The sequence below is a fragment of the Heliconius melpomene genome, chromosome 19, assembly GCF_056956725.1.
Source record: "Heliconius melpomene rosina isolate 202511_hmr_F chromosome 19, ASM5695672v1, whole genome shotgun sequence".
Classification (NCBI taxonomy): Eukaryota; Metazoa; Arthropoda; class Insecta; order Lepidoptera; family Nymphalidae; genus Heliconius; species Heliconius melpomene.
The window spans coordinates 14,474,033-14,705,683 of NC_140407.1; the positions used below are offsets into that span (position 1 = coordinate 14,474,033).

General features: G+C 32.5%; 17 protein-coding genes and 1 pseudogene across 22 annotated transcripts in view; 14 read left to right on the top strand and 4 right to left on the bottom strand.

Moving 5' to 3' along the window:
* LOC146528972 (uncharacterized) overlaps positions 1-2,144 on the top strand; it is a 2,661-nt gene extending 517 nt beyond the window's left edge. The window contains exons 2-3 of the mRNA XM_085203778.1: positions 108-240; positions 682-2,144. Of these exons, the coding sequence (XP_085059904.1) occupies positions 108-240; positions 682-2,000 (1,452 nt within the window). The 3' untranslated portion in view covers positions 2,001-2,144. The remainder of the gene's footprint in view (positions 1-107; positions 241-681) is intronic.
* Positions 2,145-3,608: 1,464 nt separating this feature from the next.
* On the top strand, positions 3,609-5,793 carry LOC146528973 (uncharacterized). Its single transcript, XM_085202941.1, has 3 exons — positions 3,609-3,635; positions 4,000-4,132; positions 4,295-5,793. Exons 1-3 carry the CDS (start codon positions 3,609-3,611, stop codon positions 5,605-5,607), a joined length of 1,473 nt encoding a protein of 490 aa, XP_085059067.1. The 3' UTR covers positions 5,608-5,793.
* A 5,825-nt stretch (positions 5,794-11,618) lies between these two features.
* LOC146528974 (uncharacterized) lies at positions 11,619-16,651 on the top strand. Its single transcript, XM_085203668.1, has 4 exons — positions 11,619-11,754; positions 13,908-14,025; positions 14,600-14,735; positions 15,265-16,651. The coding sequence occupies exons 2-4, from the start codon at positions 13,996-13,998 to the stop codon at positions 16,554-16,556; spliced, it is 1,458 nt and encodes a 485-aa protein (XP_085059794.1). The 5' UTR covers positions 11,619-11,754; positions 13,908-13,995; the 3' UTR covers positions 16,557-16,651.
* A 1,916-nt stretch (positions 16,652-18,567) lies between these two features.
* On the top strand, positions 18,568-20,668 carry LOC146528975 (uncharacterized). The gene is made up of 3 exons (XM_085202945.1): positions 18,568-18,597; positions 18,709-18,844; positions 19,309-20,668. The coding sequence occupies exons 1-3, from the start codon at positions 18,568-18,570 to the stop codon at positions 20,598-20,600; spliced, it is 1,458 nt and encodes a 485-aa protein (XP_085059071.1). The 3' UTR covers positions 20,601-20,668.
* A 2,896-nt stretch (positions 20,669-23,564) lies between these two features.
* LOC146528976 (facilitated trehalose transporter Tret1-like) lies at positions 23,565-26,547 on the top strand. The gene is made up of 3 exons (XM_085203760.1): positions 23,565-23,944; positions 24,068-24,200; positions 24,513-26,547. Exons 1-3 carry the CDS (start codon positions 23,918-23,920, stop codon positions 25,838-25,840), a joined length of 1,488 nt encoding a protein of 495 aa, XP_085059886.1. The 5' UTR covers positions 23,565-23,917; the 3' UTR covers positions 25,841-26,547.
* A 4,535-nt stretch (positions 26,548-31,082) lies between these two features.
* On the top strand, positions 31,083-39,458 carry LOC146528977 (cytochrome P450 4c3-like). The gene is made up of 9 exons (XM_085203269.1): positions 31,083-31,433; positions 32,192-32,301; positions 33,153-33,243; positions 33,503-33,688; positions 34,277-34,650; positions 36,281-36,349; positions 37,208-37,376; positions 37,927-38,106; positions 39,198-39,458. The coding sequence occupies exons 1-9, from the start codon at positions 31,280-31,282 to the stop codon at positions 39,356-39,358; spliced, it is 1,494 nt and encodes a 497-aa protein (XP_085059395.1). The 5' UTR covers positions 31,083-31,279; the 3' UTR covers positions 39,359-39,458.
* A 1,535-nt stretch (positions 39,459-40,993) lies between these two features.
* On the top strand, positions 40,994-46,205 carry LOC146528978 (uncharacterized). The gene is made up of 5 exons (XM_085202951.1): positions 40,994-41,754; positions 42,461-42,560; positions 42,928-43,032; positions 43,440-43,595; positions 43,962-46,205. Exons 1-5 carry the CDS (start codon positions 41,000-41,002, stop codon positions 44,013-44,015), a joined length of 1,170 nt encoding a protein of 389 aa, XP_085059077.1. The 5' UTR covers positions 40,994-40,999; the 3' UTR covers positions 44,016-46,205.
* Ent1 (Equilibrative nucleoside transporter 1) lies at positions 44,465-53,757 on the bottom strand. The gene is made up of 7 exons (XM_085202950.1): positions 53,326-53,757; positions 52,442-52,590; positions 51,935-52,080; positions 48,357-48,791; positions 47,745-47,830; positions 47,396-47,592; positions 44,465-47,049 (listed from the first exon to the last, which is right to left on the bottom strand). The coding sequence occupies exons 1-7, from the start codon at positions 53,557-53,559 to the stop codon at positions 46,938-46,940; spliced, it is 1,359 nt and encodes a 452-aa protein (XP_085059076.1). The 5' UTR covers positions 53,560-53,757; the 3' UTR covers positions 44,465-46,937.
* Positions 53,758-54,709: 952 nt separating this feature from the next.
* On the bottom strand, positions 54,710-89,855 carry bark (C-type lectin domain-containing protein bark beetle). 2 transcript variants are annotated; one of them, XM_085202700.1, is made up of 15 exons: positions 89,230-89,855; positions 69,318-69,481; positions 63,025-69,239; positions 62,253-62,464; positions 61,946-62,081; positions 61,437-61,656; positions 61,016-61,141; positions 60,127-60,156; positions 59,508-59,636; positions 58,830-58,962; positions 58,462-58,660; positions 58,134-58,266; positions 57,621-57,741; positions 56,874-57,456; positions 54,710-56,362 (listed from the first exon to the last, which is right to left on the bottom strand). In XM_085202700.1, exons 1-15 carry the CDS (start codon positions 89,572-89,574, stop codon positions 56,097-56,099), a joined length of 9,012 nt encoding a protein of 3,003 aa, XP_085058826.1. In that variant the 5' UTR covers positions 89,575-89,855; the 3' UTR covers positions 54,710-56,096. The 2 variants fall into 2 exon arrangements, with proteins under 2 accessions (XP_085058826.1, XP_085058827.1); XM_085202701.1 differs by lacking the exon at positions 60,127-60,156.
* A 385-nt stretch (positions 89,856-90,240) lies between these two features.
* Positions 90,241-93,050, top strand: LOC146528981 (RNA-binding protein Rsf1-like). Its single transcript, XM_085202735.1, has 3 exons — positions 90,241-90,380; positions 90,542-91,126; positions 92,912-93,050. Exon 2 carries the CDS (start codon positions 90,550-90,552, stop codon positions 90,988-90,990), a length of 441 nt encoding a protein of 146 aa, XP_085058861.1. The 5' UTR covers positions 90,241-90,380; positions 90,542-90,549; the 3' UTR covers positions 90,991-91,126; positions 92,912-93,050.
* MED17 (mediator complex subunit 17) lies at positions 93,045-98,146 on the bottom strand. Its single transcript, XM_085202734.1, has 12 exons — positions 97,813-98,146; positions 97,446-97,698; positions 96,724-97,005; positions 96,315-96,450; positions 95,849-96,066; positions 95,572-95,649; positions 95,330-95,483; positions 94,914-95,050; positions 94,654-94,739; positions 94,115-94,247; positions 93,684-93,825; positions 93,045-93,353 (listed from the first exon to the last, which is right to left on the bottom strand). Exons 1-12 carry the CDS (start codon positions 97,899-97,901, stop codon positions 93,133-93,135), a joined length of 1,929 nt encoding a protein of 642 aa, XP_085058860.1. The 5' UTR covers positions 97,902-98,146; the 3' UTR covers positions 93,045-93,132.
* Positions 98,147-98,548: 402 nt separating this feature from the next.
* On the top strand, positions 98,549-177,052 carry Plc21C (Phospholipase C at 21C). 2 transcript variants are annotated; one of them, XM_085202964.1, is made up of 22 exons: positions 98,549-98,951; positions 99,788-99,934; positions 117,758-117,895; positions 123,888-124,021; positions 137,705-137,890; positions 140,693-140,884; positions 143,277-143,459; positions 152,805-153,067; positions 157,706-157,860; positions 160,015-160,204; positions 160,875-161,032; positions 161,573-161,710; positions 162,812-163,045; positions 165,686-165,862; positions 166,727-166,897; positions 168,154-168,265; positions 168,692-168,899; positions 169,368-169,457; positions 169,946-170,021; positions 170,147-170,284; positions 170,508-170,627; positions 171,039-177,052. In XM_085202964.1, the coding sequence occupies exons 1-22, from the start codon at positions 98,856-98,858 to the stop codon at positions 171,084-171,086; spliced, it is 3,354 nt and encodes a 1,117-aa protein (XP_085059090.1). In that variant the 5' UTR covers positions 98,549-98,855; the 3' UTR covers positions 171,087-177,052. The 2 variants fall into 2 exon arrangements, with proteins under 2 accessions (XP_085059090.1, XP_085059091.1); XM_085202965.1 differs by having other exon boundaries at positions 168,695-168,899.
* Positions 177,053-177,354: 302 nt separating this feature from the next.
* Positions 177,355-180,856, top strand: LOC146528984 (malate dehydrogenase, mitochondrial-like). The gene is made up of 7 exons (XM_085203274.1): positions 177,355-177,649; positions 177,753-177,953; positions 178,410-178,604; positions 178,795-178,992; positions 179,750-179,882; positions 179,957-180,131; positions 180,443-180,856. Exons 1-7 carry the CDS (start codon positions 177,500-177,502, stop codon positions 180,573-180,575), a joined length of 1,185 nt encoding a protein of 394 aa, XP_085059400.1. The 5' UTR covers positions 177,355-177,499; the 3' UTR covers positions 180,576-180,856.
* Positions 180,857-185,421: 4,565 nt separating this feature from the next.
* ninaB (neither inactivation nor afterpotential B) lies at positions 185,422-192,130 on the top strand. The gene is made up of 14 exons (XM_085203824.1): positions 185,422-185,535; positions 186,045-186,152; positions 186,496-186,607; positions 186,960-187,106; positions 187,524-187,634; positions 187,900-187,997; positions 188,469-188,549; positions 188,710-188,790; positions 189,022-189,146; positions 189,496-189,672; positions 189,992-190,148; positions 190,547-190,608; positions 191,064-191,162; positions 191,362-192,130. The coding sequence occupies exons 2-14, from the start codon at positions 186,050-186,052 to the stop codon at positions 191,533-191,535; spliced, it is 1,527 nt and encodes a 508-aa protein (XP_085059950.1). The 5' UTR covers positions 185,422-185,535; positions 186,045-186,049; the 3' UTR covers positions 191,536-192,130.
* Positions 192,131-192,999: 869 nt separating this feature from the next.
* On the bottom strand, positions 193,000-196,446 carry LOC146528986 (4-vinylanisole receptor-like). The gene is made up of 5 exons (XM_085203823.1): positions 195,621-196,446; positions 195,019-195,118; positions 194,241-194,345; positions 193,702-193,857; positions 193,000-193,145 (listed from the first exon to the last, which is right to left on the bottom strand). Exons 1-5 carry the CDS (start codon positions 196,385-196,387, stop codon positions 193,092-193,094), a joined length of 1,182 nt encoding a protein of 393 aa, XP_085059949.1. The 5' UTR covers positions 196,388-196,446; the 3' UTR covers positions 193,000-193,091.
* A 3,073-nt stretch (positions 196,447-199,519) lies between these two features.
* LOC146528987 (carotenoid isomerooxygenase-like) lies at positions 199,520-213,301 on the top strand. The gene is made up of 14 exons (XM_085203830.1): positions 199,520-199,534; positions 201,312-201,468; positions 202,755-202,866; positions 203,084-203,230; positions 203,549-203,659; positions 204,255-204,349; positions 206,092-206,172; positions 206,415-206,495; positions 206,805-206,929; positions 207,273-207,446; positions 211,335-211,491; positions 211,968-212,029; positions 212,250-212,348; positions 212,995-213,301. Exons 2-14 carry the CDS (start codon positions 201,369-201,371, stop codon positions 213,160-213,162), a joined length of 1,512 nt encoding a protein of 503 aa, XP_085059956.1. The 5' UTR covers positions 199,520-199,534; positions 201,312-201,368; the 3' UTR covers positions 213,163-213,301.
* Positions 213,302-214,924: 1,623 nt separating this feature from the next.
* LOC146528988 (retinol dehydrogenase 14 pseudogene) lies at positions 214,925-217,559 on the top strand (annotated as a pseudogene).
* On the top strand, positions 217,361-227,658 carry LOC146528989 (carotenoid isomerooxygenase-like). Of its 4 annotated transcripts, none has more exons than XM_085203826.1 (14): positions 217,361-217,497; positions 218,278-218,437; positions 218,558-218,669; positions 218,897-219,043; positions 219,597-219,707; positions 220,158-220,252; positions 220,625-220,705; positions 221,307-221,387; positions 223,937-224,061; positions 224,688-224,861; positions 225,253-225,409; positions 226,017-226,078; positions 226,257-226,355; positions 227,201-227,658. In XM_085203826.1, exons 2-14 carry the CDS (start codon positions 218,320-218,322, stop codon positions 227,366-227,368), a joined length of 1,530 nt encoding a protein of 509 aa, XP_085059952.1. In that variant the 5' UTR covers positions 217,361-217,497; positions 218,278-218,319; the 3' UTR covers positions 227,369-227,658. The 4 variants fall into 4 exon arrangements, with proteins under 4 accessions (XP_085059952.1, XP_085059954.1, XP_085059955.1 ...); XM_085203828.1 differs by having other exon boundaries at positions 217,389-217,497; positions 218,290-218,437; XM_085203825.1 differs by lacking the exon at positions 217,361-217,497 and having other exon boundaries at positions 217,506-218,437.
* The last annotated feature ends 3,993 nt before the right edge of the window (positions 227,659-231,651 follow it).

Genomic DNA, 231,651 nt, shown 5'->3' on the forward strand with positions numbered 1-231,651 from the left:
TTCTAAATGTATTATTAATTATGTATGAATTTGGTGAAATAAAGGATTTAAATACATTTTTATTATAAAAAGATCTAAAAAATAGTTTTTGTGTATGTAAATTACAGATCTTAGTAATCATTGGACTATCCCTGTGTAGTATATCAGACGGGTACGTATACGGGCATATGTCAGGTATGATCAACGCTCTTCGTCATGACGAGACAATGGGGCTTTCTGAAGAGGATATTTCTTTAATAGGTATAATAATATAAAACAGAAACAAAATCACATTAATTTGTTTGTGGAAAATATCAACATTCTTAAAAAAACTATAGTGTGTATTATTTCCTTTTTTCAAATTCATTCTGTTTTCCCGCATATAGCATAGCAGGCACGGGAAACTTAGAGTTAAGACACTCCTTTACCCACTTTCCGCCGATTGTTTCGAGCCATTGCGTGTTGAGTGGCGGAACCCAACGCCGCACTATAGGTACGTTTGTACCAGAGAGGAAAAAATTAAAATATTAATAAATAATAATTAATTTACCCGAGTAGGAATCAATCCAACAATCGTCACTCTCACAGTCACACTTGTGCCTCTACACCACGACGGCCTCACGGCAATATAAAATACTGTTTTGTATAAACTAACCCAATTTTTGCAAAGCTTTCAAAAATTTCAAAAGAACTTTGTTTCAGCTTCCATTATCCATATAACAATGTTCATTGGTGTCGCCTTTTTAGGATTTTTCACTGAGAAATATGGACGAAAAAAAAATTTGTTATACTTATCTATACTAATAATAATACAGTGGCTACTGGTCTATTTTGCGAAGGATAAAATTACTATTTTGATATCTAGAGTAATAGTTGGACTACCTTTCGGAGGACTATTGGTATTGACATTTGTAAATATAAGTGAGTACATGTCTCCCAATATTAGACCTTTAGCTTCAAATTTAATAATAAATGTTGGACTCTCATTGGGCACTGCAGCTGGACATATTTTATGCACTTTTTTGCACTGGAGAACTGTTGCTTTATTCGGTATCATCCCAACTCTCATATCAGCAATTTTACCAATATTTTGGGTAGAAAGTCCACATTGGTTAGCCACTAAAAAGAGATTTGAGGAATGTAAAAAAGCATTTAGAGCATTACATGTTCCAACTGAAGCTTCTGAAAGAGAACTGACACAATTAATAGAAATGCACAACACAAATAATAATGAACAGTACAACGACTTTGTAGAACCAGTGATAAAATATATGAGATTAATTAAAACAAAACGGTTTTGGAGAATGACGATTTTACTATTGGTTATTGGAATATATAGAATTGTTGGTGGAAAAACTTTGATTAATACTTTGGCGTTGTCTATGCTGCAAGATATCACAGGGAATACCAATATTTTAAAGTATGCTCTCGTAGTAGATGGGTTTATGATATTGGGGTCAAGTTTGTGCTGTCTATTAGTTAGTAGATTTAAAATGAGGCCGCTGTTGTTTACATCTGGACTTATATCCAACTCTATTCAAATGATATTAGCAGCTTGTATTTACTTTTGGCCTGATAATAATAATCTCTTGGCTTGGATAAAAACTTTAATATTTGCTTTGTATTTTATAACTATTATAGCAGGTCCCTATGCAGTGCTTGAGTCTGTTATACTGGAATTATTTCCTTCAGATGGTAAAAATATTCATATTTTGATATTAGCCTTCATTTTGAGTGGACTTCAATTTTACCATATAAAAGTATCAATGAAAATGTTCCCACTTATAGGATATCATGGAGTCTTCTTCACTAACGGAATGATAACTTTCCTCTGTCTCATATATTGTTATTTTTGTTTACCTGAAACAAAAAATAGAACTTTGCAAGAAATAGAATTTTATTTTGTAAACAATTGCTTTGAAAGTCATACAAATGAGAATATAGCTGAAAGAGAAAACTTATATAAAGGAGATGGAGAAAATGTAATAGCCATAACTAAGTTTGAACAAATAACTGTATGACGAAAACTTTTCAATATTACCAGAAAAATAAATAAATTAAAAATAATAATAGAGTTATTGTTTTTTTTAAATTAAATTCTAAATTGTATATTGTTACATAATAAATATTTTTTTTGTATATAAAAAATAAGTATATTTTTTACACGTACATATATCCACCGCCGCCCACGACCCCGTGTAACACCAGCGACCTAGGTACATGTGCGTTGCCGGTCCTTGAGGTGGAGACAGATGTACTTTTTGAAAGTACCTTCAAAAAGTGCTTTCAAAAATAATTTATTTCCCCGAGAGTTGTTCGTTCCACAGCTGGGTAGCGGTTTCGTGAGAAACAAGTTCCTACAAAACTGCATAATAGTGGAGTACCATGTATCCAAATGGTGTGGATTGTATTTGAATTTGACATACTATACGGTTACAAAATTGGGTGCAGGTAACAGGTTAAGCAATTCCCCAGAAAAAGCTCTTCGTTGTACGCGATCAAATGGTTCAAGCTGAAATTGGGAAGCACCAGCCCAGAGATGACATGGATAAGTATATAGAGAAGCAAAATTCCACTCAGCAATTTTTTTATCTATATATCTATCTATCTATCTATTAGTTTGTTTACGAATCATGCTGAAACTGCTCGACAGAAATGAATGAGTTTTTGTCTGGTAATACCTTAATGCCGAAACCAACATAAAAGATTGTTTTCATCCTACTATTAAGTGCAGTGTTCGTAATAAAATCTCATACAGTCAAATTATACCAATAGTTTATAAGTGATGCCAAATTATATAATCATAACACTTGTACAAAAAAATACCAACTTTACGGTGTATTCCGCACATAGTGCGTATATTAATGTTACTTATTCAAATAGCAAAGTACTCGTTTCAAACTAATAAAAATAAATAATAGATGAGGCCACCGCACATGAGACAACATATTGTAATGCAAATTTTAAAAGAATTAAAGTATGTAATGGGATTCTTGTTTTTGTCTACATTTGTCTATTTAGCTTCGTTCATGGCGGTGGTTTATTGTAATATAATTCTCAAAAATAAACTTTCTTGGTCACGATAAGGTAAATTTACCGAACTGTTTTCATATTTATAACATGTAAACTAAACTTTAATAGAAGTTAGCTAACGCTTATTGTGAAAGTCAAAATAAACGAAATTAATAAATAGTCTAGCGAAATTGTGAGAATTAAAAATTAATTACATGTAAACAAAAAACCCGACTGCATAATAGAAAAAAAAAGAAGAAGCCCAATAATTTATTAGGATTAACAGTCGGGACCCATTTTAATTTTGCTTGGCTCCTTGTGAAGATATAATTGATATAAGAATAGGTCCCAACTATTAATCCTAATAAATTATTGGGCTTGCTTTGTTAATTTTTAGTGTTATGCAATCGGGTTAGCGTCCATTTTGAATTAGGTTGTTTTTTTTATATTTATATTTATAACTGAAGGTGATTACTTCGATATGTTAATATTATTTGTTATTTATTTTTTCAATGAAAAATTATGTCCACAGATATATTTGTTTTGTATATATAGATACGCAAATCACTATTGTATAAAAATACTGATGTATGAAGTCATTAGAGGTATTACATAAAATGATTCCAGTACAAACACTTCGACAGGTAATGTCAATATTTATTTGTATTAATATTTTCATATATTTTATATCTTATTTTATGCAACTTATTACTGCCCCGTAGGGCATGTATATATAAAAAAGTTGATAACAGTGGACGAGGCGAAGACCGAAGGTAGAGACCGTAGCTTTTAGTGCTCCAATGTCTCTGACTACCCCGCTAAGGGTACAGTGTAAAGCTAAGTTAAATTAAAGAAGTTATATTCAATCTTTGTATGAATATAGCGAAAGTATAGTAAGAATTAAAATATTAAATATTTCATTTCCGCGAATGAAGTCTGAACTTACAACCCTTCGCATTTACAGCCACACACATAATATTTTATTTCATTTATCTTTATAAATTTCAGATTTCAATAATCACGGGACTCACAATGTGTAGTGTATCAGATGGCTACATATTTGGTCAGATGTCAGGCATGATCAACGCTCTTCGTCAAGACGAGACGATAGGGATAACTGAAGATGATATTTCCTTGATGGGTAAAGTTTAACTTGTTTTTGGAAAACAGTTCATAGAGATATCTTTAAATGTTATTTAGTAATATATAAACTGTTACTTTAATATGGCGTCCATTTTGAATGAAGTAATTTAAATAAAGCTCTTTTAACATTTTCATACTAAAAATATTTTTCTTGTTTCAGCTTCCATTATTCACATAACTATCTTCATAGGCGTCGCAACTATTGGGTTTGTCACAGAAAAATATGGCCGAAAAAAACTTATATTTCTTTTATCTGTATTTGTTATAATACATTGGCTACTGGTTTACTACGCGGAAGACAAAACAACTATTTTGATATCTAGAATAATAGGTGGATTACCTTTTGGAGGAATATTGGTCATAACGTATATAAATGTGAGTGAGTACATATCTCCCAATATAAGAGCCCTGGTTTTAAATTTCATGTCCAGTGTAGGACAGTCATTTGGCACCGCAGTTGGACATATCTTATGCACTATTTTGCACTGGAAAACTGTTGCTTTACTTGGTATCGTTCCTACTGTGATGTCAGCAATTTTACCATTTTTTTGGGTAGAAAGTCCATATTGGTTAGCAACTAAAAAGAGATTTGAGGAATGCAAAAAAGCATTTAGAGCATTACATATTTCCACTGAAACTTCTGAAAAAGAATTAAAAATGTTAATAGAAAACCAAATGCATGATACAAATAATAATTGTAAAAGCAGCGAGTTCATAGAACCCTTAATAAAATATATAAGATTAGCTAAAACAAAACGCTTCTGGAGAATGACGGCCTTAATAATGGTTATTGCAACGTACAGAGTAGTTGGAGGAAGAGTTCTGATGAACACTTTGGCACTATCCATGTTGCAAGATATCACAGGAACTAACAATATTTTACATTATACTCTTGTCGTAGATGGGTTTGTGATATTGGGTTCAAGTTTATCCTGTTTATTAATTAGCAGATTTAAAATGAGACCACTGCTATTTACATCTTCACTTTTATCAAATTGTTTTCTAATTTTACTAGCGATTTGTATTTATATATGGCCTGTCAATGATTTTATCATGGCATGGATAAAGACTCTACTGTTTGCATTATATTTTATAACTGTCTTAGCAGGCCCTTATGCTGTGCTCGAGCCTGTGATGCTGGAACTAATGCCTTTAGATGGTAAAACTATTCATATTTTTGTCATAAGTGGTCTTTTTAGTGTCGTCCAATTTTATCACATTCAAATCTCAATCAAACTGTTCACACTAATCGGCTATCACGGATTTTTCTTTATTAGTGCTTTTTTATCTTTCCTTTGTCTTGTATACTGTTATTTTTACTTACCTGAGACAAAATATAGGACATTACAAGAAATTGAATTGTATTTTATAAACAATCGTTTTGATTGTGGTATTGATAATAATATAGGGGAAGAGGAAAATTTATTTAATGAAAATGTTGAGTGTGTTATAGTAACAACTAAGCACGAGTAAAGTAAATATATTTACTTTACTCACTCTTAATGGACGCTAGAATACCGTCTATATCTACATTTTTTCTGTAAATAATATCAATAAATGCATTTTTTAAAATCAATATTTCATATAATATGTAAGATTGGATTACTTCGATCAATTATACATTAATTATCAATTAACTATAGTATATAGTTAATCGAAGCTGGATTAACATAAAATGTTACATACAAGTTATTTTATAGTCTTCTTATTTTTATTCTTTTAGCTTTATATTGTATTTCGCATATAGCAAGGTAGTCAGAGGAAATGCGTTGCGTGTTAAGTTAACACCAGAGCGAATAAATGAACATATTAAATATTAATTTCCTCGTGTGGGTATCGAATTCACAACCTTTCGTTACAGTCACACGCTTTTGCCCCTACGCCACAACTGCCCTCTTGACGCTAAATAAAATAGTAGTAGTAGTATATAACAAAAATTGCGCTTGAATTGTTTATAATATAGGCGAGTTATATGCGCCTCCTAGTACATAGTGTCAAGAAAACTGACGAAATAACAACATGTTTTCGTAAAAGTCGAAAATACTAAATAATATTAAGTTTATTATGATTTATTATTAAGTTTATTATATATATATATTAAATATAATAAAAAATAATCAGTTGATGATTATTGCATAGCTGTTTTACAATTTATATTTTAATAAATTAGATGAGATTGAATAGGATTAAAATGTGTCATGTGCTTAAAAGTAGTACAACTTTCATGAACCTATTATTGTTATAGTCATGTAGCTTTAGAGTATAAAACTTGATAATCTATACTAATACTATAAAGAGAAAGAGTTTTTCTGCTTTAACGCTCTAATCTCAGAAACTTCTAGTTCACCGCACTGATTATCCTTTTTGTAGGAGATTTGTCAAAAATGTCACGTAGAATTAATTGAATAAAAATAATTATTGGATAAGAATTTTTGTAATTTACATTTCGTACTAAATCATGTTGTTTTAAAAAAAATATTTCTTCTCTACTTTCTTTTTAGTTTTATTTTCTTTATTTAATTTATATAAAAAAAATTGACTTCCTTCCTATTTAGAGACATAACATGTTGGGCTAAACCCAGCGTTAATTTTGTTTATAAGATTGAGGAAATCAGTTTAAAATTACTGATTTCCCTATAGCTAATCGATGATTGACGTCAATCAATTAAATAATTATTCATTTTAATAAATATCCATATAAATATCATAAATTTATTAAATAATTACAAGTAATATTTATTGTGGCTTTGAGTTACGCACGCAATGCATCCAGAATTCTGAAAGTGAGAAACGGAAGTGTCTTAATGGACAGAAGTGTCTAAACAGAGATCTTAACAGTTTCCAGGTTCCCTTTGCTTACACTGCTACTGCTTCTACTATATGCGGGGTACAGCATGAACCTAAATGAATATATAAGACTTATATATTAACATCACTTCAACAATAAACTAACTTATAAGGCTTATAAGGCGTCGTAAGTGTTATTTATATAGTTGATTGATCTATGTAGGTACAGATCGAATATCACGGTAGGTTACTTAATACCTTGAGCTTTGTTATCACAAAATAATATCAATAGCGAGCAGTTTCATCTCGACAATAGTAAATCATTTACTCGTGCCCAGATGGGCCCCATATGCCCATACAGGGCCCATCTGGGCACGGACGGTAATCTTCTATTTGTCCATCTTCTTTGGTGTGATCTGTTAACAACTAGAACGTAATAATTTGTTACTTATTGCTATCCAATTAGGCTCTATAACCCAGCACTGATAACAGGAAGAAAGGACTTGCCCTCGGCTATTCTTCGGAAGTACCAAGGAAAATATCAATGGAAAGATTGTAACCTGCTATTATTATAATACAGTCTGATGAAATTAATACTTTTTTTATGATAATTTTGTAATTAAAAAATAAGTACTAGGTAGTAAGAGCTGGCGGTTAGCTTACAAAATAAATTAATTGTAATACTAATTTTGTTAAGTCAATTTATTTTTTATCCTTCGATGTTTTATAATTTTGATTTAAATGATTATTATTGACTAGTGGACCCGGACGCGGCTACGCCTGCTAAGAATATTTTCGCGTCGGTCATACTGTGCCGCCCGTAGGCTAGGTCATTTCGAATCAGTGACATCTCCTTAATTATTTATTAGTATGTTATACAGTAAACTATAATTTCAATCTAGATAAAATGCTAAAAGTCACTATTATATTTATTTTCATAAGGATGGATATCAAAATGTCGCGGTGACGGTTGCGTAGCGACGCGACGGTTGTTATTAACATGGCAGAATAAATTGCATGTCAAATTAGAAAGTACTTTAAAATATATTAGTTTATATGTGTAATGTAATGTTATATAGCCTATAGCATTTCTGAAGAATGCAGCTTTCATACAAAACAAAAACATAGTAAATCGGACCAGTAGATCCAGAGATCTTAGCGTTCAAACAAACAAACAAACAAACAAACCCTCCCGCTTTATTATATTAGTACTAGCGGACCCGGACGCGGCTACGCCTGCTTGAAATATAAGAGTATAATTTCTATAGAAATATACTATTATATTTATTTTCATAAGGATGAATATCAAAATGACGCGGTAACGAACGCAGTCGCGTAGCGACGACGGTTGTTATTAACATGGCAGAATAAATTGCATGTCAAATTAGAAAGTATTTTAATTTATTGGTATATATGTGTAATGTAATGTTATATAGCCTATAGCACTTCTGAAGAATGCAGCTTTCATACAAAACAAAAACAAAGTAAATCGATCCAGTAGATCCAGAGATCTTAGCGTTCAAACAAACAAACAAACAAACAAACAAACAAACTCCTCCGCTTTATTATATTAGTATAGAAGTATAGATAGAGTATAGATATATAGAGGCCATTGTGGCGCAATTGCACAAGCGTTAAACTGTAAAGGCTACGATTATGAACTCGGGGAACTAATTTTATATTTCTATTTCATCCCTCTGGTAAGCCACTCAATACGCTATGTCTCAAAAATTCGGCGGTAAGCGGGAAACTTCTGCTTTATGCGACGTACAGCGTGAATTTAAAAAATATATAAAGATTCGCTTCGATTTACCATTTGTGGTAGGGAACCCTAAAAAGGAATTTTATAATTTAGGAAATCGATTATTTATAACACAAAACCAATAATATGCACTAATTTAATATTTTCCGCTTTAAAAACTCGTCTATTTTAATAAAATTTGAAAGATGCCTAAAAATTTAAGATGATGCCGAAATAGCATGATGGTAAATATAGTAACTTACCTTTTACGTTTACAAAGACAGCTGTATAAATTTACTTAAACGTTTTGTATAAATTAACATTAAATTATTTTATTTCCTTTTGCCCTTTGAGTCTTTAATAAAAATCTCATTTCATTAAATATTAATACAAAATTTAACAACGTAGTTTAACACAAAACTTAACATCGGGGAAGTTAAGTTAACTTATTCCTTATGGTGAAGTATTAGTTTCAATGACATCATCATTTATAATGTTCTCCAACTGGATAATTTTGAAATACTTTGTTAATAAAATACAAACGAGTTGGAATTACACACCGACGTTTCTGTACTTAATTATATAATAATTATAGGAAAATAACAGTTGACAGACTTATATTTGCTGGCGCATGCCACTCATTTTCTATTAAAATAACTGCAGATAAAAGTTTGCAATTGTTTTTATTTCCGTGATTTACATAAATAGACAATATCAATTTACGTTTTGTCTTTTTATTGACTTCGGTTTCATGTATTTGTGTACACTTTGAACGACCTGTGTTCTGAAGGACGTGTTTTTTTTATATATATTTCATATATTTTTATGTATTATGACAGATAGATACACAGACAACTAAACGATCCTATAAAGATTATAGATTTTGTTTTGAGTAGGTAAGGCTTGTTAAGTTATTTTTAGGGTTTCTATCAGGCCCCCACAGCAACTACCTCCTGACAGAGGACTTCAACCGTGTGAAAATCGCCGGAGATTGCTGGATGCGCATAGCGCAAGGCCGATAATCAGAAACGACGACAACCTCCCAACGATGATCGAATTACCAATAATTATTTGCTTTGTTTTAGATATATTTACATATAAAAATTCAAAACAAAAGGACAAGCGCGACTCGGACTCGTATTATTCAAATTTAATTAATAATATCACTAATATTTGGCCAAAAAAATATTTTGTTTTTCATAGTGTTCATATTTATTGGACAAAATTATATTCGCAATATATAGAACATTTTCAATGTTCTATATCTTAAAATTGACTATTGTTTATTATAAGGTAAGTCAGTCGTGGTGCAAAGTGGCACAAACCTACCCTGCTATGCGTAGGATGCAGCGTGAATATAAAAAAAATGTAGTGTATGTAGTGTTTGTTTTATTAATTTTATGGATTATTTAAAAAATTATTGGTATTCTGTACTCCTTCTGTACCTATAAAAAAAAATTCTCTGACTAGATATATATTAGAACTTCGTAACGTCAAAGTAAGTTTTTGTTAAAGAAAATCATAGGATACTCAGTAAGAATATAAAGAGAGAAGACTGTCAAAATTCTTAAACATTTTTTTATGGAAGAAGTGGTGGTGCAAGTTCACCTCACAAAACAATACGAAAAATTTTTGTAACAACACTTTAAATGTTAACGCAGATATAGCAAGGACAAAAATATTTTATTTTTTGTATGTTCGTTTGTAATATTGCATTTGCATACTGCGTTGCGTGTTGAGCGGCGGAATTCAATGCTGCCCTTTGCTTCGTAACTAGAGCGAAGAAATTTAATATTTTCAATATTGATTTACTCGAATGGGAATCGAATTCATGCCCCTGCACTACGAGTGACCTATGAATTTTATAGTATATTTATTTAATTTCATTTAAGGTAATAGTAAAAATATAAATAAGTAGGTACATGAATAGAGAAGAATGAGGTACGTAATAAGATAACATGGCACAGTGGTAGCGTCCGACTGTAAATCTGATGATTGTGGATTCGATACTCTTCTTCTTCTTCTCTGTCGTAACACTCTTGTCAGAGCGGTCGTGGTCATCACAAAGGGACATTAGCGGCAGATGTTACACGTCTCGCAAGCATTCGCCACTTATCTCTACTGGCTGAGAGCCTGGTACATTCATGTAAGAGTTCCCCTACTGCAGCCTTAATCTGGTCGGTCCAACGCATGGTAGATCTTCCTCGCCCTCCAGTGCCTTGCACTCTACCACTTCCGTCCTTCCGTTTCGTCAATGGAGCCACTTCCCCTTCGGGAGACATGTCCAAAGAACTTTAGTATGCGACCTTATACTAACGTCGACAGACGTTGTTTAGTGCCGATTTCTTGGAGAATAGAGACGTTGGTGCGAAACTCGGTCCATGATACACTCAGCATTCGTCTCCAGCACTACATCTCCAGAGCATCAATTTTTTTCTTCTCGGCCGGTTGCAAGGTCTATGTCTCCGCAGCATAAAGAAAAATTGGAAAAACAAGCATCTGCACAAGCCGGATCTTAGTGGTTTTTGTAATTAGTTTTTATTTCTCCATATTTTCTTGAGAACTGCAATGGAGAGCCATTGCAGTTCTAGCCATCACCATACGTCTCTTTACCTCTTCCACGCAACCTCCACTGTTTGTGATTAAAGTTCCCAGATAGATGTACGATTGGACTGTATCGCAGCTCGCGATCTATGTGACTTCGGGCGAGTTATTATTTGGTCGGTCTATAATCATAATTTATATTCGATACACATTCGAGGATTCGATACACATTCAAGGAAAACATTTTATACTCATATGTAACACTATTAGGAAAAGACGTGAGCTTGTTGATTTTTTTTAAATGGCTCCAATAGCATATCATACTAATATTTTCAAAGTATTTCCCGGTGTAAAATTACAATAGCAAATACAATTACAATTTATACTCATACGAATACCTGAGGAAAATAACGAAAGTTTTAAAACGACTCAACTCGAGCCACTCTATTGGTAGTGTACATAGAGAGAAGCACGCAACTACAGTTCAGTGTGATATGTGAGAAAATAATTATAATAATATTTGTCTCCGTTATATTATATTAAATACAGTAAGTGGTTTTATTTTATTTTATTTAATTAGTGGTAGGCCCTGCGCGGCCTCGCCCGCTTCTTTTTTATTATATTTATTTAAATATATTTTTGGACATTTATTGGTTATTTAAGTATTTTATCTATATATAGATAACCTGACTATTTTTCGATCGGCTAAAGTTAAACATTTTTGAGTGGCTTTCGTTTTTTTAAAAATCGTGCTTTCGTTCTTTTAAGATAGCTTTCGTTTTTCTAGGCGTCTGATGGTGTTCAATTTCTTTTATTTCTTTTTATAATAAATAATTTAATTTATTTTTAAAATATTCCCTTATTCAGTTTTCTATATTCGCCTAACCAAATTTACGTGCCATTTCCAAAAACGAAACATTTGTACGTCCCGCTGACATGTTTCGGGACACTGGGACTCACCAACGAAAAAAGGGACAGTCTCGTTCAAAACGGGACGTTATATATAAGGTCACTTCATAATTCATAAATAAAATCTTTTGGAATTTTGTTTGATTTCCTCGCTCGCTAAAATTGTTGCATTTCATAGAACAATATTTAATTATTTCATACGTACCTAGGACCTCGCGCACGACAAACGCTGTTTATCCAGTGATAATCTATATCAATCTTTAGGGAATTTCGGGACGATAAATACTTGTATATATATATTGCTCTACAACCTCATAAAAATTAATTGAGTTGAATTAAGCAGAAAGATATACAGACAGACAAACACTTTAAAATGGTTTATTTGTTTTTTAGTATCATGTTAATAACTATATGCTCCTGAGAAATGCCAGGTAGACCCTTCAGTTTTATTTATATGTACTATTAATTCAGTGTATTTAAAAAAAATGTTTGGTATTTTTTTTTATTATTATCTATACTGTACACTTAATAAACCGTAATTATATTTTTAAAGTTTTTGTTTTCATTTTGCTCGCGAAGATAATGATATTTAATAGTAAAATGTTTAATTATTTCATATCTATGAACAAGGCAAACGTAGTTTTTCCTACGTAAATCCCTACCTCGCGGAAATTCCTAAATAAAAGTAGGCTATATGTTGCTGCTCATCGGACTGTGAAAATTCAAATTAAATTGTTTTGTGTTTTAGTGTTTTGTTATGAATGCACTTAAAAATCAATATTTTGAAAACACCGATAGACTAGAATATACACCCTGTATATTCATATGTATATGTAAAGATAAAAATTGTCAACTACACTGAAAATGCTTTTTGCTAAGGCATTTTATGAATTATAATTAATTTAGTTAAGCCATTACCACCATTATGTTCTTATTTAAACTTTCCAGGTCGTCAATTTAGCTGCTTCTATCCTTATAGAGGCTTAGTTCTTACAATGTAGCTGGACTGCTACGATTATTTATCATATGTCCCAGATTTTCAATTTATATATGTTAAAAGAAAATTCTGATCACGCTCAAAAATCTTCGTTATGGACATATTTCATGATTTTTTTAATTGTTTAGCTGGATTGTTATGGTTATTCGATACTAGTGGCAAAACTCAACGCCGCGGTTCGCGTCCTGACTTTGTAACCATTTTATTTTTTAATGGTCTAAATTTGTACAAACCTATATTAGAGAAGATCTCAGGGCCCCCAAACCTACGTCACTTTAGTAACACTGAAGACGGTATGCGTACTTACTAACATTAAAGTAGGGCCCTTTTAGAGGTAACGCCAACTGATTGAGATGAGATTGTTTAAAATAGCAGGCTTCAATTTTATATATACTCGTATTATTTGCGGGACTAACCAACACCCCTTATAATCAGGCACCCAGACAAATCTAATGACTCAGTCGTTCTCCAAAACTAATATGTATGTACCTTTGCTCGCGCTACCTCTTAAAGGGCTACCTCACTATCAATACGCATACCGTCTTAATTACACATTAGACTAATAATCCTCGAATTTTCAGCTAAACAGACGTAGGTCTGGGGGCCCTGGCATCTTCGGTTATATGTCTTTCATCTACTCGTAAATGCCTGTCTTTAAAAGATATCTAACTGAGATTGCTATTAGCAAAGTTTTTATTTTATATTTTCCTCCGCATCTGCTTTGTGTATATAAGGTATTTCTGTCTATAGATAGGTATTAAAATTATAACTATAATATGTTTTATTTGTTTACAGAAAACATTTATGTGACTGGTATTTTATGATGACAAGAGGAAGATAAAAAATTGTGGACAGAGTAGTATTTTTTTTCCTTATCAACAACATGGCACCTAATATACAAACTCTACGACAGGTTCGTTTAATTTTTGGCATTTAATAATATGATTTGGACATACACACAATTTTAAGTAACTATGTTGAATTTCTGGCACCACAAAATGTATAGCTGCCAGTAGTAATAATATCCACCTGTCTCGATCGACCCTGTGGGTTCGACGCCCACTCGAGAAATGAATTAATATTTATTAATATTTTCATATCTTCGGTCTGCCAAAAGCCCGGTCCCGTTGACTTGACTCAAGTCGGAATGCCTCGAATGCGGAATTGAGCGGAAAGTGGAGAACGGAGTGTCTTAACACTAGGTTTACTCTGCCTATCATACTATACTCTGAAGCTGACTAAATTGTAACATGGATATTGAAAAGACCGAATGTTGAGTTGCTTACTGGTTGTTGGAATACCTGCTCTAGAATTCAGCGGAAATTTAGGGACGGAGTGTATTTAACATTCGATTTGCCTACTCTTCTGTGTGCCGGTTACAGCTGGAAAAACATTCTAAACAATAAACATAAGAAAATTATGTTATACAGTAGTTTAATTGACTTTTCTTTAGATATAGAAATTTAATAATTTTAATTATTATTTAGGTTTTCGTTGTGAGTGGACTGACACTATGCAGTATATCCGATGGCTTTATATTTGGTCAGATGTCGGGCATGATAGATGCATTGCAGAAGGGAAGCAGTCTTATCGAATTGTCTGAAGACGACATATCTGCTATTGGTAAATATGTAATTATATTGTTTTGTAATATATAATACATTTAATTCTATTACTAATTAACTTCAGTAATATCTTACAACGGCTTCTGGGAAGATAACTAATAATCGAGACCATCGTGACGCCGAGACCTAAGCATATGACTGTAAATGCGACTGCTGTGGCATCCCCACCTAGGAGTAAGAAAGGAGGAGGATTAATGCTTAGGAGTATTAATGTTTTCATTTGCTCACTCTGATAACAAGGCAAATCGCGTCGTTGAGTTCCGCCACGCAACACGCAATGCTTCGAAAATTCGGCGGAAAGTTGGGAACGGAAGTATCTTAATAGGAACAGTATCCTAACGTTGGGTTAAGATACTGTTTCCTAGTATCCCTCTATATGCGGTATACAGCATGGAACTATAAAAAAGAATAATAATTAATAAATTTATCGAGGAAAAATTAAAACATTGAACTACTATTAATCATACCAATTAAAAGATTAATTTTAATGAAATTAGAAGAATTTAAGTTGAATTTAATTATTCCAGCCGCAACAATTAATATTACCTGCTTTTGGGGCTTTGCATCTATGGCAGGACTGACTGAAGCTTTTGGTAGAAGAATATCTCTTATTATTCTATCAATTCCCGTATTAATATGTTGGATAATGGTATACTTTGCGCAAGATAAAACAGTGCTAATAGCGAGCAGAGCCATAGTTGGACTATCGTTCGGAGGTATTACTGTGATGACGTATATAAATATTGGAGAATATGTGGCACCGCACATGAGATCACTTTGCTTAAATATAATGTACAGTATCGGGACGACGTTAGGAACCATGCTTGGACATGTGCTAAGTCTCTTCTTGCATTGGAGAAATGTAGCCCTTGTCGGTCTAATACCAACAGCATTGTCTGCAATTATTCCACTATTTTGGGTGGAAAGTCCGACATGGCTGGCGACACATAATAGACTCGAAGAATGTAAACAAGCGTTCTATTCTCTTCACCCTCATAGTGAGGCAGCGGAGAAAGAATTGAAAATGTTAATAGAATATCAAATTAATAATGCAAAAGATTCTAAAAAAACATCTAGCAATTTTATGATACTTTTGAGAAAATATAAAGAAGCATGGAAACATCCTTATTATTGGAAAATTGTTATAATAACGAATATTGTCTGCCTGTACAGAGTGGCGGCCGGTAGAATTTTATTAATTACTTTGATTATAACAATTATACAAGATATAACAGGCACAAGTGATATTTTAGTATACACGTTGGTGGTTGACGGATTCGCTCTTATAGGAGCAGGACTGTCTTGTATATTTGTAACAAAATTTAACATGAGGCCATTGCTATTTTGTTCTGGCATCATTTCTAACACAATACAAACGATATTTGCAGCAAGTCTTTATTTTTGGCAAGATGGAGAGATGGCGTGGGTCAAGATCTCGTTATTGACTTTGTATTACATCACTGTCACTGCAGGCCCCTATTCAGTACTTGAGACTTTGTTGACAGAGTTAAGTCCTTTAGAAATAAAAACCATGAACTGTATGTTGTTGGGTGTTATTTCTAGTGTCATACAATTTATTAGTATTCAATTTGCTACAAAAATGTTCACCAAAATCGGTTATCATGGAGTATTTTTTGTAAATTCTGCCATCGTATTTTTATGTTTACTTTACCTTTATTTTCAATTACCAGAAACAAAAGGTCGCACTCTGCAAGAAATAGAATATTATTTTAAGAATAACACATTTAGAGAAGACAAAAATGAAGTTGATGAACATGAACGATTAAATAAAGCACATGATTTAGAAAACAAAGCTTAAATTAAAAACTAAATATTAATATAGTAATTTAGAAATATGTACTTTTTTTGTATAAGAGGAAAATATTTGTATATAGTTGAGTTTTATATTTTAATAACAGCAATTTACAATTATATCTACTGTATTAAGTTTAAATCTTATTATAAGTTTCTTGATTATTATCAAATATGTTAAATTTGCAAAATGTGTAAGAAATAGAGGACGCGTATTATAAGAACTGTATTAATAAACTGAATGATTTGTTTCATTTGTCACATTTGTGAACAAAAACAATACGAAAGTGTAAATATCAAATTAATAATATTAACAAGTTATATAAATATGTAGATGAATAAAAGCTTGTCTAAAATATTTTCTTTTAGTCTTAACGAGGCTTTAAATACAATAATTATATTTTATAATAAAAAATGGTTTTTTTTATATATTTGACTGCTTGTTGATCCTAAATAAATTGATTTTTGTTTCTTGTCGCTTATCTGACACTGAATCCCACATAAAGCGGAGTAGGAAGAGTTACGTTACGACTGCTTAGGATGTGAATTAATCTTACTCGTATGTTCTTTCACAGTCCTAGAGTCACTCAGTTAAAGAAAATGAAATTATGTAACTCTATAAAGTGTTATAACCTTTAAAAATACATGTGTATAAATATATTTTTCTGGATATATTGTAGTATATATTTGTATTGTAGGTGTTCTTTGAGAATCGAAAAATATAGCAACTTCAAATGTGTAGCTGTAAAAGAGTTTTTATTTATATTTTGTATTTTGTTACCACAAAATAATATTGATAGCAAGGGGTTCCGTCTCGGTAATGGTAAACAACTAAAATGTCTAATGATATGTATGTAACTTATTAGTTCCAAATGATGCCCAAGTGCTCGACGTACCCTGAACCGGCACTCATAACATGTAGAAAAAAAAATGTACGAAAAAATCTACGAGACACATTGGAGGAAATAACATTTGTACTTTTTTTTCAACTTCTCGCTGTATCCCGTGCACAGCAGGGTATGCAGAGGGAACCTAGTGGTAAGACACTCTTTTCTCCACTTTCCGCCGAATTCTGGAGAGACTGTGTGTTGAGTAACGGAATTCAACGTCGCCCTTAGTCTCTACACCAGAACGAAGAAATGAAAATATAAATTTAAATAAATATTTTATTTCCTCGAATGGTGATCGAACCCACAACCAGTCGCGTTTACAGTCACACTTTGTGCCCATGCTTCACGACTGGCCTCTATATTCTAATCATTTATACTTAAATTGTTTTCATTTCCCCACTCTATTAGGAAAAGCCAACGTTGAGTTGTGAGATATTTTTTTTAATTGGCATCATTAACATATTACAATAATATTTTTAACGTATTTGCCGGTATAAAATGACAATACCAAAGACAATTACAATTTGTGTTTATTCCAGAGGAAAATAATGAAAGTTTTAAAGAAATCGACTCTTGCCACTCAATAGGTTGTGTACATTGTGAGAAGCACGCAGCTTCTGATTTATTGTGATATTATAACAAAATAATTATAACAAAATAATTATAACAAAATTACATTTTTATACCTTATTATTATATTAAACACAGTAAGTCGTTGTATTTTATTAGATTATTGCTTTTAAGCCATTTTTTCTTTTTTGCCACTTTCCACCGTATTCTCAACGCATTACGTGTTGAGTGGCGTTAACATTCTAAATTTGCACACGCCCGTATCTCTTACAACTAAATACCTCTCTTCAGAAGATACCTATCTTTCAGAGATAACTACTAGCAATAATACCGCTCAGTATTTATATTCAAGTTTTGTTTTGTATTTTCCTCTGTTTTCATTTCAAGTTTTTATTTTATACTTTCCTTTGTGTGCAGTAAAGAATTTCTATCTATAGGTTAAGTAACTATACATTATATTTATTTACAGAAAAGATTAATGAAAATCAGGCTGTTTTTTTTATTATGCTAGTAAGACGATAAAACATAGTGCACAAAAGACATAATCCTTCTAACAACATGACGTATAATATACAAACTCTACGGCAGGTTGGTTTACTTTTGTCAGATCATTTAACATTTAACTTTTTTATATTTGTTACCTCAAAACTTTTAACTAACTTTTAATATGGAAACTTAATAATTTAAATTATTATTTAGGTTTTCGTTGTGAGTGGACTGACACTATGTAGTATATCCGATGGCTTTATATTTGGTCAGATGTCGGGCATGATTGATGCATTGCAGAAGGGAAGCAGTCTTATCGAATTGTCTGAAGATGACATATCTGCTATTGGTAAACAGAATATGTTTTTTTAATATATGTAATATAATTAATTCTATTATTACTTAACTATTCAACCAGTCAGTAGTGTCCTACAACGGCTTTTTGGATGATAACTAATAATGGAGACCATCGTGACGCAGGGGCTTAAGCATTTCTCCTTAGGTGAAAGAAATATTTATGTTTTTATTTCCTAACTCTGGTAACAGGCAAAGCGCGTCGTTCAGTTCCGCAACTCAACACGCAATTCTTTGAAAATTCGGCGGAAAGTGAGGAACGGAAGTATCTTAATGGGAACAGTGTCTTAATCCAAGGTTTCCAGGATCCGAGTATCCAACTACTGTAGTAGTACGTGCGCGATACAGCATGAAGCTATAAAAAATAATAATGAAATAAATTTATCGACGAAAAATTTAAACATTGAACTACTATTGACCATAATAATTAAAACGTTAATTTTAATTTAATTATTCCAGCTGCAACAGTTAATATTACCTGCTTTTGGGGCTTTGCATCTATGGTAGGACTGACTGAAGCTTTTGGCAGAAGAAAATCCCTTACAATTCTATCAATTCCCGTATTAATATGTTGGATAATGGTATACTTTGCGCAAGATAAAACAGTGCTAATAGCGAGCAGAGCTATAGTGGGACTATCATTTGGAGGCATTCTTGTAATGACTTGTATAAATATTGGAGAATATGTGGCACCTCATAAGAGATCACTTTGCTTAAATATAATGTACAGTATCGGGACGACGTTAGGAACCATGCTTGGACATGTGCTAAGTCTCTTCTTGCATTGGAGAAATGTAGCCCTTGTCGGTCTAATACCAACAGCATTGTCTGCAATTATTCCACTATTTTGGGTGGAAAGTCCGACATGGCTGGCGACACATAATAGACTCGAAGAATGTAAACAAGCGTTCTATTCTCTTCACCCTCATAGCGAGGCAGCGGAGAAAGAATTGAAAATGTTGTTAGAATATCAAATTAACAATGCAAAAGTTTCTAAAAAAACATCTAGTAATTTTGTAATACTTATGAGAAAATATAAAGAAGCATGGAAACATCCTTATTACTGGAAAATTGTTATATTAACGAATATTGTCTGCTTGTACAGAGTGGTAGCCGGGAGAATTTTATTGAGTACCATGGCTATAACGATTATAGAAGATATAACAGGTACAAGTGATATTTTAGTATACACGGTAGTGGTTGACGGATTCGCTCTTATGGGAGCAGGATTATCTTGTATATTAGTATCAAAATTTAACATGAGGCCATTGCTATTTTGTTCTGGCATCATTTCTAATACTATACTAATGATATTTGCAGCAAGTCTTTATTTTTGGCAAGATGGAGAGATGGCGTGGGTCAAGATCTCGTTATTAGCTCTCTATTACGTGACTGTCACTGCAGGCCCGTATTCAGTACTTGAGACTTTGCTGTCAGAGTTACATCCTTTGGAGATAAAAACCATGAACTGTTTGTTATTGGGCGCTATTTCTAGTGTCGTACAATTTATTAGTATTCAGTTTGCTACAAAAATGTTCACTCATATCGGTTATCATGGAGTATTTTTTTTGAACTCTGTTATCGTATTTTTATGTTTACTTTACCTGTATATCCAATTACCAGAAACAAAAGGTCGCACACTACAAGAAATAGAATATTATTTTAAGAATAACACATTTGGGGATGACAAAAACCAAGTTAACGAAAGCGAACGATTAAATAAAGCAGATGATTCAGAAAACAAAGCTTAAATTAAATTTCGAAAAAGTTAAAATTAAATCAAAATAAATCAGCTTCACGCTTCCCGCACACAGGAGGGTAGGCAGGGTAAACCTAGTATTAAAACACTCCGTTCCCCACTTTACGCTGAATTCTGGAGGCATTGCGTGTTGACTGGCGGAATTCAACGCCGCTGTTTGCCTCGATATCAGAGCGAAAAAATGAAAATGCAATACGTGTAACAGAAATGGGGAACAGCATCATAATAACTGTGCTTAATTGAATCATTCTTTTCCACTTGTTACATAATATTTATGAACAAAAACAATTAGAAATCTGAAGGTATATAATTATAATTAAAAATGTATCTTTTAACGTATTTGCCAGTTCGCAGATTTTAAATAAATTTTTTTTTTTATTTTTTAGTAGTTTATCTTCAAGCTAATATATATATATATGTTAAAAGTTACAACTGCTTAGTGTTATTAATTATTCATTATGTTCTGTCCTGGAGTCATTACTGTTAAAAAAGATGAAATTATGTATTCTCTACAAAATTCCTTATATTATTATCCTGTATATATAGTAGTGTCTATTTATACTAACGGTACTATTTGAACATGTAAGGAACAGGCCTTTAAACCAATTCTTTCATACTCAGCTATAATATAAACTAATAAACAGACAAAAAAACAGTGTTTTGGGTTCCATTGATTTAATAAATGTCCGCAGAAAGAGATTTTCTCTATAGAAAATATACCTATCATTCATGTAAATACTCAGACAAGTTACAATTTTATTATATGTATAATTTTATAGTTTTTCTTATACACTAATAATTCTGACTTGTTTTGTTAGAAATAGGGATGTTTGAATAGCTTGTGAATCTAGAGTCATTGTGGTATTAGTATTGAGTTGATGTTGTCATGGTCAGATATTCGAGTGCGAATATTTAAGAGAAAAAAAAGTGTACGAGAAAGTTATGTATACATAAGAAAGTAATTTGCTAATTATTAATTTTCAGTCGATCATTTATTTCAGATTTTTTTGAGTCTCAATGGTGTGGTTGTGCATCCTTTTCCTTGCATATTGTATATATACAATTCAACACGTAATCAATGTGTGACGTAATAAGTATGTGAAATTTGGCAAGAACTCACTTCTTTGGCAAAAACTAATAATACAAATAAAGTAAAAATTCCGAAAAATCGAAATTTATATTATAGAAAAACATAATTACAAACTAATATTTGTAGTATATTTCATACCAAAACAATGCACATACCTGCAATTGTTAACTTTTAAAAATTGTACGTTCCGTTGACCTACAATCATGAAACTGATACGGAATCCACAGTAGGCGAGTCCGACTCGCTCTTAACCAATTTTTTTATAAAATATGATGTATTATTATAATTTTACCTTACACAAAAATATGTTTTATGTAAAAGAATTAATTATGCTGTACATTTGGCGAAACTGTTTATATTATATTATATTATGTAAGTATATCTATCTACTCGGGTTATAGTAAAACACTCTTGTCTGCTTGGCTTTATAACTAGAGACATAGACCACGACAGTCTTCTCAATACTGTTTCTTTTTTCCCTCATAAAACAGGTAAGAATAAATAATGAAACTTTTTTAATTTTATTATATGGTAATTTTTAAAATACGTATATATTATATTTTTTGTTTCGACCATATTTCTTTCGTTACATCATTTAAGTTTCATATATTCCTTGAGGCCAGTCGTGCCGCTTTTAAAAGGCACGTTAAGCCATTAAAACGGTTATAATACTATAAAATTAAACTTTAATAATATAAAAGTGAAAAATTTTACGTATATTTATTTGTTTTTTTATTGCGTAAGTTAACAATTTTTATTGTTATATAAATTTTTAACAATTAAAGTTTTATTCAAAGTTGATTAAAAGCATTTCTTATATGTTTATGTATTGTGCATAGAAGCTTTAGTCCCTGTCACTTTATTCCCAAATGGTCTAGCCCGATAAGCATGAGAAAACTGCGCTGGCTTCTAATCAATTATTTTTATTATGATGATTATATTGCTTTATATTTATTTTATTTTTATTATATTTTGAGATGTCTTAAGTGCGAGTGAAAGATGTGTCATTAATTTAGCATGATAATAATGTTTACTGCTGAGAATTGTAGTAGATCAAGAGTAGACCAGTCAAATATAATTTCTTTAAAATTATATTTTGTTTATTCCATTGCTCCTTCAAAGTTGACATAATAAATAATATTGCAATCTTGTAAAACACTGCAACTCGTGTTTTTACACTGTTTTGCCATATGACATAATTATGTAAAATACTGAACTGCTGAAGTGTTAAAAGATCGTATTTGTGATGAGTTAGAGTTAGATGTCTATATAAGTTTGTTACGCGCGTGCACGGAGGTTTTTTTTTTATTTTTATATGAATGTAATAATAATTCATGAAAATATAATTTAACTTTAAGGGTTATTAACACCCTTACTGTAAGGGTTGGAGACAAAAAAAATGGTGTGTCGCTAGTTCAGATAAAAAGCTATAATAATAATAAAATAATTTATTTCTCCACACAATGTAAAATCTCCAAAAAAAAAGAATTTAGGTACATAAAATATTATTTACAATCATATGTGAGACTAACGATTGTAGGTACTAAGTTCTAAGCTGGTTTTCTAGGCAACAGGTTCTCTTCTGATAAATATGCAGGTATGCACAGGCTATTATTGCAGTATAGGCTATTATTATATATAGGCTATTATTTCAGTATAACCATATTAAAAATAATTAATTAAAAGCCACTTTAGTCCCCTTGCCTATGGGAGTCTAGACCCTTTTGGTTCCATTGTCTTAACTTCTCTGGCTAGGTTGAATGGAACCCATAGTGGTTCGAAAACATGCTGAGATGTTTTAGTAAACCTTATAGAGGCCTTCTACTTCTACTCTACTTTAATATTTTTAAGTATTACAAAAAAAATCATTAATTATGTAATATTTCAAATGAAAAACGGCCATTAAAATATAACAGAACACACACACGTACGTTTTCTATGTTGTGCGATTCATTTTCTGCTCAATTTCTAGAGAATTACGTGTTCTTATTATCGTATCGGTCGCGGAAGAACTAGGTAGTTCTTTGCTGTTTTCTACTACGAACGGAAATATCGCATAGATACTTCAAATTCTGCAATGAAGTTTCTCTTTTTAATATTTTTCTATGATTAAGTAACAGTGTCCTTTAATTATTTTTAATGCATTTCAGTCACTTAAGTTGATAATATAAGACACTTATGTTACTTGCAATAACATCAATTGTTGAAGTAATCAAAATATGATTCCCGTCCAAACGCTTCGACAGGTAACTGTTTTTATTTTAGACATATCCTTTTATAAAAATAAATTTTGTCAAATAATAATTGTTATTATTAAAGAACCCGCTGATGCTTACTAGATCTAACTAGATGTTTTGTTTCAATTTCAGATTTCAATAATCACGGGGCTAACATTATGTAGCTTTTCAGACGGCTTCATATTTGGTCAGATGTCAGGGATGATCAATGCTCTTCGTCACGACACTACAATAGGGATAACTGAAGATGATATTTCTTTGATAGGTAAATATGACTTCGTGAAATGCTTAATTTGTTGGCATAAATAATTCATTTGAAAGTTCGCCGTAGGATAGTCTCTATATCAGCCATCTTCGTATTTTTTCTTAAATTGACTCTGGAAAATACGGAATAATGTTTTTATTTTTCAATAAAAATTGTAACAATTTCTAAAAAATCTAAGCTTTGTAGAATGTAAGCTTTTGATTGTTTTTAGAAATTATCTTACTTCAATAAAGTTTATTACGATAATATATCGTTTAAATACATAATAGCAACAAGTTATGTACTAATATTATTCTTCTCTTTCTGTTTTAGCTTCCATAATAAACATAACAATATTCATGGGCATCGCCTCATTATCGTTTTTGACAGAGAAATATGGCCGGAAAAAGTTGATAAATTTTTTATCCGTATTTATAACAATTCATTGGTTGGTGGTGTACTTTGCACAGGATAAAACTACTATTTTGTTATCTAGAATAATAGGTGGACTACCTTATGGGGGGATATTATTCGTGACGTACGTAAGCGTGGGCGAGTACGTGTCTCCTAATCTCAGGCCTATAGCTATGAACGTGATGGCCAGCGTTGGACAGTCTTTGGGCACGGCTATTGGCCATATTTTATGCACTATTTTGCACTGGAAAACTGTTGCATTACTTGGTATTATTCCTACTATAGTATCAGCAATCCTCCCATATTTTTGGGTAGAAAGTCCATTTTGGTTAGCTACTAAACGGAGATTTGAAGAATGTGAGCAAGCGTTTAGGGCTTTACGTGTTACAACGGAAGCTTCTGAAAAAGAATTGAAAGCGTTAGTGGAAAGTCAGACGCAAAATTTAGCCAACAATGGAAAATACAACGGATTCGTAGAAGCTATAGTAAAATACTTAAGATTATGTAAACAAAAACGCTTTTGGAGAATGACGGCCTTGTTACTGGTTATTGGAATATACAGAGTGTTTGCAGGAAAGATTCTTATAAACACTTTGGCACTGTCCATGCTGGAAGATATCACAGGAACTGAAAACATTTTACAATACACTCTTGTAGTAGATGGATTTGTTATTTTGGGTTCAAGTATGTCCTGCCTGTTAGTAAGTAGATTTAAAATAAGACCACTACTTTTGATTTCTGGAGTCACATCGAACTGTTTTCAAATTATTCTTGCAGCTTGTTTTTATTTATGGCCTGTAAATGATAATTTGATAGCTTGGGTTAAAACTTTATTACTTGCGTTATATTTTATAACCGTCATAGCAGGCCCCTATGCAGTACTCGAGCTAGTCATGTTAGAAACTATGCCTTTGGATGGTAAATCCATTCAAATTAGTATAACAAGTGGCCTTTTTGGTGTTTTACAATTCTATCACATACAAATTTCTATGAAAATGTTACCAGTTATAGGATACCATGGAGTCTTCTTTTTTGATGGGATAGTAGTTTTTTTCTGCCTCTTATACTGTTACTTTTATTTACCTGAAACCAGGAATAGAACTTTGCAAGAAATCGAATTATATTTTATAAACAATACTTTCGCAACCGACGCTCCCAAGAATGTGGCTGAAGAAGAACAATTGTTTAAAGGAGATGAAGAAAATGTAGCGGGAAATATAAGCTTGAGTACAATAAATGAGAAATAGAATTTTAATATATTAATAGTAAATGAACCCAAACCGAGTGTCCGGGTATAAGCAGGACAATGCAGTACATTTTTTACAATTAAAGTATACTTGTGCTACAATTACTACAAATAATGTGATCTCAAGTGCCAAGTCTTTGGTTAAAGAAACTAACTAAAGATAAACAATGAAATATAAACGAAGCTATATTCTATTGTGCCTTGGCGTCAGTTCATTCAACCAATGAGGCCAGGTCTTGACGCAGGGGCACAAAGTGTGACTGTCAACCGATTGGTCGTAGGTTCGGTCCCCACTAGAAAAATGTGTCGAGGCAAAGGGCAGCGTTGGGTTCCGCCAATCAATATGCAACGCCTCCAGAATTCGGCGGAAAGTGAGTGAGTAAGTGTCTTAACACTAGGTTTCATCTGCCTATCCTGATGTGTGCGGGATACCGCGTGAAGCTGGTTTATTTTATTTATTTTTAACCTTCATATTTTAATAGATGTAATTAGACCATGTAGGCATTATGACATCAACGATCGTTGTTGTCGACAAATGTAAACCTTATTTGATTCTAACTTTCTAGTTAGAGAAACTTCTTTCTTTCTAGAAATATTTAAAACGTGAAAATAAAGACATGAATGTAAAGTCTTGACAAATGTGTCTAGAAAATAAGTAAATGCAAATGTAAATATAATTTTAAGTTTATTTAAATCGTATATAATAAATGATAATTGATGTACAAGAAACATTATATAATTTATTAAAATATTTTTAAAATAAAGACGTATTTATTTTTCTTATGTTTTATTATAAAGTTTTGAAGAAGCACGAAATTTACAGAAAAAGATAATAATCATCAAGTCGTACGTATGGTAAAATATATTTTGTTAATATTAAATCCATCTTGTCTTGTAGAAATGAGCGACTCTCGCAATAAAAACATTTGTCCGTAGAAGTTCCTGAAGGCAAAAAATTAAAGAAATTAACATATTGACTTGACATGACTTGAAATTAACATTGATTGACTATAAGCGCGACAGATTGTTGGTTCGATTCTTTCTCCAGTAAATGGAATGTTCATATTTTCATTTTCTTTATTCCTTCCAGTGTACGTATCACTGCTAAGAGGCCTGATTATCAAAGCGAGGGAATGAAAATCCCCCGAGCGGGAATCTAACCTGCAATCGTCGTTTACAGTGTTATCTCTTGTGTTTATACCATATGTTCTACAATAGACACTTTTGTATAAAATAACATAAACATTGTGATGGAACGTGTATCATAAGTGCAGCTAATTTATTCAATTTTTTACAAGACTTTTTTCCATGTTTATAATTATATTGTTTATTACTATAATTATAAGAGTTTGTTTGGGTAAATGTGTTCAGAGACCAATGGTTCGAATTGAGCAATTATTTTTGGATATTTATATTATATCTTTTATCAACGAGAAAGGCTAGTTTTTTAAAACTTCACGCCTTATATCCTTTACGCACTTAGCAAGGTAGGCAGAGAGAACTGGGAATCTGGTAAGTTAAGTTAAGAACTTCCGTTCCACAATAACACAAACACTTCCATTCATTCCTTCCATTGCAATGTTATTTAAATGCTAGTTTAATATATAAAGCGATAGTTGTATTACGTACTCGTATGAATATACGAGTTCTGAAGCCAGTGAGGCCACAATAAAAGTGTGACTGTAAAAACGACTGGTTGTGGGATCGATCCCCATCAGAATAGAAAGAGTTAGTGTAGTGTTAAAACACTCCGCTCCACATAGTTTTACAATAATGCGGCTATTATCATACAAATGTTTTTTTTTTTATTAATTTCATTTAGTCTTTTAAGTAAGTATGTAAACAAGTCTTTTAAAATAGAAAGTAGTATCGAATTTGATTTGATTTGAATTGATAGAAATTAAGATAAAATGGACGATTTTATAATTATTTAGCGTTTTAAGTCCTTTAAAAATCCAAGTAGTCTTTTGAGTTACGCGCGGCCGCTAACGTTACAAATTACTGCAAATGCCCTGGTTACGTAATTATTCAAATTTGCCGTTAAAATATTCAAAGTTGTGTTGTTCTTTGTGCTCATGTATATCTAACTATACAGTGTACATACAGGTGTTTGTACATGTAATTGAACATGAAAACATAAAAAAAACCTGCCAAGAGCGAGTCGTACTCGCCTATGAAAGTGTCCGTAGGAGTCGGTAACAATAAACAAAAAAATATTACCACCACCTCCATTACTTCGAAAAGCTGGGGTCCCAACTTGGCCGAAAGATATTTTCTTCGAAATTATCTCTAACTCACGAAATCCATTGTGTGTTAGAAGCAAATATTTCACAGGATATTTATTGGCTCAATTATTTCTCGGTGAAATGTCTATATATTTAATATAACCCAAGTTCATATTAACCAGACTGGTTAAATTATGGTGTGGAATTGAAAACCAAAAATCCAGTAAAAAATAGTAAAGAAAGAAGCTGGAAAATATTGTTATAATTTATATTTTTAAATATTACATTTAAAAAAAATCGACATCAAAACTGTATTTCGCTAAGTTGTTTAGAATAATGTTTTAAGAAAATTGAAAAATAACATGTGAAATTATTAATACTATACCTATTTTAAAGTCGTTTTTTACTTTTAAGTAAAGTAAAAATAATTGAGCATTTTTTTAAAATATAAAATATATTATTGATTAAAATGTTTATCATACTATGTTTTATGATATATCCCACCAACCACAATAATGTGAAACGAGAGCCAAGTTAAATGTTAAATGCGTTTTTCTCGATTGGAGATGGAGATCTATATGAGTGCCAAATTGTGTTCACTCGGAATAATCTTCACCCGAAAATTTCTGATATTTGGTTTGGTGCCTAGTGTTAAAAAATAGCCAAGTCATTATTATGCTTAAAAGTTATATAAAACACACACACAGAACAGTACGTACCTATAGAATTTAAATACTCGAATTTCATGGAGTTCCAAATACTGATTTGGTGGCAATAGAAGTACGCTCTTTCAATAAAAAACAATTGATCCATAAATGACGGAGAAATAAATGGAAACATATAATAAAAAAAATTAACTTGTCGAAGATAAAACTGCCTTCTCTTTGCCAATCTTTCTTTTTGAAAAATAAGCACAAACTATTTGGGTAGATTCAATGTGATGATGATGACTGATAATTATTTATTGTCATTTCCAACTATGAAAACGTAAAAGTTTTATAAGCTGTAGGTAATTTTCATTTGGTGTTTGCTCAAAATTTTATACGTAAAATAATTTGGTCCCATTTTAAAAACATTTTGAGTTTGTTTTCTTCCGATTGACATTATTTAAGATAAAACGTAACTAATTAATAAAATATCGCTTATTATAATTTAATAATAAAAGAAAGGTTTAAGGAGCGGTTTTATTGCTGGCTGATAAAGCTGATAGCAGTATAAATGTCGTTTAAGGTATCAGTTGATACAACCCGCGTATATGGTCGTTATCTAGGAATTTTAGAGTATAAATACGTATTTTCATAAAGTTTTTTTCTATATGAAAATACGTATTTATATTATTTATTATATTTATATCTACTTACTTGTCAATCATTTAAATACAATTTTATGTCGCTATTTTGATTAAATGATTGAAAAGAATTAAGTCAATGAAAAAAATCTATAAAATTACGGATTTAAAAAAAATAATAAAAATTAAATAGCGTCTAACGCAAAACATTTTTATTGATATTTAGTTCTTTAATTATAGAGTTTCGAGCTCGCCAGTTTAGCAAAAAATCACTTTGCCAATGTCACGTTGCATGAAGAATACCCGCCAAAGGTTGTATGGTAAAAAAATATCACTCTATAGAAGTGTTTGCTTTGCCTAATATATATACATAAAAATTTACAAAGATATAACATATGTAACATTCACCCTCAAATCGAACGGGATAGGAATTATCGTCAGATAGGAAGAGAAGGATCAACACATCCTTTCTGTGCGTTAGCGGGGTTAGACCTCATTGCTCCTAGAATGATGCAGTGCGTTAGCGGGGGTAGACCTCATTGCGCCTAGAATGATTGGTAGACAATAACAAACGGACGAAAATTTAGAAAAATCAGTAACAGTTTTTCTGATATAATCGTCCATTTACAGAAGCCAATCAATTACGATGTTATTATAAGTATACATTAATTTACATTCGGATCACACATCATGTGCTTATCGAAGGTCAAAAAGTTCTGGCAAAAACGTGATATGTTGAAAAACGTGATAGTGATAGTCTGGGTAGCTAATATAAGATAAATGTTTTTTAATATTTTATAGCGTAAATAAAAATTTATATGTATTATCCTAGTTATTAAAAAAAATTATATATATATTTTAATGTGTCTAATGGAAAAATGATAATTGTTGGTTCGTTCAATTTTTGATGACTTGAGCATAAAATAATTAATCATAAAGCCAATAGTTATTTATGCCTATTATAAAATTTATATTTTTGTTTATAAACATGACATAATATACATATGATACCTTGAAGTCTTTTTAGGGTTCCGTATTTTTAAGGAAAAAAGGAACCCATATAAGATCACTTTGTTGTCCGTCTGTCTGTCTATTTGTCTCTCTGTCTATCAAGAACCCTTATCTCAAGGCTTGGAGATATCGAGTCGAAATTCAAACCATGTGCTCAAATGTACGGTCCCTTGATTTGGTGAGTGAACCTGACTTGCGCTTGTTCAGGTTCTTTTTACGAGATGTCGTCGATCTTATCAACATTCTATGTGATGAAATTAATAATAAATATATATATATATATATATATATATATATATATATATATAATTAAACATACTAGGAACAAGATACATTTGTAGTTTCAAGTGTTTCTAACTTTTATTATCCAGTTTAGAGTAGATTTTATTGTTTTTGGTATTTTACGGTCATAAATATAACAAAAAGATATATAATAAAAAAGATAGGTAGAATGCGGCAGCGATCTCGCGCTCGTAAAAAATATAAATTGAAATAAAAATGTCTATAGTTAAATTAAACATATTCTTAAATAATATCTGAGCTAAAAACTTGACTATTATATAACTTGACTATAAATTAAAAAAAAATTAAAACGGTAAACAACAGAAAACCTTTTATATTTACAGCGGTGCATAAATAAGTACCTATATACTTATACAGTCTACTCAAGTCCTATAAGAGTAAATCGTACACATCCAGACCCAGTCTCTACAGATATTCCTTCAATCGTTCACGCTTGCAAAATGATATAACACTTAAATGTTATATTTATTTAATAGGAATATCTTTTGACAGTGAAAAAAAATATTGTGATAGTAACTGATAAAATAATATCTTTAGTCTGAGTTAATTATCAAACAAATCTAGATATAAATACAATTAAATTTTCAGTTGAGTGCGCAAATCTCGGACCACCATGTATTTACAATTGTTTATTTATTTCCTTTTGCCTCTCATATCGATTGTTCTATATTTTCGGTTTAATAGAAAAACTAGATTAATCAATGAAATACCTGGACCGAAGTCATGGCCGGTTATTGGAAATTTTTTGGGATTCATGCTACCAACAGGTTAGTGGTTTTACTTTATTTTTTACTTTTCGTAGACAGAGAAACCGAAAACTTTTATGTCCACTTTTCATTCCATATCATCAAAAAGTATTTTTATAGCCATAAAAAAAATTAGAATTGGCAACTGCCGCGTAATCTTTATCATTTACTAACTACATTACAGTGGTATCAAGGTGAAGGAATTTGAATACCTCCGAGTGATAATAATAACAGTAAATGTAAAACAAATAAGATACATATAAACTATCAATAGTGAAGAAAAAATAAGGAAAAACTTTCAACAAGGAATTACTTAAGTAAAAAAATCAAAATGATCATTTATTGGAAATTGGCATTGATAATTTCAAATTAAATTCTACCCAGAATCTCTCTCATTTTTAGTAATCCTTAGTATGTTTTACTAAACGATATCTTAAAATTTTCTTTTATACACATATGTAAAAACTTACATATGTATAATCTATATTACTTAAAATATTGATATATAGAATGATTGGTAGAGCGATAGACAAGTTGATGCACGTTATAGAAGACTAATTTCCAACTATTTTATTTAATGGTCCTTTTCTATTTTTTAGAGCTAAGTTTACGCACGAAAATCACCCGCTCACAACAGGGTGAACAAAAGGGGCCTTATGCTTAAACACTCCGTTCAACACTTTCCACCGAATTTTTCGAGTTTTTTTTACATTTGGCTAGATTATCTGAAAATGTAAATATTTTGTCACCAGCCTTAATTTTTATTGTATTTTTTGCAGATGAACTTTTTAAATATCAGAGACATTTACCAAAGCAATATGGTCCAATTAACCAAATCCATGGATTGAATGTCCGTATGGTAAATCTTAGTGAACCTGCCGATATTGAGGTAATTATAATATCATAATACTTCTCATTTTCTATAACCATTCGCTTTTGTAGTATAAATGTTAAAGACATGGCACATTGCATGATGCAAACAGGAAAATATACTCTATAAGATATTATAAGATTTAAGATGTAGTTTTGGTCATAAATGCAAGAAACAATCAGTTTTTTAATGAAACAATAAAATCTTCAACAATCTATCCATAAATGTGTTCTTTTAAAAAGGTCTTAGGCATGGAATATTTGCAGTAATTAATGAATGTCAATCGATAAAGAATAACAAAAATAATATTCAAATTTCTTTCGAATCAATGCAACTCAATTTAGTCTTAAGTAAACAAAAGGAGTAAATAATGTGGTAATCCAATTCTACCCGATTCCTTATGTCTCTATTCATCTTAATATGTCAACAAAAATAATGAAGTAATAAGAAGTAGTAGAATGAAGAAATTTAGTAATTAATGTACGATGCAATATCTTAGCCGCCGCAACGCCAGCAACGCCACGTTTTGCCTCGACATTAGAGCCACGAAACGGAAATATAAATTTAAATAAATATTTCATTTCCTCAAATAGAAATCGAACCCCTAACCAAGTCGCGTTTACAGTACGAATTATCTTATAAGGGCTACCTGGTTGCGATTTTAAATTAAAATGTCTGCGTATAGGCGATCCATAATACGTCTAGACAAGATTCTCCAAAATGCATTAGTTAGGAAGAGTTTAGTTAGGAGGTCCCTAGTTGACTCGATTTTCAACTCGAGTCTTAATGAATTCTTCTCTTCGTATTAAATGAATTGAAAACTAGTAACACAATTAATTTGCATTCCTTATTTCCCCTTATTGTTGCAGAAACTTTTAGCTACAAACGAGTACAATTATAAAGAACATCCATACACATATCTTACTAAATGGCTCGGACAAGGATTACTAGTGAGCAACGGTCAGTACTTAATATGAAAATAATAAAAATATAAGTCCCTAGAGAGTTCCACCAATTTTATTCCTTATTTTATTTGATAATTGACAGACAATTAAATAAAAAAACACTTGTCGCACAAGTTAGACTAACGAAAATATTATAAATATGCTTCAAAGTGGGAATCAAAACTACAATTACCATCACCCTGAAACGTCACAATTACATGGCCTCATTGTTAAATATTTATAGTAATTTCCCTTAAAAAATAATTTTTTTACAGGCAATACATGGTTTGGAAGACGAAAAATGTTAACTAAAGCATTTCACTTCAACATCTTGAAGAAATTCTTCAATTCATTTGTGGAACAGACGGAAAATTTTAATAAGACTTTGGTAAAAGAAGCTGATAACAAACAGTCAGATTTGCTAACGCTAATTAGCAACGTCACATTGCGGATTATGTGCGGTGAGTATTACTAAGATGATATCATTTATCTTATCAGTTTTTTATTGATATTTAACAACCTGTTTTCGATTTGTACCTATATAATTGTAATGCTTTTAGCAACACGCTTTGTCTTTTTAAAAAACCCTCATGTCAAAAATAATCCATGCCTGAACGTAGGCTCAGATTTTAATTTAAATTATAATCCACATAATGTTATTTAAATGTCTCTTTACATCATAAGGGACCTTAAAATGTCTTAGGCTCGTATTAATAAACTCTTCTAAAGTCTGAGCTCGATCTTGAGAAGCCGTTTTCTTCCATAAATTACATATCCATAAAAGAAAACTTATCTTTTTCTTTAGATGCAGTTTCTCTTTTTTTCTTTTACTATTTAAATATAATATATTTGCATTGTGTTCAATGCAAATTTGAAGCAACCCCTACATGGGCGTTGACGACGACGTTGTAGCTTTAGCCGTTATCAACATATTCTTTGTTTATATGCTACCTTCTATTTTTGTTTCGAATAATTTTTATGTTATTTTATAAAATTTCGCTGAACTGCGCTCAGATAATGCTGTTTATTTATACCTTGTTTACTTACAGACACATCAATGGGCATCTCCGTACAAGATGACATGAAGTCTATAGTGGATTCATATTTCAAATCGCTTCATGATATGGGACAATGTTTCAGTACAAGATTTTGTAAATTGTGGATGAATAATGAACGAATATATAAACTGACTGAGACTGGAAAAATAGAAGATGAAGCAGTCAAAAATTTACATAACTTAACGGGTACTGTGGTAAAAAATCGAAGAGAATTTTATAAAAATAATAATATAGAAGTTGATGAGAGTGAGGATAATGAAGGTAGTCGGAAGTATGCAATGTTGGATTTACTTTTAAGGAATGAAAAAGAAGGACTTATTGACAACGATGGCGTGAGAGAGGAAGTTGACTCGTTCATGTTTGCGGTAAGTGTTGCTTATTACTGGTATTATATATAACTAGTGGACCCGGACGCGGCTACGCCTGCTTCAACTATAAGAATATTTATTAAATATATTCATGAAATTATTTTCAATTCTCAATAGAATTAGTAAGAAAATATAAGGTCAAATAATCAAAAAGAATAATAAGTAGATACACATTATTAGAAAAAAATATCTGAGTTATCGAAATGAACTAACAAAAGGATTAAAAGTAACTAAAGGATAGGTATTCTTAATATTAGAAAAAGTACCTAAAGTTTTCCGTACGTGCGTACATAGATATCGACTCTACGAAATAACTAAACATTTCTCTCTATTAAGTAGGATAATTTTAGCGGGCAATATCAAATAAAATAAGAAGAGAATCAAAGTGTATTTTAAATTAATTATAAACAAAAAATAAAGTTCGAAAATGTATGAAAATTTATAAAACCATCAACGTCATCTGCCCGTTCGCGTCGGTCATACTGTGCCGCCCGTAGGCTAGTCATTTCGAATCAGTGACATCTCCTTAATTATTTATTAGTATGTTATACAGTAAACTATAATTTCAATCTAGATAAAATGCTAAAAGTGACTCTTATATTTATTTTCATAAGGATGAATATCAAAACGTCGCGGTAGCGGTCGCGTAGCAACGACGGTTGTTATTAACATGGCAGAATAAATTGCATGTCAAATTAGAATGTACTTTAAAATATATTAGTATATATGTGTAATGTAATGTTATATAGCCTATAGCACTTCTGAAGAATGCAGCTTTCATACAAAACAAAAACAATGAAAATCGGACCAGTAGATCCAGAGATCTTAGCGTTCAAACAAACAAACAAACAAACAAACAAACAAACAAACAAACAAAAAAACAAACAAACAAACAAACAAACTCTTCCGCTTTATTATATTAGTATAGATTGTTATGTAAAATATTGTTATTATTATGTACTGTTATGTAATAACTTATTATACTGGTTATTTGTTGGTATATGTGATAAAGTGATAGAGGAGGTCATTTCCAACTATTTTTATCACTTTTAGAATGAACCAAGATTTTTCCATTGGCGAAATATTGAACATTCAAAAAATATGCCATTACCACCACCACCACCACCACTTTTTTGTCTGATGTATGCCTCGTTTAATCGTGAAGCCGCGTGATTGTCATTTCTTTATATATTAGGAATCTGAGTAATTTTGTCAGAATAATTGATCCAAACATTTTAAGAATCATTCTTCTCAAAATATTACTAATGTAAGGTTTAAATATAAGGAGTATATACCAGAGATGCTAAGAGATTATAAGAAATATGTATTTTGGCAGCTTCCTAAATGAGAATATTAGTATTGTCATTTAGATATTAATTAACGTTTCGTTTGTATTTACTAATAGTATTTAATCCGTCCATATATTATCTTATCTCATATTACAGTTGTTTCATATGGCCTCACAGTTTCTAGTTTCAATATTTCTTCAAATTACTTTACATTTTTTTTTATTATTTCATGGTAATACAACTACGCTCTCATTCACAATTTCTGTTTATTGTTTTTCTCCGAAATATATTTGATTACCATTTAAAGTTTTTTTATTAAAATATTTTATCAATTTTAGGGTCACGACACAACTGCCATAGCAACAACGTTTATGCTAATGACCTTAGCTAACGAAGAAGTTGTACAAGTAAGGAAAAAAGTTTCTTTTTAGCTTCTCGCTGTATCTCGCACTTAGTAGAGTAGGCGGAGGGAACCTGGGAACTAAATGTTAAAACACTCCATTCCCATTAAGAAACTTGTATTTCTCAGTTTTCGCCGAATTCTGGAAGCATTAAGTGTTGAGTGGCGGAAATAACGCTGCGTTATTACTTCGTTACCAGACCAAGGAAATGAAAATATTAAATATTTCAGAAAATAATTATTAATTCTTAGAGAATAGAGATATTATGAGATATTTTCTTATTCAGAGAATTTTATACTCATTTTCCTACTTATCTAAATTAAAACGTGGAATTAAGCTCCGCCACTAAACAAGCAGTATCCCGAATATGGGCGGTAAGTCCAAAACGAGTGAAGTGTCTTCACTCTACGTTTCATCTTCCTACCCTGTTTGCAGAAGATGCTTGAAAATAAAACAAAATAGATAAATAAAAAAAACATTTAGTCCCTATTGTGTTTCTTGCGAATAAAAACATTTGTAAATATACGTAACGATAGCTTTGTAAAGTTGTTAGTAATTGCGACTTAAATTACATAATATTGTTTAGTCTATTAACATAATTATATATCTCTTTATCTTCAATAAAAGTAAACAACAACATATTATTAATAGTTATAACTATTAATTATCTATAATTAATAGTTATAACTATTAATAATAAAGAATAGATAAATATCGTTTTAAACACTTTTGAAAGTGTTATTGCATACTTAGGAAAAGAAAAATATTTATTAAGAAAACAGTTTCCAATGGGGTGCGGGTTCAAATCCCGCTACGTTAAAATTTTTATACGTTCACTTATAAATAATAATTATCTTATTCTAGAACAAAGTTTATGATGAGATACGACAAGTGTTTGGCGATAGTGATCGTGCGCCCACAATGGATGATGTAAACAAGATGAAGTATTTAGATTGCTGCATAAAGGAATTATTGCGGATGTATCCCAGCGCTCCTATGATTGCTAGATGCTTGACAAAAGAAACTGTATTCAGTAAGATTCATATCGTAATTTTTATTTACTAAACAAAAAAATGACTGTACACGCGAGAATTGCGGGTTCGATTCGCACTCGCTTGAATGATATGTTTAGTTTTTTTTATTTTATTTTTATTCTCTTATTATTTTATTTTTTTTTTTCATTTCATCGCTCTGGTTACAAAGCAAATCGTGGGATTGAGTTTCGCCACTCAACACGTAGTGCCGAAATTCGGCGGAAAGTGAGAAACGGAGGTCTTAATGGAAATGGATTGTCTTAACACCAGATTCTTAGGTTCCTTCTGCTTACCCTAAAATATTAAAGAAAATAATGATTGTAGGTTCGATTATTTCTCCACTCTAGTATACAAAGCTCAACGTTTTGTAGCAGTTAGCAGTAACAAATGCGTGAAGATGCAAAAATAAGCTATATATTAAACATTAGTGGGGAAATTTGCATAGGATCTAATTCTCCGCTCTCATAAGACTCTCCTACCTTGTTAAGATAAACAACGCAATGTCTCAAATTCGACCGTTGACTATAATTTTTTTTTAAATATTTCCAGGTGGTTACACAGTACCGGCCGGTACTTCCTGTTGTATTGGTATATATGACATGCACCATCGCGCTGACTTGTATCCGGAACCAGAGCGCTTCATACCTGAACGGTTTCTACCAGAAAATTGTGTAAAGAGACATCCTTATTCATATATTCCATTCAGTGCTGGACCACGAAATTGCATAGGTAATTAAATGGTTTTTTTTACCAACCATAGTACCTGTTACCATAAAAAAAAACAATAGTATTAAATTATTATTTTAGGTTTTAAAAATAATACTGATTAGAGGCCCCGGTGGGCGCAGGTTCTAAGTTCTAACCGCCTTAGGGGGATATAATATTTAATATTTTTATTTCCTAGCTCTTGTTATAAGGCAAAGTGTGGCGTTGATTTCTCCTACTCAACACGCGATGCCTCGGGAATTCGTTGAAAAATGGGAAACGGGAGAGTCTTAATGGGAACAGAGTGTCTTAACACTAGATCCTGGATCGCCTCTGCCTACTCTGCTATATGCGGAATAAGCGAAGCTAAAAAACACTACCCTTTTCGAATAACGAAATGATTTCTTTTATTAAATAACACTCAAATCTAATAAAGTATGATGTTTATTACTTATATAATTATTTTAAATGCAGGCTATAGAAATATTATAATTAACGAATATTGAAAAAAAAATAATTCAAATTTAATAAGGAAATAATAAAATACCACACGGAAATTAAATGTCAACTAGTCTAGTCTGTTATTATATAATGTAATATTCTTTAGCAGGTATTTATTTTATAGTAAATAGTAAAAATACAAGGCAAGTCCCAGATTCACAAGCGTGCGGCTGAAAAAAAGATTTAAATAAGAAACTTAATCTATTTATGTTACTATCTTTTTATTTGTCCTTGATAAACTTTATATATAAAGCTTCTTATAATATATGGCATATGAAAACAATTCATTTTGCATATGAGAGTCGAACTCACGACCATCATGTAAAAAATAATTATGCTAAAATCATATGAGTATTTTTTTTTATATTAAGTAAAGTATAAGCAAATATATAGTCTTTCAATAAAGTTTATACTATTCTTTGCCATTTTTCGCTATTTAAATGATGTGCGAGGATAAGAGGACCTTTGGCAGGGTAGCAAGACAGGACGAAGCGCTTAACGTACGGCCTCTACCTCTCAGCTAGCAGTATATAGTTTTCTAACTGAGGACAGAGCTACACTATTTGTAGCATGGAGACATAGCAATGTAAAATATTGTATATCTTTGTTTTCAGGTCAAAAATTCGCTTTATTACAATTGAAAGTTGTTATATCGGGCCTTCTTCGTAAATTCCGATTGGAACCTGTGACCAAGCCCTCAGATTTGGAGTTCCTGACCGATATGGTATTGCGCACCAAAAAACCAGTGTATGTTAAATTTTGCTTGAGGAAATAATAATTTCAATAATCATAAGAACTTTAATGGAGAAAGGTGGTAATGAAATAAGAATATACCTATTGTATGATAATGTAATTAAATAGTTTTAAGGAAAAAAGTTTTTTATTTTTACCTAAGTGCCTGACCCAAGTCGTGGCTCAGGGGTAAAAGCATGCGACTGCAAGCCCGATTTGCAGGTTGTGGGTTTCATTCCCACTCGAAGAAATGTTTTAATATTTTCATTTCCTCGCGCTGATTTCCGCCATGCAATACGCAATGCCTTCAGAATTTGTCGGAAAGTAGGAAACGGAAGTGTTTTAATGGGAACGACGTGTCTTTACGTTCCCAAATTCTGCAATGCGAGGCTACAGAAAGGCAAGCCGGTTAGTTCAAAGTCAGTCCTTGCATATTAGTTAAAATATCGAAAATATAAGCGATTTCCTTAATATTCAATGCTTTTGTTCAATACCATTCAAAGTATAAACGGAATATTTTATATCATAATGTTAGAAAACGGAAGCGGTTAACGTTTTTAAAATAAACACGAAAAAACACATACTGTCTATGTTTTTCCAACATACTCGGATAGAGGTTCCACGTAATTACAATAAGTGACATGTATCACTCAATAACAACACTACACACTAGATACCTTCCAATCAGGGCTTCCGCCTTCAAGCAACTGTGTAGTTTTGACACAATTCCACTGATTTTATTGTCTTTTCACCTAAATCTACCCATATTTACACTTGTACGCTAACAATATAGTAAAGAATACAAATTGTACCTATATTAAGAACACAGTTTGTCACTGTCAACCCTGCAAAGTAAACATATTGACATACTTATTTTCAATTGCAATTTACTGATTGAAAATTAAATAATTTGAAAGACAAATTTGTAGAGGATCCACAATCAAATGTATAATTATGAAATTATATTAAAGTGAACGGTGCGGTTGTTTGTGCAACCTGACGATTTCGTACGAAACAGCAATTTTAAGTAGAAAACAACTTTCCTTAACCTTTTATTAGAATCAACTAGTATACTATCTGGATATGCTCACGATTATGTTATAAATAGGTTTAATAAGGAAGAAGCTTAGTTTAAGTCAAGAAGACTTAGCTGGCTGTATGACAAAGTATACCTGTACACTGTAAATGAAATGTTAATATTTCCTTTGAGAAGACAAATCTTGTCTTCGTGTTCCACCAGTTACAAGGCAATGTCTGGAATTCAGTCGAATAGTGGAGAATGGAATGTCTTGACAATAATTTCTCTCTGCCTACCCTTCACATATAGCTAATATGAAAAGCGTGAAGCTAAGATAAACATATCTAAAAAATGTCCTTCTTTCGATTTGCAAGCATTTAGTCATGTATTTTCAAAGTGAGGAAAACACTCTGTGCTTTTTAAAACTAGATTTCTTCTGTGTAGATACAGGACGATATTGTGCTGTGGGTGAAACTGATAAGCTATTCTATTGCAGTTCAGCAGTTTAATATAATAGCAGACAGACAAAATAAATATCGGATTTACGATACGAATATAGATGATAATAGGCCAATTATAATTCGACTGTCATATCCAGACTTACTGTCTCGTAGAGACATTAGTTGAGCGACTTCGCAAAAATTGGACGCTACTTCAACTAAAAAGATGCATAAATTTGAAGATGTTTTCAAAATATCAACACTTGCTTTACACTTCAACGGTTCGCATCCGCAAGCCACCCGAAAACTTAGACTGTTCAGAATCATTTACGAACATTTAATATCATTTTTCTGCTTCGTATCTCTGCTGTATTCTATATTTTTTTACGATATGAAGAATGAAGTATACACAGAAGTTATCAAAAACGGTGTTATGGTCATAGTTTGTGTGACAGTAACTTTTAAATTTAAAATACTTTTACAAAATAGGGATGATATTCAAAGATTGATCGATTCTATTAATCACGATTACGATTTAGCTAAGAATTTATCAGAAGAAGAACAACTAATTGTTTCAAAGTACGCAAATATGGGAGTAATAGTATGTAAATGTTGGGTCACTGCAGCATTGGCTACAGGATTCATGTTTCCCGTGAAAGCTTTTATATTAATGGGCTATAAGTATAGCAAGGACGAATGGGAGTTGATCCAAATGTTTGATTTACACTGGCCGTTAATTAATGGAATCAAGGATAATCTCTTTATTTTTACCTTCATATTCGTCAGTTGTTTCTCATTCGACGCCTTTTCGGTCTCCATGTACATAGGGTTCGATCCACTTGGTCCTATTTTTTTGTTACACGCTTGTGGCCAATTAGATTTGATATGTAATAGACTAAAGACACTGTTCTCTGAAGGAACCACAGCAGACGCCAAAGAAAATTTGAAATTAATTAATTTGAAACTTATAGAAATATATAGGTACGGTATTCATCATTTTTAGGGTCCGTATCTCTAAAGGTCAAAATGGAACCTTTATAGCATCACTTTTTTGTTTGTCTTTCTGTCAAGATCATTTCTCTTGAGATTGCGTGGAGATAACAAGTTGAAATTAACATAAAAAAATTAAGATCTAAGGTCTCCTGGAGACTTATGAAATTTGGCACTAAGTGAGAACTATCAATATAAATAAAGAAAAACATCTGAATAGTGAAAATATCTAGATACTTCATACAAGAAAACAATAACAAACTAATTTTTGTAGTTCATTTTATGATAAATGTGTGGATAATCCGCAAACCAGTGGCGTAGCTAGGGTATTTGCTGTCCGGTGCGGCTTGGGGGACTTGATGCCCCTTTCCTGTTGATGAGTTCTAAAAAAAACAAAGTGATGGTCGACGATGAGTTCTAAAAAAACACAAAGTGATTGTCGACGATGAGTTCTAAAAAAAAAAAACTTATCGTCGACTTTGATGCCCCTTTCCTTTTGATGCCCGGTGCGACCTCCCCGCTCGCACACCCCTAGCTAACTGCACCACTGCCGCAAACTCAAGATTGTTAATTTTTATAAGTTGTAGGTACTTCCCATTTGAATGTCGTACAATCCTCGCACATACTTTATATTTAGTTATTTTTTCCTACCTAACTAAACCCATATTATTAATATAAAATACTTAATCTCTTGCAGGTACGTGAAAACAATACAGGATATTTTTGTTGTTTTGTATGAATTCAATATGAAAACGACAACATTTCTCATTCCGTTTTCTACTTTTCAATTTGTGCACGTAAGTCCAAAATCTCATTTTTTTGTCACATCATATATGGCATACTGTGACGATGGTCAGATAATGTGTGAGGTGTCTTGCGCAACGCGTCACCCAGACAGCACACGGATAAATCCACAATAGATTTCCCCTGCCAGCTCATGCTGGTACTCTCCTCGCCTTAGTAAAGGAGTCGGAAGTCCTAGACGGCTAACCACTCGAGAAGCGTTAGGCTATTTGGAGTCTTTAGAACTTCTCCAAGCCCTAACATGAACATAGGACAATCAACTGTTTGTGAGAGTATTTGCGAATACACTTACCTAGACGATCCAGATACTTTATTCTGCGATAGATCTGTTGAAGATATGTACGTACTTTTCTTTTCCAGTCGTTGCGCGAAAAGGATATATCTTTGGAATTTGCGTTTTTCACCGTCTGTGCCATATTTCATTTCTATATGCCTTGTTTTTATGGTAGTAAATTAGTGGATATGGTAATTACATTTTTATTTAACATTTTTTATATACATATATATTTATTTCACGTTGTTTGTCACACATAGCAGTGTAGACAAAGATCTAAGACTCTGATCCTATTAAGACACTTCCGTTCCCCACTTCCCGCCAAATCTGGTATCACTGCATGTTAAATTGCGGGACTGAGTGGTGCACTTTGCCTCGTTACCAGAACTAGGAAATTAAAACATTAAATAATATAATCATTTAAATAATATAGGATTCTCGAATGGGGTTCGAACCCACAACCACTCAACCAGTTTATAATCACACTTTGTGCCCCTACGCCACGACTGGCTTCATAAGAAGTTAATATATGAAGCCAGCTATATATAACTTCACCTTATTATTTTAAGCTAGTTACTTAACTGTATAATATTTATAGGGTGAAAAACTACGTCAAAGTATATACGCTTGCGGTTGGGAAATGGAACGAAATATCGAAATTCGTAAAACTATTTTATTTATGATGACCAGAACCACTTTGCCTCTAGTCATTAAAACTATTTTCAATTCAATATCTTTGGATGCGTTTGGAGAGGTATGACGTAATAATTTATTTTTATTTCTTTTTATTCTGTAAACGGATATCATTGAGTAGAGAAGAAACTAGTAGTTGTTCCATGAATTCTCCGTGCGGGTGTCGGGCCCATAGCATTCCAGGGATAGAAGCTTAAAGCTCAAATCACTACTTGTAAGTCTCAAGTAGTGACTTGAGCTCTAAGCTTCTTGAGATGCGCTTTGCGTCTACGACCAGAGGCAAAAAATAAAAAATATTTAATATTTCATCGCCTCGAGTGAAAATCGAATTCACAACCTTTCGCGCATACAGTCCCGACTAACTGACGACTATAAACTTATTTAGTTTATTTAATACATAGTTGTACAAAATATGTTATTTTTTTAGATGGCGCGCCAAGCCTATGGAATTTACAATATTATGAATGCTGCTTGGGGATAAATTACAAACATTATTTTTGGACAATATTTTTCACAATCATATATTTTTCAATTTAATTCTTAAATTACAGCATTTTTACTTAACCACTTTTTGCTCACTTTAAAAAGAAGAGAGATTTTATACATATAAGGATGACGTAAAATACCTTTTTCTGCTTATAAATAAAAAAGGGCTTTCCAGCAAATTTGTGAATTTTCCCACTAGGTATAATATTTTATGTTTTACATTTATGTTTTGGTTACTAAGACTTTTCGTTCCACATTCATGTTTTCGTATTCTGCTGAATTGGAATCGAACCGAACAAAACAGAACCGAACCGAACAAAACAGTCGCAACCACAGTTCGTTGCTGTGCTTTAATAAATAATTATTAATAAGTTTTAACTATAAGCACTATCATACACGCACCCAATATACAATAGTATTTAAGAGATTAAAATAAAAAAATAGTAACATATAACATCTTTATTTGAGACACGATAAGATATGTTACATTTATAACATAAATACATTGAGATATAAAAATTATAAATTAAAAAAAAGTACAAAAAACAATCAAAATTATATGAAATGAAAAAATATCTACAAACCGTATTAATAAATTGTTTGGTTAACCTTAAGTTAAATATTAAAGTAAGAAATCACAAAATTTATTTTTTAATACTAGTGAGGTAACTAAAAACGATTGTTGTTCAACAAAATATTCAAAGATAGCTTAAACAGGAATTTAAAAAAAAAATATAAATTAAAAGTAATAGAATATAGAATTTATAATATATAATTAAAAAAATTGTAATAGAATTATTTATAAATAAATTTATAAATAATATATATTAAGCGACATATTTGCGATAAAAATACAAATATATATTTTTAATCAAAATATATCCAACATGGAATGTTTAACAAAATTGGTGAAAATATGTCTAAATCTACATAATATGTATGTATATACGTGTACTACATAACATATATGTATAATATAAGCAATAATAAAATATTATAAATTCTAGAATATTCTTTAGAGACATGTAATCGTAGTGACCAAAGGGGACGACGTCGTTTCAATTTCCTATAGTTTTAATATTTAAACGATATCACAGTACGGTCGACGAGTCGTAGCCTAAAGTTATGCTTTCAGAACTCATATACTAGAGAAGAAAATAATCAAGCATACAAAAAACCCTGAAATCAAATATATCACATATTTGATTAGATCTAAGCTCAGGGTGGCCAATACTAGTCGACCGTACTGTATATAAAAATATATATAAATAATCTACATATTCAGTATAAAGCTGCACTTTGATAAAGCGAGCGCAAAAGTATACAAGTATATTTAAATTAAATATAATTGTATCTTTCTGTATGTATTTGTCAAAAATTAATGACATATTTACATTGGCTATGATTATTACTAACAGTGCAAGTTACAATGCATGCAAATTGAAAGAAATCTATTGGATATATGCTTTATTTAATATATATACGTATATATTTAATATATACATATTATGAATCTAATGGAAAGTAGAGATTATAATATGTTATTCTATTTTTTTAGCTTTACATTACATCCCGCATATAGCAGGGTAGGCAGAACAAACACGATGACTTAATGTTGAGACACTCCGTGCCCTATAATGGAGGTGCCATTTCCCATTTTCCGCCAAATTCTCGAGGCATTGAGAGTTGAATGGCGAAACCGAACGCCGCACATTGCCACAGCGAGAAAATTCAAAACATTTAATATTTCGTTCCCCAGATAGAATTATAATAGAAAAGACAACTGAATATGGATTTTTTACATTTTTTATTAGATTATACTAATTATATATGAGATCATTTACTATGAATATAATATATGCACTATGAGTTATAATTCATAAAATACATATAAAAGATTGTATATCATACTGATGTTCTACAACTAAAACTTTATATTTAAAAGAAAAATACACTAAGTTCTATATATTAGAGAATCACGTGTCTTATAAAAGAACTACATACATTTATTTTAAAGATTGACATAATCTTATTGAATTATTTATAAAGAAATTTTATTTCATATTTTTTATTGCAGAGTACACAATATCTTATCATTTATTAAGACAAATGCAACTTTGCAAAAATAAAAAAAGTTCAAAATCTCAGTGTAGACACACACAAAACTGATTTTTTAATTTAAAATCTTAAATTGAAATAATTTGAAATTTAAAAAAAAATTATTTTTTAGGGAGGGAGGGGGAGGGAACCTTGTTTTAAAACACTCGGCTCCCCACTTTCCGCCTAAATCTCGAGGCATTGCATGTTGAGTGGCGAAACTCAAACTCAGCGCTTTGCATTATTACTGGAGCGTGGAAATAAATGATCCATTTCCCCGAGCGGGAATCAAACCCACAACGCGGCCGGATCCTGCGCCGCGATGACCTCTAAGTACAAACAATTTCGTCGAAGTAATGTATAAAATACAATACAATATGCAATATATAAAAAACATTATATTAACTTATTACGCCGTTTTAAGTGAAATCAATAATTTAAAACGATAAAAATTAATTAAGACAATTGCTTCCCTGCATAATTAACTTACACTTACATTTTTTTTATAATTAAATTGATTTATAAGTTAAAGTTAAAATTATTTAGTTAATTATTTATCTATATAAAAATTACAGTACATTAGTTTTGTATAGAGCAACAAAATAAACCATATTTATAGTTTTCCTAGACATAATTATGTATAATTGCATGCTAGAAAATGGTAACATTCATTAATTGTCAAAATTAATTTAAAGATAATACTCTACTGAGTATATTTTTTTACTCAAAATGTAATTTGTATAAAACTCAAAATCACAAATTATACAATAATATCAATATTATTACTCAACATATATTTTTTTATCTAATTTACGTTATTTTAAAGTAACCTCACTAACAGCATACCGACAGCAGCCCCCACAGTGAGACCTACGCTCAACATGGTAGCTATTACTGACGACGCCTTTTCCCTTTCGTGCATCTCTACCACTCTGTAATCGTAAAAAACTATACTAATATACATAAAAATTATGACATGTTGTTTTGTTTTATTTTAAGGTCACTCTGTATCCTTTAAATCAGCTTCACGCTGTGTCCCGCACACAGCAAGGTAGGCAGAGGGAACCTAGTGTTAAGACACTCCGTTCCTCACTTTCCGCCGAATTCTGCAGGTATTGCGTGTTGGGTAGCAGAACTCAACGCCGCGCTTTACCTCGACACCAGAGCGAAGAAATGGAAATAGAAATATTGCATGTCCTCTAAGCGGAATCGAACCCACAATCAGTCGGTTTTATAGTCTTACTTTGTGCCTCTTTTTAATTACATATAACCACTGACCTAGTAGAATTTATCATGACGATGTTGGTCAGGTAGCCGTTGGTGAACGCAAACACAATCATGATCATTATATACTCGTAGTCCCACAGGAACACGACGGGCAGATGCTTGCGGGGCTGCGCGTTGCACAGCATCAGCATGGGGACACCGAATACCCTGAGCACGCTGGCAGCGGCTATTAGCCACTGGTTGTTTGGCTTAATGGGGAAAAATAATAAAAAATAATATTTAAAATAATGGTTTAAGACTATTTTTCTTAATATATCTTAATACAAGGTTCTTTTTGTCTACGTTCCTATATACGAGATAAAGCGTAAAGATGAAAAGAAAAATAATGGCTAACACTTACTCGTAACAAAAATCCAGCCACGAGTCTCCCAGCATAGTCACCACAATTGAAAATTAAATAGTTGACGACTGGCACGAAAAATATATCTGAAAAGAAAGAAAGAGTTTATTATTTGAATGAAATTCTTAAAATAATTCTTCATACAATCAAGATTGAAGCTAGTCGTGGGGCAGGGGCACAAGCGTGCGACTGTAAACGCGATAAGATGAGGGTTCGAGTCCCACTTGGGGAAATGAAATATAATAGTTTCATTTGCTCGCTTTGTGAAAGTGGGGAACGGAGTGTCTTAACACTAGGTTCCCTCTGCCTACACTGCTGTGTGCGGGATACAGCGTGAAGCTTGATTTTTTTATTACTCAAGCGGGTGGGTGGCTACTACCTAGCCTAGCCTGCTACATACGTGAAGCTAAAAAGAGAACTTCACGTTAAGACACGAAGTGACTGACAGTTCAACAGTTGCCATCAACCTTCGAAAACATTAGGCGTGGATTTGCGTAACTCAATGCCGCATTTCATCATACCAGACCAGAAAAAAAATAACATTACAACAATAAAACATAATTTCTTATCGTTATTTAAAAAATATTAAGTTAAATTCATAAAAATACTTACTATTCCAATCAGTGCCCGACGTGATAGGATGAGATTCGACCAGAACCGTAACAGCCGGATACACGGCCATGGAAATGCCGAAAACAGCGAAAATACTGAAGGCGTAAACCCATATCTTCTTCAGGATCAATATCATGGAGACTTCCCTGTGTCGATTGGTGGCCATACCGCTACCTCTCAAAATGTGATAAGTAAAAAAATCTATTTTAAACAGAAGAATATAAGAAATCAATGACAATATGACCATGATGTCGGCTATGCAGAAATATATGAGAGCGCTGTGTAAAGGTGAGATTTTGAAAGCGAGTGATATTATTTGGGCTATGGCCGCGATTATACCGCCTAAAGATTGCCCACTTATCACAGCTGCCATGTATTCTTTGGAAAACCGACTCGCTATGCCGACGAGGCCACCGATGAAAACTGCACTGGCCGCTGCAAAAAGAGAAAATATTGATGTAAGTATTAACATTTGAAATGTAAAGTATTGAACATTTAAATTTTCCTTGGATAGTATTAAGGAAACTACAAAAAAAGTACTAACATTAAAAAACAAACATTTGTTATCATAAGGAAAATAATTATTCCTTATTACCACTATTATTGTAGTTTGCACTTTAGCACATTCTTTTTTAGCTTCATACTGAAAACCTAGTGTTAAGACTCTCCATTCCCCATTTGCCGCTAAATTCTGGAGGCATCAACACGTAGTTGAGTGACGGAAATTAACGCCGGACTTCGCCTTGCTAAAAAAATTCGCTGAGTCGAACCCACTACATCGTGAAGCTGATTAATTTTTTTATTACTCAAGCGGGTAGCTACTACCTACGAAATATACACGATAAATCTGGTTAACGAGTTTTTAAATAAAATGCAACAAAACCTTTATTTTTGCATTATGCTAAACTAAAAGCAAATATGGATACATAAATAAGCCCGTTAACGTTAGATTTAATCGCGTTCGACCTACATTGGACCCCGCAAATGTTTTGCATAAGGGGTCAGATTACAAATGCATATATGACGTGTTTATCTGCAGGCTTTAGAAAATATATATGCGAAGTTTTATATAATCAACAATACGTTTTGTATGAAATCTTTTAGATTTTTTTTAGCTATAGGTACTCTGTATCCCGCACGTAGTGGAGTAGCCAGGGGGAACCTGGGAACTTCTCTTCGCTCTGTAAGATAATGTTTAATAACTTTTTATTAATATTTTTGTCACCCAATTTGAAATTAGGTAAAGCTAGGTACAAAGAAACGAATGAGTTATAAACGAAACAAACGAAGTCTTTATCAAAATCCGTTTACTGTTTTAACAGTTAGAAGAGAACACAGGAAGAGATATACATACAATATATTATACGCGCTAAAAACATAACCCTCCTTTTGGGCTTCGTCGCAGTCGAATAAACAGAAAGAATTTAGTGACAAATTTCTGTATTTAATTGCTATTCCTTATTAAATATAAAAAGTCCATATTATATTTAATTATTTTTAAAAGGCAATTATTACCTTTATATTTACGTTGAGAAGAATTATAAATTTTATACTTCATTTGTTAATGTCATTTATAAAGAAAGGTCAATAATATAATAAAACTTAAGTCATCTCAGCCTTATTTTTTATAATGCTAAAATTATACGGTTTTATAAATAGATTATCTCACTCATCCTTGAATGTTTGATTTAGAATTAAATTTTATATATCTTATCTCAATATTTTTCTTATTTTTTTCATAGTAACTAATTTTATTTTTTTCTAATTTTTTTTAGCTTCATGCTATATTCCGAACATAGCAGAGTAGACAAAGGAAATATGAGAACGTAGTGTTAAGACACTCCGTTCCTCATTCAGACGCTTCCGTTCTCTACTTTCCGCCGAATTCTGGAGGCATGCTAGTTGAGTGGTGGAACTCAACGCCACGCTTTTGCCTCCTTATCCGAGAAAATGAAAATATTAAATATTTAATTTCCTCGAGTGCAAATCTAACCCACAATCTTTCGCGTTTATAGTCGCACGCTTGTGCCCCTGCGCCACGGTTGCTCTTCTTTTTTACCTATCTTTTACTATAATTATAATAAAGTAATTATAATAAAAGAGAAGTAAAAAAGTAATTAATATTTAATTTACTTATTGTATTGTCTATAGGTACAATTATTTATTATTTAATAACAAATTGTAAACAACAATTATGTAACACCTTTGTTCTTTGATAAACTATCGAAATCAAAGGTCAATTAATTAACATCTGTCGCGTAATAAATTTAATTCTATTGCTCATCATTATAACATTGCAGTGTAAACAACCAAACATTTTTTTCAGCTTCCCACGCAGGCAGAGAACCAGACGTGTTAAGACACTCCGTTCCCAGCTTTCCGTTGAACTTTATAAAGAATTACGTGTTGAGTGGCGAAACGGAATGGGGATCGAACCCCCAGGCCACCACCATGACATTTACAATCTGGCTTTGACCCACTACTATGAAGACCCTTCCCCACTTTCCGCCAGTACTTTTCACCAGTCACTAGTTTTTGAGCTGGCACACTGGCAGCACTGGATTATTGTAACCTGCATATAGGTACTCCTTTTAAAAACAAACATTTATATTTATGCATATTTTTTTTGTTTGTTTTAACATAAAATTAAAGCGACATTTGTGATATACGTCGTCGAACCTCTATTATAAAACCAATTCGCAACCTTTTTCTCGGTATAATGAACGCATTGCTTGAAGGCTTTTAATTTATTTTGTTGTATTTTTATATTTAAATATAAACATGTCTTTACCTTTTTAATAGGTGCTTTGTCGTGGCGCAGTGGCACAAGGGTGTGACTGTAAATGTGACAGGTTTTGTGTTCGATTCCCACTCGAGATAAAACGCGGCGTTGAGTTCCGCCACTCAACACGCAATGCCTGAAGAATTTGGCGCAAAAAAGCAACAAGCATATAAGAATATCGACTTAGTTTGATGAGAACGTATGGCTTAGTGGTCAGAGGGTTTGGACCGTTAAAAAGAAGCGCAGCTTCAAATTCCGTTACGTTTAATTTTTTATACGTTTTCTATATAAGTCATAAAACTCGTGTTTTACCTATATACAACACATTGAAGTATACACGTGAGCACATATGTTACAATGGTTGTATAGCGATAAAACGAAATAATTATAGTCAAGATGAGAGAGCAGAATAACAAGGAAAATAGTAAAAACTTTGATACTGACTACTTGAATGTACTTAAGTAGGTATTTCGTAATATCCTTTAATAAAAATTTGTTATAATTTCAATTCAATATAACCAAGATCGCCAATTTTTTTTAAATAGTGTGTCAAGCGTATGATTGTGAACGCCACGGTTGCGGGTTCGATTCCCGCTCGGGGAAATTAATAATTTAATATTTTCGTTTCTTTACTCTGGTAAGCGGCGTTGCTTTCGGCGTTTTTAACAGGCGACGCCTTGTGATTTTGGCGGGTAATGGAGAACGAAGTGTCTTAACTTAACTCAATCGGGAATTGAACCTATAACCACCAATAATAGCAATGATCAGATCAACAAAATATATTACAAAAACTCACCAGTCATTATAACGACGCTAATCATGGTTATAATAAAGAAAGTGTTCTGCCACTTGTCTGTGTCAACTTGAACGAATGCCGTGGTCACTAGAAAACATATTGTCACCACCAGTAGGGACCCTTGTAGTCGACTTTTGACTGATACCCTAAAATTATGACAATATTTACAAAAACGTAAATAATTATTTGTAATTATTAAATAGAAAAAAAAATTGAGGCCTGGCTGGCAGGTCTTGGCCTAAGGGGAATTTGAATTGTCTCAGAGGACAAACCATGTGTCCTAATAAATTATGCAACATAATATTTAATAAAAAAACATTATCAATGAACTATTAGGAGTTTACTACTGACCTTAACTTAATTTAGTTTACATTTGAAGGTAAATATGTTCAATTACTTTTAACAGACTTTTAGTTATATTTAATAGTTTTTGTTATGTAATGTAAAAAATTGAAGTCCATCAATGTTCTTTAATTTAATTATATATATTATGAATTTTATACTTACAGATGTCCATATAAAGAGTTCAAAATTAAAAATATCAAGTTGGGTATAGCTGTTGCAACATTAAGGTATGATGTGAATTCAGCTTGAAATTGAGTTTTCCGAACATAAACTGTAACATTTGATACATCACGAAATTTATACATCCAATACTAAAACAACAAAATTGTATATAAATTCAGGGATAGATAATAAATATTGGTTATTCACATTTCTACTATCTAATTATATCATACACTCAACGAAGGTACCTCCATAATCAATTATATAAAGTATTACATTTTTATATATTTTTTTTTATTTATTATACCTTCTAAATCTATAATCATAACTATAATCATAATAGACATTGATGTAATAACATAGTATACAATACCTGCAATAAAAGTTATATCATATATATAAAATGTATATAAGATGATTTACAGAGACACATCTCTTAAGAAACTATGAAGAAGAAATTTTCAATTTACTATGCAAATAATTAGTAATAATTATAGTCATCGCGACAGGTTATGGGTTCTATTCCCTGGTTTCCTCCGACCCTACTATGTGCAGGATAGTGTGAAGTTAAAAAAATATTATTATGTGAATTTATATTAAACCAAATTAATGGCATACATTTTATGCTTAACTTGTAGTAGTGGCTTCAATAATTTAAAAACTGATAAGTATAGAAACAATATGAACTCTTATCTTATTAAATCACTGGTCTATATTTAAAGTAGGGTATAGATAAAGTTCGGATATTGTATCTACACCTATTGTCCTGTATATTTTATTCTAAGTGTACCCAAAATATTAGCATTAATTAATGTAAACACTCATAATTTTTTGATAAAGATTTTTTTAAATATTCTTAATAATTATATTAAATATATACTTACATCATTTGCAGTAATCAAAAAGTTCCAAGGCACAAGCGAAGTTATTCCAAATAAGTAAAACAAAATGTAAACAATATAATAACTGTCGCGAGGAGATTCAGTCGTATCCAAAACTTTAGTAGAACAAGAATCATTTACTAATTCCCTTTCTTCTGAATAATCCACATCTTCTTCGTTTTCAATACTTTCTATACATTCGTTCTCTTCATTGTTAATCGATCCCGTCGTATCCATTTTATTGAATTTAAGTTATTTTCGACCTTAAAACTAGTTATAGAAAAATTCAACCGTCACTTTATGTAATTGGGCATTAATTGAGGTGTAAATCTCATATTAATTTACACATAAAAAAGAGTAAATTTGAAATGAATCATTATTTGGATGAAAACGACACAACTTCGTTCACAAGTCAACTTCTTTAATATCAATCAATCGACATTTATTTGACATTTCGGCTCAGAGTTGCCATTAGAGAAACCATTACAAGTACATAATTATGAATTTACTAATCTGCATTATTGACTAAGATCCCAGGGCCCCGGTGTCATTTAAGCAAAGTTGAAATTTTGAGGATCAAGAGCCTAAGATGAACGGTTAGAATAATCTGATCTTTTTCTTTTGTTAAATGATGTTGGCTTCACTTAAAAAACATACGATTGCAATTTTTCACAATCTTTTGACTGGTGCAATCTATTCTACTATAATTATCATTCTTAAAAATAAGTTTCATTAAAAAACCAGATACCTGCAAATTTATGATTGGGATCTCGATCTTAAATAATCTTCGTTGTTTTATGCGACTGTTTTAGTATAACAATGTATATGTTGACGGCCAAGCAATACAACATTGAATATTATAAATTGGAAGGGCACTACTTGTTCGAATTGAAAAAATATTTTTATATTGAATTGTCCGATTATCGAGAAAGACTAAATTATAATATAATATCAGCTGACCAAAAAGTTCTGAAACCACAGGTGGATTGGTAGGCATATACAAATAAATCATTTTTTAAATTATAAAGTTATATTGTATTAGTTTGACATAAATAACTTTTCAGAAAATATATTGAACTAGTAACCCAGACGCGGCTTCGTCCGCTTAAGTTCAATAGTTTTTGCGTGGAAGTGGAACAAACATCCATCATCCTCACAAACTTTCACATTTCTAATATATAAAATTATGAACCGCCATTTCTTTTACTGTTTTATTATATTTTTTATTAAAAAAATAGTTTTTTAATTATTAGTTAATAATTTAAAAAAATAGTTTTTTAATTTTAATTATTAGTTTTATTAAAAAAGAAAATACATTTTTATTTATTTTCAGCATAGGGTGTCAAGGTATAGGAGAAAATAAAAATCGTCAAATAAAAATATTAAATATTTATCCAGTTAATTAAATTTATTATTTTTGTACGTTTAATAATTAAAGCGTTATTTAAATAATATAAATCATTACAAGAATATGATAAATGTAGAAATAGATTTTATATTAATATAATAAAGAATAAAATATATAAACATAAATTTTAAAAAATGTGAACCAAAAAAGACAATTTGTATTTAGTTCTTTATAAATGTATACCTTATAATATATCTAAACTTAAATATCTATAATACAAAAGGACGGACATACAAAGTTACTTAATTTTTAAAATTACAGTTTTTCTTAAACTTAATTGTGAAAAATTAAACTAAAAAGCAGGCAGACATTCATTTGTCAAAATGTCGTGTTATCATATAATGTTTTGTATGATAACCAAATATTTAAAAGTAAGAAATATGTTTCATGGTAACAATATAATTACAAAACAGTAATTTAATAAATGTTTAATCTAATATTAATGTTACCGTTAAAAAGCACTATTTGAAAATATGAGATCGTGTCATTTACATTAAGTCCTATTTAATAAAATGCCAAAAAGAAGCTACACTCAAAGGCGTCATTTAGTTTTTAACTAACACTCAATTTGTATTGATATTATTAATTAAATTTAATGATAATTAAATATTAATTGACCTCTCTAAGTGAAGCAATTAATAATATATCGATTATTAGTAAAAAAAAGGAAAATAAAGTATAAATTATTAGCATAGAGTAAAAAATGGCGATAAGATGAAGAAATACAGATAAAGTAAATGCAAAAGCTATGAAGACATCAGTCTTATTTATTTTATTTACATTTTTCTAAGGTATGAAGACATAAGAAAATTTTTTTATTAATAAACTTGTAATACATTGAAAAATACCAATAGTCTCTTATTAAGGCCACTGGTGGACGGCTATTTGATAATGCATTACAATATATTGTTATTGATAAATATTAAATACATAATGTATTTAGCACAAATGGAATGTATATGAGCAATAAATTAAAGTTATCTTCTTTTATTTACATCAAAATATTCTAAATATTTTTTATTAATTAAATTTATTTAATATTGATTAATGACTATTAATATTGGTCATAATTATTTTCAAGCAGTCATTATAAAAAACGGTTCAGACACTTTTGTCATATTTTTATTTCAAAATGATGATTTTTATGATAATATAACTTAATTTATTTTAATATAATGCAAATTCTCATTTCTATACTTTGTATTTTGTAATACATAAAAGTCAAGAAGTATTCAATTTTATTGCACAATAATTTGTATAGTTCTAAATCTTCATAAGTCGTTTTGAATTTTAAAAAAAATATTATACATAATATTGCCCAAAATTTTCTATTGAACAGGTTATAATCTGTATATTTATTGTTAATCTACATAGCGGTTTCCAATGGCTGACTGTACGATCTGCTGTCCTCAGACAAAGTGTTCATTTGTGAGTCTTCAAAGTCGAAGTCTGTTTCGAGAAGCGTCTCAGATCTAGATCTAGAGTGTAGGTCTGGAGAGAAGTGGGGAGATGGGGAAATGGGAGATGGGGTGTGGGGAGATGGGGAGTGGGGAGATGGGGAGTGGGGAGAATTGAGGTAAGCCGGGGGGTTAGGCGGACTGGGGAGACGGTCGTCATAATCATATTGGTCATCTGGAAAAAAGATTCGCACTTAATAAAATTAACTGAAATCGTTGTATTCATCATTGGTCATCTAGACAAAGTAGTCATATACTTTATTTATCTGATTACAGCAAGTGAGATTAATAGAGACGAAAAGGTTTTTTGTTAATTAACTCTTACTTATTTCAAAGAGAACGTAATGATATCTAATTGTCGTAATTTTCCTTTTGAGGGTAAAAAAATCCCCTAATTTTACTAAGTTTAGAACCACTACAATCACAACTACCATAAATATGAAACAACTAAAAAAATGATAAAGCTGTTGAGATCGTCGTAGCGCAGCGGCATAGCATCTGAGTATAAGCGTGACGGTTGCAGGTTCGCTTCCCACTAGGGGGAACGAATTATATTAATTTCCTCACACAGCGAATATTGTTGAATATTTTGAAAACCTAGCGTTTCGTGGGTAATGGAGTGTCCAAACACTAGGATCCCTCTACCTAATAAAGGTTTTATTTTAATAAAAAATCTTAAATCTTACCAGGAACACGTCTCTGACCAAACGTAGAAGTCGAAACTTGCGGTTGTTCCGGCATTTTCGATCTCAACTCCATCAAAAACGACAATTTCGGTTGTCCGCCATTCTCTTGACCACCGTAGTGGCCATATTTGTTTTCATTTTCTAAATCATTCTTAAATATAGGCTCGTCTTTATTCATTCCGCGCAAAGGTAAAGTATCAGATGAATAATATTGTGTTTCGTTGTGCGGAGACATTATGTCTAACGGTTGACCGTTGGGGTGATGTATAATCGGAAGTTCCTCTAACGTATTAAAAGATGGCGTCATATTTCCAGAATTTTCTCGAAAACCCTCATTTTTGTATGACAAATCGTAATTATTTTGCGGCACGCTGTATTCGGGTGAGGAGGTTTTCTTGTTGAAAGTGCTATGTTTCAATTGTATCACGTTATTGGGGTTGTGCGCTTCGTAAATGTCGAAACTTTGCGTGTCTTCTATGGAGGAATTGAACTGACTCTTCTCCATGGACTCCATTGATGTCGTTGACGCGAGCATTTTGCGGTAATCTGAGCCTTTTGTTAATGTGTCTGTTGATCTTGTACTCTGGAATGGAAGGAATAGTTACAAACGAGTAATAAAATTCGAGATAAGCAAATACTTCAAAATAAAGCCAAATTTAAAATTCTTCATTCGGTAGAAATGTATTTTGTATATATACTGTAATAGAAAATATAATCAGAATTTTCTACATTATTCAAATATATTACCATTTGAGCCATTTTCCTTCTATATGGGGTATCAGGAAAGCCGCCATTAATACTTCCTATAGACCGTACTGAATGCAAGGACTGCCTTATTGAATTACGACGCTCCAGCCTTTGAAGATGTCTGGAATTTATTTGCAAAGTCATAATATATTGAAAATATAATAAAATAGATATAAGCGATTAAATAATACTTTATTTTGGAATAACAATTTTATTTTTTTTAATAAAATTGCAAGCGATGTTTGATGTTTCTGCATGGATTGAGGAGTATAATATGTTTTAAACTAAGAACATATACATGGCGGCCATCATGGTTGTGGATTCAATTTCGCTTATGAAGGCAAGCCTAAAAATATTATTTATAAGCGATATATAGTCATGATTGTGGATTTAATGCGTGTAGAAACGGAACGTGTAGTGTCCCAATACAAGGTTCCCCCCCACCATGCTACTAGGGGTACGGTGTGAAATTTAAAAAGTGTTCATATTAAAAAGTAATAATATAAATCTCACCTATGCTTAGACTTAGTATACCAGCAAATTAAAGCCGCGCCAACTAAAACAAATGCTGCTACCAAAGCCCCGACAAAACCTACAGCCAAGGCATCGCCTTGCCACGACATCGGGTCGATTGATATTTTTGGATCTGAAATTATAAATAGATAAAAGATAGATAGAAACATATTTTATAACTTTAATAAAAATTGAATGTAACTAGACTCCAACCCGCTCCGCTTGGAAGCCGTTAAATCGTTTAAACTACTAAGTTGTAGACACTTGTTCGCACGCTCGCAAATACTCGTATTTGCTCATTCACTTACTCACTCGTTCACTCACTCACCTATTTCGCACACGAAGGCGTTCCTCTGCGCACAATCAGTCTGCTCGACGGCGGAGAATGCGAAGGAGGTGCACTGTCGGTAGTCCAGGTGGTTGACCCACACGCGGTCGCCATACTGGAACCACTGGTTCTGACGTTTTATGAACTCGTACAGGTCTTGGAGGTTGTTGGTTATGTACGGCATTGACGCGTTGTCCGACTGTGAAACAAAAAAAAAACTTTGAATTACTGCTACTGCTAAACCTAAAACGCGGGCCGCGCGTAGTGATAAGTTTATATAAAAAAAAAAACAAATAAAAATAATTTCATAATAAACAAAAACTATTTTTTTTTACTTATTTAATTTTTTTAGATCTATTCGTACTCACCGAACAAAATTTCCTCGCTTCGCTGTAAGTCATGGGCGCACCCACGTACATATAACATGTGCCGGACACGGGGTCCCACCCCGGAGGACACTTCCCGCCACCGAGCACTGATGCGTTGTTCATGTAATATGGCCTGGGAATAGGGAAATACAATAGAAATTGTACAAACTTTCATTCGAATTTTATTTTCTGTATTATTTCAGTAAGACATATTTAATATTTTTTATTCCTTAAAATATTACCCATAAGTTTTAATAGTAACATTGCAGTATTGTATTACTATTAAAGCATTGTGCTTTGGAAATAGCAATACAGGCCAGGCATGGTATGACATGATAAGACAACCGGCGTCGTCGCAGGTCTCATTTCAACAGTCACTTTCAGCCCGTCGGGGCTCAGCGGCACTGGGTTCGATTTCTACTCGACGAATTAACTATTTTCATTTACTAGCTCGGGTAACAAGACCACGGGGTCGAGTTCCGCTACTCAACACGCAGTGTCAAAGTGCGGAACAGACTGTGTGCCTATATTACTATACTAAAAAACACCTAAAACTGCTAAACAAACACTAAATAACGCTAAAAAGGAACATTTATATTTCAAAACAAAAAAAAATATAAAACACACCAAAAAATATAATTATATAGGTACGTATATTTTTTAAGTATAAATATCCACCTATAATCAACTTCCAGCAACAAAGGGTTGTCCGACTGATCACGTATACGACCCGCCACGGCCAAACTCTCGTTGTAACTCCAGTAATTATGTTTCGCGTCTATACGAGTACGCCATAGATCCAGAGAACTAGAAATAAAAATAGAATATTATACAGCTGTTTTTGGTATAGATTCACGCTGTATTCCGCACATAGTCGAGAAGAGAGGAGAAAACTGGGAACCTAATTGAGACATTCTGTTCTCATTGGGACACTTCCGTTCCTTATTTTCCGCCGAATTTTAGAAGCACTGCGTTTTAAGTGCCGGTATTCAGCGCCGCGCTTTGTCTCGTTATTAGAACAAGCAAGTGTTGGCGAGCAAGTTACGCCACTAAACACGCAATAGCTTCAAAATTCGGCTGAAAGTGGGGAACGGGGTGCCTTTATGGGAACAGAATGTTCTGTCTATAAAACTATGATATACTGCTGGCTTAAAGCTAAAAAGAAAATTCAAAAATAACCTCACCACAGATTATATTTAGGAATTAAAACTGAAATGAGTATTTAACATGAAAAATTATAAAATGAGTTATTTTATATAAATAATAATTACCAATAACGTAACAGAAATGAACTTACCCCATATATTTTGGATTAAAATCGATAAAGCTATGGTCCCGGCAGCCATGCAACAAAAACATGCAAATAATATATATTGTCTTAATATTAACTAAAATAACAGGGGTAATGACATAATAAAAAGTTACTGAAAACATAACGAAAGTGACAATCGACATCAACAAGCCTTGTTGATCAGAAAATGTAAATATAAACTCAAAATCATTTAAATGAGTGTGTTTATAATTTAAGTCAATATAATATTAAGTTATTTATGTCACTATCCCTCTTATAATATAGGCAGATTTTTACTTTTCACCCAACATTAAATATAATAATAAATACATTACTTAATATAAACATGATATTTGCTAAATTTACTTAATTCCGTATAAAATATATATTTCCATATTTATTCATGCTTCTTGTTTTAAAACTATGATTATAAACAATTATCTAGTACATGCAAATTAAAATATACCAATTTAATTTCTTTTTTTATCAAAAAAGAGTATCAAAATAAAATTATGAGGTGGTCGTGGAGCAACAGCACAAGGGTGCGACTGTAAATGCAACGGTTGCAGGTTCGATTCCTACTTAGAGCAAAAAAATATTTAATATTTTTAATTCCTCGCTCTGTCAACGAGGCAAAGCCACATTCAGTTGCGCCACTCAACACGCAATGCCACAAGAATTCTTAAGTTTAAAAAATAAGCTTATCTCATATTCTATTTGACAGACGTATTTTTTCTAATGTAATAATTACACAGATACAATATAAGTTTACTTTTGAAGAAATAATAATTTAAATTTTATGTTATTTAAGTTTATGATTAAGCTTATTATATATATTAATCATAAATATTTAATTTAAATTCCCACATATGTTAAAATAAAATAAAAAACTTACATAGATCGATTAACTGTTATCATTTCGTAATCATTATCGGGATTAAAGAATATATTGTCGACGTAATGTTGTCCCGCTGTACCTGCTACTATGGTGGCGCGGCCTTCTCTATCTAAAGCGAAGTTCCTAAAAGAATCATAAGAAAAATTAGTATTTAAAATTTGATCAGAAAATTAAATTTTCGCTAACGTGAATATACCTAAAAGTTAAAGTCCTAAATTCCTTAAGATTCTTTAAGACTTAATAAAATACATTTTGCATATTACATGTGGGAAAAATAGCCTATATGAAATATACTGCAATCTCGAGTAATAAACACATACTTTACTTTTACATTTTGTTTAGTGTAAAAAAAATACACTAAAACAGATTTTCTATGATTATTGCTAATAAAAAATCTATCTTAAAAGATTCAACTCACTTATAAAACCCATTGTGCGACGTCGTCTGATATATAGGTAGGCGAACTTTATCAAAGCCAGAAACTTCTAGAATCCTCAACCCAGTGTTGTGGTGGACATAATTGTGTGTAAAATTAGAAACTACTTGACGTAAAACAATGACATCTGTGTATAGAGCTCGGTTACGCGTGAAATAGTTACGGTAGATCGTAACTTCTTGGTATGGCGATGATTGTCGACCTGGAATATTAATATTATATTTTAATTTTACAGTCCTTTTAGCCATCGTAAGGTAGTGGGATGACCATGACCATGTCTGACCTATTCGGAGGAATAATTTTTAAATAAATATTTAAATAATTTTCATTTGGTAGACATAATTCAGCGTTGGGTTCCGCCACTCAACAGGCAACGTCTCCAAAAGTAGGCTGAACATGAAGTACACAGTGCCTAAACACTGGATTCCCTCTGTCTACTCTGCTATATGCAGGGTACAGAGTGAAGCTAAAAAAGTAACAATATGAATTACCTTCAACTTGAAGGCATGGTAAGTCATGGTTCTCGAAGAACAAGTTGTTGTGTATCCAGCCCCGTAACGAAGTTGCTGAGCCCCTCGAATCAGCTCTTACTAGAAGACCTCCGACGTTATTACGCACTAAGTTATTCTGGAAATAATTGTAAGAATTATAGTAGTTGTTATAATGAGACATGTAAAACAGTGAAAGATATTATAGATTCAAATTATAATAACAATTTTAATTCTCATAGAACTATTTTTTCAATTTTAATTCTTTCTTTTCATGTATATTATTTCATTAGATTTTAAAACAAGTTACCCTGAAAACTAGAGTTTGGGTGTTCTGAACATCGACTCTCACAGCAGCTTGACAAGTAGTGAAATTTCCATATAATTTCAAGCAGTTATTTGTGATTTCGTTCCTCGTGATAGCGACTAGAGGGTTAACCTCACCAACTGATTGGTATGTTATAGCACCATCACGATTGTTAGTAAATTCACTGTTTGATATATTATGTTGGACGTCTCGATCTGAAATGTAGATAAAAAATATTTTAATTTTTGTAACTTCCATTCATGATTCAGTGAAAATTTAACAACAAATGTGCCATATTATCTATATATATAAAATCGAAAGGTCACTCACTCATCACGAAATCTCAGAAACTACAAGTGCTAGGAATCTCAAATTTTGCATAGGAGTTACTTATAGGACGTAGGTGCTCGCTAAGACGGGAATTTGCAATATTCGACTTCTAAGGGGTTGTTTTTGGGGTCGAAAGTTTGTATGAAACTTCGTTACTAGAAATGCTAGGAGTCTCAAATTTTGCATAGACGTCACTAGGACGTAGCCATGGAGACAGAAATTAATAATAACATAGTTCACGCGGTGAAACCGCGAGCGGGCCGCTAGTACCTAATATAACGTGTATTTTTTAAGGTTGTCCATTATATAGAAAACTTCGCCAAAGAAAATTAATTAAAATAAACAGAGCTCACATAAAAGTAGAATTATATTTTCTAATTGTGTACATACTAATAAATAAACTAATAAATGATTTATTTCCAAAAACAAAAACTGAGCAACTTACTAAATCCAATTGCAGATATCGGGAGTGTTACTATTTCAGCAATGAATCCATGTACAGAGGCCGCACCATTTGCGAATAGTTTGACACTCAGGCTTGCCCCTTCAGTCCTGAATAACTTCTTCTCATCAGGCGATCCATTCTCCAAATATCCTATTTGAGGCGCGGTTATATTGTAAATATCCCCATCGTATAAAGTCAATGAATCGCGCTTGCCATAGTTCAAAGTATGGTTAAACAAGTTAAACTGCAAAAGTCTGAACCCAAAAGGCTTAACTCTGAACATACTCTTGAATATCTTCACGCAATTGACAGGATTGTTATCGTATTTGTAATACAACAGCACTCGCTCTTCAACTGTTATTACTTTAGTGCTGTCACAAATATCTATTAAGGAAAATAAATGATAAGGCAAATTAAGATCTTTTAAGGGTGTGAAACTTGATTCTTCTGATTCTCTTCCTTCTCCATTTAAAGATATAGCGTTGATACCTTCTCCTAAAGTGTCACTGATTGTGTTAAACATCATATTTATGGTATCCGTTGGGGATATTGTATTAATGCCATGATATGCGCATTTAGATATATTAATATTCTCAATAACTGGATTTTTTATAATGCTTTGAACCGCCGGTGATTTTTCGTTATGTAATATACCAGCGCCGATGATTTGTACATGTTGTAACCGGCTCTCAACCTTTTTTAAAGTTTCATGCGTGTGATGATCATGTATTCTGTGTTCATAAAGAGAATATTCAAACTCTGGATTAGTAAATCTTATTCCGCCCCAGTAATCAACATTTTCCTCTAAATTTCTAGAACCACAATGTATAAACACAAATTCAGAATTCCACTTGCATTCATGCCTATGGCCGTAGAGTTGACCATTTAGTCGAATAGGACAATCGTCGTAGCGTTCTTCGATTCCCACACATTGCAAAGGCTCCGGCCAGGACCATATTCGTGAGAGTGAATTGCTATGATATTCTACTCGTCGGTCGTGGGCAAAAAACACATTTATAGGATCAAATCCTAATTCTCGGCATACAACTTGGGCGTTTCTCTCTGTGAAACGATTATCGCACATAGGTACCCACTGCAACGTAGTTTTGTTATAATATTCTAAAAAGCCTTCATTATTTCTTTCAAAATTGTTGTCATTAATTGAACAATTTCTGCCAGTGCAAAGCCGAATAGAATCTTGCACTATCAATGTTTCTAATTGTCGTCTGCGCTTGTGATGATTAGAAGAATACTGTCCGATTGCTCGCTTCTCAAGTCTATTTGTTTCCATATTAATTATAGAAGCTGTTGGCCTCATTAAAATAGGTAATTGGCTATGTCCGATTGCATTTAATGTACCCATGACTAATATACCGACATTAGGAGCAAACTCTAGCACCACGCCCGGATTTATCGTGAGTGTAACATCTGGCATGACTGTAATATCAGATTTTACAATATAAGAGGCAATTCGCGCTTCTAAAGTAAGATCTGAAGTTAAGCGTCCACCAAGTTCATCTAAGTTTACTGCAATCTCAGGACTAAATGTTACGGATACGCTTGATTCAAAATTATCTTCGAGTAAATATGGTAAATAGGTTGCGATAGCGTGATTGTTCCAATCATCAAAATCAAATATTTGTTTTCGTATTTCCTTTTCATCAGCACTACCCCACCAATTTTCTGTGACATCTAGCAAATTATTTGTTTTCGCAGTTTTAATACCAGCTAATAGTGTGTATTGTAACGCATTATTACCGAAAAGGTTCCGACTAACCTTTACTTTTTGTATTCCTTTGAATCCCAAGGCGTATGTGGGATCAACACTTCGCATAAGAGCACCACGATTTATTTTTGCAGAAAATCTGTTATCTTTAATTTCGTTAAGCACGAACACAGCATACACAAAGCCCATAATTTCACTTTGACTGTCCATCACAAACTGTACCATATATTGGCCATTATTTCGTTGTATAACATTTCCGTCAATTTTCATTTTCTTTTCCATTCCCCTGATTGACATTAAACCGAATTTACAATTATTATCAGTGTATACGTTTTTGGTTATATTCACTTCAGCAAAATGTCCATCTATAACAAATCCAAAATTGTTATTATTTCGCCAAGTGTTGTTATGCATGAAAACTGAATGAGTAAAATTCTCATTATATTGCCAAACATATGGCAAGCTAATGTCAAATCCTCCATATTTATTTCTTTCTATTGTATTATCTTGAAGTACATAATGATATAAGTTGTTGGAACTCCTTAAGTCCCTTGCAAAATGGTAAATGCCTTTACCATTATCAGTAATCGATGTGCCATTGACCATTATCGTTATCTCAGTAATATTGCTCTCATGAATGTCCCAAAATGGTGTATTAACATATATGGCTTCCTCGGTATTATGTGCAATTTCGCAATTTATTATCTTAAGGGTTTCATTAGCCTTTCGAAGAAAATGATCACCAATTTCATTCAAATAACGATTGTAATACAAAGCTCGTATACCTTTTGTATTGCCTTTTATTTTTGTGTTATAAACTTGTAATGTTGGTACTGGACCTTTAATTATTTTATTACGTATATTCTGCACCGGAGCAATAATAGTGCTTACCACCAAAACAACACCTCCTAGAGCTCGCAGACCACTTTCATATTTTAACACGACACCAAAAGTATTACTAGTTGTGGGGAATACAGCTAGATCACGGTCGAGGCACCACACTGTGCTGGCTTCGTTTATGTTTTGTGAGTCGTATATACATATACTCTCAGTAGAGTAATTGTGAATTGGGTTTAAAAGTTGAAGACCAAGAACGTAGCCAGGATTACATTTTATATTGTAAGTTTTAACAATATTTTCTCCATTATTTTTAGTAAAAACAATATGTCTTGTTTCCCCATTAACCAAAGAAATGCCTGTTTCATATTCAGGAATCATTATAGGGTGATAGTTCGATTCGTCCATATTAAATCCTGGATCTAAATTAAACCATCCTGCTATTTCTCTTTGTTGTGGACCTGTGATATGAGGGTTATGAGAAATGCCAGCTATATTATTATTTTCTATTGTTGAGCTGTATATTCTTAGACCTAACTGTTTAAAGCTTATTCCACTGCCTTTATTATTACTAAATTCTGAATTACGAACTGTATTTATAGCATCCGCCCCATATAAATCAGAATACAAAATTCCTAAGCCATCGTGATAATTATTGGCTATTTTAACACTTTCGAGGCTATGACGTGCAAAATCTATTTGAAGCGCAGGTTTAAATGAGTTCGACGAATAATCAAGAAGACCCGCTTTTTCAATACTTAAATATTGTAAATCAGCTCTGTCTGCAATTACACTAAATCTGACTCCAGCCCAACTGGTTTCGTAGCATCTAATACCGACGTCATTTTCATGTGAACATGAATTTTCAAAACTCTCTACTGTTTCTGCTTTGCATTTAGTAATGTCATTATCAAATTCAGTACATTCTACGTTTGATAGAATCACATCTTCTGTAGTTCCTGCGTTGGGAATTTCATTCGGTTCTAGAAACCAATCATCGGGATTTAATACTAAGCCAAGCTGATTACAAACTAAGGCAGCATTTATGATATTCCAACGATAATTACAAACAGTTCCCCATTTACCCTCTACTCGAACTTGTAGCCTTCCTTCATACTGAGTTCTTCCACCCAAAAGTCTTATAGGCACAAACGGTTCTTGATAATCTGGCGTAGTGGAAGCTATTTCAGTATCAGTTTCATAAACACTGTCATTAGATAATGCAGCTTCTTCTTTTAAAGTAAATGTTATATCATTAGGACGTTTTCCTTTTGCTTCTATCTTACCGGCTACCATCATGCCAATAGCTGGTGGGAACTTCAGTGTAACGCCTGACTGTAAAATAAGTCTACCTCCTGGACGTATATTGATATCTTTATCCACATCATACTCCCCTTGTCTTAAAATTTCAATGCCTTCAACTTCTCCACCAACTATAGATGATCTTGGTATATTAAATTGAGGCACATAAAGGGAATTATAATTTATTTGAGTAGCACCAGGATTGCTGCTATGTAATAAATAGGGCATGTAAATAATTTTAGCCAAGTTATATCTATCTTTTCTATGAAATAATCTGTTGTAAACTTTTTCTTCTTCTGAATAACCTAACCAATTATAGGTGCAATTTAGTAACTTACTTTGATCCTCCACATGTGACCCTATTTCGTACTGAGCCTCTGGATTATTAATAATATTTCTAAAAACGTCGATATTACTCGAAGCTAATACAATCACAGCAGCGACCCTGCTTCTTGGAGTAAGTCTAGAAGACAATCCATCCCAGGCTTCAAAAGGTTCTCTAACTTTATTTTCGCGAAGATAATTTCTAGAAAAAAATATGTATTGCAAGTCACTGTAGGGCGATAAGCCAAGATTAACTACAAATGGTCCTTTGTTCCCATAAAAATAATTATGCTGAATATGAAATCTGGATGGGAGTATTTCAAATTCTTCTAAATGTTTACCTTCTACTCTATTGAGTATTGCTATGGCCCCGTATTCGCCATGTTCAAAGTAATTGTATTCAATTTTCCCAATGACATTAAGAGCAGGCTGAATTTTTAAGGGTACACGTTGATTCTGATAGAATCTATTATGTCCAACTTGTAAATAAAGCAATTTCCCTGGATCATTAAATTTCCAACACGTGGCTATTTCAATAGTACTTTCGACACTAGAATTAAACCAATTCCCAGTAACATTGACCCAGCTGTCTCCACAAAAGTTACCATGTAGAATGCCTACTTCTAAATTCTTAAATATTTCGGAATATTCAACAACTGTGGTTTGATTACTTGGTATAAATTCGGTTTCCTGAGTATTATTTATCCAAACAGCAATGCCATAACCAAGATTTGAACTTAGTGTACTTCTCGAAATATTACGATTGCCGCCTGTAACTGTAATATTTATGCCATCTCCTTGGTTAAAAGATATTCTGCTCTCTGTTACATTGACGTCTCCTGCTCCACTCACTACTTGAAGACCAGCAACATGATTGTTATTGGAAATGGAAGTGCGATGTACATGTATTTGAGAGCGAAGATTTTCTATTACCACACCTCTACCATTGTTATCCGAAATAATGGTGTCTGATACATTTAAATCATAAGTTTTACTAATTCCTGAGGTTAACCGCAAAAACCCAACGATATCAGTCTGCGTATTAGCGTGGAATCTTACGTACATTCTATTTCTCGTAGACGTCACACTTTGTGGTCGAGTATGGTTTCGTATACTAAACGTTAATAAAAGCTTGTCGTTCGCTGACAGTCCATCATAAATAAAGATTTCTCCTGTATCATTTTTATTAGTATACATTTTTAAAAAACTTAAAGTGAGAACGTGATCAGATCTCGTATAAAATTTTTGATTACAATCTCTTTCCATATTTGAATATCGCGATTGTTCTATAGACATTTGTATAGGGAATGTCTGACTCGGGGTGGACGCGAGTGTACACAAGTCAAATATTTCACTTCGGTCAAACTTCTCATCTATATTCATTTCGTGCACCACGTACTTGACTCCGTCTCCACCGTTGTCGTGAATCGAGCAATTCTCTATCTTCGTCATGCCGTACGTTGAATTAACATAGATACCATAACCTCTATTGTTTTGTATTGTGCAAATGTTTATAATTACTGGCGCGTCTGGTGAAGTCACGTTAATGGCGTTAAAGGCAGAATTTGAAATTTCAATGTCCTCCATTAAAGGAGGGACGCCTATAATGTCTAAAGCGCTAGTAGCGTTATTATCTCTTCCTAAGCCTGCATTTCTTATAGATACATGTGCTAATATAGACATCGAAGTTGGGACGTACAGTGTATTTTCCGCAGTAAGTATTCTTTCAAACACGGCATTTTCAAATCTTATGCCTCTCCAATGAATTCCAGATGTTCTTAATTCATTATCATCATGGTGTGGCTGACATTGAATTGCAAGGTCAGGGTGATAATCGCAAACACCCGACCCCAGTTGTCGTGAAACCCAGTCACATTGAAATAGATCGTACTCTGTGCCTTTACACTTGGGTTCCTCAAATAAAAGACGTGCTCGCCTTCCTGGTTGGCGATCCATCCAATTGTAAAACGTTCCGCCCATGAAGCCTAATTGCCTGCATGCTGTTTCCATGTCGTTTATAGTCCAACTGGAATAATATACAGTAAATTTTTATCATTTCTAAATAATATTTATGAACACTTATTACAATAATTTAGTTTCTTACTTTCTTGAGTTGGTACAAACAGATCTCCATTGTCCTCTGTGTAAAAGTTGTACTCTTCCAGCTAAAATCGAGGGCCCATCGACTAGACGTATATCAGGAAATGGTTTTGATTGTTCTTGGGGCTCTTCTGTGCTTGTGAATGTTATGGTACTACCATGTTTACCCTGAAAAAAAATTAGAATAATGTTATATTTTTGCCAAAATACTGAATGTTATGTTAATCCATCAAAAACAATTCCAACTAATGTAGTTGTCAAATAAAATAACAATATAAATAAGGTAGTGGAAGTTATTTTTAATATTCAAAAGATAAATCTGATTAAAATTTTCAGTCGGTTTACCGTTCTTTTAGCACACAGATAGAAAAATTAGGCGAAAAGTATATATCGCAGTCCAATATCGAACGACGATTGCGTAAAGTAAAAAACAAAAAAATTATGAAAGTAGCGCTTAAAATACTTTTGCATTCATTCAATGCTGATGCAAGTCTTTTGTTTTTACTGAATCGTTTTATTGTATTTTAAAAATGCCCTTTTACACCGGAACTCAAGCGTCCGTTTCGTACGTCCGCCCATTTTTGATACGCATCGCCCCGATTTACATCATACCATTAAGCGAATCGAGGTCTAGCGAAACGCTGGGATTTGCGTAAAAAGATAATGTTGAAATATCTATTTTATTTACTTTTATTTATTATACTTATTTATTCGTTTGTTCAACCAATAATTTACAAAAAAGTTTTTAAGTATTTTTTTTTCAAATATTCTATATTTTTATATACACAATTGGAAAGGACACGTGATAGTCGATAGTACGACTTCATTCGTGTTATGAACAAAGTTTATATACATATTTTTTTTTTATTATAAAAATCTAAATTTTCTTTATTCAAATAGATAGAGATATCTATAGTTTCGCCATAACTATATCTCTAGAGTTATGGCGACACACACATTCATTAAAAATGAGTGTAGAATAAAGAATTTTATACCTGTATACTAAGTGGTACTTACAGTTACAATCGTAAAGTAAAACAAATAGTTCACGTTACATTAGTTGATGTTAAAATAACCAAACAGTTTGAATAAATTACATCATATACGTAATTTAGCAACGGCAGGAAGGCCGCCGGCCGGTATGTCTAAATAAGAAAATATTTTATCGAAATTTAGTTCTTATCTAAGTATATTTAGAGTAATAAATAACTTTCAGCTGCGTCTACCATTACCATACTTGGTACCATACTAGGGGCCGGTGGTTCGTGACGGTATGAATGGGAATTGTGAAAAGGCAGGAAGTCATCGTGAAGTGCAAGGGCGCATTAGAACGTGGACTGCGCGTGCGCCGGCCATATTACATCATACCATCACACCTTCGATTTTTTCATATACAGATAAAGGTCAATATCTAGGTGAACGGCTGTCACTTCTATATATATATAACGTGTAAATGAAGGGCACATTATGTTATGCCCTTTAGTTTCTTTGTTTTTAAATAGTTTGATTTGATTAATCGAACGAAGATAACGCTTTTGAATGATTATATTTATACTAGGTACTATGCTGTTTCCATTCATACACGTATAATTTATGAATGACAACGGCATCTCAAGATTAATCTGAGTTGAGGGCGGTTAATAAATACGAGTGTTCTGGTATTACCAGAATAAATAAAACACTACAATGTATTTCTGTGAAAGTGAAAGATCAGATTTCTTATTTTTTATTAAATATATCAGAAAAGGAAAGAGCATACATAAACAAATCGATTTTCAGAATGTCAGCTTTCTAGTATGAATCATTATTCACTTTCTCGCTACAACAAAACCTATTATATATGTATGTATATATTTTTTTCTACCTTTAGGGGGAAATGCACAGGAGTTTAGATCGAACCCAATACCATCGTATGTATAGTTAGACCCGACCACTGAGCCAGAACTGCGTTACATATTTATTTCCAAACTACAAATCCATAGAGCGCAATGACTCAAACAACTTAATTATAGTGTATCGGAGCTACAGTCTCTCCGACGAAGTAGAACGATCAGAGGCATAATTTTGTCCAAGCCATTAGTGTAATTTTTGAGGCAGGTCGGTTTTCCGTTAAGTTACGCCTAGTCGGTTGCACGTAGAGACGTAGAGACAAAAAATCTATAATGGTAGCTACTTATTATATGAGTCAATTGACGCTATATTGAGGACAATGCAAGGACGCGATGCAAGTTAAGAACTGTTTTTTTTAGGATATCGTATCAAGGTTTAACAGTATAGAGATAACTTTAACTTTAACTTTAACACAAATTGATATTAAGTAATAACATGAACCAATATTCAAATTTTGTATACTTATATAACGTTAAAGCCTTAGAGAATAATGTTGGCCAGGACGTATTAAATGAGGCCGTTGTGGCGTTACTGACAGCGTCTTACTGTAAATGTGAAACGCAAAATATAATAAATTGACGCGACTTTTTGTAGGTTCCCCAATCAGGTAATTAATTTTTTAGCTTCACGTCATCCCGGTGGAAACCTGGATTTAAAATACTCCGTTCCCATTAAATCGAATTTGAATTCTGGAGACATTGAGTGTTGATTGGCGAAACTCAACGCCGCGTTTTGCTCTGTTGCCAGAGCAAGAAAATGAAAATATTAAATATTTCATACCTCCAAGTAAGAATCGAACCCACAATGTGCAATTCAATTGATATTTGTAATTGGTCTCAGTATCGTAATTATTGCTAATTGACACATACAGTTATACTGCTTTATGGCTATAAAGGGTTTGTGAAAAATAAATACCTACCACCTACATATGTAATTAAAAAATAATAATTTCAAATATATATTTTCATCAGGATCTGTATTGATAACGATTTTTTATTTAATTTACATTTCGATTTATACCACCTGCGAGGCCGTAACCGTCGGATTCCATGTTGTGAACAGACTTCCGGCAAACAACGATTCTTGGCGTCGCGTGGAATTTTAAATAAGTGTCGTCCAAACGCACTACCATTGAATAAATTGTAGCGAAGTGGATTTTTATTAGTCTGTTTGAAGGTCCTTTAAAGATAGCTTTAATATATAGGTATTAAAGGTAGTTCTAGCATAGGTATTAAAGGTAGTTTGCGCTACCAATATAACTAAAGTGCCAAAATTTTGATTATTAGATTAGTATTAATCGATTATCGTTTTTAGGGTTACGTACCTTAAAAGGTAAAAACGGAACACTTATAAGATCACACACTTTATAGGTAGGTACTTGGTATTTGAATTGATATCTTATACTTTTAAGTTTGTCTAAAATATTTTTTCAAAATATAAATATTACCAACCTATAAAATAAGTACTTACATAAATTCGTCTTTAGGCATTAGTCATTACACTGAAGATGGTGTTCGTGCTTTCGCCGATTTCTCTTTTAGTTTACTTCTTAAGATAAACGAGAAAGGACTTGTTACAAAATAACTCTAGCTTGGTCTAGATTGACTTAAACATTCATCTTCCTATCATGTAATAAGAAAACTGAGTAAATAGTAGTAAATGGTCCCTAAATCTTCCACTAACTGCCCAAATAGAGACATTAAACAATAGCTACCTAACGAATAAGTCTCATTCAAATTGCAAAGTAGTTAATTTAATTCAAAAACCTATAAAAAAATAAATGACGACTAGAAAACAACTTATAATCATGGCTCATCGTGGCTAATAACCCTCTCCATTGTGTCAAAATTACAAACAAAAAAATCGAATCAAAATCGGGTCACCTAATTAGGAGCTACTATGCCACAGACAGACATACACAGACACGTCAAAGTTTTAAAAATTGATATACATATTAAATTTTATTTTTATTTAAAGATAAAAAAACTAATAATTATCACGTTCATACTAACAAGTGCAAACTGCGAAGTAATCTGGTCACGGCGTCACGCACCAAATACGGTAGGTTACTAACCTTACCTTATGTACGAGTACATGTATTATCGATATCACAATGTGTTAATCGATTATGTAATGACGAATTGAAAGATTTAATCTTGCTCTAAGGTAAGAGCAACTTAACTTAGCTTCACGCTGTTTCCCTTGCGGGGTAGTAAGAGGGAACGGAGTGAGAAACGCTACGGTCTCTGCATACCTCTTTCGCCTCGTCCACTGTCATCAACCTCTTTATACATGCCCTCCGGAAGGTCCTCATAGTTTTTACGTGACCGTCCTCCAGTATCTTTGATACCTACTGTGTTTAAACGGTCAACTAGTTCGGTTAAATCGCACTTTGCTCAGATTTTTTTTTTATTTTAAATATTGCTAGTAATAAAGACAAATTCTGTTAATTTTAATAGTAAAACGTTTCTATACATCCGATTAGAGAGAATGCAACATTGCAAAAAAAAACTATCTGTCAACCTTGATCTCAATATCTTTTAAACGTATGGTTGTGATATTTCTTGTTGAGAAATCACTTTTGTCCTAATACTCCTACTATTACAATTTTCAATTTGCAAAAAATAAATATGATCCCCCAATTGGGAATCGAACTCACTACCGGCGCCGGCTTCTAGATACATTAATGACAATAATTATAAAAAAGATATTTTAAATGACATTTTTTTTAACATTCAGGGCAGAAACGTCACGCTTTTCATGGGCACTAGCAGAGCGGGACGATGGTATCTCGCTAAATGTTTGTCACACCATGGCAACACCATGTCATTGTCCCGAATACGGTTAATCTTTTTTAGAAGATTTTATATCGTATTGGAACCTTTTTTGTAAAGCACAATGGATAGTTGTCATTTAGTATAGCCAATACAATGGCTGTGGTTCTTTATGATGATATACCTAAATATCTAGTTTAAAAATATATACATATATTTAATATATAACATATATAAAGAATAAATATAAAAATATACTAAGCTTATAAATAAATCGTGAGATTCATGTCGCAAATTAAATTCACATATAATTTTAAAATGCCCTGAAATTTTGCAACCTAACAAATAGCGTAGTTATAATATGTAATTTCAAGACAATTTATACATATGTTTCATAGATAATATCTTTCATTTCTATGTGGTATTAGAACGTTGTTGAGAAAAGAGCAAGGCAGAGATTATGCAAACGGATTCGCTGAACAAGTCGCGTTGCATTAAAGGACTCACGACCGCGACATTTAGACATTGTGGATGTTGCATAGAAATACATTAAAAAACATACATATACATGTTTTAAACCCAAAATGGAAATCTAATTTGCGTATATAAATATTTATATTTACTAACATATATAAAAAAATGCCTTTTTATTAATTTAATTTAGATTTATGGTCCAATTCGATACAGAAAAAGCGACACGACTTGTCTCTAATCAATTTTCCAAACATAATGAATAAATGTTAATATTTCAATATTTAACAATCTTTACATAGCTTTTAGTATTAATAGTTACCTGTCTAGGTGTAAACAAAGAAACTTCCATACATTTCGAAATCCATTCAACATTTGACAATAGACTTTTGTTTTTGTGCATTACTAGCCAGGGTGGGCTGTTGTAATTGAAACAATCGATGTTGATGTTATTACATAAGTAGATACTTATATATTAAATACTTTTATAAATTACTAGTGGACCCGGACGCGGCTACGCCTGCTTGAACTATAAGAATATTTTCGCGTCGGTCATACTGTGCCGCCCGTAGGCTAGATCATTTCGAATCATTGACATCTCCTTAATTATTTATTAGTATGTTATACAGTAAACTATAATTTCAATCTAGATAAAATGCTAAAAGTGGCTATAATATTTATTTTCATAAGGATGAATATCAAAATGTCGCGGTAACGGTTGCGTAGCGACGCGACGGTTGTTATTAACATGGCAGACTAAATTGCATGTCAAATTAGAAATTACTTTAAAATATATTAGTTTATATGTGTAATGTAATGTTATATAGCCTATAGCACTTCTGAAGAATGCAGCTTTCATACAAAACAAAAACAACGTAAATCGGGCCAGTAGATCCAGAGATCTTAGCGTTCAAACAAACAAACTCTTCCGCTTTATTATATTAGTATAGATTTGTGATTTTTAAGGAATCTCTCAACAAGATATTTTTTGTTTATTTTTTAACGTAAAAACGTGTAAGATTTGCAACAAAAATTCATTTGTAATTTGCCACGTTTCAGCATTGTAACTATTAAAAAATATATAGGTCATTTAACAAGAACTTTTTTTATTAAAAAATCAATATTTCAACATTCACACACATTAATTTGCAACACAAAAAATTTGAAAGTCCTCAATAAAGTTCTAAGTGTTAGCGTTATAATGTAAAGTTATTTTTATTAGTATTTTGTTGTTAAACTTTATTAGAATTATGGTATAATAATTCTAATAAAGTTGTTATTTTCTTTGGCTTAAATTTTTAAATAATATTTTGTGAAGTCAAATGACACAATTTTGTTATAATTGTATTTGTCAAGATAGTTGTTGATTTGACTAATAATATAAAAGGCATGGAATTAGTAGTCGGGATTCATTCCTTGCCTGAGCCTCGGCAAATACACTTACTTTACGGCACAGTGGTATCTATCAATAAAGTGTTGGAACCGAATGGTTGTTTCTATTATTAACCTGAAGAAGCTTTTAGTTCAGAAGTGGCGAGTGTTTCCACGTTAACACATCAAGAGGTTATATTAAGGCCAGTATCAATTATTTTTTATTATCTTTATATTAATTGAAATTAACAGTATGCATTAAGATACCTATGTACAATAGGTACACATATTGTTGTTTTTTATATACTTATTTATTTTGTAAACTGATACAACTGGGTGTAAGTTTCAGATTGAGTCACGAGTGTAAATTGAAATTATCATGAAGGTATAAGAAGACGCAAACGTGAACGTGGGCCAATCTTGGGTCGTAAGCTGAGTTCGCGCTCGTCTAGCAGATACCGATTGAGATGGCATCATCGAGCTTCGAGGTCACCTTTCGAGCGAATTGCAGTTAAGGCCACGTAGCAGTCACGAGCGACGAAGAAGAATGTTGGTGAGTGAATCATCTAGTTCTGATAGTGGATGTGGAATAAAAGATACGACTCCGTTCGTACGAAATAATATTAGCGTTGATAAAGAAGTACCTACATTCATAATTAAAGAAGTAATTAACCTACTCATACTTAAAACAATTCTATCAACATATATTACCTACGAATACTTCTAATACGATTCCCGAATGTAAACGCTCAAATGAAGAACAAACTTTGGATATTTGGTTAACGAGAATAGAAAACTTAAAGTATAAATAGCCAGGAACTCAATTACTCATTGATACGTCTACTTTATACCTAAATATAATGAACTTTTAGAAACGAAATTATCATGAAATGAATTTATTAAATAGATGAGAAATGAAGGGTAAAAAGGCTATTGATTTGTATTATTGATGCTACAGAGGATTGTAGAATACGATTAGGAGCACAAGTTGGAAATTTTGTAGTTTGTAGTTCCAGAAGATTTACTAGCCTACTTGAAATTCAGCAAGTTGGAAGATGAATATTTAAAATCATTAATAACTTGTATTATTTGTTACAATTACAACAACGGTTACAAAGAAATGCTAAAATAAAAATAATTCTTAAAGTTGCGGGCATTTTAGAAAATAAATATATAATAGATGCCTTTTGTTTAAAATCACTGAGTCGATTTTCTTTAATGAGAAATAAGTAATATCATTTTCAAAATTTACGTTTCGCTGAAAGGTTTTGGTAAATACTTAAAAAAAACTATCGGTAAGCTATAGATTATTTAAATTCAAAATGAAAATTTAAATAAATTCAAAATGTTTCAACTAATATTAAAATTCTTATAATACAAGATAATTTATTAAAAATATCCAGTATTATTGAGCCATAATTTTACAGTGCATAATGGTATTGTACTAATTAAATCGGATATAAAAAAAAATAATTTACCAAAAATAAAAATGTTGTGAAAGCGGTGCTGAAAAAAAAATAAATAAAAAAATACTTAGTTCAGTCCCATTAGAAACAGAATAAAATATTGAATCATGTAAAGTATTTGTAAAAAAAAACAAAGAAATTCTAACAAGTAAAGCTTATTACACTGTACAAGAATATTTAAAGGATATACGTGTATGGGAATGTAGTGCAGGATAGCTGCCAGCCAATGTAATAGTAAAATATACCATTGACTTTCAAAAGAGCAACTGTTGAGTTTCTTGCCGGCTCTTCTCAGCAGAACTGCCTTCCGAGCCGGTGGTAGCTTTTTGTTTATATGTTCATGCGACGATTCAAGAGTGCTTATAATAAGTTTTTTTTAATTAAAGAATATTTTGAATTTAATAACTACAAAGTAGGTGACTACTAGGTGGTTGGGGTTCAACGCGATATTAAGATTAAAAATGGTAAATAAATAAAAAAAGAACTTGTAGCAAGATTATAAGGATCATACCTCAATTACTAAAAGTGGAAAATATCAAGGAGTATTTTCAGTTCATAAAAATGTTTCCTTGGATATCTTATAATCGGGATCGGTTTAAATGATACTGATGATGACTTGATTGACTCGGTTGACTAGTCTTTAGATTTAGAGGTTTAATTTTTGATGTAGTTAATAGTAGATGCGCAAGTGATGAAATTGAGCAAGGAAAGAAATTGAGCAAATGTTGAAATTAATAATGAAGTTTTGAATGATTATGAAAGTTGATAAAGAGTGTAGGAAGAGTTTATGGTAAAGTTGATAGTTTTAGTGATGGAATAAATAATTGTGAGGAGATATGAATCTCCTCATGTTGAGTAGAGATTTAGAACATGAAAATGATTATGAGTAAGTATAGGTGCCCATGAGACCAATAAGCCGGATGAGTGCATCTAGCTAGTGCATCTAGCTTACATGATTATCTGTACACACATGAGGCCGATAGGCCAACTAAGGAGTGTAACAGATATTGAATTGAATATGATAATGACCATGATTATGATAAATAAACAATTGTGAGGTGATATGAATCTCCTCATGTTGAGTAGAGATTTAGAACATGAAAATGATGATGAGTAAGTATAGGTGCACATGAGACCGATAAGTCAAATGATGAGTGCATTTAGCTTACATGATAATCTGTACACACATGAGGCCGATAGGCCAACTAAGGAGTGTAACAGATATTGAATTGATAATGATGATAATGATAATGATAATGATAATGACAATGATAATGATAATGACAATGATAATGACAATGATAATGATTTAGAATAGTTTAGTGAGTAAGAAATTGATGTAATATGATTTTAGTTTGGGTGTACATGAGACTGATAAGTCAAATGATGAGTACACCTGGCTAAAATCATAACCTGTTCACACATGAGGCCGATAAGCCAACTATGGAGTGTAACAGATATATCTGTGTTGTTTAAGTTTTTTTTTTCTCTTTTTGTTATAATTATTTAATTGTATATGTAATTGTAGGAACAATTAATTGTAAGATGGCCGAAAAGATTAAGTTTTATATACATGAATGTCTGTTTAAATTTTGGTTATTTTTTTTTTTCTCTCATTTTTCGAGGGGACTCGAAGGTAAAGGAAGGCCGAGCTGTTAGCGTTATAATGTAAAGTTATTTTTATTAGTATTTTGTTGTTAAACTTTATTAGAATTATGGTATAATAATTCTAATAAAGTTGTTATTTTCTTTGGCTTAAATTTTTAAATAATATTTTGTGAAGTCAAATGACACAATTTTGTTATAATTGTATTTGTCAAGATAGTTGTTGATTTGACTAATAATATAAAAGGCATGGAATTAGTAGTCGGGATTCATTCCTTGCCTGAGCCTCGGCAAATACACTTACTTTACGGCACAGTGGTATCTATCAATAAAGTGTTGGAACCGAATGGTTGTTTCTATTATTAACCTGAAGAAGCTTTTATAAGGAACTACAGTTGAAGTAACAAAAGTACCTCAAGTACGATACCGCGATTGCGGTTTGCAACTCTAACCTGTCGCCGGTGCCAGAGTAGTGTACCAATAACTGTATTGCAATTTGCTAGGAATGTGACACTTACAAATAATAAGGTTTACTTCAATTTGTTAAGCTTTGAAAGGTTTTTTTTTTATTATTTGTTACACGCTAGATAGCTGTAAATTTAATGATTGGTTCGAGAAACTCTATACTAATATTTTACAGCTGAAGAGTTGGTTGGTTCAACGTGCAAATCTGAGGAACTACTAAATCGATATAAAGTATTCCTTTTCTTTTGATTAATTCATTTGTTGTGAAAGGCTTATTTATGTCACATCGCTTTAAGTAGGTTTTACCTATTGTATGTAGCATATTAAAAAAATGTTTCCGTATAATATTCTTTTAATTATTTATCTAATTACAATCTATATTAATTATTTTATAATGTTTCTAAATAGCAACAAATAATATGTATTGGCTCCCACGCTCGAAGCAAAAGTGAATATATGTCGACTATATGCAATTTTTTTTATTCAATAGGTTACAAAAACAAAACGAGATCGCATCTGTAGATATCTTTAGACATTAAACTCGTTTTAAATGTGCAAGGTTTGTTTTAGAATTTCCTAGCATGATGGCGTAACCTTATTTACTTATACATAACTTTTATCTAGATTTTAGAAATGAGTAAATTATTCGTATGACTTTGTATGATTTAAGCTAAAATATGAATAAACGCAAAGTAATCGTTTTTAGCTATTTATAGTAATATATATTTTTTTGGTAAATTACTTAGTATTAGCTAATCCTAAGTTGTAAAAAATGACAAAAAACACATAAATATGTCTTCCAAGTTAACATACCCAGAATACCCGAAAAAATATTTAAGTAAGAAACAGTAAGAAACACATATTTTGTTTTAGAAAAAAAACTCGTCAAATTTTATTAATTTGAGCAATTTTTGCCGCAAAATGATCAAAGTGTAATATCTAGATGAACTCTAATAAACTAGTCCGATGTTTATCTTAACAATTGAATGAACTGGTATTATGTAACTTTCCGTGGGATAAAAATAAATGTAATATTCAATCTGATATTAGATAAGAATCTTCTCTAATTTTTCTTATAGTCCTGGGAATGTGGAAATAGAGAGGTATTTCCGTATATATTCCGCCCCACAACATGAAATATCTCGAATTTGGTGGAAAGTGAGGAACGGAGTGACTTAACTCTAAGTTCCCTCTGCCTACCTTATTATATAGGTTAAAACGTGAAGCTGAAGAAAAATTGTTGAGTTTTACAGCTTCATGCTTTACCTTATACAATAGAGTAGCACCCTGTTCATCACTTTCACCCTAATAGCTTCTTGCGTGGTAAAATCAACTTTACTATTTTCCCAAAGCCGGAATATAAAAAAAAAATTCTTCAAGTGGAAATTGAATATACAAAAATCGTATTTACAGTCTGATACTGTGCTACTGCGCTACCATGGCCTCAATGGTGCCGTTCCATATATTTTACGTAGAAATTACATAGACTAAAACGAAGACGAAACGATGTTTAGTTTTTAAAACTTTACCTTAGGAGCCTTGTGTTATCATGATAGGTTAATCTCTTTCCGTGCTACATTTTTTAGAATTCCGTAACTAAAGGGTAAAAAGGGACCCTATTACTAAGACTTCGCCGTGATGTCATAAATCGTGATAGTTAGTTGAAATTTTCACAGATTATGTATTTCTGTTGCCGCAATAACAACAAATACAAAAGAAAATACAAAAAGAACCTTTCATGAGCGAGTTCGACTCGCACTTTTTATTTTTAAACTACATGGACTGTAATGGAATGGTACATGCAATGACAGGATACGCTGTCAAGGTGCAGGATGTCGTAAAACATGGTCACAAATCTACAAGAGGGGAGTTCATAGGAAATTACTAAAATAATTACCGAAATATTCGCATAGATAAAAGATAGATCTAAAAAGCTATAACATATTAATATTTATATTAATTATGAATCTTGGGGCTGATTTGGATTTAATAATAGATTAACGGAGCCAACGGTATCGCCCCGGGAAGCGATAGCGAAATTAGTTCTATAACACTATACATCAATATCGATAGCCACTTCAATCCAGCAAATTTAAATATACTCACAATTTTTAATCAAAATCGGGCCAAATTATTTATTTTAAAATTATTTTCATTTAAAAAAAATAGTTAGGTAATATTTGTTCCTTATATTATGTGTAGATAGGTTTATTATGTAAACTGTGTAAGTAAACGGTAGCTGTCGTTATGCAGGTGCATAAAACACTGGAGGCTTATTGCAACATTAACTTTACTAAGAATATGACTAACAAGTAAAAGATGAGTAAAAGCATTCTAGGTGTTACATAAATACCATAAAATATATAAAAAGCAGCAGGGGAAATAAATGGTAACCTAGTTTTAAGACACTCCGTTCCCGTTTAGACACCTGCGTTCCTCACTTTCCGCCAAATTCTAGAGGCTTGTGTTTTGAGTGGCAGAATTTAACGCCGCCATTTGTCATGTTACCAGAGCGAGGAAATGAAAACACTAATAATACTAAAAAAAGTAAAACTATGTATATAATATTTTAAAAGACAGGCAAAGCAGACGGCATTAGCTAGTGCCTAGTACACATTTATAACTTAAAGCCATCGTTCCGAGTCAGTACCATTGCACTATTTCACAAACGTGACTGTAGAAGTTAACAATGGGTTCGTTAACCTGCTTGTATCGTTTGAAAAGAGATCGTCCCTTCAAATGTCTCGACTTTAGAGCCTTTAAACCGTAGATTATCGTCAATATTAGTTGAATAATCACAATATTAATACTTGAGATTTGTCAAATTAGTAAAAGTTGTTCTCTTTCTGTTGTGTTTGTAAAATGAAAATATTTTTTAAGTGATAATATTTTGTTTACTTAGATATATTGCGAATATAAATTGGCAACATGTTAAAATCGGGCAACACTTTCTGTAAAAGGTCGAAATGAGGAACCAAAATGACATAGATTAAAAAAAATATTTTTATGATGCTGATTTTTACATATTACATAAAAATAATTAAAAATCGATCAACATGGACTTGTTACTGCAACATTTTATATAATAGATCACCGTATGTAATTTTACAGCGAAAGTTGCAAAACTTTCTTTGTATCCAATTTACGGGACGTTGAACTTGCGAAATAATATTGTGAAATTTTGTAAATATATCACTTTGCAGTTAACTTAAAATTAAGTTAATGTTGTAAACCATTTAAATAATACCAACCTGAAGTTAATATTAAATATTTTAATCCACGGTTCTTTGGAGCACAGAAAATCAAGCTTCTATGTCAAAAGATACGAGCATTTTTATGCATCGTTATCACTACATTTTGTATGAAATGCGCCTAACTTAACCCATACATATTACTTCCCGTGGACCTACATTTATAAATTTTGTATTTTTTCTAAATATTTATGAAAATATCGAAAAAGTGAATGCATGCATACGTCCACAAATTCAATCCTAAAATTGGTAGGTATACTTTATTTTATAGAACTATAAGTACAATTTTTATCTCCCATCCGCCTTGATACGCAGTAGTCAGAAATGTAATGACAATAACAAAATTAAAGTTTCATATGATTTAAACAAATCGTTAAATTGTTTATGCTATGTCAATTCTATAAACACCTGTCTGTTCTAAGAAAAGTCCGTAAGATTTGATAATACCGTAGTAGCTGATAAGAACAATGAATAAGGATAGTAAAGGAAGTAACGAGATACGATGAGTACTTATGAAATGACGTGATATCAGCTTCACGCTGTATTCCGCACTCAGTAGGGTAGCCAGAGGGAACCTAATATTAAGATACTCCGTTCCCAATTTTCCGCCGAATTCGGGGGCATTGCGTGTTGAGTGGCGGAACACAACGCCGCGCTTTGCTCGCTTTGCTCATAATAGAGTAGGTATATATACTATACTAGTGGACCCGGACGCGGCTACGCCTGCTTGAACTATAAGAATATTTATTAAATATTATATAATATATTTATTTTTATAAGGATGAATATCAAAATATAAGTTAATTTTGGGTGACGTTTTCTTAAAACAACAAAGAAACTTTGCAAACCGGTGCTTAGCAACGACGGTTGTTATTAACATGGCAGAATAAATTGCATGTCAAATTAGAAAGTATTTTAATTTATTATTACATATGTGTAATGTAATGTTATATAGCCTATAGCACTTCTGAAGAATGCAGCTTTCATACAAAACAAAAACAAAGTAAATCGGACCAGTAGATCCAGAGATCTTAGCGTTCAAACAAACAAACAAACAAACAAACTCTTCCGCTTTATTATATTAGTATAGATATAGTAACAACCATGAATAAGTATAGTAAAGGAAGTAACAAGGTACTATGAGTTAATATGAAATTAGTTATCGTAAACGTAAACATGACTAATTATGATAATATCTTATTCACTGTGGATATTACCTACATTAATGCCATGGCTTTGAGAAGCCTAGCTTGTAATTCCATTAATCTTTAAATTACGAAATACAAAAGTTAATTTTCATGTTGTAGGTGGTTATAGGGTCATAATGTTCTGAAATAATGTTTTTATATCTATATACAGATGTGAAACAAAATAAATAGTCTTTAAAAACAATAAACCATTAATCAATAACTTTACTATATAAAATAGAATTCTGTAATGTATTTTCAAGTTACAAGGGCTCAGTTAAACCTTAAATGGAAAAGGCTCGCTAATTCCGCTAAATTGTTACTTAACGTTCAAGGCAGGTCGTTCCTTATTTAGGAATGGTATTACAAATATTGTGCTTGTATTTATATAGAAAATTAAATTATTATAAGATATCGAAGCTCTTATGGTGCAATGTGGCAGCTTGCAAGTGTAAAGACGGACATTGTAGGTTTGATACCCACTCGAGGTAAATAATTCTTGTCATTTAAGAAGAAAGAAAACGGTATTGCCGCCGCTATGCAGGCAGTCTCATAAATGTGGAGAGTGGAGGATTGAGTGTTTTCATAACACCTACACACCTATAGTATTACGCAATAGTAGTCGATTCAATTCGTATTCAGGATAAGCTAACTTACTTAAAATATTTAAACTTAGATTTGAAATTTTAAACATACTTATAGTTATATTGCCAAAGTTGAGTCAATTGTATGAGTTTTTCTAGTAGCTTCCGATAAAAAATAAATATAATTTTCATCCTCGTTTCACTTTTACTGCAACGTTTGAGTCATACTGTACCTACAGTCTACATATATTACATGACGCGGATAAGAATGGCCCTGATTGTACTGAAAAGCAAAACATAGCTTCTGCATTAATTAGTCACTAAGATTGTAAATTTAATTATTTTTTATTTTATGAGGAGTTCGTTTCGCAATGGAATAATGGTTGATTCAACTCTTTTTAGTTGAGGGTTCGATACCAATTTGTGGGAATGATGATATTTAAAATATTAACAATATTTCCCCGTTCGTGAATGTAAGTGATGGCGCGGCGATAGATATCGTCTTATTTTTATTCTAATAGATACTGATAAGTTGGACATTTGAATTCACATTCTAAAACTAAAATACATGCCTATAACGTCAGATATTTTTTTTTCTTTAAATATATAAAAAATATTTATTTACTAAGGTCACAAGTATCGATGTATAAGAATTAAACAGTAAACGATGAATCAGAACAGCTACCGTCACGTACCTACTCGTACTTCCAAGGTTAGCCAATGATCATTCCATGAGATGTCAAATACTTAACTGAGGCCAGTTAACTGCAAGTTAACTGTATAGTCTGTATAGAAATTACCTTTTAGATAATAAGTCATTGACAGGACAGATTAAATTTAAATATGCCTTTTTAACTTCTTCCCGACTGCTAAAGAAGGGTTATTTAAGTTTAGTGTATAGAGTCATTGATTGGTGTCCTGTGAGTCTCATTAGTGTGCCGATTGATTAGTCAAATTGGTTAAAATATTTTCCTTTTTTTAAAATTGGTTAAAACGTCTTTCGTTCATCTATATATACAAAATCGAAAGGTCACTCACTCATCACGAAAACTCAGAAACTAGGAATCTCAAACTTTGCATAGGAGTTACTTATAGGACGTAGGTGCTCACTAAGACGGGAATTTGCAATATTCGACTTGTAAGGGGTTGTTTTTGGGGTCGAAAGTTTGTATGAAACTTCGTTACTACAAATGCTAGGAGTTTCAAATTTTGCATAGACGTCACTAGGACGTAGTCATGGAGACAGAAATTAATAAAAACATAGTTCACGCGGGTAAAACCGCGAGCGGGCCGCTAGTTTCGTATACAAATCTACTTAAAAACAATGTAAACGTAGCACGTGCAACGTTAGCGATTTCTTTTGAGTTTTAGTTCAAATGATTAAGCCTCAAAATTGTAAAGAGTACTGTATGTGGACTGTACACACCGTACACGCCATTAATAAGCTATCATAATTTTATAATCAAATACATAAGATAACAGATCGTTTACTAAGTACAAGAACCTTAGTTGAAATGAGATGTAAAGATAAGCTGCATGCTTCGTCTCTCGGAACAAGATATGGTCTTGAGGAGATTTAAACAACGCTAAATAAATTATATTTTTTTTTATTATGTAGGTATAGGTTATTCACTGTTATCTTAGGGCACCTCAGAGTCCTTAGAGCCCAGTTGGGTATGTAAAAAAATATTACTTATAACTAACCCATTGTCATGTATATTGTAAATATTAATTTATATTTTATAGGTAAAGGCAGTCCAAGTCCAAGTCAACTGAATCTCTTTTTGACATGCATTCTCCTATTTCGTAAAATTATCTCTGTTTAACCGTACAATCTCCTTCTTGTGTTCTCCATACAACGCGACATTGACGAAGTGATGGGAGCTCAACTGGCACGCTCGGAACGCCATAAACTAAGAGCTGAACTGATAGTCGTCCTAATTAAACAACGTGACTACTTTGGCTGATAAAAGGGTACCTACGTATATACAAAATATTTTTTTATGTTGATTCCTGGCGTCGAAATGGAAGTGGAAGAGCAATGTAAATATAATGAAGGTGACATGGGGTGGTTGGGACGTATCTGATTGTATTAATTTGTATTCAATTGGAATTTAGAAGTATAATTTTAGATTTTAATTTTTTTTCTCGCAGCAGGGTAGGTAATGCGAAACCTAATGTTAAAACATTGCGGGTTTAAATGACGGAAATCAATCACGCATTATGTATTTATATATTTTTATTCTTTATATTAGAAACTAAATAGGAAAGTGAAAGTGAAAAAAGGCTAAACATTCACTATAGACAAGTAAAAAGTACATTTAAAAAGTAAAAGTATATTAGTAAATAATTCTACCCTTTCCCGAAGAGGTTAGAGCCCACCCCACTATTAACTGCACGCAGTCATTTTTTACCCTCATTATGATAAAACTGGAATCCAACAAAAAACTACCCTTGCGTTAGTGAAAGCATTTTTTTTGGCGCGTGAAGCCTTATTGGAAGAACTTGACTTTGAGAAAATAATTGTATTCAATTCTTAATTTTGTATTTTGTAAGTTGTGTTTGTACATTGTATATCAATAAATTGTATCAATCAAAAGTTTAAGAAGTAGATAATTTATATATTAGAACTTGACAACAATTTTTATATTAACTTATTTAATTTATAGCATTACAGAAAAAAAAGTATAAATTTCTTACTTTTTTAAATCAAATCATAGCACGAAGTAAGTATTTAGTAGTTATACTTATCTTGAGTAGCCATAGCCGTAGCCTTGGCCTAATTGAAAAGTTTTATGTGTTCAATTCATTCTTTATCCAAACACCAAATGTAATCTACAATACAATTCTATACAATGAATGAATGTACACAGTTTCTACAAGGTTTTCACATTTAACGCACCGCTCGGCCGACGCGACAATCCCACGGTCTACAAATGAAGCATATCTAATGTGCGCTCTAATAATATTGAAGACACTAATACAATGACGAAAATTCAAATAGGTAATTCTACTAAGAATATTAACGACGCGAAATTCCATTGAAGAAAAATATTAAATCTTTACGTTTTTTTACTCCTAAAAATAATGTTTACTAAGAAAAATCACCGCGGCGTAATGGCATTTACATCGAAACCTCCTTAATAAATGGACACAAAAATAATTCTGGATTGGAGAAAGTAGTTGTTGAGATAAGTGAATTTAACCAAACACACTTCGACTTTATATCAGTATAGATATTATAGAACTATACCTGTAAAAATTCCAATACGAATGAGGGATTTAGATTGCACCTACCTAATTAATTTCTTCCTAATTAGACTAAAACTAATTCGTTTTACAAAAGTGCAGATAAAGCCATTTAAAATTAACTTCCCATAAGACCGTTTAAACCACTAATTGATTAAATTAACTAAATTTTATATGAATTTTAAGGAATAATTTAACAAGAAAATAAACTAAAATGGATTTTTTACGTAAATCTTACGTAATACTTAATCTTTCTCTCGACACACTCCCGCAATTGAGGGTCAAGTCAGGAGTGATTTTTCAATAGGATATAATTCAATCCCATCTGGGGGTCAGGTCAGCTCAATGTCCTGTCTTGTCTTTGAACATCTGCTCTATGATTCATAAGTCGTACAGAATATAACGTAATATATTATAGCGTAGGATGTAAAAGTATACACATTTTAGTATATGTCTTTTATTGAATGGGTTAAAGATTTTTTATTAGAAAATTTACTAATAATTGGTTTTTGAAGACGCCTTACATTTTAACAGGATTAACGTGGAAATTAAAATTAACAAAATTACATGAAAAAATTTAAGTCAATTGGTTAATTGTTAAAATATTTATTTTATAGCATACCTAATGCTTTTGAATATTAAATTATTAACGATATATTACAAGTACAAAAATTAATTAATATTAAATAAGATTACAAAAATAAAATTATTGAATTATGATTCTTTTTCTTATTCAATGTTAAAATGGCTAAATATTTATTTAGCATTGTGTATTTCGAGTTATTTGCACCTATTATATGAATAAATATTAGCTTTAGGCCAACAGGTGAACGAATCAATAGAGCGCGCGATACTGTTATCAACGACTACTCGTCGTTATCAAACTTTAGCAATTTATCAACCGTTATCAATCGAAGGGACTGACTTGCTTTGTAGGTAAATGTTTATTAGACCAATGCCCTATTTTAGTAATAGTATAACTATAAAGTATTTATATTATTTCAACACTATTTACAAAAATGACTCATGGAGTCACCTCAAAAAGGAATCTCGATATGACATCAACAATATTTATTATTGGATTTTTTAAAATAAATGTATATTTTATCTAACTAGAATCTGTTAGATTTTTTTGCTTTACGTTGTATCCTCGCACACAGCAGTATAAGGAAGAGACTTTTTAACCTGTGTTAGTGTTAAAACCCTTTGTTTTCATTCCGTTCCCCACTTTCCGCCGAATTCTGTGATGTCGCGAACTACTTAAAATTAAAAAACTTAAAATTTGCGCGAGAAAATGAAAATATTAAATATTTTAATTTCCTCGAGTGGGAATTGAACTCACACCTATCGCGTATATAAATGATAACAGAATAAAAGTAAAGAAATCATTTAAGAGTATGCATCAATATTTTTTAGATAATACAATATGGCCTTGAAATTATAATTAAAGATATATTAAAACAAAAAAAAACAGAATAACATTGATATTGGCTTTTCTAAGAATCTACCTTGTTATAAATAGACAGGAATGCGACTTTATATATAGAGAGGTAAACTAGTTATTACTATAAGCTACTAAGTATAACTTAAAGTTAATACTCACTATGGCAACGAGCTTTCCCCGTACAGTTATTCCGATCATGGGCGCGAATCTCACTTCCACTCCTGGTTCTATCACCAATTCTCCTTGTCTTTCCACTAATATATCATCTCGTAGAAGGTACGGACTACCCTCGGCCTTCCAAATAGTTCTGCCCCCGGCCACTACGCCACCTGGTAGTTCAGCTAGTCCTAACGACTTATTTAACATATAAGGATCCTCGCCTATCCTAACTTCTTGTGCGTCACAATAAATAAAACACAGAAACAAAACTATCGTCCGCCACTTGTATTTTGTATCACTGAATTGACTATGTCTTTTTTGCACTCCCATCTCTTTGAAACACATTTTGGATTAATTAAAATTCATCGCACTGGTACAACCTGACTCCTTATGTTAGCACTTAAGCAAACAACACAGGTACTTTACACAATGACTTATCATACCGACTTTATTAGATATACGATTTTTTAATGAATAAAACTTAAAGTAATTTTTAGTGTGAATTAATTGAACTCGACTTTGTCTGATAAGTACCAAAACAACCAAACAAAGGTGGGGCTATGCTATAGTAAGGAAAAAGCGAAAACACGCGCCTCGGCGACCGACGACCGTTGAACAAAGTAGAGTAGTTTGGCCGGTTTCGTATCAAATCCCTCCTCCCTGCCTTCCTCCTACCTCATTTGTTTTTACTTGAAAGCCTCCTCCCCTCCATTGCTATTTAATGACGTCACGTCATTTCGTTCATTCACCTTTCACTGATTCGTTCATGTATAGCTTTGAAAGTGTCATTCGTTCAAATTGTTATATAAAATTACAAAACTATGTAAGAGCTAGAAATAATTTATTAATTAAGTTTTTTTTTTACATCGATACAACTATGTTTAGTATTTTAATATTTATAATTATAATAAAATAAGAGAAGTGAACTATACATTTCATTTAATAACAAAACTTTTTACAACTTGCAACACTGACTCGAAGTAGACAATAAAATTTGTTCGTTCTTTCTTTACCGTTCAATCATCAACTTCATTGATCCAGTTTTTCATATTTTAAGTAAATTAAAAATAGTTTTAGTTTCTAAATCGTAAAATAAAACATAACATATCGTTTAAGTGTAGATTTACTTGAACCTACATTAAAAAAAACACGTGAGTATAATTTTTTTGTGGTTACAAGCAGAGTTATTAGCTGGGGTGTCGTGGCATCGTCATTGACGTGACGACATCTTGTTTAATGTTTAGCGCTTTGTATTTTGTATTTATGGATCGACCGCGTCCAATCGTTATCATTTATTAAAATTTACTTGTAGAAATCACCATGAGCTCAGGAGGAACTCGCGTGTACGTGGGCGGGCTCGTCGAGGGCATTAAGAAGGAGGATTTGGAGCGCGAGTTCGATAAATACGGGAAACTCAACTCCGTGTGGGTCGCACTTAACCCCCCAGGTTTTGCGTTCATTGAATTTGAAAACATGCAGGAGGCGGAGGATGCTTGTATGGCATTGAATGGATTCGAGATGCTAGGAGCTACCTTAAAAGTAGAGTTATCGAGAAAACGAGACGGCCCTCGTCGGGGTGGTGGTAATTTCAGAGGCGGGCGCGGAGGTAACTTCAGAGGGCGTTCCTTCGGAGGGGGCCCTCAGGGCGGCGGCCGATCCTACGGCGGCGGCAGGCCCTTTAACCGCAACAACCAAGGCAACGGGTACGGCTCAAGCTATGGTGGAAACTCCAGATCTAGGTCACCGATCACTCGATGTTAATTTAATTCTAGCATTTAGTTAGGTTTAGTGTTATCGTAATCTGAAGCCTTCCAAGTGTTAAAATTCAATGTCTGTTTAATACTGGGGGTTAATGCTTCAAAGATGATTAATGAAGTTGATGTCCAAGGAATTAGAGGTAATGTACAACTATTTGTCCTTATATGCATGTTTACTTTATATTTTGAGGTTATTTTTAGGAACTTTTAAAGTTGACTATGTATGAATACTAAATTATGTTACAATTTGTAATTTGACTACTTTACACTACATACAGACATATTTTTCTTTAAATAACCCTCGACACTGTTTTATCCACTCTAAAGTTTGTAACAATTACTTATTACTCATGCACCATTTATAAATAATCTCACAATTTCATGTATACTCAATAAAATATCAAAAGAATTCCAACATTTGTAATACATTGTAGCATACTTTTCAGTTATGATACAGTTATCTATTCACACAGTTGCTATCAGTATAAAAACAAGATTGAGGCCATTGCTTACATTGTATTGTTGTTGCAATTCTTTTAATTAATTATATAGATACTTGGTTTTGTGTGTTCTTGCCTTAAATATTTGAAAGTTGCCTTTCTTGCTTTGGTAAGAAGACAAAGCAGTATGTTGAATTATCTTAAATATTGAGCGGTGTGGTGAATATTATATAGTCTTTTAAGTCTGGTTGAAAAGTTTTTACTGTTGTTGGGCCCTAATAAAGGTACATCTTACTCTAAAAGACTAATATATGCAAGTTAAAAAAGTATATGAAATTTCGATAGGAGCATTGTTTAAACAACTGGTAGAACCAATTTAGAACAACTAAAATAATTACATTGTGAATAAGACAGGCTCTATAAGTAGCTTATTCTTTTGTTGTAACCACATAAATATTTTAACCACAGTCGGGTATTTCAATATTCAATAAATTTAATTGAAGTCACAGGAAGGTATATGTTTGTGTATATCTGAATAGAAATTTATTGTCAAAAATATACACAGTAACCAATTAAAAAAACTTATTTTTAGTATCTTCATACTCATAATTTAGCTCCAACTCCAAAAGTAAATTTTACAAGAGACTCCTCAGATAATGTTAGGTTATTTGCATGACCACAAAAAATTATTATGTTGGTAATTGTCTTAAATACACAGATAATTATATATTTAACTATTACTATGGTATTGTTAAAATTGGTACCCCATTACAAGATTATTTATTTTATATATTGCTAATAGTACAAACATGCTTTTACAGTTTAAACATAACCTAAAACTTGGTAGATCTTTTTGTGTTGTTTTTTTTTAGTTTCAAGCTGTACACTGCACATAGCAAATTAGGCAGTGGAAACCTAGTTAAGTCACTCTGTTTGCCTCTCAGAACACTTCTGTTTACAACAATCTGTTGAATTCTTAAGGCATTGCTTGTCCCTCTGCCTATATTATCATATAGTAAGATAGACTGAGGGAACCTTGTGTTAAGACACTTCAACATGCTTCATGCTAGCATTTGATACCATTGCATGGTGAACAGGAAAACACCGTGCCTCATTACCAGTTTTAGCGATTAAATACTTAATTTCTCCAATTTACAGGCGTTTGTGCCCCTGCACCACATTTGCTTTAGTCTTCTATATTATTATTATCAATGATATGATTATGTTGTTGTCTCAGAAGACATAAAAACTTTTTATAAATATAATCAAGAAAATCTTCATCGGATTGTAGTGCATTATATTACCATCATGATGTGTTGGTTCAGTTTGTAATTGATGATGCGATGGGAGTGTGTTGACGCTAGGTTCCCTCTGCCTGCATGACTGCAGCAAATGCTTATTTTTTTTTAAACTGTTGTATTTTTTTTCTTTTTATGTTGTTTATATATTTACACTTGTCGTTAATGTGAATTCTCTTTGTTTCAGTTCCTTGGTATAATTTTAATTTGCATCTATAGAAGTCAAGATATGGATGAACAATCTTCAGTATATCTTTAACATTTTACCTAAGCACCTAATGGACTAAGTTTCTTTATGTATAATAAATAAAAAACACAAATACAAATACTTGCATTTTTATTATTACATATAATTATATAAAAAGATCAGTAGAGTATTAGTATAATAAATAATTTTTATAAATAGTTTTAGGAAGGGCTACTTAGACATGCCATAAGTAATTCCATTTTGTTTAAAAAGTTTTTGCCCTCCATTTTTTCTAATTTAACTTCTTTGAAGGCACCGCCTAAGTTTTCCCATTTCTTGTCTTGAACTAACTCACTGACAAAGAAGTCTTTTTTTGGTGATTGAGCTATGAACACTTGTATTGCGATCGATGGTTCACATCTAATAGCAATCATTCGGTCGCCTGTAATAAGAAAACAGTTTAAAAAAATTCAATAACTATTTTTTTTTAATAAAAATTGAATGAAATAGGAAAAATCGTTATTTCGTTTAAAATGACAAACAACACTTACAAGTTTTAATAGTTTAAAATTTAGTGAAAAGACATTGAACATTTTATTCAGATCAATTATTTTAATTTCCTTGCTCTATATATGCAATATTTATAATTGGTAAATTAACTCAATACAGGCAGGGAGCATATCTCTCTACTGCTATATGCGGGACACTGTGTGACAGCTTCAAGCTAAAAAATTAAACCAACAGCATCTAAATATAAATTTCCAAAATATACCATTAGGAGAGGCCAAGAGGCACGAAGAGGCGTTCCCCAGCGGTTCTACTGGCCCACAGCCGAGGTGCGAGCTGCTCGCCAGCAGCTGCCAGCCCATGCAGCGCCCCACTGCTTGCACAGCTGTCATCTGATGTTGATATATCTGATAACATCACATTAATGTTATAATTATGTATTGAGGCTGTAATCGCGACGGTTATGGGTTCGATTCCCTCTGAGAGGAATGAAATATTTTTAATGTTTTCCATTATTTCTTCGCTCTGGCAACGAGTCATAGCGTGGCGTCGAGTGCCGCCACCCAACACGCAATGCCAGAATTCGGCTTAAAGTGTGGAACAGAGTGTCTTGACACTAGGTTTCCAGGTTCCCCCTGTTTACCCTGCGATTTGCGGGATGCAGCGTGAAGCTAAAAAAAGTATTAAATAACAAACCTGACAATATATAAGATCCCTCAGTTCTTGCAGTTCATATGAAAGATGTCTCACTTTGCCGTCTCTACATATACATTTAAGTGTTTTTTCTCCAACATGCACTACCAATGAAGTTCTGCACACTGCGTCATAACTACAAACAAAAAAAGGAAAATATACAAAATAAAGGTTTTATAGAAATGAAATGTTTCAAATAAAAAACAAATGGTCAAGATCGAGTTGGTCTTGCCCATTAAAGGTTCTGTACCAATGTAATGTTTGTAAGTTAATGTGACTTATAAAAGTTGACAAATAAAAATCTGTGGGTGTATCCACTCAGTTCGATTGAAATAAACTAGAAATGGACAGTTACATACTTGTAATTATTATTTTCTATGATATATCTATAAATCTACAGTCCATGGGACAGTTGTATAGGTAGAATTAGATTAAGTGGCGAATATAATACAAAATGCAATATTTGTGAAGAAATAGAATGTTTTAGCAATATATTGTTAATATATTCTGTACTAAAAGTAAATAAGTAAAATATGACATACCCATACGCCATAATGTTAATTTTCACACAAGACTGTGTGGGACTGTTCAATGCGTTCCAGTGTGACACTATGAGGGGATCCTTTACCTAAATACAAAAAAGAAAATATTAATTAAGTATAATTAATTGAAAACTACGATATGAATAATAAAATTATCATTTTTAGATTTTTGTCATAAAAAGTAAATTACCTAATTTGTAGAAATTTATATTTGTTAAAGTTTATTTATGCTTGAGCGTTTAAACCGCCAAAATACTTACCTCTTTAGCAATAGTGTCGAGCACGTATTCGCTGCGTCGTCTCATAAAGAAGTGCTGTGCTTGTTGAATAATTTGTTCTAGAAGCGATTGTTCTTTGCTCATGTCCAACAACTCGTATCGGTCCGCTGCCATTGGACCTGTATATGTACAATATTATTATAATTGCTTAACCCTGTATCCCGCATATGGCAGGGTTTAGAGGGAGTGGTAATCCGACACTATATTCAACTTTCAGTTTAATTTTCAAGACTTTGCCTGTTAAATGGCGGAACTCAAAGTCGTACCTTGTATTATCATCTTATAATTGTTAATTAAAACCCGACGACTTTTGTCAGGGGCTGGTTCCTGTTGTATAAAGTTTAGAGGTAGTGTGTGTGTACTATATTGAGGAGCAATGGGTGGTATATGTCACCCACCTGCCACGGAGCGTCGTTTAGAGGGCCCGAGGGGCCCGGTGGCGGGATGCGGGAAGGGGTGATGCGTGTTGGCGTGGTGCACGGCGCGCAGCAGCTGGTGCAGCGAGTGTTCCAGCACGTGGTCGTGCTCGTTCTTATTGCTACGCTCCTCGCTCTGTTGGTGGATGGTCAGTAGGTTCAAATTAGCTAAAACGTCGTAATCGTATACTCTTGGTACTTTAATATACCACATGTAAGCATACCTTAACAATATCTTGATTATTATTATTTTGTCCATTATTATGACAAAGACCAATCAACAACTGGATACCTGGCAATACCTGAAATGAAAAAGTGTTTAAATTTAAATATAATGTAAATAAAAATAGGTCATCCTGGTTTCTTTGTTTGTGAAGCTTGACAAAGTTTGAAGTATGAAAATAAAAATTAAAAAAAAAATTTAAATACAAATATCAGAATATCCTTACAAGATACTCAACAATTTCTTTAAAAAAATCCAGAAAAAAAATGCTAACTCACGGTAGCCATAATCTGGTTACCCACAACCATGTGAGGTATGGACGCGTCCAACTGCACCGCTTCAGCCGCCATTCTGGCAAACAATTCCTTACAAAACAATACATTTTGTGCAGCCTCAAGTTTCTGTTGCCAGTGGAGCTCTGCCCCGTCCCCTGGTAACGTCCCGGGGCAGTTTAGTGCTGAGGAACTCAGTGTTGCTGTTACTACTTCTTCTTGTTCTGTAATAATATATAATTATGTAATCTTACTAATCTTACTAACATATTAAAATGAGAATGTTTGTGAGAATAGATGTTTGTTCCACATTCAAAAACATTTCACTGAATGGGGACCTAACCAGTTAAGTTACTCCACTCATCACGCAACGCCTCAAGAATTCGACGAAAAATGGCGTTCCCAGTTTTCCTCTGCCTACCCAGCTATATGCGGGATACAGTGTGAAGCTAAAAAAATAAAAGTTAATAACCTTTCTGACAAACAACCGATATAAACGCAACGCCCTGTAGCTCAGGGGGTACGGTGACGCGCAGCGCGGAAGGGGCGGGGCCGGTCGCATTCACACTCATAGCTTGAGCTATTTGCTCCTCTGGCGCTTTTGTCACCTAGAAAAAGTTGTTTTTCAAGTGTTAGTCATACATTACAGTTTTTAAGTGCATAAAACTTGTACGTAACGAGACTCAAACTCGCGTTTCGAGGGAAAGTCCAAGCATTTTATTCCCAAGTAAGTCATATGGCACAGGTGGCACAGGTGTGAGATGGTAAGCCCAATGGTTGTGGGTCACACTAATTTCCCTCTGTCTAACTTACTATAAGCAGGATAGCTTATAGTAAGTTAAATTGATGCATTAAGGAAAAAAATATATATATTAACATACCTCAAAAACACCAGTCTGACTAAACTTAGATCCAGCAGTCCTATAACTCAAATCGCCAACAATTGTGTTAGAAACCTTCTTTAGCCTCCAGTTCTGTCTAAGTCTCAGCAGATCTATGTGAAAATCTGGCATATTTCGAGTCATTCTCATAGTTTCACTGGCCCTTAGTCTTTCCACACCATTGAGCAGTACTGCACCTGCTGCAGAAAGAGCTTTCTTTCTGCCGTAAACTTGGACCATAGGACGGCTTTCAACTTGATCAGCTTGGATTGGATCAAGTACCTAAAATGACTACAATACTGTTTGAAATGTACAAAATAACTAGGAATTTCATATTACAAATAACACATTGAAATCTTTCAAATGAAATCAGTAGAGTCTGAAATAAGTTACTTCATTAAATTATGATTAACACACAATAAACCCTTCTGCTTTATTATATTAAAATAACATAATGTATAGCAATAATTGTTAGTTTATTATAAATGTGGCATATTACTTTTAAAGTGTCTTTTTTTGCAATTTAAAGACATTTAAATTAAAAAAAGTTAAATTATAAAGGCCAATCGTGGCACAGGGACATAAGTGTGCAACTGTAAAGCCTACAGATTGTGGGTTCAATTTCCACTAGAGGAAATTAAATATTTCATTTACTTGCTTTAGTAGTGTTCCATCACTCAATACACATTTTTACAAATATTATAATAGAAAAACACACCCACCATATATCTTTTTTCCTTGGCAATACTCAACACATCGGCCAGTACACATACTTCAGTTAAAGCATTTTTAAGTTTATTCCTTACAGAGTCCCAAGGCCATAAACTTGACTGATATCCTGGTTCTTTATCTTCCTCTGATTTCACATCAGAACTACTTTCACCTTCTTTTTTAATGTTACAGAATTCATCATCACTCTTAGCAAAGTCAATTTTCTGTGCCAATCGAGTGAGATTCTCTGACATGGATAGTGGACTGTAAGTAATAAACAGTATCATTAAATAAAACAATATTTGTACTAAAAGTATTATGATATTTAATGTATACCAAAGATATATATTTTATACAATAAATATAAAATTCACTTACGCTTGATATATTTCCTGTCCATCGTAAGTAATTTCTTGTATTTGATTTTCGATAGGTGCTTCAATTGATATGTTTACGGAATTTGCCATTTTTTTAAGTTTACAAACACTTTACAGCTGAATTATTATTATAATTCTCACTCTGACGAAAATATAACTTAAATATAATATTAAACTTCAGAATATATTCTTATATTATATTAATCTATCAAAGTAGATAACCATTTAGTAAATTCGTTCTTTTAAAATCATTTACATCATCTTTATCATTTCTAACCATAATAATATTTTGCTTATTGTAGTACAACTACCTACGGCTTCCCAATCCCAGCTCCTTGACTTGATTATTCAAAACTGCCAATGTCATAAATTTGTCAATAACTTTTTTTTTTAATATTGTATTTAACTGATTTAGACTTAAAATTTTAATTTATTTAAACTTTAAGGTGAAATCTGTATTTAAAAACCATTGAGCCAGTGTGAGATGATAAGAACATTATAACCATACCCTAGTGGTAATTTTAAATTGAAAAATAATTTAGTAAACAAAGAGAGGTAAGTGAAAAAAAAATACTAAACTTGTTATTTTGTAATTATAATATTATAACATAATACAAAATATTTAACCATAATACTTTGGCAGTGTATATTATAGTCTGAGAATATTTTTCTTTATATATTTTGCAAAGAGTATCCGAATAGTGAATTGATAAGTTATGTCACTACAATAGGTGTATCCGACTGAGATGTGAATAGAAGTAGATTTTGACATTTCTAAATATTCGGTGGTTCTGTTTCGTCGTGCAGCGAGTATGGGCGAAATTATCGCGTTGTATCAGATATATAACTCTTTATCAGTAATTTAGCGCCTTAAGTTAGTTTTTAATAATTTAGTGTTAATTTGTGTTATAACAGAAATAACAAACTGTGCCTTTATTGTGTCTGAACCATTGATAAATATCTTAGATTTGTGTTCTGGGAGGAAGATGATGGATTTAATCTACGATAGTGTTATGATTTCCGTATAATTATTTATTATTCAAGATGACGGCGGCTACTAAATCTGCTAAGGTTTCTATAAAACCGATTGAAGTGCCTCAGGCTTTGCAAGAAGGAGAAAAGTTTATTAAATGGGATGAGGTATGTATATGTAACATATTTACCTTATCTAAAAAATATATTTTGACTAAATAAATAACATTATAAACACTTCTATTATTTTACAACAATAATTCGATAGAATAAATTTCAAAATATAAATAGTATTTTCTAAGTACTATTAAATATTACTTAGGATAACTTAGCTTTAAAAAATACTTTTTACTCTTATACTTAAAACTTTGAAACTACGTTAGGTTATCATTTAGTTTAACTCTTAAATATTTAGTTTCAAATTTACTTTTGTTAATTGTATTTCCATTTTGATAAAAGATTGCAGCCAAGTCATATTTAGTTAAGCACTTTTAGTTATTGTCTAGTATTTTTTATATGCTTTATCCAGCACCTAGTTGAGTAGGTAGGTAGACGCCTAGTGTTAAGCCATTCCATTACATTCCCCAATTCCTGCCTAATCTTTGACACAGTGTGTTTTTACTGGCAGAACTCAACACTGCACTTTGTCTCGTTACCAGACTGAGAACCCACAAATATATGTTTACATTCAGACACTTTTCAATCAAAGTAATCTACCAGGTTCATAAGTGATAAATAAAGGTGATATATTGCCTTATGATCTCACACTGTGCTACAACCCGTAAAAATGGTTCATGTATCCCACTCATAGCAGGAACCTAGGGGGAACCTGGGAACCTAGAGTTAAGACACTCAATTTTCATTATTACACTACCATCCCCCACTATGCCTCATTACCAGAGGAAGTGTAATTGAATACCACAATGGTCACATTTACGATTAGATACCTGCCCCTCTGCCTTAATGGCCTCAATATCTAATATTTTAATAAAAACATTTTGTAGGACTCTGGCATTGGTCTACCTGTTACTCTAAGGGTGGACCCGAAAGGTTACTTCCTGTACTGGACAGATCAAAATATGGAAGTGGAAATGCTGGACATTGCCACTATAAGAGATGTTAGGACTGGTTATTTTGCTAAAATACCAAAGGTAAGTGATCTTTTCTATTTATTAAATTAGATGATATTTTTATTTTGTTTTATCACAATATATTATTTTGTGTTGATATGTGTAACTCAATGCTGTGCTTAATGTCCTTATCAGTAATGAAAATTATTCATTCCACCGAATGGGAGTTCAAACCCACATTAGTCATATTGAAAGCCAGACGCTGTTTCGCTCCACCATAATCCTGATCATCATCAATAATGTTGATAGAAACTTTAAATGTTAACAAATAACATTAAATAAGTTGTTTATATCATTATATGTAAATGAAATTTTATATTTCAAACTATTTAATTACCTTTATTATTATTTAATGAATATTTTAAAGATATTTATATCATGCTATATATATTATAGCATGCTATATGTATTATATAATTATAAGTCAATAATAACTTTGTGGTTTCAAGTGATTGTGGTAGAAGTAATTTGTTTTATCATCTTTAATTTATTTTAAATTACACATTCTGTGATGTTTAATATTTAGAATATATAAAATTTTTATTGATATTGCAATAACTGTATCTTTTAATTTAATTTTAATTACCTTCTGACCACAAACCTCATTTCCTCAAATTTTATTATTTATGCTGATTGCGTAGCATACAGCAGGATAGGCAGTGAGAAAGTAATTGTTGTTAAAACATTCTGTTCTTTAGTTGCCTCTCAATTTTCGAGACATTATGTGTTGAGGCGCGGAACTCATCGGCACGCTTTGTCTTGTTACCAGAGTGAGAAAATAAAAATACGAATTGAACCCATCAATATCGCGTTTACAGCCATTACGGCCTTTAAATATTTAATAGTCATTTAATACCATTCTTAATATTATATACATTAACTAAAAGCTCGTATACATGTACGTGTATATGAAGTTTATCAAACATCAGTATGGCAGTTGGTCAAGTCGATTTAAATAATGACTAAGATAAGGTAGATATGATATTGTAGGCATATGTGAAATTCAGATTATTTGGATATTATTACATTTATAACTATTTTTATAGTTCACATAAAGGAGGTCATCTGTAAAGTTGATGGTTGCGGGTTTTATTTTAATTTTCTCGCTCTAGTATTACAAAGTGCGGTGTTGAGTTCCGCATACCACACGCAATGTCTCTAATTTGGACAGTATACACTGATCAATGTATTGCGCAATTATGTCATTTTTATCCAACTATTTCTTGTAATTATCTACGAGTATTTTAATGAATCAAGGAAATTAAACTCACATAAATTTCTAGACGACCAAAATTTTTTTTAAATATTTATGCCAAACAGGTATATAAAGAACATAAAAGTTTATACAACAATTAATAGCTTTATTGTGATGTTTGTTGCTGACATAATGTCAATTCACTTATGATTTTGCGGAAATGACCTGCAGGAATTCTGCACATACCAAGGTAGGTAGAGTGAACTACACGGTTCCCAGGAACCGTGTAGTGTTAAAACACTCCGTTCATATTAAGACACTTCCGTTCCCCACTGTCCGCCGAATTCTCGAGACGTAACGTGTTGAGCGGCGAAACTCAACTCGCTTTGCCTCTTTATTAGGGCGAGGAAATGAAAATATATTTATCACGACGTCCCCCTTCCCCATTCCAGCTCACATGTACCTACTTTACCATATACAGGACTAGACGTGAAGCTAAACAAATAAAATACAAACAAACAAACTGTTATACCTATCACTATCTAGTTTAAATTCTTTTCGTATTTGCGTACAGTATGACTAACGTATTTTATCCAACAAGGCATTTCGTCTCTTTATGGTATATTGTATAAGACGTTGATATGTTGTCTTGTTTTTTAATTAGATTAATGTTATAAGATAGACTAACAAAAACTAAATCTGTTTCTTTTATTTTGAACATAAGATTTTTCACACAATGAATATAAAACATTACAAAGGTTAAGGCATTATTAAAATAAATAACATAAAAATATCCCCGAAACATAAAGCTCTAAAAAGTAAACATAAACTAGAAAAGAGCTGATAATTAAAACGTCTCCCAAATTTTATAGTTTTAATTGTCGGTGAGTGACGTCATGAACGATGAGTGAATTAGGCTAATTTCTAAAAAAAATACAGACGCACATACTAAAAAAAGAAAAATGTTATTATAGTTTATCATAAAAATTAAGTATATTTTTTGTAGTAGCAGTAAGTATATTGTTTATTAATATTGCGTATACGACTTTTGAACGTAGCGGGATTCCAATCAACGTTTCTTGAACAATGCACATCTTGTTCTGGCGACCGCCCTGGTGAGGAAGGAAATGAAAATAATTAATTCCAATGAGTGAGAATCGAACCCACAAACATTACGCTTACAGTCAGACACTGCCTCTGCGTCACGCATTCATTTTTTATCCAAACTTTTGTTATTAGGAATATTTTATTAATTTGTCTATATTTTGTGTTTATAAGAACATTTTATTCTTATTAAAACCTCTCCCCCAGTTATCATGTATTCACTTTGGATCCACTGGGAATGAAGTACTTAGACTCGTAAATAAATAATAAATCCCTCTAGTGGGATGTCGGAGTTGCGAATCCTTTGAACTAAAGTTGATATAACTTACAAACACTGACGCTTTTATTTTTTATTTACCTTTATTATTTATATAGTAACTCGGTGTGTTTCCCACTTTCTGCTAAATTTGAGACATTGCATGTTGAGCAGGCGGAACTCAACGCCGTGCCGCCGTCTTGTTACCAGAACGAGGAAATGAAAATAATTCTTCCACCGCTAGGATTTGGAAAGTTGAAAATTATCTCGGTGTTCGACATAAATCTTATTATTAGGTACCATATATTACAGTGTATTAGTACCACAAATGTAATTGGTATTTTTATTAGATTTACGCTTTTCCTGCTTATACAAGCAGGGCAAACGGAGGAAACATCATCTTGAAACATCAATTTTCCCATTTCATTTCAAAACAGTGCGTGTTGAATGGCGAAACCAAAGTTTTCGAAAAAACAAAGATAAAAAAGAAAAACAATAATTTCAATACCGCGACTGAGGATCCAACCATCAACCATTGGCATTTCAGCCATACACTGGCCTAATATGCTACGAGGGCGTCAACATGGCGTAATGGCTATTTTCGTCATAAGTCTTTACTGCCATTACGACGTTTTTCTAATGGAATATGCTGGCCATACGACGTTATGATAAGGAGTGGTCTTTATAGTCGTTTTCACGGCGATACATTTACCAAATGCCGAGGAAGAATACCGTTATACCATTAGCCGTGGAAAGCTTTCGAATGGATGCGATTATTTATATCCATTGATACTTGCTTTAGATTGTTTCCTGTTTTGAACCAACTTTAAAAAGTGGTGATTCTATTTGCCTGTGACATTTGTTACTTTTTTATTATTACTTCAGTTTAGGGAAATTTAGAAGGTGAGTTTTACATAATAAATATTCCATCGAGAGAGTATTAAACCTACAAAATTTTTATATAAATTGTGAAGATTTGTAACAGCCTTAAATCCCACTTTTCATATTAGCATTATTCTAGCGAACCCGTTCAGTATCCCAATATCAACAGGTGTTAAAACAAATGCCAAGCATCTAGATTCTATATAAAACACCTATATTCTGTAGCAAAGCATAGTCTTCTGTATGTCGAATATTCTAAATATTTATTTAATTAGCTATTTTCGAGTCAGGAGTATACAGTATTTTTAAGTATATGTTTAATTTTTTTTGTCGTCTGCATTTTGAGGAATAGAGTTCAAATATTTTGTTCTCCTTTTGTACTTACCACTATCTAAAGAACACTATACTTTACCTGTTTAGATCCCTAAAAACTAAATACCAAATAAATAAAATAATAATATTATCAGCGGCACATCTCCTGACTGTAGATTTTCTCGACGGGAAATCGATTATTTTCATCTGGTCGCTCTGGTAACAAGAGCAAGTGCGGCGTTGAGATCTGCCATTTCGCCATACACTGGATATTTTGCAAATTGAACGCTGCAGGGGAAACGGAAATGTGTTTAACACTGGGTTCCCACCCCTGCCTTCCATGTTTTTTGTAGGAGACAGCGTTAAGCTAAACAAAATTACATTTCGTAGAGTTTGAAGTTTCTCGAAGCCACAATTGCGCCCTAATGTCGTGAAAATATAACGATGTCGGTACAAATATTACTGAAGGGTAACCAAAGAGATTATGTTAGATCCATTACCAACTAATCGATGTATGTTATCAGATATTAATAATGACTAGAGAACGTATTGACGCGTAAAAAGCGCGTTGCCTTAGCAATGTGTATTTTTATACAAAAGTGTGTAATCTAATGTATTTTTATGCATATATGGATTTAAAAAAAAAAAGGTACTCTGAATTCCATACTCTTAAATTACATACAGGTTCCCTCTGCCTAGCTATGTGCGGGATACACCGTAAAGTATTTTAAAAAAATGCTATCTCATCAAAAATGCTATATCATCTCTTATTCTGCTTATCTACTAAAAGCTGAAAGAAGGAACTAAGTGAACGTTACAACCCATTTTAGAGATATTTTAGGCGACGGAACCCAACACCGCGTTTCGTCTTACTTGGGAACTTCTTCTTGGGAAATCGAGTAAGAACAAATCTCACAACTATAATTTGGCTTGGATCCGTTTAGTCTTCTTCATTTACTTATGTTTTCAATTCTAATATAAGATTATTTATAGCTTCAGGCTTTATGTCTCTAGTTAAGACACTCCATTTTCAATAAGACACTTCCGTTCCCCACTCTCCACCGAATTTTGAAAGCATTGCGGAAGAGCGAGGAAATAATATTAAATATTTCCTTTCCTCGAGTGGGAATCGAATCCAGAATTTGTTTTTTCAGCTGCGCGCTTGTGGCTGTGCGCCACGAGTGGCCTCTACTATATTGTTTAGCATGATAGTATAGTTATTATATTAGTTTACTTTGTTATAAATTACAACGAGTCAACGATCGTTTTGATTAATTCAATCAGTATGATTAATTTATTTACCAGCAACAAGCCACAGTGGCACCTGAGCTCTTTGTTGATATTGATTTATGTATTATTTTCTAATAAACTAATTTTAGCGCAGCAGTTCAGGGCACAAGTGTGTGACTGTCAACGCGACGGTTGTGGGTTCGATTCCCACTCGGAGTAATAAAATATATTATATTTTCATTTCCTTGCTCTGGTAAGACCGCGCTGGTCTTGAGTTCCGCCATTCAACTCGCAATGCTTCCAGAATTCGGCGCGAAAGTGGGCAACGGATGTTTCTTAATGGGTACTGTACATGGCATTCCTTGATGATGGAATAACGTAAGTTTCAATATCTATATCAAACAAAAAACTGTGAAATATCACCATTTTCAATTATTGTGATTTACGACCTTATAAAACTGGTTTTTTTTATGATAAAAAAAATATTTATATGATAGAGCCTTTAACATTTTGTTTACAAAGCTATTTTACTACATCTTTCCTAATCCTAATATCATGTCACAAACAGATATTTTAATATGTTACAATTGTTTTATACAAATACAAATTGGATTTTTGTAAAAAAATAATATATGTAGGTATATTTTGTTAATTATTTTTTTTACAGTTAATTGTTGAAATGATTTAAAATAATTTATATTTTCAATCTATATATTGTTTAACTTATTATCTGTTCGAGCTTATGCCTAGAATAGCATAGGTATAGACTTAGTGCGTGTAGTAAAAAAATAAAAAAAGTAGGCCGTGTTAATCATGTCATTAAGCATATTAAAGTTCATTCAGTAATTTAATTTATAATGGAAACTTTAATTTTAAATGATCACCTACTGTGAACGCGGTGTTAGTGGGCTCGATCCTCATTGAGGAAATGATGATGATATTGAAAAAAACTGAAATAAAATGTCATTATCCCAATTAATTAAATAAATAAACAAGGCGCATGGATGTGCTTAGCTACTCAACAAATAATGTGTCCAATTAGGGCGGAAGCAGAGAACGCAGTGTCATGACACTATGTTTGTTGTATGCAGGATAAAACGTAAACCAAAAAAAAAATTGTGAATAAATAAATTTTCTTAAAAAAACAGATATATAGGTACGTATAAATTAATGAACAAAATGCTTCGCACTGCAACTAATTATTTCAGTCATTGTTAGCTTAATAATCACTATATTAATTAACTATTGGATTGGAAATTGAATCATATCTGCATTTATTTGTAAAACTATTATAATTAAGCGATATTGAAATGTTTTTGTTGTTTAAAGTGTTAACACTATTAAAATTTGAAATGTGTGATAGTTTTCTTATTTTCAATACTCATTGTCGTTTGTAAAATATTTGTTTCTACAAGAATAAAAAATATATGTGAACAACCTGTAGAAAAGGGAAACTAAAATTGTGGAAATAACGCTGTTCTTAATGATGGAACGTAACAATTAATTATTAACTCAAACGACACCTTAGACGAGAGTGAAGATGTGAGACCAATATCTGGTGTAGAAGAATTGGTATATTTTTTTTGGTTAATTTTTTTTATTGATATCTAATAAATAAACTTGAGTTTTAAAAGTTTGTTTTTTCCGGTTCTCTCTGATCACTTACTCAAATGTAAAGTTCGCGATCGTAGGTTTTGGTGGCAATATATGAAATACGAAATTGTTAGAAATATTATTTAATTAATGTACCGCCCGCGACTTCGCGCGCGTGGCACATTGTCTATTTCCTGATTAGGCGGTATGAAAGGCAGGCTCTCCACATCACATCACAAGTCTGCAATATTCTTTCCGTTACTCTAGTATGATATGCATGTATACATGTCGAATCAGTACAAGAATTGGTGTTTTTACTGAACATTTGGTGGGCGTTTTATGTGGTAATCAAATAAGAGAACGGCAGCCACAATTATTTTTACTTTTATTTATTTACTAGCTTTCAAACAGATAATGTCTTAGTTCATCAAATGAACAGGTACACAAAATCAAATGTTACATTTCCCTTTTTTTCAATGAGAGAAAATGCATTTTCTCAAATCTACTTTTAGGCATATAAATAGTAGCTTAGACTTAAAAATAATAGTCAGGTCGAGAGAGATAAAGATTATGTATGGAAAGAAAAATTGCATCAGTGCATTTCATATTAGTTGAGTGTTTTTTGGATATATTAAGGATGCCTGTAAGAAAAGTTGAGAAAATCGACGTCTTGTCTACCGGGATTACTAGGGTGAAATTCAAATAATCACTAAATACAATCCCCACGCATGGGGATCAAACCCACGATCATCACGCTTACAGTCCGGCACTGCTCCACTGCACGACGGCCTTGTTAACCAACGCGATATGTAAATAATCTTATATCGTAAAACTCTTATGATCGTTCAGTCAGTTACTTTTTAACACGTAACATACACATAATAATTTATATTTTAATGATTAATTAACTTCACATGAAAAATGATTATTTATTGGAATAGATTGTTCTGATGTAATCGGCGTACGTGAGTTTACAATATGACTTTAATGAATGCACGGCATGTACTAGGTATCTAGATTCTAGAATCTAGATGAAAATAAACTTGTATCATTTCAAAGCGGTTTTTAATTTTGCCGCTTTTTATCTGACTACTGCAACACTAAAAATAGAAGGTGGCATTTCACGAGGCTCATACATAAATAATAATGTGTGTGGGGTCGCTTTTTTTATGTACGAGAAATTTGTGAACGATTTCTGTTAGAGAATATGTCATGGATTCTTTTTTTTTTATTCACATAAATGTAAAGTTAATAAAATTCACTAGATCTTCTATTATTTAGAGGTAAGATATAAAATATTCATATAAAAACATGTGTGAAATTCACACCTGGTAGAAGTGAAACCTTAAAAAATGTTGGCTTCAAGATTATGAAACGAATATAAAATTTCAGGAGGAGTATAATTGTAGGTTTTAGTAATGATCATAGTAAATTAAATTAAAATGAAATTAAATCAGCTTCACGCTGTATCCCGCACACAGCAGGGTAGGCAGAGGGAACCTATTGTTTAGACACTCCGTTCCCCACTTGCTGCCGATTTCTGGAGACATTGCGTGTTGAGGGGCAGAACTCAACGCCGAGCTTTGCCTCGACACCAGAGCGAAGAAATGGAAATATAAACGTAAATAAACGTCCTATCATACTGTGTTGAGATTCTTTGTTTTAGCTTTACGCACATAGCTGTATTTCATACATAGCAGGTGTCGTAAGTCCCAGGCACCGGTCTGCCTTACGATGGTCCCGGCTCCCAAACTTTGAATCCATGGAACGTCACCATCACACAATAACCAAATGATGAATAAGTATATGTATTTCAATATATCAGGACCAACACAGTATATGACTTTGAAATTTCTGTAAGGGTTATTGTACTCGACGTTGGAAATAAACTACGGCCGATTTTCACGAATTACGAGTGAAAATTTTGGCTATTAATACAAATCGCAAATTTCGTATGACGCTTTGTTTGGAGTAGAAGCTCGCGGTAGACACAAAGAAAACGCCGTAAATATTATTTATGCAAATCTGAATATAGACTATATTAGAGCTATCATTAATTATTTTTATTATTGGATTTTTACATACGTATTAAGTAAGTATAACTTGTATTTGAATATGTTACATATTATTTATATGACATATATACTAATATAGATAACGTTGCTATCTCAAATATTAATATTATTAAAATTAAATAAGAATCCAGGACCATTCGATCTAGAAAACTGAAATTATTTAAAATATATGACTTTTTCATTATATGAATCGTAATAAACATGTTAACACTAAAACGCCGTGGTTCAACACTTTGGCCCGACAACAATTAATTACCAGTACAATCGAGAGTGTTGAACCGGCCAGTTGTTTTATTTCATTGAGTGGATCCCCGCTAATGAGGTGGAAACGTTCGAAGTGAACGTGGGAATGTGTTCTTTTCTAATATTTTTTCTTTCGCAACGTTTAAATGGATGTTTTTTAAAGTTCTTTCTTAATTATATTACAGGTACTTTGCTATTTTTAATTCTTATTATATTTGTTCTCAATTTAAAGCTCTTTAGGTTTTAGGTATGCCTGAATCGAAAACATTTTCTATAAACCGAATATCTGCTTAAATTATTTTTTGGAATTTGCAATCCAATCCGAATTATTGGTAATATTGAAAAGTAGTGAAGTATATAATTATTTTCAAGGAATTTTAATATACCTTTTCATTGTTTTACAAACAAGTTCATACCTACATAATTTCAACGATTGTTGATTGCAGTCATTATTCACGTCTAGAATAATTTAAAAGTTTCAGCGAGCGATGAAATGTTGGTGTTTATTTTTTTCGATTTGCTCGTTACGAATATTGGATGCTGCGGTCGAGCTAAAAATAATTTCCAATTTTGCTGCGATATCCAATGGATTCATCTTTTAATCATAGTAATAATAGAAGCATACCTTTTAATTTATCTCAAATATATTTCAGTCGATTGATATAAATGGAAAATATTGAAGTAGCATTTATAAGCGATTCGAAGGTAACGATATACAATTACCTAACTATAACTTTTCAGCTAAACTTCAACTCGAAATAAACCCGTTTATGAAAGCAAATCTTAGATACCTTGTAAATATTTGGTGGTCGAATTATCGAAGAATATTCTGATACACAAAGAGATGAAAATGCCCGAAGTTTATTTGTAACAAAACAAATTAATTCGGCGAAGTCCTTCGCTTAAGGCATTATCCGCCAAAGAGTTATTCACTTTGAACGTTTCATTAAATCGACTTTTAATATTTACGTTCTCGTTTATGCGAATTGAACGTTTCCAACTGCTTTTAAGGGTATACGATACAAAACAAACCTCCTCGTGAGGAGTGGGCTATTTTTTCATCTTAAGTAATTTCCTCCTGTATTGTCTTACGGCAGGAATGCATGCGGTTTTATTATATGATTATGGCTTTCCGCTGATCCCACGCGCGTTTAATCTCGGTACTTCCTACGGTGTTGGTGTTTGATGTTAAATCTGTAACAACTACGTGTTAATTACGTGTAGTTCTTACATGATATCATAGCTGTGGCTAAAAGTAAGCGGGTCGTAATTTCTTTTATGCCCCATCAATAAAATGTTCTGGCATGCGAGCATTTTTATTGATAGAAATTCCTGGGAGATGTCATGTTTTGGAATTTTTTGGTAGTTTTTTTTGTGGCAGATACGAGGTTGTTTAATGTTGTGTAGTTTTCTTGAGGAAAATATAAACACAACTACATTTATATAAAATTGTTTAAATATTTTTATATTAAATAATACATAATTCTTACTAAGTCTCCGTCCTAACTAAGAAAGATATATATATTTTTTTAAACTGGAATACTTTACTCATCTCCCTTAAGAGTGATAAAGTCATTCCAAAGTTCCTCTAACCTTTCGATACTCTTTACAAAATATATTTGTACTCTACATTCAGATAAGCGTCATTCGAGCCAAATTTCTTTCCCTGAAGCATCTTTATCATGTCTGCAAAAAGCCTAAAGTCACTAGGGGCCAAGTCTGGATATTATCCCATTTAACCATACTTTTCAACGACTCGTGATATGGGATATTGTCTTGGTAAAACAACACTATTCTTTTGCTTTTGGCGCCATTTTTTTCTTTATTCTGCACTCAATCGGTCCAATAGTGCCATTAAATATTTACTATTAATAGTTTTGCATTGCCTGAGATAATCGTTTAACAAAATCTCATGAGCACTCTAAAATACGGATGCCATGCCATATCCTTGCAAACCGACTTTTGGATTTTTGGTCGCTTAGAACGACTTTCACCAGATTCTGTCCTGCCAGATAACATTTTTTTGATTAAGAAGTGTAGTGATGGATCCATGCTTCATCTATTGTCACCTATCGTCGATGCGAGAGCAACTGCCGCATTTGACGAAGTCTTCATTATGCTTATTAAGTCACTATTTCGCCTGTCCCTATTAACATTGTCGGATGTGTAAATCGGTAGCTTTACAGGAGAGTCCGTCAAAGTTTAAAATGTTATTTTTTTTTATATATGGCCGTGGTTAATGAAAATCTACAGACCTGTAATTTAAATCTCTGTACATTTTCATTAACCGCTGCTCACTGGGGACTAATTAAGTGACATATGTACGTCATAAAGTACGATATTTCATATAGATACATATGTAATATGTATGACATGGAAATCGAAATTTCAACACCTAACGTAGGTAAATGCGTCGAGGTAAAATTTAATTAAAATATTTATTGATTCAAGTATATAAATCAAAATTAAATCAGCTTCACGCTGTATCCCGCACACAGAGGAGTAGGTAGAGGGAACGTAGTGATAAGACACTCCGTTCATTGTATATTGAATTATCAATATAGCTACAATAAGCTGAGGGTAAAATTCCCAGAAATAATGACTGAAATTATGACTGAGCTTATTAAATTAAAATGTCTCGTGGAAATATATTTGCAGCACAGGACAGGATTCGCAATCGCGAGCGCGGTTTGCTCATCTGACCGGAACATCGTTGATATGTCACGCGGCCGTGATAATAGTGTATGTGGGTCAGCAAAAAATATTATTACGGAAATTCCTCATATATTTTTTTATTTATTATGTTACTTGCTCTACCGGGTTTGTATTGTTTGAATTTTTTTTTCCAATCTGTTTTCTACTTTTACAGAGTCGATGTTTTGAAGGTAACAGGACCAAAAGCCGTATTTAGGATAATCAGACCTATAAATAAATAAGACATATATTCACTAATTATGCGGCTCAGAAGTGGTATTTTAACCCATAATCACCGTTATTAGTCAAACAATTCAGGATTCCACTACTGGAGAACTTGGTGTCAACCCATTTGGTGTACAAAGTTCCGGTTTGATATAGTTATACCGTCAATGAGCATATAAACCCATATATCGCCTCGTAACTTTGGTGGATGTTGGCTATTGTTTAATATATTTTTTTAGCTTCACGCTGTTTTTTCTAACTCTATTAATAGAAAGATTATTCAATATACTGTACTTTTATTGGTAGGGAAAAGATTAAACTCATAGTTATAAGAAAGTTTTTCTTAATAATAACGTTGTTATCCGTGTTTACTACGAAACAAAGAAAGCTGACTTGTCCGCTAAGTTTGTAAAGAGTGAGGTGCTATAAAATCACGTTCCGAACTAATTTAATTAGAGTTGCTACACTACGACATAATCGATAATTTATTGTGTTAATATTGTATTGTTTCTGTTATATTATTAACCATCTATGTATATATATAAATATCTCGAATGTTATAAATAATAAATATTTAAATTTAATATTATATTGGCGACGATTTGAAAACATGAGCGTAAAAATCAGACTCAAATATTTAAATAAGAAAAAGTAGGTAAGTGAGAGTTAAATTCGCTTTTCATGGGTTCCGCAGTAGCAAGCATACATTAGGCCCACTTAACTAAATATAGCTAAAAAAATATTTTTTAAAATCGCCAATTGGCAATGACTCCAAACATAACGGATTTTAAATAATAAATAGTGTAAGGACAGCACAGAAAAATACTTTTAGTTTCTTACTTACAACACAACTTGTTTCTTACTTTTATTTGGTATACTTTTATCTACCAAGATTCAACAGTATAATAACGAATAGACAGATGTAACGACAACTATAAGTGTTCCGCTTTTTGCCATTTGGCTACGAAACCCTAAAAAGATCTTAATGAAGTCCATTAAAAATTGTAGATACATATCTTTAAGGTTGATTTATATAATTTTATTTTTTAATTTTTGCTTCCTCTGAAGGTTACTAATTAGTAATTAAAATATGATCAGTGAATCATGTTTATATCGCACCGACCAAGGCGTGTCTTTATTATTTAAATATTTTAAATGAAAACATCATATATTTTTTTTAGCTTCACACTGTATTCTACATTTAGTGCAGTAGGCAAAGGGAACCTAATGTAAGACACTCTGTTCCCCAACTTCCTCCCAATTTTCGAGACATTGCGTGTTGTGTGGCTGAACTCAACGCCGCGTTTTGATTTCTTACTAGTTGGCAGAAATGAAAATAATTCATTCTTCCGACTCGAATCGACTCGACTTCGAAATCGAATTAAAAATTCCGTCGCGCTTTGAGGCCGATGGGCCACGACGGCCTCACACAAAAAAATTGTATTTTAAACTTTCAACGCAACATACTTAAGGAAATTTAGTTATTAGTTAAAAAAGCTAAAAATCTTAATAATTTTATAGATTACATTCGGTTTTCGTATAAACCGTAATCCATCTTTATTTAACAACGCTAAACGTTACTATACTAATCCTTACAAAAAATGTAGTGAAAAATACTGAATTTTCTTTAAAATGTCCATCATGAAGTGCACTATAGCACAATAGGGGCCAACTTGTCGACAATAAAAATAAAATAAACAACGATTGCTATTTGCTAGTAGTACGACTTACCAATCCTGTGGGAACAATTTCGTACGTTAAGAACACGTAACCCTTGTTCTGTTTAACTACACGAAACTATGTCGACATCGTAGCGCAGTGTGACTGTTTCTGGCTGTACTTACGTGATCTCTATGGGTTCATATCAATTCTGAGGGGTGGGATTGTATTACAATTAGTTTCATTTAATTATAAAAAATCAGTCTACTGTCCCTTGGAGCATAGGATAATTAGGCTTCAAAGTCAACGCAATTTATAAGGTACTTCTTCTTCTTCTTCTTCTTCTGATATCACAGAAAAAACCACTCCTCTACTAATTTATATTCGTAATTCATTTATTAAGAAATTAATGCACACGCCTTTAAATTTAAGTTTGTCAACTTTTACTTCCCATCGTGCTACAATAATGTAAACAGTACCGAACCCTCGGTGGTCGAGTCTGACTCGCACTTAACCAATTTTTTACGTTCATCTCTTAATGAATGTTTACTTTTTTAATTTTACTAATAAAAAATGCCAGTTGTGTTTATTCTGTCCTATCAGAATTAAAAAGAGCTAAAAATATATTACGAAAGAAGGTCGGAATTGTTGGAAAGTGATTTCTTTATTTTCATTGTTAAGTAAAATGTTGGGCCAATCTACTTTTGTTTTTTTTATATTTCTCTCAGAGTTATAAACAAGCGAAAAAGGTTCTTCAGCGTAAAATAACGCCACTCTTAATTATTATAAATTTAAAGTATTGTATTACACTAAGGAAAGACAAATATTTAGTACGTATAAAAAATGTGTACCAAGATTCAAACCCGCACTTTTCGGACATCAAGAGAACTAAATAACTTATGGTTACTTTTAATGTGATTAACAATTACTAGATAAAGAATGTTTTTTTTATATTTATACCTAATCAATCCTCCGAATGGACATCGAATTCATAACCTTCGCGTTGAACGACAGTTTCGTTATAAATTATAATAAAACATCGACAAATACATTTCTATCGCAAAACAAATTCTACAAACGTGCATATATTCATAATTCATGAAATATGTGCATCTAATAGTGGCGCATCTGTTGTTGTCATGTAATGTAAATCTAAAACCGAGAACACATTCAGCGGCCGCTATATACAATTAGAATAGAATTATACAATTTATCAAAGGTATGTTATATAAGATTATTTTATTAATAACTAGCGATCCGTTTGCGGCTTCGCCCGCTTGTACTACAAAATTATTTATTTTATCATCTGAATTATTTTTGTTACCAATCAACATTATACACCTAGAATTTCAACTAATTCAATAAAACACTTATTTTGTAGCAATATTATCGCATATAATTTTTTATATTGACATTTTTTTTTATTTATAAACCGATAGAAATAAAAAACATGAAAGTTACAATTTTATTATATGTAAGTATTGTAAATTCGATAAACACCCACGCTATGTCTCTACAATTTAGCGGAAAATGGGAAACGGAGTGTCTTAACAATAGGTACCCTCTGCACACATAGCTATGAGCGGGATATAGCGCGAAGCTAAAAACATCTTATGCCGGAGACATTCTTAATAAAAAGTGGTATGGCGCGTCGTCGTGGATCGCACTAACTATACGCATTGTGCATAATCTTGATATAGAGACTGGATCTATAAAGATGAACTCTATTACTATGTTTAAAGTAATACTGAAAATAAAAAATAGAATTTTCATTCATATGCTAAATATTAATGTATGCACGCAACAACAAATGTCCATGTCTCCATAAATACTTCGTACAACAGAGAAAAGTATGTAAGAAAGCAAAATTTGGCATGACATGTTTGAAACATAGAATTTTTGTCATCATCGCTTTTTCTAAAAGCGTAATTTGCCAAAACTGCAGTTATTGTCAGTTTAACGTGACGCCTTCCGTTTCCTGTCCAATTATTTTAAGTGCCATAACTATTGATTGTCGTAGAAATAACGAGACATATTCACTATCCCCAAATTGACGGAGAAAATGGATACTGCCGCTATACAATGCCATTCCGAGATCAATATGAATTGAATGTGGCTTGATAAATGTATTATTGGATTGGCTTGTTGCTTTTAACCGAATTTAATCAAGGGGAATGCGATATGGATCTAAGGAAAATACGTTTTGGTTTGCTATTATACTACGTAAGTTGGAGGTATAACTTATGGCATTTTTTTTTGGAAAATAATTTAACCTCAATTATGTCTATTCCGGATTTTTCCAATTAGTGGTGTTCACCATCGGTTGATGATTCTGTTCGTTTACAAAAAAAAATTCTCGAAATTTCTATTCGGTTTAGTAAACCGGCGCTCGTGTGTTGTCTAAATCAAAAAGAAAATAATAACTTTAAAACGTAATTTCGCTTTTCAATTTCAATTTAATTGATAATTTTATATTATTTCCTGGTTCAATTATTCCCTGGGTGTATTTCCTGGGTTCTAACACAAGGTTTAAAAAGTTAAAATAACCTTTTATAATAAAAATTATATACTGAGTGTCTTGATATATAGCTCTAACATGTGACGTAAAAACAAATGAGAAAAAAGAAATAATTTCTTCTAATTGTCATAGAAATACAAGATATTAAAAGGCCAAACAAAGCAATATCCAGTACTAGAATATAGCATCGCTTACTTGAGTAATATTTATATGACAGAAAATTGTTGAACCACTTCGCTTAATTACTACTGCTGTCCCCATTTCATTTGCTAAGTGATGTTGCATTTCATCCTGTTTGGTTTCTACTAATGTATAAACGTGTCCTGTCTTGTCCTCTTCATCTAAAATGTACTTTTATATTAGACAGACGCTATTTTAAAATTAATTGCAATTAATAAAATTATCAGTTTGCGTTGCGTACATTTGACTCTTACTGTACACATTTGATATCACGGAATGCTTTATTATAAGATATGTTTGCCTGTATTCGTTCTTTATTTAGAAGAAATATAGCATATGCCGAGGGTTCGTTTTTAATAGTTTTTTTTTACTGTATGACAAACCAGAGTAGATAGAGACAACATGGGTTACAATCTAGTGTTAAGACACTCCGTTGAGTGTCGGAACTCAACGCCGCGTTTTGTCTCGTTACCGGAACGATTAAATTAAAATATTAAATATTCCATTTATATGAATGGCAATCGAACCCACAACACATGGCGGTTACAGTCGCGCGCTTGTGCCTAATAGGCTTCATTCATAGTTGAAAACAGTTTAAACAATTTAATATAAACATAATTAAGATTTCTCTAATTCATATTATTAAGAATAAAAATCTAAGCCGTGTCCCAAACGCGCTTTGTTATATCTTCATTAAAAATAAGATTAAGGCTTTCATTTGACTGTTTCCCGTTTTCTCATTTATAGCAATTAGAATTAGTCTTATTATGAAACACTGTATTTTTTTCATTATATTAATTGCATTAACTGCCTAAAGACAAATAAGTAAATACAGAACAATTAAATTGATAAAATGTGAAAATGTAAAAAAATATTTTCTTCGCTTCTTATTCAAAATGTGTGATTTTGTACTCAAAAGATTTAATAAAACCAGCTACGATTTCAGAAGGCATTTACAAATAAACCACAGAATTCTGAGCTACATTTTTGCGAATATCATAATAATCATTATAGTACTTACCTATGCTAATTTAGGTTCTAAATGTAGTAACTTACGATAGACCAGATAGTATATAATATTTGATTTAGTAATAATTTATGTGCCTGAAATATAGTTTTGAGAAAATAGGCTATAAATATTATTTTATCAGCTTCACGCTGTATTCCGCATACAGCAGGGTAGGCAGAAGGAACGTAGTGTTGAGACACTCCATTCCCCACTTTCCGACGATTGCGTGTCAAATGGCGGAACACAACGCAGCGATTTGCGGATTGAGTCGCCTTATTTAAAATATTTTTAAATAGGAATCAAAATTACAAAATAAGAATGCAGCTTAGTAGTTTTGTTCGTACGTATTAAAGCAATTGTTAATATCATTAACTATTTAAAATAAAATAATTAATGATACTAATAATTGTTAAATAATACAATCTGTCTGTCATTTGATGTGCGCATATAGCACTATAAATATAAAACTCTTCCGACTAAGCGGCAACACAGGGCGAAAATTCCGCGGCGTAGAACACTGTGGATGTTTAGTACTAGGGATTGGAGACCACTAAGAAGGATTTTCCCGAATGTCTTTAAATTTTTCCTTTATGGAATGCACTTAAAAAAATACCATTCAAATCGTTAATTATTTTCTACTTTTACATTATTTCCTTTCTTTGTCCACAGGACCAAAAAATACGCAACATCGTATTAATAGGTGCCCAAGGTTCCCTAGAAGAGAAAACGGTAACCGTCTGCTACGGAGCGGACTTCGTTAACGTAACGTTCGTTAACTTCTGCTGCACGAGGAAGGCGATAGCGCAGGTGTGTAGCTCAGCATTTTGCATTGTTAAATATTGCATTTAAGCGTTTGTGAGATATCTTATAGGTGCCATACGCCTCGTTAAATGCTTTTCTTGAATATCATGGCTCGACAATAACAACTTGGATTTGTATTTTGTATTTTTTTTAGCTTTACGCTGTATTCTTTATAGCTGGGTTGGCAGAGGGAACCTGGGAACTTAGTGTTGAGACACTGCGTACCCATTAAAACCATTCCGTCCACATGAAGGTTGTAGATCAATTTTCATTTGAGGAAATTAAATCTATACTTATAATAAAAACATAACTGTAACACATAAAATACACACATGTAACAAAAATATATATATATGAAAAAAAATTGGGCGCCTTTATTAATATAACACAAACACAGATTTTTAAAATTTTTGTATTTGTCTTTGCGTTTGTTCACGCTAATATCAGAAACGGTTTGATGGAGCTTTAACATAATGAATATAAGACCATCGTCGCATCGCACTGTAAACGCTTTGGTTGGGGGGTCCGTCCGCAGTCGGGGTAATGAATTATTTTCATTTTCCCACATCTTGTATATATATAGTAATAATATACCGATATTATTACTTTTCATTAACCTGAAATCCCCAAACACAGAATCTTATATATTTCACTGAAATATTTACGGAATATTCCAGAATTAGTAGACACCGTGGCATGTAGTATAAGAGCTATCGAAGTTGCATTTCGCCGCAATAATTGCCCGATCGTGTATAATGCAGCGAGAACGGCTTGAGGTTTCCTCTGTACTGTGTTTGTGAAATGAAGCGATATTCACTATTGAATTATATTATGGTTGTTTTGTAGTTATGTATAAAATTATATTATATTATAGTCTATAATTTAATAATAATATTATAGTATTTTCTTAAACGATCTGTCATCTTTAATTCACAAAAACATACCTCAATTATATCTCTTCTTCCTTTAAGCATGTACATAATATTTTTTTAAATAAACCAAACAAATTTCAATGAAACTATTATTTGTAAATATATACAATAATTATAGTATTGTCTATATAATAGAATTTAAATTATAGATAGATATGGGATACTTACTTCATACATTTTAAATCCTCATCGTGTTATAAGGTTAACCACTATTGAAGATATAAGAAATTATATTTTTTTAGAAGTATTTACAATATTGTTGTTCTATAAAAATATTTCTTTGCATAAAGAATTTATTATTTATCTCACATATTCGACGCAACCCATAAGTTTTCCTTTTCATGCATTTTCATTACATAGAAAGGTAATAATCCTAATTTATTAGTTCCATGCCACACTCATTACAGAATGTCATATTTCACCGAGTGTCTCGCATAAATTAAATTTACCGTCAAATGTCATACGTTTGGCGAACGGTGAACCTCATCGAGTTCTGAGACATAGAGAAATGTCAATTTGTCAATTTAACACAGTTCTCTTACTCTATTAGTATTATAGGTATGTTTATTGTTGTGGCTATATTGTTTTTGTCCTTATGCCAATAATTGGGATAGATATGTGTAGGTATGTATATAGCAATAAAATATTTATTATTATTATTTATTTTTCTATACTTCTATACGAATATTATGAAGCTAAATAATAAGTTAATAGCTTCATGCTGTAGGGTAGGCAGAGGGAACCTGGGAACTTAGTTAAGACACTTCGTACCCTGCTTTCCGCTAAATTCTGGAGGCATGCATGTTGAGTGACGATAAAAAAAATTGATTGAATGCACCAGTCTCTGGAAATACTGGTTGGAACTGAAAAAAAGATGTTTGTGCTGAATAGTCTAATTGTAGAGGAAGGTTTCAATGTAATGTCATTCCTACCGCGTTTAAATTTGTGTCATATGTCATACACAACGCCTACTTATTTCTATTTTTACAAAGCGGGCGAAACCGCCTGTGAAAGTTGATAAATTATATTGAGAAAGAAATGAAAGATTCATATATGAGATAAAAATATCAAAACATAATGGAATAGAACAACTTCCTGGCTTATAAAATGATAGGTAATTTTCAATGACACGAGCTTGCCAGCCAATAAATTGAAAGGAAATTGCTACAAAGTCTTCTATACTGTCACGACGACATTGGACTTCCCGTCTTTACTTAATGTATAAGTGAAGAAGCTTTCTTTGCTTTAAACAAACTTTTAAATCTTTATTTTATCTTTTTAAGATATAAAAACGACTGGGTACGCTAGGGAAATTTTTCGTTTTTATGAGTATTTTAATATTGGTATTGGCATTTTTTAGCTTCATCATGTATTCCGCATATATCTCGGTAGGGAGAGGGAACCTGGAGACCTAGTGTTAAGACATTTCTGTTACCCCTTTTCCGCCGAATTCGGGAGGCATTGCGATTTGAGTTGCGGAACTGAACACCCCTCTTTCTCTACCAGAGCGAAAAAAATTAAAATATTAAATTTTCCTCGAGTGGAAACCGAACCTACTACCTGTCGCGTTTACCGTCACACGCGCCACGACTGGCTAAAAATGTAGTTGAACGATGGATGTTTTTTAATAAAATTTACTAGCGAAGTGTCGTTACCTTCGGTGATGGAGTCTGCTAGAACGTTTTTATCAACAAAAAAGTAAGCAGTTTTAATTGGTTTCGTAACTGTACGTATAAATGAAGCTTTGTTTCTACTCGTAATAAAGTTTGGACGTTGAAAGCTTTTATGGTTAATTGTGTATACCATTAAATACTCAATTTTTTCTAGTTGCCTGAAAACTGTAATGATTATTGAGTATTGTAATATTGGAGGACAGTTGAGGCGACAGGTTGTCAGTTCGATTTACATTGAAGGAAATGAAATATTTAATATTTTCATTACCTCGCTCTGATAGCGAGCCAAAGTGTCTTAACACTAGGTTCCCAGGTTCCCCCTGCCTATCTGCTATGTTCAGGAAACAAAGTTAAGTCAAAAAAATATTGTTTTATATCTACATTCACTTCTTTATATAAACTTGCCAGTAGCCATGGATCGATTACCTGGTTTTCCAGTTCTATTTTGGATATCAAAGTAGTTGTATAAAACATCTTCAAGTTGATTGTCAGTCAAGTTCAAGTCAGCACTAATTTTGGTTCGGGGTTGTGGTTTAATAGCATAAGCTTCAAGCTATTCGAAGGGCTCTCGAAAAGCAGATTATCCTAATCCAATTGGAGTAAACAAAATTCTAGTTATTTGTTTTATTATGTAATCAAGAGAAGGCCAATCAAGGTGTCTTGACACTACGTTCTCTATGCCTATCTTGTTATGCTATGTGGAATAAAAAAAATGTATTCAAAAAGATCATCTACAAATGATTACTTGAATTTGTTAAAAGTGTGGTTATGAGTTCGAATAAAAGAAAAAATAGTGAAAGAAGTTGTTGTATTACTAGATATTACTTATATATTCAACATATTGCGTTTCTTAGCGAATACTCTATGATACACAAAGATTGGGTAAATAAATTATAGAAATAATTGCAGTTCAAGAAATGTGCTTTGTTTGAAAGTGGCGTATTAGCATTGCGCTGCTTTGAAGATTACCGACTTTCAGTCTTAAAGGTTAATTACTTCATGAGATTGAAGTGAAACTGCTATTTAACTTGATGAGTATTCTATGCTCATTTATGTAGAAAAAAAGCAGCATGATTTATCTCGCATTGCAGGACCTAGTATTAATAATATACCTATTTCGTTCTCCTCTTTCTGGCCAACATAGAATGGAAATAAATGTAATAATTTCCATTAGTGGGAATCGAAGTCATACGAATCACGCTTATAGTCAGATGCTGCTCTACTTCTATACTAGGGTCTCATTTATTTAGTATCTACATTAAACATTTGTATCCTGGTCAGAGTACCTACCCTATTATGCAGGCAGAGGGAACCGAATGTTTAAACACTCCTTTCCTCATTATCAACTTTCCGCCGAGTTCTTGAGGCTTTCTCGGCAGCGAGGTAAATTATGATTTTAAATATTTCATACCACCGAGTGATAATCGGAGTCACAAATATAAAAATATTATTTACATCCGGATAATAAATTATAATACGACACTAGTCAAAGCTGTTATGTTTATAAATACTTAAATATTCTCAGTGGATATTGAAAAGTTTCAGTTAAACTTTGCTCCGTCAAGTTATTCATGAAAGTGTTGTCTGTATTTTGTCGATTGGAGAGAAATGTTTTAAGCTTTCGGGGCAAGAGCGATTGAATTTTAAAAGAGTTTGGAGATCAACGAAATTATGTTGTAACTTTTAATTAAGCTATTTCAGGCATCTAACCATGATCGTTTTGGGTTCGATTTTCATTCGAGGGGATGTGTTATTTTTTTTTTCCTTGAGACCCGAATTGATACAAAAATGGCTGGTATTGAGCTCAGTTTATATTTAAAATTTATAAGAATTAGTAAAATAAAAACTGAACTACTTTTACGTTAGCTATTTTGAATATAAAGTATTTTATTAATATTATTAAAACTGTTTTAAATGACAGTGATAATTTACGCAGCAATAACGAAACGTAGTAAAAATTACAAACACTCACACTAAAGCAAAGCTCAGAGTAGGCCTCGAGGAATGTACCTAATGTACAATATTCTTTATCGTTTACAATTAACGAATTTGACATTAATAACAATATTTTGACATGAAATACGTCACATATGTATGTCTTGAGCTCAAAAGAGATACATATGTACATACGTTCCATCCTCAAACAATTCTCAGAAGCTCGCTGTTATCTTTCATATCCGTATGATTTCGTCACGTGTGGACCTTTGTATTATGAAAGGTGTAGAAAATCAATCTAGAAATGGTACTATTCAGTTATACTAAAATTTAAGACACGTAGGGCAATGACATTATTATTTTTATATTGATGTAGGTATATACATAATACCTTTTACCCTTCGTAGCAGGGTAGGCAAAGAATATCTAGTGTCAAAACACTTCATTCGTTGCTTTCAGTCTTTATTTGTAACATTGCGTGTTGAGCGGCGCAACTGAACGCCGCGCCTAGCTACCACATCGAGAGACATAAAAATAAAATCATATAAAGATCAATAATCATTTATAATGCTTAGTTACTCTACCATTAATGAAAAAATATAATCACTCGTAAATTTAATGTATAGTTGAACTTGTGACAATGTGAGAAAATATTTTAATTACTTGTTGTTGCAAAAAACTACAAAGATTGTAGCAAGACGAAAAGCATAATGCGTCTTGGTTATTTTCATCTCAGCCAAGACAGCTTGACATAGTTAACGGATAGGTTTTTGTAACTCAAACAATGTATGTATGTATATCAATATTTTTTTTATTAGTGTAACACAACCCTTAATAATAGTTTTAAATAAAAAAAAACAATAGTCTGTTTGTCAGTTGGTCTATGCGATTGTGCACGCTAATCTCGGAAACGGTTTCCCCGATTTAAATGCAATTTTCACTTTTGACATTTAGGATTGGCTTTACATTAATTAGTTCGTAAATAAAAAATTAAATAAAAAAATAAATGATGGTATATTTCAAGCGGGCGAAGCTGCAAGCGGGTCGCCAGACTCTATAATATATCAGATCAGTAACCCAAATAAGTTGAGATGGCGATGTCGTATAACAATATTGTATGACTAATTATTTCTATGTAATTTTGTCGTATTCCGAAATAAAGTGTAGATTCATGCCGTTCGTCAACAAACTATAATAACAAGTCAGAACTCCTTTGGCCGGATTCCAGAACATTTATATTTGATCATAACTTATCCTAAATATTCCTTTGGATTTGATTTGGATTACCAAAACTCATTTGACATATTATAGTATTACTTGGCTCCTCTCCTATATAATAAAAGGGCCATACATACATTTATTAGGATACCTACATACATAAAAAAGGAAAATGTCTCATTTGTACAATGAAAGCTTCTTTTAAAAACAACTTTGTAATGTTAATATTATTTTCCTTAGATGTGGACTGAGGAGTTGTTCGTGCTGGCGTACAATCTAAATCAATTTAACAATCCAACCATGAAGTTCTTGGAGAAAATGCATACGAAGATCGTCTTGAAAGCAGATAAATCTGGCAAGATTCTTGTCAAAAAGTAAGTGTTTTTTAAATGTTTTAAAATATATTATTTAATTAGAATTTAAAGTGGCGAACGAAAGTGTCTCAATGAGAACTGAGTGCCTTAACACTAGGTTCCCAGGTTACCTATACCTACCCTGCTATGTGCTGGTTACAGCAGATTTGAAAATATAATGGAATCCAATATTAGACATAATATATTAAAGTAAAGACATATTTGATATACGATCGTTTATAAATCAGTTTATTTAGCGCTGTTATTGTAACTCGCGGTCGACGATTTCACTTATTTGTATATTTCGAACATTCAATTTATTTATCTATTTAGTTTGTGGTCTGTTTAGTAACAAATTCTCTTTGTTTTAAAGCAAGGGTAATGTAAATATTTATTTTTTATATATTATATATTTATTATGAAAATAACTAATTGCCGTCATGTCGTAGGGGTGTCGATTCCCGTTGGGAGAGAAAGACCACAGGGAACAGAGTGTTTTATGACTAGGTGTTCCCTAAATACTCTACTACATGCGGGATACTGCGGGAAGCTTAAAAAGCTTCTTCTAATTTCACAATTTTTTTAATAGTTACGTTATACAGTTGTAACTGTATATGCAACGTTGAAAATGTAAAACGAAAAGAAATATATGTCATCCATTCAATTTTATTAAAACGAAGTTTTCAATATAGATATGTGTTTTGCGAATCGAAATGCGCCTAGACTCGAGCGGTATCTGATCTGCGAATTTGACGTCAGCTATCCGGGTTAACGTTTAGCTTTTATTTTTCCTTATATAGTTATGAAAATTTTTAACGTTGTTTCTATTATAATGCATAAATTCTACAAATACTTATACATTTTTGTCTTAAATTGTTTTTAGCTATTAGCTCGTAAGTTTATTTGTGTGGGCTATAAAACTAAAAATTGCGGTTCTGTTTTTATAGAAATTTCAAAAAATCCTCTTTTAATCCTTTCCTATAAAATCTCTAAAGAGCCTACATAAGAAATTTCAGCCTTTTACATTGCATAGTTTTGTATCAACGCTCAATCTTCGCATGCAGTAAGCGAAATTATATTAAAAATATGTCATTTATTTTATGTAGGTACTATGTTAACTGTGTACCATTTTACCCTTTAAAGCCCTTTAGGCCAGTCGTGGCGCAGGGTCACATGTGTGTGGTTGTAATCGCGACAGGTTGTGGGTTCGATTCCCACTGGAGGAAATTAATATTTAACATATTCGTTTCCTCGCTCTGGTATCGAAGCCAAGCCTTCGGAATTCAGCGGTAAGTGGGGAACAGAATGGGAACAGAGTGCTTAACACTACTAGATTTCCATATTTCCTCTACCTACCCTGGAATTACAACGTGCTGTAAAAATGGTATATATTTTTACTTCATTTAGTAGCGCTAAAAAAACAGTTTATACTAAACAAAGTTTCCAAGTAAGGCTACATAGGTTTTATACTTTATTTGCACATGTGCTGTCACACGACGATCACGATTGTTGATTTTTCCTCCATTCTAATTGTATTGTTGTATCGGACGTTCTTTTTTTAGTGTTTACGCGTGACATAAGCTTTGAGGACCAGCGCACGTGTCCATTTATACCAATATTTGCTATATCCATACCATTCATTCCATTTTATTTATATTGTATAATTTTATTGGGGCCACCTGTATCTCTTGGATGGTCAGCTATGTTTATACCAGTATTCAACGTGCTAATATTTTACGCATACATATTATATTAAGGAGGATATTCGAATGTGGTACTTGCTCGATTTTTGTTAGATCTAAAATCTTTGATGATAGACACGGTAATAAGTAAATTATTAGTTGTGGAGTGGAGGAACACTTTCGGACGCCAGTTCCAGCTGCTTCGACCGGCTGGTTCTAGTGTGGTTGAATGGTCAACTTTATATTTGGCGGTCTGTTTTCTTTTGAACTTTATTATTGCAATTAATATTGCATACATTTCTTATTATATGTACGTGAAGTCATAAATTTTGTTTCTATTGGTTTGGCTGTATATCTATTATTATTTGGAGTACGACCGTTACGAACCAATGACCATTCATCACGAAATCGGCGGAAAGTAGAAAACGGAGTGTCTTAATGCTAGATAAACCTGCTTTATGAAACTAAAAAAAATATGTTAGATTTATATATACTTTAAATTTATATGTATTTTAGGCTTACAATATGTTACATGCTCAGCTTTCCTTACTTAGGGTTACATGAAATCGAGGATTAAAGGTATCCTCCGGGATGACATCACGTTTCCTTCCTACGGTCCCGAATTACCAGCAAAGTTCATAGAGATGAGTGGAATAAATAAGACGTGAGCCATAACAAACCGTTTCAAAACATATGGGAGTAATATATGAATGTTTTATGTAAACCGTGTGTATTGGAAATTTAAACAAATTTGATTATATTATTGAAAATTATTAGAAAAATGTTTGAGAAGAATTTATATTATAGGAAATAGAATGAATCTGTATAATGTCGCTAGTGCTATTTACCCCCTACTCCTCATTCACAATCTCTATCTATTCATTCACAATTTAAAAATTAAAATCTGTTTACCTATTTATTATATAAAATTAATTTGATATTAATATAATCATAAGCACACGCGTGCGTTGTGTTGCGCAACGTGACGGTTGTGGGTTCGATTCTCATATTTTTTTTTATTTCTTTGCTTTAGTAATGAGGCAAAGGGCGGCGTTCAGTTTCGCCATTTATCACGTAATGCCACGAGAATTCTGTGGAAAGTGAGGAACTGAATAGTCTAAATGCAAAACGGGAGGGTTTACCACTAGGTTCCCCTACTATATGGAAGAAAGAAAATTTTCAACTTTTGTTTAATTATGTTTTGGAGTAACGTAGCTTTTTCTTTAAATTATCAAAGTTTGTACCGAGCAGTACGGTATACAATTTTCACAATAACAATTATTATTCATTGACCCTCCCCATACATAATGAAATTGTAGGCTCACAAGAATTCACTTTGAAATTGAAATAACTTATATTTTATGCAATGTTTGTTGTTCCTTTTAACTTGGGAGTTGTATCGTTGTTTCGGTAGTCAAGTTAAATTCTTTTATTTCTGCAATACTATTTATTATTATAATAAACTTCATAGTTCTCATATACATGTATATATATATCTGCAAGTAAGGTATATATAGTAGGCTGGAATTTTAAGATTATTTCAATGTAAGTAGGGCAATTTTCTATTTATATTAAAACTGGCTTTTAGTTGCTGCGTCGCCCGCGCGGTCAAATGGAAATAACAACGAGGTTGTGTATGACAACCTTTTTAAAGTTTTTCTTTTTACTTTTTGACACAACCTAATGTCAGAAGGTAACTGTGACATAAGGTACATTAGGTTATATCGCAACTATTGACGTTATATAATATAGGCTATATATACCCTTCCTCGATAAGAGGACTACCAGTAATAACACAGAGAGATTCAATATCAACACAAATATTTAATCAATTTAAATACTATACTATATAGTAATTTCAATAGACTGGAATTTATGGATTATGGATTTATTGGAAATGACCGTCGCGTTTACAATCGTACGCTTGCTTTTTTTTATTTAAAATATTTTCCTCACTCGGGTAAGGCAAAGTGCGGCGTTTAGTTCCGCCACTTAACACACAATTAGAATGGAATGTGTCAAACGCAATATTGAAAAAAGAAAAGCTACGTTTTTTAATGCGGTATTATGTATACTGTGCTAGCGGGCCAATATTTATTCAAATAGCCCACGTGTCATCTGGCCAGTGAATGTCAGTACCAATGTATATGTATGAATCAGAAACGGTCTAGCGGACTGTCTCGTGAGAACAAAACAGGAATAAAACAAATACAAAATATAGTATCCCGATTTAAAATAACAATGAATTTTGAATACAGCTTTTCAATGAGCTTTCTGACATTTAGGTGCCTTACCTTTGTCGATACGTTTTGTTGGTTACGCGTTTTCTTTTATAGCTTCACTCTGTATCTCGCGGAGTAGGTAGGAAGAACCTGAGAATCTAGTGTTACGTCACTTTGTTCCCATTTAGGCACTTTCCGCCAAATTCCAGGGAGCGACTGCGAGTAAATTAAAAGTATCTTAATGGGAACGAAGTGTCTTAACATTAGGTTCCCAGGGTTCCCTCTGCTAATCCTGCTAAGTGCCGGCTATAGTAACCTTTTATATAAAATTTAAAAAAATATACCTATATTTTCGATTTGAAGTAAAAGTTGTTCACAATGAACAAAAAGTATCAAAGACGGACTGGCTTCTGTATAGAGGCATCAAGTTGCATTCAGCTGGAAATTTATTGTAACTAGACCAGGTTTATTTTAGATTTAGACTTTCTGCGCCGCAAAGCCTTTAGAAAGTTTTGTTTCCATAAACTCACTGTTAATTATAGTTAACTTTAATTGACTGTTACGTGAGTAATGATTTTATTGAACTCTTTAATTTGTATTATGTGAATTTACATTTAGTTCCAGTATTTTTGCTATATGTGTTTATAATATATACCTAATGTTAACATTACGTTTATATGTATTTTTATAATCTATACTTATTTATGTTCATATGTATTTATTTGTGTTGGTACGTGAGCTCTGCACCTTTGAACGAGTAGTGACTTACGGAGATATCACGTGCTAAATGATTGATCTAAGTCCGCGCTTCCTTTGTCAAAGCAACCAAAGAAAATTCTTGTAAAACATTGCCATTTTATTATTAAACTCAAAATCATATGAATTTCTTTTCTTCTTCTACGCAATTGTGAAGAAGTCGAAATGTTTCTTATAAACTGCACATTTTTAACCTGGCCGGACATGGTGACCGTGTCTCGATAATAATAAACGTTGTATCTCGCACAAAGTCAAGGGGCGACTATATGTATATGATATAGACAAAAAAAGTAAAAGTATTTGTAAGTAGAAATAACTATAAAGTTTTCAATGCTAGCATCAAAATTCAATAAAGTCAAAGGCCAAACTATTTCGTTAATATATTTGAATCAAATATTCTCTAAGATGTCAAGTTTCAGTAACTAGTTGAAGCTGACTGGAACTTTATAAAGGATTTCTGTAAGCGTTGTAATTTACATTTTAAGACTAGGTCTATACTCTCTTATGAATAATTGAATCTGTAGATTTGGATTACTTCTATAAATATACTATAAATATCTTGGCTTTAGTAATTTTAAAACTATCATGTCGTTTTTAAATATTTTTTCTTTACTATTAATTAAATTTGCCGGGGCCTGTTTCGTTATAACATTTCTAAAATACAAATATAAAACATAAATACTGCATCTGTCGAGATTGGTTTTCTTTATTATATTGTTTCATTTAATGGATAGAAAATAATATAGATAAGAAAGGAAAGACAAGGCCTTGAATTCCATCACTTAGAATGCAATGCCTCGAAAATTCGGCGAAAAGTTGCAAACTTAGCGTAAAGCTGAAAAAAAACTTAATATATTAACAATAGCTAATATTATATTCTTCAAATCACCATACTTTCAGTCTAGTCTGTAAGCTCAGCCAAAAGAGATTAAGGTAAATCTATCGTATTAAAGAGCACTTGTAGCGTTTATATTAAATTGACCACTTAGAAGCCCGAACAGTGCGTGTTATGTGTGCCCATTCATGTACTTGACGTGTAAATTGTGGATAAAATGTCATGTTTACATATATATTAAAAAAGAAAAAAACAAGTAATGAATACGTATGTATATTATATATGCTTAATTGCATATTATAGTCTTTTTATGACAAACAATTTTTTGGTTATTTAATATCATTTATCAGTTTTATACTTAACACTTTTACAACTGCGTCAGAATGAGGGTAATATTGTCGCATTCTACAATTTATATTGATAGAACTTAGTTTTATTTAAATCGGTTCATAAATACGCAAATAACACTGAAAAAATATAATAGTGAAAGTGCATTTAAATGGGTTTAGCCATTTCTGGCCTATTAGCATTAACAAACGCACAGACAAACAGACAAAAAAAATTAAATCAATATTTTGCTTTTTATCACATTTATAAATGCCCCCAACAATATATTTTCTCATACATCTTCCATCATCGACTTACAGTTTTATTACATATATGTATACATTAAAATTAACTTTATTAATTTCCACTAGCAAACACTATGAAATGAGTACGTACTCTAATGAGCATGTTACGGCCTTAGCTCCGGCTAACGAGGCGAATGTAAGGTGACACTGCCTTTGAACAGTGCACTATAACTGCAACTGTATGTGAGTTTAGTGTATGTACTCGTATGTATGCATTTCGTATTAGAACGTGTGTCATAACATATACGGTACATACAATATTACTTTGAAGACGTTCCCTATGGTGGTGGCGAATTTGGTTAAATTCATGTCACGTTTTAGCTTAACAAATTTCATAATGTTCACGATTACCACATGAGGAAATGAAATTTTTAATATTTTCATTTCCTCGGTCTGGTGAGGCGTTGCGAGTTCCGCCAATCAATGCATCAATGCATGCAAACTAAGCCGTAAAGTGGAGAGCGGAGTGCCTTAATACTCACAAGAGTAGCCTCCCTCCGCCTACTCAACTAACCGCGGTATATAAATAAAATAGCGTGAAGCTGAAAATAAAAAGATTTATTTCTTTAGGAAAAATGAAGCAATAAACGCTTCTGTCACTAAAAATTCTACCTCCAACTCTTTCTCGTGCTCGTGCTCTTCATGCATGCTTTTCAGCAGGTTCTGATGAATGTTACCTATTTTTCTTTAGTTTATGCCACATTTTGTGTACGTACTCGTGTTTGTATTTACTGATATCGTTGACTTGCGTAAACAATCGCTTCCCTTAGACATTAAATTATAAAATAATCTGTAGTAGCTATACTACAGACAGCGGACATGTTAATAAATTAGTTTTTCTAGAACAATATGTAATATATAAAACGTGTTAAGATTCAGTAAATAGGACAGAATTATTTCGCGCCATTTTTTCATATTATTATATGCAAAGAAACAAAAAAATATACTAGAATCAAAACAAAGCCGCGTGTTGTGATAATAATTCATATATCGTATTCTAATAATTCATATATCGTATTCATATTCATTTATCGTATCTCGTTCAATTGCATAGCAATTGATGAGTTATAAAGACGAAAAAACTATTTTGTTTATTCTATTTATCTTATCTTCATACAAATGATTCATTGTTTTGAAAAAAAAATGTTTTATTTTTAAAATTTAATTTGGGTCAAAGAACGCTTGAGTATAACATTGTCTTGAAGAAATGATTCTGATTTAAATTTTAAGTGTCCTTATAAAAGTGGTGGTTGTTATGATTTATTGCTATTTTTAGTTCAGAAATGATTCTGATCCTCTGCCTGTATACGCGCGGTGGTTATGAGTTCGATCTTGGCTTGACAAAAACAATCTTAGCTTGGCTTGCTTGATGACAACCAGGAACCACTAAACTTATGTTTTTAATTAATGAACTTCTATTAATAGGTTACAATAATTAATTAATCATTAATAGGATTAATAATAATTTAGAAAAAAAGAAAGTATAAAATACGCCTAGCCACTATGATATGTTGAACGCCATTCAGAGATTGTCGTCACGCCTTGATAAACTTCTTGACATCTTGTATTGTCCTATACAGTTCAGTTTTTTAATGCACTTGAGTGCGTTTTGGTTTAATTATTAATTATAAAAGTTATATCTTTATTACCAGCATTTCAAGCAAATAGATAGAAAACATTTTGACATAGCTCCTTAAAGAACGTTAAGAAATTAAATATAAAAATAACGTCTTCTATACATCTATAATAAAGCTTGTAATTGACATTTATAAAGTGTCCGCCACAGGTGACATTTTCTATATACTTCTATATAATCATTAAATAAGGCTATTTGAAAATGCCGTCGGCGTATGTCAGTTGGCAAGTGTCGGGGTGCACATGCGATGGTAGCGAGTTCGACCCTCTTCCAGGAGATTAATAGAAATCAATAAATTATATTGCAACTATCACCGATAGCATACAAATTTTACCTTTTAAAAGTATATTCTTATTCTAAAATTAAAAATAAAATTTTTCTTCCTAATTATATAGTTGTTTCAATAAAATGTGTAGTCTAAAAATGTTATGTATACGTACGTACGTTTCTAATAATTTGAAATGTAATAGTTTAAAAAATAAATATTAATAATCCTAAGAACAATGACAACGACAAAAGTTTCACAAAATTTTCTAAAACAACACGCGGCGTTAAGTTCCGTCGCAATATTTCTGTATAATGCGATAGACGCGAAATAAACGGGGGAGACATTTAAAACCGTTCAGCGATAGCAGTTAATAAATCAGACAATCCAACAGTCGATTAGCAAGCGGTACCTAATGGCAATTTGCAATTAGACACAATTAAAGTCAGCCGCTACGAAGGTAACTTCGTAGACTAGTTTGAAATACTCGTAGCTACAATCACTAACTTAGTGGTAATAGTGACTAATGTTTTTCGTCTTTGTTTTATTTTATATTTTATTGTTATGTGATAGTGACTTATCACTTTATTATTTTATTTGTTTCTGTCGTTTGATAAGTATAAAATCTTATTATCTTGATTGTCGTTAAAATTTCGGGAAATCTTTTTGTGCTCACCTACACCCCCCAAACAACATACATGTCAACATTTCAGCTTTATGTAATATGTCTGGGAGTGGTGTCTGTTGTCAGCTAGTCATTTAGCAAGGGAAGTTTTATATGGGCTTTTACATACTGCTTCAGCCACGTGGTCAATATAATAAAGTGTGTATTTACCAGAACAAAAATATCGTCGAGGCTGTCGTTGCACAGTGCCACAAGCGTGTTTGTGTAAACGCGATAGTTATGGGTTAGATTCCCATTCGGAGAAATGAATTATTTAATATTTTTATATCTTCGCTCTGGTAAGAAGGAAAAGCGTGGCGTTGAGCTCCGCCACTCCACTTTCACCTCACTAGAGTTCGGTGGAAAGCGGGGAACTTAAATATAGGTTCCCGGGTTCCCTCTCTATATCCTATTGTATGCGACAAAAAGCAAAAAAATATACTGCACATGCAACAATTTTCCTCTGTCCTATAAACTGCGTGTGTCAGTTATGTTATGCGAGCTCCCGATAACGTTATGACAGCTTTTTTAATGTATGCATACGGCGTTTTACATTTAGAAATATTGTATAAAATTTGTATATAACAGGATTATACGAAACAAACTGCAAAATACTTTAAATAACAATATAAAAGTCGGCATTTTTCAAAATATGTTCCTGTTTTGTAAAACATTAAAATGAGGATGTGTACGAAAGCTAAAATTTCCACAAGTCCACGGCTATTATTATTTCATTAAAAACATGTTTAATGTAAAATGTTTTTAAGAATCGTTCCAATCTGCTACAAAAAAGACTTATACATTCTTTCCTCGTATTTTTAAATAATGGAATTTGTTTCCATGAATCAAATATACTGGCAAAGCTAAACTAGGCTATTAGTATTCTAAAAAATTTATAAAACCACATCGAAAAATAGAGTTTTTATTTAATGAGAAATATTGAATAAAAACATGAAACCACTTGAATAAGCTGTTGCAATAACTGTATTTTATATTTCTTGCAATAGTATGGAAATAACGTAGTCTCGTTGGAAAGTGAGGCATGAACGATTTGATAGTATTTATAAAGTACCTACCCATAATACAAAAGTTTTCATATTAAGATATTATATATCTAATAGAAAATCGTTATAGTTGAAGGTATAGGAAATATATGAAATAACATTATTTTTATGTTTTATGGATACATTTTAAATTTTTAATATAAAGGTTTCGTTTTACATATTAATATATTAATATTAGGGAGCCGCTCTAGACTTCGCCCGCTAGAACTACAGCTATTTACTCATCAGAATGACTTTAAAGAGTTGACAAATAAAGTTTCAGCTTATTCAACAACAAAAACTTGTTAAACAAAATGGATTATGGACCGATTAAAATAAATCAAACACTAAATGTAAAGGGAAAAAACTAACTATTATCCCGTTTTTGTCGACTTTTGAAATGTCTTTCCTTCGTGCTCCTAAATTCAGAGTTCCTATGCATTGTAAGTCATTAACTTAGTAACAGAATAGTTTTATTTATATATAATTAAACCAATAAATAAAGAAGAGCTTAATTTTACTAACTAAATACACTATAATTAATCTTGCATCTCCTGAAATCCTATATTTCAACAAAACCAAACGTTCTACAATTAGACTTTCCTGCGCTACGAAGTTACCTCGTAGACAATTAAGTTGTAGCACCGCCCGCTACGAGCCGCCGTTGCGAACCTACAGACGATCGATCAGTGCCATAGTCTTGCAACCAATCTCTGTTACTAATTTCACTTAGATTGGTGGAAATTAATTATATAGGTAATTTCTGGATTGTATAGTACCTATTAGTGTTAGTTGGATTGTTGTTTTTAATGTTCGATATTCTTAAATTGTTATCAATTTATACTATACTATTTATTACATATACTTTTGAAATTAATCAATAAAATTCAATCAAGAGGCCGTCACGGCGCAGTGCCACAAGTGTTGACTGTAAGCACAAAGATTGTGCGTTCTAATTCAACTCGGGGGAATGGATTACTTTTAATTAATTGTCTACATTCCTCATTCGCACGGCGAGATTAGGGAACACATTGCTGGCGTAGGTATTTCTAGGTAAGCGAGTGTCAACGTACAGTGTATCAACAAACGCACTTACGCAAACTTTTCTGTATAAAAAAATAATATTTACGTAAAATATGGAAATACGGAATTGCAAGCTACTAAAATAATCACGTTCATAGAAATATTACAGTTTATTTTGTCTTCCCGGAGCTGTAGCTTGAGCCGGCTATTATTAAATTAAGATGAGCTGAAAATAAAAGTTTGTCCAGAAAGTTTAATAACAGCTTTTTAATTTATATAAAATATTTTAATCACTTATTTCCGTTTCAAAATTTATAGATTTATCCTTTTATTTTTCGGCTTTGTGATTTATTCTCCCGCAAATATATAGGTATAGACCAGTCGTGGTGAGGGGTACAAGCATGTGACTGAAAACGCGACGGATTGTGGGTTTGATTCCCACTCGAGAAAATGAAATATTTAATAATTTAATTTTCTTTGCTCTGGTGGCGACACTAAGCGCGGTGTTGAGTTCCGCCAATTGACACACATTGCCCCCAGAAATGGACGAAAAGTGGGAAATGGAAGTGTAATGGGAATGGATTGACTTAACATTAGGTTCTCAGGAACTCTCTACCTACCTTGCTATGTGCGGGATGCACCTTAACGCTAAAAAAAAAGATATAACATCTAACAAACAAATTACTATTATAACATTCTGACCTAAATTGTCTTCTCAGTAAACGATATCTAGTTATTTCTATAGAATTTAGATTTCAGGTAACACACATTGAATTCAAATGCAAATATATTAAACGGGTGATTTGCCTAAGCTCGATTTAAAGGGGATTTGTCTCGTCGGCAGCCTGCCGAGTGGGGCGGGGGTGCCTTTCTTTAAAGATTTAAACCTTTCTTTCCTATCGTAGTTTCCTTAAGATTTATCTTTCCTAAGAGTTTTATTTTACTACCTTAGCTTTATCGATAAATTAGTTTTATATTAGTACATTAGGTTTTAATTGTGAGTGCGATAGTTTACTGTAATTACGATGATTCGCGTTATAATTATATTAAAATTATTTCCCCGCTCTGATAGATGAAACGCGGCGTTATGTTGCGCCAGTCAATACGCAATGTCCCGATAGTGGGGGGAAAGTGGGGAGTGGAATGTTTTATCTAGGTTTCTCATTTGCCTAGTCACAGTTTTTAGCGGCACAGCGTTTGACCGTAAAGTTCAGTTCCTCTTCGGGGTAATGTATTATTTTTAATTTCTCACTCCGCTAGCAAGACAAGACGTTGAGTTACGTGTAATGTCTCGAAAATTGGGCGGGAAGTAGAGAAGTGGGTGTCTCAACATTAAATACCTTCTACCCACATTATATAACTATATAATTACAGATATATGAAACATAAAGCTACATGATTAAAAAACATGAATAATTAATTTCATTTACGCACGCAAAAGGTAAACATTACAAGATAATGTTCACCAACAATCCATTAAAACCAAAGTAAAGTGAATAATTAAAAAACCGTAATCGTGCCGTTAAAATATTATGAAGCTGGTGGCTTTGTTTGTAAGTTCAGTCGTTAAATATCATCTGTTGATTGTTTCAGACTAGCGACCCGCTCGCGGCTTCGCCCGCTTGTTATTGCTTGATATTGTTTATTTATTTATTCTAAATTGTTTTCGGGTTTTAATATGTTACAAGGGACTTGTAGGGAGTGATTTCTTAATTTCTATTGAAAGTAATGCAGAATAGCTGCCAGCTAATGTAATAAATTGTACCGTTGATTTTGAAAAGAGCAACTGTTGAGTTTCTTGCCTTCTCAGCAGAACTGCCTTTCGAACCGGTGGTAGCTTTTTGTTCATATGTTCATTCGACGATTCAGAAGTGCTTATAATAATAGCCTATTTGAATAAAGAATATTTTGAATTTGAATTTATGTAATATTACAATGAAAATACTTGTATGCATAGAATGTTTCATTAGTAATTCATATATGTATGTTGTACAAGTTGTGATTTAAGTTGTACACTAGTGCCATTTGGCTGGAATACAAGTCTGGCATATTCTTGTAAGAGATATTGGTAACATTAGTTATGTTATATTATAGTATTATTTATATTATATTTATATGTTTTTGTTTTCAAATAGGAGATACAAAAATATGCTAAGATTATTTTATTTTTTAAGGTTCAGTATCTCAAAAGAAAAAAAAACCGAATCTTTATACGATCAATTTCTTGTCTACCTGTCACGACCATTTATTACGAAATTGTGTGGAAATCAAGCTCAAATTAATATTAAATATCCGGGTCTACGGTTCCTTGGAGCACAGAAAAAAATAAGCTTCTTAGTTAACGCAACCAAAAGATAGAGGATTTATGCATTGTTTTGTGCATTTTGTACAAAATTCGCTGCGTGATTAAAACCTTTAGAGAACTGTCCGTGTAGATCACATTTATTAAATCTTGTAAGTAGTGATAACTACAAAAGAAATAAAGAAAAAATCAGAATAAAAAGGTATTTTATAGATAAAAAAAATAATTATATATTTCATGCAACAAAATGCAAACCTAAAAAAATATCGAATCGAATAGAAATTTGTATTAAAAATTGCAGAAAAAACCAAAATAAAACTTATAATTGTAATTCGTACCATACAAAATAAGTGTATAAGCTCGCAAGCTTTTTGTCACTTACAAACATGAATGTGATACTGAACCCTCGGTAGGCGAGTCCGGCTCGCTCTTAACCGGTCTCTATTATTTATTTTATTACTACTTTGTATTCTCTTTGACTTTTATTATAAATCATTTGTTTGTTTAAAGAGGAAAATTGTAAGGATTAGTAAATACAATAATTTAATTTGGGTAATGTGTCGGTTCCAAATTCCCAACCCTCGAAAAGCTTAGTCTATAAATATATTTTTTTGTATTATATTGTAGTTTATTTTTGTCTGCAGCATCGTCCGCCTGTTCGCGCAAAACAAAGAAGATAAGAAGCGAGTGGAAAAAGCTTTGAGCGAATCAGGCCTGCCGACGGGGAAGAACGACACCATAAGTCAGTCGAAATTCCAATTCGAGGACTTCTTCGCCTTCTATAAGAGCTTGACTCAGCGTACCGAAGTTCAAAATATTTTTAATAAACTGTAAGTTGTTTTTTTTTTTCACAATATTTTTTTGGTTAGATTGTTGGTATACACTATATTCCGCAAATAGCAGGACAGGTAAAATCTAGTTTTGGATTGAAGATACTCTTTCTTCCAGCTTCATCCCTATTGAAACTCAACAAGCAATCTTATTGAGTGGCGGAACTCAACGCCGCCCTCTCTTATCAGAACGAGAAAATAATAATATTTTCTTTTCCCGAGTGGGAATCGCTCGGGAGCGGAGACGCTCTACCGCTGTGCGTCGACGTCTCTATTCGATCAATATAAAAAGTAAAATCATCATTTTTCACCATCATCATCAAAGTGACAAGAAGTATGTTTAGTTCAGTTCATACATGGGAAGATGGTTTAGATGTTTTTCTTTATTACACTACGACATTCGATTGGTATCATATAAATACATAAAAGATATATTTTTTGTTTGTATGTACAATTTAATAAAACTTAATATTATAATTTTAATCTGATATTACGTTCATAGTTAAAGTGTTATTTTATCTAAAACTTATGCAGCTTTATTGATCACTTTATACTACTTCAGCTTCTCATATTGAAGTAGCGAATCTTATATCCAATGGTGCACTGAACAATATCTATATTAATATTATTAAACTTATTAATTTCAGTGCTTGAACATAGTAATCTTAGAAACGATTGTTTAAAATTGAAAGTTATTTTTGTTTTTGATACTCTATTTATTGAAAAATGCTATATTATAATCTTTTGTATTTTTTTTTTTCAATGTAACCTATCTCTGCAGCAATGATTAGGGCATTTAAAATCCATCATGTTTCATACACAACTCTTAGTGATTTTCATCTGACTACTCGACGAAAGCCGTAGGTAAAAGTTAGTTGTTATATAAAGCTAAGTTTACCTTACAGACTTTGTAATATTTGAATTAAAATATAAATCTATATTTAAAATAAACACTTTTTCTTCGTTCAAATTCTAGTTGTTCAAAGTAGAGTTGTTTTTTTTAAAATAAGCGATAGTTGCACATGTCAGTTTCACGTGGCTGAAGCGGAACGAACTAAAAATTGAAAACGTTAGACGGAAACGTAAATACAAGTTTCCGTCTTTGACGTGAAAATGGATGTATAGAATTTTTGTGGTGACGAGTGCAGAATTGTTACATAATGTTCGATATTATGTATGTGAAATATATCTTTTATGTTTATGTAAAAATTCCAATTAGCAATAACTAAGTAATCTAGTCTAATCTCCACTTTCCGCTATATTCTAGAGGCATTGGGTGTTGACTGGCGGACATTAACGAAGTTCTTTTCCTTGTTACCATAGCGTAGAAATAAAATTTTTAAATATTTAATTCCTCCGGGAATCGAACCCACAATCGTGGCGTTTACAATGAGATCGTATTGTAACATCATATTATCATAATAGTCTGTGCTATCAGCACTGGTAAGACCTCCATCTCGTAGCAATCAAAGGTCCATTATACAAGAGTAGCTAACAAAGGCAGAGAGAGATGTCAGTGTGATACGTGTTGATTAGTTGTTTGCGGATATGTAGTGACTTCGAGGGTACTATCGAGGAACTTGATGAAGATTGTAATAGTATTATATTTTTCGTTGTATCACTAGTTTTTTGGCTTCACACTGTACCGCTTATGGCAGGGTAGACAGAGCTGGGAACCTAGTGTTGAGACACTTTGTTCCCATAAAGACACTTTTGTTTTACACTTTACGAATAACATTAAATAATTGATACTGCTATACTACACAAACATTCGTTTTATTAAACTTGGCTTCTTGTTTCTGTAAATTTTTGAAAGGATGCTTTGTTTTAAAATTGAAAAAATATAATAAACTACTGTCCTTTAATTATCTACTACTGATAAACAAAATATTACTATTTCTTTGATCTGCCATATGCAAGCTGAGCCTACTTATCGATCCTGCCATTATGCACGAAATATATGTAATTGTAATTAACATTGAAGTTTTCTCCGCCCAAATGAGAAAGCTTTGTGATAAGAAGTTACTTAAAAATATTTTATTTACTCATCAAAACATACTTGATGACAAACTGTTTCGTTATTTTTTAGACAATCTCTAAACATATAAATTAAAAATGTTGACTTAAAACTTTAATTTCTCATTTCATTAAAACACATTTCCAATCAACTCGCGTATTTATTGGAGTACCGAATACAATTTATTTTCTCATTAAATAACATTCGGCTTATTGCTTAGTAATTAATTCATCAGTTCATTTTATACAAGCAACTTAGTTTAAAATTTTGATTTTAGAAGCGTATGACTGTAAGCGCGATAGGTTGTGGGTTCGATTCCCACTCGGGGAAATATTTAATATTTTCATTTTCTCGCTCTGGTAATGAGGGATACTTCGGCGTGCGGCGGAAATGCCTCTAGAATTCAGCGGAAATGAGGAACGAAAGGGTCTTAGTTGAAAAGGAGTGTTTAAACAGGTTCCCTCTGCTACTAATAAAAGTATAAAATAAATTTTATTAAAAATACAGTAACAACTATGTATTCTTGAACTATTTTCAATATTTGACTATATTCTTCTTGGCGTCGCGTCGTCACGTTTAATCATTTATTTTTAAAATATTTAGGTTCCATTTCCTTTAAACCTTCATATTATATTAACTTGCATGCTTATTGCCTACCTACCTATAATATTCTATTTCTTCACTAAAAACATTCACGGGTTTTCGCTTAAAACTCTAATTTCTTTTGCATTCCGCGCAGTATTGGAACCTAGGAATTTTCCAATTGAGTCACATATTTGTTGCAGTACCGACGGCAAGCCTCACCTGTCGGCCAACCAGTTGGTCGATTTCCTAAATGAAGTGCAACGGGATCCACGACTGAACGAGATATTACATCCGTACGCCGATATACAGCGCGCCAGGGATCTCATAAAGGCGTATGAACACAATAAATACCATCAGCAACGAACGCAACTGACATTTGATGGATTTTTAAGGTAATATTCACATTTTAGATTATGTTTTGTTTTGTTTTGTTTGGTATCTAGTTTTAAAGGGGAACAGAGTGTTTTAACCCTAGATTCCTTCTTCCATCCCTGCCGTGAGCGAGATTCAGCGGACCTCGAACTTCATATACCTTCCCACTAACATTCAATTTAACGTGACACATATAAAGTACACACCTAAAGGAAATTTCATATTTCCCAACATAAACAACATACCCACCGTTACATCCAATCGCAATAAAGTTTAGCTCACGTTATTCACCTACGAGCGGTCGGTCAAGTGAACTAACGTATCTATACGTATAAGTAAATATTGGTTAGACTTGGCAGGGTTGGAAGTACTGGCCGAATCTAATTTTGATTTGTGTTTGTACTACTATTGCTTTTTGAGGCTGTCTTGGTGCAGAGGCACAAGCGTGCAAGTTTAAACGCGACGATTGTGGCTTTGGTTTGAACTTGAGGGATTGAAATTTTTAATATTTTTATGTCCTGGCTTCGAGAACGAAGCAAAACGTGACGTTGAGTGTCGTCACTTAACTCACAATGCCTTAAGAATTCTGTTGAAAGTGGGGAATAGAATAATTTAACACTAGATTCGCAGGTTCCTTCTGCCTACATGCCTCCCTTTGCCTACTGATATAGCATAAATAAGCTTTATGCCATATCAGTAAAAAGATTCTTAATCAGAGAAAAGTAATTTCCTTGCTCTGGAAGACAAAACGTGATTGTGCGTTTCGCCAGTTTTCGAAGCTTTTCAACCCTGGATAACTAACATGTGTATACAAAGTGGAACATTGCTGACGTAGACCAGTACAAACTCGTAGGTAAACCATACTGAGGTGTTCATAGACAGTGCCTGTCTGTCATAGAAACTGTAACTAACGTAAAGCTTTATTGTTCTTTCGAGTTTGTAGGTAAATATATTTAGATTTTGGATATTTTGATCACCGGAATAAAAAAGAGTATAATAATAGTCTATTAGATCAACTATTGAAGTCAGTAGCTTTACGCTGTATCCCGCACTGTCCCCGGAAGGCAGAGGGAACCGGGATGGTTAAAAAACTCCGTTCCCATTAAGACACTTTTGCTCAAAGTCAGTAGAATTTAATAATTATTTTCAATCCCATTTCTTGCATTTTGTAGAATATTTAGAAAGATCCTAAAGAAAAAATATTTTATTTTCGAGTTAAGTCAATTACTGGATGTTGCAGTATCAAAACATTTTATAAATATGAATATTATTACGAAATTGATATAAATATACTTTCAATAATTGAATTTAGCTACGTATGTCACAATTGAGTCACGATGGCGTAAACAAGATCTTAACTCAATAATATTTTTTCATCTATATCTGTATCCCGCATATACTCCTCTGTCACTCTGCTCTCCGCTTTCGGCCCGAATAGCCCAAAAACCATAACAAAACAATATAAATAATATATTATCCCATAAGAAACAGAAATGTGAAATGGAGGCAAGTTAAATGCTGAAAATTCGTCGTTTTCGACTTTATCGATAAAAAAATCTGAGATCTATGTGAGATCTGAGTGCTGCGTTCACCTGAGATACAAGTCAAGCTCAAAATTACACCAGACTTTTTTACATACAATCTTTATTTACCTGCAAGTTCGTCTCAGTCCAGCATAAGCTAGAAGTATCCAGCTTCTACTGGATACATACTTTTAGGATCACGTTTGGCTTGGTGGTAAAAAATAATAACATAGGTTTATTATTCTATATTCCCTTCTGCTTTGCCATTTTGTTAAGCGGGAAAAGAGTGAACCTCAAAAATACCTCTTTTTAAAATGCGAGATTCACAAAAACAGCAATCAACAGACCTATACCAATACATGCTAACAATGTATGTATAATGGAAGGCATGAAAGGCGTTGATGGCAAATCAATTCCCTCCCTAATTACTAACCACTCGAAATGTCAATAACGGTAATGGGTGAAACTAATACCCGCACTCGATGCCAATTAGCTTTTATTTATTATTTCAACTGTTCACGTTGCTTAGGAATTAGCTTTATAGGTTTTATATGGCCTTAATTTGTGTGCAGATATTTTTTTTTAGCTTCGCACATCCATACATGCCTACTATGTATGTTATATATAGAGGACTTGGCAGAAAAAACTTAGAGTTACAATACTGCGTTCTTTTTCCCCGTTTTAAAAGCGTTTGTATCGAATAGCTTTTGTATGGAATGAAAATTAAGCCCGTGATTTGCTCTTACACTTTGGTGGGAAATGAAAATAATTAAAAAACATACGTTTCCCTCAATTATCCGTTTGGAAATAGAAACATTGTCGTCGCGCCATGATATCCTCGATATGATTTTAGATGTTTCTACATATCATATTTTATGCTTTCTCGCAGGTTCCTAATGTCAGAAGACAATCCCATAGTAGCTCCAAACAAGCTAGATCTCTGCGATGACATGGACCAGCCGCTCGCGCACTACTTCATCAACAGCTCGCACAACACCTATCTGACCGGACATCAGATAACTGGCAAGTCCAGCGTTGAGATCTACAGGCAGGGACTTCTGGCTGGATGCAGGTAATATATAAATCGTATTCACGCTGTATCCTGCACACAATAGGTTAAGCAGAGGGAACCTAGTGTTAAGACACTCCGTTCCCCACTTTCTGCCGAATTTTGAAGGCATTGCGTGTTGAGTGGCGGAACTCGAGTGGGGATCGAACTCACAACCACGCCAAAACTGGCTGTTCTAATATGTCTATGAAATATATTTTGTGGTAACAGAGTTAGCGGAGCCTTAGCCGCATTGATGAGATGGCGAAACGTTAGCATAGCTGCACATTTGACTGCAAGTACACAACGCAGTGCTGGCTTGATTAATTATAATATTAGTAGAGGTAGATTTAATATGCCGATAGGTACGAGTTGGGAAATTTCTTCAATTCTGCAGCTAAAAATAAATCTAGCTATATGTGCTAGATGCACATAGATGTCGGGTTTTATAAATTACAAAAAATGTTTGTGTGACAAATAATATTATGACACTACCTATATAAATACTTACCGTTTACGAGAAAGACGTTAATGTACGTCATGCTGTTTCCCATTTTCATGTCTCCATTTAGTGCGATGTTCTTAAGTGATTGTTTCTGCTACGCTGCGATAAGAGGTACTAAACTTTAGGATTTATATTGATATTGGATTCTTTTATCTATAGTAATGAAGATTTTCATTTGATTTTTTTTTTCCCGACTGCTAATATTAGGATCTCTGTGCCTATTAAAAGAATAATAGAAAAGTTTAACTCTTTTTTACACACAGAAGGATATGCAGAGAGAATTTAGTGTCAAAATGATTATTTTATAGTTGATAGGGACTCCCCTATCCGCCTAATAATTCATCTATTTTTTTTTTTTACATTTTTAAAGTCTTATTCCACATTTAGGTGAAAAAAAGCCTTTTTAAGAATTTGGCGAATTTTATTATATTTAATTATGTTTAGATAATAACACATTTAACATTATCCATTTTTATAGCATTTAATTTAGAGATGTGTTTTTAATATAATGTTATTTATTAGAAATTCTAAATACACATATATGTAGGTATAAAATATTCCAGCTTTGAAATTGAATAGTCAACAATCGATTGAAATCGATATTGTTCAAAACTGCGATACAAGCGAGTTACGGACGTTTTCCCAATATTAAAACAGTAGCTATGCCCAAATGCAGATTCTCAATGTTAGTGAAGTATAGGCACAAATTTGCTGAGCTTTCGAGATCATCACTATGAATGAAACTACTGTATATATATAGAAAAATTTGAGGCCAGTAGTGGCCAGTAGTATTGCAGTGGCACTAACTGTGACAGTAAAACCGACTGGTTGTGGGTTCGATCCCCACTCGAGGAGATGAAATATTTATTTAAATTTATGCGTTAATATAGAAATAATAAAAGTTTTGTTACTGTTTACGCGGCAGGTTGAGCATTTGATTCCCACTCGAGGAATGAAATATTTTTTTCCATTTCTTCGCTCTGGTGTCGAGGCAAAGCGCGGCGTTGTGTTCCGCTGCTCAACACGCAAGGTTTCCCTCTCGCTCTTCATTCATAGGTATTATTTATACCTTGGTTTAATAAAAAAATACAATTTTCCGTACACCGATTCTATAAATGATTACTGCTCATAGTTAAGGCAGCTAACGACTCTCATGCTTAGATAAAAACGACTCAATGACTTTTAAGTATCCGCCTGTATAAACATTTCATTCAGTGCTCAGTATAATATACGTACCTACTTCTCATTTAAAATAACTACTGTATATAATATAACGATTTTATTATATTATTGTAGTTATATAGTTTAGTAAAATTGACAAATGATATGATAATTGTGGGTTCAATTCCCTCTAGTTCCCGCCATCTCAGCACGCAATGCCTCCAGAATTCAGCGGAAAGTGGAGAACGGAATTGGTGTTAATGGGACCGGTGAATCTAAACGCTAGGTTCCCAGGTTCCGTCTGCCTACCCTGCTATTTGCACATAGTGAAGTAAATTTCTCTGTACGCTCATACATAAACATTTAACACGATTCAATATGACATGGTGACCAAACTAAAAACTAATTAGAGTATCATATCAGCCGTGCATGTTGTTAGTCACGTCGCTCTGTTATCTTTCAATATGTTCCGTAGAATCTCCTAAATTAATATAATGTGATTTTAATATTCTAACGTATTAATGTAATATATTGGTTCCTAATGATTAGTGATATAAATATGGAATGATGTGGTCGTGGGTTCAATATATTTAGTTTTTAATTTTAAATGCCGTAGTTTTTAATTGTCGTAGTTGATAAGAGTCTCTATATATTGTGTACTAAGATTCTTGCTTCCATTCAAACAGATATTAATATTGACAAGAGGGCCCTTTGACACGAAAAATGTGCGTTGCCATAGCAAGGTGTATGTTGTTTGTTCACTTCGTACAAAAGTAGTTAGTTATTTGAGGCTAAATTATGTTTTAATTTAGATAATGATCACGGGACAAAAAGAATAACTTTCTCGCGTATTCAAACATTTTCGATGTTTTTTTAGCTTTCTTTTCAAATTATACGTAAAGTTTAAACTGTGGCAGTTCTAAAATGTAATCACTGAGAGCGAGTAGATCAACTTGTTTTACTTGTGGGGAAAACTTACTTCGAATTAGTACTAAAATTACCATTTCTTTTATAGTTTTATTTTCCGCAGCAGTACAGTGAAGATCATAGCTCTGAAGTTCGCTAAGAGCCGGTAGACCAACTTACTTTGACTGTGGAGTCGCCATACTTTAAATATTTTTTAAAACTGACTTTTATCCTGATCGTTTTTTTCTTAGTTTTAGCCTAATGTAAGCTTTACGACTCGAAGCTGCACCCACTAAAAGCAGGTAGACCAAGATCGTTCACATGAGGGAACTACTCTATAACCCATAAAAGTAAAAAATCCCGTGACCTCTTGGTCCATAATGTCTGATGTCGTCAATATGGCCTCGTAAACATACGTGTAAACACAACGCACTTTATTGCAACGTTATTACGCACGTTTATAGCGTTTACTAATTTATTTTTAACGCCTATATATTCACCGTTGATTGGTGTTTAGGTATATTGATTTCAAAATGTATAGATTTTAGTATAATTAAGTAAAGTTTTGTGTTGATCTTTTTGTGATATTAATTATATGATTGTTTATTTAGTTTGTTTTATATGTTTTCAATTGATATATCGTTATATTATTTAATAGAGACCATGGTAGAGCAGTGGCACAGTGATCGTGTTGGTTGTGAGTTCGATCTTTAACCGGGGGAACGGATTATTTTCGTTTCCTCGTTCGCGAAGGTAAAGTGCATTACATTTGCACTTTACCTTCGCGAACGAGAATAAAAGCGTGAATGATGTAAACAATAATTAAAAGAATTGACTATTCTCATTGTGATGTTAATATTTTTGCATAGTACTTGTGCTGATTGTAAACGCGACGTTTGTGAGGTCGATTCCCATTCGAGAAAATGAATTATTTTCATTAGAATTCTGCTGAAGGTGGGAAACGCTAGGTTCTAGACTGTAAAAGAGAAAGAGGTAGTAAAAGACAGAAATAGAGAGAAAGAGATTAGTATTTTAAATACCTACAAACATTTATAAAATTTGTAACTGGAAATGTATTTTAACGCTTTAAACACAAAACTTTTTAACTCAATTTTGTTTTATTTCACAACGCTGTTAAATTTTAGAAACAAAAAGTACACTTTTATATTGACACAATTGTTACTTGTCGCTTTAACAAAGTAGATACGTTGGACAATTTCCGCTTATGAAAAAAACATTTCATATCTTTTTAGAAAACGTATGAAAATTTGAATGTAGCAGGATTTAAACCCGCGCCTCTTGGAAACCGTCCGAGCGCTCTGGCCACTAAGCCGTACGTTCCTTATATTTCCTAAGTGTGGAATAATGTCATTTTGTTTAGCTACAGTATTTGCAATATGTTTGTTTAGCTTTACATTGATAGCAAGGGAGGCAGAGGGAACCCGTGTAAATCGAACCCACAACCGTCACGTTTACACTCACACGATTGTGCCGCTGCGCCACTACGGCCTCAAATAAATATTATTATTATTCTTTTTTATAATTAAATTGTTGCTTATTATTCCGTCTTTTTTTACATAGCAGGGTAAGCAAAGGTAACCTATTGTCAAGACACTCCGTTATATTCAATGCCCCGAATGGGGATTCAACCCACAAATCATTGCGGTTACAGACAAACACCTTTAACTAATGCATGGTTTTACTAGACACATATAACAAATACCAATTTTTGACTTAAGTTAACTTGTTCTATTATAACATTGTTGTTTAAATGTTAAATGACTCGTATTATATCCTTAAAGGTTTATGGGGGTTGGAGCGTTGCTCTACGGCAAGAGGTCTCTGTATTTATGTTATGCACAAACAGACGGGCTAAATTAAACTGTAAAGTTAATTTTAGTAGTTTCCATATTTTTTATTAAAAATTTATTTATTACTAGAGACTGAAATGCGGCTTCGCTTGCCTTAATTTATTTTTATATTATTTCCAAACGATGTTTTTTTAATTATACATATATTTTTGTAATAACAAGTATCCTACGTCCTGTCTATTATATCTCTTCTCGGATATGTGTACAAAGTGTCGTAATCGGTTCAGTAGTTTTGGCGTTAAAGCGTAACAAACAAACTTACATTCACATTTATAATATTAATATGATCAGTGATTAAACAGCGCTAAAAATATGTTATAAACATTCTGGTTACTTTTAACGTTGTAGAACAAAATTCCAAACGTCTATCATGATCAACATTTGTTAAATATTCACCTTAAATAAACATGCCGCGGGTACAATTTTACTGTAATTGGGTCAAATTTTATTTTAGATGACATTTTCGCTCTTCCTCCCTAATATAATATACACATACTGAAAATTTCAACCGAACCGAATATAATTTTAATGAGGAGGAAATGAATTATCAACTTAATGTATTATAGATCACGTCCCACTACCAGTTTCTTGTTACTCTACAAAGCAAACAACTCTACGAAATACGTATATCGTTTACATTGTCTTAGAATTGCTAAGTGGGTTGATACTTTTAAGCTGACAATATGTTTTAGGAGATTGGAAAATTAAATATGTTTGTTAGCATTTAAGAATACGAAAATATTTTTAGAAAACGTTTTTTTTTAACGTAGAGAGAGAGAAAGAGAGAGAGATTGAGAGCAGCGCCACTTGAGATAGATCTGTTTCTGCTGTTTTCAAGAGGAAACCTTTCTAAAATTATTTTTTATATGTTTTATTTGTACATTTTTTAATATAAGGTATATACTATGCCTGAGCGAATAATATATTATGGAAGTTAAATATGGTTTTACGTTAACAAAAGAACTAGAAAGGCGTCGTGGCTCAGGGCCACAAGCGTGCGATTGTAAACAATGAAATATTTCATATTTTTATTTTTTCGTTCTGGTAACGAAGGGAAGCGCGGCGCTGACTTCAAAAAATTCGACGAAAAATGCGGAGCGGAAATGTCTTAATGAGAAACGAAGTGTCAGGTTCCCCCTGCCTATCCTGGTATGTGCGGGATACAGCGTGAAAATAAAAGAATTATACCTATGGATACATAAACTTGTCAGATCGTTACTGTTAGGTACATAGTTTAATTTATTTTAAGTAATTTTTTTTTTTCAATTTGAGTAATAGACGCTGAAATATCTATAAATTGTGTAAAATACAACAAATGAATTTTCAACTATCCTGTGTATTTATATAAGTATAAAGGTATATAAATATTAACTGCAACAGGCTAACCTTAAAAAAATAGTATGTCGTCGAAGCGACATTCTTTGGTGATGTGTGACGTGCTTTTGTTCGTTGACTAAATATTGGATTTTTCAGTGTCGCTCAACATTGCTTTTGAAATTACTAAGCTCATATTTTTGTGTATGGAATAATTTCTTTGTTAAATAATAATTTGTAGAGCTTTTCTTAAGAATATAAATAGTATGTAGGTATATACTGTATGTAATAAACATAAAAAAAAAATTTCATTCAATTCTTTGACACTCACATGTTCAAAGCTCACAATACTTAGAAACCCTATTAGGGATGGCTACAATCTGTTTCAACATTTTTTTAAAACAAACAAGTGTTTCTTGTACTAAATATGTATAAATTAATGTTTTACAAAAAGAAAAACCGACTTCTAACAACGAACTAAAAAGTTAAAAATAATTATACAAAGATTTTATAATTTTAAAGTCGGTGTCAAGTAAATCAAACAGGCTTAGTAATTAGATATTGTAGTAAGGGTGTTGTAGCATTAGCTTGACACAAAATGGGACCATTCGGGAAGCACTACCTTTCAAATAAAAAAAAATTCAAAATCGGTTCACCCAGTCAAAAGTTATGAGGTAACAAACATAAAAAAATAAATAAAAAAATACAGTCGAATTGATAACTTCCTTTTCTTACAGAAGTCGGTTAAAAAGTAATAGATATCATGAATGCTGTAGCCCGCAGCGAGGTAGGCAAAGGGAACCTAGTGTTAAGATACTCCCATTTTCGCCATAGGAAATACCCTAAAGGGATTATAATAATTTATTAATTTAATAATGTTAAGTAATTCAGAGTCGAGATTACCAAGAATATGTATACACTTTTGGAACGTACGCAATAAATTTTAATGTGGTTTCATTAATGGATACCGTTATTAAATATTTAATATTTGTTAAATATTGTGTAATTATCCATAGTTTATTGCGTGAGACACTCCGTTCCCATTAATAAACTTCCGTTCTCCACTTTCCGACGAATTCTAGAGCCATTGCATGTTCAGTGACAGAACTCCGCGCCATGCCTCATTACCAGAGCGAAGAAAATAATAAATAAATAATAAATGTTTAAATTTCCCTGAATAGTATTCTTACCCATAACCTCTCGCGCTTACATCTTATTGTAAAGCATATTTGTATCTTTACAATTTTGTTATAACAATACTTCTACAGTATTTTCAAAGAAAGGGCTCATCAATGCAAGAAGCTTTCGTCTACTCGTTACTTCAAAAGATTTTTCTGCCACAAAGGAATTCTAACGATCTTAAAGTATTTGTTTTTGTTTTTTTTACATTTTATGAGACTGTATACAATACATATTGTAACAGTTAATTAATTAGTTAGATAAAGGAGTCAATTATTTAATTATATGTTTAGATTTTTTAACCGACTTCTGTAAGAAAAGGAGGTTATCAATTGGACCGTTACCTCATAACTTTTAACTGGGTGGACCGATTTTGATAATTTTTTTTTATTTGAAAGGTATAGCTTCCCGAATTGTTCCATTTTTTTTTGGTCCATGTCTGACAATGGTATCCATGAGAAAATTACATAAGTCTTAAATTTGCATTATGCATGTGCGCGACTAATAGCCGAATAACTCAATGTCGCGCCAACCGATTTTGATGATTCTTTTTTTATTTGAAAGGATACACTTCAAGGATAATTTGGTGAAAGTTTGGTTAGGTTTCGATTATGGAATCCGGAGAAAATTGAGAAAGTTTGTTTTTTTTGGTCAAAAATTAATTATACTGTAATAGTTACAAGCAAAAACTTTTTAAATTGATGTCAGAAGTGAGATTCCTGATCGTTGCATTTCTTTTCAACCAATCTCAAAAAAGAGGATGTTCTCATTTTCAACCAACTTCAAAAAAAGGAGATTCCGAATTCACCCGAATACTTTTTATGTTTGTTCTTGTCAATATACCAAAATGTAACTTTGCACAAAAATAATAGCTAATTAAATGAAGTTTTACATAGAACAATCACAACCACTCGTTGACAACCACTACCACCACCATCACCACTCGTTCAAGAAGCATCATTTTAAGATCTACCCATCACTAAAAATCATGAAATAAATTAATTTTTAACAAAAACAAAAACCGACTTTTAACAACGAACTAAAAAGTGAAAAATAATTATATAAAGATTTTATAATTTTGAAGTCGGTGTCAAACTAATGCTACAACACCTTTACTACAATATCTAATTACTAAGCCTGTTTGTTTTACTTGGCACCGACTTCAAAATTATAAAATCTTTATATAATTATTTTTCACTTTTTAGTTCGTTGTTAGAAGTCGGTTTTTGTTTTTGTTAAAAATTAATTTATAATCTATTTCTTTTCCAAATAGGGAGATTTTATATTCGAGTACATTTTTTGTGTCGCTTTATTTTACTGTGGTTTGTAATTCACTGTCTTTTTTTTAATTTAATTTTTTTTTATTAGTAGAAACGTACTACCCAAGTAGTCCTATTGCCAACTAGTCAAAATCTGATGATGGAATTCTACTACGACTACTTTAAAATTGAAAAATAATAAATGAAATTATTGATCGATATTTACTATTACTCCGTTAGGCAAAAAAGATCCATTTTCAAGACATGTAGTGTTGAGTGGCGGAACTGAACTCTGCGCTTTGTCTATTAGACCGGGGAAATAAAAATATTTGTTATACAATAACTTTTTCGATTGGAACCTCTATCGGCTTAACAATCAGACCCCACTGCGCCACGACAGCCTCAAATTTTAATCGAAAGTTAGTTAAATTTTTGATTAGAAGTTGCATGTATTTTTAACGGATAGGTACTATACTACAGTTTCAATTATGGCCGAGAGTCGGGTTGGAGCTGCCGAGTTGGAGTGCGGACGAATTTCCCAGCTATTTTGTAAAGCAGTTTCAATTTACAGAGCGATGAATACAATGAAATGGTATTAAGAGAGTTTAGTGTTCTGGTCGTGTTGATAATATATATATAGTTCGGTCCATACTAAAGAAATATTTTAATTAAATATTAAGGCATATGTAGCGCAATTGTAATTTTCTCTGTCTGAGAGTATGTAGAGTCATTTTCTTTAATTCTTCTTTTGTTAAGATTCTTCTTTATCGTACATGATGGTGGTGGGTTCGAGGTACGTTGATACCTCAGTGAAATTTCTATCTTAATTTTCATTTCAGCATGTGACTGTAACGCGACGGTTGTGGATTTTGGCTTACACTAGGGTTCATCTCACACAGCAAGTGTTTTTTTTTATATTATAAAACAATATTTGTAAATATTGACTGACCAGGGTGTCAAATATAGTCATTGTTTTTATTTTAAGCATAAATACCTTAAATGAAATTTCAGTAGTAGGTGTTTATAATCGAATAACCATTTTTATCGATATTGTTATTGTTTAAAGTACTATTCGAATAGAAATCAAATTGCAATAATATTTAATTTAATATTTTGGAACTAACTTAAAGAAAATATATTTTTCCCAAAATTAAATCAATTTTCCTATTCTCAGGTGTGTAGAATTAGACTTCTGGAACGGAAGGACAGAGGAACCGGTAATCGTCCACGGATACACATTTGTACCGGAAATAAGTGCGAAAGAAGTATTAGAAGCCATAGCAGAGAGTGCATTCAAGACATCCGACTATCCCGTTATATTGAGTTTTGAAAATCATTGCAATCCTCGTCAGCAAGCTAAAATTGCAAACTACTGTAGAGATATATTTGGCGAAATGTTACTCGATAAGCCTTTGGATTCTCATCAATTGGAACCTGGTAAGTATTTTTTTTGTGTAATTTACTTTACGACTTAAAATGGAAAATCCCACTTTTTTCTGTCCTCATTGTAATTTTGAGAAATCCTTAACTCTCCTCTCTACCGACTTCTACCAGTAGACTACATAAGTATACCTACTACGTATAAGATATTCTTCTAGTATAAGTTACAGAATTAATATACGCATCAGTTCTTTTGATATTTACTACTTTTACAATTATTTATTGAACAAACGGAATATAGTGATAAACTCTATTTTATTCCGTTCCGTTTTTGTTCGCGCTTTTTGCTCAAACAACACTCTCCAAAACAATAAGTTACGTCCATTTTTCAAAACTTTTGTGTTTATCAGTTTTGTCCAATTCTAATTTCAATAAGCACATTAGCAATTTTCTTTAAAATAAATCTTACTCTTAATGTGCTTGATAATTTTAACCAGCATAAATATTTTGTAAAATTTACGATAATCCGAAAAACCCCTTAAAATCTCTTTTTACATAAATTAACGTAAACCAATATACGGAACAATTATCCTACGAAGTACCTACAGGACAATAATACGCCAAAGTACATACTTCTTAATTATATTTGATTATACACGAACGTTCCTGAATACCTCGCGAGTTTACAATTACATACCCTGGTATACCCTGGTGAAGGGTGGAGGGTGGTTTCATATATAATGTGTAATTTATTTTATTGCTTATTACATTTTACCTTTTACCCTTCGATATATCATTGGGTCATGTTTTATATTATTATAATATATGTATACTAATGGCCGTACCTCTACCGTCGTGCCACAGAGGCACGAGAGTGTGACTGTAACGCGGAGGTTGTGGGTTCGATCCCTATTCGAGGGAATGAATTATTATTTATTAATATTTTCATTTCTTGAACAGATTGTCTTAATACTAGGTTTCTGTGAGTACTCTGCTCTGTGTCTCTCTCTCTCTCTCTCTATCTCTCTCTCTCTATCTCTCTCTCTCTCTCTCTCTCTCTCTCTCTCTCTCTCTCTCTCTTTATACTAATGATTTTAGTTCGTAACGCTTAGTAATTAGATGCAAAGGACAAGTATGAAGAGGTTGATGACAGTGGATGAGGCTAAAGAGGTATGCATAGACCATACGGTTTGGCGCTCCGTCCTCTTTACCTATCCCGCTAGAAATGAACCTAAAAAAAATGTCATTTATTTACTTTTTGTTTGAGAGAGTTCGCTGAAAGGTCTATTACTTATTAGAATATTTAATTTTATTATATTCAGTTATCAATCTAAAACAACAACCTTTTAAATGTTTATGACTAAAATTAATGTTCAAATTAATATTGTTGTACAACTTAATAACGTTATATTATTATTATAAAAAATAACTGTTAAAATAACCTAAAACCCTTGTAAAATAGCTGTGTAATCTACACGTAACCGTTACGATCGTTACTATTACCACGTATAACGGTATAACGTATACGAATGCGTAAACGAATAGCGTCCGATAAGGATATAGGGCCTGTGGTTGTTACGATACTGTGTAGTTTATGTGACGTTTGCGTTTTGGAGACTTATTATTGTTGCCACATATATAAATTATTTCGATTTTAAGGCTTTATTTTCTAATAAACTAGGGTAACAATAATAGAGAATTATTTTTTTTCAGCTTCTAGGCTTTATCCCGCATACATCAGGGAAGGCAGAGAGAACCTAGTGTTAAGATACTCCGTTCAACACTTTCCGCCGAATTCTAGAGACATTGAATGTTGAGTGGCGGGAGTCAACGCTGTGCTTTGACACCAGATCGAAGAAATGGAAATATTAACTTGAATAAATATCTCATTTCCTCGTGGGGATCGAACCTACAACCAGTCGCATTTACTGCCGCAGTTTGTGCCCCTGCTTCTTTAACTTTATGTACATATAGCTACCTTAAATTACTCTAAATCTTTCTAAAGCTAAAAGGATAAATTTGCCTTTACTTAAATTGAATATAAATTTCTTTTTAATATAGGAATGGTTTACCAAAACTCTAAACGGAATTGTCGTCGTTAACGAACAAAAGACATATTGATACGAGCCGAAATCGATATGGTGGCGGTAGAACCTACCCACGGTAATTCTCTTATGAATATGGGATTTCTTATTACTTTACATTTTACAATTTTGAATAGGAATTAAAAACAGATTCGGTTTTTTAAAAATAAGCTTAATAGATTATTGTGAAGCTTAAAAAATGAAATATTATATTGTTACTATATATGTTCATATGTTATTATTTAAGAGTATTATAAATATTTGAAATTTTTGGCAAAATTACCGAATTCCAAAATTCTAAATTTAACATTTTTAATTTTTCTATTCAATAAAAGGCTTCGCTCAAAAGTGTAGGTAACGATCGATAGGTTTACTGTTATTACAAAGTATTTCCTTACATTCTTTTGTTAATATTTGTACTATTACTTTTAAAAGATAAAAGAACGTGTGTTGACTCCACGTGCTGAAAGTATAGATTAAAATTGTTGTCCAGAGAGTGCTTACGTATAAAATATTGAAGCTATATTGATCTCCTTCCAGCATGAGATGCCTTTATAGTGAACTGAAGCAATCTATTAGGAGACCTACAATAAATTTTTGTTTGTGTCTTGCTAAGCAAAACTTTACTCTTGCGAGTAATAAAAAGATAATTAAAACTATTAAAGAATTAACATCTAATATAATTAAATGTATGTATGTATATCACCTCTGATCACGGTAAAAGGTGCGACAGTGCTAAGAATAGCAGTCTTACCTAACATCGCTATTAGCGCCATTCTTTGAAGTCAGTTACAGCGTTTGATGAAGCGTTGAGTCATTGCTGTTAAAATAAACATCGATAGTTCGTTATAAAACGAACGTATCTATTAATAATGAAAAATCGGTTTTATATATTAGGTTAGGTTCTGATTGTGGAATCTGGTTTTTTTGTTAAAAATTATATCTAATTATTTTCTTATTAACTTCACATGTATGGTATCTACGTATGTATGTACGTATATACCTATTGTAGAGCCATCGCGTGGTTCTGATAGAGTTTGAATTATTAAACATTTTCACGTCGACGTGTATTTAAAGGAATACAATTAAAATAGATTCGACTAGGCGATTGTTGTTTTCCTAGAAACAACAATCTAAACTGGTTTCATTATTGACAATTCAGAAGTGATTATCAAGATTTACATAAGTAAACAAAATCGAAGGGAGCTGAAAATTTGGCATTTACAAGGGCAAATATTTATTTTATTTATTAAATTTGTAATATTTATTTTATTTATTAAATTTATTTAATGATGAATGTTTTTTTTAAACTCAAAATTAATATGAATTTCAATTATGTTTTTAAATTACTTTTAGTGTAGTTATTAATGCATTAGCGTTACTTCTGAATACAAGAAAATATTTAAGAAAAAATAATAATTGACGTCTTAGAGTTTTCCTTTTCATAGTCGTTTGTATACGCAGGTGGAGAGGACCGAGTGCCAAAGTACAACATTATTTTTACTATTTGTAATATTTGAAAAAAAATCTACCAAATCTAAGTGTTCCATCATAATCTCTATATCATTATTTACTTATTCTGCTTTACGCTGTATCCCGCGTTTAGCAAGGTAGCCAGAGTAACAGCAAAGCTGACAGACTGCATATTTCTCATTCTGATATTATACAAACATTATTAAATGTGATAGAGACACAGAGAGAACTAATCGACAAATCACTCCGTTATTATTTTTCTAAACAATCACGAAAAGTTATAAATAAAACATACGGTATTATGTAGATATATGAATATTAAAACAGCGATAACACTTTATCATCCCAACGCATTTTCTCCGCAATATAAATGCAAAGATGCACCACATTACTCATTTTAAATCGTTTTATATGAAACGGAACATAAATAGGTAGTAATTATGCACTTAAGGGGCGCGCCGGCCATGAGCGCTCCCGTTCGCATATTACTTTCATATGTAATATATGTGCTTTCACATCAAATAATCAAATGGAGGGTTTTTTTTTTCGATATCCTTAACTAAATCATTCCTTAGTAACATTTCTATAATTACTTTAATGCCATCGTGACATTATTTATTTTGTTGTCACTGTTTGTTCTTAACAATTTAAATTAATTTATCTACCTATAGATAGTTCTTTGGTAATATAATAGAGAAAATTATATATAAAAATATAATTCTATTAGTATCACAAAAGTAAACGCTGTACTCTAATATGATAATCGTGTGGGTTTAGCCCAAAGTCGAATACATGCTTTGAACTATAATAATGTATATCTAAATACTTAACATAAATATTATTTTCCTCGTTTCTGGTGTTTATTTGTGAATTTATAATAAACATTTTGTATCATTAAGAAAATGTTTCTATATATACACATATGTAAGTACATGTGTACATAGGTTCCCCTATCATTGGATAGGTCTAAACACTAACACTGGTTTTCTTTGCTTTTTAAAATTGCGTATTTTGTAAAAATTTTTGTAAGCGTAGCTATTACAGACAGATACTGCGCTACTGCCCCTCGACGTCTTTCTTATGTTAACATCGTATTTTAAATATATTTCTTATAAGACAATTTGTTTATTTCGAACAGGAGGGGAAATGCCACCCCCGTCGCTATTAAAAAACAAAATAATAATAAAGAATAAGAAAAAACATCATCATCATCACAAAAAGGAGGAAGTTCCGGTGGAAGAAGACAAGGGGGAGCCGATGCCGCAGGGCAACGGCGAGATCGCACATGGACCGGTATGTTTGTTATATACTAGTTTTTCCTGCGGCGTTGCCTGCATGGTGAAATAGAAATAATTAAGTTTTATGTTATTTATGACACATTCTAAGAAAATGATTCAACTCTGAACGCAGATATAGTGGGTTATATCGAACGGCGGTAATTAGGCAGACGGCGTCGTTATTAAGGACTTTACTGAAATATATAATAGCCACTGGATCAAAAAACAACATTAAAAATTATATTAAAATTTACATTCAAGATAACATTATACTTGTAATGTAGTAACATAAAACCTAAAGTTAATTCTAAAATATTAGTGAAAAGGATGTAAAAAATATTCGAAAGGATGGGCCCTTTCTCCTCCTTGGGCCCCCCCAAGGAGGCCCAAGGAGGCCTGCAAAAGGTTGTATGGAATAGATTTTTGCTTTTGCGTGATTACGATAAAATTTTTCGCCGTAAACCAAAAAGTTTTCTGTGTTTTTGTGGACTTGAAAAAGGCATTTGACGGAAAGAAATTATCGGAGATACTGCCCCGATACAATGTGAACGGAACCCTTGCTGCAGGCTGTGAGTAAGAGCTGGCATGTTGCCTTGGATTGACATCCAATCAGGTGTTAAGAAAGTTGTGCGTTGTCAGTTTGATTCTTCAATTTGTATTTGGATAGCTGTCTCTAAAGAGTGAAACGAAGTGACTTCAAAGTAAATTGCCTGTTGTGGGCAGCGTAAATGTAGAGATATTGGAACAATTGATTGAAGTGGTATATTTGGGGAGTATGTTTAGTAAAGATGGAAAGTGTGAAATGGATGTGGAAATATATGTAGATAATTTATTTGAATGAGCTTTATAGTTTAACCAAAGTTAGGTAGTATTTTTTGCTATGTGCGGGATGCATTGTGATGCTAAACTAGATATTGCCTATCTACCGTGCTGATTCTGTTAAATATTTTACGCATAATGATCCGTCGGAATAATAATTAATATTATTAGCCTTACATATTTAATTATTTTTTTAATATACCTATATATTTTTAGAGGTACAGTGAAATGATAATAATATCTCGTAAATTGGGTATAAACTGGGAACTTAGTGTATGAATACTATGTTGGAAAAACTTGAAGCTTTTCCTATAACAATTCAAATATTATACTACAATATTATAATACAAATAAGCGTTAGTCTAATTAATGTATAATGTTATCACACTGCCGCGGGGTGCTCGGGTCTTGTACAGTAAGAGTAAGGTTCCTAGTAAAATATTTATATAGCTATATACCTATACATATAGATTGCTAGAACGTAGTAGGAAATTAATTATGCTTATACATAGAATTGTTATATTAAATATTGTATTTAGGGGTTGGGGTGTGTTGATTTTGTGTAAGGGGTGATGTTAGTTATTAAAAGATTGAATTATGTAAGCATTGTTTTTGAAAATAAAACGAACTAAGATTGTAGTTTTGACAAAAAATTAATGATGTCTGAGTTTAAGCTGTCGTGGCTCAGGGGTCCAACCGTGCGACTGTAAACGTGACAGTTGTGGGTTCACTGGAGGAAATGAAATCTAATCTTTAATATTTTCATTTCGTTGCTCTTGTAACGATGCAAAACGCGGCGTTGTGTTCCGTCATTCGCACCCATTGCCTCCGAAATTTGGCGGAAAGTGGGAAAGTTCGGACGCTAGAAAAAAAAAGTTACAACACAATTAGATTTTATTATGTTTTCTAAAAAAAGTATAAAATTTAATTAGATTTTTTCAAAATAAAAAAAGATTTTAGATCCACTAGTGTATAGGTATAATAGAACTTTGTTGACATTTGATATGTATGTAGAAAATTTATCCGAGGATAAGACTTCTTAGAAATCTTAATACTCGTCTCTTCTCTCGCTCGCGTCGTATTGCCTTTGTGAGGACATACATTGTGCCTTTCGCTGCTCGCGTTGCAAATATATCCGTGCAGCTTATTATATTTTATTTTACTTAATTAGAAATGGCGTAAGTATTATAAGATGAATTTTATGTATAATTTTTATATATTTTTATTGTTGTCCTTATTTTGTTGCGTCAATATGGTATACTGTATGTATTTTTTTCAAGTTTACTGTTTTTTTAAGCTTAGTCTTAGTATTAACGAACTATTTGTATATTTTTCCCCTTTTTAATCCCAGCTAGTTCGCCAAGGCTCAAAAGAATCATCCGAATCATCAGAATCTGAAAGTTCTAGCGAGGAAGAGGGCGGCGCGGAAGCCGAAGGCGGTACCGCGGAGGAAGCTCGCGAAACGCACGCCGCAGCTGAAATATCAGCTCTGGTCAACTACGTGCAGCCTGTGCACTTCTCGTCGTTTGAAAATGCTGAAAGTGAGTGGCATTTTAAAATTTTGTTTAATGGTAGAACTCAATGACAAGTTTTATATTTTTTAACTTAAATCAGAAAATAAATAAATTAAATAAATAGATCAGCTTGACGCTGTATCCCAAACACAGCAGTGTAGGCTGAGGGAACCTAGTGTTAAGATACACAAGCGCCGACGGTTATGGGTTCGATTCCCACGCAAAGTATTGCTATGTGCTGGATAGCGCGTGAAGCTAAAAAGAATTATAAATTTTCATAATAATACATAAGACCAGGTACATTAAAGCTTAAAAATGTCGACGCAAAAAGACATGAAAACTTTAAAAGGGTTTATACATTTTACACGAACACTCTCTCAAATGAAAATTCGAAATCTTTACTTTGTGTTTTAAATTTTTTAATAATAATTACACGCGCATTAACTTTTTAATATAAAATTGTATGAATTAAATTAAATAACTGCGATGTTTAATTTTATTTATTTGAGGCTAGTCTCTTCTCGGTCTTTTTCCACTCTCTTCTCTCTCCGCCGTTGTTTCTTGTTCTATATTGGAAAGCGTAAAATTAAAATATGAACCTTATATCCTTACTAACTAGGACGACTTTATTTTTATTAAGGAAACTTTTAATTGCGTTTTTTAGCTTTATCTGACTATTTTGTAAATGTCTAAACAGAAAAGAACCGTTTCTACGAAATGTCATCGTTTGATGAGAAGCAAGCGACTACGTTGCTCAAGGAGCGTCCGATTGAGTTCGTCAACTACAACAAACATCAGCTGTCGAGAGTTTACCCGGCTGGTACTAGATTCGATTCTTCTAATTTTATGCCCCAAGTAAGTATTTAAATTATTTTTTTTTTCAATGTAGCTTGTTTTGTAAAATATATTTTTATAAAGTAAAATAATATACAAGTAGACATTCCAGTCGTAGTGGCGCAGGTAACATGGTGCGTGTGTAGACGTGACGGTTGTGGATTCAATTCCCACTCAGAGGAATGAAATATTGTTTTAAGGGGGGACGGAGTGTCTTAAAATTTGGTTCTTAAACTCCCTCTACCTGCTACATATGATACAGCGTGACGCTAAAAAAAGTATAATCCATGTAAATTGTAAATGTATTTTTAATTTAATTTGTTTATGTATTAAAAGAGAGAAAAAATATATTAAGACACTTCATTCCCTACTTTCCGTTGAATTTTTAGAAGTCAACGCGGCACCGTGGCGGGGAAATGAAAAGAATTTCAATATAATCATTCCTCAGTGTAGATAAAATAAATAAGCCACGTAAAAAACTGAACGGCCTTATAGCAATACCTACGATTTCCTTTAAAATTACTTTACTTATAAGTCAAATTAATATTAATTGTATTGTAGGTGTTCTGGAACGCGGGCTGCCAATTAGTGGCACTAAACTATCAAACTCTAGATCTTGCCATGCAACTCAATCTGGGAACTTTTGAGTATAACCGACGATGCGGATATTTACTTAAACCCGAGTTTATGAGGAGAAAGGTGAGTTAACTCTATATTCTGCTCTGTTTGTGCTAGTTTTGATGATAATTTTAGTATAATATGTTGTCGTTGCTGATAGTTTTATTGGAATTGGGTACTAACACCAGGGGTAACCCCCTGATGTTAGCACCTCACTGTATCGTCAAACAACATCTTTATGTACTATTTTTAAAAAATATATTAGCATTCTTCTCTATAACTATGCCAAAGTGGCAATAAAATATAAAAAAAATAAAAAAATGACGCACGAACTTAATGAATATTAAAAAGTAAAAAATATACATTACTTTAAAGCAATGATGAATAATAATTGACAATATTATTCATAGTTCTTTACTTTAAATAGCTGTTGTATCAGCATATTTTCTAGATCTATACATAAAAAGAAAAGCTCCCATTGACTGAGGTATAGACGCACGCACTGCCGTAACCGCTGATGGTAGAAACCTTAAATTTGGACAGATGTTTATTTTTATAATGTGAACAGCCACTAAGAAGGGATTATGGAAAAAAAATACCCTGAAGGGATGAAATAGGGATTGAAAGTTTGTATGGAAAAATCTTTAAATCGGCACCGATTGGTACAACATTTGAAATTCTTAGAGACTCTTAAAAACATTTCACTGAATTGAAAAATATTTCATAAATATATTTAAAATAAATATTCGTATAATTGAAGCCGGCGAAACCACTCTGGTCCGCTAGTTATAGGATAAATATAGAGCCATATAAATGATAGAAAAAGAAGAAAATGTATATTAGTTTCTATGAAATCAAATGACACACATTTTTATAATAATTCTTGTAACTGTTGAACAAATATTATTATAACCCAGATATTGGAATAATTATAATATGTTCTATTACAAAACAAAACAATTGCTTCTTTAATAAAAAACGTCAAGTAAACGAAATAAATTATATATTGATATTTTTAATTTTTTTTATATTGAATAGGCTTGCGTACGAACCCATCAAGTCTGGTGAGCGTTGATGCGATCTACGGTGTGGCACGCTTGCCTAGCAATTTAGTTTGAAAATAATTTTAGCCATATTAGATCTTATATGATTAAGTATTAATTATGCTTTTTATATATACAGGATCGTCGTCTCGACCCGTTCGCGGAGAGCACAGTAGACGGTATCATAGCAGGTTCCTTATCAGTGAGTGTGGTGTCAGGTCAGCTCCTAACTGATAAACGGACAGGCACGTACGTGGAGGTGGACATGTTCGGTCTGCCGGCGGACACTGTCCGAAAGAAGTTCAGGACACGAGTGGTGCCCAATAATGGGATCAATCCCGTTTATGGGGACGAGCCTTTTGTTTTTAAGAAGGTGAGTAGTGTAAGCTGATTTTTTGAGGTATTGTGTGTTGAGTGGCGGAATTTATCGCCACGCCTTGCCGGCAAAGCAAAGATATAAAAATATTAATTAAACGATTTATTAACTTTCTCTAACACTTTCATACTTCATTGATTTTCCTGAAAATAATACCCGATTATAGAACTAAAACTTTTTAAGCTCCTATCCAATATATTGTCAGAACCTGAAAACACTTTTATTTCAACAAAAATATAATAAACTTATAATAAACCTATCAGTTAAAGTGCAAAGTTATAAAACGCTACAAAACTTTCGTTCACTACTCATCGTATTGTTCAAGTGGAATTTTTATATACAGTTAGGGAAAGAATATAGTTTTTGTTAGAGTATGGATAGAAAAGTTGCTTAGATATTAATAGTTTTTATGTTTGATATTATGTTTTTTTTTTCTTTTCTTTCTATGTTAGCGTTGATTAGGCTTTGTGTCAGGAACAGCCCGTTAATGTATTTTACTTTGGATATCTATTTTACAGCTTCATGCTGTATCTGGAATGTAGATAAAGAGATTCTATTGTTAAGACACTCCATTGCCCGATTTTGCGACCAAGAGATATCGAGTGTTGATGTGGCATAACTCAACGCGGCGTTTTGTCATGTTATCAGGGGGAGGAAATGAAAATAACTAATTTTACCATGTGAGAATTGAACCCATAATCGTATATAGTCAGATGTAGTGCCACTAGAAACTTCTATTTTCTTATAAAACCATCTAAAACCACTCATGAAGGCAAATCGAGGAATCTTTTAGAATCAAAAGATAAACGTAAAAACAAAACGACATCACAGCCGTATTTAATTACAATATAAAGCCGAGTTTCTACTGCGAAAAAGAAATGAGCGCTCCTAGAACCGAGCTAAATGAACTCGTTCAGTTCTAGGAGCGAAGCGAAGTAATTACGAAATACAAAACTCTTTGTTGATTGGAATGTGAATGTAGTTTATTTAAAAGAAGTCTGTTCAGCCAAAGCATTACCCGCTCATTTATCTTTTGCAGTGGAAACCGGTCTTAAATTTCGACATCTTAATTTCGCACGTAGAACAGAAGCAAATGATAAATAAATAAACATAGTACGCGTGGTAATGGTCCGCCGTACATTGTTCATTTTTATTGTAGTAGATACATGTCTACTATAAATGAATTCTTTTGCGGAATTTCTAGTTTATTTTTCGTTTTACATAAAAGATTTCGTTGTTTGTTTCTAATAAGTATATCTTTAAATAATTCGCGTCGAATAATGAAAATATCACATATCTATACTAATATATTTATTGGGAAATTTCAAGGTGATTTTTTTATTACTTCTTTTTTTTCGTCGGCTGTGAGGCTCAAGCCCAGGAGGGTTTTGTTTTTAGCGTGTACGTAGATTATGTCCGTACATTTGTTCCCTTGTAAACCAGTGAACTGATTTTGATAAATGTTACGTTGGATTTGTATTGAAGGTGCCAGTGTTTGTTTTGTTCATAATTCATTTGTTGCTGCATTCTTCTTGAGAGCCTAGTGTTAAGACACACCGTTTCCCTGTTTGTCGTTGTATATAGTATATAGTGACTAGGTGTGAAATGTGAAATTAATTATTAACTTTTTATAAATAAAAAGCCGTGTACTTACAGTCAAATATCCAACCGTATTGCATTGCTTGGATTTAAAGTTCTTTATAACATCTCTTAAATATAACCATATCCGATAACACTGACACAGATAGGAAGTTGAATCGGAAATAAATTTACTACTGGAATTTATGTTCAAGCATCGTACCATGATTTTTATTTTAAAATTCAATATAAAGCAGGTTTCAAAGTTATACTAAGGCAAGTTACTGTATAATAAATTAGCTTTTGATAAACCATATTACCTAAGTAGTCGTTAATTCGTAATACATTGTTTTGAGTTCGATGTCCATTTAGAACTTTATATATAACATTGTTTTATTTTTTCGCTCTGGTAACCCAAACCATAGAATCTGGTTGTAACATTCTCGGTCTCACCGTCGTATGAAGCATCGTTATGTTTTCCAAACTGCTTTGTTTCTTTTTGTCACTGCTCTTTCTTTTTTACTTCCTTTTTAAAAATCTCCGATAAGATACTAGATAAAATATTTGCATGCAATCATCGAATATGTACGAATAGTGTATTCTTGTTTAGTTCTACAAATGATTTTGTTATAAACTTTTATGCGATGTTTCTGTTAGTAGTGAACTAATAAAGTTTCAGTTTTGTTGGGTTTTCTATATAACTTTACGTTCGTCATATTATTATATGGTAAAGAGGTTGTTATATCATCATATAGATCCAGAGATCCCGAGAGGCCAAAGGTGACGTAAAGGCACAAGCGTGGGAGTATAAGCGCGACAGGTTGTGCATTGGATTCCCATCCAGAAAATTATTTTTTTATTATTTTCATTTCTTCGCTCTGGTAAGGACGCAAAGCACGGTGTTGATTGCGTCTCTCACGCAATGCCTTCAGGATTCGACGGTGGAAGTAGGGAACGGAGGAATTATCTTAATGGTATATCAGTATCTTTACACTAGGTTTCTAGGTGCCCTCTGCCTACTATTTTATATGAAAAAAATATATAATTATATAACTCCAGGTAGTACTGCCGGAACTGGCGATGCTACGTATAGCAGCTCATGAGGAAAGCGGTCGTCTCTTGGGGCACAGAGTGCTCCCAGTGCTAGGGCTCTGCCCTGGATACCGGCATGTAGGGCTCCGCACTGAGCTAGGGCTCCCTTTGCCAGCCAGCCTGTTGCTACACGTGCAAGTCAAGGTGAACCACAGTTATTATGTAAGGTTACTTAGGTGTATATTTGTTCATGATTTGTGGATAACATTCCTTTTATTGAAGTTTGGAGATTTATGACAGTTTTATTGAGTTTGCTAATATATTTTCAAGTTGAAGTAAAGATTTGGGAAATAACTTTGATTGTTATTTTAATATGAAATTAGATTTTATGGTTTTGTAGATTTATTATTTGAGTGAAAATTGAAGTGTTGGTACGCACAAACATATATAGGGTTTGATTGGCCTAAATTTAAATATTTAACGGTTTCTAATCAACTGCAGGAAGCAATTGTAAAGTATAGTTCTGCTGTTTGATATTTCATCTCAAAGAAATCTATACGATACCTATGCATTTTAGAATTTTAAACTTGATTTATCAATTGTTAAATGATTCTTATGAATGATGAGTCTTTATTACATAAATATACTAACATTATGCATGCTTACATGTCATTTAAATTAAATAAGCTATCTCTTTTCCAGACCTATATTTTCTTATTTCCAGAATTTATTTGACAAATTAAATGCGTAACCCCCCTTCAATTCCATTAAAAAACATGGGCTTTTGTATATTATAATTATTAAAATTTGTTATTTCATAATAGTAAATATTAAATATTTTTTATAGTTTACCCTGTTAAAGTCAAAAATATCTTCTTTACCTTATATATTTAGCTTTATATATTTTTACAATAATAGTTGTTACAGTTGTTTTAAATATATTTAATTAAATTAAATTATAGTAATACACTTGTTCCGAAGAATGGAACATCACTTTAAAAATGTTAAAAATCGATATAAATATTAAATAAGTACACAAGTAAATATAAACACGTATTTTCTAAACAGGACTATGTACCAGACCGTCTATCAGAATTAGCGGAGGCTTTAGCGAATCCAATAAAATACCAGAGTGATATGGAAAAAAGATCCCACCAACTAGCAGTACTCACAGATGATACAGAAGAACCTACCAGAGATGCAGTCAAACGACCCACTTCACATCTTGGACCTACAACGGTAAGAAAACATATATTTTATTTATGGGAGCATATAGAAATATTATGGGGATTTATTAAATTTTCATGGGGACATATAAAATTCTTATAACATAGTCGTCGTGTCGAAAAAATCATTATATTATAATGATTATACGTAAATTATGTTCGTTTCTCTGCTCCAGTAGACAAAGCGCAGCGTTGATTTACGTGAATCTACTGATAATGCTTGTAAGCGAGCGGAGTACCTTAACACTGGATTCTATCGTCTATTAGTCGAACACGTTATTAAATATAACAAGCTCCCCATAATAATTTCATAACGATGATGATAATTACACAATATGGAGTCAATATTGTTACTGTATGTGTTGCATATTGCTTACACTTTGTATCACATACAGAACTATTATGAGGACATATGAAATGTTTGTGGGGACAATTGTGTTAGTTCTATTATTTTAATAAAAATATATAAGCTATATAATATATTTTCTTAAATTGATTGTTATGATATTATCTTCATGTATATATAGGTTCCTTAAAATAATTATTACAGTTGGTTAAATAAAATTTAAAATACATACGAAGACTCAGTTAGATACTTCATTTAATTAATTTGTTTATGATCTTCTTAATATTGAAAAAAAAAATATAATAATTATTATTATACAAATTTTCAACTGAATCCGTTCAATAGATTCGGGGGAAATTGAGCATGACAGACGGACTTATATGTTTGTCTGATCGTAGCATGGCTCTGTTATTATCTTTAAAAGATAAGAAACAATAATTGAGTGGTTCGGGGTGCCAAGCACCTTCATTGCATCTCATTAAGACAATGTGTCATACACAACTCTTAGATATTTTTGTTTAATAACGTGGAACTGTAGTATAAAATTGACAATATTGTGATACCAAATAGCGTCTGCCTTACGGACTAAATATAAATAGAAAAAATATAATATAGAAATATAATTTTTAAATAAGCCTTACTTTAACCTTGATTACTTATTCACATTATGTCCTATCCTATACGAAGCAAACATAGCTCAGTCAACCAGCTCATTAGTCAAAGTGAAGTTAACTTGCGTATTTAAATATATGTGTCCATTAACATTCTATTTGTGAATAAGGTAGGTATTTATTTTACTTTGTTATCTGCAATATAAAATATGTTTATTAGTAAAACTTAATAGTTTTATGGTGAAGACCTGGTCACCCATATTAGCGTAATTGAAATAATTATTTTCTAAACTTAATTTTATTATTTTATAGGATACAACAATATGTCCAATGGGCAGTCCAAACAAGCCGAACACGTCTACGGAAGTGAAGACGAATGAAACGGATAGTCAACCGAGTGAGACGGAAAAAGTGCCTCAAGGAGGTATCTATTCAAATTTCTTTTAAAATAAAGTGGTTAAAATTTATTCTTTTTTCTTAGTTGCACGCTGTATATTTCTTTCGTAGTCAATTCGTGCCATTAGTGTGGAATAATACTTTTAAAAACTAAAAACACGCTTTACATATTGATAAGACAAATTTAATGAACACAAGCTCGATATGTTTGCTAGTAGGCAGTCCAAGGTTCCATCAGCCATTTTTCAATTCCATCACCAGACCAGCTCGATGGTACCATAATATTGTATTGTCATCTAATCTACATATTTTGAAATTTTCAATTTTCATGATGATACAACTATCAGAATTTGAAATACACAATTCAAATTCTTAGATTTTATTACATAGTTAGCTTATTACAGCTCGACCTAATAAAAGCGTGTTGAAAATGTAAAATAATATTATTTTTTAGCAGACGATCAAAACACAAAATTCAACGGCGACACGGAGGACACGAGCGAGTCCCTCGAAGCCCTCCTCAGCAGCAAAGTGGTGAGAGACAAGCGCGCAGAACTCGCCCGTAAGTTAGACGCGCTGAGGCGGAAGTACTCGCGCCCGCGCGCCGCCAAGCAGGCGAAACCTGCTAAGTTCTTTGTGAAACGGTTGTCTGCGAGGAATATGTGAGTATTAGTCATTTCTTTTATCGATTTCACACTAATCTATCCTGCATAATACTCTGTTATGCGTGTTAGAGCGCGATGCTGAAAGGACAGAGCGCTTTTTTTTCAGTGCGGGGAAATGACAAAAATTCATTCATCTTGTGGATGGGCAGACAGGGTAGGCCTCTGCCTTCCCTGTCTGTCACACACTTCCGTTGCCCAATTTCGATTGTTGTTCCGAAAATTCCGTTGTTGTTTCTGCGGAATTGTCGAGGCATTGCGTGTTAAGTAGTGGAACTCATCGCCGCGCTTTTTGTCGTTTCAGAGCGAGAATAAAAATATTAAATATATTATCACCCCCAGTGGGAATTGAACCCACAACCGTCGTGCTAACAGTCGCACGCTCCTGCCCTTGCGCTACGATATCTTCATCCATATTGGCATCCCGTATATCATAAATTAATATTATTTCTTCAAATGACCTTTCAGAAGTGACCCCGTTGCCACCGGTGAGGAACCCACCACCGCTACAACGCCCGGGGCGGAAGCGGCCGCCGCGGAAAGGGAACTACGGTTACGGTGAATATACTTCTATATACTAATATTATAAAGCTGAATTGTTTGTTTGGTTGAACGTGTCTTAAAATGTGTCATGTATCAACTCGTAGTTATTTCTATTTGTTTTTTTTTATATGACAAATGACATATTGAATAGATGTTAATGTGTCATGTTTCACATATAACTCAGAGTATATCTCTGTGGGTTTAGGGGCTAACTTGAAGCATATTATATATATGTCTATATTGTATACGAGCCAGCCGTGGCGCAGGGGCAAAAGCATGTGACTGCAAACGCGACAAGCTGTGGATTCGATCCCCACTCGAGGAAATAAAACATTTAATATTTTCAGTTCCTCGCTATAGTGTCCACACGCAATACCTCCAAAATTCGGCGGAAAATGGGGAACGGAGTGTTTTAACACTACGTTCCCTCTGCCTTCCCTGCTGTATGCCGAATACAGCGTGAACTTATAAAAAAGCGTGAAAAAAATATCTATTTTTTCCAGATACCATCACGCCATATACGCGGCGTTAGAAAAGAATCTACGCAATGAACAGCAACATCAAATGAAACTTTTAACTGTAAGTTTATGTATATATATTTACATGTATATCGTTATATATTATTGAGCCGTTACATATGCCGGAAACAGCATGAAACTATAAAAACTTTATAATTTTATGATATGTACATATGTATATTACAGGATTTACTAGAAATGGAGAAAAAGGAAATTTTAAACAAATTAGCAAACTCACGGAAAGAGGACGTGAAAGCGTTAGCGAAGAAAACAAATAGGGATAAAGATGAAATATTAAGGATAAAACGGGAAATACATTCACAGGTACGTCTTTTTTTTCGCTTTTTGTATGAACTTAATTAAAATCAAAAGTTAACACAAAGTAAGTACTCTAAAGTGGCCAAACATATGAAAAATTAAATATATTTGAATAGAGGCAGTAGTCATTTTAAATATATTTATCAAATAGATATACATATATATACAACATTCTTAAAACCCACACACAAAAAAAATCTTCTCATCCATAATGTCCGAATCTTTATAGTCAGTGGAACGTGGAGTAGCGGAGTGCTCGCGTCTAGAGCAGGCCCACGCGCGACGACGAGAACAGCTTGCGAGGACCCATGAAAGGATGCGAGCTAACTTACTGGTTCATCGGGATCAGGTTAAATTATATTTATTATTTTCTTCACGCTATATTCCATATAAAGCAGGGAAGTCAGAGGACCGCTACCAAAAGATAATATTTTTATTTGAGATCGTCGTAAAGTAATAAGATGATATTTAACTTTAAGGATTTTTAAATAATTAAAAATATAAAAGATTATAGTTTGTGTGTTGGTCTATTTACATTTTATTTAAAGATTGTTTCATTATATTTAAAGTTGAAGGAGTGTTTTATTATATACTTCCCTTTTCCATATTTTATTTCCTTATTTTGTTTTCTATATTGAATTAATTATATTATATATGTATTGTAATTGTTGAATATATTTTTTAGCAATTCTATTTAATTTCGTTATAAAGTTTTTCAATAGAATATGCATTTTTTTAAACGAAAATATTTTATTTTTAGGAACTTCTGGAACTAGAACGGCTATGCGGCGGCGCGCCTGAAGGTTAGGACCTGCTCTAACCTTCTTTTTCCTCGAATCACCTAAATGTACGTACGTACAAGGATATATACATAAAGCTCCCTTTAAATATCTGGTTATAACTAGAAATAACTGGTATTATCTGAATATATCTACATAAGAACTTAAAATCGTGGCTTTCTCTTGTGACGCTCAAATGTTTATTTTTAATTTGTAATATGGAGTGATGACGTGGTAATAATATTATAAATTTATATTATTTACAATTTTTAAGCAAAGTACTTTTTTAAAGTGGAAATCATAATATCATAAAACTATTTTTTGTTGAATTTATTGTATAATATCCTCAAATATTATTCAAGTTTACATATTTGTTTTTTTTTATTTAACACGGTATCCCTTACATAACAGGGTAGACAGAAGGCACCTTGTGATAAGACACTCCGTGCTCCATTCTCCATCCTTCACAAAGTGTAGGTTCAAATCTTGTTATTTTTATATATTGTTTATCATTTCAATATTCAGTATGTATTCGTACTACAAACTTATATAATTATATTTATATTTATTATTAACACGTTATCACTTTATATTAAATTCTTCACTAGTTTTTTTAATAAGGGGTGTATTTAATAAATAAATAATTAAATAAATATTTTCTTCAAGGAATTTTCCTTTAGGAATCTGTGATATTACCTAATAAGGAGCGAAGCGGATTTTCGTCTCTGCAATCTCATAGACTTAGTATTTCTATGTGTTGTATTAGAAAAGGGTTGCCATCTTAGAAAATATTAATTAATGACTTAAAATTAATGTTGGTTTTGAAAGCAAGTTAATTCGTGTTTTTGAAATTAATTATAAATAAATTATTTATTATTATTTATTTGATTGGCAATTAATAATATATTTAAATAATATAGCGAGGCGTCGTATTCCGCTTTTCAACATGTAATGTCTCGAAAATTGGGCGGTGTGTAGAAAACCGATTGCTTGTCTTAGTGTTCAGTCAGTGGTTCCCGCTGCGTACCCGGCTATATGCTAAACATAGCGGGAACCTAACAAATAAAGGAAAACCGTTTCTAAACATTTCAACAACAACATTGAAACAAATTATTATTTCTGAGCTTCCTCAAAAGTATGGATAAGATTCGTAAAAGAATGAAATTGTTGTTTAAAACGTATGTGCACAAATATTGTAACTTGATTAGTTCATTCACTAATTAATATCGAAATAAATCATAACTATATAAGCTGGCAACCCTATTTTTTTAATCTATCTTATATATTATTATTACTAGAAATAATCCCGTCTGTCGTGGCAATGTTGGGGAATGGGTTATATTATTTTTTCCGCGTTGATGGACAAAGAGCCGCCACTCAACACGCAAGACCTCGAAAATTGGGTTGTGCGTGGGGAATGAAGTGTCTTAACTCTAAGTCCCCTCCGCCTACCCTGCTGTATGGGGCATGCAGCGTGAAACTATGATAAATATAATAAATAATATTTCGTGTTGTAGTTTAGAATGAAACTAACTCGTGATTGCATTTAACGTAGTATAGAAATCTGTTATTAACTATAAAAAAACTAAAGCTTTTAGCATTATTATTATATGTTATATGCTAGTCATTGTGGGTTACGGCGGCCATGTTTGATTTATATTATGTAGGTATATTTTTGTTTTGTAATGTTATTGTAGCATATATTATAATAAGGCGGTTGTTTTGATTAACATATCTTGTGCACAAATTATAATGAACCTTGTTTCTTTTATTAGTAAAAGCTGAAATTTTAACTGTATAAAGATAATTAATTAATTAACAGTAATTTTGTATATCCTATTTATATATTATTTTCTATGTATTTTGTATATTATTTATTAGTAACATAGGGTTGTAGTTTAACATTCCAAGTTTAATATTTCATTTGCACAAAGCGATATTCTAGTCGGTAATATGATCTGAATAAAAAAATATATTAACGTTATAAATAAAAATATATATTAAATAGTTTTATTTACATTAAAATAAATAATTTTTATTTTGTTCTGATGTAAATTTGGAAAAAATCGCGGTATAAATATATATACCGCTACTTTTGGAATTTTGTTTTTTTTTCGTCAGGAATTTACTGAATATCGTAATGACAACGTTTGAAGCTTTACTAATATAGTACACTAACGATTTCCTTAATTAATAATTATTACAATCTATATAACACTTATTTATTATTATTATATCTGTAATTTATATTTATTTTTTGTAAATGATAAATTATTTTTATTTATTTATATATCTAAAACAAAAATAGGCGCTCAAAAGACAATATTTTATCTGTAAAAATTTAAGCTCCCTTTGCGCACGAATGTTTTAAACTCAAATTTGGAAATAATAATGTTAACTATGTATAATATACACAACATATTTCTGTTATATCTCGAAACGTGTATCTCATTTGTAAATGGTTATGAAAGAAAAAACTGTTTGATTTGTTTTTCTGTACGCTAAGTACAAAAGGGTCAATCGATGCTTGTATGATCAATTTTTGAATATTTAAATTAAATTTTTACTTATTTTTTTTTACTTACAATGACTTCGACTTTAATGAAAGATATGATAAGGTTTTTGACACTTCACGTGCTGTAACGGACAACCTACAACTGTACACACAATAGTCAATTGCTCAATTTCTTTAACACTAACAAAAGTGTAATAATAAATATATAAAAATATATTTTTAAATCATTCCATATAAAGAAGATGCGTATAATACAATATATTAAACAAACATACTTATTTAAATAAATTTTAAATAATTTTACATCTATAAAATGTTTTTTTTTTTCTATGACAAAATTGTTTTGTGAGAAATTTAAAATATTTTTCTTAAAAAAAATGTTGCATCTTTGGTTATAGGAATATGTATAATTTTGAACATTATTATGATAATGCCCGTAAAATTTAATCTGAATGATATCAAAATTGCCCTAGTGACTACTTACTAATACTAATTATTATCGTATATTTTAATTATATACAGTATTTTCTAAAAAAAATGTAATTGGAATTATTCTTAAATGTTTTATGTCTTTATTTTCTAATGAATATATTTCTTAGATACTTGTTGATATCCACAAATTAAACATATATGACTATCGCCTATTCCCAATATTACTTTTTTATAGAATTTTGCGAATATAATCTAAAAATTGGTCGCATATTATTGACTTATATGTATATGAGAAAAAATAAATATTTTACTTTACTCAATTTAACATATTAGTAACAACTAATACCTCTAACGCCAAATTACTATGAGCCATTTACATTTTAAATGCTTTTAGCGGTAGCCATATTGTAAATATACATAAATAGAAGTAAAATAGAAACATGAAAGTCACAAATAAGTTTTGTAGTACCCTTAAATATTACTTGCATATTATAATAGTTTTAATATTACATAGAATAGGCAAGGGAAGTAGAAAAATATAGCACGTATATAGGATCATCGAGGCAAAACTTGGACTATATTTTAACTTATTTTTAACCGATTTCTTTTTTGGAAAAGGAAGTGGTTCTATATTCGTTAACTATATTTTTTTTATTTTTTTCCGCTGATTTCTCCGCCATGTTATATATTTTCTCTATTTTATGCCCTTTTGTATTTAAATCAATGTTAAAAGTAGCTAATATGAGTGTTCCTTGCCTTGAAGTAATATTATTCCTTAAATTAAATAGGTATCGAATAACTTCTACTTTACATAAAATTACTAAATTGTTATAATATAGTCTTCCCCACTGCTTTTTATATTTATATGGCCTAATTCTAATTATTTAAAGTTTTCATATATTTCTTACTTTCTCCGTTGTTCTTTCTTTAAGAATATAACTTTAATATTTTAAATATTGTGTATCCTATTAACACAGTATTGTATTAATTATAAGAAATTAATGCTAAAAAACAGTATTTTTTTTCATCTATCGTGAGAATAATACATAAGTACTTAATTCTGTATAGTCTCGTATACTCTGCCAATTAAATATAAGTGTTAATAGATTTATACTGCAGCTTCAGTTTTGCTTGTAAAATAAGTATTTGTAAGAATTTGCCTGTCTTAGCTCCTATATATCATGTAATATATTATACGTATAACCTATCATATTGGAATGTCATATTTTTTAATCTCTTTACTATTTAATCATGTAATAATTTAAAGCTCTCTTGAATTGTGTATATTTTAGACATTCATTATATTTTCAATTTTTCTGTAAATATATAGGAGGGATACTTTATTTATTATTTTTCTAAGATTTTGTTCGGATAGATTTTTGAGGTTTATATATCAGTTTGGATGGGATTTTGAAAAATTTTTGATACTTCGTCTACATAGCTCTTCTGTCCACTGTTTCATAAAAATGTTTTGGGAAATAATATCGTTTAGTGAAATATAGATGTAAGTTACGTGTGCTACTCTTAGATTGTTTACATTCTTATGGCTAATAATGAACACTGGTTTATATGGTCTCGATATGGGTAGAATCTTATACTAAAAAATATCGTAATTTTTTTTGATTTCGATATTTAATGAAATTCTTAGCTCATGCGTTACCTATTTCTCCCCATTTCTACACTTGTAAATTATATTGGACATTAAATATCATATGGCGGAACCTAACGCTGCCCTTTTACCTAGACTATTGGCATAACACCTTTTTTGTCATTGGCATAACAAGAATGTAAATAAATCTAAATTAAAGTACATATAGTGATTAAAACACTTCTTATGATCTATTTGTAAGTATTCCGAGATAGGTTGTGAATATAAGGGTGTGTGGGAAGCTGCAGTACCATTAGAAACTCTTGCCACGTTTTGATTATGTCGAATCTGTAAAAATAATATTATAATCGAATTAAATATATCATAGTAGTTCTATATAACGTGTAAACGTGGCTTTTTTCGAGTCGTCTAGATCTTCGATGAATAGGGAATATTTTAAAAATATATAATATAACATAATTCAAATTGAAAATAAATTATTGTCGTACGTTCGTTTGTCACGTTTTGTTGCAATTTCAGTATTTTATCGGTTAGGCGCAGATAATAGTTTTAAATCACTTTGTTTCCTTTCTGATTATTTAGACGTGTAGATTTAAACCTACAACAGTTAGTCAGAAAAAAAACAAGATATTTTTTTATTTGCCAAATGTTAACATTTTTTTTATATTATTAAAAACGGCTATGATGTAATATTATATTTTTAAACTATTCATTTATATTTAATTTTGTGTGGCATGGAATGCACAGGTTTAGTTTAAGTAAGAAAATGAAACTAAATGTTTGCGATGTTTTTTATGTAAATACATTTACATATAATTATAATTTTCTATATTTATATTTAAATAAATGAGTTTAAGTTCTACTTTTGTTATTATATTTAAATGTATAATATTGTTTTTTTTTTTTAATTTAAGAATTAAAAAAAATGTGTTTTTGTTCATATTTTTATTAAAATATATATTTAGTTTTAAGTATAAAAGAGCTTCTTTTAAGTGAAACACTTTTAACTTTCTTAAGTAATCTCTGTTATTGTAACTTTATTGCGTTTGTAAAACTGCCATGTTGTAAATGACAAGCTTGTACTTATTTTTTATAAATAAAATAAAAATAATTTTTAATAATTGAAATTAAATGGCATATTAAATATAATATTTTTTTTAAAATTCAATCATTATTAATCTAATTTTTTCGTCTTATCATTACAAAATGATTAAAATTTTAAATATCAATAATGCATTGCATTGCACAAATTATATATTTAAATATAATTATGTATGAGGTCTAGGCGGCTTTCTGAATAGTTCTAGTCATTTTGAACTCCTGTGTTCCGTACACTCGACGTATGCTTGTAAATGAGTGGACAATTTATAATAATCAATATGTTACGATATATTGTATTGTATAGTGAAACTTATCTATTAAATTTGATGTCTGTTCTATTTGATATTTTATTTTGATATCCAGCTTCCTTTTAATGGTAGATAACCTATGTGATAAGTACAAGTATAAGTACTAACGCGAAAATATTATTTAGAAGCATTTAGAAACAATTTGTGCAATATTTTCATTCTTAAATAAATATCATGCACAAAAAGTTTAAATTGCGTAAAAAAGTACTTTTACTTTAAGTTTCTTTTTTAATTTTTTTTGGACTTGTAGATATTTAAAAATGAATATTACTATTAATATTAATCATAGCAACAAAAAGAGAAGTAAAAATATCAATCAAAAATGACAGTATCAAATCAGTAAAATAAAGTCATCATGTCATACTAAATAACTGCACCATTTTCATATCCCACACAGTATGGTACACTAAAAAAATATATAAGAATACAATAAAGCTTTTCCAATGCATACAAAAGAACTAGTTTAAAACAATAATCATGTTTCGATCTATATTAAATTCGATCAGGCCAAATCATCAAGTTGTTTCGAAAGCAAACTACCAAAATTTTGTAATCTCAGATGTGTTAGCCCAAATAGACAGAGAGTGCGAGAAATTTTGTCCAGTACCACGGTTTCCACCGCAAAAGGTTTGTCTTTTTTATCTTATTAAATTACATAAGTAGTACTCTGTTTTCAGCTCATTTTTGAGCGCAATAGGTCGGTTAGTGTAACCTCCAGTTATAATCGCAGGTGACAGTAATAGGTGCTGGCAGTGACGTCGGCTACATAACCTCCCTGTTCCTCAAACAGCAGAAAATCATTAAAATACTTGCCCTATACGACGAGCCGAACAGACGAGTGCTAGGCGTGGCGAACGACTTGGCTCATATTGACACTAGTCCTGAAGTAGAGGGGTACCAGGGAAGGATATATTTGAAAGATGCTTTATATGTAAGATTCTGTTTTCTAGTTGAGGGTTTTTGGGGTTCCGTAGTCAATTAGTAGATAATAGAATTCTTATAGACTCCTTTATTCGACTATATATTCGTATGATAGGACCATTTTATTCCAAAACTATTTTGATTATGCAGCTGAAAATTGTTAGATATATTTATTCTGGGAACCGCTTTACGATTTTTATACCAAAATAAAGAAAATGTGGAGTGGATTCCCCATATATACAACTAGAACAAGAAAATAGTGAAGCCTACATAATGAGGGACACTTATAGATAGCTCTTAAAATTACTTCAGCTGTAGTTATTTAAATTGGTAAGCCTTTTCCGCAGTCATACATTCACTATATACAACTAGAATAAGTGAATTATAAGTTAGTAAGTGTTAAATGTATAGTTTATTTTAACAGTTTCTTTAGGAAATTAAAACTATTTTGTGATTATTCAATCAGGATGCAGATGTGGTCGTAATCTGCGGTGGCCACTACATCCTTCCTCCGTGCTGCAACCTGCCAGACCGAGATCTCTTCTTCCAAAACCTGCAGCAAGTCAGAACGGCCAGTATAGCGTGTGCACAGTTCTGTCCTCAAGCTATCATAGCTATACAGACACCGCCAGTGGACTGTAACTATGCGTTATGTGCCAATGTCAGTGTTGATTCTATATTTTTTATTTATTTTATACCTTCAAAAATCGTGAGCCTATTGTTTGATGTGAGGTAGAAGATACTCTATACATACTACCTACTTTTACTACATTTTATGACTGTTCCAGTAAATTAAAAAAAACTTATAAATAATATTAAAACATTTTTTTGTATATTAAATAACTTTTCAGACACTAAAATTATCTAAAGTGTACGACAAAAGGAAGGTGTTAGGCGTAAACTCAATAAACTCAATGCGCGCCAACCAACTGTTCTGCTCCATCACCGGCTCGGACCCGTCCTCTTCGCAAATACCTGTCGTATGCGGAACGGGCAGGTGTACGAGAGTACCCGTCTTCTCTAATGGGAAAGCTGGGAACTTTCCGCAGGTAAATGGTGAGGGAGAAGGAATTTGAGAACCTAATGTTAAGACACTATGTTCCTATTAAGATGCTTCTTTTCTCCACTTTCCCCGAATTTCTGAGGCATTACGTGTGGGATGATGAAATATAACGCTGTGCTGTGCCTCTTTACCACAGTGAGGAAAAAAAAATATTTCATATTTTCATATCCTCGAGTGGAAATTGAATTCACAACCTGTCGCAATTATAGTTGTAATTTTGTAAACGAAAGTATCTTATGGGAATGGGGTGTTAAAACCAGGTTCCCACCTTCATAATTGTGTTATAAAGTAAGTAAAAATATATTTTTAGCTATTTCAAAATATTTATTCTTAATATCATTTAAATTAAATTTATAACTAACCTAAACGAAACATGAAGCCCTAAGCATCTTATATTTTCATTGCCGAAACCTCTCTCGAGGTTACATTACTTAGTAATTTCCCTCGCGACCTGACTCCGGTTTCAAAGGCCAATGTCGATTGAGCGGTTATTAGTGGGCCTTGGCAACGAAATTTATTGGATTAAACATTTTTTCATTGGTTTCATGTATTTTTATTAATTTATAATAACTAAAGTACTTAGATTGTAATAAAACTTTGTTAATTAATTTATTTTGTGAGATAGGTTCAGTAGAATATCTCTCCGGTCTCCGGTTTCCATCTAAATAGAGAGATTTTGAATGAAAAAGTCAAGTTTTCTATTATATAAACTTAATTAGTCATTTAAAAAGTTTTTATTTTAGACCCAAGTCGACTGTCTAACGAGGCTCGTGCGGGAGGCTGATGAGATTATATGTAAAGCTAAGAGCAACAATGAACAAGGTTATCTATCTATTGGCTTTTCTACAGCCAGATTTGTTGTTAATATTATGAAAGGTACATTTTTTATAATGTTTATATAATTATATTTAATCACTATAGCTTCAGATAACATTCCCATATTCCTCCAGGATTATTCGAAAAGCCAACTTTCATAGACAGTGCCCTGGTAGAGCAGGCCCATCCAGATAAATGCTACAATATGACAGTCTGCGCCACTCCAGTCACTATTGGGAAATCTGGTGTGGTGGAGTACGCTGTACCAAATCTTAATGAAGCTGAAACCATTCTTTTAGAAGATAGCAAGTGAGAATAGTACTATGTTTCATACTTTATGTTTTTGGATTTTAGATTTTTTTGAATAAGTCAAGCAATTCACAATCCAAGAATATATTATCTTTCTACGTAAGTACCTTGAAATACAACAATAGGTTATTTGATAATGTGGTAGATCTAGGTAGTAAATGCTTATCCTGAGTGTAGGAATAAAACTATACAGGCCCACATTTATAAATCGCCCTCAACTCTAAGATCGATCTTGAGAGTGATCTAAGAGAGAGTGATCTAGTAGAGATTGGTCTATACATAAAAGTTTACCATTTTCTTTTACAAAACAGATGTGATTTAGAAGATATGTTAAACCTGGGCCGTTGTCACGCTGTAGGCGACGAGTACTGCATTCATCCCGCCAAAATATGCCCCTGCTGTGTCTACCAGCCTTGCAAAGTTTGCAAGCCTTGTCGACGATAATGAAAATGGCAAATAATTTCATATTAACTGTGTAAGCCTATGGAAATCTTGTAGAATTATTCATTTCTTTAATTATATACGTGTGCCACTCTATTCCTTTTAAATGGACTGAACCCATTTGAATGAAAATTTTTGTTTATATTTCAATAGGTTCCTGGATGGTACTGCTGTCATTGTATACAGTAATTGATCAACTCGGCCAATTTCAGCCAAGACAACCTCTATTAGACCCACTAGTTAATCTAGACGATAAAGTCAAATAAAACTAGATATAATAATGAAACGTCTTAATAATTAAATGTATTTGTAACATATGAATATTGTTTTCTTTTCGTATTTTTAAGACAATCATTACATAGTTTTTATTTGCAGCTTCGCCCACATGGTGCATAGTAATAAAGATAGTATAATTATTTGCAATTTAATAACTCTTAATAAAAATAATCAATTTAATCAATTTGTTTTTATGGTAATTCGTAGTATTTATATAGTGAGGTGACTTTATTAATAATTAATATAATTTTTTTAGCTCCACTTTTTCTCACGCACATAGCGGTAAAGCTAAAAAACATAAATACACGTTCTTACTAAGTTTTCAGTTACTTCTATGAAAATATTACAAAATTTTCGCAACCTTAAGTTAATTTTAGAATAGAACAATGATTTTAAAATTAAAACTGGTCAAAATAAAAATATTAATTACTTATTCGCCCGTAATGATGTTGTCGAAAACGTAAGATTAATGATGTTAAAAACAAAAAAATACAAATATTCACGAGATTAGTCAATGTTTTTTTTTTATTTAATTATGAGAACAATTATATATTGTAAAGTCTAAAACTACGTAAATAAAAGAAAATATTATGTCTGTAGGTCTGAATGCAAAATATGTTTGTTTTTATATTACTTGGAGTTTTCATCTTCAACTCAATTACTTGCATATATCTAATGGAATAATTTAAATATTTTTTTTGTTAAGTTATAAGGCCATCGTGGCGTGACGCGACAACCTATGGTTGTAAGAGCTATGAAGCTTTTAAATTCAAATTCAAATTATTCTTTAGTCAAATAGACCTTTACAAGCACTTTTAGACTCGTTTCAATATTCAGGTTTTTTATTTATTACAAATTTATTACTTAGTTTTATTTTGGATGCGATACCCATCTCTGGGGACTACGTATTTTTCTGGCTTCATCCTGTATCCTATACATAGCAGGGTAGACACGGAACCTGGGATCCGTGCTGAAACACTTCTTTTCAAAACATTGCGTGGTGGGTGGCGAAACTCATCGCCGTACTTTGTCTCGTTACTAGGAAGATAAAAATATACATTGATTTTGCATGTGGTGCAGTACACAGCATAAGGCCTTTGGAATAAACTATTATTACAAGTAAATCTGAATATAGTCAATAGTCTAAAATTAACGTAAGCATAATATATACTCGTATAAAGAAAAAGAATATCATTTTGTCACGTTACGCCACGAGGACCTCGGAGAGGGATTTAATTGACACGTGGATTTTGTTTGAGATTAACGTGACTTTGTCATGTCGAAAATAAAAACGTGTAAGTAAAATGTTTTTGTTTATTTTTAATTATTATGTTTTACTTTTGTTTAAAATCATTGATTTAAAAAAAAGGGTATTTTATCTATATCTAAATAAATCAAATCAGCTCCAGACACCAGAGCGATGAAATGAAAATATAAACGTAAATAAATATTTCACTTCCTCGAGTGGGGATCGAACCCATAACCGTCGCGTTTACTATCAATCTTTGTGCCCCAGCGCTACGACATATTATAACTTCTAAGAAATAATAAAATGATAGCAACCTACGTGTGATAACTTTTACAAATTAAGGTAAAATACATTTGTGAATGATGAAAAATTTAAGAACAAAATATGTAGAATAGTAAATAAGAATTTGTGCACTAAATGAGATGGTTCTAGATTTCATGCCCACTATATTATTTCCATAGTTGAGTTCCACCATTCAAAACACGTCTCTAAGTTTGACAGAGGAAAGGAAAAGAATGAAACTGAAAAAAAATATAAGAAAAAAGTAGAAAATAACTTTGATAAATTCGACATATATATACTTCATAGTAGATGTTTGATATTGAACTTGTATCTGGACCTTGATCTGTTAAAGGTCGTATGTCCCCTACGCCAGGATTATACCCGCGATAGAACGGCTTAAGTCGTAAGCGGCGGCCTTTTTTATACATTTCACTATTTCTTGTACAAAGAGTAGAAAATATTTTAAAAATAATAATATGCAGGGTGTCCCAGGAGTCAACGATAAAACGAAACCAGGTGATAGACCAAGTCGTGACAGTTATGAGAAAAATATAAAAAAAAATCTTTGTCATGTATTTTTCATATTATATTGATTTTAAAATTCGATTCGGGCTCTCGCAGGCCATATACTCGGTCTTTGACACATTACCAGTATGCATTTCATTCATGGAGAGTGGTTATGTAACGCAAATGCTGCAGCTAGAATGTATTGGAAAAGATACCAAAACGCTGAACGTCATCCCGATTATCGTGTATTTCGATTTTTCTCTCTTCAACAAAGAAGTAATCCAGCAAGGGTCGTACCATTTCGGAATCCAGATTAAATGCGCCAACTTTTAAAGTTACTTGCAAAAACAGGGTAGTACATTTTTTTTATAGTACAGTCGGTTAAAGTTGGTAAGTATTTTGAATTTAATGTTTGGCAAAAACACGATATTTTATTGAAAACTGATGCAGGTATGTTTCAATCTTAAACTGTAATTCATAGAAGGGTTACTAATGATTACATTACAGAAAAAAAATGAAGAAAGTGTAATATTTGTAGTACTGGGACTTGAAAAACCATCACAGGGTGTCGGTTTTTCCGATATTTTTTAAAATCAATATAATATGAAAAATACATGACATTTTTTTAAATATTTTTCTCATAACTGTTATGACTTGGTCTATCACCTGGTTTCGTTTTATCGTTGACTCCTGGGACAACCTGTATATGAAAAATTTAACGTAGCGGGAATCAAACCGGCACCTTTTAGAAACACCCAACCCCATACTGGAGCTAGTCAAAAAAATATTTATCAGTGATTCGAATATATAATTCATTGCTTGAAAGCAGAAGTTACACTGCATAATATATCATTTGTACGTATTACTACTTCATATTGTTATTTTCTTTATTTTTACCGTTCAAAACGACCAAATGTTTGTAGATATTTGCCAAAATTAAAAACATTTCTTTAAAAACCTTTGACGAATTTGAATATGAACCCATAGTCAACAATTATCTTAAAACAATAACCACTGAACTCAAAAGGAACCGGCTGAAACAACAATAATGCAAAATACCTCTCAGATCCTTGAATAAATGAACTAATAGCGTCGGTAATAGGATAATAATGGAGCGATCATAGACAATTGATGAAGTTCATTGCTGACGCTCCACTCTACCGTATCGTTTTATTCTACTCTAGATTACTTCTACTTTTCTTTATCAGGATCATAGCAGGGCTGTCTCCTCTTTCCATCCGAATTTGACGTATGAAAACTAAGCACAATGTCTCGAAAACTGAGGAACTCCGTTCCCCAGTTGTCTTGACACTAAGTTTCCTTCTCCTAATCAGCTATATATACAGTTGAAGCCGAAAAAAAATGTCTTGCATTAGAATTTACAATAGTGTATCTAATAAATTTTATGAAAAAAACAAACTATTTCAATGAAAAATGACAAAAGCTGTACACTTTTCATAAAAATTTAAGTAATTACTTAAATACAATTCACATGTGGTAAAAATTTAATTCATTAATGTTTTTATCGTTTACTTTTATGAGTACTCTATTGTAAGCAAATAGTAATCAATTTAAGCGATGGTCCAACAAGATAGAGTCTACATCACCGGGCTTTGTCTAACTTTCCGCCGGATTTTCAAGGCATTGAGTGTTAAGTGGTAGAACTCAACGTTACCAGAGCGCGAAAATATAAATATTATATATTTCGTACATTTAAACAGAATTGAACCCATAACCGTCGCGTTGTCCTCTCTTATTTCTATAAAATATATTCACAACAAAAATAGTAACAATAACAAGCGCTATATTTCAAAAGTCCTTAGTACATATTTAACGTCGCGTTTAGTGCACATGCGATCACGTTTCGCCGTTTCCACGAGGTAGTGCCTGAGTGAACGATGGTAAAAAGTATTATTTCTTCATTGTTTTACAATAATTTTTAAAACATATATATAATGTCCATGTATAATTTTGATGGCGTCGTTGCGTACAGCGTCTGGCTCTAACACACGGCTGTGAGTTCGATTCCCACCTGGGGGAATGGCATCATTTATTTAATATTACTGTTTTTATTATTAATATCAAATACAAGTGACTTATCCGTGGCTTCGCCCGTTTAATTTTATTGCTAGTTATTTGATTACACATCATTTTTACATAAGCCTACGTGTTATTCTAATATATGCTATAGGTATTAATTTCAAGTTTCAATTTAAATTTGTTCAGTAGTTTTGCATAAACGCGGAACAAACATCCGTCTTCTTGAACTTTCGCATTTATAATATTGGTAGGGTAACTTTTATATTTATTATTAATAAATATGCTATAGTTAGTAAGAGCTGTCGTACACACTTAACGCTAATCTCCCTGTCTACTCTGCTTTGAAGAAACAGTTTATAATAAAAATAAATCCAACTAATATGAAGAGAAATATAAAATATAAGATCGCTCACAGTACCGACGTACGCTTAACCTTGCTAAATGTCGTGGGCGGGGTGTCCCGCCCCTGAAACTTTATCATTTCAGTTTTCCACGTTCACCAGGTCATATGTCCTAGTCTTAATAAAAAGAAATTAAGCTTACATAAAAAAAAACTTAAATTTCGTTATATATTTATATACGTAGATTTTTTACAGTATAGTGCAACAGGTAAATATGAAACATATTATTTTGGTTTTCTAATGTTTTTTTTATTATTCGTTAGATAGTAAGTACCTATATGTGACTTCTGCCTTTTTCGATCTTAGTAGATAGTGTCATATAATTCTAATTTTAAAACTTTTTTCACCAATATGCAATGCTTCCTGAATTCCTCGGAAAGTGGGGAGTGGAGTGTCTTAACACTAGGTTCACTCTGCCTGCCCTTCTACATGCTGTATATAGTGTGAACCTGAAAAAAAAATAATTTTTAATAGACTTGCATATGTACCTACAATATTGACATTTAACGTGTACCCAATTCTTTAGTTGATAAGTATGTATGTTTTAAATTACACAAAATTATTCAAAGAGAGGAGTGATTTGAGTATATTTCTTTATTTAGTGACTTTCCACCAGAGAGATCAAAAATTTTTTTTGATATTAAGTAAAAATATGAAAATTATATAAAAAAAGAAAGGGTTCATTCTTTGTTTCTAGAACTTGCATTTTGATTTTAGTGACGATGGAGGAATGTAAAAAGAAACATTATCCTAATTGCGACAGCAATGTCTGGTTGAGATCCTGCGAAAAAGAGGTCACTGAACCTATAGAGGGCAAACTGACAGGTATGTATAAATTGTACATATATCATTGAAATTAGAAATATATAAAATAAATACAGCTTACAGTCATATAATTTTGATAGTCAACATTTACCGCCTACTGAACTGAATTGAAGGAAATTTTGTGTTTATGTTTCAATAGATTATTAGATGGTGGTTGAGTTCTGCCACTCAACACGCAATGCTTCCGGAATTCGGTGGAAATAGGAAACGAAAGTGTTTTAATGGGAGAGGAGTGTGTTAACACTAGGTTTTCTCTGCTTGCCATGATACATGACTGTTAACACCGGTAGAATTCGCGTTTGTAGCAACTTTTGTAAATAGTTATTTACCATTTTTATATTAGGTAAAATACCAATATGGCTTAACGGAACTCTGCTAAGAAATGGTCCCGGTTCATTAAAAGTGGGATCTATGAGGTTCAAGCATTTGTTCGATAGCGCTGCTCTCTTACACAGGTGAGTCTATATAAAATGGAAAGAATTACTAAGTAAGGTTGAGGCCGTCGTAGCGCAGAGAAACAAGCGTGCGACTGTAAATGTCGGTTGATGACGGTTGGGAGTGCGATTCTCACTCGAGGGAACGAAATATTTAATATTATCATTTAGGCAAAGTGCTTCATTGAGTTCTGCCACTCAACACTCAATGCCTCTAGAAGTGGGGAACGGAGTGTCTTAACACTCGGTTACCTCTGCCTACCCTGCTGTGTGCGGGATACAGCGTGAAGCTAATCATATACATATAGTACTCTTACCCTAGATTACATCCTTACATCCTAGATATTTACATGGTTGCTATAATTCTTTACAGATTTTCCATCCAAGATGGTAGAGTCTCATATCAATGTCGATTCCTTCGATCTAACACGTTTAAGAGGAATCATGCAGCTAATAGGATCGTGGTGACTGAGTTTGGGACAAAGGCAGTACCAGACCCCTGCCATACTATTTTTGATAGGTATGTATGGTTCTTATAGTACACTGGTAATGTGATGTAGTGGTTTATCTTTCATCGATTAGGAGTTCAATTTAATTATCTATATTATATCTTTAGTTCATTTGTAATTGTTGATTATACGCTGAAGGAAATGGTAGAGTAAAGCACTTAAAATAACAGTATTTGGAAACTAGACACGCGGCGTTGAATTCCGCGAACACGAAGAACATAAAAATTGAGCGGAGGAGATCTTCTTACACTATATTCTTTCTACCTAGCCTGCTATATGCTTTATACGGGTACAGAGTGAAGCTGAGAAAAAAACAATAACAATCGAATTGTTTCGAAGGTAGTTTAGATAAAATGATTGATTTTATAATTACAATAATTTATAATCCATTTTTAACTCGTATGATAATTTTTAATATAAAATTCCAGAGTTGCAGCCCTGTTCAAGCCCGGCGACTCAATATCGGACAACGCTATGATATCGGTCTACCCATTTGGAGACGAAATATACGCATTCACAGAAGGTCCTGTCATTCACCGGTAAATGGTTATGTATATAAATTAGCTTCACGCTGTATCCCGCACACAGCAGGATAGACAGAGGGAACCTTTTAGACACTCTGTTCCCCATTTTCCACCTGTTCAATGGCGGAATGCGGCTCTTTGCCTCGACACCAGTGCGAAGAAATGAAAATATATATTTATATAAATATTTCATTTTCGCGAGTGGGAATCGAGCCCACAACCAGTCCTATATAATATTAATTGTTGATTTATTTATATCTAATAGAAAAATAACTTTTAGGATTGATCAAGCAAATCTTGATACGTTAGAAAGGAAGAATTTAACAGAAAGCCTCGCTCTCATCAACCATACGTCACATCCGCACGTCATGTCAAACGGTACGTACAAACCTTGTTTTTAGCTTCACACTGTATTCCGCCCATAGCAAGGTGTTAAGTTGTTGAGACAATCCTTCCCCTTTAAGATACTTCCTTCCTTTCTTGCCTTTCTTTCTTTTCTTTCTTGAAAGTGTCCCACTTTCCGCTAATTTATAAAATGCGTATTGAGTGGAGGAGCTCAACTCTCCGCTTTACCTTGTTCTTAGAGCGAAGAACTGAAGAAAAGAGTGGAATTCGAACTCACAACCTGTTACGTTGCGCCCTTGCGCCACGACAAGCCCCGATTTTTTTATTTCAGATGAAAAAAATCATGTAGAATATTACTTTAATATATTTTTTGTTAATTAACACTGTTACCGTCGGCAATATGCCTTTCCGCTTCCATATCTACTGAACAAACTTCCCGAATATTCTTTTTGTTTAAGTGTAAAATAAAAAATATTTTACTTTTAATTAATTATGTTCTTACAGGTGATGTTTACAACGTCGGTATGTGTGTACTGAAGGGAAGGCTTCGGCACGTTGTTGTTAAATTTCCAGTAACGGAAAAGGGTGAGTATTATAATATGCAATATAAAAAACTTAATAAATAAGTTATTTTCAATATGCATGATTTTTTTATTGAAATACTTATGTATATTATATTCGTCTTTTTGGATTGGTACTTTTAGCTCTGTAATATTGGTGTATATTTAAAATTTTACTTGTACAGGTGATATGTTCAAAACAGCGCACATAGTGGGTAGAATGAACCCGCGTTGGGCGATGAATCCAGCATATATGCATACTTTTGGTAATTATGTTTTTATATTTTTAAGATTATATTCTTATTTTTACTTTAACGCTATATACCGCATTAAGAAGGGTAAACAGAGGGGTCAAAGTGTTAAAACCTCCTATTCTCCACTCTCCACCTTCCTCCACAGAGTGTTGTGTAGCGGAATTCAACGCCGCGCTTTGTCTCTAATCACAGTTTTTATACAACATAATTATACTTTTACCAATTTTTCATAACACTTTTCAGGTATAACTGAAAATTATTTCGTAATAATCGAGCAGCCATTATCAGTATCTGTGTACAGTGTGGTCCGAAACCAGTTAACAAACCAACCTCTTGCCTCTAGCCTACGTTGGTATCCGGAACACGAGGTAAGAAATACAGTATTTTTTATATTTATTTATTAATCGTTTTTTTTTGTTGTACTTTAAATAATTTTTAATTAAGTCAAATTAGTACAAAAACCTTTTTTGTAGATCATTTAATTTCGTACAAGAATATATATTGGTTTTTATACCCATACTATTAGTTTAATTGCAGCAAAGTTTCTAATTCAACTTTCTCCTTGTTTGATTTGATTTTTCATATACATAATATGAAAAATCAAAAATCGCGATGAGACACTTCTTAACATAAAAATTAAGAGTTAATATTTTCCATATAATAAAAAAAAAAATGTTTGACCCATCCTACTACACATATTTCTGTTATAATTTTCAGACACATATAGTCCTTATAAGCCGACACAGCGGTAAAGAAGAAAAAAGATATAAAACAGAACCAATGTTTTTCCTTCACATCATAAACTGTTTTGAGAAAAACAATAGATTAGTGGTCGATGTATGTGCATACAAAGACGCCAAGGTTATAGATGCTATGTACATACATGCTATTGAAGTAAGTATATGGAAAATATTATAATTTAGATAGTATTAGTTTATATATATATGCATGAAGAGTCGTCTTTCTGTACGCAATGATTGTATTTTTTTTTTCCCACATATGGCAGGGGAGGCAGGGGGAACCTGGGGATCTAGTGTTAAGGTACTCTGTTCACATTAGGCACCTCGTTTCCGGGAACCTGTGAACCTATTGTATTATTAAGACTGTCTGTCTTTCATAGGTTCCCTCTAACTTTCTATGTACGGAATACATCGTGAAACTAAAACAAATATAATATCTTGCTTTTTTTACTTAAATTACCATCATGTTATAGACAATGCAATCAAATGCAGATTACGCAGAGTGGTTCCGAGGAAGGCCCAAAAGGCTAGAAGTGAACTTAGACGCCCCTCGCTTAACCCAGATAAAACCAAAGCTTCTCGTGGACCTAGGATGTGAAACTCCAAGAATACACTATGATTTACATAATGGTAGGTATTTGTAAATTACAATATTTTAAGAAAATATTTTTCTGCGGCGTTGTTCTCCGATTGATAACCGGGCGGTGAGTAAGTCCCTCAGCCTGATTGTTTTTTGTGATTTAAAAAATATAGCGGTAAATTTCACTACTTATTGAAGATATAATATGATAGTAATATGTGGCATATGTATATAAAGAAAAAAACTTTAAAATTATACTTCAGTGTCTTTGGAGCTAAATAATTTTCCATTAGTTTTTCTTTGCCACAGTTAGACACTGAGATTAGAGCATTGAAACAAACAGACGCTTCAGTTTTATAAAATTAAATATATAAATATAAATTATATTTATTTACTTTTAAACATTTCATTCGTTATAAAGCTGTAAAATTTATGTATATTTTTGTAGGTCGACCCTACAGATATTTTTATGCGATCAGTTCTGATGTAGACGCAGAAAATCCTGGCTCGGTGAGACTCTTTTCCTTAATTAGTTTTTTTTTTACTAAAATAATGTTATTTAATACTAATATTTTTATATAAAATATATCGGTATATAATAAATAAGTAAAATATTTTGAATCTGAATTTATATATATATCTCGGATACTGAGCAAAAATATCAGAATCTTAACACTATGTCTCCTCTGCCTATAATTAAAGCTGATGTTTCTTTTTAGCCTCACTCTGTATTCCGCACACAGCAGGGTGGCCAGAGATAACCTACTTCTAAAAAATCATATGTGATGAGTGGCAAAACTCAATGCCACGCTTCGCCCTGACACCAGAGTAAATAAAATGGAAATATTAAATATTTAATTTCCTCGAGTGGGAATCGAATCCACTACCTGTCGCTATGACCCCATGTACTGGCCCCATGCTGCTTTTTTAATTGAATTTATTTGTCTTATTTGGTATATTTGCAGATAATTAAAGTGGATACAGTGTCAGGAGAAACCAAGACCTGGTGGGATGTAGATTGTTATCCCAGTGAGCCTATTTTTATTCCTCACCCGCAAGCTAAGGTTTATTGCTTTTATTTTTATAGTATTTGTATATAACTGTATGTTATAATTCGTATCTATTATGATTTTGCTTGATAACTGCGACCTGCCATGGTATATTAAAATGTAGGAATTAGATCGTTCTCTGGACCATCGTTCAGTTATTTTTTAAGTTATAGAATCATAAATATAGTTTTTTTTTTTAAATTTAATATTTCAGCAAGAAGACGAGGGCGTTATTCTAAGTGCATTAGTGTTCGGTAAAGAAGAATGTGCCGTAGCTCTACTAGTACTTGAAGCTGCTTCTCTAAAGGAATTGGGGAGAGTATGTTATAAGACACCATCTCCTTCACCCAAATGCCTACACGGCTGGTTTTTACCGGATAATCCTTGAAATTAAGGAGTAAAAAAAATGGATTAAAAATTTATATTGCTTATTGATCCGCTTGAATTATTGAAAAAATCAGGCAATTTTGTGTAAGTTCCATATTGTTAAGATTTTTTAAATATTTAGAAGCTATGGTAGCACAAAAAGATTAAAGAAATAGCTATGTTTTTATATTATATGTATGTCAAATAAATATACTCAATTATGAAAATAATTTAAAAGCATACAAATATATGTTGCACGAATTAATCGAATGTATTAAACAGTAGATACTTAAATATATTAGAAAGTCAAATGATCTAACTAGGGCTGAACATATCATGCAAGGAAAGAAAATTTAAGAAGATGAGAAGATGGTCTCAAAACCATAGCCCATGAAACGTGGACCAAACTAGAAAGATATTGGAAGGAATAGGAGAAGGCCTTTGCCGAATTAGATATCGATATTGAAAAATGAATAATTAGTTAGTTATTTATATTATAGTAGTTTTAATGAACTTTCATATTATTGTTACTGAATACTAAATATTTAATATACTCGTACAGAATACAGGCTTGTATTATTATTAATATTTTAATAAAATGTCTCTATAACATAAAATAATGTTGTTTTTGCTTTCTACTTTGCAGAAATTAAATATTCTATTGATATATATTATCATACTTAATTTCTGCAATTGATATATTGGGTTATTGTGTATTTAAAGGGAGCCAACATATTGTGATTCAAGTCCCGGGCACTGCTCCAAGCTCCTCCTACCTGCACGACAGGCACCCATTGTAAGTCCATGGAATGTTAAAGATGTCTTTTCTACTTCGATTTAAGCAAAATAAGATTAACATCATATTTTATTTTGAGGACTGTCACAAAGCCAGGCCAGCCAGGCGTGCATAAACGCGAGGTCGAGACAAGTTGTTGGCTCGATTCCCACTCAATTATATCAAGACTTAAGTTTTTATTTATAGCTAAGTATAGCAAAAAAAGTTGTTTAAGACATGCATTAAAAACAATAGCTGTTTTATGGTTGTCATTATCATGACTTCGTTATTAATTTTCTTTCAATATAATAAAGTACTTACTTAAATGTTGATTTTTTAAGTAGCTTCTACTAGATTCTCTCTAGATTCTCTCTGTCTTCTCTGCTATATAGATACATCGTTAATCTTAAAATAAAAGAAAAAAATTGTATTCAATTTTTATTCATTAATTTAATAAACACAAAATAGTTTGTGCTGAATAGTATGAGCTTGTATTGTATAGATACTATTGATATGTAAATGTTCTATAATCAATGTGCCTACTTCCACGCTTCGTACATTTTAGAGTTTGAAAGAGAAAAATGGTAAAAAATTTGGACAGTTTATTTATATCTTTATTCCATACAAAAAGAGCTATACCTGTTTTTAACTGAATTGTTAGAGATAAAATGAAAGTGAAGGATCGGTGCCAATATACAACTATAATAACAACATATGGCAAATAACTTCTAAAATATAAAAAGAGGTGCATATTTATTTTGTAGTTTCTGTTTTGTTTAGATTAGTATATATACATTGTACATTTATCCCCAAGCAGCATTCATGAGATTGTATATTCCGTAAGCTTGACTTGCCATCTGAAAAATCAACAAAATATTGTGCTAAATATTAGAACTACTTTAAAATTACTACTATACTATAATAGAATCCCTTTATACTTGAAAACAATATAATTAAAGAAAAAAATTAAACTTAATTTAGCTTAGGATACTAGGTTCCCTCTACCAACCCGCATATAGGGTAGCCAAACGGAACCCATTGACAAGCCTTTCCTTTACCGCTTTACCGCTTTGTATCCTTGCTAGAGCGAGGAAATGAGAATAACTCATGAATCAGTGGGTATTGAATCTATAACCGTCAAGCTTACAGTCACTATACATGCCCCTGCACGCAGTAGGTTAAGGCAAGGGAACCTAGTGCTAAGTACTCCGTTCGCAATGCGTGTTGAGTGGTGTAACCCAATGTCGCGCTTGTGCCTCGAGACCAGAGCGAAGAAATGAAAATATAGATAGATGTAAATAAATATTTGATTTCCCCGATTGGGGGTCGAACCCATAACCAGTCGATTTTACAGTCACACTCTGTGCCTGCGCCACGACTGGCCTCAAATATTTATAACCTTTTATATTTTACCTCTCCAAATGTGTCCAAGCATATAGAATAGAAAATACTTTTGATGCCCAGTGGCACAGTGGTTCTGGTCAGCATGAATAGGATAGTTTTACGAATTTCGATATCTCGTTCCATCTCCCAACCGCAAGCATATATACTTTGACGTAACTTTTCACTCTAATATAAAATTTATAATAATAAGAAAAATATTTATTTTTCTTAAAAATGTCCATCGTGCACATTCTTCTGTTTTGGATTCGATTCTCATTGTGGGGGAAAAAATCATGAATATCAACCAATAATATAAAACTATTTTATTTTAATTTGCGGTGTCTTTTCTGGAAAAAGTTGAGGCCAAAGTAAATAAACGTGACTGGTTGTAGGTTCGATCCCCACTCGAAGACATGAAATATTTATTTCAATTTATATTTTCATTTCTTCGCTCTAGCGTCAAGGTCACTCCATACGCAATGCCTCCAGAATCCGGCGGAAATATTGAAGCAGGTTTAAGTATTTCATGATAATTATATTGTTTAAATAACGTAGCAAAAATTATTTACCATATCCATCAATTTATTACCATAAAAACAGGGCATATAAAAATGAAATACAGCGGAAATGGCGAAAGACGCAAACTCCAATGATACGTCCTTTTTGCGCAAGGACTGAAAAAAAAAACGTTATATCAAAATATTATTACAATAATAAAAACAACGTAAAGATTTTATTGATTGAAGAATTACTTATTGGTATATGTGGTATATTATTAGTTCACACTACAATATTTCTTCCATTTTTTTTATTTTTTGGTATATATATATATATACTAGTGGACCCGAACGCGGCTACGCCCGCTTGAACTATACGAATATTTATTAAATATATTTATGAAATTATTTTCAGTTTTCAATAGAGAGATGCGTTAAGCAAGCTCATTTTGGGTGACGTTTTCTAACAACAAACTTTGCAAGTCGTTGCTTAGCAACGGCTGTTATTAACATGGTGGAATAAATTGCATGTCAAATTAATAAGTATTTTAATATATTGGTATATATCGAAAATATTACAAATATGAGAAAAAAAGTATCCTATGTTCATCCCGAGACCCTCAAGTATCTCTATATGAGTATTTTATCACAATTAAATTAGCGGTTTGGTCCTGACTGCATAAAAGACAGACAGACGGACAGACAGACAGACAGAGTTACTTTCGAATTTATAATATAGGTATGGATTAGCAATGATAAATTCCATGGCACACCCCCCACCACATGTTTACACACTTTTGTCCGCATGTTTATTATATTACAAAATAAATATTTTATTCATTAGACTTACCTCTACAAACTGGAAAGTGGAAAATGGAATTAGAAACGTAGTAGTTTTCATATTAAATTCGTATAAAACGACAAAAATATCTTGAATTTTTTTCACGTACCTGCAAAATCGTTGTTATGTTTTCTTTATTTTGTCTTCGCACAGTATCTCGCATATAGCAGGACAGGCAGAGGGAACCTAATGTTAAGGCACTCCGTTACTGAGGGTATTTAATTTGACTTTCCCCGAGTGGGATCGAACCCAAAACCATCGTGTTTACAGTTATACTGCGTCAGGATGGTCTTATTATTTTTTTAGCGTGATAGAGTGTGGACGTCTTGAACAAGTTGTTGTTGTAAGATTTTTTTTAACTTCTCTTATTTTTTACATATCGCAGTTCGTTCTCCACTTTCCACCAAACTTAAGAAACATTGCTTGTAGAGCGGAGTAACTCAAAGCCGCATTATGTTTACAACAGCGGAAGGGTTCCCTAGAGCAGAAGTCAAACCGTTAACCACAACTCAGTCCACGCTGTCCCACTGTGCTACGTACACCAGGTTACGTATACCTGTACTTTAATAAAATATTTGAAAAAAAAATGTATATAATATTATTATACCTACATATATATTTCCAAAAGTTTTAGGTGGATTAATTTCAAATTTTCTTTTGCATCTGCTGTTGTCCCTTGCGAGAATAGTTTCATAAATCTATTGCTTAACAAGTCTAATTGACCACAAGCATGTACCAAAAAAATAGGACCGAGTGGATCAAAACCCAAATACATGGAAGCCGAAAAGAAATCAAACGACAAACATTGAGCGAAAATACAAGTAAAAATAATTGGATTTTTCTTAATTCCATTAATAAATGGCCAATTCAAATCGAACATTGGGACTAATTCCCATTCGCCATTTATATATTTGTAGGCCATTAGAACAAAAGCTTTTACGGGAAATAGTAAGCCTGTGACTATTGATGCTGCGAGCCAAATTTTACAAACATCCACTCCCATATTTGCATGTTTCATAACAATATGCTGTTCTTCTTCTGATAGATCCTCAGATAGTTCGTAATCCTGATTTATTGTGTCTATCAAACTCTGAATATCATCTCTATTGCGTAAGAGAATAGTAAATTTAAAAGTCACCGTCACACATACTATTGCCATAACACCGTTCTTGATGACTTCAGTATATTCCTTATTATTTACGTCGTACAGAATTATAGAATATAGCAAAGAAACGAAACAGAGGAATGTTATTATATGTTCGTAAACAATTCTGAACATTTTGAACCGATTTCGAGTAGCTTGGGGATGCGAACCATTAAAATGTAGAGCAAGCGTGGATAGTTTAAAAACATCTTCAAATTTACGAAATTTATTCATTTTTTTATTACTCGACAGTGTGACACAAAAGGGTAAAGTGTTTATACTTCTACCGTCCAGCTTTTCATGGAGTTGTGCATAAAATGACGTTATGAGACTCTAAGACTGCAAACGACGGTCAAATTAAAATGAGCCTATCATCATCCATACTTGTATCATTCATTCGATATGAATTTTGTCTGTTTGATATTATCGTTATAATAATTTTGCAATTTTAGCGTTTGAAAATGAAAATGTTTGCCTTCATTTATGTAATTACATCGTAATCACCACTTAAATAGAAATAATATCACCGCATAAAACTATTTAAATAAGGCGGAAAGCATTGAAAATTTGACTTCTTAAGGTTGTGTCGAAAGGAACAAAATTTTTTTTTAACGAATAGAACAACCGACTTTTAACAACGAACTAAAAAGTAAAAAATAATTTCACAAACATTTTAAGTCGATTAAGTCGTTACCGGCATTTGAGATGGAGATAGATGTACACTTTGGGTACCTATAATATGGGTACCTTATTGTATTCGGCGGGAAGTAGGTCTAACAGTAACACAGCGAGGCGACGACGTCTCTATGCAAAGCCAAAGTGTCAAACCTTTCACAGATCATTGGGTCCCCAACGTTTTAAACGGCTCTACGTTGTATGTTATCAAATGGGTCAAGCTGATACTGAGGTGCATCAGCCCAGAGATGAAAACAGTACCTACTCCTCATGAGGCTGAACATGGGCCCTATACAGGGCCAATTTGTGTTTTGAAAAACACGTCCACTGTGACACGATGGTGCTAAAATATTATAGTTGATTTTTAAATTTAAATCTGTAGTAAATATCTAATTGTGAGCTTATCCAGATGTAACCACTAGTTCAGTAGAATGAAACGGATGGTATAATGATAGCGTCAGTTGATTTTTACTTAGAACTGCTGTTTTGTATTAAACTGTCAGGCAGCATTAAGTACCTAGGTGGTCACTTTCATATAATTTTGTAATTATACATTTGGTATTGTAGATTCCCTACAATTTGTCTTTTGAAATACGTATTTCATTTTTAATTTGTATTTTTGTATGACAACAATATCTGTAAATGGGTCATAATCAGAAAAAGTGTACATTTTGTGTCTTTTCTTGTCCCGCTACTTTGAATGCGTTTTAAAAATACAATTTTAAAGATAATTTAAATATTTTGCTATTTAAGATAAATTTACTTATTAACTTAAAGATTTTTGTAATATTTTAAATGTATTATGGCTAATAATAGTATTTTTTGTTAGTTGCAAAAAACTTTTCAAAATGCTTCCATACAATTTTTCGTGTCCCATTCACCACTTAACTTTTTAAAAATTGATTTGTTACGAATGTTTATGGTTTTATTTGATTTCAGATATGTTTATATTACTTTACTTTATGCATAATATTATATAGAACTACTTTTATTGATACATTATTTAATAAATAATATATATGAATTAAGTAAATTTGTCCCAAAATATTATCTTTTTGTTACTCAGGGCTAGTAACGTACAATTAAAATATGAACGCAATTATTTTGAATGGTATTTAATATTAGTTTTTATTGTGGCACCATTATTGTAAAAGTCAATGCTATCGTAGCTACAACAAGTGGTCTTTTCGCAGCAGTTGAGGGGTTCAAATGTTTTAGAGGGAATGCGTGAAATTACATCTCAGGGTTATAAACGGCTTTTATTTTAGTAAGTATTCTATAATTTCGTTTTCTTGTTTATGTTATTTGCTTCTTTTTACAAAATCTCAAAAAAGAACTTCATTGCTTGCACATGCAACACGTGGCTTATGAGCAAATATTTAAAAAGGTTAGAATTTCTCAGACTTCATTCTCAATTTCGTTATATTTCGTTACGTAACGAAACTGAGAAAATATGAAGCCTAGTTCATAATTACGTTACCATCGGAAGATATGTATATAAAAAAAATTGCTGGCATATGAAAAAAATAATTGGTGACTTTTGATAACGTAAAGTAACTAAAAATAATGATTTTTAAGTTTTTTGCCTGTTTGCTTGTTTGTCTAATGTGTTTGTGCACGCTTATCTCAGCTTAACCGATTTAGTTAAAAACATTTTTTTATTGTTCCTGAAATTAGTTGTGATTTCGTAATTACTAATTTTTTCTCTGGAGATAGTGAATTAATAAATATGTAGCTCAAGCGGGTGAGGCTTTTATTTAAAAACAAATACGCTCTGTACTAGCGTTGTTAAAGATCTAAACAATAAACATAAAATATTATTAAATACTTATTGATACATATTTTTTTATTTTCAGTAACCGTCATGGCTCCTATGTCAAATGCTGAAAGACAATAAAGATATAGAGAACGTCTTAAACATACCAATCCTATTAAATATGAAGATATGCGGAATAAACACTTACAAAGAATTAAACTTAATTCCAGTGATAACGAATCAAATTTTGATATATTTTAAAGTGGATTTAATTTTATCATTAACTTTGTGATCTCTAGAAATATAAGTTTATTACGAACTAGCATTATTATATTGTTAATATTGTCACTTTGTTATGTTTTCTTACATTTATAATCTGTTAATTCAACGATTGAATCTTTAAAATTTTAATTTGTGTCTCATTAAATAAAAACAACAATAGTTTTATTCATATAATATTCTTATTTTGTTGTGTATAATGCCTTATATCATCAGTTTCGTAACAAACATTATCAGTATTGTTACTTATCAGTTACGTTACGAATTCGAAAATGTCCACTTTTCTGATTATGACCCAAATATGTTTTTACTTCGTAGGACTTATATTAATTGGTTTTCTAATTTATATTACAACCAACTACAAGTAACTAAGAATTATATATGACATATGGCACATTTCTAAGTGACAATAACCGCGGTTACAGTGGGTTCATTGGTTCAATTTAGGTGATGCAATGTATAGATACTTTCCTTCAGTATCATATTTTTGTTCTCCAAGGTCAAACGAGATCTCACCCCGCTTCTTTTACTTGTATAGGCTATAGATATATCTATGTAGATTTTGTAACCATATTCTTCATTACATAATCAATTTTGCGCATGCGTGGTGTATCTCTCATATCGTAGAGAGGATAACGCGTTAGAGATCTGAACTACTATAAAATATTTATGTAAGTGAACATCTGTTTAATACAAATGTATGTTAAATTGGGCACACCGTGTGACATTATCGTTATGCGAACCCGCAGCGCAGCAGGTTTGATTATCGCTCGGAGAATGAAATATTTTCATATTCTCGATCGGTGTTGACGAAGCAAAGACAAAGCGGCATCTCAAAAATCGGTTGGTAGGTGGGGAATAGAGCAAGCGAGAATTAAAACGAGGAAGAATAATACCAAAAATTATTTCCATAATTTTTAAGTACTTGAGATGTAAAAACACCCAAAAGCCAACAAATTTGAGACGCATTTTAATACTATAAAAATGAATTAATATAATAAATTATAGAAGCACGAGTAGGTACCTACTGCGGACATTTTACGTGAAATGCGACATTTAGTCATCGGTCATTGTCATCAACCTCTTGATAAGACAGTACAGTTGTGATTATTGTTATTTTTATTATTTTTCTTGTTTTGTTAAGCGTAAAGCTGTTTTTTCATTATATTGTTATATTAATTTCTTTATATCTTAAAACATGAGTAAACCTGGAATTAAATAAAAATTAAAAAGTTTCATAAAAGTTTTAGAAACAGTATTTCTTTGTTAACATTTTGCCAAAATGAATAGGATATGATAATATTTTTCTAAATCGAAAATAGTAAAAAATAGAGTAGGTATTGTCGTTATATTATAATTTATGCGATGAATTATTAATTCTAACATTATAAAGCTGAAGAGATCGTTTGGTTAAACACTCTAACCCTAGGAAGTACTGGTTGGAATAGATTGTTTTGTGTTGGACAATTAATTTTCCTACGGAAGTTATAGGCACATCTCGTTAATTGTTTTAATTTACCTAACCCACTGAATTGTCAAGTGTGCAAAATTTTAAAAGATTGAATCTTGAGCAGTGAAAATCAAATGAGAAATGAAAATAATTTTAAAGATAATAATTCCGCTGAAGGTATATCGAATTCAAAACCACCGTGCTTACAGTGCCACCCACTGTGCCACCACGGTCATTCGGTTGCTATTTTGGTTGGCAGAAGTGAGTGACTTTTTCTCTTTATTTATATTGAGTGCGGGAGAGGGTCTTTTTATTTTATGATTCTATTAATACTTTAACGACGTGGCAAAGTGGCGATTAGCCAATTTACAAATGCAGTTGAAATGCCATTGTAAGTATTATAGAAATTATTTAGACCGATTGCGTATTATTGTAAACATGGCGGTTGTGAGTTCGTATCTCGTGAGTTATCGGGCAAATAAATTATTTTGAAAATTCAGTCGAAATGTCTTACCGCTTAGTTCTTTTTGCCGTGCCATAGTCTGTGTCAGGTTAGATTCCCACTCGGGGAATGAAATGTTTAATATTGTAATTTCTTTTAATGAACCAAAGCGCGGCGTTGAGTTCCGCCACTGAATACGCAATACCTCAAGAATTCAGCGGTAAGTGGGCAACGGAAGTGTCCTGATTGGAAATGGAGTGTCTCAACACTAGGTTCCCAAGTACGTTCGGTGTGCGGGACGCTGAAAAAAAAGTATAAATTACACAAACAAACATAATATGCACCACCCCTAAACAGATTTTACTTCAGCGAATGCAAGAGAGCTCCTATAAAACAGAGACAGATGAAAACTATTTTTAGTTCCAGCGCATGCGCTTGTAACACTCCAGTGTTTATAAGTTGAAATATTTTATTGCTACAATTTTTTCCTATAGAATATCATTTGATATTGGAAAAATACTTAATTTTCTTGTATTTTTATAAAATTCGTTTTTAGATTTCAGAGTTTTTCGTGTTAAAATTAGGATTTCGCTGCGGAAAAGGATTAAACAATATGAGTGATTCGGGAAAATTGTATCCCAATTACGATATAAGTGTTTGGATGAGAAACTGTGAAAAGGAAATTGAACAACCGTTGGAGGGTAAAGTGACAGGTAAATGAGAAATTATTTTATATTGATTTTTCAATCAATTGCCCTTTCAATACGTGTCCTTTTCATGGCACCTCTCCTCTATAAAATATTTCTTGTCTCGGTAACAGAGCGAAGAAATGAAAATATTTACAAATAATAATTCATTCCCCCGAGCGGGATCGAATCCACAACCGTCGTGTTAAAGTCACAGGCTCGTGTTGTGCTAATAACATTACATCGATAATATGACAGCATTTAAATTAAAAACGATAGCAAATGTTCAAAGGAAAGTTACTAAGGTCCACACATACATTAAAATAAATGTTAAAATATTTATCAGTCAAAACTGATATTTTTAATATTTATATGTGTAATGTAATTACATGTTAAATTATAGTAATTAAGATATAAAACATGTTGCAACTTTTATTATTTGACTTTCCTTTGTTTATTATCTTGTTAGGTGAAGTATATTGCATTATAATGAGTATATTCGTTACTAGCAGACACCGGCGGCTTCGCCCGCTTGAATAATATGAATATTTAAAAAGTATATTTATGAAATTATTTTCAGTTTAGGGGATAAATTATAATAAGCCGTGAAACACATGTTCAATTAAATATTTTTAAGAGTCCGTATTTCAAATGGTATAAATATCGGTGCCGAATACACATAAACGCAAATGAATTTGTGGATTTCAGCTAGCTAGTAATTTCATCTGTCTAAATTCATGAGATACACACCCTGGTGTAATGATTTTATATAAATAGTTTTTATATTCACGATAATTTGTTATAGAAAAATGTAAATCAACCTCTTTGTTTAATAAAAAGATATATTTGAAAATTTATACATAGAACTAGCGCGAGTTGACAATTTAAAAAAGACGCTTGATGTGATGTAAATTCTGATGCGCATTATTAGATTTGGAGCTGAAGAGGAAAGTGGTCCTCTAGAATAAAATATTGTATTATAATTTAAGTTATACATTGTACAAGTCTAATGGTATCTAGCCCTGGAAGAAGTATAAGTTCTGTAAAAGTCCTGTGATATAAATTGTACAAGCCGAATGGTATTTAGTCCTGGAAGAAATATAAGTTCTGTAAAAGCCTCGAGGTGTTTGATTTCTTTACACTGGTAATAGACGGACGGGTAGACCAACAGCGGAATCTTAGTAACATGGCCCCTTTTCGTCTTTTGTGTACCCTCAACCCCAAAAAAGACTCACTTTTGGTGTTAAGAGGATGCAAGTTAAATCCAAAAAACGATATACATGATAAAAATATGTAATTAATTATATTTTCAGGTGAACTACCGCAATGGCTTCAAGGAACATTGTTGAGAAACGGCCCCGGATGTAGCAAAATAGGTTCCTCCCAATATAAACACGTATTCGACGGCTTAGCTTTAATACACAAGTATGTAATTGAAAAAAAATCTAAGACTTTAGTATGCTTTCAAATATTATCATTAAGAGTTCTCTGATTGAATGCTTTTTGTGCTTCACTACTTATCCCGCACATAGTACTGTTAAAAAGAAAAGTGGGAAACAGAGGGTTAACACTAGGTTCCCTCTGCCTACCCCCGCCATATGGAGGATACAGTGTGAAGTTAAAAATAATATTTCCTTTTAAGATTCAGCGTGAAATCCGGGCGAGTCACGTATCAATGTCGGTTCCTCCGCTCCGAAACTTACAAGAAGAACATGGCGGCAAACCGTATCGTCATTACGGAGTTTGGTACTGTGGCCGTTCCAGATCCTTGCCGGACTATATTTGACAGGTTAGTTTTTCTTGTCGTTGTGGGTTCGATTTTCATTTGTTCGCTCTCATAATAAGACAAAGCGAATGAGTCTAACATTAGTGGAAAGTAGGGAACACAGTGTCTCAACACTGGGTCGTGCCTTATTGTTGAGACACTCCGTTCCCTACTTAATATATGCGGGATATGCGGAAGCATGAAATTAAAACAAAAACATTTTATAACATTTCTCTATATGTACATTAAGCAGTACACTACGCGATGGGACCTTCACGAGAAATCCAAAGAATTCTTATAACTTTCTTCTCATATAAATATTTACTTATAATAAAATTTCAGGATATCATCAATATTTAACTTCTCAATGGAGAGAACAGACAACGCCGCGGTATCCGTTTATCCTTTTCAAGACCAAATCTACGCGATGACGGAAGTACCTGTTATGTATAAGTAATTATATATTTTTATAATTATTGGAAAACAATATTGAGTTCCGCTACTTAAGACTAAAAAAATACTGAACGAATGTAGATGAAACACTGCAGTAATATAACTTACTAGCGGACGCGCGCAGCTTCGCCTGCTTATTGCTTAGGGGTGAATTCTAATAAACCATGAATCATGAGTTCAATGAAATATTTTTAAGAGTCTTAATTTCAAATTGTATAAAAATCGGTGGCGATTTAAAGATTTTTCCATACTAACTTTCAACTCCTATTTCACCCTTTTAGGGTTAAAATTTTTCAAAATCCCTTCTTAGTGGATGTCCCAGATTACGAAAGTAAATATCTGTCCAAATTTCAAGTTTCTACGCACAGCGGTTACGGCTGTGCATGCGTCTTCCCTCAGTCAGTGAGGACAAGTCCTTTTATATATATAGAAGATAAAGAATTTGTATAATTTGTTATTAATTACTATACTTATAAGAAAAATTTTGGAGCAGCTGTATCCGCATGTGAGCCACTGGTATGTAAATATATTCATATATTTTATTCTTTATTTTCTATGAATTTAATAAATAATATTTAGTACATTTTTTTTACAGAATAGATCCCGTATCCCTTGAAACTTTGGAAGGTAAAACATTATCTAACGCACTGGTGGTAGCGCATACAGCTCATCCTCATGTCATGCCCAACGGTATGCAATTCGTGTACATATTTTTATATCCTACTAAAATTTTAAATTCGAAAGTATATGAGGATGTATAATGCAATAGTAGAATAACTACTTAAAAGCAAAAAAATCAGAATAACATATAGGTTACAATTTATTGTATGTGTTTTGGCGTGAAGTACCGTCTCGCTCTGCTGATGACCCCCAGTTTCTTCGAGGCCAACTTCTCCACTTTCCATGTAATACTGGCAGTTACTCGAAATATTAAGACCCTATATAAAGGGAGTGGTTTGAAAGTCTGACGATACGACAAATTGAGATTTTTTAGTGGTTAACGCGCAAACTTGTGGACTTGGGACGCGCTAGTGTAATGGTATGAAAAATAAAAACTAGAGGAAACGAGTAGAGATTATTGCACTTTCCGTATTCGGTCATATTCATATGTTGGGTTCTGAAATCTTATTCTGTTGGATTAGATGAGGCAAAGGAAAAGAGTTTAAAATTGATTATTATTATTTCTTATTTAGCTTCGCCCTATTTTTTTCATATAGTAGATTAGGAAGAGAGAACTTAGTTTCAAGGACTCCATTCACTAATCTCGGAAGCGTTTAATCTTGTTACCAGAGCAAGCGAAATGAAAATATTAAGTTAATTTCTCCGAATGGGAATCGAATCGACAACCGTCGCGTTGACAGTCACACGCTCTGAAAAAGAAGTTTTCTTTTTTACAGTATTTACTTATACAGGGTGTCCCAGGAGTCAACGATAAAACGAAAACAGGTGATAGACCAAGTCGTGACAGTTATGAGAAAAATATAAAAAAAAATCTGTGTCATGTATTTTTCATATTATATTGATTTAAAAAAATATCGGAAAAACCAACACCTGTGATGATTTTTCAAGTCCTAAGACTACAAATATTACTCTTTTTTCATTTTTTTTTCTGTAATGTAATCATGAGTAACCCTTCTATGAATTACAGTTTAAGATTGAAACACACCTGCATCGGTTTTCAATAAAATGCCGTTTTTTTGCCAAACATTAAATTCAAAATATTTTGTACACCCAACTTTAACCGACTGTACTATAAAAAAAATGTACTACACTGTTTTTGCAAGTAACTTTAAAAGTTGGCGCATTTAATCTGGATTCCGAAATGGTACGATACTTGCTGGATTACTTCTTTGTTGAAGAGAGAAAAATCGAAATACACGATAATCGGGATGACGTTCAACGTTTTTGTATCTTTTCCGATACATTCTAACTGCAGCATTAGCATTACATAACCACTCTCCATGAATGAAATGCATATTGGCAATGTATCAAAGATCGAGTATATGGCCTGCGAGATCGCGGACTCGACCACTATCCTTGTAAGTCCTGGGTCAGCCCCTGAGCCGAAAAAGTTCAAGTATCTTAGATCCGTCATGCACGAGTCTGGAGGCATAGATCACGATCCCCATGGTCGGATAAGCATTGCCTGGGCTAAGTGGTGGGAGGTCACTGGTGTGGTCTGTGATCACAGGATACCGTCAAAACCTTTTCCGACTTAGGGGACTGGCCCAGGACTTATAAGGATAGTGCTCGAGTCCGGGCTCTAGCAGGTGTTGGTTTTTCCGATATTTTTTTAAATCAATATAATATGAAAAATACATGACACAGATTTTTTTTTATATTTTTCTCATAACTGTCACGACTTGGTCTATCACCTGTTTTCGTTTTATCGTTGACTCCTGGGACACCCTGTATGTTTTTTGTTTTTTTAGGTGATGTATACAACGTGGGGATGAACGTGGTCAGGGGTGAATTTAACCATGTCGTTGTTAAATTTCCCTACAGTGACAAAGGTAATTAAAATACACCATATTGAGAGGCAGTTTTATTTTAAGAGGCAGTTTTGAAAGTAGGGTACAGAAATGTCTTAATGGAGAACGTAGTGTCTTAGATACAAGGTTCACTCATGAAATGTAAGAAGCAAAATTTAGAAAATTAAATTTAGACTAACATAAACTAAATAAGATTGATTTAAGAACTAACGATCGCTTTTCATTTGTATTGTGGTAATATTTAACTTGCGCCATGTTTTCAGGAGACATGTTCGAAGCAGCAGAAATAGTGGGCAGTGCAAAACCACGATGGCGTTACAATCCTGCCTACATGCATTCCTTTGGTACTTCTGTTTTGTTTTACAATTTATCAGGCATATAATAGGGCAAGGAAAGAAAAACTAGTGAACGTACGGAAAGAAAAACTAGTGAAAGTACACTCCGTGAACATTTTGAAGTCATTCGCAGACTGTAAACGCGACAAGTTGTGGACATGAGCGTAGGAAGAGGAGAGCCCGTCCACCCCAGAATTGTCTGGTGCCCACCCCAGAATTTGCCCCAATAAAAAAACAAAGATTTATATTTGTTCAAAAACGCTTGTACCCCTACACCATGGCTGGTCTTAATATTTATAATTTTTTTTTATATTACAGGTATAACAGAAAACTACTTTATTATTATCGAGCAGCCCCTCTGCGTGTCAGCTCTGAGCTTCTTGAGCCGTTTCCTCATAACAAGACCATTTTCAGCAGCTCTTGTTACTTATCCTGGTTATGAGGTAAAGAAATACTTAATATTTTTATACCGTATCTACCCATAATTGGTATTAACTAGTAAATCAAGATTATAAAAAAATCAACATAACACAAAAATATCAGTTTACCTACAGCTACAGTCATGTAAAAATGCCCATGATCTCACATATATCAAGGTATGAAGAGGGAACCTAGTGTTAAGATATCTATATTAAGACTTCGATCGCCCATTTTTGGAGACATTGCGTGTAGAGTGGAGGAACTCCAGCTCTTGTAAAAAAATTCATTCCCTTCAATGGGATTCGACCCTCTGCAACTTTAACAGTATACTATTTTTATTTATTACTTTTATTATATTTTCTGTAGACAAACATAATATTAATAGACCGAGAGACTGGCGTTGAAACTCGCTACAAAACGAACACAATATTCTTCATGCACATAATAAATTGTTTCGAAATCGATGAGAAAGTGAATATTGACTTCTGCTCATACAAGGACACCAAGATTTTAGATGCAATGTATGTCGAAGCTTTAGAGGTAAGTTATTTTACTATGTAATTTTTTTAGCTTCACGCTGTATCACGCAGATAGCATGGTACGGAGAGGGGACCTAGTGTTAAGACACTCCACTGCCCAGTGTCCGCTTTGCTTTTCCGTATTGTATGTTGGGTAGAGAAACAAAACCTGTCGCGTTTACAGTCATGCGTTTGTGCCCATGAGCTATGAATGGCTTCTTGCTATGTCATCTATATATATAAAAGGACTTGTCCTCACTGACTGACGCACGCACAGCCGTAACCGCTGTGCGTAGAAATGTGAAATTTGGGCAGATATTTACTTTCGTAATCTGGACATCCACTAAGAAGGGATTTTGAAAAATGTTGTGAAATAAGAGTTAAAAATTTGTATGGTAAAAAATTTAAATCTACACCGATTTTTTTTAAATTTTAAATTCCGACTCTTAAAAATATTTAATTGGACAAAGAGTGCAAATAAGGGGTTGAAATTTTGTATGGAAAAATCTTATATTCGCTACCGATATTTATAAAATTTGAAACTTAGACTCTTAAAAATATATTATTGAACACATGTTTCGTAGTTTATTTTAATTCATCCCCTAGGGGTGTAAATAAGGGGTTGAAAGTTTGTATGGAAAAATCTTTAAATTGCTACTGATTTTTATAAAAATAAAATTTGAAATTAAGACTCTAAAAATATTTCAATGAACACGTGTTTCATGGTTTATTAGAATTCACCCCTAAGGGTGCAAATAAGCAGGCTAAGCTGCGCGCGTCCGCTAGTTATATATAAATAGTCTTTGTTAAAGATCAAATAATCCAGAGGATTTCCTGACTAATATCTGTCCGATATTTGTTTGTGGGCATACGGGTACGCGACCCCGGATCCTCGAGCCGCCACTCTTACATCCTCATCCAGTCCCTAAGAATGGTGTTCTCCCCCCCCCCCCCTCTTTCCCCTCCTCCCCCCACATCGCCCTACACCTGCGACAAGTGGGCAAGGGCTACCGTGTCATGTACGGGCACGGCTAAAGACGCCAGTACCCAGAAGGAAACTCCGCTTTGCAACGTGGAAAATTGGCTCTTTGACCGGACGATGCAGGGAACTCGCAGATGTACTCATGAAACGTCGGGTCCAGTGTGCTTTTCTCCAGGAAACACGCTGGAAGGGCAATAAGTCCCGTAACATCGGACAGGGTTACCGGCTTATATACACTGGGTCACCTTCAGGTAGAAACGGTGTGGCGGTAGTGCTTTCTAAAGAGCTTCAGAATGGGCTCCTTGAAGTTGACCGTCGCTCCGACCGCTTGATGCGGGTGAGGGTACTGATTGAGGGCGTTACCACAAACTTAATCAGTGCCTATGCTCCCCAGGCGGGATGTAGCGCGGCCGAAAGGGAGACATTTTGGGAGCAATATGAAGGGGCTCTACTTGCTGTACCGTCTACTGAAGTGGTCTTAGTTGGGGGGGACTTGAACGATCACGTTGGTAAGGCTGCTGAGCCGTATGAACGTGTTCACGGGGGTTTTGGGGACGGTCTTCGCAATACAGAGGGAGAAAATATTCTGAGTACCTGTATTACGTCTGATCTGGCCATCGTGAATACGTTCTTCCAAAAGAATCCTCAGCACCTTATCACGTATAAGAACAGGTCCCACTCAACTCAAATTGACTACTTATTGACCAGACGGTGTCATTCGGGCAGGGTAACTAACTGTAAGGTCATTCCTGGAAGAAGAAAGTAGCCGAGGTGCAGGAGGTGACTCGTGAAAAGAAGGCTGCCTTTAAGAAGTGGCAGGAATCCAACTCTCCTGAAGACAGACTGGAGTACACAGTAGCTAAACGTGCCAGTAAAAGAGCTGTAGCCAGAGCCCGCAGTAAGAGTCTGTCACCATTGTATGACAAACTTGAAACTGTGGAGGGGCAGAAGCTCATTTACAAACTGGCACGTTCCCGGCATAAAGCGATATAGATAGAGATATCGCAAAATGTCTTTGCGTCAGAGATTCCCAGGGCACGCTACTCTGTAATCATGACTCTGTGAAGGAGAGGTGGAGAAGCTACTTCCAGGAGTTGCTGAATACTCAGCACCCGTGCAGTCTTCATCACGACCCACCGCCTAACCTCGGACTTATTGCCCCAATAACCCTTGACGAAACACGTAATTGCCTTCGACGCATGAAGAACGGAAAAGCGGTGGGACCTGACGACATTCCGATCGAAGCGTGGAAATCGTTGGGCTCTCTTGGTGTGCTCATGCTTACTGACCTTTTTAACCATATCTTGAACACTGGTAAGATGCCGCATCAGTGGCGGCTTAGCTTTATTACCCCTATTTACAAGGGAAGGGGCAGTGTTCAAGATTGTGGTAGTTATAGGGGCATTAAGCTTATGAGTCATACCATGAAGCTCTTCGAGCGCATGATCGACCTCAGGCTCCGCCGAGAGTGTACTGTCTCTGCGTCTCAATATGGATTTCAGCCAGGATCGGGCACCATGCACGCCATTTTCGCCCTCAGAACTTTGATGGAGGCATACAGGGAAAAAAGGAGAGCTCTGCACGTGGCCTTTTTAGATCAGCAGAAGGCCTTTGACTGTGTGCCTCGTCAGTGTATCTGGTGGGCTTTGCGATCCAAAGGGATCCCTGAGGCCTATATTGAGATTATCAGAGGCATGTACCACGATTCCGCTTCTATGGTTAGGACTGCTGTTGGCGACACTAGACCCTTCCCGATTACAGTGGGGGTTCACCAGGGCTCGGCTCTTAGTCCGTTCTTATTCAATGTAGTGCTCGATACTGTCTCGGCTCACATCCAGGACCAGCCTCCATGGCTGATGATGTATGCCGACGACATAGCACTCATTGCCGAGAACCGACTGACGCTGGAGCGTAAAGTGAACTTCTGGAAGGGTACGCTTGAGAACGGCGGTCTTAAACTAAATGTGTCGAAGACAGAGTACATGGCCTGCGGGAGCCGGGACTCGAGCACCATCCTTATATGTCCTGAGCCAGCCGTTAAGTCGGAGAAGTTCAGGTACCTTGGATCCGTTATGCACGAGTCTGGAGACATCGATCACGATGTCCATGGCCGGATAAGCGCTGTCTGGGCCAAATGGCGGGAGGTCACTAGTGTGGTCTGCGACCACTGCGACCAGAATACCGCCCAAGCTCAAGGGGCTGATATACAAGAGCATCGTCCGACCGGTTCTTTTATACGGCAGCGAATGTTGGCCAGCACTATCTCGGCACACTCAGGAGCTTCACGTCACAAAATGAAGATGCTGAGGTGGATGTGCGGCGTAACGCGGTCTGACCGCATACGCAACACATTCATTCGAGGTAGTCTTGGGGTCCGTGACGTAGCGGATAAGCTCCAAGAGCGTCGCTTGAGATGGTTTGGCCACGTTACGCGCCGGCCTAAGAACTATGTCGGACGCAAGTGCCTTGCTATACCGGTTCCTTGGACGCGACCTCCCGGACGCCCAAGGAAGCGCTGGTTGGATGTCGTGATGTAGGACATGAGAGCCAATGGTCTAACCACCGAGGACGCAAAAGATCGTGGAAAGTGGAGTAGTTTGACTAGGAAGGCAGACCCTGGCAATAGCCGGGATTAATGCCAGGAAGAAGAAGAAGTCTTTGTTAAAGATATGTAACATAAGAAGAAAGGTCAAGTCCAACTCGTATTCGTTCATGATGTATTCCGTTACGGAACACTTCTTACCTCTCTGACCAATAAAAAATTCTAACCATTCGTTCAACGCCATACGTGAACGTATGGCTAAGTAAGTGTTCAGAGCGCATGGACTGTTTCCAAGAGATTTTTATATGTTCTCTAAAAAAGTATGTTTTTTTTCTAAATAAAGATAAACACTTTAAAATGTTAAAGATTTTTTTTACATTCAACAGTCAATGCAACAGAATCCAGACTACGCAAAATGGGTTCAAAGTCGACCAAAAAGGATTGAAATTCCACTGGACGCACCTCCTGAGAGTCATGTAGAAACAAAACTTATAGCTGACGTTGGAGTGGAAGCGCCAAGAATCCATTACGAATTGTACAATGGTCTATATCTATTCTTATATATCTTTAGTTATTTTTTTATTAATATTTTCATAAAAAGAAAAATACTCGTAGTAAGAGACCTTATATTGGGGCAGTCGCATCAAGGCGCAGTGGCACGTGCGTGTGTCTGTAAGCATGGTGGTTGTGGATTCGATTTCTATATATATTCTATTCTAATGGAATTATTTATTGAATATTTTTATTTCCTGTCCGTGGTTAAAGCGGGGCGATAAGTTCCGCCACTTAACACACAATGTCTTGAAAATTATTTCCTCGTGATATTCAAATTCACAACCTTCGAGCTGACAGTCATACCATTGTGATACTGCACCACGGCGCATTAGGACACTTAAGTTCACCACTCGCCGTCAAATACGTGTTTGATGGCGGAAAATAACGTCAAATAATAAATATCTATATCTCTATATCTCTCTATCTTTTGATAGATGTATAAATACATAAATATTTGATTTCAGGACGCCCCTACAGATACTTCTATGGAATTGGATCAGATGTGGATACAGAATACGTGGGATCGGTGAGAAATTATCAATAATATTTTTTTTATTTAGTGACCGCCGTGGCTATTTTTTATTAATCTAATAAAATCGTGAGTATTTTGTGTAACGAAATATCTATAGCCTCTAGTTCTTTATTTCTAGAGTTCTCTTATTCGAAGAGTAAGAAGCGCGGGCTTAAATCCTGCTACGTTCATGTGTTTATTCCAATTCAATAACACTTAAGGATTTTATTTTCAGATAATCAAAGTGGATACAAAAACCGGTGATTATATAATTTGGCACAAGCCCCAGTGCTGTCCAAGCGAGCCAGTATTTATTGCCCGGCCTGACGCTATGGTACGTAATCTGAAAAAATAACTTTTTCATTTTTTGGGAATTATTTTTTTTCCGAATTATATTAGGCTTTTATAGAGTAGTTAAAACTGTGGTTTCATTTAAAGTGGTGCTGACAATTCCACCCTGTATATGGACACAAGCATACGACTGTAAACGCGCCAGGGAATCAAACCCATAAGGGTTCGATTCCCTCTCGAGGAAACAAAGGATTTATTATTATTTTCATTCTCGCTCTGGTAATGAGGTCCGACTCTCAACACACGACTAGGCGGAAAGTGAGGAATGGAAGTGTCTTAATACGAACCTATCGTTGGAACATATTAGGAGAAAACAGTTTTCTTCACTTTAGTTAATTAAAATTAATAATATGAATAATATTAATCTTTCTTGTTACTATAATGTAACTTTATATATGTAACTTTGCTATATTATATTCGTAATTTATTAGGGCCTAGGGGTGTTTGGCAGGAGGTTAAAACCATGATAAGATCCCCACTCGAGAAATGTGGCTTGAATTTCGCCACTCAACACGCAATGCCTCTAGACTTCAGTGGAAAGTGGGGAACGGAGACTTAACACTAGGTTCCCTCTGCCTACCCTGCTGTGTGCGGGATACAGTGTGATGATGAATTTTGTTATTTTTCAGGAGGAAGACGATGGCGTCCTTTTAAGTTCATTAGTTTGGGGCCAGGACGACTGTTCAGTCAGTTTGCTAGTGCTGGACGCTCGCGACCTTAAAGAGATAGCGCGAGCTCATTTCAACACACCATCGCAAGTGACGAGGTGTTTTCATGGATGGTTCTTACCTGATTGATTTTGTTTATTTCTAAGACAGTGGTTATTTATATAAGTATAGTTTTTTAAATTTTCTTTAGTGTATAACTTATTTGTATGTTTGTGTAGTTACGTAATTATAAGCTTACAGACAGACTAATAAAAACATTTATACATAATAATATTTTCTCATTACTTCCATTAAAGATGATTTTTTTCGATTGAATGAATTCGAATTTGTTTGTTTCAACGCTTCTATCTCAAGAACTACTGATTTGAATTGATAAAACCTTTTTTTTGGTGGCTAGTCCGATTTATCGAGGAGGTCATAATCTATTTGATGTAATACACTGAATGAAATGAAAAAAAATATGAAAAAGTGTCTAACTTAGTATTAACTAATAAGTAATTTTTATTTGATCAACTTGTAATTATAAATAAAGTCTTTTTAAAAAATTGAATAGAATTGTATCATCATTAAACTTAGCGATACAATAAAATGAGAGCTGGATCCGTCTTATTTATTTAAATGTAAATCTCTTAAATCCATAAAGACATGATTCACCATTTTTTATGTGAAGGTATGTTGATACATTATCTTAATACTTCAAAAATTTCATAGACACTTATAAACACTGGATAATTGAATTTTTCTAGGGATTTATGTTCTTATCTTAATTACTTTGATTATACTAAAACGTGGTATAGCTAATCACGTATTAAAATTCAAATAATTTTAATTTTGTTGTTTATAATAGAAAAACGGTCAGGCACGAGTCGGCCTCGCCCATCGAGGGTTCCGTACACATATTGAAGGACTCGAGTTTTTTCTGAAATTCGAGTCTCTCATCTGATCTTCACTTGAAATAGCGGCTTATATACCAAATTTGGCCCCCCTCTTTATTATAAGGCTATTATTTTTTACTTTATTGATATTGATTTAATAACAAATGATCTTTAACTTTTTTCTGATCTACTGTACTACCTGTAGATAGAATGTAGGAATACGATTTTTACACACTCGATATCTCCAAGCGTTCTTGACATAAAGACTCTTGATATTCAGACAGACGGACAGACAATAAAATGATCTTATAAACCAATATGCCTAGGCCAGAGCGAAGAAATGAAAATATTTATTAATAATAATTTATTACCTCGAATTGCGATCGAAGCCACATTCGTAAGGTAAGGCCTCAAATTATAAATAACTTAAAAAATATGCACATAAATAGTATTGAAGATAACAATTTCTACCGCGCTAATGGCAAGAGTCAGATATGCTATTGTTTAAAGTATTGTAATTATTAGTTACTGTCGTATAAAATTACACATAATAGTTGCTTTACTGGCACTGATCTTAATTAGGACCTATTAAATTAATCAAATTAATTTATTTTAGTTGTAGTATTTTAGAGATCCATACCTCAAGGGTAAAACGGGACCCTATTACTTAGACTTCTGTCCGATTTGTCTGTCTGTTTGCCCACGCTAGTCTCAGATATGGCTTAACCAATTTAACTTTTGGTAAGCTTCTCATAACTTCTCATAATGCTTTTCCTTGACACTAGAGCGAAGAAATACAAATATTTATTCGGTAATTCATTTTATACTTATCAACTTTTAAATGTCATGTTACCGTTCACCTACATCCATAAAATTGATACAATACTTGTTTTTTACAATAATGTCGCGATAACTGCCTTTTGTTGTTTTTCTGCATAAGGACAATATTGATTATATTGCTATAATATTATTATTTGTATTTCCTTATAGATACTTTAATTTATTTTTATTATAATTAATATATATTTATAATTTCAGAATTTTTTAGTTGAAATTTAAAAAATTATTGTTTTTGAAGATTATTAATTGTTACGTGTTGGTGACTTTATTACTTTTATTACTTTGTATATCTTCTTCGTAATATCTATATTAGGTACAAATACTGTAAATTTTACCCTATTTACAGTACTGAGAATAAATGGGCGTGATGTTTCCTGTTACGCATAACAATAATATTATAGCAATCAACAGACATAAAACATGTGGATCCTTATATTTATTATCTTAATATTCAGTTTAAGACTTTATCTACAGAAAAGTGTTAAAAAATGTGTTTGTTTAACATCTATGGAGGGAAAAACTGTTATAGTTACTGGAGCAAATGGTGGAATAGGATATTTTACTGCTCTAAAGTTAGCTGAGAGAGGCGCTCGGGTTATACTTGCTTGCCGAAACGAGGAAAGAGGAAACGCTACACAAAAACTAATAGTAAACTCGACTGGAAATCCTAATGTGTTGTTTAAAAAATTAAATTTGTCAAGCTTGACTTCTGTAAGAATGTTTGCCGATGACATCCTAGCATCTGATTATAATATAGACGTTCTTATAAACAACGCTGGAGCCTGTTCCAAAGCAACGGACTATACAGAAGACGGTCTGGTTGAAGGAATGCAAGTGAATCATTTTGGATCATTTCTACTAACCTTGCTTCTAATACCTAAATTAAAGGCATCGAGACCAAGTTTAATATACATCTTTGGAAATATTAACTTAAACAAAATCAACGAACCATCATATAATAGAGTTATAGCGTACGCCAATAGTAAGTTTTGTAATTTACTGTTTCATACGTACTTAGCACGATGTCTGGAAAATACTGGAATATCTGTGAACTCGATGCATCCTGGTATTATAAGAACAAATATTTTAAACGAAGCTAATACTGTAGGGCGTATACTTTTTAATATTCTGTGCTGGTTCGCTGGAAGGACAGCTGAAGATGGAGCGGAAACAGTGGTCCATCTCTCGGTGTCGAAGACCTGCGAAAATGTGACTGGGAAATTTTTCATTGATTGCAAAGAAACTTACGTTTTGCATAAAGCTAAAAATGAAATGTTAGCCAAGAAATTATGCGATGCGTCAGCAAAATGCGTTAATTTTTATGAAGATTTAAATACCATACTGAACGATAGTTAGCGAAATTAAATGTATATATATCATTAAAATCTTAAGAGTTTTAATTTTTTACATTTATAAAAAAGGCTGTAAGGTTATAATTCAAGGCAGTGAATGGCGCCGAACTTTGTCTCATTTATATGTAATTTTGATAAATACAGACATACAATTTTATTAAGCAATTAATATAAATTAAATAAGGGTTATACGTACAATAGTGTTCATAGGTCAGATCTTAATTATGACAGAATTACAAGCACTTGCTTAGGTATTGTTCAGTGTTATTTCATAAAGTTCTTAAAGCATTATTAAACAGGTGAAATATTTTTTAATTATTTTTTTTGCTGTGTATTTGTATACGTCTTACCTTAAGTCTAAGTGAACGCTATGTTTGTTTGCTTTTTTTTAAGCTTCTTTGACACAGTCCAAGCACTTTGACTTCTAAGCCAACGTTGTCATTTAGCTACGTTGAAATTCCTATACGCTTATTTGTGTTTTTAACATCTCTGTAGGTTTTTTTCTGATTTAGATTTAAATTGCTTACGACCTATATTTTTACTCGACTGTATTGAACTATCTTTAGATTCATCTTAGCCGCCCAAAGGTTCTTAGATAAGTGACGTTAAAAAGTAAAAAATAGCGATAGTGCAACGCCATTTTGCTTAGTGTTAATCTATTTTTCGAATACTGCAAGACTGATATCAAATTAAACAAGAATTACTAAAACGATTCAAATCATGATTCTCGTTACGTCTCGTTCTCGTTACGGTAATAATCGTAAAAAAAAATATGATTAAAAACTAAAACCCCGACTATGTAAAAATAAAAAGAAAGACGAAAGAAAAAAGTTAAAAGTATTAACAGTCGGGACTCATAATTCTTCAATCAATTAAATTTTCACAAACAGCCCTGTCAAATTTAAATGAGTTTCGACTGTTACTCCTAAAGGATTATTTGGCTTGTCCTTAAGTGTAGACGAGGACTTCTTGAAATTCTTACAGGGACGAGAAAAATGGAACTTTCATTGTTAAACCATGAAGTTCAAGTAAACAAAATTTCTTATATCTGTGTCATTATTACTAATTATGGATTATACATTTATCTATTTACGTTTAAAATCTTATCATAATGTATTATATCGATTGCAAAGCATACACGTGTTTGTGTTTAAAAAATTAAGACTAAAACTATATTAAAATAACAAATAAAAATTATCTACATCATACATTATACAAGTATTGATAATACCAATTAGTTAGCCACTAGGTCAGATTATTGTAACACGATTTTTGTTTAGGAAATACATATAAATACATTTTTTTATATAAAAAAAAATTAATAAATATATCATGTGTGAAAGTGTTAAGTGAAATAACTTTATATAGAGTGTTTTTTTCTCTAATTATTCTCTAAGGTGAGTGACGCATTTTGTTTATAGCATAACGTAGCGTACATATACAAATAACATAAAATAAATAATATTTAAAACTTATAAAAAACAAGTTTTTAATATCAAAATAACAACGAATCACCCGTTAGTTAAAAGTATAAATCAGGGGCCATAGTAGTCCCCTGCCAACTCAAACTAATGGGAATTACCTACCTTATCCTGAAATGCTACATAATTTTTTGGACCTATTGGTTCAATAAATTGAGCTTAGATTATATCAGATATATAAGAATTAGATATATTAATTTTTAAAATTTTATTTCACATTAAAAAAATCCCACTTCGTCAATGGCTGACTCAGTGACGATCACCTTATGAAGGTGACTGAAAGCTGAAATTTGGTATGTAAGATAGTGTTTGTACACAAAAAACAAAAAATATATATAGAACTTTATTTTCTTTCTCCACATATACATACATCCCAACGAACGAAACGCATGAAACATATAAGGTTGAAACATATAAGGACTTGCACTGTCAGAAAGTTATTAGATCTCATGTAGAGTAAAGCAAGTTTGTAGCTCTTTACGCTGTAAATTCACAAACCTTACCCAAAATATGCAGTCTGGTTCTTTCATTAGTATTATTATTAAATTATGTTTTAACCTTACGCTCAGTTGGCGATAATAAACGACTAAGCAATATAGCTATGAATATTTTTTTAATATACTTTTTGAGTTTGTAGAGCTTGATTAAAAAAATAAAAGACCATATTTTTGATGAGATTTCATTTTACTTATTTAGTATTTGAAACAGAATCGACTTTTCCATAAGCCTGTGAAAAAGATGACGTCACACCAATCAACGTTGTCCGAAACAGAAACATATCCTGGATATGATATGAAAGTGTGGCTTAGATGTTGTGAAGAAGACATTGCTAAGCCTTTAGAAGGACAAATAATTGGCAAGTAACTTGTATTTTATTCATTTGAATTTTATAATATTCTAAAATATGCCTGAACTGAGACAATAGTTTCTACGACATCACATACGCTGTAATTATAAGCTTTTATCCAAATCTTAGGTGATATACCACAGTGGGTCAGTGGTGCTCTTTTCCGAAATGGACCTGGTACTCTAAAAATAGGTTCATCAGAATTTGGCCATGTTTTTGATGGTTCTGCACTTTTACACAAGTAAGTATAAATTAGTTTATCGTGGCATGGCAAATATACTTTGTGGACATAATCGTTTCAGTAGTTTCTAAGATATAGTATATACTTTCCCAATTCTGGACATACTGACAGGTATTTTAAGTTGGTTTAACTTTTAAAAATTACTTTTAACTCACACTCACATTTCAACCTTTCACAATAATGACATCCGAATAATTTCGAGAAAGATTTATGGTTAATTATTTCAGGTTTGCCATAAACAATGGGTCCGTGACGTATCAGTGTCGGTTCCTCAATTCGGAGACGTATCGAAAAAACCATCAAGCAAACCGCATTGTTATCAGTGAGTTCGCCACGATTCCCGCACCAGATCCTTGTCACACTATTTTTAATAGGTTAGTTAATTTTTTGTATAATTAATATTTTCCTATCTACCTTTCTCAAAACATAACTCTTTTCTCCAAAGATATATAAATATTTTATTACACTTAATTTCATAAGTGTTATTGCTCTTCTAATTATAATTTCATAGTCACGTATTGGATTCTCATAATAACGAAAGATAATATTTAAATAGACAACTGAGGCCTTCGTGGCGCAGGGGCACAGGCGAGAGACAAGAGATCCTCACTCGGCGGAATGAAATATTTAATATTTTTATTTCCTTGGTCTGGTAATGAGACAGAATGCAGCGTTACGTTCCCTTATGTCACATATATTATAAGAGATCCATTTTAAAATATCAGCATGTAAGTGACACATACTTTAAAGATAAAAAAATAAATCTTAATCAGTTACAAAACAACGAAAAAAGATGTTGTTGACTTAATTCTACCAAAATCCATATCTTCAGGAGATAAAATTGTAACCAAATGATAATGTAATTGATAAAAGATATGCTATGAAAATTCCTTTAGCATTTATATATCTATATAAATATTTTTTTAGGATATCATCAATGTTCAAGTTCAACAGAGCTGTAACTGACAATGCGGGAGTGTCTGTCTATCCGTTTGGCGATCAGATCTACGCAATGACTGAAGTGCCTCAAATGTACAAGTATGTCTTCTTTTAAATAACAAAAATCGGTCAAGTGTGAATCGAAATCGTCCACCGAGGGTTCCGTACTAAATTAATTCGGTGCAGGTCAACGGAAGTCCAACTTATAAATGATAACGAACTCAAGTTTGCGGGCGTGTGCACTCATTTTTTTTTTTGAAATGGAAATCAACTCTTTATAGTATTTGTAACATAAATTTCTAGTTATCGGAACTTTGTTTTTTTTTGTACTGCATGTTTGTTCTCACTTGCCAAAGTACATAAATATAAAAAGTAAGTCTACGAGAAATATCGTATAAGTTTTGTTTTTTTTCATATAATTATTGTATTATCATCAGTCCTCGATAAGAATGAAAATCCTACGTTTCAAAGTCAAGTTATCATTACAAACCCAAAAACTAACTTCCAATTTTATTATTCAATGAAAGTAACTTATTTTTATACTTTCAGAATTGACAAAGAGTCCCTCGACACGTTGGATAAGAAAAGTCTTATTGATTCTCTAATCGTGTGCCATACAGCTCATCCTCACGTGATGCCAAATGGTGATTTTTATGCTTCAGTAATAATTATGTAAAAAGTAGCCATGGATTTGAACCTGCACTTCCTTTAATTAAGGCTTGCCATCCAGTTTTTTTTAGCTGGTCAACGTCTGACTGTGTGTAGAATATATATATTATGGATATATGTTGTCGCCGAAGGAGTGGGTGCAGAGGGCTGCGGAGATAAGATTTTAAGATTTTTCTTACTTTCAATTAGTTTTCTTTCCGAATGTACCATATGTAAAAGTTCAGAAAACCTAACTTTACAGCGGCAATGACTCACTGACAATAATTTTATTAAGTACATCAAGAAATATTTACAATAGTAGACGAGAAAAGTGAATGTCTAAAGTATTTGCTAATAATTTATTTCAGGAGACGTTTATAATGTTGGATTACAAATCGTAAAAGGATTACCAAAACATGTTGTCGTCAAGTTTCCATACTCTAAAACAGGTAAACTACAAGAGTATCAAAGAATATCAATAATAGTAAATAATAGTAAATATATGGACCTAGCCCATGAGATTACCGCCATGTGGGATGTCAATGCGACTATCATTGTGCCGATAGTGGTTTCGGTTAACGGTCTAATAGCGAAAAGCCTCGACCAACACCTTAAGAGGCTATCGCTTAGCTGTTGGATCAAGAACCGGATACAGAAGGCAGTATTACTTGAGACGGCACGTATTGTGCGGAGGTTCCTCTCTCTGGAGCCCTAGCCACCGATGGCTTGGACCCTTGTCCCGCCCTCGGAAGTGTGGTTTTTTATATTTTTAAATGTATCTTTTTTATAATAATTTATATTTAAAAATGTAAAATTGATTCGCTTATTTAATAAAATTATATTCTTTTAATGTATGAGAATTTCTTATTTTCGTCGACGTTTTTGGGTTCGATTACCACCGTGGGAAATTAACGATTTATTATTAATTTCGTCGTTTTGGTGTCAAGTCTAAGCGCAACGTCTATATTTGCGTTAATGCAATGTCTCGAAAATTGGGTGGAAAATTGAACTAAAATAATAAATAAATTTAATACATTAATACATTTTTAGGTGACATGTTCGATTCTGCAGAAATAATCAGCGTAATAGAACCAAGGTGGCGATTTAATCCGGCGTATATGCACTCATTTGGTAAGCAATGTTATAGTATCAAACGATTTAAAAATTTATCCAGTCCAGTGGGGGATACGGTGTCCCCAAGTGTGTGACTGTAAATGCGAGGTGGTGGGTTCGATTCCCAATCGAGGAAATTGAATATTTAATATTTTTATTTCCTCACACAAATGCAAAGCTCAGCTTAGACCTCGTGGACTGTATATCTAAGAAATATTATATAAAGGAAAAGAAAAATCTTTTAAATAGAATTTGAACAGAGTTGAAAAAAAAAAAATTAAAAATGTGGTGTCGTGGGACACCAGGTAGGAACGAAGTTCCTTCGGCTAATGTAATTCGGCTAATCGACACAAATTGCAAAAAAAGTCGTGCTCAATTTTATGTAGGTTTTCTTGATTTTTCTCTTAAATTTTGCTGAAACTAATCAGTGTTATTTAAGTACAAGAAAGTATTTAGGAAATTCAGTATTTTAGGAAATAATAAATTACTTAAAATAAAAAAACCATCGTAATTCAAATTCACAACTAAAAAAAGAAAGAGGGAGAAAGAGAAAGCTATTATACACTACTCGTCTGTGTATGCGACTGTCGCGCCTGCGCACGTCTCATTTAACGGTTTTATTCCACGCATTTTTCTTACGGTTTTACTATCACATTTTGTTCAGTTCGGTCACGCAGCGAAATCCCTATCCCTTCCAAGCCTGCCGTAAGGAACTTCATTCCAAAAATATATTATTTAATTGCCTGACGCCAACTTGGCGCTGGGGGAGAATATGATTGCAAACCAGATGGTTGTGGGTTCACGATGTAATGAATTATTTTTCTTCTAGAATTATAATATATAAATATATCTTAGAAGAAAAGATTCTTCTTTGGTTTGTCTAAACTGAACAAAACACGACGTTGTGTTCCACCACTAAACATACATCTCAAAAATTGGGCGGAAAATAGAGAGTATTAACACTGGGTCAACTGCCTACTCTGCAATACGCGAAAAAAACGTGCAGAAACGTGGTAAACGTGAAAAACGTGAATATGTAACGTATGATTTATGTTCATATTATACGCTTCCAACTCATTAACAAGGAACTGAAGTTAAACATGCATTATTTATATTTTAATTTAAAATATTTTTTAATTATGACATTTTATGTTAATTTAATATTTTTATTTTATGCCAGTATAACAATTTTATCATAATAAAACATTTAATATTATTTATTTTATGGTTTCATTAAGCGTTGCAACTATGCCGTTGCCGTTTATCATAAAATAATAAACGTTATTTTTTTAATTCTATAATGCTCCTATCATTATGTCAAATTAGAACGGAGGAAATAAAGAATTGCGTTTGACCAGCGATATGGTCTCACGGTGCCACTATTTATTTATTTTTTTTATTTTAATTGTCGTTTTGGTTTTAGGAAACGTATAGAAAATTTAGCGCGTACGCTTGCAAGCGCTCTGACCACTAATTCATATATACTTATCAAACTACGTCGAAATTCTTATACGTTTGTTACAATTTATATACAGGATGGAAGAGGCAGCGCTTCTTTTACTGAAACTGCATATAGGGTAAAATATTTCAAACCCAGAATTAAAAAAAATAATCAAGGTACCTCAACAGTTTGGACGTAGGATTTTTTTTTCATTTCACGATTTTTATCCATACCTGTATTTCGTGTCACGCACACATACGTATGCGACGTTGCCGCTTTGACAGGTAAGTGTGTGCGTGCCTATGTTATATAATATTTTACAAATGGCGTTTTATTTTAAAACGATAATTTTATTATTTATTTTGTTTGAAAAAAAAAACTTTTTCATTTTTGAGAATTATTTTTTTCCGAATTATATTAAGCTTTTATAGAGTAGTTAAAACTGTGTTTCATTTAAAGTGGCGCTGACAATTCCACCCTGTATATTGGTAGTGAATTTTATATGTTTTGTAATTAAGTGTATATTTTATATCTTCTTCCACTTTTTGAACTTGAGGGCAATGCTGTTTTTTCTGCTGGTTGAGGAAAGAAGGGGGTAGGTACCTACTGGCAATACTAGCCTTGCGGCCGCCGATCGGGCTGGGATCTAATTTGTAAAATATGAGATATATTTATATCCTTAACGCAAGACTTCAATCGCGTTTTGACTAGATACGCTTATTTTGGCACAGCCATATTTAGTGATAAAGTTGGGGAACATACTGACACAGAGCGTTGTATTATGATATTGGAATAACTTATGTTTATAAATTTTAAATTTATATTATACATTTTATATTTTATGTTTATAAATTTTATATTTTTTTGCATATGTCTAATAAAAATGATCACCATGCAATGTTCTTTTAATTTTTATCACAAAATGCCTTATTGCGATCTATTTAAATCTTATTTACTTAAAACTAATGAAATTGAATATTTTTTTGTCATATAAAGAGCTTAACAGATTTAACTATTTTTGCAGCACACACGGTTAAAGCAATTCGATAGTGTTCATTATTATTGTTTGTTCGTCATTTAAGGCTAACTAAGAACTACACCGTAATGTTATGTACCTTTGTTACAGGTATATCAGAGAATTACTTTATTATAATAGAGCAACCATTATCAATATCATTGTTATATTTTCTGAAAACTACACTGCTGAAGGGAGCATTTGACTCTGCACTAGCTTGGTATCCGGAGTACGAGGTATGAATATAAAAAAAAAATAACTGAACATAAAATGGTGTGTGGTGTCTAGGATTTAGAAAAAAATGTGAAGCAAAATATAATGGTAAATCCATTTTTTTTTAAGCTAAAACGCTCGCTCGGTAAAGCACTACGTCCCATACTTTTTTTAAGTGGTGGGACTCAACGTCGCGATTTGACTTGCTACCAGTGCGAGAAAATGAAAATCTGTATTTGCTCCGAGCGGGAACCGAAAACAAAACCGTTGGGTTTACAGTAAAGTACTGGGCTGCTGCACGACTATGACATCGATGTTATTTCATATTTGTGTATAATAATAATAAACAATTAGTTTTACGCTGTACGCACACAGCAGGGTGCTTAGTGTTAAGACACTCCGTTCCTCACTTTTCGCCGAATTCTGGACGCACTGATCCCCGCGCTTTGCCTCGACACCTGAGCGAGGAAATTAAAACATAAATTTTTCATAATATTCTTTAAAAAATAACGACACTTAAGCATCTATAAATGTTGCACATAATTAAATTATTTTTGACAATCCGTAATATAAAAAATATATCTTTATTGGCAATATTAAGTACTTATAGACTTTAACAAATATTTTAAGCAATCTTTTCATTTTTCAGACCCAAATAATTTTGATTCATCGCGAAACTGGGAATCAAATTCGTTATACTACTAAAACATTCTTTTTTATGCATTTAGTTAATTGTTATGAAAATAACGGAAATTTATATATCGACGTTATTGCTTACAAAGACGCTAAGATTATCGACGCGATGTACGTTGAAACTATTAAGGTAAGATAACAAAAAAAACATTTGAGGTCGTCATGGCGCAGAAACACAATCGTCGGACAGTAAACGCGACGGCTTTGGGTTCTATTCCCACTCAGGGGAATGAAATATTTAATATTTTAATTTCGTTTATTGGCATTTCCTTGTCCCGGTAAGAAGACAAAGTACGTCATTGAGTTTGGCCACTCTCCACACTGCATAGAAGGATAGAAGGTGAGGAAATGGAGAGCCTTAAGGCTAGGTTCTATTTTTATTAATTTTCTATAAAAAATAATATTCTTAGAGTGGAAAAACATTTTAAAAATCTTAAGCAGCTCCCAAATTGTTTTAAACAACATAAATTTTCAACAATTGAAAGCATTTATTAATAAATATTTTCTTATTTCGTAACCAGAACGTAAAAAATATTCCTGACTATGGCCAGTGGCATGAGTCTAGACCCAAACGTATCGAGATTCCTCTGAACGCGCCGTCTAACACCACAGTTGAATCGAAAGTTATAGCTGACATAGGTATTGAAGCACCAAGGATGAATTATGATGTTTACAATGGTAAGACTATTTTTATATATTTCTATTTTCACGTGGCATACGTGGCTTGAGGGGGCTTCGCCCCTTCGTCCTGATGGAAGTAACTAAAACTACTAAATATAGTATGAAATATTCTTAGCGCCAGAATTTACTTTGGTATACCAATTACAATTCGTAGAGCTTTATAATATTAGTATAGAATTTATTTTATAGAATTAGCTGAAACAAAAAAAAAATTAAATGTTTTTAATTATATAATTTTTGGAAGTCACATGTCAATATTTTTTTAAGCGTTAATATTATGAAATATATGTAAAACTAGCGGCCCGCCCGCGGCTTCGCCTGCGTGAACTACGTTATTATTAATTTCTAAACCTACGTCGTATAAGTGCCGTCCATGCAAAATTTGAGACTCCTAGCATTTGTAGTAACGAAATTTTATACAAACTTTCAACCCCAAAAACAACCCCTTAGAAGTTGAATACTGCAAATTCCCGTCTTAGCGAGCACCTATGTCCTATAAGTAACTCCTATGCAAAATTTCAGATTCCTAGAACATGTAGTTTCTGAGATTTCATGATGAGTGAGTGACCTTTCGATTTTATATATATAGATAATATGTTTTTAGGGAGGCCGTATAGATTTTTCTATGGAATTGGGTCAGATGTTTCTTCAAAATTTGCTGGTTCGGTAAGGTTTTTTATTATTTATATTTTTTCTTACCTTCATGTTATATATAGCCAGCAAGCCCACATACAGCAAGTTAGGCAGAGTTTTTAAAAACTATATTAAATTTTCTAATAAAATAAAACAAAGACAAGGAGAAAGAACATCTTTTTCTATAATTTATGAAAGAATATCGTTTCAGCTAATTAAAATTGATACAAAAACCGGGGATATCACTATTTGGCGTGAACTGGACTCTTATCCCAGCGAGCCAGTGTTCATAGCTCATCCTGAAGCAAAGGTATCAAGATATTATTATATGAAAAAAACTAACGACCCGCTCACGGCTTCACCCGCCTGAACTTCTTACATACATATATTTACTACTGTAATGACTTATTTACTCTGTCTACAACTTAAGTTTCAGCCAATTCAATTCTTAATAGAAATTTTATCTAACAAAATACTTTATATTGATATATTACTTTATTTATAAACCAATCTAAATAATACAAACACTAAATATTAAGAGAAGTTGGCCGTAATGCAATAGTAAAAACTGCATTTAAATGAGTGAAGCTATTTCTGACAGAAAAAATAAAAATATTTGTTTAGATTGTAACCTTATTAGATTTTATCTACCTAATACCGAAAATTGCGTGGGCGTTATCGTTTTAAGTAATCAAGTTAAAGAATTATAGCTAGAATTATATAACTTGGCTTATAATTAGCATAAATATGAGTGGAGTTTCAGTACATATTAAATTTTATTATAATAAACTACATATAAAATAATGTGCTACGTATAATATTTTTACTGTGTAAATTTTTATTTAAAAACTATTAAGTTTTTAAATGCATGTTATTGTAGTATATATTTAAATAAATTGTTAATAATTAAAAGAAAACGTTACTTTTTCTAATCCTAAGGAATATTTTAATTTATTTATATTTATTTTAATTTATATCTTATAATTTAAATTTTAATAATCTTATCTCTAAATTGAAAGACTAGAGGAAGTGGATTCGATTCCTACTTGGGGAAATAACATGTTTGATATTTTCAGATTCTCTTTCTTCTATTTCTTTAACTATAATTATTACCTCTTTTTAAAATTTCTTTATTTATAATTTATATTTTTTCAGGACGAAGACGACGGCGTTCTACTCAGTGCAATATTATGGGGTAAAGACGATCATATGGTAACACTGTTAGTGTTAAACGCTAGTGATATGAAGGAAATTGCGCGAGCTAATTTCAATACGAAATCTCAAGTACCTAAATGCTTCCATGGATGGTTTATGCCAGATTAAATATGTTATATGTTTTAATTTTTTTACTTTTATAATGGTATACCGTATTTCGTATATTTTTTTAAGTTGTATTTTGTCGCTTCCTCAGTCAGTTCCTCAGTAATAATAACAAATTATTCCCAAGGTATCTTAGAGTCTAAACATTAGGTTCCCTCTGCCTACCCTGATAAATTGAGGGATACAGTGTGAAGCGAAAAAAAATTTTAATAACCTAGTTAAGAAATATCAATTGTATATAGTTATATAGGCTTACAAGTTGTATTACATTTATTAAAAAAAAATAAACAGTACGTGTTTTTTTATTTTTGTATAAGTAAGGATTTATTTAGATTAATAAGAAAGGATTCTATTTACTATCGGAAATAATAATAGTGGAAATATATATATATATATTTTTTATTTATAATTTTCATTTCTTCGCTCTGGAAAACAAAATAAATATTATTGTTTTGGATTCTGTAACGTTAATAGTAGCCCCCAATAATATATTTTCTCATATATCTCCTATGCAGAGATAGCGATCACTAACAATTTAATTATATTAAGGTAACTGAGTGAATAAAAAATACACATGATTAAATTATACAAAAAGCAAATTGAGCATTAGTTAAAATTGTTATTTTTGTATATATTATTACTAACTTATATATATAATAAAATAAACTACTGTATATCCTATAATAAAACACTAAAAAAGGTGTCTGTACAATAAATATCTAATAATAAAGAAAATTATTCCTCCAGACCGGCCAGTCACTGGTTTCGATTCCAACTCCAGGAAATGAATTTTTCATATTTTCATTCGTTGGCTCTGATAACGCGGCTGAGTGCGGCGTTGAGTTCCGCCACACACACGATATCGTCAGAATCCGAAGTGTCTAAATGGGAACGGAATATCTCAATAGAAGGTTACCAGGTCCTCACTGCCTACTCTTCTATGTGTGTGTCAGTGGGGAAAATGATAATGGAATACGAATCAAACGGTTTTTTTTTATTTTGTGTTGTAATCCCAGTAATTGATGAAAAAAATGCTGCGCAAACGAAGTCGCGGGCAGCAACTAGTCAATTACAAAATTATTTCAGTATCTAACTCGAGATATCACCGTTTACATCACGGTATGAACAAAAAATCATACCTAGGATCGTTAAGTTGTATTTTAGAGCTAAATTATTTCCATTAATAATTTAATGTACAACTAAATTAATTTTAAGATACTAAAAAATCTGCATTTTAATTTAATTTATGAGCTTGTTAACCTTTCTGTAAGATTAATGGTGGAAATGCAGCTTATGCATGCTGCTAATCGATGCTTATGCATGCTGCTATGTGGATGTCCTAATTAATATCTACACTCACTTTTCGATGTAACTTTGCTTTTGAAATTGATATTTCTCCGGCAGATTTTTAACGAGCTGACTTATTTCTATACCTACCTACTTAATTTTCGGATGCTTTAGTAAAATAAAGATTTAAGCAGTTTAAAATGTATTTGGAAATCGCTGATGGCTTATACTGTATTACTGTAGAGGAAGCGTTGAATGGGTTCCCCAGGGCAGTATCTAGTTCCCACACTTTTTTTCACTTATTTCAACAATCTATATGACTTACAGCTCAAAAATATATAGCATTTGCTGATATGACAGCGCATCTTTTTAGTGCCAATTTTTGGGATAAAGTTTTTGAATCTGCCCTATCAGGGCTAAACTGTGTCTCTCTTTAGTAACTACTAAAGAGTTTAGAGACCGAGAGCTTCCTGCTGTATAGCAGGAAACAAAAAAAAGTAATAATAATATTCATATCATTTCCTCGAGTGGGAATCGAACCCACGACCGCCGTGCTTGTGCCCTTGCACCAAGACTGGCAGTAGCGGCTTGTGGTAATTATTATGATTTTAACGTCATGCAGAAAAACAACATAAAGGTTTTGTTTATACAAAAAATGGTAGTTTTTCAACGCTATTTATATAGTCGTACATATCTTATACAGGTGTAACTCAATCGACAGATCGACAATGGACTTTGTGTAGGGGACCTATCTATCTATCCAATTCACTCTCATGTAAGTTTAGCGATTTTCAATGATTCAGCAAGAACCAGAATTCAGAATTCTTCGGGGAACGAAAAGATCGGTCTATAAATATTAAAAAATAATGTCAAATTAAAAACACTCTTTTAAAAATTATATTTTAACAAATAATTTTTTCAGTCAAATTTATTTATTTATTAAGCTATATTGGGGAAAAAAAAGAACGCAAACCCAAGTAAGGTATTTGCGAATTCTTCAAGAATCCGTTTTTTTACAAGACCCACAAATATTGTTGATTCGTCGATCGAGTTACACCCTGTATACATGTTTTTGTTGTGAACATTTAAAATTTAAATGAAATTATAATTTCCTTTGTTTGTTATTGTTGCATAGAATTATATAAGATTTATTGCATAATTGACCTCGATCAATTATATAATTTATGAATTTGTTAAAATATGTAATAAAAGATTATAATTATAAGTATATAAAATGAGGCAAAATGTGACTGTAAACCGACTGGTTGTGGGTTCGATCCCCACTCGATGTGAAGTGAAATATTTATTTAAAAATAAATTTTCCATTTCAGCGCTCTGATGTCGAGGCAAACAGCGGTGTTCAGTCCCGCCACTCAACACGTGCCTCCAGAATTCGGTGGAAAGTGGAGATAGATATGAGATAGCTCCTTCCCCGCTTTCAACCAAATTCTGGTGGCATAGCGTGTTGAGTGGCGGAACGCAACGCCGCGCATTTAACTCAAAATAAAAATATAAAATATTTAGTTTTGTCGACTGGGAGTCGAACCCACAACCCCCCTTTGCCCCTTTTACAGTCACACTTGTGCTCCTATATCTCGACTGGTTTCACCAAGCTATATACATTATGAAACATATTCACACAAAACTATTTTTATGATGTTTGTCTTCATGATAGTTGTGGATTTAATTCCAAGTGCAAGGGGTGATTTTTTTGGTTTTATAAAATTTATTAAATATCAAATTATATACTCTGTACCATCAACTATTAACTTATAGTTTCATTTTTATGTGCGCACAGCTGTAACATTCACACTCCGTTCTCCACATGCTTAGTAATTCTTCTCTCTTCATTAGAAGTTCCTATATAAACATTAGTGGACCCGAAAGCGGCTTCGCCCGCTTGAACTATACGAAGATTTATTAAATGTATTTATGAAATTATTTTCAGTTTTCATTAGAGAGGTGCGTTAAGCAAGCTCATTTTGGGTGACGATTTCTAACAACAAACTTTGCAAATCGTTGCTTAGCAACGGTCGCAGAGAGACTGTTGTTATTAACATGGCGGAATAAATTGCATGTCAAATTAATAAGTATTTTAATATATTCGTATATATCGAAAATATTACAAATATAAGAAAAAAAGTATCCTATTTCATCCCGAGACCCTCAAGTATCTCTATATGAGTATTTTATCACAATTAAATTAGCGGTTTGGCCCTGATTGCGTAAAAGACAGACAGACAGACAGAGTTACTTTCGAATTTATAATATAGGTATGGATATTGATGTGACTTATAATCACGTTTATTTATTATACCCCGTATGCTGTTCCCGTAAACGCTTCCATCTTGTATATTATTATTATATTATTATATATAGGCACTTAACATGCAAATGAATAGATCAATACTTACTCATTAACATATTAGAAACGTATACACGTAAATAACTAACAATTAATATACAGTGAAATATATACCGCAATAAATAAATAATGTATATAATGCATACTTGTAATTTCTATTAATTTATGCTAATATTGAAATAGTATTTTAAAGTGAAATTTAGAATTTTTGTAAACTATCCGTACGTCTTATCTCAATTGGTAAAGAATTCTGTAGTCGGGCAGTTTTAATAGTGAAATAATTAAACAAAAAGAAAGCGCAGGAAAAGTTGCAAGAAAGCAGGAAAAAGCAGGACGTTCAGATGAGAAGACAGTATGATCCCATGATACAGCGTGAAGCGGAAGCCTTTTGAATCTTTAATTATTGAATCTTTCAGTGATTGAAATTGAAATTGAAATTGAAATTTGTATACTCTGAAGGACGTTCGGCGTATTTCGGACAAGTGTCTGACCACGTGCGTGCATAATTTTTTGTAATAATAAGTAACGTTATCTTAAGTACCAAGTTTATCATTAACAAAGAAGCTAAAGAAAAACAATTAAATTTAATTGCAATATTCTTAAAAACTTCTGTTTATTACATTCTCGACGTCAT

Bases quoted from the DNA above. Each gene is read 5' to 3' on its own strand.
- LOC146528973 (XM_085202941.1), top strand. From the start codon at position 3,609: ATGATTCCAGTACAAACACTTCGACAG. The intron at 3,636-3,999 runs GTAATGTCAATA...TATAAATTTCAG, and splicing joins CAGTACAAACACTTCGACAG to ATTTCAATAATCACGGGACT. The intron at 4,133-4,294 runs GTAAAGTTTAAC...TTCTTGTTTCAG, and splicing joins AGATGATATTTCCTTGATGG to CTTCCATTATTCACATAACT.
- LOC146528974 (XM_085203668.1), top strand. From the start codon at position 13,996: ATGGCACCTAATATACAAACTCTACGACAG. The intron at 14,026-14,599 runs GTTCGTTTAATT...ATTATTATTTAG, and splicing joins ATATACAAACTCTACGACAG to GTTTTCGTTGTGAGTGGACT. The intron at 14,736-15,264 runs GTAAATATGTAA...TAATTATTCCAG, and splicing joins AGACGACATATCTGCTATTG to CCGCAACAATTAATATTACC.
- LOC146528975 (XM_085202945.1), top strand. From the start codon at position 18,568: ATGACGTATAATATACAAACTCTACGGCAG. The intron at 18,598-18,708 runs GTTGGTTTACTT...ATTATTATTTAG, and splicing joins ATATACAAACTCTACGGCAG to GTTTTCGTTGTGAGTGGACT. The intron at 18,845-19,308 runs GTAAACAGAATA...TAATTATTCCAG, and splicing joins AGATGACATATCTGCTATTG to CTGCAACAGTTAATATTACC.
- LOC146528976 (XM_085203760.1), top strand. From the start codon at position 23,918: ATGATTCCCGTCCAAACGCTTCGACAG. The intron at 23,945-24,067 runs GTAACTGTTTTT...TTTCAATTTCAG, and splicing joins CCGTCCAAACGCTTCGACAG to ATTTCAATAATCACGGGGCT. The intron at 24,201-24,512 runs GTAAATATGACT...TTTCTGTTTTAG, and splicing joins AGATGATATTTCTTTGATAG to CTTCCATAATAAACATAACA.
- LOC146528977 (XM_085203269.1), top strand. From the start codon at position 31,280: ATGTATTTACAATTGTTTATTTATTTCCTTTTGCCTCTCATATCGATT. The intron at 31,434-32,191 runs GTTAGTGGTTTT...TATTTTTTGCAG, and splicing joins GGGATTCATGCTACCAACAG to ATGAACTTTTTAAATATCAG. The intron at 32,302-33,152 runs GTAATTATAATA...TTATTGTTGCAG, and splicing joins GTGAACCTGCCGATATTGAG to AAACTTTTAGCTACAAACGA.
- LOC146528978 (XM_085202951.1), top strand. From the start codon at position 41,000: ATGCATAAATTTGAAGATGTTTTCAAAATATCAACACTTGCTTTACAC. The intron at 41,755-42,460 runs GTACGGTATTCA...AATCTCTTGCAG, and splicing joins AAACTTATAGAAATATATAG to GTACGTGAAAACAATACAGG. The intron at 43,596-43,961 runs GTATGACGTAAT...TTATTTTTTTAG, and splicing joins CTTTGGATGCGTTTGGAGAG to ATGGCGCGCCAAGCCTATGG.
- Ent1 (XM_085202950.1), bottom strand. From the start codon at position 53,559: ATGGATACGACGGGATCGATTAACAATGAAGAGAACGAATGTATAGAA. The intron at 52,081-52,441 runs GTAAGTATAAAA...TCATAATTTTAG, and splicing joins AACTCTTTATATGGACATCT to GGTATCAGTCAAAAGTCGAC. The intron at 47,593-47,744 runs GTAAGTGTTAGC...TTCCCCATTAAG, and splicing joins TGGCTGGATTTTTGTTACGA to CCAAACAACCAGTGGCTAAT.
- bark (XM_085202700.1), bottom strand. From the start codon at position 89,574: ATGTGTTTCAAAGAGATGGGAGTGCAAAAAAGACATAGTCAATTCAGT. The intron at 61,142-61,436 runs GTGAGTTGAATC...TGATTCTTTTAG, and splicing joins TCGCACAATGGGTTTTATAA to GAACTTCGCTTTAGATAGAG. The intron at 58,267-58,461 runs GTGAGTGAGTGA...TTATAATTTCAG, and splicing joins CGCCTTCGTGTGCGAAATAG to ATCCAAAAATATCAATCGAC.
- LOC146528981 (XM_085202735.1), top strand. From the start codon at position 90,550: ATGAGCTCAGGAGGAACTCGCGTGTACGTGGGCGGGCTCGTCGAGGGC.
- MED17 (XM_085202734.1), bottom strand. From the start codon at position 97,901: ATGGCAAATTCCGTAAACATATCAATTGAAGCACCTATCGAAAATCAA. The intron at 97,699-97,812 runs GTAAGTGAATTT...TATTACTTACAG, and splicing joins GGACAGGAAATATATCAAGC to TCCACTATCCATGTCAGAGA. The intron at 95,484-95,571 runs GTATGCTTACAT...ATCCACCAACAG, and splicing joins ATAATCAAGATATTGTTAAG to AGCGAGGAGCGTAGCAATAA.
- Plc21C (XM_085202964.1), top strand. From the start codon at position 98,856: ATGACGGCGGCTACTAAATCTGCTAAGGTTTCTATAAAACCGATTGAA. The intron at 169,458-169,945 runs GTGAATATACTT...TATTTTTTCCAG, and splicing joins GAAAGGGAACTACGGTTACG to ATACCATCACGCCATATACG. The intron at 170,022-170,146 runs GTAAGTTTATGT...TGTATATTACAG, and splicing joins ATCAAATGAAACTTTTAACT to GATTTACTAGAAATGGAGAA.
- LOC146528984 (XM_085203274.1), top strand. From the start codon at position 177,500: ATGTTTCGATCTATATTAAATTCGATCAGGCCAAATCATCAAGTTGTT. The intron at 178,993-179,749 runs GTAAATGGTGAG...TTTTTATTTTAG, and splicing joins AAGCTGGGAACTTTCCGCAG to ACCCAAGTCGACTGTCTAAC. The intron at 180,132-180,442 runs GTGAGAATAGTA...TTTACAAAACAG, and splicing joins ATTCTTTTAGAAGATAGCAA to ATGTGATTTAGAAGATATGT.
- ninaB (XM_085203824.1), top strand. From the start codon at position 186,050: ATGGAGGAATGTAAAAAGAAACATTATCCTAATTGCGACAGCAATGTC. The intron at 188,791-189,021 runs GTAATTATGTTT...AACACTTTTCAG, and splicing joins AGCATATATGCATACTTTTG to GTATAACTGAAAATTATTTC. The intron at 191,163-191,361 runs GTTTATTGCTTT...TTAATATTTCAG, and splicing joins TTCCTCACCCGCAAGCTAAG to CAAGAAGACGAGGGCGTTAT.
- LOC146528986 (XM_085203823.1), bottom strand. From the start codon at position 196,387: ATGAATAAATTTCGTAAATTTGAAGATGTTTTTAAACTATCCACGCTT. The intron at 195,119-195,620 runs GTAGGTATAATA...ACGATTTTGCAG, and splicing joins AAACTTTTGGAAATATATAT to GTACGTGAAAAAAATTCAAG. The intron at 193,858-194,240 runs GTAAATAATTTT...ATTTTATATTAG, and splicing joins GTAATAAATTGATGGATATG to AGTGAAAAGTTACGTCAAAG.
- LOC146528987 (XM_085203830.1), top strand. From the start codon at position 201,369: ATGAGTGATTCGGGAAAATTGTATCCCAATTACGATATAAGTGTTTGG. The intron at 207,447-211,334 runs GTAAGTTATTTT...TACATTCAACAG, and splicing joins TGTATGTCGAAGCTTTAGAG to TCAATGCAACAGAATCCAGA. The intron at 212,030-212,249 runs GTGAGAAATTAT...TTTTATTTTCAG, and splicing joins ATACAGAATACGTGGGATCG to ATAATCAAAGTGGATACAAA.
- LOC146528989 (XM_085203826.1), top strand. From the start codon at position 218,320: ATGACGTCACACCAATCAACGTTGTCCGAAACAGAAACATATCCTGGA. The intron at 219,044-219,596 runs GTTAGTTAATTT...ATATTTTTTTAG, and splicing joins TGTCACACTATTTTTAATAG to GATATCATCAATGTTCAAGT. The intron at 226,079-226,256 runs GTAAGGTTTTTT...ATATCGTTTCAG, and splicing joins CTTCAAAATTTGCTGGTTCG to CTAATTAAAATTGATACAAA.